The sequence below is a fragment of the Phoxinus phoxinus genome (genome assembly GCF_949152265.1).
Source record: "Phoxinus phoxinus genome assembly, chromosome: 20".
NCBI classification, from domain to species: domain Eukaryota; kingdom Metazoa; phylum Chordata; class Actinopteri; order Cypriniformes; family Leuciscidae; genus Phoxinus; species Phoxinus phoxinus.
The window spans coordinates 29,195,659-29,454,740 of NC_136895.1; the positions used below are offsets into that span (position 1 = coordinate 29,195,659).

At 39.3% G+C, this 259,082-nt stretch overlaps 7 protein-coding genes and 1 long non-coding RNA gene across 8 annotated transcripts in view; 4 read left to right on the forward strand and 4 right to left on the reverse strand.

The window, feature by feature from the left end:
- Positions 1-20,663: 20,663 nt before the first annotated feature.
- LOC306988058 lies at positions 20,664-22,133 on the reverse strand. Its single transcript, XR_013795313.1, has 3 exons — positions 21,798-22,133; positions 21,234-21,310; positions 20,664-20,957 (listed from the first exon to the last, which is right to left on the reverse strand). It is a non-coding gene; the product is annotated as an uncharacterized lncRNA (long non-coding RNA).
- Positions 22,134-36,647: 14,514 nt separating this feature from the next.
- calr3a (calreticulin 3a) lies at positions 36,648-44,175 on the forward strand. Its single transcript, XM_079594288.1, has 9 exons — positions 36,648-36,855; positions 37,620-37,721; positions 37,846-38,049; positions 38,171-38,265; positions 39,693-39,902; positions 40,040-40,153; positions 41,771-41,914; positions 43,491-43,583; positions 43,672-44,175. Exons 1-9 carry the CDS (start codon positions 36,765-36,767, stop codon positions 43,876-43,878), a joined length of 1,260 nt encoding a protein of 419 aa, XP_079450414.1. The 5' UTR covers positions 36,648-36,764; the 3' UTR covers positions 43,879-44,175.
- A 667-nt stretch (positions 44,176-44,842) lies between these two features.
- rad23ab (RAD23 homolog A, nucleotide excision repair protein b) lies at positions 44,843-59,178 on the forward strand. Its single transcript, XM_079592892.1, has 10 exons — positions 44,843-45,171; positions 46,655-46,736; positions 46,915-46,994; positions 49,457-49,725; positions 49,803-49,849; positions 49,920-50,047; positions 51,082-51,214; positions 53,012-53,172; positions 54,864-55,031; positions 57,774-59,178. The coding sequence occupies exons 1-10, from the start codon at positions 45,103-45,105 to the stop codon at positions 57,885-57,887; spliced, it is 1,251 nt and encodes a 416-aa protein (XP_079449018.1). The 5' UTR covers positions 44,843-45,102; the 3' UTR covers positions 57,888-59,178.
- Positions 59,179-59,796: 618 nt separating this feature from the next.
- Positions 59,797-62,795, forward strand: LOC306989011 (kelch-like protein 23). Its single transcript, XM_079594291.1, has 3 exons — positions 59,797-61,208; positions 61,801-62,209; positions 62,495-62,795. Exons 1-3 carry the CDS (start codon positions 60,269-60,271, stop codon positions 62,784-62,786), a joined length of 1,641 nt encoding a protein of 546 aa, XP_079450417.1. The 5' UTR covers positions 59,797-60,268; the 3' UTR covers positions 62,787-62,795.
- Positions 62,796-64,097: 1,302 nt separating this feature from the next.
- cers4a (ceramide synthase 4a) lies at positions 64,098-72,182 on the reverse strand (the record flags this gene model as incomplete). The annotated part of the gene is made up of 11 exons (XM_079594292.1): positions 71,730-72,182; positions 70,547-70,726; positions 68,984-69,101; positions 68,091-68,209; positions 67,504-67,561; positions 66,190-66,240; positions 65,379-65,471; positions 65,165-65,293; positions 64,703-64,809; positions 64,422-64,578; positions 64,098-64,289 (listed from the first exon to the last, which is right to left on the reverse strand). Coding segments are annotated over exons 1-11 (1,206 nt in total). The 5' UTR covers positions 71,732-72,182.
- Positions 72,183-104,064: 31,882 nt separating this feature from the next.
- Positions 104,065-219,657, forward strand: fbn2b (fibrillin 2b; the record flags this gene model as incomplete). Its single annotated transcript, XM_079593048.1, has 64 exons — positions 104,065-104,240; positions 110,035-110,117; positions 110,721-110,819; positions 115,725-115,820; positions 116,072-116,167; positions 120,559-120,756; positions 122,073-122,198; positions 127,090-127,215; positions 132,901-133,053; positions 134,561-134,785; positions 134,876-135,016; positions 136,741-136,860; positions 137,728-137,853; positions 138,031-138,153; positions 139,130-139,405; positions 139,520-139,573; positions 140,078-140,203; positions 140,354-140,479; positions 140,557-140,676; positions 141,184-141,321; positions 142,393-142,443; positions 142,524-142,649; positions 144,395-144,622; positions 145,089-145,214; positions 145,299-145,427; positions 150,352-150,477; positions 150,655-150,780; positions 151,582-151,704; positions 151,781-151,906; positions 152,630-152,755; positions 152,829-152,951; positions 153,357-153,479; positions 153,579-153,704; positions 154,833-154,955; positions 156,148-156,270; positions 158,907-159,068; positions 160,958-161,026; positions 161,109-161,234; positions 161,323-161,448; positions 163,007-163,156; positions 163,241-163,312; positions 164,054-164,179; positions 164,261-164,386; positions 165,899-166,024; positions 166,103-166,219; positions 166,963-167,091; positions 201,579-201,698; positions 202,769-202,894; positions 203,960-204,112; positions 205,879-205,941; positions 206,027-206,152; positions 206,348-206,467; positions 208,560-208,682; positions 208,772-208,903; positions 210,377-210,502; positions 210,756-210,962; positions 211,956-212,081; positions 212,190-212,312; positions 214,932-215,048; positions 215,155-215,283; positions 215,451-215,570; positions 215,660-215,891; positions 216,847-217,006; positions 217,141-219,657. The coding sequence occupies 64 exons, from the start codon at positions 104,065-104,067 to the stop codon at positions 217,513-217,515; spliced, it is 8,640 nt and encodes a 2,879-aa protein (XP_079449174.1). The 3' UTR covers positions 217,516-219,657.
- Positions 219,658-219,815: 158 nt separating this feature from the next.
- Positions 219,816-241,862, reverse strand: LOC306989015 (cortexin-1-like). Its single transcript, XM_079594296.1, has 2 exons — positions 241,768-241,862; positions 219,816-223,477 (listed from the first exon to the last, which is right to left on the reverse strand). The coding sequence occupies exon 2, from the start codon at positions 222,689-222,691 to the stop codon at positions 222,428-222,430; it is 264 nt and encodes an 87-aa protein (XP_079450422.1). The 5' UTR covers positions 222,692-223,477; positions 241,768-241,862; the 3' UTR covers positions 219,816-222,427.
- A 14,539-nt stretch (positions 241,863-256,401) lies between these two features.
- The window catches only part of timm44 (translocase of inner mitochondrial membrane 44 homolog (yeast)), a 15,706-nt gene continuing 13,025 nt past the window's right edge, over positions 256,402-259,082 (reverse strand). The window contains exon 13 of the mRNA XM_079594293.1: positions 256,402-257,242. Coding sequence (XP_079450419.1) covers positions 257,123-257,242 — 120 coding nt within the window. The 3' untranslated portion in view covers positions 256,402-257,122. The remainder of the gene's footprint in view (positions 257,243-259,082) is intronic.

Sequence of the window (259,082 nt, forward strand, 5' to 3'; positions counted from 1 at the left end):
GTACGCTTGTCATACTTGTATTTCAGGAAAACATTGATCCAGGCCTCTACACTTCTCAGTTTCTTCAGAACAGAAGACCAAGATAAACTCACATGTGTTTCAACTAGAGTCTCCAAAGTCTGCAATCATAAAACCTTGAGATCGTGTTGTAAACCCAGATTTTCCAAAACCCCAAATCTCTCTGGAAACAACTGCAATTTTCTCTAAATTAACAACAACATTTGCAGGTTACAGTGCTTTTCTCGTTAACATTCATGTCATGAATTTGGTTGTAACAATGTAGGCAAACATTATAAATGTCATTCACTGGTTTTGGAGAGTAAATGGGCCCTTCAATATTTTTTCTGTTTGTTTTATTGGTACAAAACTTGGGTTTGATCTGTCGAGTGAATGAACAGCTTCTGCTGGATGTGTGTGGTTGCTGTGTGTGTTAATAGTTTGTGGCTGGAATTTGTTTTTCTCCATAATAAACATTGAGAGTACACGATATAGATGTTTATAATATAGTTAGAATGACCTCTAAAGTCAAGATATGAGGGAAAAATATGTTTTACTATTCATATCTTTTTATGCTTATGTCACAAGCCTAAGTTAAGCAATATCACATGAGCAAGAGTGTTTTCCTGAACATTAGCACGATTGCAAATCTGATATTAAATTTATCAAAAGTTTCTCACTCTGAGGTTCAAGAGTCTCTCTATGTTTAATGTCCATTACATTTATTATGTCTAGTGCCTCCTGGAGGAACACAGACTTTATGTATATTTGATCAGTTTCAGCAGTGGTGGTGGGCAGATCGAGGCTTCGTGAAGCAATGAAACCGTTGAACCAAATGGGCCATATTGTGTCGAGGCTTCGAATCATTCCGACACCCGTCTCAAGGGTGACACCTAGTGGTCACTTACAGGTGTTGATCCTGAAACAACCTTGACGAGCCATTAAAAAGATGTGTTGTTTTTTTTATTATTGGATTTTGTGAAGCTTGTAGCCTATAGGTTCCTCACTGTGCATATTGTTATTTTGGTTCTGCAAAATCAATATTAATAAAAGAAACCAAGCAACAACGTCACATTTTTTTTAGAGATTTTTATTCAAAAATATACATTTCTCTGCTGTGGAAGGACTTAGCCTACTTCTTTTTTTACAGATAATTTCTCCAGCCTTTGAAAAAATCCTCTCACAAGGGACACTTGTTGCTGGCATACAAACACATTTTTTAGCTAGGACATATGCTACAAATGAGGAAAGATTTACTGCTCTCTCTCTCCAGTAAGTTAGTGGATCATCAGTTATTGTACAAATACAAATACATTTGGGTTGATGTATTTTTTCACTTCCACTGTGGCATCAGCTGTAGCATTGTGTATCATCTGGGTTTGATGGATACGAGTATCAAAAAGTTCCCATAAACTGTCCTGTGTTTCTACTGGTGTTGATGGTGGTGATGATGATGATGATGGGTCTGATATCTATCTATCTATCTATCCATCTATCTATCTATCTATCTATCTGAATATGTATCTATAATCTATGTATATACTGTAGATATGTATCTAGATATGTACCTAGATTTGTATCTATCTATAATCTAGCTGTCTATATATATTTATATCTATGTATTTATTAATGTGTCACTATATAGCCTATCAGTCAATGTGTTGTGTAAATGTAAGCCTAAATAGCCTATAACTAATAAAATCGCACTATGTCACTAAAAACAAGTCTTTAAATCTCTAGTGTGATTTGTCTCTGGTCTCGTCTGAGGAGCAACTCCTCCATCTAGTGGCTCACCCTGAACTCACATGTTATCAGGAGTTATTTACTCAGTCTCTGTAATGAGATCCAGTGATTGTGTCTGTTACTCAAGAAAGCCACTAGATGGCGCTGTGTTCAGTATTATGTGACTAACACTATGAAACGAGTAATGAAGAATAAAACCACATGTTGAAGTGTTCAGAGGAAATAACCAGACATGTTAAAACTGCACTGAGAAATATTTCATTCAAATCACTGAACAAAACATGATACCAGGAGTGAACTCAAACTAAAAACAGCTCAATGGATATTTTCTCTTTTTCAGACCATTCTCTGTAAACCCTAGAGATGGTTGTGTGTGAAAATCCCAGTAAATTAGCAGTTTCTGAAACACTCAGACCAGTCCGTCTGGCACCAACAACCATGCCATGTTTAAAGTCACTTAAATCACCATTATTCCCCGTGTGCTTGTGCACTAAAATGTTGAATGTTTTGATTATATAAATAATCTATATAATAAAAGTATAAAATACTGATCAAGGCCTCTACACTTCTCAGTTTCTCCAGAAGAAAAGACTCATACATTTTTTCTCGAGATTAAATCTCTCAGGAAACCAAATACAAATTTCTCTACACATGATCATGAATAATTACATTTACAGGTTACTGTATGTTCCATTAACTCCGCTAACAAGCAAAAATGATAGGTGTAATTTATTGTGTTTTGAATCAAAATGGAGTCTGTGGTGTTTTTTCTCTTTTATTTTATCTGTGTAAACATCTGTGTGTGTGGTTTGATCTGTCGAGCTTCTGCTGGGTGTTTATTATTGCAGCAGAATATTATTAATTTCACATTTATATGATTTAAAGTATTTTAGTGAAGTTTCATCAAACCAATATCAAGTGTTTTTAAAGCTTTAATCTGTGGAAAACTCTTCAGGTCTTCAGGAGTGTTTGGTGATAATGTGTTCTCCTGTAGCGTTTCTTTATTTTCTCTCCTGCTAATAAAAAGCTCACAATCTTCTTTAACTCCTCTAACAATCTTCACTGTTAGATTGCTAAAATGTTTCTCAAATTAGTTTTGCTCTGGATGGTGAGTTTAAAATGTTCCATGATGGCTATTTAAAACCCCATTTCAGATCAAGTTTACTGAACACAGTTCATACCTTGAAGGAGCTCGTGTAGAGTTGATTTGGGCACCGGCCCCGAATTATTGCTTTATTTGCTCGCCTCATATCCAAACATTTGCTGAAAACAGCATCTCATAACTGATTATCTTTGTCAGCTCTGACGTCACATTACAAGCCGTGTGAAAAATGGTTGCAGTCTCAGTGTTTTTGTGTGGGCGTCTTATTAATGCGGTGTTCACCCTGAACATTTAGAGCCTCACAGCGGCATCATAATCTATATCTGTTGAATATTAATCATATGAAGATATTAGAGGACACTTTCACACACACAGTTATAGAAGCCAATTTTTTTCCTGCTCCATAAAACCATTAGAGAAACTCTGAGATCAGTCTGAGAGGAGAAACAATCCAGACATTTGATCAGAAATGAAGAAAAGCGTCCTGAAGAGAGTTACAGGAGAGAGCAGAGACAAACACTCACAGGATCTCAGGACACGATCAAACTGTTGCTTTAAGATGTTTTTAACTTCTCTAGTTCGTGAGAACTTCATGAGGCACTGGTGGAAATAACACTATCTATCAGATCTAGTGGACGTTGTGGCCGACTGGAGCTCAAAGTGGTGAAGCTCAGATGACGTGAATAATCAGTAAAACACATCAAAACTGTTAAAGATGATTCGACTGATTGTAGAGTTTCTCATGACTTTACTAGCGCAGCTTCACATCACACGTTGGTGAGTTTAAATGTGTACACATGTTCAAAAGAGTTATTTTGCTCAGATTCACAAAGATATCAATGTCTGCAATCAAAAGCCAGAGATCTCATTATGAACTCAAATATTTCTCATCAAGACCATCACAGTCAGCCAAATACAAATTTCAACATTTTTGTTGTGTTTCAAAGGTTAAATATGACTGACGGCTCACAACACTAAACACCGTGAGATATGGATCTCTAAACAACTCATGCAGGGCCAGAATTCACTATAAAGAGCAGCAGAAGTTTGTTCATTTTCATGACTTTCTCTGATAAAAAAAAACTGTGATGTAGGTTTATTCCTGTTTAGTGAGGATTCAACTATCTAAATATTGCAGATTCAGTCGTGTTTCATAGCAAGTGTTTTCAGACATTTTATGGGTTGCTATCATGGGTTTTCCTGTGAACCAATAACCAATGAAGAAGATGTTTCTCAAATTAGTTTAGTTCTGTTTGTGGCGTCTAGTTGTTGAGTTTTAAATGTTTTATTGCTTCAGTTGTTTCCATTTTGCTACAGAATTATACCAGTCTGGATCATCACATGTTAACCCTTCAAATGTAGGAGAAGTTTTTCCATGCTAGAAATCCAGCCCTCATCTCTAGGCGATTATATGTCATATTAGATGAGCATAAACAGAGAATGAGCTGGCGGACATCCAAGGCCACATCCCATCCTGTGAGAAAGGACTCCAGGAGACAACCCACAAGTTTATACCATCAGGATTTTGAACAAGGTCCTGAGCCATTGCAGGGCGCCGCAGACAGACGTCGGTGTGCACACATGTGACAGAAACAGTAAACAGGCTCTGTCGAGGACCAGTTCTCCTCTGAACGCTATGTGATTATAATATTTCATCCAGCTCCTTCTGCTTGAAGATCACGCCGGCATATGGAGGAGGAGATGAAGCTGTTATAGGGGTCTGTGCAGAGATCTGGTCTGGATCTGGTCTTTGCTGAGGATCTGTGCCGACGGCTGTCTAGTCGACGAGGTCTTCACAGGCGGTCTGTCTCTAGGCCTCGTCTAGTTGTCACGATCTCTGCTGACATTCAGGACTGTTGTGTTCGTCTCTATGTGCATGTAACCCTTTTCACCCTAGGCCCGTGATGAGGCAAGTACGTTATACAGCAACATATAAAGTATTAAACCCTCTTAATCCTAATGCTTGGTAAAATGGTGAAAGAGACATCCCATTGTATGACAAACCTGTCTAGGAACACTATGGTTCTCACTATGCTTATCAATGAGTACCTGAAGGAATAATCTTGGATTTAAAACATATAGGATATTACCACAGAAAACACTGAGCTAAATACATGGCATGTGATGGAACAAACAACAAGAACATAGCTCAGTTTCCTCCTTTTGTATTATGCAAAAACCACATAACATTAGAACAACAAACATGTAAAATAAAAAAACCCAATTTGAAGAAAACTCCCCCTAATAAAGTCAACTACGTTTACAAGCTGTCAAAATTCGGGTTATGGTCGGGTTAAGGTCACAATTTGAGTTATGGTCGGGTTAAGGTCACAATGGGGTTTCTGAAACATTCGGAATAACCCGTTTACATGCGTGAGCAGAGAGAGTTACTCCTGTATGGAATTTGTAATCAATTGGCAATATCCCGATGTAATCAGTGACGCACGGTTAGCTCCTGGACGTACGGACAACCTTAAGACGCAATATGCGTCATTTCCGATTCTTCTTCCTGTATCCAAAGACAACAACAACAGCAGCAGCACGTGGATAATGAAAAGTTCGGGGCAGATAGCGATCGGCTTTGTTTGCGCTTTGGTGCTGGTACTGACCCACCAGCAGCACTTGACACTACTGTGCTGCGTCTCGCCATGTTTGCCTCTACTTCTTGTTTATTTCCGGTATACTGCATGCGGGTTTTTGTATGCGCCGTCTAAGTTCCTCTACTCAAAAGACCAAGATTCCTTGCGAATAGAACATGCGCAGAACACAAATCAATGTTCCTTTTGACGGGGATATGCAGATACGTGTTTACATGACCAAATATTCAGGTTAAAAAAGGGGTAACCCAGGGATCATATTCGCGTTTTTAAAAACCGGGATATGAGCATATTCAGGTTTTTACCGGTGTTTACATGGCCGTGCGCGACCGGGTTATTGCTAATATTCCGGTTTTGAACGGGTTATTGGCTGCTTGTAAACTTAGTCTGTGATAACCTGAGTGCACTCTTTTGTTTGTTTTGTTCTTTTAGCAGGCCTGCATTAGTTTGTTGGCGCGCTTAATGTTGTAGCTCATAGAGTGAAAAAAACAACGATACCTCCTGGCGTGCAGTGAAAGGCTCAGATCCTACCGCATCTGTAACTCTCCCTCTTGTCAGGCGAACTCCGTTTGCAAGCGGCACAACGAGGGTTAAACAGCTTCATCCGTCCAACACCGACAGCCAAACAGTCCCCAATGAAGAAAACATCTGCGTCCGCCAGCGAATCTCTTCTCGATATCATCTCCTCTCGTCCAGCGGGCAAGCGATGTGTCTCCGGTCACTCCCACGACCGTGTCCCTGTACCGCAAAACCACGAGCTAATTTAGCCAGAGAGGCTAACAGGTCTAAACTCACGTCACAGTCCAAAAACACACATCTCCGGTGGTATTTCACTTTCCCTCAGTCACAAGCTCCTACGCAGAGAGCGCGGTTTCTGATAAAACAAATTATAGTCCAACTTAAAGTGTTAAGGCCACAAACTCTGTGTTAATAGCAGACTAGCCCTCGTGCTCAGTCTCGTGCTCGGTTCTTCTTTTCTTTTTTTTTCCACATCCCGGTTCCGTTCTCTTCTCTCGCGGGATAGTTCAACAGGATAGTTTATTAATCATTAAATATATATACATATTTCAGAAATAAAACAAAATAAGTGACTGATAGTGACTAATATCGGCTGATATTGATCAGGTCATTACACGCAGATCCACCATCTGATCTGGATACGGGCCAGATCCGGCTGACTACAGTAACTACAGTCGGGATAAGAAAGAGACACACAGACTGATATTAGATGCCGTTCCTCTTATGATGGTACAAGTACATTGGATGTTATGGGAAGTGTTCCTGTTCCGGTTGATTTATGCAGCCTAACAATCCTTTAACGGATGTGATTTATAGGGATGTGATAATGTGTTATGTCGGGATAAGAAACAGTCGGGATAAGAAAGAGACACACAGACTGATATTAGATGCCGTTCCTCTTATGATGGTACAAGTACATTGGATGTTATGGGAAGTGTTCCTGTTCCGGTTGATTTATGCAGCCTAACAATCCCGTAACGGATGTGATTTATAGGGATGTGATAATGTGTTATGTGTATGCCAGGTTAAAGAGATGGTCTTTACTCTAGATTTACGCTGACAGAGTGTGTCTGCCTCCCAAACAAAGCAAGGAAGACTATTCCAGAGTTTGGCGTTAAATAGGAAAAGGATCTACAGCCTCCAGTGTATTTTTAATATTCCAGTTATTATCAACTGGACAGAACTGTGAGACTGGATGTGAAGGATTATAAAGTGACAGAAAAGCTCAAGTACTGAGGAACTAAAGCATTCAGGGATTTGTTAGTTATGAGCAGGAATTTAAAATGTATGTGATGTTGGATAGAGAGCCAATGCAGTGTTGACAGAACCGGCTCATATGATCTCACTTCCTGGTTCTAGTAAGAATACAATGTGTCTTTAAAAAGAAAGATTGACATCAAAGATCACTTCTACCAGTTGGTGTCAAATCGACACTTCTCAGTTTCTCCAGATGAAAATCACATTATACTAGACTTGTAGTCAAGACCGCCTAAACCGAGACCAAGACACTACCAAGACCAGAGGGTATCGAGACCAAGACAAGACCAAGACCAAGACAGACCATGTCAAGACCAAGACCAAGTCAAGACCAAGACGGAGACCAAGTCGAGACCGGAGGGGGGGAAAAACAGACTAGTGTTGAAGCTAAGCAATGAATTCAAGAACAGCAGCATACTAGGGTTCAGCTGCAGTTTACATTCAATACATATTAGACGGTATTACTTCAACTACACAGGCAGAACAATACAGAGGCAGACCATGTCGTGTGTGTGACTGTGACAATCGAGCTCACTGTAAATGTTTTTGCAGACTGGGTGAGATCAACTATGTGTAGCAATTGCATGACAGCTGTTACTCCCTTAACTTTTGTGTACTGTTGAGCACATGACTGGTACTGGCTCATCTGACAAAACATCAAACACCTCCAGCACCATCTTGCTCCTCCAACAACTGTCTAAAGAATGAGAAATAACCAATTGAAATTATACTTAATGTGTAGATGAAATCGTAAATTAAAGATACACAATTATAAACTTGGATAAGGCCTAATGTTTAGTCAACACAACGGAGATATGCAGATGATATTTAAGACCATTTATTTAGTCTAACACCATCTTAAATACAATACAATGTAATCAAACAACACACACACACACACACACACACCGTTGGCGGTGCACTCAAAGTCATCTGTCATTGTACCCTTTCGCTATTCAGCATTTGGCCAGGCAGCTTTTTCTATCAAAGCTGTGACACAATGGAACACACTTCCAGACAATATAAAAACTTGTGACTTGTTTGGGGCCTTTAAAGATAATATAAAAAAAACATTTAAAACTTTCACAACAATGCATCCACTAACTCCTTACAGGGTTGACGTAAGGGTTGAGAAGGGGCTGTGTCTGGGCACACCACTGTATGTTGTGATTAGTGTGTGTGTGTGTGTGTGTGTGTGAGGGCGCGTGGGCGTGTGTGCGTGGGCGCGTGTGTGCGTGCCAGTGAAGGGCATTAAATACATGTTATATGCTCTTGAATAATGTTTGATGTCTTATGTTTGATATGCCACATATTCTTGAATAATGTTGATATTTTAACCTGTGCTGTATGTATTTGTTATTTATTTGTACACGGGGACTGCAGATGTAAATTAGCCTAAGGCTAACTCTGGTGTAATGCATCAAATGTTTACATTTATGTTTTTAATTGCACATGGTCCCTTTTAAATAAAAAAATCAATCAATCAATCAATCAATCAATCAATCAATCAATCAATCAATCAATCAGTTGTGCAGTTACCCAAAATCTCCTGAATGAAGTTAAAACCCATCATGTCACTGATATGTGGTTTTTAAATCAGGTGATCAAAGTGCTCGTTGCCGGCGCTGCGATTAGTGGCGCGGATACAGTGTTTTCTCGTGTGGCTCGCGCACACGCCGCACTGTCTTCACTCGGATGCGCGCTTCAATCCGTTGCGGATACTCTCTATTCGTTCTGGTGAAATCACAAAACATAATGCACAGAAACGTGTCGCTGCTTGATATACAACCACTGATGAACATAATCGGTTTTGATGAGAGAGAAAAACTATACGAGAAAAAAAAACTATACGAGTGCGGATTAGAACCCAGAACCTCTGACACGGTTGCCGAAAGTTTTACCACTGGACCATTACGGCATATATTGATCAAATAGGCGAAACGGCTGTGTCACAAAAAAATACATGCATGTGATTGCATTTGAAGGGCGCGAAATAATAATAATGTTGCATTATCGAACGTTGTGTCGTCGTGGATATTGTAGTATTGTATTGCTAAATCCCCCGACCACTATGTCAGTCTGAGACAGCGAGACCTAGACAAGACCGAGACCACGTAAAAGTGGTCTCGAGACCAAGACCGGTCTCGAGACATACATCACTACATTATACATGGGATTTACTGACTTTTGTGTCTAAATGGACCCTGCTATGGTTTTCCTCTTTTATTTTATCTGTACAAACATCTGTGTGTGGATAAACAGCTTCTGCTGGATGTCTGTCGTCTCTGTGTGTGTCGGTAGTTTGTGGCTGAAGCGTTTCTTTATTTTCTCTCCTGCTAATAAGAAGCTCACAATCTTCCACTCAAAACATCTTTACACTGAAATAAAGTGAATCCATCAACAGTCAAATAAGAGTCACAGGTCAGAGGTCAAATATGATTGACAGCTCACAGCACTAAATAACACACAGATATCTAATCCAATATTTCACTCTTCTGCTATTAGTTTTCATTCAGGAACAGAATTCATTTGAAAATGTAAGATCAGCAAAAGCTTGTTGATGTTCGTGATGTTAAAGGAGACGGATGTGTGAGCGGAAACTAACTGAGGTTGGGGGAGGATTCACACACAACCAGATAAATATCTCAGTTCAGTCTTTCTGATCAATCTGAGTGTTTAGACATTAAGAGTTACTATCGTCGGCTTTCCAGTGAACCGATGAAGAAAATGTTTCTCAAATTAGTTTTGCTCTGTTTGTGTTTCTGGCGTCTGGATGGTGAGTTTAAATGTTTTTATGTTTTAAGTTGTTTCTGTTCTGATGTGATAAATAACTGGTTAAGTTACTGGTAAATGTGTTTTTACTGGTTAAATTAGTCAGAAAGGATTTACATTCACTGTTATTCTCATATAGAAACAAATAATGTGTGATTTTGCTGAGAGATAACTCTCTTATTTGAGATTAAAGTCGATCTTAATGCAGTTATTGATTATATAAAACCGTTTAACTATTTGTCATTTTCATTCATCATCTTTTGTCTTTGAACTTCTGCAGAATATTATTCACTTCACATTTACATGATTAAAATATTTTAGTGAAGCTTCATCAAACCAACATCAAATGATTTTAAAACTTTAATCTGTGAAAAACTCTGTTCATCAGGAGCGTTTGAGGATGAAGTGAAGTCCGTGAATGAGGGAGATTCAGTCTCTCTATACTCTGGTCTCACTGAAATGAAGGATGATGATGTGATTCAGTGGAGGTTTGGATACATGTTTGGAGATGAAGACACTTTAATAGCAGAAATCAATGTAACGGCCGACAGATTCACTGTATATGAAGATGTTCTTGAAAAGAGATTCATTAACAGACTGAAGCTGGACAATCAAACTGGATCTCTGACCGTCACAGACACCACAACTGAACATGTTGGAGTTTATAAACTACAGATCAACAGTGAGAGAAAGACATTTTATCTCCGTGTCTTTGGATACGGTGAGTAAACCTTTTGAGTGATATGGTCCCACATATGGGATTCAATGTTCAGTGACGTCACATGACCGTCAGAAACTGTTGAGACGATTTGAACTACGGCGCAAACAAACATGGCGGCGAACATCTCATATTTTAAATCAAGATCATGACCAGCATAATGGAAAAAACTCACCCAGTCAGAATCTCGCGTGAAAGGGTTAAATAGCCGATCGGTTTCTCCTGTTTTTAATGACAAAATTAAATTAAACTCCATTTTTTCTTTTAATTGTTTTATGATATTGTTTATTTCAGTCACTCTAAACTCTGATAGTAATAGTAGTTTATACTAATCATCAGGATTTTGAAATGTATGCGATGTTTGATAGAGAGCCAACGCAGTGTTGACAGAACGGCTAATATGATGTCACTTCCTGGTTCTAGTAAGAGCTCGAGCTGCTGGAGTTTGCTTGATAACACTTTACATTACAGCCCGCAAATACTGCGCATTTAAAACACATTTACAGCGTAACTTTCAGCAATTATAGTGTACCTACAACATGTACAGTTTTAGGGGTAAAGGGGTAATAACCAGAATAATTAATTATTCTTATTATTTATACTGTAGGTATTTTAAAACTAAGGGGATCTTATTCTAATATTATGATACAACAATCTTACATTTTGAAGAAATTGAGCGAGAACATACACTGCAAACCTTCTAGTAATAATAATACCAATACATTTACACTTTGATTTTTTTTTTTAAATTATAGGGTATATCTGCATTTATACTTTCTTTTAACAAAAGTGCACTGAGAACTAAAACTATTGCAACTTTTGCTGAAATACTGTATAAATATTATCTTGTTCATGTAGTTACAGGGAAAGTGTGACTTCTGCGACTGAACATTTAAGTGTTGCTTTTACTCTTTTGCTCCATTAAGTTAATAACACTTTCTTTTCTTTTTTCTCTTCTACTCTATATATTTAAAACTGTTTTTGAGTCTTTTTTTGTTATTTTTCCATTTATAAATCTATTTCTCTTTCCATTCATCATCTTTGTACTGCTGGAGAATATTATTAATTTCACATTTAAATGATTAAAAGTATTTTAGTGACATTAAGTGATTTTAAAGCTTTAATCTGTGAAAAATCTGTTTTTCAGGAGCGTTTGAGTCAGTGTCAGTGACGGAGGGAGATTCAGTCTCTCTAAACTCTGGTCTCACTTTAAACACACTCTTTAGTCTCAATGAAATGGAGGATGATGAGATTCAGTGGAGATTTGGAGAAAGGTTTAGGTTTGAAGATGAAAACACTTTAATAGCAGAAATCAATAAACGGGCCGACAGAATCACTGTATATGATGATGTTCTTGATGGGAGATTCAGAGACAGACTGAAGCTGGACAATCAAACTGGATCTCTGACCGTCACACACACCACAACTGAACATGCTGGAGTTTATGAACTATGGATCAACAGAATGTGTGATAGAATTTGGGTCTATGTCTTTGGTGAGTTAAATTTCAGTTTCACTTGTTTTATATTTTTATCAGCACAAAGATACAATTAATAATTCAAACTCCATTTTGCTTTTGGTGTTTAAAGATGATATTCATTTCACGAGTTCACACTTACGAATGATCAGAGAGTAAAGGTTTATGCGTATTTGGCGTGCTGTCCGGGGGGAGGGCTCCGAGCTCGGAAATTGGGCCCGAACCCAGAGTACTCCCCCGTCTCTGGTTAGGAAGATAGCCATGCAAGTGTGAGGAGATGGGGTGGTGGAGGGATGCTGAAAACTGTCGAGGAATAAGGGTGAGTTGACTGTGAATATTTATAGGCTTTACTCATGCTGATTGAGTGGATCTGTTGATTACTGATTGATGACAGCTGGTTGGAATTACTTGATTGCTTGATCATTAGAACGTGTTCCTCCCGAACCTTGTTAATAAAACATCATTTCACGAGTTCACACTTACGAATGATCAGAGAGTAAAGGTTTATGCGTATTTGGCGTGCTGTCCGGGGGGAGGGCTCCGAGCTCGGAAATTGGGCCCGAACCCAGAGTACTCCCCAAAAAGCTAAGTGAGCAAAAGGACAGCCACCAGCTTAAAGACCCCCCCGAAAAGAGCGTAGAGATTGGTGGGCTGGCATTTCAAGGAAGAGCCTGGTTGTTTGGCCAGGAGAGCTCTCGCAGCGTCCGACGGGGGTTCAATATGTAAAGTCTTGGGCAGGTAAGTTCAGCAGGCATGCGGGAAGGCAAGTATGGATGTTCGAACGGGAGGGTACTTGTGGCAATTGTCACGGCATCGGAACGGGTAAGCCTCGTCGGAAAAGAGAAAAACGCAAATGCTTGACTGGAAGAGTTTGCTGCGTCCACTGGATGATTAAAACTCGCTGGACAGAGAAAGAGGAGATGAAGTCGCCTGGCCTGGGGAACTCTGTTGTGTCCGCTGGGAGATCAATACTCGCTGGACAGAGGAGGAGGAGACATATGCTCGACTGGGAAGGCTCTCGCTGTGTCCGCTGGGAGATCAATACTCGCTGGACGGAGAAAGAGAAGACTTGGATGCTTGACCGGAAAGGTTCTCGCTGTGTCCGCTGGGAGATCAATACTCGCTGGACGGAGAAGGAGAAGACTTGGATGCTTGACCGGAAAGGTTCTCGCTGTGTCCGCTGGGAGATCAATACTCGCTGGACAGAGGAGGAGGAGACATATGCTCGACTGGGAAGGCTCTCGCTGTGTCCGCTGGGAGATCAATACTCGCTGGACGGAGAAGGAGAAGACTTGGATGCTTGACCGGAAAGGTTCTCGCTGTGTCCGCTGGGAGATCAATACTCGCTGGACGGAGAAAGAGGAGACTTGGATGCTTGACCGGAAAGGTTCTCGCTGTGTCCGCTGGGAGATCAATACTCGCTGGACGGAGAAGGAGAAGACTTGGATGCTTGACCGGAAAGGTTCTCGCTGTGTCCGCTGGGAGATCAATACTCGCTGGACGGAGAAAGAGGAGACAAGTTTGGCTGGAGAGGCTCTCGCTGTGTCCGCTGGGAGATCAAAACTCACTGGACGGAGGAAGAGAAGACCTATATGCTCGATGTACAGGGCAATACTCACTATATATAATTATTATTATTTTTTATTTTTTTTACTCGATGAGGGTTTGGTGGGCTTTTTTAATGTGGAATCGGTTGGTTCTGATGTAGCTTTGGAAGGCGTCTGAGGACCATCTTCCAAGGGCTTGGATCTGCTGCTGAGAGAGGCCCTTTTGAGCTGCTGAGGTTGCTGCCCCGATGCGGAAGGAATGGCTGGAGAAATTCTCTGCCGGGATGCCTGATTGTTGGAGAACGGATTTGAGGTGCTTTTGGAACCAAAAGCGTGTCACAGGTTTGTTGGAGTCGTCCACGAAGAGGGGTTCGAGATGGGATTTTGCCTGAGAGTTTCTCAGTTGGAGGTACGCCAGTATGGTTTGGTATGGTTGAATTGGTGATGAAAGGTTGAAAATGTATATAAAATGACCTTTTTTGGTTTGATCTGTTTTGCTTTGTTTTATCAAAAAGGAGATTGTTTCGCTGTCAAGTACTGATAGGTCTGAGATGCTTGGGTGGACTTTTGGGTCAAATCTGGAAGTGATAGCCAGTTCCGAGCATCTGAGAAAACCAAAAAAGGCTAAAATAAACATGGCATCGAGCGTGCGAGAGGTGTTAAGGGATTGGTAGCCTGTGCGCAGGGTATAAATACATTTAGTGAGAATATCTAACGTGATGGGATGTCTTGTGTCCGGGCGGGTGGGCTGGGATCGTTGGATGCCTTTAATTAGGAGGGAGGTTTGAGAATTATTAATTTCCGGGGAGGGGGTGCCGTGTATCAATTTGTGAAAAAATTGGATGCCGCTCAGGTAGCCTTTGATGGACCCAACTTGGAGGCCCTTAACACTGTTGAGGTAAGAGATGAAGGAGGTTATTGAAAGGAGAGAAAAATCAGGGAATGGTGTGTTGTAGGAAAAGTGGAAAGTTTTAAAACATTTCCATGCGGTCACGTAGGATTGAAGAGTTCTGGGAGAAACTGCTTGAAGAATGGTGTCGAGCGATGTGTCGAGGAGGGATTTTAACGAGTGGGTTACGGGAATATTAATTCCGAATAATGAGGTACTGGAGTTGGGAATTTGTCCGCCTCTGGAGCCAGCGTCCTGAATTTCTGAAACATAAAGCGAGACAGAAAGCGAAATGATTAGAAAATCGTCTAGCAGGTGAATGAGGTGAGGAATTGCGTAGTTGTTTGACAAGATCCAGCAAACAGCTTCGGATAGCATGTCAAAAATTTTGGGGCTGCTTTTGCATCCAAAAGTTAAACGAACGGCAAAATAGAATTTCCCTTGCCAGCGCACTCCGAATAAGTGCCATGAATCAGGGTGGATAGGCATCACTTTGAAAGCTGAGGTGATGTCAATTTTTGCGAGCCAAGCGCCCCGACCCACGATTTTTATTAGGTCGACTGCGTGATCTACGTCATGGTATTTGAGAGAAAATTCGTCAAGTGGGATCAGGCTGTTAATGCTTGGGAAAAATGAATTATGCGGAGCTGACAGATCAACTATGAGACGTTTCTTACCTGAAAACTTTCTCGTAGCCACGCCAATGGGGCTGATGCGAAAAACTTTAAATGGAGGATCGTCAAAAGGGCCAATCATAAAGCCTGAATCGACTTCTTTTTTAATCAGGTTATCTACTACGTCGGGCTCGGCGAGAGCCGATTGGAGATTATCGCAGATGACGTTTTGGGAGAGCGGGCAAACCACTCCAGGTTTAAAACCATGTTGGAGGCCGGAAAGCAGATATTCAGTGAAGTCGGAGTCCGGGTGGTGAGCTAGTTCGATAGAAAGGCGAGAAATATTCACGGGAGTCGATAAATAATTTTTTTATTTTTTATTGACATCTTTAAACACGGGGCATACAGGACGGGCATGGGCGCCGCCGCAGAAACTGCATATGTGCAAGTATCGACAACGCTGCCTGGTGCACTTGCCAGCGTTAAAATTGTTGCAAGGTTGTTTGCTATCCGTAGAAGCTCTGGAGCTGAAATCGGCATCGTGGGGATTTGCGTTGATGGTTGCCGGTCTTGGTACATAACTGGTGGATTTAACTGGTGCTGTGTTTGAGCAAGGGGGAATGGAGGGGTTAACTTGTGGGCATGATATGGTGGAATGAGCTACTGACCTGCAGACCGCGCAAGAAATGTTCCTGCAGCCAAGGAATACTCTGCTGTGAAGGTCGGTGTCGAGTGCTCCCCAGTAAGGGCACTGGTTCCACTGGGAAACTCTAACAGCGCATTTTGCCGAGAAGAGTTTGTGGTAGGTATAAAAGTGCCCTCCCCCGTAAGACAACGCGAGCTCGGCTATGAGCGCTAAATAGTCGTTCAGTTTGCGCCGCCTATGAGGGAATGCTGAACAAATGACTTCTGTGAAATGGCTGAAAGCGATGGAGAATTCAGAAAACGAAAGTAAACGTGATGAATGCATGTTTTGATTTTTTAAAGTCACTGAAAAATCCCCGCAGTCCAACTGGCGGTTAGAATCGGACACGGGAGCAGAGAAAGTAAATGTGAAAGGTCTATGTCTGCACCTGCCAGGATCTGTGCTCGGATGTTGTGGGCCACTGGTGGAGGCTCCAGAGCGACGGCGTTTTGTGGGACAGGCATCGGTGTAGCTGTAAAAAGAGAATAGTTAGATTTTGCGTTTAAGAGAGAGCTGAAAGGGAGAGAAGCCGGGGCTGCGACTATCGGCGGAGGCAGCCTCACGCTTAAATCGGCCTGAGGGGCTTGGGGAGGGAAATTGAAAGAAACATGAGGGGGAAAAGGAGGATATGAATGAGAAGTGTGAGCCTGAGTTACAAGCGGAGGCAGCCTCGCGCTTGCTTGAGCTGCAGACCACTGAAAAGGGGAGGAGTTAGCAGTAGTCGCGGGAAGATGACTGAAAGGCCGGGCCTGCGCCGCTAGCGGAGGCAGCCTCACGCTAGCGTCTGCTACGGGAGCCGGAGGCCACTGCAGAGGAAAAGAGTTGGAAATAGCGGGAGGAAAAAGCTGGGAGGCTGGGGGTGGGCCGGCGGGCCCAGCTGTGTAAGGCGCTACGGCGGGGAGCGCCGCGGTGAAAAGCTGAGCTGAGGCGGGAGGCGAGTGAGGGCTCGCAGCGGTGGCATCTGGGGCGCGGCCCAGGCTCGCTGAAGACCTGGTACTGCGGGCTGATGCACGCCGAAAACCGGATCTTGAATGAGGAGGAGACGGTGTCTGGCGAGGCGGATTCGGGGCCTCCCGGGTTTTTCTCAGCCTGCTGGCTGCCGTGGAAGCTGGGGTGGACTTGGGAGAGAGATTGGATGACTGCAAGGTGACGTACAGATTGTACAATTGCGCTTTCTTCATCCTGCGCGAAGGCTGAATATCAGAATTTATCAGCGCTTGTCTCAGACTCATGACTGTCCACTTTCCAATGGGTGGAATCGTGGGTACGGCCGAATGATAGGAGGATGCCGGGGAGAAAGCTGGAGTCCTCGCTGGTGGAGGTGAGGGCAGGCCTCGGCGTCTTGGCGTGCGGGGGGTTGCTTGTGCAGACCGGCGCCCGCGAGATGAAGCCTGGGGCTCGGAGGCGATATCAGGCAGAGAAGAAGTGGTCCTAGGGCCGGCTGATGGCGGCGGAGGAACCGGAGAGCAGTTGAGCTCGTCATCGGACGGTGAATGTTGCATTTGAGACATCGTTTGCAGAACGGAGAACCAAATGTTGAAAACTGTCGAGGAATAAGGGTGAGTTGACTGTGAATATTTATAGGCTTTACTCATGCTGATTGAGTGGATCTGTTGATTACTGATTGATGACAGCTGGTTGGAATTACTTGATTGCTTGATCATTAGAACGTGTTCCTCCCGAACCTTGTTAATAAAACATCATTTAAATTTTACATTTCAAACTATTTATCAAGTGACCGTCTAAATCTGTGATGAACCGTGTGTGTGTGTGTGTGTGTGTGTGTGTGTGTGTGTGTGTGTGTGTGTGTGTGTGTGTGTGTGTGTGTGTGTGTGTGTGTGTGTGTGTGTGTGTGTGTGTGTGTGTGTGTGTGTGTGTGTGTGTGTGTGTCTGTGTGTGTGTGTGTGTGTGTGTGTGTGTGTGTGTGTGTGATGATTCAGGACTGAAGTCAGTGTGGAAAGGAGATTCAGTCTCTCTAAACTCTGGTCTCACTGAAATGAAGGATGATGATGAGATTCAGTGGAGATTTGAATACACTTTAATAGCAGAAATCAATAAACGGTTCGACAGAATCACTGTATATGAAGATGTTCTTGATGGGAGATTCAGAGACAGACTGAAGCTGGACAATCAAACTGGATCTCTGACCGTCACACACACCACAACTGAACATGAAGGAGAATATAAACTACAGATCAACCGTGAGATCAAGAGATTCAGGCTCATTGTCTTTGGTGAGTTCAAAAACATTTAAACCTGTTTGTTAATGACAAATTTTAAATTAATTCATACACCATTTTATTTTCTTATTTTATATTGTTAATTTAAATGTAAATTTTAAACTATTAAATTTAGTAAACCATTATAAAGTGATTTGACAGTATTAATCTTTGCAAACCCTGTTTCTGTTTGTTCTCTGTGTGTGTTTGACAGATGAAGTGACGTCAGTGTCAGTGACGGAGGGAGATTCAGTCTCTCTAAACTCTGGTCTCACTGAAGTGAAGGATGATGATGTGATTCAGTGGAGATTTGGAAACACTTTAATAGCAGAAATCAATAAATGGACCGACAGATTCACTGTATATGAAGATGTTCTTGATGGGAGATTCAGAGACAGACTGAAGCTGGACAAACAAACTGGATCTCTGACCGTCACACACACCACAACTGAACATGCTGGAGATTATAAACTACTGGTGTTTACAAGAAGATTCTCATCAAAAGTATTCAGAGTTTCTGTCTATGGTGAGTAGAGATCATTAGTCTTGTCCATCAAATATTCTTATTTTATTCACTATTTGCATATTGAATTGTTGAATCATTTTAGAGTTTGAAATGACAAATCATATCAGAACTGAATATAATATTGTTGATCATATTTTTGTTTATTCAGAAATATTAGTTGATGTCAGCGCTGATATTAGTGTTTATTGACTGATCTGATCTCAGTTTGATGTGTTTATTCCTCAGACTCTGTCCACTGTTGTGGTCCTACTGAAGCTGTGATCCGATTGGTCCTCTCTGCTCTGGTGGGCGTGGCTACTGTCAGTATTGTGGTTTATGACATCAGATCCAGAAGAGCTGAACGAGATCAAGCACATATTCACACATCAGGTACATGATTGATGATGTCATTTCTCACAAACTGATTTTGCATATATTAATGTATGTCAGATATATTTATGCCTTGATATGTTCATCTTTTTCAGGAAGTATTGAAATCTAAAGCAGAACGCTGAACTTTAAAGGTTCTTCAAGTGTGTTTTTGTCATAATTAATACTGAATATTTGAGCTTGATTATTTTGGGATTTTTAAAAAAATCTTATGTGTTAGTCTTTATGGTTTATATTTTCTCAGATAGAAAATAGAGACACAGATCTCACTTTACTACTGCTGTATATTTGCTGTATGTATTTGCTTGCCTTTATCAATAAAGTTTCTCACTCGGAGGTTCAAGAGTCTCTCCATGTTTTATTACATTTATTATGTTGAGCGGCTCCCGGAGGAATACAGACTTTATATATAGTTTAAAGATTTCAGAAGTGTGGAACATATAAAGCTTTACATTATTAAAATATTATTTGAAACATTATTTGTAAATGTTTACATTATTATTATCTCAATTTATTTTAACACAATAATAAACAAACATCTTCCCCAGCTTCTGCTTTAACATGAGAAATCACTGATTTGGGACACATTATAATATAATTTGAGATCACAGTGAAATACATAAACAACATATCGATGCTCCATTTCCTCCAACAGGGAACGATAAAGTCTTTAAATCTCTAGTGTGATTTGTCTCTGGTTTCGTCTGAGGAGCAACTCCTCCATCTAGTGGCTCACCCTGAACTCACATGTTATCAGGAGTTATTTACTCAGGCTGCGTTCGAAACCGCATACTCAATGAGTAGGTACTTAATTTCAATAAGTACTTACTTAACGAGCGCTAAAAGAGTAGGTACTTTATAGCCAAATCTCGTTAAGTATGAATGCGAACCGGACATCTGCCATGTTGACGTTATCATGTGACCTACGCCGCGTTATCACAAGTGCAAAAACTTAAAGATTTGAACGACACGTTTAATTAATCTATCTGTAAATATCTTGATATTGATTAAACTTGCTCATTTTATGGTATTTTTAAAGAAACTGCTGCCCATATATTTTGTGAATACATTTAGGGTTGATTTAAGTTCTTATATTTAACCCTACTTATGTGACCCACCGTTTTATCCTTAACGATATTATTTATTTTTATAACGAAATCCCCAAATTGTCATCTTTTGAATATGTTGTTCATTTCTATTTCTATCTAATATGTTGTTTAATTTTATTTCCAAACATTTTCATCCACAAGCAAAAGTGGCTTACTGCTGTTTTCCTCTTTTTCTGTCGTTTCATCCCTCAGGCCTATAAATATCAAAAAATGCATTTTTTAAATGTATTATAATTACTTATTTAAGAAAATATATATTAAGATATTCAACCTTTTTCCTGTGTATACAATCTCATATTATGAATGCAAACATAATATATATATGATATATATATATATATATATATATATATATATATATATATATATATACACACACCTCATGACTACATTTTCATTCAAACAATTAATTAAAGCATTAATTAATTAAATAATTATATTTGATTTACTGACAACAATGATAAATATTAATAAATGAGTAAATGAATGAATGAAAGTCACCACACAATAAACAAATGCATATACAAGTCAACACATGAAACAAAGCTTTATTCAAACTACAATCATGTAGACTACAGGCGCTGAACCACATCTACTGCCATCTCAACACAGCGGTTCCCATTCTGCGGCTTTATTCTGATGAACCAGCCGACCACCAGAGGTGAGCCGTGCCGGAGGTTGTTGCGTGATGTGTTGTGCTTCACGATCTGAGGCAATAAGGGCCGGTGGAGATATGGAGGGTCTCGTCCATGGCACGATCTTCAGCTCTGTGCTCCTCATCCTCAGTGCTCAGACCAGTCTGCTGACATTTCAGATCCTACAAAAATGCACAAACATATCACAAAAGCAGTCATTTTAACAGCACAATGTCATTTGATTTCAGTATTATTTAGAAGACAAGAACGCTTTTTTTCACAAATGCCGCCATCATCTTTCCTTGTGGTCCTCCACCACAACAGCTGAGCAGCAAATGCACAGAAATAGAGTATCAGAAAAGTGCTTTAATAGTTCTGTTTGAAATTACAATAATTAAAATAAACTACAACTTAATATTTAAATAGTTGTTGTTATTAATTTTTTGTAGTATACTCACTCAAAGCCTTTGATGCAGCATCAGCTTCATGAGCCTCTCTCCACCGGATAAACACACACACATCTGTTCTTCTGTCCCTGTAACATCCAGACAAGACTCCCATGACCTCTGTGGACCTCTGACCACTACATTTACATGTTGAGGTTGTTTTAACTTTTTATCCAACATAGATGTTCCTCAATTTATCAACAGTACTAATGGACAAATAAAATAGATAACTTATGTTTAGTTAATTTATAGATTTGTTCTACATAATAGCACATATACCACTCAGATGTATATTTCATGTTGTGCAACACTGCAAGATTTTCCTGTCAGATGTAAATAGACGTTTAAAATAAGCGTCTTTAAGATGTTTATGTAAATCCCCTTTAGAGACGTAACTTACGTGTCCTTACTGGAGCTCCCCTGTCAGCTAGAGCTATACATAATAAAACGTGTTTTTACAGCAAAATCACAACTATACTATACTGTCTAACTCCTTTACATCTTCAACAGTTAAAACGTTTACTCTATAGTAGTTTAACACATGCAATTTTAACACAAGGAACCGTGTTTACTCACATTTGAAACCCCGCGCGTCGCTGATCTCCGTGATGTTTGATAATGACGTATCCTCTCGCGTGGCCTCCTGGGATAGAAGAGTATCCATCGGACTGCACTCGAAAATAGGCTTGTTTGAGATGAGCAAAATCTGCGCAGAACCGATCACCGGTGATCACCGCGAGATGCATGCCGGTTAGAAATGTGTCCGACTGCGTTCCGCCTGGCTCCGATGTCATGCTGACGTATGTCAAAACACTCTCGCGAGCGCAAGGCACACCTGTCGGATTCTGCAGTCGCGCGCAGTTGCTCTCCACCGACTGCGCGGATCAAAAGCATGATGGGAAACGACTTGCTGACGACACAGCTTAATGCTCATTGGTTTAAACAACCATGATGTAATGTTCTCTTTTAAAATGTTTGATATTAAAACTCTGATATCATGTTTTATGTGTATAAATGATCTGTGAATATTCCCAAACTCTCTGACAGTGCGATCTCTATATGGATTATGTGATTATGGAATTAAAATATATATATATATAAACACATGTAGGCCTATTAAAGAAAAAAAAAAGATTGATAAACACGTATTTGGAATGGGATTATATAGCCTAACAAGTAAGTTGGGTGTCTTGTTCATTATATTTATTTTCATATTTAAGCAACAGAACTTAAATTACATCCAGTTTATTACCAACACTGTGCACGAGCGTGAATCCCGTGAATCCCGCGATATCCATCTTTGATCTCACAGCTGTCAGATCCACTGCGAGAAGAGAGAACTGTCCGGCTTGCCTGTGCTTTTTTCACTCCTCCCATCACTGCAGCCGCCTACTCTCGACTACACTTCAGGCGAGGCAAGGCGCATCTCAAACAAGCCTAATCTGTCTGGAAGCAGTAAGCCATCCGGGAACTCCTCGCCTACTCTTTTATGAATACTGATGTTTCGAACGTACTTCTTCCTTCACGTACTGTTTTCGTCTACTATATAGTAGGAAAGTAGGCATATTCGAACGCACTTAAGTCCGAATCTCGCGATAATTAGTACGTCACCCAGGTAATTCTCGCCTACTCTTTTATGATTCGTACATACTTTTTCGCTCGCCTACTCTTTTCCCCTACTATATAGTAGGGAAGTACGCGGTTTCGAACGCAGCCTCTGTAATGAGATCCAGTGATTGTGTCGTTACTCAAGAAAGCCTCTAGATGGCGCTGTGTTCAGTATTATGTGACTAACACTATGAAACGAGCAATGAAGAATAAAACCACATGTTGAAGTGTTCAGAGAAAATAACCAGACATGTTAAAACTGCACTGAGAAATATTTCATTCAAATCACTGAACAAAACATGATACCAGGAGTGAACTCAAACTAAAAACAGCTGACTGGATATTTTCTCTTTTTCAGACCATTCTCTGTAAACCCTAGAGATGGTTGTGTGTTAAAATCCCAGTAAATTAGCACCAACAACCACGACACGTTCAAAGTCACTTAAATCCTCACTCTTCCCCATTCAGTTTGAACTTCAGCGTCCTATACCCTTAAATATGACACTATTAGAGGGATCATTACGCTTTACATTTTAGGACATCTTCAGATCTCAGTCGTTTGACGAAAAGGCTTTGGGTGATACGGCTTCAGGTGGAAGTGTAGAGGTTTTGAAGATAAATAACGCGTTGTAACTATAGCTAGCTTGTATGTTGGCAAACTACAGTGAAGTTACAGAATATTTCGTGCTAGACTGTGTTTTTATAAGTACAACGCTGCATTGTGTTCAGAGGTTACCTATAAAACAGCTTTATTTCTGCTGTTCATAAGCGCCATCTACTGTCAGAGAGTCCATTACATTTTCATTCGGCCCGTCGCTGTTTTCCTGCAGACCAATGTGAACAATGTCATGTTCTCTTCTGTACAGAGCTGAACCAGTGTAACATTTAGTTAAAACAGTAAGAATAAAATATTGTAACAACACAGTCGGCCTTTATCAGCACTATAGTTCTTTGGTATGGGTTTGGTGTCCCTTCCCTAAGCCAACCCTCAACTACAGACCCGATCACACCAAATGAGTCTATATAGCACGCGGTGTGTTTATCGTGTAATATATACGCGAAAATTAGTTTTTATGTGCATAGTATACGCATGGATAGCACATGGGTAGGTTTAGGGTGGGGTGGGGAGCGTGTGTATTATACGCTTGGGTAGGATTAGTGGTGTGGGGTGCGTGTGTATATCACGCAATAAAGTGAGTATCATATGCACGCGCAAAACTGCATATCATATCCACGTAAAAACTCATTTTCGCATATAAATTGCACGATAAACACACTGCGTGCTATAGAGAAGCATTTGCGTGAGAACAGGCTGCAACTACAGACCAGTCTCTTTTCTTCCCTTTGTGCCTATCTTTGTGCCTATCTTTGTGCCTATCTTTGTGCCTATCTTTGTGCCTATCAACCCTCTGCACTTTTGTACCAGTCTGGCTTCAAAAGTGGACCCCACAGAAACCGCCCCGCTGACCGTTGCTGAAACTCTACGGCTGGCGAGAGCGAACGCCAGATCATCTGTCCTTGTTCTACTAGATCTGTCAGCTGCCTTTGACACTAAAGCACCAGATCCTCCTGTCCGCCGTTTCTGACTCAGATATCACTGGTACGGCATTTCAGTGACTTCAGTCTTACTTCACAGAAAGATCTTCACAGAGAGATCTTTCAAGGTTTCATGGACAGCAGGGGTATCATCTAGTCACTGGAGTGCCTCAAGGTTCAGTGCTCGCTCCTCTTCTGTTCTCCATTTACACAGCTTCACTGGGAAAGATCATAAATGCGCATGGCTTCTTCTACCACTGCTATGCAGAAGACAAGAAGCTCTATCTGTAATTTCAACCTGATGATCCCACTGTCTCAGCTTGTATTCAGACATTTCTGCCTGGATGAAGGAGCATCATCTACAGGCCAGCCGTGCAAAGATGGAGATCCTTGTTTCTCCTACAGACCCATCAGTTGACCACAACATCACTGTGTAACTGGGGTCCACAACATTAACACCAACCAGGACAGTAAGGATCCTGGGGGTTGTGTTTGACGACCAACTCTGTCTCATATTTGGACAGCAGCTCGATCGTGCAGGTTTGCTCTCAGAAAATGTTACATCAGAAAAGTCTGAAGCAGTTTCTACTGGCAGATGATCCAGAACGCAGAAGCACATCTGGTTTTCAACCAGCCTAAGAGAACCGATCACACCACTCCTGATCTCACTCAACTGGCTCCCATTTTGTTTTACAGATTCAAATTAAAGGTGTTAATGCCTCATTAACTTTAAAGCATGAACCTTTTCCGTGGTCAAGTCAATCCCCTTTGCAGAAAGCAGCATTCCCATTAACACTAGCTTGTTCACATTGTATTGTGTTGAGGGTCAATGCTAGGGTTGGGTATCGGTTGGGTTTTATCCGATACCAGTACCTACTCTGTATTTTTTAAACGGTTCCGGTGCTTAAACGGTTCTTGAACCGGTACTTAAGAAAACGAAACCGCACACACTTTGTCAAAAAAATAATAGGCCGCCTACCCTTTTATTTACAGGGCCAAACTGGACACATTATTAACTTAAATATTTAAATATTTTCTGATTAAATGAAAAATTGCGCCGTTTAATAGGCTATTGATGTAAAACACTTAAGTTAAGATCAACATTTTGTCTTCACATATTATGACTTTTACTTTAAGCAGAGAAATATCTGACACTGAGCAGAAATATTGAACACACACAGTATAGCCTCGTATAAAGAAGTGTTGGAACTTTGTTAAAACATTTTGCACACGTTGTCACACTCGCTGTTGAATGGCAACGGTGTTTGCTAGCCTACTTGATATGCAAGATTTGCAGTTGGCATTAAAATAGGCCTGCTAGACTTACCCGAAGAGGAACGGCTGCTGTTATCATCATCTGTGATGTTGCGACCCGATCACACTAAATGCGTCTCTATACACAGGTTTCTTGTATACAAACAATACCGGATGCGCGCGCATCCAAGAGGCAAGACCGCTATATGTTATGCCGAGTTCTGTAAAAGAACATTGTAATTAACGTAGATTTCGCATTGTTTGTAAATTCTTGTTGTCTCACTCAATAATAAAAATTCTTACTCAATAATAAACTGCAATTTCAGAGTTGAATCTGTTTGCTTGTGTTTTATTTGCATATTAATATAACATTATGTAAAAAGTTAGTTAGTTGACTAGTATGAAATTGTCCAACTAAGTTTGCGAATCATAAAAACATGACATACCCTATGCATTTAGGTTAGTTTACAGCACAACAGCTCCGCGTCATCTCTGCTTCTGCTAGATATAGCCTTAAAGACTGTTGCTTTCTGCCTCTTAGATGCGCGCGCATCTACGTGATGACGTTGCACAGAAACCCGTGTATAACACGCAGTGTGTTTATCGTGTAATTTATACGCGAAAAGTTTTTACGTGCATAGGATACGCATGGGTTAGGGTAGGTTTAGTAGTGGTGTGGGGTGCGTGTGTATTATACGTTTGGGTAGAATTAGTGGTGGTGTGGGATGCGTGTGTGTTACACGCAATGAAGTGCGTAGGCTAAAAAACTGCGTATCATATACACGCAAAAATTGCACGATAAACACACTGCGTGCTATAGAGACACTGGCAGCTGCTGAACTTGAACTTTCGTCAAGCGTGTCCGAGGTTCTGGGTTCTAATCCGCATTCGTACTGTTTTTTTCCCTCATCAAAACCGATTATGCTCATCAGTGGTTGTATATCAAGCAGGGACACGTTTGTGTGCATTATATTTTGTGATTTCACCGGAACAAATAGAATCTCCACAATCGGCGCGCGTCCGAGTGAAGACAGTATGGTGTGCGCGAGCCGCGAGGTGAAAACACTGTATCCGTGCCACTGATCGCAACAGCAACGAGCACTTTGATCACTTAATTAAAAAAACACATTTCAGCGCTAGATCGTCTCTTATTTAACAAACAACTGAAATGAATGCTCTGCCGGTTAACTGGACATGTTTTATTTATATGTATTGGAGCATTTGTGCCGCAAGATGTTTTACAGGGGGCGGTAAAAAAAAGTCAGGCATCGAAATCAGGCACCGAAATTTTCGTTCTTATTCGGTCTGGTTACTACCGTTTATGTCGGAAACGGTTCCCTATAGGCACTGAGTTTCGGTACCCAACCCAAGTCAATGCACAGTATACGAGCCTCCGCTAAACTGCATGTCGTCTCTGATCATGTCTCTTTGTTTGGAGCAAGTATAATAATATCATCAGAGATATTCTCCAATCCCTCAATACCTGCAAGTGCTGATGTGACTTCATGTTGATTTTGCTCTGTGGCCGATGACACGCTCTCTTGTATCGATATCTACCGTTATGAACAGCAGATGTTGTGATTCCTCTGGACTGTGCTGTAAGATCCAGTTGATCGAAACCCCATTTCACATCAATCTTACTGAACACAGTTCATACCTTGAAGGAGCTCGTCTAGAGATGAATTGGGAACTGGCCCCGAATTATTGCTTTATTTGTTTGACTCATATCCATACATTTGCTCAAAACAGCATCTCATAACTGATTATGTTTGTCAGCTCTGACGTCACAGTCTTTAGCAGCTTGTCTGAGACGTGTGAGAAATTGTTGTACAGTCTCACAATGTTTTTTGTGTGAGCGTCTCACTAATGCGGTGTTCACTCTGAACAAAGTGAGCATTTAGAGAATCACAACAGTGTCATTATCCATACCTGTTGAATATTAATCATATGAAGATATCAGAGAACACTTTCATACACACAGTTATAGCAGGCGATCTGTTCCTGCTCCATAAAACCATTAGAGAAACTCTGAAATCAGTCTGAGAGGAGAAACAATCGAGACATTTGATCAGAGATCAGAAATGAAGAATAAACGTCCTGAAGAGAGTTACAGGAGAAACAAACACTCACAGGATCTCAGGACAACATCAAACTGTTGCTTTAAGATGTTTTTAACATGTTATTGGTCAGTTTATTTCTGTTGAAAGTCACACCATTGACTTACAGGAAGTTCAGGCCTCCTGGAGCTCAAAGTGTCTGATCAAAGTGTGAATTGAGCCGCTAAAAAAAGATCTACACGGTCACATGCATGAACACTGAATAAATAGGCAGACATTTTAACTGAATGTAAGGTTTCACTTCAATTTACTACAGAGCAGCTTCACATCAGCACGTCTGTCATTTTCTTAATTCAAGTTTTGAAGAGTTTGTCTTTTCATATTTGTGACTGAAACCGGTTAAGATGTTTCTCCCTGTTTTGCTCTGCTTGTGTTTCTGGCGTCTGGATGGTGAGTTTTAAACATGTTTTTGTGGCTACAGTTGTTTCTGTTCTGATACCATGTAATACATGTTTGGTTAATTTAGTCAGAGAGGATCAACATGTAATCCTTGAAATAATTGCTATACAGTGCACAACAGCATTTGCTAAATACTCTACAGACAGAAAATAACCACAGCGGTGCATAAGGTATATTCATATATAATAAAAAACAGTAAATCTTACAGTCAGTACAGAGTTACAGAGTAACAGAGTTTGAGGCGTCTGCATGTCACTGAATACGGTTTCCACAACAGAGTAATGCTTCAAGTTCTCACTCATCATGCGTTGTCTTTTGTTTTGTCTGGTTTCGGTTGGGATAAGATCGCAGCTTATTCTCCAAAGCTCATTGAACTTTTATTATTATTATACATTTTATTTAATGGCGCCTTACATGACACTCAAGGACACCTTACAAACACAATAAAACAATCAACAATAAACAAATACTCATTATTACAGCATGGATACCAGTATTAATATGTAAAAGTAATCACATAAAAGCCTGCCGAAAAAGATGGGTCTTAAGGCGTGATTTAAAAACCCGAAGACTTCCACTGTTTCGCACGTTCTGTGGCAGCAGGTCCATAAATAAGGAGCTGCATGACTATAGGCTCGGGACCCCATGGAAGTAGTGCAAGTTCGAGAGAGAACAAGTGTGAGTGAAGAAGATGATCTTAAAGTTAGAGGAGTGTAAATATGAAGAAGGTCAGATAAGTATGAAGGGGCAAGATTGTTGAATGCCTTAAGTAAGAAGAACATTTTTAAAATTAGTACGATATTTAACCGGGAGCCAGTGCTGTAATATGGGAGTAATGTGTTCAGCTAGGGGAGTTCTGCAGATGATTCGAGCAGCCGAATTCTGTACTAGCTCGAGTTTGTGGAGTACCTTTGAAGCTAGTCCATAAAAAAAAAAAAGAGCGTTGCAATAATCTATACAGGAAGTGACTGAAGCATGAACAAGTATTGCTGTGCTCTTTACTGAGAGAGCCGGATGAAGTCGGTTCATATTACGTATATGGAAATAAGCAGAGTGAATGACACTGTTTATGTGTGCTTCAAATGAGAGAGTACTGTCAAGGATGACCCCCAGAATTTTAACTTGTTTAGATACAAACACTGGTAAATTGTCAATATTCACAGGTGAACATGTGGATTTCGTCAGATTGTTTTTTGAGCCAACAAGAAGAATTTCCATTTTACTGGTGTTAAGGTTAAAAAGATTTGAAGTAAACCGTTCTTTAATCTCCACTAAACAATCTGAGAGAACAGATTGAGGAAAAGTAGAGGTAGGTTTGGAGGACAGGTAAAGTTGTGTGTCGTCGGCATAGAAGTGGAATTGAATACCAAATTTCCTAAAAATATTACCAAGGGGTAAAATATAAATAATAAATAAAAGAGGACCCAATACTGAGCCCTGCGGGACACCTGTATTGAATTCAACTGTACAAATTGAGTACGACCCGTAAAGTTTGATCGAAACCAAGTCAAGGGGGTACCAATAATTCCAATAGACTCCAATCTGTCCAACATAATGCTGTGCGAGATAGTTTCAAATGCTGCCCTTAAATCGAGCAGAATTAGTATAGATAAAAGTCCAGAATCAGCAGCTAGCAATAAGTAATTCGAGATAAACAAATCTGTATCTTTCTGGAGCAGCGGCAGCTAACTTGCGCCAGCGTTCACTCCGATGGTGAACTTTTCCTCTGATCAAAGTTTTTAAACGCAATCACCTGCACAATTTACAATATTAATGGCTGCGAGTAAATCAGTGTTTTCTGCTTGAAGTATTTTGTTTGCCGGATCAAGAAGTTTTATTAGTTTGGAGGCACTACATTTCTAATCAAGCATATATTCATAACTGTAAAATAAAGATTTTTTCAGGGATTGACAGCTTTTTGACAGTTTTCAGCTTATATTGACTTCAATTAATAAATTCTGTAATGTTATAAGTTAAAGGTAAGTAATTAAGTCAAGGAGGCAGTTTAGACTTAACTTTAGTTGTCGTGTGTTAATGTCGTTAACAAAATGCGTCTGACAAAACACATGCGATAAATTTTAGTGACTGCAGATTGTCGGAACGGTAACTTACTGTCATCAATATTTGTGTATTTTTGACACCATATTTCATTCAATATTTTACATTGACAGCATTATTTACAAATAAATAAAATGTGGTAGTTACTCACTCTTAAAGGGGTCATGAACTGAGAAATCAAAATTTTCTTGAGCTTTTGACCCTTGAGAGGTCATCATATAAGAATATCCTGTAAGTTTCAGAACTGAAAACTTCCTTGTTATTCCAAAAACAACGTTTATTGTTACCAAGCCCAGCGAACGACTCGTCCTGAAATGTGCCTCTGTATGACGTAATAGAGCAGCCTCTGCAGAAGAACATCAACGCCTACTTCACCATTACAACTTTGGCCCCGCCCACTCGCGTGTTGAGATGAGGAGACGAGATACAGGATGGACACATACCTGTCAACACTCCCGTTTTCTCCGGGAGTCTCCCGTATTTTACACCCACCAATTTTGTTATTTCTCCCGTGAAACTCCCGTAATTTGTATGGCCCAAACCTTGTTAATGAATAATCACCTCAATATATTATTCCATGGTTGTTGCCAGATCTTGTATGAAACACATCATACAAATTTCAACCCATTTGTGAGCTCAACCTGGCAACCTACAACACAGTTGCTCAGTCGATATCTGTGCAGGTAGTAGACACGGGACGTTGAATAAGCGTCACTCGTAGAAATGGGAAGAGAAGACTCGGTGGTAAATATTTAACGCAGTATCCGTTACATTATGTGGCTACATTATATGATGCGTTCTTATTCATGCAAATGCTTTTAAACCAGAAAAATTGAGCGCCAGAATCGAGTTCTCTTTCGGCTTGAAGATCACCGAACAATAACACGCAATAGGCCTATTGCTTAATATAGCATAATATTATGCTAAAATGTCAGTTTTGTTTAGTACTATCCTCATAAGAGCAGACTGAGCAGTCTTAAATGAGTTAAATAAAGTCTCAAATGAAGGTAAAGAGTTGTGATTCATGTATGAATCACATGTATGCAGTGCAAACTGTTTGATAACTTTATTACATTTCTGTATATTTCCTGTTAGACAAATATTTAAAATGTAATGTCTTTATGTTGTTTCTACAGGAATTTATGTAGAATTTTATGAAGAATTTATGTTAATTTATGATTAACTGTGACATTATTACATTATAAAATAAGTTTTAATGGCGATTAATCGTGATTAACCACATAAAAAATGTGTGATTAATCTAGTTGAAGATTAAAAGAAGTCTTATTCATGTTTATTTTGATTGAATATTTGGCATTTATGTTAATATCTGCGCAATTAATGTGTAGGCTATTAGCGTCTGCCATCCAGCATCTGATTTTTGACATGTAATGATTCATGTACAGTCAGATGATCTTTGTGCCAGTAAATCAAACCAGTGAGTGACTTAACGTCTAATGTGAACGGTACGGTCTTCGCATTGTTTCTCTTAGTAGGATGAAAATAATCTGTTATTTAAACTGTGATTAAATTAGATATAGAACGCGATCAAATAACGCTCCCTTTGACGCTGGAGCTGTCAATCAAACAGTGCGTGTTTATCATCAAAATATTAATAGACATTTTAATAGTATCTCAATGATGCCGAAATTTGAGTCTCGCAGGATAAATGTTAATAAAAAATGTTAAATGTTAGTTTAGACAATACAGATTGTTCCGCGCATCTGTCATTTTATTACTGGAGCAGTTTTGAAGAGTTTGTTAGGGACTGAAACCGATGAGGAAAATGTTTCTGAAATAATTTTTGCTCTGTTTGTGTGTGTGGCGTCTGGTTGGTGAGTTTAAATGTGTTTTTACGGCTTCAGTTGCTTCTGTTCTGCTAAATTACTAATTTAGTGAGAGAGGATCAACATTCACTGTTATTCTCATATATAAATAATTGAACTGTGATTTTACTGTCAGATCAAGTTTGATTCAGCTCTAAACTAAGTTATTATGGACTGATTAAATACAAAAATATAAATATGAAACAAATACTCAACAGCATTAGTTTGAGTGTGAAAATAGTCAACAAAGCAAGAAAAGTGCGGCACGCGGTGTGAAATATCTCGGTGCTCTTTGGATGTAAGGGAACATCAGCTCAGTTCACGTTCAGCTCAAAATATAAAGATATTCCAAGGCACTCGAATAGTGTTGAAAAAGTTAAAAAGCCTTTATTTCATCATGGCTTTATCATAAAAAAAATGGTGACAAGTGCACAGCGGCTTCGGCAGGGTGTGAGGCTTTAGTGTGACAATAAACATTGCAGAAAAAGTGTTTTAGTTATTTTTCCATGTAAAATTATTTCTCTTTTCATTCATCATCTTTGTCTTTGTACTGCTGCAGATTATTATGAATTTCTCAATATTATTCAATTCAGTGAAGCTTCATCAAACCAATATCAATGATTTTAAAACTTTAATCTGTGAAAAACTCTGTTCTTCAGGAGCGTTTGGTGAGTCAGTGTCAGTGACGGAGGGAGATTCAGTCTCTCTAAACTCTGGTCTCACTGAAATGAAGGATGATGATGTGATTCGGTGGATTTTTGATATCACTTTAATAGCAGAAATCAATGTAACGGCCGACAGAATCACTGTATATGAAGATGTTCTTGATGGGAGATTCAGAGACAGACTGAAGCTGGACAATCAAACTGGATCTCTGACCGTCACACACACCACAACTGAACATACTGGAGTTTATAAACTACTGATCAACAGTGAGATCAAGAGATTCAGTCTCTTTGTCTTTGGTGAGTTAAATTTCAGTTTTACTAGTTTTATATTTTAATCAGCACAAAGATACAATTAATAATTCAAACTCCATTTTGCTTTCGGGGTTTAAAGATGATATTCATTTCAAATTTACATTTCAAACTATTTACTTTTATAAACCATCAAGTGACCGTCTAAATCTCTCTCTCTGTCTGTGTGTGTGTGTGTGTGTGTGTGTCTATGTGTGTCTATGTGTGTGTGTGTGTGTCTGTGTGTGTGTGTGTGTGTTTGGTGATTCAGTCCTGGAGTCAGTGATGGAGGGAGATTCAGTCTCTCTAAACTCTGGTCTCACTGACATTAAGGATGATGATGTGATTCGGTGGAGATTTGGAGATGAAAACACTTTAATAGCAGAAATCAATAAACGGGCCGACAGATTCACTGTATATGAAGATGTTCTTGATGGGAGATTCAGAGACAGACTGAAGCTGGACAATCAAACTGGATCTCTGACCGTCACACACACCACAACTGAACATACTGGAGATTATCAACTACTGATGTTTTCAGGAAGATTCTCATCAAAAGTATTCAGAGTTTCTGTCTATGGCGAGTAGAGATAATTTTTATTCTCCTTCAAATATTATTATTTACTATTTACATATTAAATTGTTGAATCGTTTATAGTTTGAGGTGACAGACCGTATAAAAACTCAGTTGGAACCGAATATAATATTGTTGATTAGATTTGATCATATTTCTGTGTATTCAGAAATATTAGTTGATGTCAGCGCTGATATTAGTGTTTATTGACTGATCTGATCTCAGTTTGATGTGTTTATTCCTCAGACTCTGTCCACTGTTGTGGTCCTACTGAAGCTGTGATCCGATTGGTCCTCTCTGCTCTGGTGGGCGTGGCTACTGTCATCATTGTGGTTTATGAGATCAGATCCAGAAGAGCTGAACGAGATCAAGCACATATTCACACATCAGGAACATGATTGATGATGTCATTTCTCACAAACTGATTTTGCATGTATAAGTATCTGTGAGATTTATTAATTTATGGCTTTTTATGTTTATCATTTTCAGGAAGTATCAAAATCTAAAGCAGAACGCTGAACTTTAAAGATTCTCCAAGTGTGTTTTTGTTCTTCTAGTGTTTTTATTTCATAATAAATACTGATGATTATTTGAGTTTGTGCTCTTTTTCAGTGCCAGATTTTAACAGTGTCACTTTATAGTTTATATTTCTCTCAGAAACAAAAAAAAATGTAATAAAGAGACACACAGATCTCACTTTACTACTGCTGTATATTTGCTGTATGTATTTTCTTGCCTTTATCAATAAAGTTTCTCACTCTGAGGTTCAAGAGTCTCTTCATGATTTATTCAGAGGAATACAAACGTTATGTATATTTTAAATATTTCAACATTGTAGCATATAACTTACAGCTTTATTTTCACAGGTGCTTCGTATAGCTTATCTGTAAAAACATTATAATTTTTAAATTTATAATCTATAATTTGTAATTACTGAGTTCTCTCGTAAATATTTGGGTCTTTGGACACTCCTAAAATAGACGATTAATAGTCTCAGAGGAAATTTGAGAAGAAGAAAAAACACAAATATCTTCTATGTTCACTTTAAAACGCTTCTTCTTCTTCTTCTGTTTTCTTTTAATGGCGGTTGGCAAACAACTTTTAAGTGTGCATTACCGCCACCTTCTGATATGACTTTAAAACGCTGTACCACAAGTGACTACGGGTCCCAACTCGCCTACTTATACTACGACCTAAAAGTATGTACCCTTTTTGTGAAGAAAAAGTATATACTTTTGAGTGTGTAGCAAAAAAGTAGGCAAGCTTTGAGACACACTACTTCGTCATCTTTAACGGACAGATCTGTCGCGTGCATCCTGTCACTGTAAACTGACCTGTCAATCATCTTGTCACAGTTAAAATCCTCCATTCAATCTAATTTAATTTCCTACCCTTTCGGAGAGAAATGTAGTCGCACGTTCATCTGCTAGTCGCGCGTCTTTCATGCGGAGACTCTCCTGTGTGTTTGCAATTTGAATATAATGATGCATTTAAAAGTTAATGGCTAAACGTGTCTTTACAAAAGTTCACAAGCTGCTGTAGATTAAATATAATGTAGACAACACTGAATAAATACATTTTCGTCAGGTTAGATACTGATAATGAATCACTCAAACCCCTTTATCTAAACCTCTCTACATAACGCCGGACTCGCGCGTCCTCCATGTCTGTAGTTTTTTTAACACTTTTCACTCGTGTTTGTAGTTCTAACCGATTTCTCGCCCAACGTTGGGCAATATCAGCCGTTAGAGTGTTCATCGATCTGCACTTCGGATTCTGACCAGAAATAGTAGACCATCCGGGTATCTTTGGAACATTTATTTCAACATATTTTCCGATTTGGGACGTACTAATTCTACTTTCGAATACTATTTAGGACGGATAGTATGCGAATTGGGACGCAGAAGCATAGATATTATATAGAGACTAGATGCCCTATTGGCCGCTGGGCACCGAGAAATACGGCCGCCATCTTAAACCGGTCGTACTCCTAGTTTCGTTGCTTAACAGCAGTCAGATTCCAGAGCACTGTGGAGCATTTTCCTGTTCTAATCGGCGGACCATCGCAATATAGGGCCCGGGATTACTTTTCACAAGTAATTTTTAACATTACCGTACTTTTGGTTGTATTTTGTGAATAGAATATTACCAGATAATTGAGATGAGCAAGGATCTTTGATATTACTGTACTGAAATCGTAGCCAGCTAACGTTAGCTAGGCTATGTTTACTGCATCACTCGGCATGGAGAGGTTGGGTAAAGTAATAATTACAAGAGCTTCTCGGTTATCAGATTCAAGCATTCAACGGCCCTGTAGTATAAGCATATATAAATATAGGTTATTTGTGTTTGCGCACATGATATCAGGGAGCAATCTATGTAAGTTAATAACTTTAACTTAACGTTACCTGTGTAACGTTAACTTTAATACACACATGACGGCGATGCGCAAATCGAGTGTGTGTGAGTGTGAGAGAGAGAGTAAGTGTATGTATATGTGTGTGTGTGTGTGTGTCACATCATTATTGTTTCTTCAACTTATTAAAATATCTTACTTTACTGAAACTATCTGTTTCTGCTTCTTTATCATATTTATAGTGTGTGATTTATAAAATACCTTATATCCTACATCACATATTTTGATTTTGGACGTCTGGTCACTTTATATCTGATATCAGAATATTATATTACTGTTAAGCCTACTATGAATATTAAAATATGCCGAACCATGTGTCCTGTATCATAGCTACATGAATGACATTTGCAGAAAAAAACCCCGCGTGAAAATCAGTTGGGTATTCAGTGAGGTATGATTAATTAAATGCGCTGACAGCTCATTGCACCTGCCATACAGATGACACTGAGTGGAGCGGGTGACCGGTTTAAGATGGCGGCTCCACGGCTCGACCGCGCTAATAGGCAGTAGCGGTCGATAGGGCGTCTATCTATATGATGTCTATGCGCAGAAGTACTTCTATACTCTTTGGTGCTTGTACTTCCTCCGTGTTCCAATCACGTGCTTCGCAGAAGCCCCGCCCACAGCGCTGACTCTTCACTCGTGGTCTCCTCTGATTGGCTGCGCGTCCGGCCAATGAGTCTCAGCCATCTGTGCAGGAACACAACCGAGCCATATTTCACTGAGCATTCGCTCGAGCAGCATTCATTATTATATCAGGATCTTAATCTTAATATAGATCATATTAAACATTGCAGAGATGCGGGTCGCTGCAGCAGTGTGCTTTATATCTGCACTGGCTCTCACTGTACATGCAGATGTCTATTTTAAAGAGCAATTTCTGGATGGAGGTAAATCTCTCTTATTTGATCGTGCATGACATCAGACACGGTCACTATTTCATTCAGATAATGTTTCTTCAAATAATGTATTTGTATGATGTATTGAGCAAGTTAACTTTCATGCGTTTATGTGATCAAATCTAGTTGTATCATTTCACCAGTGTCACTTTTTGGAAATTAAACTGTTATACAACTTTTATGTCATGCTAAGAATACATGATTTGTGAAAATTATTCAGAATTGTATCTTAATGCATACTTACTCATTGATTATGACAAAAAAAATTATGAATCAGTGTTAAGTTTTGGTTTCAGTTCACTTTTTAGACCATTAAACTGTTTCCGTCTTAAAAACAAATGTAAAGCACTAGAGTTTCATATCTGTGGTTTTTAACTTACAATTATTTGCATAATTTAAATGCACCCATGTTAAAATTCCAGTCTGGAAATATTTTCATGTTATTATGGCTGATGAACAATACATTGCAGATATAAAAAATCAATAACACTACTATTAGGTTTTTTTATAAATGTTTTTGAAATATATATCTATATATAACAGGTAGAGGTAATAATAAATAAAAAAATAGTGCTTTTTTCACTGTAATATTTTAAGTTATTGCTAGATAAAAGCAAAAAGTAGTTTAAAATTTAGCTGCAACTAAATATCCAATATCGGTTTATATGATATAAATAAAATATTGATAACTGATATGTTCTTGCTATTCATTCTTGCTATTGTCGCAAACGGCTAATTAAACTTTGTCTCTCCAGATGGTTGGAAAAGCCGATGGGTCGAATCCAAACACAAATCCGACTACGGCCAGTGGAAACTGACCTCAGGGAAATTCTACGGCGATGCTGAGCTTGATAAAGGTCAGAGGTCACGGCTTCTTTCACGGGAGCTCGATGGCTTATGCAAATGTCTTAATCTTTAAAGAAAATTCAAATAGTCAATGTGAGATGACTTATAATGCAATGTTTTTTCCCCCCCTTCAAGGTTTGCAGACAACTCAAGACGCCCGGTTTTACGCTCTATCCAGTCGCTTTGACTCGTTTAGTAATGAGGGTAAACCGGTAGTGGTCCAGTTCACTGTGAAACACGAGCAGAAGATCGACTGCGGCGGTGGGTACGTGAAAATCTTCCCCGCCGACATGGACCAGACCGACATGCACGGCGATTCACAGTACTACATCATGTTCGGTAGGTCATGGTGGGTGTAGATGACGTTTTGTTGGGTTTCTAGGTGAAAAACTAAGTAGCACAACATTTGCATATACTTTCACTATATTTGTGCCATTTACACTTATGATATTCCTCGTAGGACCCGACATCTGTGGCTACAGCACCAAGAAAGTTCACGTCATTTTCAACTACAAAGGCCAAAATCACCTCATCAAGAAGGACATCAAATGCAAAGTATGTTTTAAAACAAAATGTAATTTAACTGTTTGTACATAGATGTGAAAATGCACTGTCCAAACTTTCTGAATACAGACCTAAGGCAGGGGCGGAGCCAGACGATGTAAACATTCGGGGCTTAGCCCAAACCTGGGGGGGTCCGGGGGCATACTCCCCCTGGGAGATTTTTTTTTCCCCATTTACGTCAGCTAAATGAACTATTTTTCAGGCTGTTTGAGATAATAGAACGCCTAAAAATATATACACTATCTGGGAAAATGATAATAGTTAGGCCTACTCAGTAAAAAATAAAAAATAAAATGACGCGCGAATGAGGTGAATTCGCGTATGCCGCGCTAAATGCCTCATTAGCGCCGCGTTAAACGCCTCATTAGCGCCGCAGGACCTCCAGACGCGCGTAAACGCATCTTCACATTGACTTAAACATTGAAATCACTCGTGCCAGACGCTCTATTCGCGTTTGGTGTGAACGCAGCATACACTTGTCCGCGGTTCGTCCGACGCTGCTTCTGAATCTCTCTCCGGCCGGTGAGGTTTACTGTTAGTGTTCCATATAAAAAACTTTTTCCATATTAACTTAAGCCGGTTAGCCAGTAAGCTCGCTACGACGCCGCTGAAAACGTACAATAGCCCGCCAGCCCCTGATGACAACGACGAAGAAGATTTATATTCTTCGTTAGTTTTTATTGGCAGTTGGCAAACAAGCTGAGTGATGCGCGATGCATTACCGTCCGCCACCACGCACGGTAATAGAGCTTTTGTTTCATTTTTTTGCCGCTCCAGTCAGAAAGACAGAGGAAATGAAACAAAATGAAACCAAGATGAAGTTATTTTCAAAAACCTAAAAGATTCGGGGCTTTTGACAAAACATTCGGGGCTTGAGCCCAATTAGCCGCCCGCTCCGCCCCTGACCTAAGGTAAAGACATTTTGCAGAACAAATTTAAGTGTAAAAAGTTATCACACTTACGTTCACTGTAAAGCAAAATATAATGTACCAAACTCTTTTTATTTCATACAAAATAAATATTTTATAAAATAATCTGGACTCTAAAAATCAAAGCCATAAGTCTAACCAAGAAGTGCACCAAATTTGAAGTTTGTATCACAAAAATTGAGTTTTCGTTTAGGCGCTGTACCAAAAATAGCCACCGGGTGACAAATCAACAATCTCACGAAACAGTCGCCAAATATCAAACCTTGACTCTCAGACATTCCCGACGATATGCGTTTTGTCAAGATTATAGAAAGATTTTGATTATTAAACAGCGCAGTATAATATGAAACATGGCACTGCCCACTAGTGGGAGGAGCCTGTCAAAAGGTTTTCATGGTAGCACAATCTGGTTTTCACATGATCAATTTTAAGCTTTCGAATGATACCTAATTGATATGTTGAACCAGTTGCTACGTTTGCGCCCGTCAGGACGATGAACTCACACACCTGTACACGCTGATCCTGCGGCCGGACCAGACGTACGAAGTGAAAATCGACAACGAGAAGGTGGAGTCTGGCTCTCTTGAGGAAGACTGGGACTTACTTCCACCCAAAAAGATCAAGGATCCAGAGGCCAAGAAGCCCGAGGATTGGGACGAACGGGCGAAAATCGACGATCCCGAAGACGCGCGACCTGAGGCACGTTTTCAATCAATGGTCACGACAACTTGATCTGGCGTGCAAGAAATCTGTGTAATATTTCAACATAGTTGTTCTTAGACGTGAATCCAACTGTGCATTTAAAACTGTATATCTTTACATCCCCTGCGGTTCAGGACTGGGACAAACCTGAGAACATTCCCGACCCTGATGCCAAGAAACCAGACGATTGGGATGAAGACATGGACGGAGAATGGGAACCTGCGATGATCCCCAACCCAGAGTACAAGGTATAAAACCACAGTCCTCATGTAGAAGATCCTACTATTAAGCTCAACCAAACAAGCCACAAAATGGTTGAATTGGTCTAGTTTAATGGTTTTGGACACTTGGGAGACCGGCTAAAACCAGTTTATGCTGGTCTTTCCTGCGGGGTTGGCAGCAAGCAGAAGGTTTAGGGTTCAATCCCAAGAAAGTTTTGACTTTTTAGGAGTTTTTAAGAGAGATTAATGCTCTTGATCAACATCACATGGACTGTTTCTGCAATTTGCTGTATTTTAAGGCGAGACACTACAGGTGAATAGGGTACAATTTTAAAATAATAGATATCACCATGAAACTTCCTCAGTTGATTACTTGCACAAGTATATAAAAAAAAATTATTACACGTTTTTTAAATTTGTATGTTTAATTATGCAAATTAGGCATTATCTCATTAAATATGCGCCATTTTGCATATAATTTCGGTAGATAGATCTGAACATATGATAAAGCCAGGTGCAAAACTCTTTTTTTAAATTTTGATTACACACAAGATGAAAAAAGATGTTCAGAGGGATTTCAGGATATATGCTTTCATTACCTAGGAAATCTAAATATATTGTCCATAGCCTTAAAAAAATATATTTTCGCCATATTTTTTTGATTAAAATGTCACATAAATCAGGCCAGAAATTATTTATTAACAAATCCCTCTGACCATATCTTCAGAAAACTGCTAAGTGTGTAACTGGAGAGTTTGGTGTACATAGGCTGAGATGTTAATACTGGAGAATGACAAAATCATTTTGAGAAAAAGGCATTTAAAGATTTGTAATGTAAAAATTCATACTTTTTTAGTGGAAACAACTATTTACAGACACAATATCTTATCAAATCATTAGCAACAACAATATAAACCACCTAAATCACATCAAAACTTATAAACAGCATTTATGGCCTTTAACTGAGCAGAAAAACAGTCAAAAACACACATCTGAATGTCAGAGCGTGTCACGTGATGCTTCTGAACGAATCACGGTGTCGGAAATTGACATCAGCCAATGAGATTTCGCTTTTAGAGTTAAATGCCCATTGTACTTTCACGATTGGTTGCTGATAAAAAGGAAATGACCATATTTGGATCCGACAGCATTGTAAAGGAGAGAGAGCTTTCCAGACGTGTGTGTTATTAAAGGAAGCAGAGAGAGATCGCGGAGCAGCGCGTTAATTCAGAACGCCAACTTTTGTTGAATTTCGGTGAAATCTACAGACGCAAATAGACAAAGTGTAGTAAAATAAAGACCTAAATGTGTATTTCAGACTTTTTTTCCACCACAAGTCTGAAAGAAGACATGTTATTGAAGACAAATATCCCAAAATCTCAAAATTGACCAGTGAAAAAAAACGATGTTTTTGCCTGCCGTGTCTCGCCTTAAGTGATCTTAAAGGTAAAAGGTTGATCTTCTCGATCAGGGGTGCGCTTCCCGAAGCCAAATATAATTGCAAGTTCTGTCATTACCAACACGATTTAACGGAACTTGCAACCAAAGTCGGCTAACGATGCTTTTGGGGAACGCACCTGAGTGATTGTCTATTATGCAGGAACCGGTTTCACCAACTGATCTAACTAGGTTTTGTTGATGTAGGGCGAGTGGAAACCAAAACAGATTGACAACCCCAACTACAAAGGCACCTGGACTCACCCCGAAATCGACAACCCAGAGTACATGGCAGACGACGCCATTTACAAATTCGAGAAGATTGGCATTCTGGGACTGGATCTTTGGCAGGTACGGTTCAGATTGGTGTGCTGTTAAATCAACATAATGTTCAGTTGTAGGTTTTCAACAGATTTGGTTTGGTGTAACTTTTTTAGGGGATTTTTGTGATCAAAATGGTCGTAATTTCCGAAATTGTGGCAAATTGGTCACATTTACATTATTAGGTATGATTTTAGAGGTACAATATCTTACCAGTGATATTTTAGTATCATTGAGATACTATTATAGTTGTTTAATAATTTGAGGGGGCAAAAACAAACAAGCTTTCTGCATTTCTCTTAGCAAATTCTGACACACAACTGTTAAACAAGATATCATGTTTGGTAGGGCTGCACGATTATGGCCAAAATGATAATCACGATTATTTTGATCAATATTGAGATCACAATTAATTATCACGATTATTTGTTGATTTGAACCAAAACAAATTTTATTGTCACCTAGGCTAATTATAACTGCTTTCACATCCATATTGTGCTACATTTCCTGCTAATGTACAAATTTGCATCAAAATAAAATGTATTATTTTATATTGTATTTATGTTTTATATACATTGTATTTATAGTTAATATTAGGATAGACTAGAGTTATTATCTTCGGTTATAATTATCACCTATTATTACATGGCTTGGTTAAATTCTAATGTATTAGAATGTGTGTAATGTAGTATTTCTTGATAACACACCACTGCTAAGTATAACCAGAGACAATTTATATAATCATAAAAGGACTTTGGTATAACACACCGTTGCCATGAAAAACAGAGCGTTGCCATGGACCCGGTGTTCTTCAACGGAAGCAATACAATCGTTTGTAAATCAATAAACTCCTTTTTAAATCAATATTTTGTCAAATTATTGATTTATTTGGTAGGTAGCCATGTAAGTGGGATCCCGATGTCGGTGAATACAATTCAGTCATTGTTATTTTGAAGTCTCTCGCGCACCATCGCTCGCGCGCACACACTCCTCTCTCGCGCACTATTGCTCGCGCGAAGACACACTCGGTCTCTCTCGCCCAGTTCGCTTTGTTTTTGTCCAGTCCGGCAAAACATTCTAGTTTCTACATCTAGAAACTAAGCTGCGCGGTACAGGGAACAACTCTGATTATTCGCTCGTCATGGAGCCAGCGCTAGATTGGCTTTGCAAAAAAAAAAAAAAAAAAAACTTTAATATGGAGCGTTCTATGACCGGAATGACGCATTTTAAATATTACGCGGATTTGATCGTGGGAAGCCAAAATCGTGATTAAAATTCGATTAATTGTGCAGCCCGTATATTATTTTATTTTTGCTATTAAAAAGAAAAATGAAGCATTTTACTACGAATCATGTGAGTAGAGATTCAAGTTGTTGTTTTTTGTGTCAAATTCATGGACGTTTAGTCACATTAACAATTTGCAAACTGAAAACAAAGCGTGCAAGTCCCCCATTGAGATTCATCGCTAAATACATTTTGTCAATGAAATTATATAGTACTGCACTTTTTGTAATGATTTTGTGGTTAAATGGTGAATTCCTAATTCAGGATATTTGATCTCAGATTCACGAATATCACTGTTTATAACTAGTTAACTTTCTTACAGGTGAAATCTGGAACCATCTTTGACAACTTCCTGATCACCGACGATGTCGAGGAGGCTGAGAAATTTGGCACAGAAACATGGGGCGCAACGAAGGTAATAATTTGGGTTTATTTCCACAGCAATGTGTTAAGATGTAAATTCTGATGACGTACGTCTTACCGGTGTTGTGTTTTTGTGTCAGGGGCCAGAAAAAAACATGAAGGACCAACAGGAAGAGGAAGAACGGAAAAAGCGGGAAGATGAGGAAAAGAGCAAGAAGGATGATAATGAGGAAGACGAGGAGGACGAAAATGAGGAGGATGAGCCAGAGGAGGAAGAGCACACAGAAGAACCTCCAGAGGAGGAAGAGGAGGGTGACGACGATACGCTCACCAAAGACGAGTTGTGAAGAAGACTCCCTTCCTGAATGAGCAGATCTGATGCGTTTCTGTTGTCTTTTTCTTTAAATGTGGTGTGAATTCTTGGCCCCGCCCCTTCTAGTCACATGTCGCATCCCTAAACTCAGATTTCTTTTGGTTTTGCTGCTAGAAGCCCCACCCCAACATGTTCATAGAACGACCTGTTAAACTTTAGACTAATAGATGTTTGGGTTTTCTGTTCCGTCTCGAGTCGTGCAAGGGGAAAATTCTGATGTTGATCATATGTTGGATTTGCACTTTTTTTAAATAAATGATTTATTTTTAAATCTTCGTCTGGGTCATTTTTCCTAAATTTTTCCTAAGTTTTTGGTTGAAAGTGTACGTTTAGTTATTAAGCGCAACGCAAATAATTAATCACATTTTTTTATTTCTCAAAAAAAAATAAAAAATTAAAGCATGTTATTCAGTTTGGTTCAGAATTTACATGATTGATAGATGAGGATTTAAGTAATCGTATAACTTTCCTGACATCATAATGACAAAGTCCCATTAAAATTGACTTTGAATTTCATAATTTTGTTTTTAATCCCATAAATATGCCTCTTTTTTTTCATGTTGACTATCAATTTTAAATAATAATTTTGACGGTTTAATCTTGTGATAATGAGGTAGAAATATAATGGCATAATTTATGAACTTGGACTTTTTTGTGATAATTTTGACTTTCTCATCTTGTAATAATTTAGACTTTTATGTCATGATTAACTTAATGAAATGAGCGCATATTGGAAAAACAAAACATATAACCTTTGAACCTTTATAACCTATAAACATATGTGTTCATATAACCTTTTTTGAAAATTATGAAAAATTACGTTATTTTTTTAAAAATAGCCCACATGAATAGATTATTTTTTAATTAATAAGAAATGTTAATGTATGTTTAAGACCGATCTGTCTTTTTCGTCGTCTCCAACATCCCTGTTTGTCACTGACCCCGTGAAGATAGTTCTGAGGAAAGTTCTAGAAACACGTCGAGTATTTATTCCGATATTTCTAAACGTCTAAAGACTCTTTGGGGGTCACTGTACGTCCACGTGTCTTGTCCTATTCAGCAAGTAGATGGCGTCTTCCCGTAACACTAACACACACCCGCTCATCCCTACCGAAAAGATAGCTGAGTCACATCTCCACACGCGCTCATTCAGGACACTTCCGAGGCGGTTTTTCGCGGGGTCTCGCGCTCGAACACAATGCTGACGATCACTCTGAAGACGCTCCAGCAGCAGACATTTAAAGTGCAGATAGAAGAGGAGCTGACGGTGAGTGTGTGTGTCTGTGCCCGTGTAAACACGCCAGTGCGCGGGCATAACGCGCTGGGAAACGCCGCGGCCTCCCGACGGCTGGTACATGTGGGTCGCGCGCGCGGACAGTCGCTGTCATTGTAGAATAATACACTAGAATAGGTGACGTCACTGAGCCGCACATTCTAACGGCTATTAATTTGAAAATAACGGTCGCGTTGTTCACTTCAACGGTCTGTTTACACTCTCGTCTATGGCAAGCAGGATTAACAACTATTCGATTGAACTAATTAGCATTTTATGTTACTTATTTTAATTGCTAGTCACTATAATTTTGTATTTCATTGGTAACTATTCAATAGATACTAGAACTCTAGTAGTTATCCCAAAAGTTAGTCACTAATGCTTATTGATTGGTATTACACTACTGGTACTTGTTCCTTTGCGACACTATCCCGACCAGTAACTATTTAATTGTCACACAAATTGTTATTTTTTCCATTGAACTCACTGTTAACTTTACACCAACTACCGTACATCTTCTAGTTTTACTATTAAATACAATATTTCTCTGAATTATGCCAGTATAGTGATTATATCTATTCCAGTTGTATTATTCCTTATGTATTAGATGCTAGTATTTGTTTAGTAGACACTAGTATGTATCCCAACTGTAATAGTAACATTTATTTTCTCACTCGTGTCTATTTTATTTTATTTTTTATACTTTATACTCGATAAATCTTACTACTAGAAATGCAAAGTATGCTTGCTACTAACTAACAACTGAACACACAAGTGTCTAATGAATAATAGCCATATAGATGCTAGTTTGGTTATAGGAATAAATATTAAAATAGCTTGCCATGCTTCTTATTTTCCTAGAATGACTAGGTTTATTGATTACCGATATGGACTGTGTTATGTTATAAAATATTATTTAAATCTTTTTAAATGGAGTCAGATGAATGTGTCTCAGTCATTTAAATGGCTATTTCTTTTATAATTTTGCAATGAGTATTTTGAACAATTTGTGGTGAAAATAATCAGCTAATTAACAAAAATGCTTTATCATTCTGACTGTGTTTGAGCAAAGACATTAGATGAAATGATTTCATAATTCAGCATGTGCTCATATATATAGCCAGTCTTGTGACTGTATGAATCCATTACTTTGGATATTTAATTAAGATAGTTTGGGAAGCACATGATCCATTCATTGCCTGATTTCATAAGCAAACAGTCCATGAGTCATATTTGTCCTTTAAACCATTATATTGAATTGTATTGTATAAGATATGAGAGTGACATTTGTCCTGCACAAATACAAAATATATTGCCAAACATAATAATGCAATATAATTAATCATATTACAGTAAAAGTAAAACCTTAAAATACCTTAATTAAACCTCAAGTATTTAAACATCACTGTATATTATTGACATACTTATATAAAACATGTATCTGATGAAATATTGTCCTTGTATATTGTAAATACAGGTAAAGGCCCTTAAAGAAAAGATAGAAGAAGAAAAGGGGCAAGATGCTTTTCCAGCTGTCGGTCAAAAACTAATCTATGCAGGTCTGTGTCTTAATTTCCTCTGTCTTTGGACATTTTTATTTCTGGTATTGCAAAGCTTAAATATTATATACCATATTTTGCTTTTCCATGCATCATATTCTGGTTTGTGTGGATCTCCAAAATCAGATGCCTTTTGATTTTTTAAAATGACATTTGTGTTTTTGTCCATAAAACACAGGCAAAATTTTGAATGATGATATACCTCTAAAAGAATACAAAATAGACGAGAAGAACTTTGTCGTGGTGATGGTTACAAAGGTAAGGCTGTTTTATTTATCGCAATCCTCTATACATTTTTACAGCATTTTTAACATGTATGTTATGAAATGCTTCACTTTCCATCAAACTAGATCAGAATTATTTCTTTAAATCCGTAAAGTATCTATGTTTCAATTCACGTATTTTCCGTTTTAAGTTTGGGATACTGCATATGCAAAAATGGTTGGATGGCAGGGGCGGACTGGGACCACCACATCCCACATCAATACACACACTGGCTCATTAATGTGCAGAATAATGTTTAACACCACGTATAGCTTAAAAATATAACACAATAAAAAAATAAATGCTATTTAAACATGTATTTACACAACATATATTAGGTAATATTTGTAAAACAAAGGAAAACACACTGTGTGAAGAACATTAAGACACACATTATTACCGTAATATAAAGCTATCAGGACAGCATATCAGCTTAGTCAGCGGGGTTATCTTGGTTGCACCACAACTCCTGAATCAATATTAAAACCATTTTGCATTAGCATGAATCCTCGTGGCAAACTATTAGGCTATCATGTGACATTAAACTAGCTTCTTTTCTTCCCCCAATTATTTATAACAAAAAATAAAATAATTGTATTTCTCTCTCTCTCTCTGTAAATTAAAAGTGAAAGGGGGCGTGTTTCAAGACATGCAATGGAGTAGACCAAACGAATGTGCCTTTGGCTAAGCCACGCCCTAGAATGTAGATTGACCAATCACAGCGCAGCCAAGAACGAGCTGCCACAGCGGTCCGACACTTTTTCACAGCGCTCCATTGACTTTAACACAGGCGTCTCATATTTTTGGTCTCGGCAGGCTATTACCGTCGTAGTTTTATCAAAAATATGGTTAACCGTTGTGCCTGGGGCATTTGTAACACAGATACGCGTTTCCCAAAGAGGTTGGAGGGGGTGTCCGTTTTTTTCCCTTCCCAAAACCGAAGTTAAATACTGAGAGGACGCCCTGTGTGGACGTCCTCTCAGTCAGCGAAACCCCTCAAGGATCAACAAGCTCACTTTTGTGCTCTAAGATACATTTAGCTTTTAACCTTACTGTGAAGTTATACTAGTTAGACAGTTTTATGTTATGATTTCGGTTCTCTACCCTAATTGTTGATACGCTAGCACACGCTGCTAATAAATACAACTATACTCGCGTAGTCCGTTTGCTTTGTAATAACGATTATAGAAGTGAATAGAGACCTACCCAGCATTGCATGAACAGTGTTGCTCCTGATATTGTTAGTCCCAGCCTCCGTCTCTATTAGGATATGCTGTGGTTCATTTTTTGACTGTGACCGTTATGCTTTTGCCTCTATTTGGATGTCTTGTTGTTGCTTGCGTTTCTCCTTTATGTCTTGAATAGCCTTCGAACGCACACTGCAGCCCCTTTTGCCTACTTCTATCGGACACTTTATTTGCTGCTTTATAAAAGTTTGATAAAATTTCAGCAGGAAGAGCCGTCACCGCATAAGCCATGTCGATACCAAACCAGAGCCCAGATGAAGTTGACAGACGTAGCAACAGTAACTAAGGGGGGCGGGGCTTAGCCAAAGGTGAATTAACAGGTAGGGAGGGCAATATACTCACACCGCCCGCGCGATCGACTCACTCATCCATTTGCGTAGAAAAGAAATGTAATATTATGATTTCCGTCATTTTTTTAATATATTTGTGTACCGAGTGGGCCAGCCCACATTGGCCAGCGGCCCACCGGGAAAAGTCCCGGTTCTCCAGATGCCCAGTCCGCCCCTGCTGGATGGAAATATCAAGATGTGCATAAAATCTTAAAAATATATGCGTGCACATAAAAAACAAAAATATTTATGCTTAATTGAATCGAATAATTTTTTTATCCGATAAGAAAACGTGCATAAACTACGATGGAAACACATTTACTGAATAAATTCCACGATGCGCAACAAAAAACTCAACAGACGATGTGATTGGATAACTGGACTATCAAGTGGACCAATTGCATCGCACAGCATCTCAAATTTTGATTTAGTTGTTCTGTCTTAAAAATGATTTGGTATTAATCCCTCCCAGATGTGTCTCACATAATTGCGTTCACAATTGCAAACATCATGCAAGAAAACATGACAGCGATTATTATTGCGTTTCGTCTGTGCGCAAACCAGGCGCGATACTTGATAAAGAGTTTTTGTCCTAACTTTTGTAACCGGTTTCTATTTCTGTGACGTCACGACTGGAAAAACAACATATATTATGTAGGGGGAAAAAAGAGGCACGCGTCGGGTTGCCGCGACTTTCATTTTTATTATTGATACTTTGCGCAAGTTTCTCATGAAATGGCGGTTTTGGTCTCTCGAACACATGGGATTGAAACGATGCTTCATTCACAGATGTTCCAATATTTCGTGAAAGTTAAATTTGTGACTTTAAATGCAAAAATAGCTAGTAGTTCTCTGTGCAGTCCTGTTTCTCTATCTACAGGCTAAATCTGCTACACCGCCACAAGCTCCTGCTCCCGTTAGCGCGCCTCTCGCCGAAACCCCCGTCCATCTGCCCACGACTTCTGCCGCCTCCGCAGTGCCTGTATCAACCCCTGCTGCCGCTCCTGTAGAGCCAGAGCCCGTCACAGCGCCCCCTGCTGCCTCGGAGGCGGCTGCCGAAACGCCCGAGACTGTTAGCGCGACTCCTGCTCCGATCTCTGAAGAGCAGGACGCCCAAGAAGAGCAGGCCATCGCCCAATCAGAGGCCAGGTATGGCCACGCCCACAAAAAAAATTTTTTTATTACTCAAAAGAATGAAAATCTCTTAATTTGTCTATTTTGTGTAGCATTATAGATGAGTTGGGTCTTTTAGAAGCAGCTGCATCCATACTAGGTAAGTTTGGATTATTTGTTTTGTTATAAAGGAGACATGAACTTGATATTAACATCTGTCGTTTTTTTAGTTACGGGTCAAGCGTATGAGAATTTGGTGACGGAGATCATGTCAATGGGTTATGAGAGGGAACAGGTTATCGCCGCCTTACGAGCAAGTTTCAACAATCCGGACAGAGCCGTGGAGTACCTGCTTATGGTAAGCAGTTTTATGTTTTATTAACAGAAAAATGCTTTAAAAACTGCCTATTTTTGCTTAAAGGCAACATGAAATGACATTTGCATCTCAGTTTATTTTGTAAGTTGACACATTTCTGAGTGAAACTGGATATTCTGCTAGAAAATAAATTCAGCTTTTCAAGATTGGGTCCATTTGGTTGGTAAAGTAGCTTATTTATTAATATATTGTTTGGATAATTACTTAACTTTAAGAAAATGACTTTTTAAATGTGTATCTTACATTCATGCAAACCATTCAGGCCACCAAACAACTTTATGCATGTTTTTAACACACACACACACACACACACACACACAGACACACACACGTGGCATAAATAACAAAAAGAGTAATGATAATTACAATGATTAATACTAATACTAAAATATAATATAATATTGAATAGATAGATTATTTACATGATTTAAAATGTATTTAAATACATATTTAATCATTAATATTAACATAAATACATGCAAAAAAATAGATAATAAAATAAATGAATACATTTGCAACCATTTAGATCATCAAAAAACGTTGCATAAACACATGCAAATAATCAATGGCAAACATAAAGGTAATTATGATAATTATTAATATTAATACTACAATTAATTGTAATATTAAATAGATCAATTATTTTAAATTGTTTAAATAAATATGAATGATCTCTGGCGATGACAGTGATGATGGTAAAAAGCATCTGCTCAAATTGAACCCTTCCAAGTCCCAGAAAGTAACAAGATATGTTTAATCATTTTATTCTTTTGTAATTGTTATTAAAATATCAGGAGTGTTTTATACCATTGCGGCATTTAGAGATCCAGTGTTAGAGACAGATCCAGGTTGCTAACGACCTATGTTATAATGATTGGTGAAATATTCATGCATTTAAGTGTTAATTGAAACATTGAGATGTCATTTAAAGATGTCATGTTGACTTATAGCACCTTGTTTGATAATTCCTTGTTAAACCACACAAATTCACCAGTTGCTAATGTCCGTTCCTCAAGGGTATTCCCACAGAATCCGAGCAGCCGCCAGCAGAAGTAGTTCAGCCGACTGCCGTGTCCAACCCCACCCCCCCCGCCCCACAGCGGCCTCAGCCTCCACCCGCTGTACCCGCCGCCGCCGCAGCCGCCGCCGGTGAGTGGCCATCTGTGCAGGACTCATGGAAATAGACGCTAGTTTGCCCTGCAGTCGCCGCGCTCTTGCTAATTCGTTAAAATGTTATTTCGGTAGCACAGCTGATTGAGGAGTCTTGACTATTTCTTTTTTTTTCTTTCTTTTTTTTTTTTCTTGGCAAAACTTCACACTTACAAAACCCTAACAAAGTGTAAAAGACATAAGACGTACAACATACAATGATTGTTTGATATAAAAATAGAGAGAGCATGTTTCACACATTCAACACACACACAAAAAAAAAGAAAAAAAAGGATTGGGTGGAAAAGGAAGGCTGTATGCGTGTGTGTGTGTGTGTGACTATCTTGACTATTTCTGCTCATGGGCGTCACTTGGATGTACTGGTGTTCTTTAAATCAAACTGATGAGTAAAATGTTAAAGTTTAAGTGTTTTTTAACCTTTAAGGAAATTTTAGACTCAAAGTTTACTTGAAATGGAAGATTTTTTAGAAAAAAAATGTTGGTTGTTAGTTTTCTGAATGGATCACATTCACAATTACTAGTTGCAGCACTGAAAATAAGTGCAAGAAACAGATATAACAAAAAGTCAGAGTCCATTTACAAGAAGTACAAATAGCAATAAATGCTATTTAGTATCTAGTACAAATAATGTTAGATACTTTTTTTTGTTTTTTTTACAACAGGAGTTCATCATTTCTAATATTTCATATATTGTTTTTAGAGCCGGGACTTTAACACGTTAATTAAGATTAATTAATTACACAAAAAATACATTAAACTACGTAAATACGTAAACATTTTTTCACGCATTTTAATCGAACGTCTCTCACTGGATGAGTTTAGGCGGACCGGTTATACTGGAGCACCAATAGCGTTCATAACTTGATAACTTCAGACAACAACAAACCACAGTGAACATGAGCAAAGAAGCTGACGAGACCGCTTTGGTTGGCCCGTGGATGGGACATTTTGTTAAAAAAACGAACGGATGATTGATATATTTTTATAGTTTTTATTTATTGATTCATTGATTTGTTAATTTATTTCAAAAAGGGACAGTGTAGATTAATCAACATTCATAAATGTAAATGTATCAAAATTAGCCCTAAAGCTAGTTTTCATTGGTAGTCCCTTTGCCAGATGTTATTAGGCCTAAAAACTAGAAATTGAATTAGTTTTATTATTTTTTAAAGTTTTAAACTAATTTAATTATTAAATGAAATAAAAAGTTAAAGTTTTAGTAATTTTGTAATGTTTTGATTTATTTTTTAACGTCTATATGATTTTAATTAAGTTTTTATTTAGTTTCAGTTATACTAGTAGTGCTTAAACTTTAATTAAACGAAAATTAGAAGTGTTGCCTTAGCAACTAGCTGAAATAAGTTAAATTTTTAATTAATATAAATGTATTTTATTTTAGTAAATGTTTATTTTTTTTAAAGTAGTTAAAAATGTTTATGATTATGATTTATGATAGTTTTTAGTAACAATAACCCTGGCTACAATAGAGTTTTTTTGTGTTTGCGTGACTTTTTTTAGTGTTTTTCGTAGTGTTGATTTTCGCCGGATTGTAATGCGAACACGTATACATATTATAAACTCATACAGCATTAACCATAAGTAAACGTCAAAGTGTAAACACACATTGACATTATTTTTTACTTTACATAAATTACACAGTGTTGCAGAAAACAAAGTACAAAACAAAGAAAATGCGTTTTTTTTTTTTTTTTCACTTTTCCTTGATTTGTGGTCTCGGGCCAGACTCCTGTACAGCCCTTTCTATACTGTGAGCAGGTGCGGAGTCCGGATCCGTGCCGGCGGCGGCGGCGAACCCGCTGGAGTTCCTGAGGAACCAGCCGCAGTTCCAGCAGATGCGGCAGATCATCCAGCAGAACCCGACGCTCCTGCCGGCGCTGCTGCAGCAACTGGGCCGAGACAACCCGCAACTCCTGCAGGTGGGCGGAGCTTAGCCGAGTCCCGTCCAATAGAGTGCAGCGGTGACAACTGGGACATTTTCACATTCGTCTTGACTAGTTAAACATTGGTTCCGCTGGTGTCGTGGAATTTTCACAAAAAAAGTAAAAAAAAAAAAAAAAATAGAAATGTTACTTTGGCAACTAGCTGAAATAAATAAAGTTTTTGGTTTAACATTTTACAATAAGTAATATATTAAAATTTGTTAACTACATTAGTTAACATGAACAAATAATGAACAATACTTCTAAACTAAAAATGAATTTAAAATTAATACGATTTGACAGCACTATAGATATATATATATAAATCGTTTAATTGTATCTAACATAAAAGTTTGTTTATATATATGTGTGTGTGTGTGTGTGTGTGTGTGTGTGTGTGTGTATACACATTTTTATATATAAACATGTTATATAAACAAACTTTTGTTATATGTGATTAATCGATTTGAAATCGATTAATCGCATTTATTAAATATATATGTTTATATATTATAATATTTATACACACACATATACATATACATATATATATATATATTATTCTTTTTATTTTTATTTATTTTTTGACGTTGTATTGTCAACTTCCGTTTACCTTATTTTACTCTTAAATTGAAAAACTATTATAAAAATCCATAGGAAAATCTTGAGGGTACCAGTGGCGAATTAGTCTCCCGGGTTTTGACGTCACGGCCACTTTTAGAGCGGCATTAGTTTCAGAAGTGTTTTTTCCTTTCACTTTTTCCCATAGGGTTTTTTTTTTTAAAGTCTCCGTCGAAGAGTTTTAAGCCATGAAATTTGCCATTACAAACTTTTATTTGAAGGGAAAAAAAGTATTTGAAAATTTTACAAAATTTTACAAACTACAATCCCATGAAACTTTGCAAATTACATTGAATTAAAAATGTATTTAAAGTTGTTGATTATGTCTATATAAACAATATATATCATGTTTATGGCACATGCATATGCGGTTACTTGAAAATGTATTTTAATATATACATTTTTTTTAATGTAAGGATTAATTAGTTGTATTCTATTATAACATTCTTTTGACTGAAAATTTTTATATTTTTATTTTTAATATATATTTTTAATTAATCTGAATTGTATAATACTTAGTGACTTTTGTGGCATTTTCTATGTGAACACAAAATAAAATACAAATATAAAAAAAAAAATCATGGCCATGATTTGAAAAGGTTAAAAGGTCCTTTAAAAAATACAAAAAATTTAACAATACAAATGAAAAAAATGGCCGCCATAAAATTGAATGTGAAATTTTAAAAAATATCTACAAAGCCATGATGTTGGGTATCATTGAAAAAATAATTTAAATTAAATTAATTAATTTAATTGTATCCTACTATAAATATTGTGGAAACAAATGGAGCGTAATTGTTGCTTAAATATTACTTAGTACCATAATATTCCCTCAAAGTAATTTTTTTTATTGAAGGAACATAATAACATTGATTTTACTAGGAAAAAAAGTTAACTTTAAAGTGTATGAGCGTGATGCTAAACAAGGAGCACCAGAGGGTTAAAAATCATTAATAATGAAAGGTTTATAAGTTATTGTTAAAAATCAGTTTCACTATTTAAGTTTTTATGTCCGGAACCAGACTGTTGCGCTCAGACTGTAGCATTTTCCATATGTGTGTATGCAGCAAATCACGCAGCACCAGGAGCGGTTCGTGCAGATGTTGAACGAGCCGCACGCTGTCGAGGCCGGAGCCGCCGGAGTCACCGGAGCCGCCGAAGCCGCCGGAGCGCCCAGCGAACCACAGAGGAACTACATCCAGGTCACGCCGCAGGAGAAGGAAGCCATCGAGAGGGTGCGCTAACAACTCTACTAGCGCCTTTCTTGGAGATAAACTATCATGTCTGCCGTACTAGTGACAGCATTTGGGAAATTGTCGCATTTATTTGACTAGTTAAACATTTGGTGGTGCTTGTGTCGTGGAATAAAAAAAATAAAAAAATCATATTAAAATTTGGAATAAAAGTAGTAACATAAATGAAGTTCTAGGGATAGACCTGCCCATGGTCCAACTACTGGGCAAGTTATTGTTCAGTCTACAAATTAGCTTAGCACGTGGGTCTGAACTGTTTATCTTGGTCAGAAGATCAGTAATGTAGGGAAGACTCAAGCAATTAATAAATTACATTTTTGGTTTAACACTTTACAGTAAGGTCCCTTACGTTAACATTAGTTAACTACATTAGTTAACATGAACTAACAGTGAACAATATTTCTAAACCGAAAATGAAATTAACATTAATACGATTCGACAGCACTATATATATATATATATATCAGTGGCGGGCCGTGCATTTCACACCTAGGCCTTCAGTGATGTCCACCCTGAATTAATAACTTTTAATAGTGTAGCAGCGCACGCACATACTCTCTATAATTGTTGTGAAATTCCTGTTTTTATTTTGCACCGACAGTTATAGGGTCAATGCGGTGAGTTCGCGAAAGGCCGGGTAGAGAGAAACGAGCGAGTGAGTTCGGCTTTTGTGTACAGTGGTTCTTGCGTTCCGATTATAAATTCAGAAACGGATCCTCATCTCTGTCTTATCCTTCAATGGCTATAGTATTAATGTTTGAAAAAAATAAGTTGTTTCAATCATAAATTTACAAGAAAAATTAGGAAGAAAATCATATTCAGCACGGACAAAAACAGGGGCAAAAAAATGCATTATACTCTCCAAAACTGATTTTTTTTTTTTTACACAAAATCCATCCTAATTTCTTTCCTCAAAAAGACTTGAATTACTTGGTTGTACAGGTTGTCTGTGCTTTTCAGTCCCAGCAACCTTTTCTATCGCCATCGAGGCTAATTTGCTGAAAGTCGAGTCCCGTCGTGTTTCTGGCATAAGTTTGAATTTGCTTTAGTGCTGAGAGTGTCTGCTCGCTAGAAGCAGTAACGTTTAACAGGGAAAACACCGCAAAACATGACGATGTGTAACGTTACAGCTGACACGAGCTCTCACGCAGATTTATGAACGATATCATTGAGATCAGCGGGACTTTTGCCTTCAAAATCAGTCCTGGCATAACTTTACATTGCAGTCAGTTCTGTTTTTACCCGGACAGATCGATAGAGTTCCGAGACTCTGCGTAAGCTGAATAAGGGATTTTTTCCGGTAGGTTTAAACCTGCTGGTGGTCGAGGAAGGAAATAAACATTATTTGTGGGTTTAAAAACTATTAAATCTACAGGTATTTTAGTTTACACAGTTCGCAACAGATGCGGTTAGCTCTGACTACCAGTAATAATAGTACACGCTCTGACCATCCAATCAAAGGGCGTGAAAATGCTTACGTTATTGTATGCCTGCTAGATGGCCCCGGTGCAATCAACTCGATATCTGATTGGCTGATTAAAAATGACAGATTATCTGATTGGTTAAAGTTTCATTGCCATTCAGTTAAGCTACAGGCCCCCGCACTATCGGTTCTGAAGGCCTTGAGGCAAATATATATGACCCTGGCAACACATGATGACTGAAATATGATTGGATAAAAGCACTAAAATAAATATACACTACTGGAAGCAGCGCAACCAAGAGAAAAGCTATGAAATTATGAGAACGGACTATTGGGAATAATTTAATACTCATTCATAAAAAAAATATATTAAAGTGCAAGTCAGTGATTCTCATAGTGTTTAGGCCAGCAGAGAAGGCCTTGCTGGCCCTGACGGCCCACCACTGATATATATATATATATATATATATATATATATATATATATATATGTGTGTGTGTGTGTGGGTGTATGTATATGTGTGTGTATAAATATATATAAATATAATAATATATACACACATATATATTTACTAACGTTCATTTTAGATGCGATTAATCGCTTTCAAATCGATTAATCGCATATAACAAAAGATTGTTTACATAATATGTGTTTATATATATATATATATATGTGTGTATACACACACTGTGTATTATAATAATATATAGGCCTACACACATATTATATAAATAAAATGTTATGTAATTAATCATTTTGAAATCGATTAATTGCGATTAATCGCATCTACAATGAAAGTTAGTAAATGTATATGTGTGTGTATTATTATATTTATATATATATATATATATATATATATATATATACACACACACATATATATACACACACACACACACACATATATATTTAAAACTTTTCATGCAATTAATCGCAATTAATCGATTTGATAGCACTATTATATGTATATATATATTAAACAATACAAATGATAATTAGTAACTATAACAAATGAACTACTACTAAAATTCAATTTAAGATTATTTAAATAAACATGAGATTATTATGACTAAAATATTACTAAAAATGCATATATCAATATATTATTTTGTATTGTTGTTTTTTTTGTTCTAACGGTCATGTAGTTGTTTTGTGAAAACGCAGAACTAAAACAATTAAAATAATGTATTTTAATTGTCATATAATAATGTGTTTATATTATAATTTAAATTCACGTGCTTTTATTTTATAATAGTTATAATTTTTTTTGCAGAATCTTAAAATCTGGTTATGTTTTGTAGTTAAAAGCTCTGGGGTTTCCCGAGGGACTCGTCATCCAAGCCTACTTCGCCTGCGAGAAGAACGAGAACCTCGCCGCGAACTTCCTGCTCCAGCAGAACTTTGACGACGAGTGAACGCCGCGGACGACGGCGGAGAGAATGCAAGCGTGCGCATGTTGTGCGTTGTGTGTGAATGTGTGCGCTGAAGCGAATAGGAAGTCGACTGATCTTCCATGATGACTGTCATGGAGTTTAAACTGAAGCCATGATGTGAGGTTATATATCAGCACAGCGTTTTATTTTGATAGATATCGCCGATCCTACACGACGGGGTGTCTGTTGTCTGTCTGGTTTCTGCTGCTATCACTGCTGTGTGCGTCGAGTGAGTTAAAACCCAGCCGAAAAACTCTCTCAAGCTTCATTTTTCGCCATCAGAATCATGTTTTTCAATTGAAGTATTAATAAATAGGCGATTTTGCCAAATTTAGTTTGTCGCCAATGAAAATAAGAAATTTTCGAGTCTGTCAAATTAAATATGGCGTCTAGTCTTAACATCTCTAACTGCCATTTTATATAATTTTTAATGTTTTAACTTACTGTCCAGCTTTCATTCAGTGGATGCCACCAAACTACTTTGTTAATATTAAGAAATAAACCCACTGTATGGGGGATGTTGGTGTTTTAAAACCCATGTTTAAAAAACAGCACTGATGGTTGTGAATTCAGTCGGCTACTTAACTCGATTTTATTTCTGTTATGTTTACAGTCTGAAGTTCCAACATAAAACCGGTTCGGTATGCAGTAGAAACTCGTGCAGTGGTTTTGAACGGAGCCCGAAATGCTGCAACAATCGTAGGTATTTTATGTAGTGAAGCAACTGAATGTGATCGAGTGTCTCAGCGCGTCTCTAAAACCTCATGAAAATATGCATACATGTAATTTAAATATTTGTACATATTTAAGTGAAGGAGAAAAAAAAGAGTGTTGTCTTGGTCTCTGTTGTACACTTAAGACAGTGCCAAATGAAATTAGAAACTGAAAATGGAAGAAATTACAGTGCCGTGCTTGAAGTGGATGCAGAACGCATATATTTTTATATAAATGATGTGTCCTGCTCCTATGGGTTTGCTTTGTATAGAGTTAAAAGTGCTGGAAGGGTGTTATTTTTATCTAGTTGGTTGAAAAATTTGTGTTCTGACAGGTACAGGCAAGAGTCCTGTTTACACTATGTGATGTAGTTTTGAGTTTTTATTTCAGCGTTTTGTATTCTTTCTCTTTTTTTGTCTCAAAGGATCTGATGTGTGTAAAAAGTAAACATGAAAGAGTTTGGTCTTAAGCACAAAATGGTTTGCTGAGTGGTTTATGAATGTATTGTTTTAGTGGTGTGTGAAATAAATTGCTTTTAAAAAGCTTCATTGGAGTTTCCAATTGGATACTGCTCGTTCATTAGAAATGATCCATAATCAAACTGACAATATGGTTTTAAAACCCTTACACAATGAACTACAATACTTTGGTTGATAGGATGGTATTGGGAGTTCCTATATAGTATTTAAGTCATATTTCAAAGAATACTATCATGGCATTCCTGTAAAACACTGATAACCCCATATAAAAATATATATATATAATGCCAGTTCCAGTCAATGTTGTGTATTTCTACATCACAGGTTCTTGATGCCATCTATTGGCTGTGTTTTTGGCTTGCTCCTCGTTTATATAGTGGTAAGTATCCCCGCCTGTCACGCGGGAGACCGGGGTTCGATTCCCCGACGGGGAGATGGCAAACTTTTGACAGTCCATTTCATTTTTATCAGATAAGGAAAAGAGTTTCAAAAACAAAATTACGCTTGTGATACTCTTTATACAGTTCTTGTGCAGTTATACTTGAAGTTAAATGTATGAACATTGAATTGCATTATTCTTGTTTTCAAATATTGCAGTGAAATCAAATTAATATATGTAAATAAATGTTAGGATGTATCCAAGATTTAGAGTAGGCTAAAATTGTGCATTTGTTTAAATTACTAAAATGGTATAAAATGGTGACAAGATCACAAAATTCCAAAAGTGTAATGCATATTTATTGAAAATACATGAAACCCTCCATGTAATGTCTTGAGCCATATAGATAAAAAAAAAAAAAAAATTTGTATTCATCAATATTTCCCTAAGTAAAATCCTCAAATGGGTTAAAGCCATTTAGTTGTCCAAACTCTACCCCTTGTGGTATTGACTTAAATCTTGCATACGTACACATTTCAAACCTTGACGTGGAGACTGACTTCAGCCTTGCAGTGTATAATAATCCTTAAATATATTTACAAAAGCATTTTGTGGGCTTTTTGAAATCAGGCATTGCTAGCACTGTACCCAAGATATATTTAGCCCTTGTATTCCTTTGCTTGCTGACCCCATTCCCATGGAGAGTATGTGACAGGCTAGGGCAAGGCTATAAATGTCACATGATTCGCTTCAGCAGATGAAGCAAGTGGTGGGAGGGTGGGTGCACAATCATGGCTTGTGTAAAGCAAGAAGTAGGTACCAATGTTCGGAGCCCAGAAACTGAGAAAGATTTCATTGAGGAGGACCAGCATGCTCCTGACGTAGTGCTCCAAGTGGAGGGAGAGTTATTCTTTGTGAACCGCAAGCATTTGGCCCAGCTGAGTCCCTACTTCCGAGCCTTGTTCTTCGGCGGCGGTCGGGAGAGCACTAGGAAGCACATTGAGATTAAGGGAGTTGGACTATGGCAGTTTCACACCCTAATGGAGTTCACAAAGAACTTAAAGCTGACCCTAGACAGAAAGAACGTCCTTGATATTCTGGAGGCCGCCGACTTCCTTCAGCTGGACAGGGCTCGGCTACTCTGCTGTAAGTTCTTGGAAAGGCAATTGCATCTTAGTAACTGCTTGGGAATGATGGCATATGCTTGGCAGCTTGGCTGTCTGGACCTCTACGCCGCAGCAAGGGAAGTAGTCTTGACCCATCTACCTGCCATAGCCTCCGAACAGGACTTTATGTTCCTTTCAAAGGAAAGCATTGCCGACCTCCTCGCTAGCGACAACTTAAGCATTCCCAGGGAAGACCTGGTCCTTGACGTGGCCCTTCGCTGGGCAGTATTTGCCCCAAGTCGGGAAGAAGACTTCATGGAACTAGTGGGCCTGGTTAGGCCTGAGTGCTTAAGTCTTCCCTACATTACTGATCTTCTGACCAAGATAAACAGTTCAGACCCACGTGCTAAGCTAATTTGTAGACTGAACAATAACTTGCCCAGTAGTTGGACCATGGGCAGGTCTATCCCTAGAACTCGTTCAAGGGAAACTCTGTTTGTTCTCGGTGGGCCGCATGAGCAAGAAGAGCAGTTGCTGTACCAGTTCCACCCCTACAGTGGAAGGTGGCAATCCCATCCACCCATGCAAAAGAAGTGTCTCACACAGTACTCCGTGGCTGCAGTAGGTAACAACCTCACCTGGCCCTATACATTTGAATCTGCCACAAGTTGTTAGCATAATGACCTTTCTGAATATTGGTTGATCAAGGTGTTGCATGCCTTTCCCAATATAAGCCTTTTATGTCAGGAGTGCCCAAACCTGTTCCTGTAGATCTACCTAATTAAAAATACTACACTTGTGCAAGAGGGTGAGCACAAAACAGCATATAACCAAAATGCTTTGCGATATGAATAGCCAACCAGAACTATTACTAATTATTGTCCAGTCATACTTGAAGTTAAACAACTTAATTTGTTCTCTGTGGACCGCATAAGGAAGAAATGCAGTTGTAGTATCAGTTTCACCTTTACAGTGGATTGTGCCAATCCCACCCATCCCTGCAAAAGAAGAGCTCCTTTCAGAAGAGTTCAGTTCCAACCCTGCTCCAATACACTTGGTTTGTAACTATCGAGTATTCCTGATCTTAATGAGCTTGTTTAGGTGTTTGATTTGGGAACTTTGCATTAATGTAGATCTCCAGGAACAGAATAGGGATGTTATTTCACATTCTTTGTCTTACTGTCCTCACCATCTAAAATGCTATTACTTTCTCTAAGGGGACAGCATAGTAGTGACTGGAGGCTACTTCCGGGATGTGTTGTGGTACAACGTGGACTGGGTGAGCATTTATCAGTGTGCCAATGAGCGGTGGGTGGACGGCCCGGCGATGCAGAAGTCCAGACACAGCCACTGCTCAGCGGCTCTGGAAGTCAAGCTGTTTGTATTTGGTGGTAGCATGGATGAGGGACCTGTGGCTGACGTTGAGAGGTTGGTTCTGGGAGCAGAAGAATGGGACGCTGTCAGTCCCATGGTGAGGGCTGTGGAAAGGGCGGCTATTGTCAGTTTGGGGACTTGTATTTATGTGGCCTGTGGTCTGGATGAGAATGGAGAAGTTTACAGTGGGATTCAGAGGTACAGGCCAGAGGTTGACCAGTGGGACGTGGTGTCATATTCTCCATTCCCACGGTGAGTAAACTATTGTGTCCAACTTGTTTTAGGGAAGAAATGGGCAACTCTGGCCATCACGGTCCACTGCCCTGCAGAGTTGAGCTCCAACACATATCAAACAAATCTGAAAAATCACAATTGCTTGAAAACTACTGGCAGGTGTGTTTGATTAGGATTGAAGCTAAACTTTGCAGTACAATGGACATCGAGGGCCAGAGTTTCCCACTCCTGTTTTAAGGCAATGCACAGATGCTACTTCAACCAGTCCTGTATCAGTTCTGTACACATGTACTTCTTTTCCAGTTACGACCTCCTTGCAACAGAGCTCAATGGTGCTCTCTATCTGCTAGGAGGACAGGCTATGCGCTTAGACATCGACACAGACGAGTGGACCATTCTTCAAGAGGACTGTCTGGACAACAAATTCTTCACAGGCTGTGCCACAGTAAACGGGCAGATTTACATACTAAGCGAGAGGAAGAATAACAAAACATTACCAAACATGATCCTACTGGATCCTTACATTGACACTTGCTTAGAAATTGATGATAAAATACCCTGTCCTGTACCCGTAAGAGGTTCTGTCTGCATGTGAATCCCTTCTGAAGCCATGTTAACACGGTTCTTTCTTTCAGCCAAATGACATACAATAAACCAAATACAGAAATATTTTGTTGAGCAAGTTTGGGAATAATTAGTTATATGAGGATCATTGTTCTTAACATTTTTATTGTTATTCAAAAGGTCACAGAGAAAATGGTGGAGTGAGAAATAAGTACTATATGTTATAATAACACAGTATCGAAGATGAAAGTTCTTGTTTCATAATATATCCCTCTTCTGTCATCGTTACAATATACTTAAATAACATCTGCAGTATGTTAGTATTAATGAAATCAGAGCACAGTAAAATCCCAATAACTAAACATACAAAAACAATCACAGGTCATTTTAAACCAAAAGTGAAACTGTAGGACAGATGCACAGATTTCCGACAAAGGCTCAGTTTATGGCTATGGTGCAAATAAACAACTTAGGCTAGGTGTGTGAATGTATTCTAAACATGAATACATTTCCAGCCCTATGCAGAACAACAAAAACATGTAGCCCTTGGAGCAGATTCAATAATCAAGAAATTAAGGGGTCTACATAGGAGTCCTCAAATCCCACTACCCACTTTTACTTTTAAGATTTCTATGCACAAATCATCGCATTTCTTGTTTGGTAAGGCAATGCACAACAAGAAGTACTATCTTACAAAACAACAAGCCCCTGTAGTTCCTTGCAACAGTAGCAAAATCACAAAGACAATTGGATATTTCACCAATAGATGGCGCTCTAAGTCTTTTCTAAGTGGTCCACAAATGCCCACATTTAGAAAAACAAGAGCCACTCTTTCACACAACTTAGAAGACTTAAATATCCATGTTTTGTTCCATTAAAAGTACTTAAAAAGAATGCCCCTAAATATTGTGGGTATCTCTCATCAGGAGAGCTGACTTGTGTTTACTTATCACTGTTCCACAATGAACAGTTGGAGCACATTAGCAACCTAATTTAAACAACAGTTCAATAAGTGTTTATGAATCCTTTTTATGCACCCAATCTATTTATTTTTTGCTGTTTAAGTTCTACACAGCCATCACACTTTGATTAATTAGACTAACTTTAATTAAACCAATTAAAGACAGCGCTGTGAGTGTGAACCCATATCAAATATACTCTAATGGTAATGTAATAATACAAACAAGTAGTAGTAATTGTTCTACGCAATCAGTGCATTAAGTTCTCCATATCACACAACCAAAACATTGTCAATCTGAAATCAAAGTTAGACCTTGACAAACAAGATAAGGAAGTGATTTGAGATGTTTAAACAAAACAAAAAATCAATAAAGTAGCTTTACTATCTGGCTTTTGGCGTTCTGCTATTCATTTTTCGTCTCTGATTGGTTAAATTGTTCAAAACACAGTTATTGGCCAATGATGCCAATTTTGAGTTAAATGCACCCTTTTTCTGTTCCCTGCTGCACTCTTCTTCTCCAACTTCATCTTCATCAATCTCACTCTCTTCATCACTCCGTTCATCACGTTCCACCTTAAAAAACACGACGGTTTTTAAATGACTATTCCGTAACACTTAGAAAATAATTGACTTTTTAAATATTTTTAAATGACTATTCTGTAACACTTAGGAAAAACTTACAGAGATAGCAACGTTGATACTTACTTTGCCTAAAAAGACAAATTTGTGAACCATTCGAAGAATCAACCAAGCCCAGAAGATGTGCAGTGCTTGAAGAACCAGCAATAGGCCGTTTAAGAAATAATAACCAGAGTACGGAAGAAAGACGTCCAATGAATCCACCACAGCTGTATAGATAACTCTGGAAGTGAAGTTTATAAGTAATGTTTTAAGCCATCTGGACATCTTATACTTGAGAAGAATGTATTCAAAATCAGCGTTTCAAATTAACTGTGCCTTCATACATGATGCGATGAAGTTATTACCTGCACGGGAAAACCACGAGGCGAGTTAGCAGGAAAACCGCGGCGAAAATGACAAACAGGGCATCGCAGGTCTTCCTCCATCCAGCGTAATTGAACATTTTGGCAGACTGCAAATCAACAATTAAACAGAGATGAAACATTGGTTATTTATGTGAGCGATAAACTGATGGAAGTTTATGTGCTTCATTCTGTTACTATTAAGGAAAAAACTAAGGGGAATTTGTGAATCTATAATGTATTTCCTGGTATTTATTTAACCCTGACGCAAAAAGAACCTGAAACAACTTCTAAAAAAAATCTGACAAGATCAAAACTGTTAAACAGTAAAAACTTCCGCGATGAATATTGTCCGAATTAAGTGCCAATTGGGACCATAGAACTATTGTTTCAATTGTATCAGTATTCACTAATGTATCTTAAGACTGAGACTCACAGAGCAGCCAATCAAATTCAGCGATTTACCTCCAGCAGGAAGTCCGAGGAGTCGTGGACGAGCATCACCAGGGTTCCCACTCGTACATAATTCGCACAGTACGAGAACGCAATGAGGAAAATGGTGGCGATGTGGTGGATGATTTGCTCTTTAAAGTCCTACACAACCAGGAAAAAAAACACATAAGCACAATTTATCAAGTATAAGATCCTTATAAGTTCATGTTGAGGGAGTCAAACTTACTTTGCGCTTTATGTCCACAGACACGCAGAGCAGAAGCGAGAGGTAGAAGGACAACTCCATGATGTAATACCAGTACTGAGCTTCTGCTACGGCCTACAGATGAAATCAGAAATAATATGACAATATGATCTGGAAAAGCACAACTATGAATTTTATGAAACCTAACATAATAAAAAAGATGTCTATCTGTCTATCTATCTATCTATCTATCTATCTATCTATCTATCTATCTATCTATCTATCTATCTATCTATCTGTCTATCTATCTATCTATCTATCTATCTATCTATCTATCTGTCTATCTATCTATCTATCTATCTATCTATCTATCTATCTATCTATCTATCTATCTATCTATCTATCTATCTATCTATCTATCTATCTATCTACCATCAATGTATATATGGATCTTTCTTTCTGGCCTTAAAACCTACTTTTTAAATCTACTTCGAACATAAAACTATTTCAGACTTAAAAGATGTAAACTTAAAACCTTTCAACTTAATTTTTTTTTAAACTACTTAAATTTTTCGCCAGCATTTATCAAGCCAACGTCAAACTTTGTCTTGACAAAAAAAAATTTTTTAATCTAGTTTTAAATTAACATTTTCACTAAGGAGATTGATGATTCAATATATTTCTGGCTCTTGTAAGATGAATCATGACTGTTTTGATGGTATCGTAGGGTGCGGCGTTGACTAGTTCCTCAGATTTCTGCCTAATCTCCTTCAAAGAGGCTCAACAGAGTGAATAAAGTTCCTGGGATTGTTCACAGGAAGTGAGCGTGTGTTAAGAGGCGTTTTTTACGGACCTGTCGTGGGTATCCGTGCCAGCATTCCCGATGATCCCAAAACCATGGGGTCTGAAGAACATAAATTGACAAAAATGATTATTGTGCAAAAGCGAAGTTTTGATTACAAAAACACTTTTTGGAGCAACATGCACCAATTTATTGTTCATAAAAGGACCACCAATTTAGAAATTACCAAGAGGAAATACACATTTTTAAATAAATTTTACTAAATTTTAATATAGATAGATAGATAGATAGATAGATAGATAGATAGATAGATAGATAGATAGATAGATAGATAGATAGATAGATAGATAGATAGATAGATAGATAGATATCTCTAGAAATATTTAACTTTAAATAAAATTAATATAAAAAAATAACTTAACTTCTTTACTTTCTTCACTTTCTCAAGGCAAGACATCACAAGTGAATAGGGAAAAATGTAACTATTAGATACCACCATACTTTCCCCAGTTTATTAATCAGAGTACATTAAGAATTTTTGGTTTAAATATGCAAATGACGCATTATATAATTCAATAGTGAGCTAATTTAATTCAATAATAGGCTAATTTGCATACATTTCCAGAACATTAATCTAAACACTGGATAAAGCCAGGTTCAAAAAGTTTGTTTGATTTTGTTCACATGTTAGAGTTAAAGGTTTTTACAGAAGAGATTTTGGATTTCTCTTTTTATCAGTCCAGTAATCAGAAAATACTGTCAACAGCCAGAAAAAATACATTTTCTCCATGTTATTTGGGGTTAAATGTTATATAAATCAGGGGAATTATACTGTATCAACAAACCCCTCAGTAAAAACCTTCAGAATATAGAAGAGAATAAAACTGTAAAGTTTGGTGTGTATAAGTGCTACTGAAGTGGAGAGAGAAACTCATTTTGAGAGAACGGCCTTTAAATATGGAAATCTACAGACGCAAAGAAATACATTGCAGTAAAATAAATACTTAAATGTGTATTTGGGATGTTTTCTTTCCACAAGTCTAAAAGAAGACAACTTATGGAAGCAAAATAGTGTCTTAATTTAAAGAAAACATTTTTCATAATAACAAAAAATACTGCAAAATTATTTCACAAATGGTGAGAAAACTTCTTGAAAGTGTAGAATTTTTTTTTTTTTCAAATGAAATGCTAAAAATAAAAACATTCTGAAATTGTCAGGCACAAATGGCACCTTGTTTCTGAGAACATCTCGATATTTCATTATATTTACTTGCAAAGGTGATCGTGAGGGGGTCGATTCTGAGGAAAGAATTGGTTAGATGCTTTAGAAATCACAGCAGAGTGAAAGTCATTGGAGATACTCACATTAATCAGGGAGATGAGACCAGCTGAGAACGCAATGAGATAAAAGACAAATCTCCACCTGAGAAAACAGACAGAAAAGACCACTCTAATCAAATGCAAACCAATCGCAAATGTGACCTTGGACCACAAAACCAGTCACATGGGTCAATTTTTTAAAATTGAGATTAATATATCATCTGAAAGCTGAATAAATAAGCTTTCCATGGATGTGTGGTTTGTTAGGATAGGACAATATTTGGTCGAGATACAACTATTGAAAATCTGGAATCTGAGGAGCAAAAAAATGTAAACATTGAGAAAATCTCCTTTAAAGTTGTGCATTTATGTTCACGATTGTGCTGCATTCACTCACAAAAATACATGTTTTATATATTTACGGTAGGAAATTTACTAAATATCTTCATGGAACATGATCTTTACTTAATATCCGAATGATTTTGGGCATAAAAGAAAAATGGATAATTTTGACCCGTACAGTGTATAGTTGCTATTGCCACAGATATACCCGTGCGACTCCAGACTAGGTTTGTGATCCAGGGTCACAAATTATGATAGCCTATTTTTAGGCAGAAAATATGTGAACGTACGAAGCTTCGCAGAACTTCCTGGTGTTGCTGGGTCTGTCCTGGTTCCGGCGCTGACGCAGCCAGGTCTGGATTTGGCGCTGAGTGAGTCCGCAGTGCTTTTCCAATAACACCAAATCATTCTGAAGAAAAACACAGACACGGTAAAACTTAAAGGGCCCTTCCCCAAACATTACAAATTTTTTACCCTAAAATCAATAAATATTGAGGAAATATTCAAATAAATATGTTTTAAAATGTAATACATAATTACTCATTATATTATTTATCACTACTATAATATATATATATATACAACAGACATTTATGAATCTGTCTGATTTAATAATTATTAAAATGTAATGATTTTCATTGTCTTTATTAATTATTTAGTGTGATTAATTATTTATTTAAATATTTATTTACTGAAATATGTTTTATTCTTTTATTAATATACTATAATATAATTATCTTAGATCATTCATTATCGTTTTAAACATGCTTTATAATAATTAACAAAGACTAAAAACGTATTCATATTTTTATATATCAATTATTAATAATTTATAAATGTTTAATATTACATTCTAATGTTTTGCTGCCTACACACATAATTTTGGCCAAAATCTAAGTCAGCACTGAATGTATAATTCAGGGAGTTGAATGCAATCCCAAAATGCACTGCAACAAAAATGCACACAAAAAAAAGGAACTTGAATATTTTTTGTTTAATACTGAAAAATATTGATAAATTGCACAATAAATTGCACAATTGTACCCAATATCTGTGTGCTGTGCTACATGCTCGTGCTTATGCTCTATGTAGGGTGTAACAGTGGCATCAGAGCCTCTGATGTTGATAAACTGAATTAATATCTCATTCTTGGCACACACAGGTGCACATGTGACTCACTAACCTGTGACGGCTGCTTCTTCTTCTGCAGGTAAAACGCCTCCAGCTTCGGGACAGGCGTGGCATGAACCCAAACCCTGTCCCGGACTCCCAACCGTCGGCTGAGCGGCAGCGCCACAACCCTACGAGACACACACAATGGCTTTTGTTAAGAGAGCGATTCGGTTCACAAACGCAAACGATACACTTTTGACGATCTTTACTCAAACGCAAGATGGTGTAGACCCAGATGTTGGGGACCATCAGGTCCAGATTTAGTTTCAGGAGGACGTAAGAAACAGCTGGACTCTATAATAATGGTGAATGTAACTGCCAAGGGCGAGTCCTTCACCTCATTTAATTTAGCATATTTTGTTCAATTAAATTTTGTTTAGACAAGCAACATTTTGTTGATTTGCATAATGCTTGTTAGCCCCGCCCATGGCGAAACTCATTGGTCCAAAATATTGCTTCTCATAAATATGCATTTAACATGAAATATCTTCTGATTGGCGTTTTTTTCACATCGCACAACAGTTTTGTGTAAATGCGTCACATTGCGCCTAGTTTAAAATGTTATATTATTAAAAATTATATATAATTATTGACAGTATTATTTTATAATTATTGTGTAGTAATATTTGTTTTGCATTACTTGAATTAGCATTGGGTGGGAAATGTGCTAAATTCTCATTAAAAATAGATAGATAAATAAATAATATGTATTTATGAAGGACCAATCAGAGTGTGTGCCTACTTAGACAATGCTCTGCATTAATGTAATCGTTGAATGACGAGCGGCAAGGCAAATTTTCGTTTAACAACTTATATCTTTACTGGTGGAGATGCGGGAGTTCAACATGCAAGCATAAACCTTCATCACCGTAACACGTACTTGCGCATGCGTAGAAGCAAGCTTTAAAGGGGTCATCGGATGCAAAATTCACTTTTATATGGTGTTTGCGTATAAATGTGTCTTTGCAGTGTGTGGACACAACCGCCATACAATGAACAAAATCCATTTACTCCTTTTTTTTTATCCTCAAAAAGCCTAAACACTCAATAATCAAGCCGTTTGGATTTTCTGATGTATGCTAATATGCTAATACGGGAAATATGCTAATACGGGACAGTCCGTCAGCGGTCGGGGGCGGAGCATGAGCAATATGATATTGCTCATGCTCCGCCCCCAACCGCTGACGGACTGTCCCGTATTAGCATATTTCCCGTATTAGCATTTTTCCACCCTCAGCCATTTGTATACTGTCCGCAAAGGCATCACTTTATGTGTCTTGTGTCGACACGCCTCATTGAAGAGGGGGGGTGTGTTCTCATTATCATTTAAAGAGACATGGACCGAGAGCTGTTTTTGAGGAGGTAAAATGGTGTTGTTTTACACAACTATTGAGGAATTTTAACCAAAGTATGTTACAAACTTTAAAGAATCATCCCAACTTGTGGAAAATGGGCATCCGATGACCCCTTTAACAGCTTAGTCTGCTTGGATTTAAAGCTACAGAGCACCATGTTCTACAGTAATGTAATCAATTTAAACATAATTCAATGAAGACATGATATTGATATCGACCTTTCAAAGACAAAGCGCAGGGCGATGAAACCCAGGGCCAAGGGCAGGCAGATGAGCAGGTCACGGGGTACGGGATGCCGACTTCCATCTGATGTCCCGTCCGCGATATCTTTCCATGTGACGCCCGGAGGAAGCCAGAAGTCCTGCCGCCAAACCCACTGGTTTACAAGTTCCTCTAGCCTATGGACACAGTATAAGGAGAAAGTCATAAAAGACTGCTAACTTACTACAGCAAAAAAAGAGTGATGAAGATAATTAAGTGAGCAGGAGCTGGAACAATATCATTCACAAACTCTACATAATAACTAATAATGGCGGATTTTTATTTTATTTTAATGAACTACTGCTTTAAAATATCAAATTTGAGCGGTTGCTATGTGATGAAAGCATCACTCTGACAGCTGAGTTCAAATAAAATAGATAAAAATATATAATATTACGAGAAACGTATTTTCTACATTTTATTTTAGCCCGGTTATTTAGGGGTTAAACGGCCTCCATGACCTCTCGACTCCACATCGATTAGTCGATCATCGTTTTCAGACCGAATATTTACAACAAATCAGACTAAATCGCAATAAACTATATCACATATTAGTCGTAAAAATAAAAATAAAGTAAACTAATCAACTGGGTTATTCGTCTGGGTTAAAAAAGAAGTTGAATTCAAAAAAATCATTAATTATTTTCAGATTTATTATTATAATATTAATAAGAAATGCAAAAAAGGTCTGCACTCTAAAAATCTTTTATTATAGACAAGGAGATAAAGTTAATAAACGTTTCGGCTCTTTGCCTTCCTCAGTGTCATATTATTTATAATTTAAAACGTTCAGTATTTGTTAAGAAAACAATATAAGGATAAAGTCATAAAAGGCTGCTAACTTATTACAGCAGATAAATAATCTACCGATGATGACAGATAATTCAGTCAGCTGGTAGGCTACAATATATTATACAAACTCTATATAATAAATAATAATGACAGAATATATTTTTTTAATGAACTACTGCTTTAAAATAGCATTTTAAGCAGTAGCAATTATGAATGCATCACTCTGACAGTTGACTTTAAATAAATTAGATAAAATATAATAGTACGTTGTTATAAAGAAAATAACGAACATGTTAGTATACATACGCGATCATTATTAGGCCTATTTAAAAAGTAATTATAGCCTACATGCTTCAATGATGTGAGGTGACGATATCGGTCAAAGCAGGACACAGGCCTCTTCAAAGCGTCTTTATACGTGTGTGTGTGTGTGTGTGTGTGTGTGTGTTATTAATAACAATATTCCCGTTCTTCGATATAAACAGCATCCATCATCGTGATCGCTCTACATCGAAATAGAAACAATCCCTCGCGCAGATTCTTCCGGCGAATTCGTAGGAATGCGCGCGACCCTGTCGACGACATCAACTCTCATCCGCAACATCGACCTCTGTTTTTTATGAGCTTCCACGAATAAAACTGATCCAGCATTCATGAAATGATCCCGGAGTCGCGAGAATCCATGAATACGCCAGAGAAACGGGAGATTTCAGCAGCAGAAGCAGCATCTCCTCCGTCTTTCTCTCCATCAGGGAGGAAAGGAAACATCATGCTGAGTCTGACTGTAGTGTAAGGTGCTTTGCTTTCCACTAACACCAGTGTAGACGCCCCCTACCGACCATTAGATGAACATCCAACACTATCTATCTATCTATCTATCTATCTATCTATCTATCTATCTATCTATCTATCTATCTATCTATCTATCTATCTATCTATCTATCTATCTATCTATCTATCTATCTATCTACGTGTGTTGACTGAATGTGAGCATTTTCTAAAGATATGATCAAGCAATGTCTGGTTTTGCTGAAATCAAAAGTCACATTTTTCCCTTTTCCTGTTTAGTGTTTCTGCCAAGATGACTGACAGGCAAGGCCGGACTTACCATTGGGCTTGACTGGGCTCAAGCCCATGGGCCCCGCTCAATAGGGGGCCCCGCCCTTTTACGTTTGATTTTTTTCAATAATATATCCAGGGTGCGATTTGCCGGGGGGGATGCGTGGGATTTCCCCCTTTCTGGTCAATGTATCCCTGCCTCTGCTTAATTATTTGTATCCCCGGTGGGGATAAATTTATCCCCCCCTCAAAGTGATCATAGTGCTACTAGTGGCGAGACGGATCACAAAACTTATCACGGATCCGTGGTTTGATTAAAGTCAATTTTATTTTAAAATGATTACTCACTCACTCTTGAGCGTCTGGCGCGAGTGATTTCAATGTTAAGTCAATGTAACGCGCGTCTAGAGGTCCTGCGGCGCGGTGTTTAGCGCGGCGCGGTAGACGCGAGCCTCATTCGCGCATCCAGTTTGCGCGAATGAGGCGAATTGCTGACACAGATCATGTCTTTTCTATCATTTCACTGTAGCTCAGCATCGCGATCAGTGTTGTGCCAGTTCATACTTAAAAAGAACTAGCTCAAAGTTCAGTTCACACAGATGATAATGAACTAGTTCATGTCATAGGCTAGTTCTTTTTTTTTTTAAATGAACTAAGTTCACATATCTAAAAATGAACTAGTTCACGTTCATTTGTTAAATTATTTTAACAAAGATGTAGGCTATTATTAATAATAATGTTATTTCAACACAATATCTCGTTATTTCGAAATAATGTGTGCGTGCATCTGTAAATCCGGTGACGCGTGTATTGATTTTTATTAATAAACAAGTGTTTTCTCTAAAAGTGTCGACTCGGCTGCAAAGATGAAGTTGACGATCGCCATCTCCGTGAGAACGCGCTTATAGAGAGAAATGCACATAAGCCTAATAATGGATTACATAATCAGAGAGTAGCCTTTTTCTAATTATTTCGTTTAAAGACATTTCAAGCTTTGTGTATTTGATGTATTTGTCATGTCTGTGTGAGGCATACACTGAGTTTCGTTAAGTTAGGATGTGCTCTAGTTCACGTGCAATGCAAGTGAGCGCGCGGACGCCTCCGTTAGGCTATATTTGTTTCGTCGGCCTATTCATTAAATACAGGCAATTGGTTGATGAAAAATTGATTAAAATTAAGATACAATTTATACAAAACGAAATTCACTTTAAAGAAAGGCTTTCTATAACAACTTCAACTTCAACGGTCAAAATCAATGTCTCATATTCCGCACCCTATCTCGGTCGTGCTGTTCACTTTTCATAAATCAAATGGAAATCAATGAAAAAAAAAAAAAGGTATAATATTATAACAAATATGAAACGCGCTTTTTTAATGGCTACAACAGTATAGTAGGCCTACATATCCTACTCTCTATTTGTAGCCTACACATTTCTGCACATTAATTTAATTCTGAATTTTGCACACACAAGCTGAAAGGCATTTGTTCAAATCAAGTTCACGGATAATTGTGCGGGCATTTATAAGCCTAATCATTATGATACTAAAATCCTAACAAATAGGCGATGCTATGTACAAAAAATCAGATGAGCCCATAATATGAACGGTTAAGCATTTTCCTCCCATAGAAAACCATTAGGCTATAAGAACGCTTAATGTGGCTTAATGCAGATTAGAATGTCCCCTTATGTCGAAATAACGAGATATCGATACTAGGCTACTGTGTCCACCGTGGTCTCCTTTTTGATCAGCGGAAACGATTTTTGCTTGTTTGGGATCTGACTGTCCAGATTTGAAAAAGTTAAGCAAACTTTTTCAAGCTTCAATCAGTGGTCATATAAATAAATTAGCACGGTTTTTACATGTAACACTGTATACTGTAGGCTACCATGTCACCTTTTGAAAGTAGCTTTGCACTTCAAATAACGATTGGATCGATTATATTGTTACGCCACCAGATGGCGACAAATTAGCCTACTTTTAAAAAACATTTGTGATTGAATCGTTCATTCAGGAGATTCGTTCAAAGATGCTGATTCATCTATGAAACAATTGTATTTGATTGAGGAATTAAATCATTCATTCAAACCTAAGTTTTTTTAATAAATAATTCAGATTAATGAAACATTTTTGTAGACTTCAGCAATTAAGATAAATTGTTATTTTTTTAGTTGTTTGTTCAGAATCGTGATCTCTAGTTTTATTCTCAGTTTATTCAGAATTGTGTTGCTCTAATACATAGCTTGTGTATCATTTTGTTCTATTTAAAGTAATGTATAGACGGTAGGGCCCGAAAGTGACTCAAGCCCAGGGGCCCCCACCACCCTAAGTCCTGCCCTGCTGACAGGTGTTTAGAAGCTCTGCCAACTTACAGTGTCAATCAAGAGAGGAATGTCTGTCAGTCCTGTCTGTCTCCTCTTTACAATCCAGGCATCTACTGTGTTATTAATTGTTAAAAAATCTCTTAAGCATATTGTCAACAGCACACACTCCATCTTTATGAAAACATAGATTTGCACATGTCATTTGTTCCATCTAAGGACAGTCCTGTAAAGTGCACTGCGTATGCTTTATTTGGCTTTTAATATGCATGTTTCCCCCAGACTGCAGAGCATTAACATGTGGCTAAACGCCAATGTAAACATCACAAATATTAAGGACGGCCTTAATGTTGTACATAATGTATTCACTGTTTCCATAATGCCAGCCGAATTTGGCTTCATAATGCAAATCGCATTCTCTCTGCTTTTCTAAACTAATTAAATATCTTCAATGTCATTTATCAATGCAATTTAAATACAAACCAGTCAACCTCTATAGCAACTGCCTATAGCAACCAGCCAAAACACCCTAGAGACTGCCTAACAACCAGCTAAAACACTCTAGAGACTGCCTAACAACCATCCAAAACACTCTAGAGACTGCCTAACAACCATCCAAAACACTCTAGAGACTGCCTAACAACCAGCCAAAACACTCTAGAGACTGCCTAACAACCAGCCAAAACACTCTAGAGACTGCCTAACAACCAGCCAAAACACCCTAGAGACTGCCTAACAACCAGCTAAAACACTCTAGAGACTGCCTAACAACCATCCAAAACACTCTAGAGACTGCCTAACAACCAGCCAAAACACTCTAGAGGCTGCCTAACAACCAGCTAAAACACTCTAGAGACTGCATAACAACCAGCTAAAACACTCTAGAGACTGCCTAACAACCAGCCAAAACACTCTAGAGACTGCCTAACAACCAACCAAAAAACACTCTAGCAACTGCCTGGCAACCAGCCAAAACACTCTAGCAACTGCCTGGCAACTAGTTCAAAACACTCTGGCAACTTCCTAGCAACCAGTTCAAAACACTTTGACAACTTCCTAGCAACATGCTGAAACACCCTAGCAACTGCCTAACAACCAGTTAAAACACTCTGGCAACTGCCTAGCAACATGCTGAAACACCCTAGCAACAGCCTAGCAACCAGCCAAAACACAGCAAATGCCTAACATCAGTCAAAACAGCCAATAAACCACATAGAACAACCTAGCAACCAATGAAAGCACTTAAGCAACTGCCTAGTAACCAATCCAAAACACTCCAGCAACTGCATAGCAACCAGCCAAAACACTCTAGCAACTGCCTGGTAACCAGCTAAAGCACTTTAGCAACTGCCTAACAACCAGCCACAACACTCCATCAACTGCCTAGCAATCACACAGAAGACAATAATAGAACAACAATTGAATTGAACACCCTAGCAACTGCACAGATATACGACACACTCCCAAACCCACCTTAGATCTCCAGCTAGGGTTTGAACGGGTGAATCTGGTTTGCTGGATAGTTCAGTATACTTTAGGGGTGTAACGATACCTTCATTTCACGATTCGATATATATCACGATACTGAACTCACGATACGATATTATTGCGATACTCCCAAGACATATGATAAAAGGTGAACAAAAAAATGTACTGTTGATTAAAATGCTAACTTTGATATTACATTGTGGGTTTAAATGAACAGGTTTTGACTTGTAATTCAAGGACAATGGTGACACCAGAATAAAAATATTCATGATTCTGAAGCTGACCATTGCATTATTATACATTATAATCAACATTATATAGTAGTTTAATGTAGTACTGACACTAAAACTCTGAAAACATGATTTTTTTCTTATACAGTAATTTCTATTTTGGGTGAACTATCCACGATACATATTGTCACTATCCACGATACGTATTGTTGCATTTTTGTATTGCGATATATTGTGGCACGATATATTGTTACACCCCTAGTATACTTGTAGAGGATACACTGCAGTTCTGCGTACTGTGGAAACAATGCCTTGCAAGCTTAAACAAAAAAGTGTTCAGCCCCTTAGATTAATGGTAGGAAGCACAAGGGCCTTTTGTTTTTTCCTTTCTGCCAATTCCACCTCAGTTCAGCTCACGTGTCTGAGCCATAATTGAGAAAAAGCAGTATAAAGTAGGGAACTGGCCGAGTGCCACGATGTCTTTGTGGGCAAACCTCTAATAATGCCAGCGATCCGAACGCTGAAGCCAAACCGCTCGACTGTGAAGCCAAACAACAGCAGGACAGGGGCAGCCAACTAACTCTGCAGTATGTACTGTAGTATGTATAGTGTGCATAGTATCCAGTTTCTACATGGAAGTTTATTTCCCACAATGCAATGTTTGCATGATGTTACACCTCCAATGTGACAAATTAAAAAAAAACACAACTGCACACTACCAAGCTAACAGTGCGTGGTTCTCTCAAAGTTATGAACAAACTTTCTATCCAGTAATATTAAAGGGAAAGTTCACCCAAAAATTAAAATTACCCGATGATTTACGCACCCTCAACTCATCCTAGGTGTATATGATATTCTTCTTTCAGACGAATACAATCAGAGTTATATAAAAAAATGTCTTGGCTCCTCCAAGCTTCATAATGTTTCTGTTTTGAAGTCCATACAAGTGCATCTATCCATCATAAAAGTGCATATAAAAGTGCATCTATCCATCATAAAAGTGCATATAAAAGTGCATCTATCCATCATAAAAGTGCATCTATACATCATAAAAGTGCATCTATACATCATAAAAGTGCATCTGTCCATCATAAAAGTGCATCTATCATCATAAAAGTGCATCTGTCCATCATAAAAGTGCATCCATCCATCATAAAATTGCATCTGTCCATCATAAAAGTGCATCTATCCATCATAAAAGTGCATCTATCATCATAAAAGTGCATCTATCATCATAAAAGTGCATCCATCCATCATAAAAGTGCATCTATTCATCATAAAAGTGCATATATCCATCATAAAAGTGCATCTATCATCATAAAAGTGCATCTATCCATCATAAAAGTGCATCTATCATCATAAAAGTGCATCTGTCCATCATAAAAGTGCATCTGTCATCATAAAACTGCATCTGTCCATCATAAAAGTGCATCTGTCCATCATAAAAGTGCATCTATCCATCATAAAAGTGAATCTATCCATCATAAAAGTGCATCTGTCATCATAAAAGTGCATCTGTCCATCATAAAAGTGCATCTGTCCATCATAAAAGTGCATCTATCCATCATAAAAGTGCATCTATCATCATAAAAGTGCATATATCATCATAAAAGTGCATCTATCCATCATAAAAGTGCATCTATCCATCATAAAAGTGCATCTATCATCATAAAAGTGCATCTATCATCATAAAAGTGCATCCATCCATCATAAAAGTGCATCTGTCCATCATAAAAGTGCATCTATCCATGATAAAAGTGCATCTATCCATGATAAAAGTGCATCTATCATCATAAAAGTGCATCTATCATCATAAAAGTGCATCCATCCATCATAAAAGTGCATCCATCCATCATAAAAGTGCATCTATCCATGATAAAAGTGCATCTATCCATCATAAAAGTGTCATCATTTAAAGTTTTCAGAGAACTTTCAGACTTAACGTTTTCATAACTTGATGGGGACGTTATTAGAACATATTTTTGTTAGCTGGTACACACTCAACACTGTTTGTAAGATAGTATGTAAAACAGAATACATAAGCATTTCAAACACACTACTTTATTATGCTGCATTTTTAAAGGCCCGTTCACACCAAGGACGAGAACGATAACAAAGATCGTTTTTTAAAGATCGTTCTAAATTTTAAAGAATAGCCACAACTATAATGATAAAGACACAGTGAAACTATATGGTTGGAATCACTTTCAGAACGATTTGAACGACTGATGAACAATAAAAATATTAACAGCCAATCAGAATCCATCTTGCTTTAAAGAGCTTGAAAATTTCAAGCGCACGATGTTCATTATTAAACAGCAAGCACAAACTATGCAAAAGCAGAAGCCCTTCCGGCACTGTGTCCGAATGCACTCAATGTTCACTCAATTCAAATAATAACCAGTTAAAATAAATTCTGGGAAATAAGTTCAATCAGTTTTTACTCTTTGAAGTCTATAATAATGAGTCAAGAAAAATGGTTTAAATGCAGTCAGTATTAGTTCTGCTTTATACTTTGGCGTTTGAAACGGAAGGTCAAATTGAGAGCATTGCATTATGGGATGTAAGCATAAAGAAAAAAATACAGCAGGAATAGTGTGAGTATTCTGAACAAAGCCACAGATTGATTTTGAATGGCTGCACGTCTGCTGTAGTGTCAGCAGAGGGCGCAATGCCACATTTGTTAAGTCACGTTACTTATTTGGCAGTTCCAATCACAGCATGGAAGACCTCGCAGTTTGGCTGTTTAGTTTATGATATTAGTGTATTGCACAAAAACAAGCAATCTTTCAGCAGTGAGTGTTTCTGTAATGCAGTGCCAAAGCGATGTCTCTGATTGTGAGATTTATTTGCTCAGTGAGAAACAAACGAGGAGACCAAAGAGGCTGAATCAATTTCATATTTTGGTCTTTTCTACACCAAAAATGAATTTAGACACAATCTAAACTGATACGACCCAGTCTGGTCTTTCAGACTAAACCCCCCCGCTCACGTTTCCAGCATGTTGAGCCAATATTTCCAAGTCTTATCCTCTCTGCGGAGGCAGCTAATGTCTTGTGGAGGTGTTGAAGAGAAACAGGGACAGGGAGATGAAGTTCATGGTCCTTCTGCCCCAAATAATGCACATATTGAAATAATCTAATGTTCAGTGACAATTACCACGGATGTAAGTAGCTAAAAACATTATAGCAGCCTACTGAACACACTTGCAACTGCCTAGCAACCAGCCAGAGAACCCTAGAAACCACCTAGAACAACCTAACAACCAGCCAAAACACTCAAGCAACTGCCTAGCAACAAGGTAAAATACTCTAGTAACTGCCTAGCAACCAGCCAGAACATCCTAGAAACCACCTAGAACAACCTAACAACCAGCCAAAACACTCAAGCAACTGCCTAGCAACAAGTTAAAATACTCTAGTAACTGCCTAGCAACCAACCAGAACATCATAGAAACCACCTAGAACAACCAGCCAAAACACTCAAGCAACTGCCTAGCAACAAGTTAAAATACTCTAGTAACTGCCTAGCAACCAGTCAGAACATCCTAGAAACCACATAGAACAACCTAACAACCAGTCAAAACACTCAAGCAACTGCCTAGCAACAAGTTAAAATGCTCTAGTAACTGCCTAGCAACCAGCCAGAACATCCTAGAAACCACCTAGAACAACCTAACAACCAGTCAAAACACTCAAGCAACTGCCTAGCAACGAGTTAAAATACTTGAGTAACAGCCTAGCAACCAAACAGAGCCCCACAGAAACCAGCCAGAACATCTAAGGCACACCCCAGCAACCACCCAGCAAGGTCATAGCAACAAGCCATAAACACCCCAAACAACTTCCTAGCAACCACTCAGAACACCCTAACAACTGCTAAGGTATATGGCAAGCTGTCAGAACCATCTTGGTTTTAATGGGTAAAGCTGGTATGTTGGATAGTTGAAAGTTTATTTTGTTCAAAATGTATATAATGAACAAGTACATCATGAATCCATTTTCCAAACCATGGTTTCATCTTATCCTGAGCCAGATCTGTTTATTAACCACTAGAGCGCCAAAAGTTACAGGGTGTACCTTTAAGATGAGTCACTGTATTTGAGGATAGTATCTGATTTCTTTCACTTTTCTTACTCTTTTCAGCTTGTTTATGGGTTCAATTAACAAGTAAACATTAGCTTGAATCACATGCGTCATATTTACTGTTGAGGCATAATAAACTTTCTGAGGGTCAAACACTTGAAAGTGATTCTCACTTAGCGAATGTTTAGAATCCCGTCCTGCTTCTAATTTACAAGGAATGGTTGTAATTCTATTAAAAAACAAATACTTTGTTATTTGGCTCGCTTTAAAATCCTCATAGACAACAGAGATCTACTTACCACACAGAAAAAAAAGGTCAAGTGTCACTTGGCGGCCATCTTGCTAACATCTTCAGCAGCTGTTTTCTATGGGCAAACAAGTACACACAGCTTCCAAAAGATAGATACCAAGATCAATCAATAATAGCAGTTATACATTTCGGATTAACAATACAAGTGAACAACAATGCTATCATGAATTTGTAAAAAAGAATTTGTTCTTGTCACCCAGAACAACCAGCATCATGTTAAATCCACTCTAAACCCCTCAGCAACCGCATAGCATCTCTAAACACCCCAGCAACAACATAGCAACATGTTAAAACCACTCTAAATACCCCCGCAACTGTATAGCAACATGTCAAAACCACTCTAAGCACATTAAGCCACTCTAAACACCCTAGCAACCGCATAGCAACATGTTAAATCCACTGTAAACCCCTCAGCAACCACACAAGATGTTAAAGCATTTCTAAACACCCCAGCAACCGCATAGCAACATGTTAAAACCACTCTAAACACCCCAGCAACCGCATAGCAACATGTTAAAGCATCTCTAAACACCCCAGCAACAACATAGCAACATGTTAAAACCACTCTAAACACCTCAGCAACTGTATAGCAACATGTCAAAACCACTCTAAGCACATTAAACCACTCTAAACACCCTAGCAACCGCATAGCAACATGTTAAATCCACTCTAAACTCCTCAGCAACCACACAACAAGATGTGAAAGTATCTCTAAACACCCCAGCAACCGCATAGCAACATGTTAAAACCACTCTAAACACCCCAGCAACCGCATAGTAACATGTTAAAGCATATCTAAACACCCCAGCAACAACATAGCAACATGTTAAAACCACTCTAAACACCCTAGCAACCTCATAGTAACGTGTAAAACCACTCTAAACACCCTAGCAACCACATAGTAACATGTAAAACCACTCTAAACACCCCAGCAACCACATAGCAACATGTTAAAACCACTCAAAACACCCTAGCAACCACATAGTAACATGTTAAAACACTCTAAACCCCTCAGCAACCACACAACAAGATGTGAAAGTATCTCTAAACACCCCAGCAACCGCATAGCAACATGTTAAAACCACTCTAAACACCCCAGCAACCGCATAGTAACATGTTAAAGCATATCTAAACACCCCAGCAACAACATAGCAACATGTTAAAACCACTCTAAACACCCTAGCAACTGCATAGTAACATGTAAAACCACTCTAAACACCCTAGCAACCACATAATAACATGTAAAACCACTCTAAACACCCCAGCAACCACATAGCAACATGTTAAAACCACTCTAAACACCCTAGCAACCGCATAGTAACATGTTAAAAACACTCTAAACCCCCTAGAAACCATATAGTAACATGTTAAAACCATTCTAAACACCCCAGCAACCGCATAGCAACATGTTAAAACCACTCTAAACACCCTAGAAACCGCATAGTAACATGTAAAACCACTCTAAACACCCCAGCAACCACATAGCAACATGTTAAAACCACTCTAAACACCCCAGCAACCACATAGCAACATGTTAAAACCACTCTAAACACCATAGCAACCGCATAGTAACATGTTAAAAAGACTCTAAACCCCCTAGCAACCATATAGTAACATGTTAAACCCACTCTAAAAACCCCAGCAAGAGCAAATGCTATGATATCCACAATACATATATCATGGAAATGTACTTTTCTTTCTTCAGTGTAGTTAAATATAACAATGAAATGATACAGGAATCGATTTTTAAATGCTTTTTTTTAAATGATTTTTAAAGTTTAGTTGTCCACTTGAAAAATTACTTAAAAAAACAAAAACAAATTTGGAAAAAAAAAATTTCAGACTTTGTCTGGCCCCACTATAGTCATTCAGAAACACCCAGGACTGTTCAGACAGGAAGTACTCAATACAGACATGAGGTTTTGTTGTAAACGTTAACTGGTTTGGTCATAGCATTTAACCATCAAAAAGACCAGAGAGATGTAACGACATGCTGTTTCCCTAGTCTTTCATTGTCCTCAGATGATCTCAGGTCTTCTCTGCGTGAGATCATCGCTTGTTGTCATTTCATGAATGATTATCATTATCAAAGCAGTTAATTCTGTTCCAACTGCGTCATCTACAAGGACACACTGGCCTGAGGATAATAGCCACCATGTGTGGAAACGCATTTGTGTTATGAGGATGATTGCAGTCATGCAGCAGCTTTCTGGCACAAAGTTTTTTTTTTGGATTCAGTGTATTACTTCATTAATATAATGAGGCAGATTTATAGAGTTTAGCAGGTCAACAGTGTCAAGACAAATGGGGTTCTTATTTAAAGTGCCCCTTTATGCTTTTTTAACTATATTATTGATTCTACACAATCAATTGTTCCTGTTCGTATCACTGTGTATCAAGTGCTGAGGAAGAACTGAGATTCAGATATGCTTATACGCTTTCGTTTCCGACATGCGCTGAAAGTGGTCAACTAATTACAACAGACTGGGCCATCTGACCAATCAGAGCAGAGTAGACCAATCACAATAGAATGGGCCATCTGACCAATCAGAGCAGAGTAGACCAATTATAACAGACTGGGCCAACTGACCAATCAGAGCAGAGTAGACCAATCACAACAGACTGGGCCATCTGACCAATCAGAGCAGAGTAGACCAATCACAATAGACTGGGCAATCTGACCAATCAGAGCAGAGTAGACCAATCACAATAGACTGGGCCAACTGACCAATCAGAGCAGAGTAGACCAATCACAACAGACTGGGCCAACTGACCAATCAGAGCAGAGCAGACCAATCACAATAGACTGGGCAATCTGACCAATCAGAGCAGAGTAGACCAATCACAACAGACTGGGCCATCTGACCAATCAGAGCAGAGAAGACCAATCATAACAGACTGGGCCAACTGACCAATCAGAGCAGAGTAGACCAATCACAATAGACTGGGCAATCTGACCAATCAGAGCAGAGTAGACCAATCACAACAGACTGGGCCATCTGACCAATCAGAGCAGAGTAGACCAATCACAACAGACTGGGCCATCTGACCAATCAGAGCAGAGTAGACCAATTATAACAGACTGGGCCATCTGACCAATCAGAGCAGAGTAGACCAATCACAATAGACTGGGCCATCTGACCAATCAGAGCAGAGTAGACCAATTATAACAGACTGGGCCAACTGACCAATCAGAGCAGAGTAGACCAATCACAACAGACTGGGCCATCTGACCAATCAGAGCAGAGTAGACCAATCACAATAGACTGGGCAATCTGACCAATCAGAGCAGAGTAGACCAATCACAACAGACTGGGCCGTCTGACCAATCAGAGCAGAGTAGACCAATCACAACAGACTGGGCCGTCTGACCAATCAGAGCAGAGTAGACCAATCACAACAGACTGGGCCATCTGACCAATCAGAGCAGAGTAGACCAATCATAACAGACTAGGCCGTCTGACCAATCAGAGCAGAGTAGACCAATCACAACAGACTGGGCCGTCTGACCAATCAGAGCAGAGTAGACCAATCACAACAGACTGGACCGTCTGACCAATCAGAGCAGAGTAGACCAATAACAACAAACTGAGCCGTCTGACCAATCAGAGCAGAGTAGACCAATCATAACAGACTAGGCTATCTGACCAATCAGAGCAGAGCAGAGTAGACCAATCACAACAGACTAGGCCATCTGACCAATCAGAGCAGAGTAAACCAATCACAACAGACTGGGCCGTCTGACCAATCAGAGCAGAGTAAACCAATCACAACAGACTGGGCCGTCTGACCAATCAGAGCAGAGTAGACCAATCACAACAGACTGGGTCATGCCTGGGTCATCCAATCAGAGCAGAGTAGACCAATCACAACAGACTGGGCCATATGACCAATCAGAGAAGAGCACTCTTGGAAAGGCAGTTCAGGGAGACCGAATCCTTTATTGAACCATTTCAGCACTGTGAGAAAAGAGCTGATTCAGCAATGTATATAATGAGAAAATTAAAGTTTTTTTTATTTATTTTTTTGATGCATGTAAACCTTTTGTGGAAGATCTCCAAAACAAAATTAGTCAGCTTTAAGAGAGCATAAATGGGGAAAAAACCCTTTTCTGTGAAATCTTGAAAAACAAAAAAATAGAGTAAAAATTTAATAAATATGAGTAAAAACCAGAGCCACTTTGATTTGTTTTTACATGACGTCACAATAGTTACAACCTGCAAAAACTGCTCAAAAACTGCTCATATATATATATATATAAATATATGTTAAATGTAAAACATTTTTCAATCAACATCACTAAATCTTTATATTATTTGCAAATAATTAAAATAAATTAATAAATTAAATTAATTAAAATAAAAAATATTAAATAAGTGTAAACAAATAATCATAAAAATGTTTCATAAGATGTCATTGTTTTAATTGTATTTATTTATTTTAAATACTTCTATCACAATCTCACATGCTCCCTGCAGTTTCATTATGAACCTCTAGGGGTCCGCTACCCCCTGGTGGGGAAAACCCTGCTGTGGTTCGGGTGACTCAGGAATATTCAGAAATAACATTTGATAGTTTATTGAGCAAGGTTCATTTGGTTGCCCTTGGCTTTCTGCAGGGGGTGTGTTACCTCAGCTGTTATTGAAAGGTGCTAATCAGTTCCTCATTAGCGGCCACACACAACACAGAGATGCTACCCTGCAACAAAAGGCCCAATTGACAACTCCCAACTCACAGGCAAACCCCAAATCAGCAGGACACAGCATCTATATCCTGCCCCATCTAACCTGCACCCAACACACACACACACACACACACACACGCACACACACACACACACACACACACACATACACATACACACTTCGTTATGGGTTTCCACAGATTTCTAGAACGTGCCTGATCGCGGTCAGGAATTCACCTCGCTTCACTGTAAACCTCATAAGTCCCGAGACTGAAATGAAGAGACAGGATGAGGTGAAGTGTGGCGACAAACCGCAGGAATCACATTCCTGCTCAGCCATAAAAACTAAGTTACTTTTAAGTTAACTAATTTTGTATAAAATATATAATTATCGGCCACTAGAATTTATTTTCACATTCATATTGATATGAAGTCCAAATTGGGTCCCACTTTATATTAAGTGGCTTTAAGTACTATGTACTTACATTGAAATTAATAATTTAATACAATGGACTTATTGTGTACATACATGTTTTTACATTGTACTTATATTTTTTAAATACCTGCATGTAATTACAGCTGTAATTAATGTATGTAATTACATTTGTAATTACACTGTTGACCCTTCCCTTACACCTTAACCCACCCTTAAACTTAACCATACCAGCACACCAGTCCCTAACCTTACCCGTATTACACCGCAATAGCAGCAAAAGTGTTTTACAATAAAACATGAACACAATAAGTACATTGTACTTATTTTTCGATGTAAGTACATAGTACTTAAAGCCACTTAATATAAAGTGGGACCCAAAATGGCAGCAATATAATTAAGATTGAAAGTCAGAAAGTCGTAATTGTGTGAAATAAAGTTGTAACTACGAGAAAGAATCAAAATGGTTAAATAAAAAGTTGCAATTAGAAAAAAAGTCACAACAACAAGAAGTAAAAGTCGCAATTGTGAGAAATAAAGTCGCAATTTACGAGAAATATTTAAAATTGAAAGATAAAAAGATGCAATTACGAGAAATAGTCACAATTGTGAGAAATAAAGCCGCAATTTACGAGAAATGTTTTCAATTGTAAGATAAAAATATGTAATTACGAGAAATAGTCACAATGGTGAAATAAAAAGTTGCAATTAGAAAATAAGTCACAACTGCAAGAAATAAAAGTCACAATTATGAGAAATAAAGTTGCAATTTACGAGAAATATTTACAATTGTAAGATAAAAAGATGCAATTACGAGAAATAGTCACAATGGTGAGATATAAAGTTGCATATTTAATATTTTAAGTCCCAATTGAAAGAGTTGCACAACTAAACTATGAGAAATAAAAGTCGCAACTATGAGAAGTCGAAATTATTATTTTTATTTTGAGTTTCTATTGGATCTCAATTAAAGTGAAAGCATTAAATGTTAAATTAAATTGATACAAAATACATCTAAGAGCACCGTGAGATATATATTTCCTAACGACGAACGCTAATATTAAACTTCATATTTTGCTAGAAAAGAGGTCACACCACTATACAGTTTTTCACGTAGGCCTCACTCTCAACTCATCCAAATTGTCGGGCCCATTCAATCTTGTATTGGAATTCGGTCATTTGAACGCAAGCCACGCTTAAACTTAACAGAGCGAGAAGTCTGTTTAGGCATCCGTTTGAAAAATGAGCTCTCCGTGCCGGCCGAGAGCGAGGTTCGCTGAGGAAGACTGCATTCCACTCCCATCTTAAGTGGCCATGCCCTGCTAAATATATCCCATAATGCACTGGGCTTGCTGTGGCTTCCAGAGCCGGCAGAGTGCAATCAAAAGCCAAACTTCAACAACTACCAGATGGCTGAGCGCATGTTTGAATGAGACTTCCCTTTCAGGGACCACACACCTTCTAAAACAATGGCTGTTTTCTTAATGTTGCTAATATTGATGCTGGGAATATGTCGAAAATCTCCCTGAAGAAAATGGCAGTGCTCAGATTGCTCCTTTAGAGATTTAATGGAGATTTAATGGAGAACTGGAGTTATGTTTCAGTTAAGTATCATCTTAAACCCAGTGCATTACACAAATGAAGCCACGTGGAGGAACAAACACTGAGAAAGCAGATTCATAACCGGCTCAGACGTTTCTGCTAACATGACCAAAGGAGAAATACAAACAGACAGAAATGGGACTTCTTGACATAGTAAAAGTATAGATAAATAAAATTACATTAATAGTAGCTCGAAAGATGGATAGATGGATGGGTAGATGGATGGATGGATGGATGGATGGATGGGTAGATGGATGGATGGATGGATGGATGGATGGATGGATGGATGGATGGGTAGATGGATGGGTGGATGGATGGATGGATGGATGGGTAGATGGATGGATGGATGGATGGATGGATGGATGGATGGATGGATGGGTGGATGGATGGATGGATGGATGGATTGATGGATGGATGGATGGTAGATGGATGGATGGATGGATGGATGGATGGATGGATGGATGGATGGATGGATGGATGGATGGGTAGATGGATGGATGGATGGATAGATGGATGGATGGGTAGATGGATGGATGGGTAGATGGATGGATGGATGGATGGATAGATGGATGGATGGATGGATGGATGGATGGATGGATAGATGGATGGATGGATGGATGGATGGAAGGATGGATGGATGGTAGATGGATGGATGGATGGATGGATGGATGGATGGATGGATGGATGGATGGATGGATGGATGGATGGATAGATAGAAGGATGGATGGATGGATGGGTAGATAGATGGATGGATGGATGGATGGATGGATGGATGGATGGATAGATAGATAGAAGGATGGATGGATGGATGGATGGATGGATGGATGGATGGATGGATGGATGGATGGATAGGTAGATAGACAGGCAGATGGATGGATGGATGATGATAGATAGATAGATAGATACATTTTTTATCAAATAAATGCAGCCTTGTTGAGCAAATATACATAACTTTATTCCAAATTTGGCCAATAATGTAATGTCCCAATAAACAATACAAATGACCTGTCAGAGTGAATATATAATGGTAACTACAGCGTACAATAGAAGGTTATGAGCTGCAGTGTGGGGCATCTAACAGCTGGTCGGCGTCACCCGTCAGTCGAGGAACGGATCCACCCCCGTCCACAAACTCCCAAACCCTGACTTCAAAGCAGCCGCCCGGGAATCCCACAGAGGTGCCGCTCCTCCGCGGGCTAGCCTGACAGGATCGCACTTGCTAATGCTAAGCAAACAGACGTTTGACTCTGTCTTTGAGCGCCGTCTTCTCTCCAGGCTTACGGGATAGAAAGTCATAAAGTAGAGCACCTCAATATCTCGTTTGTTGAATGGAAAACCTAATTAATTTTCCACAAGTCGTTCTTGCTTCTCATATGTTCCTCCAGAGACAAAGAACCCAAATAATGTCTTCTTTTCTTCCTTAAAATCAATACTTGAGCTGAATAATGACACTCATTCCTTCTGTAGAGCTGCTTTAAAGCTGCAATTGAGTTTGTTAACTTTCACAGCTATCAAGGAACATTGATTCTCAAAGCTATGAAAAAACGTTTTCCTAGTAACATTAATAGAACGTTCGTTCAAAGTCAAGTTAATAATGTTCCCACAACATTTATACATAATTTACGGAACTTTTTTTTTTTTTTACCTGAAACATTTAGTTGGATGTTTGAACTACTTAAAGTAACATTCACATAATGTTTGCAGAGTGATCAAATTAACTCTTAATGTTCACATTACCAAGAAAAAACAGTTTTAATCCCTTATATTGGCATCGGCCACAGCCATTACATATTTAAAGCTGTAATATCCTATACTAAACTAATCTTGACAAACTATATACTTACAATCTCTAGTTTACATATTTGGTGACTGATTTTCATTGATCAATTTGCAACAAGAATATTTTCATACTCATAAGGCGTGTTCAGACCTTTATTTTGAAATAGTGCTGAACATGAAAAATCATGAAAGAATGGTAGAAACCTCCGTTTGTTTTCATGCCAAGAGTTCAAAAGATAGCATCCATTCAACTATTTTAGAAAGAAAGGTCTGAAAATGTTTAAATATAAAGAAAAAAAATTATAGATTCAGCATTAGTGATGTGGCAGCGAGCTATAATGCACATACGTGTTCTTTTGTGTTTCTTAGAGGTTGAATTCATTTCAAAATCTGCCAAACTTCCAACACTACTTCTGAATAGGATGTCTACTTCATAAATTGTATGAAAATTGTAAAAATAATGGTTCAGATCACTCAAACAACATGGAAATGGAGGCGCCCTTATATGGGCAGTAATGTCAACTAGTGGAGAAGTGTGGTACTGCGCCCGAACTAAATCTCACTGAAAGCTTTTTTTTTTAGATATTAACCTAAAATTTGAAACACAACTCGTTCAGATTTTTGGCTTTGATTTTTTAGCATTGTTAGAGTCCACCAGATTTTTGAAAATATATATTTTGTATAAAATATGAATAATTAAATGTTTAACATTGTACATTTTCATAAACTCAAACTTCTATAACTTTTTTTCTGTTTAACTTTCTTAATTTATTTCACTTCTACAAAAATCTGCCAAATGTCTTCTTTAAAACAAGACCAATCTTACATCTATATTCCAAAGCATTCTTGAATTACAACCATTTAAGTTCGGAATGTGCATTTTCATGTCTATTAGAAAAAAGGGGGGTGCCGCTTAAGGGGTTAATAGGCTACAATTAAAAAAACTGGACATTCAAAGAACATTCCGAAATAACGTTTTTATAACTTCATGGGAAAGTAAGCACAACGTTCTTAGAAAATATATTCGCAACATGAACTGTAATTTTCCTGTTTATTACTGTGAAACTGCTTTGAAACCATCTGTATTGTATAAAGCGCTATATAAATGTCTTATAGCATTTCAGAAGAAAATGTCTCAAGCTGTGACACTTCTCATCAATTACTATTGACTCATGTGTCAGTTTTTATGGTAGGAGAAACACCAAATACAAAGTCGATATTCATCAAGTCAACTTGTGAGCAATAAAACAACCTCTTGAATCCAAACAAAGGACTACATATGTGAACCACATAGGAAACAACAACAAAACCCCAGGCTGTGTATTCCAAACTATTTGCACACTTTATTTCCCTGTGACCGTGCTTGTGTTTGGCGTGTTTGCACAAGGGTGTTGGTGGGTTTGATGCACTGGGTTTCCTGCATAGTTGTCAAGACACATGCAAACACAGCTGGCCCTCCTGATTGACTCTCAGCAAAACTGACCCTCCACAAAATGGCGCCAAACGTGACCACACAAGTCCAGGGGGAGGGGGAATGGTCTCTGAGCTCATTTTGACGTCTTGAGCATGATACTGTTGTTCTTACCTTAGTCTAGGCTTATCTCTGGGTGATCCGAGGTTATCACAGCTTGGTGAAAAAGTACATTCTTTACAGTATCCCTTAATACCCAGCTAACGTTATCAGAACTTTGGCTAATATTCTCTCAAAGTTATGAACCAACGCTAACATTAATAGAATGCTGATTCAAAGGTCTTTCATAATGTTCTTAAAGCAACACTAAAGAAAGTGTTTTTACCTAAAAATAATGTTTCCAAACTCGTTTTAGCGGTTCATCAAGTCGTAACAGGGTGAACGGCACTTCTATATGTCCTATATCTGCTATAATCACACAACGTAAGTTTGCCAGATCGGGTCGTGTTTCTGTAGATCGAATGAGACTTCAAAACTACAAATTTGGCTTGCTTTACACCAAGCGTTACAATAGTCATTATTTAGTTTTTCTTCGTTTCTGATGTCGCAATACATCATACTTTCATAAAATCATGCAACATACTCTACCTTGTCTGTGGACATCGTTCATTCCAAAGCCGGCGCTGGATCAACAGCGAGCGTGTGTGCGACAGTAGCGGCGGGAGGCTAAATTATTTACGACAGCGGTAATGGACAATTCCGCTTCCAACCTGTAGGGCGACCGAAGAGAAAAAGTTCTTTAGTGTTGCTTTAAAACATTAGAACAAAAATATTATCTATACATCATTCATGGAACGTTTTAGTTGGAACGTAACATTTTTTAGAATGTCACTAGTTGTTTTAGAATGTTGGAATAACATTTAAAAGTAACATTCCCATAATTTCTTGCAAAATGGAATGTTCCTTAAAGTACAAATAAATAGTCAATCCACAAACACTGACCTTTAATTCCTGTGCTATGAGGCAAGCTGCGTTAAAAACATCTGCAGGAAACGCCGTAGACCGTGGGCACAGGTAGGATCATGTGCTGGTTATCGAGCCGTCGAGCATCTGGTCTTCCCGTCCGTAATGATATTCCAGGCTGTCCATCCATTTGTCCAGGGTACACCTGCTTTACTTGATCTTCACACCCATAAAAGAGGCTGTTTCCACTGGGTTGGCTTGTGCTGGAACTAGTCATTTAGGGCTGTTAAGGACTATCTATTAAGGGTGCTATTAGAAACCGTTGAATTCCAAGCAATTGTTGCTTAACGTACTGGGCACCAAGCAAACCACGATCCAGTATTTCCCCTAAAAATAATTAGGAGGAATGACAATTAAAAATACAAAATACAAAAGAGACAATTGCTGACATTTAGTATATGGAAATTAATGTAGATAGGAGCTTAGACAATTTGATCTTTAAAGGTGCACTACGATACATTTTTACTTATAAAGTTTGGTCATTTTCACTTTTAAAAAAATAAAAGTATTTTTAAGAAAATGTACCATTATTGAGCAAACATATTGAGTGAGAACATAAGAAACTTTGTTTCTGTAAGCCTATGCATTGCGTAACCTTAAATTTTCCACCAAATCTGACCATAACCGTTTAAAGCCTTATATATAGTCAGATTGTGTGGGAGATTGCAGGTTTACACCATTCATCCTTCTGTTTTTACATAGTGTACATAAAAAGCAAAAAAATATGACAATTTATAGAAGTCAAAAATAAAGGACAAACTCGCAATTTTCAGTTTCAACTACAGATGGCGATAGAGAGGCTAAAGTTCACAGTAGATGGGTTTCCATCCAGAACGTGAAGCGAATCTTTTTAAAGTTTGAAAAAAAAAAAGTGAAGCAAGGTGAAGCGAGTTCCATCAAGTTGTTCGAGCGGATGACGGTGGTATTGGTAATATAGTAACCAACAGTACATAAAACACCATTAGCAGACACAGCCGAGAAGTCACGTGGGTTTAATGTTCACTATGTCAGAATTTGTTCGACAAATGTGTTTCCAACTCCCATTATTCACATTAACTCTCTTTTGCACAAGTCAAGCGAGCGTAAAAACGTTTTTGTGTTTTTTTTTCTTCTTCGAGATTTGGCATTTCTATCACTCCAACATGATGCTTCAAAATGTGCATAAAAACATTGTGATGGAAACATAGGTAGTGACAAAAGTGCTTGCAATCAAGTATTTTTTGATTGCGGACTTTGGTATCTTGGGAAATTTAAACAGTTTGAGCCATTGTTAAGATCTCTTGAAACTGAAACTTCAGAGATTAGTAGGGGTTTCTCCAAAAGTTTCTCCAGTTTATCTGAATACCATCTAGGCAAAGCATATTCTTTCCTATTGGAGGTTAATACTTTCAGAGTCCAACTACGCTACTCCCATTTAGTAGATTCCTCTAGTGGCATTATATAACCCACTTAGTTTGCAATATCTCACGGCTTTAGCTTTATGCGTTGGAAAAGAAACATCGTTGTGTTTGCTTTAAACGTCTTTATGCATGAATTGTGACGCCATTTTCACCTCAGCCGTAAGGGGGTCTGGTGGCCACTGACTGAGCCATATTTTCTGGGTCATTTTCTATGTAAACAACCAGCACTGGAGTGACTGAGATGGGGAACCGCTGTGTAAATAAGCAGAGATCTGGAGCACGTCCAGGTTTATTATTGCTGATCTAAATGACTCCCTCGCTCTGGCTTTCTCATAGTCTCAACACCACCCTCTCTCCATCTAATTTATATAGGACCTATTATGCTTTGTAACATTTTTAACTTTCAACTTTGTGTAAATGTTGCTGTTTGAGCATGAAAAAGCTCATGTAGAGAGTGTCACTGTTTCTGAACTCCCTGAAACGCCTCCATTGTAGTCTTGAATTTTCCTCTGGGAACGAACACGTCACAATATTCCTCATTTAAATAATTCATACGCAGAATAAAAGGGGCGTGGCCTGGTTGAGTTAGTTAGTAGTGCGTTGAAACTAGCGGTTATTGTAAAGGGCGTGGCATTTCCTAAACACACTCAAAGCGCTTGACCAATCACAACACACTGCTTCAGCCGACCAATCAGCTTTTCAGAAGGAGGGGCTTTTATAGAGACAGGAAGTAAACAGAGCGTTGCTGACAGACTGGGAAGAGAGGAGTGGGAAGAGAGGAGCCACAACATTGGAAAAATTCTGTTTTTTTAACATTCAAGCATGAAAACCAACTCTAGACAACCCCCAAAACAAAATTAAGACTAGTAAACGGGCATAAAATGGCCTTTTTAAGAAAGTATTAGATGTATCACAAGCAAGTGTGAGGTAGCCACAGTTAATCATAGCTAATTTACAAGTTACAATAGCCACTAATAGCATTAAATACAAGGTGAGAAAACACAATTCTGCTTCCAAATGCTGAAAGCTTTGACAAAAGCTTCCCTACAAAGAGTTAACGTCTGCGTAATGGACATATAAGACACTTAAATGCTATCTCACTGGACTTAATAGAGGAATGTGTGAGGATTAGGTCCTCAGTAGGGCGTTTGCGCATGGGAAGGGTCACTGTCTGCAGTCAAATATAGTCAAAACATATCTGTTACCCTACTAAAAACTAAAAACGGACTTACAAGACCATACTTGAAACCTGATATCCACATTTGCACACAGGTTCACCCAAGTTTTGGGGACTGCACACATCTACCGCAGCGGGACACATGCTGACAAAACCGTTTCCCAAATGGAACCAGGTGTTTCGAGACCCAAACGTTGAATCAACATTACGGATGATTATGAATTATTACTGGAACAAACTTACATGACAAGTTTACAGTCAGGTTAAACCAAAAAGATTCGGGGCGTACCAAGACAAGTTGGTTCCCTGGAGCGCAAATCGTTCTTTTAGCATGGCTCCCTGTGCACTTGCTCTGGCGATTGGATTTGCGTTATCAAGAAGAAGCCATGGAGATCAACGTCCTCCAATCTTCGAAATTAACTGCAGATGCGAACGTTTCATCCAAACCTGGAAGTGCACATCCGATCTGTAAAAGATTAATGACCAAATTAAGTAAGGAGTCAAAGTGGTTTTTTCGTTCCCTGCATGAATGGCGTTTATCTGAATGAATCTGTGGTTTTTCTGAGGGTGTGAATGGATGTGTTCTCTCTGGGGTGGAGATGTGTTTGGACATAGGATGGTCCGTGAAAAACCACTGATGCAGAGTATTTCTAATCAGGACCGGATATTTAGCAACCTCATGACCTTGTGATTCCTTGCGTTTCCCGAAACAGAAGACAGCTGTCGTTGGTTTAAGACAGCGTTTTAAAGGTGTGTCTTGAGACATTATTACATCACATCTGATGATCTAGAACAAATTCAACTGAGTGTAAGTGCGCATTTAAAGGAACAGTGCAACTAAAAATGTATAAATAAATGTATTGAATGAAGTCGCGATAACTACTTTTTTTTAAATACTTTTTATGGTGTTTCTTTTGTCTTTTTAAAGCCTTGTTCTCTTGACTTTGGTTGTATGGAAAAGAGCAACTTTGACACCTACAATATCATTATATATTCACCATCATGTTCAAAAGGAAAGATGTTGTAGATGTCAAAGTTGCTCTTTTCCATACAACAAAAGTCAAGAGAACACGGCTTTAAAAGGACAAAAGAAACACCATAAAAAGTATCAAAAAAAGTTGTTCTCGTGACTTGCACACTTTATCCAATGTCATCTGAAACCATATGATAGCTTTGTGTGAGAAAAAAACTGACATTTAAGTAGTTTTTCACTGAAAATGTACCCTATAGGGCTCTTATTTTTGCACATTCAAATATTGGTGAAAATAAATGTGGAGCAACTTTACAGACTCACAAGTTGGTTGGTTGCACCAAGTTTGACATCAACACAAGACATCAACTAGTGATGTGACTCATTTGTGTGACTCATTTGTGTGCTAAAGGATCCTCTGACCAACTTAATGCATCATATTAGAGATGTTGCACACGCTTTTAATAAACACTTGGCTGGATTCCTTCCTATCTTTGGATACTGAGTGATTTGAACACTGTTTATCTCTCTTTCAATGTCCAAAGTACACAACGGGAAAGAGAGCACCACTTAGAATAAGCAAAGCCTTTGGGTGTTAATGCGTTCAAGTCTTTAATTTTCCCAAAATAGCGTCAGAACGCACACATCTTTAGGTTTTGGTATGGCTGCGTGCAGTGAATTCCTGCCGTTTCTTAGATTCCCGCACGACAGAATGTTTTATGTGCGCTTGAGAGTGCAAGACATGGTACATCTGACATCCATTAGCACGGGGTGCAGTTCACCAGCAGACGCTCCGAGAGGCTCTATTGGAATTCAAACTCGTTGCCAATTCCCTTTTCTTCCTTTACTCAACATTTCTAGCTTTGAGTAGGACCATGGATTTGCCTTCTGGGAACTGGTTGCAGTGTTTCTGAAACTCAGTCATCTTTTTCTATCACGCACCTTCACTTGGTAATTTGAAGAAGCAATCACATATAACACGTTTTATCAATGCAGGAGCCGTTCTCGCGTATGCAATTCGCCTTTGGCTAAGCCACACCCTAGAATGTAGATTGACCAATCACAGCGCAGCCAAGAACGAGCTCCCACAGCGGTCCGACACTTTTTCACAGTGCTCCATTGACTTTAACACAGGCGTCTCATATTTTTGGTCTCGGCAGGCTATTACCGTCATAGTTTTATCAAAAATATGGTTAAACGTTGTGCCTGGGGCATTTGTAACACAGATACGCGTTTCCCAGAGAGGTTGGAGGGGGTGTCCGTTTTTTTCCCTTCCCAAAACCAAAGTCAAATCCTGACAAGTGTCGTCTTTGGATTAAACTGTGTGGACGTCCACAGTCAGCGAAACCCCTCAAGGATGCTGCTAATAAATACAACTTTATACTCGCGTAGTCCGTTTGCTTTGTAATAACGATTATAGAAGTGAATAGAGACCTACCCAGCTTTGCATGAACAGTGTTGCTCTTGATATTGTGAGTCACAGCCTCCGTCTCGATTAGGATATGCGGTGGTTAATTTTTTGACTAAGTCCGTTATGCTTTTGCCTCTATTTGGATGCCTTGTTGTTGCTCGCATTTCACCGGTATGTCTTGAATAAAGCCTTCGAACGCATATTGCAGCCACTTTTGCCTACTTCTATCGGACACTTTATTTGCTGCTTTATAAAAGTTTGATAAAATTTCAGCAGGAAGAGCCGTCACAGCATAAGCCATGTTGATACCAAACCAAAGCCCAGATGAAGTTGACGGACGTAGCAACAGTAACTAAGGGAGGCGGGGCTTAGCCAAAGGTGAATTCCCACTAATGTCTCAAAGGCACGTGATGGTGTTTGGCATTGGAGCACGGCTTGGTTTGTTTTTATTTTTTCTGTTTTTACGGGATGACACAGGTTGAAAGCAGCTTGCCTTTGTCCTCCTCTCCGCCTTTGAAGTTGTGCATTCTTACCTTGCTACATCATTGGAGGTCTACAGCTGCCTCGAAGGAAGGTGAGGTTAGCATCGCTGAAACATATACATATAAAAAAGAACAAGGTGTTTCAGTCGAGAACAAAGGGTTCTCGAGGTGTTAAAGCACCAGAAATTAGAGTGATGTAAGAGCTGCTTCCCAAAAATAGCGGTGAGTTCAGTGCTCCTCTGATGTTTGGGGAAACGGACAGAATGAAATTCAAGGACTTTATGAGAGATGGTGGATTCTTTCAACCGATGATCACAAAGTTCCTCAGTTCTTCACCCTTGTGTCATTCTCAACCTTTCCTCAAAAGAAGATGTTTAGCAGAACACATCTATACTATTAGCTATTCATTTAAAGAGATGACCTATAATGCTTTTTTACCTGTTCATCTTTCTTTAGTGTGTAATGTTGCTGTTTGAGCATTAAAAAGCTCCAGTTCTTCTCTATATTAGTGTCAGTGTTTCTGAACTCCTGAAACGCCTCCATTGTAGTCTTGAGTTTCTTCCGGGAACAAACACGTCACAATATTCCTCATTTAAATCATTCATACGGAGAATAAAGGGGCGGGGCCTGGTTGAGTTAGTTAGTAGTGTGTTAAACTGGCGGTTATGGTAAGGGACGGGACATTTCCCAAACACACTCAAAGAGTTCGACCAATCACAACACACTGCTCCAGCCGACCAATCAGAGCACAGTGTGCTTTTCAGAAGGAGGGGCTTAATAGAGACAGGAACTTAACAGGGGTGCGTTTCCCGAAAGCATCGTTAGCCAACTATGGTCGCAAGTTCCGTCGTTATCAGCATAGTTCAACGATTTGGTGTTTCCCAAAACCATCGTTCCAACGAACATTTGCAAACAGCATCGCAAACTTGTGTGGTTGGAGCGACAGCTGTCGAGCTGTGGTTAGAAGCAGAGTTTCTAGTTTACATGAGATGTAGACTGAATAAATCCTTATCTTTAGCAAAATAAGCAAGCTGACGTTTAGTACAACCCGTGTTATTTATTTAGAATACATACAAATGTAATTTACGTCTTTTAGTTTGTCAAGAGATTTAAAGCACCGTTTTTGAAGACTGCGCATGTGCGAACGTGCTTGTTACTATGTAAGAACGAGTCTGGTAATAAAGCAAAATAACTGAGAAAAATTAGAAATGGTCTTCAGATGCCATGTCTGTAACTTATATGACAAAATCTAGCGTTAATTCGATCTCAAACTGATTAATTAAAATAAGTTATTAGTCCACCACGTGCGAGACGTCATAAACCAACGTGGTTGAACGATACTTTGCGACATACGGTTTCGGGAAACAGTCGTGACTAGCTAGTTGATTTCTCCAACGATGCATCGTACTATGGTAGTTAAGCAGTGAGCTATGTAGTTGTACAGGAAACGCACCCCAGAGCGTTACTGACAGACTGGGAAGTGAGGAGCCGCAACAATGGAGAATATGGGGAAAATAATCAACATTCAAGCATGAAAACCGGTTCTAGTAGAGCCAGGAAACAAAATCAAGACTTTGTAAAAGAGCAGTATGGCCTCTTTAAAACATATACACAAAGATGCTTTAATTTATACTGTCAAGTTGTTTCTTCCATCGCTTTAACGCCAGACCGCAGGGAGCATCTCAAAACTGAGTCACGCTCCACCCTGACCCGTGCGGGCACCACCACAAACCTAGACCTGGACCCAGTCCAAGCCTCATTTAGTGACTCAATACTTCACAACATAGGGCATTATATGGTTACGTGAGTCAAGGCTACAACGTCAAATTGCAAAGTATTCATGACCCAAACTGAAAAAAAGGCCCTTTCACTTTTTTGACTACCTTAGACATGTCCGCCAAAGAAGAAACTCTGTAAACTGAACATATGTGCGTGCTTATAGCTCGCACAGAACTAATGTGCATAACATTCCCCATGTGGCTTGAATCAAACATCTTTCCAAAATAAATGACAGCGGTGTCTCGCTTCTCCCTCAGTTGTGATGCTCTCAGACGCACCGATAACAGATTTCAGCTGAGATCTTTCATATATCAGGACCTACAGAAGTATCTAGTTTCCTAACAAAGGAACCTCACAAAATGAAACGGTTACTAAAAAAAATGAAATCCAAAAACAAAAAATGTTGAAACACAGAATCTGAATCGAAGCAGCATCGACAGAACTAATGGAGGAGTGAAACTGAGGCTTTACCATAGTAAAAACAACTGGATCATCATCTTGTTTGCGTAGTGTTTGCCATCCCTCATCAACACACCATCTCTAGGACAGACTCCAGCCGCAGCAACACACCGCCTCAAATCCTGCTCGTGATTAATGCCTTTCTAAGAAATACGCTGGGAAAAACACAAGCTATTTTAATTAAAAAGTTCTTTAACGCATCTTGAGAACACATTTTTAGATCATCTGAACTCTAAATATGGATTTACTCAAAAAAAGAGGATTTTTTTTTTAAAAACGGGAACATTCCATTTCGCAAACATTATTGGAATGTTACTTTTGAATATTCTCTGAGCGTTCTAAAACCAGTAACATTTTAAGAATGTTAGACGAACTATAGCGTTTCAGAAAAAAAAAGTTCCACGACCTATAAATGTTTTTGAAAACGTTATTACACACCAGATAACTGAATGAATGAATGTTCTATTAACGTTAATGGAGGAACATTTGTTCATAACTTTCAGAGAACCTTGCCAGAAAGTTTCCTGTTAGCTGGGATGCTTGCTAATTATTACATGAATCGAAAGCAGACAGTGTTTAGGATTTTCATATGTTTAAAGTCCCCGGAGTAAACCATGAGATTAGTCATAGAAAATGTCTCATTCTTTATCATCTTCCAGGAAAGACTCTGCGCCGCATGTCGCATCCTCTTTGGGTGCAAACACACTGTTCAACACAACCTGTCAGATGTTGAGGGGGAGTCAAGAGGAAAGGGAAAGCGGGTTCAGCGCACAATGTGGTTCTGTTTAGGGGAGAGCCGTGTGGGTCTTGGAGAAAGACGTCTCTGCCAAGAACATTGCTCCTATCTCATTTCGTTGCAAACAATCCGAGAGCGAGGGGATCGGAAAACACGCCACAAATCATTTCTACGACCATGTATTTTACATGACGTAGGCGATTTAATCACGAGATGTGCTCAAACACAGTTGATTTCTTCCATTAACTTTTATGACATTGGGAACTAACTTATTTTAACATAGTTTTTCCCTTCTGAGAGATAAAACGAGCACAAATGAGCGGGTGATGGAGGCTGTGCTTATAAACGCTCAGACAACAAAGGCCTCTATGTTTCTCAAACTTGCGGACTCTGCGGTTCCAACAACGTTGTCACTCGCTTTGGGTTGCGCTCAGCTGTTTGACCACCCAGGTGGCGCGTCATCCTTTACAACCAATTAAAATTAGGCAAGCAAGAACGAAACAAAGTGAGAAAACAAAGCTTTTCATCTCGTTTGGCTAAAACTGAACTATTCACCCTTTTAATCCAGCCTGAATGACCTTCCGTCAGATTTTGACCTTTAATCTTGGCTTTTGAGCCATAGCAATATGTAAAGTTTGGAATAAGAATGAACTGTAAAACAACTTTAGGCAACTTTTTTTGCATGTACTATGGAAATAAAGTTTGTATAAAACAAAACAGCATGCAAATTCTTTATATGTATATATATATATATATATATATATATATATATATATATATATATATATATATATATATATATTTAGGGCTGTCAAAATATTAATCGCGATTAATCGCATCCAAAATAAAAGTTTGTGTTTATATATTATATATGTGTGTGTACTGTGTATAATTATTTTTATATATAAAAACACACACAATCATGTATACATTTAAGAAAAATTGGTTATATTTATATATAAAATATTTATATATAATATAAATTATATAAATGTATATACAGTATATAAATGCAATTATTCCTTATATATATATGTGTGTGTGTGTGTGTGTGTGTGTGTGTGTGTGTGTGTATATAAATGTGTGTGTGTGTGTATATATATATATTAGGGCTGCACAATTAATCAAATTTGTAATCGCGATTACAATTACAGATGCCACATTTATGTAATCGTTTAAAGGCACAATTACCAAAAAAAAAGTTCACTTACAATATTCTGTGTGCTTAAGATGTGTTTTTTCGTCTTCTTTTCTTTATACAGTTTATCTTAAGGGATTTTTACTTTGGTTTGGTTTCTTTAAATCAATATATTTGACATTTGAGGCTTAATCCTAGAAAAGAAAAAAAAACTTTTTCAGGAAGAGTTGTATTTTGATATTACAAAATGGCATGCAGTCGCTTCAAATAATGGCATAAAGCTATATAAAAAAAAATGTTTGTCATAATATATATTTGTACATTTTCATTACTTTTTCATTAATTATTTATATAGCAACCCAGTTAATCAATCAATCAATCTACATCAATTCAGTATTGTTTGCACTGTAGGAGAAATGTTGTAAATCATACTTTTTCATTGAGGCTTTCAGTGCTGTAAGTAATGGTTGGTTGCAGTGCAGGGGGACAGTCAGTGGGTTCAAACCCCCTCCTCTTCAACCAAAGCACCTCCCCTCGACCTATCAGGGTAATTCACTTACTTTTCTCTTTCTCACAAGGGCTACAGTGCAGTTTTCCATTCAGGGGAACATATCCCGTGACAATAACGGACTCCTCCAGGCATTCCAAGACATCTGAGGTATTTGGGCTTCAATCTCCTGATTATTTATGCATCAGTTTCAACGAAGCGCGCATTATATGCACCCGATTTTAATTTAAAATGCAGGAAAATATCGAATTTAAATGGGATTAAGAAGTTGGCTACTTTGCAAAATTTCATTTGAAGCAAAAAAAAAAAAAAAAACTTTGGTGACGTAAACCGGCGTTTATTTCCCTACAGTCTGTTGACCGGCTCACTCAATTAAAACTCGAATAAAGGTATTATTCTGGTACACGACGGAAGATAAATTAAGTTTAAAGGTAAGAAAAGTTGTAAAGTTTTTAAATATGTAAAAAAAAAAACCGTAACTTTCAATTAGATGGTTAGAAATAGCTCACTTTAAACTGTTTAAACGCGTTATATCTGCATTGATGTTCGTGAAAATAGATTAAATTACAATTATCAGCGGAATATTGGAAGCCTTTTTAATGCAATCGCGAAATCTGTCGTAATGTGTAGCCTACTAAGGCATCGTGAACTCAGCAAACTCAACTTTTTTCTTGCTACTTTTTTTCTTTTCCTCACAAAGGAAACGCTCACACGTGCTGTCGTTTTTTAACGTCATAATTAAAGTACAAGATGTTGAATTGTGTCACCGCGTCTGACGTCATTAAGCACGGAAAAGCGGACGATGTAATTCATAAATCCTTCGAAAGATGATTGTCATTGATGATGGGGTTTTTGTTCTTTGTTCCCGTCCGATTAGCACCGCCCACCTGAACATTCCTCAGACTTTCCCTCTCAGATTCACCAGACCTGTCATCATCAGATGAACTGTGAATGTGATTTATCATAATCTTCTCATTAAACAAACTTTTATCAAGTAGACGCAGTTTTTGATGTGAAACAATATTGTATTCATTTTGCAGATGCTTTTATCAAAAGCTACTTTAATGCATTCAAAGTTCATCAGAATATCAGAGCATGTACATATAATGTATAAGATTGTTCCTCTTTTATGTTTTTTTGTTTTGTTCACACATCAGTTAAGGTGATGATACACAGGGCAACTTTTTGAGCAATGTTGCTGGGCAATCATGCGAGCGATTGTTGCTAGGGCACTTTCCCATTGAAAATGGGCAATACATTTCTATCTGGATAACTTAGATCGGTCGTGGGCCCTGTGTCTCATCTGGTTGCCCGTTGACGGCAACATTGCTCAAAAAGTTGCCCTGTGTATCATCACCTTTAGATCCACCAACTTGAAAACTCTTCAAACTTTCCTTCTCAGACTTACTACTAGTCTGTCATCTTAGATTGAGTACTGTAATTTAACTAACTTCTCATTAAACCAACTTTTTAAGGCTTTGATGTTTGCAAAAGCAACTTACAGTGCAATAAATATATATATTTTAACATGGAAAACCATTACAGATTTGTGGAGACATCCAGTTGAATGAATGTCCTTATTAAGCAGTATGCCCACTTTGCAGAGGTTTTATATTTGCAGTTGTTCCTTAACATAAATATATCATGCTGAAAAGAAAACCGTAAAATCTCACTGTGTTGTTTTGCCACCCCCTTTCTGCCATGGCTCTAAATCTTTCGAGGCCCATTATTTACCCTAAAATCTTAGTTTTAATGAGCCGGTTGAGGACAAAACCAGGAGTCCAGTCTTGGCCAGGAGTTGGTTATTTCTACAGCGAACGCACACTAAGATAGTCTAAGTGGGCCTGTAAAAGGATGCTGGCTGGCGCTTAAAGTGCCGTACAGTTTGCCTGGAATAATACTACACTTTATTAAAAACTCCATCATCGACCGTGTGCGATTTAATGGCTAAATTTATGAGGGGGCACAATTGTTCATATGTTCACTGTATATACACCAAATAGACTAAGCAGCAAAGGGAACGAGAATGAATACAATAATCCAAATAGTAAGCATTTTGTCTTCTCTTTTTACAGCCTTCAGCCTGGAGTGCTCTTGGATCACATAAGTTCGCGTCTGAAGAGCTCATTGGAAAAGAAGAGTTTTACTGTGGGTGAAGCACGTTTAACAGCGCTTAAGGAGTCGCACAGCAGGGGCCAATGGGAGTGTGGAAGTTGGCCAAGGTGGTGCTCGGATGGGCTGCGGTCTGGTGGGCCACGGTCTATTCAGTGCAGGCACAAGGAGATGGAGACATCCAGGCCAGCCGATTCACTGGAAAACCCGAGGGGGAGGTGCAACAGAGGGTCCGTCGGAGAGGCCAGGAGTCCCTCAGGGGGTAAGAGCTTTTTCAGTCACGTCCTGCTCCTGTTCTCTGTCAGATTCATTCTTGAAGTGGACATGTTAATGGTTTAATCATGAGGCGGAGGTGTTTAACTCAGCTTTTATTACCAGAAATGCAGAATAATCATTTCAGGGTTGGTGTATCTCATCATAAAAGCTTGAATTCAAAGCTAGCATAACGTTTCTTCAGACAGTGCAATAAATGCCTTTTTTTTTGTTACTACAGTAGATTTCTGTTGCGACCTGCTGTGCTGTTTGGGTTAGAGCCAAACTGGGTTGAAAGCTCGATTGGTCTCTAAAAAAGCAACATATGTGTTGGAGTGTTGTGAATCTACTGTGAAGGAATTTTAAGTACTGAAATGCCTCAGTATGTTGGTCATGACAACAGGACTGTCATTTCCTACTGATAACTTAAGCTGTTGAAGGACATTATTGTTTGGCTATCGCAAATTTGACGTCTACATAACTCCTAGAAGAATGCATAGTGTTTTAGGTCTCAAGTTTCTGCTGAAAGTTGAGGTAAACACACTTAAAAATATATTGAAAGCGGATTGATTGTGTGAGAGATATTTTTCCAAGCCCTCCAGTGCCTCTCAAACTATGCATCTGCATTTGTCTCCACAAAGCCTAAGCTGTGTATTTTTCTAATTTTTGGGAAAACAATGGCTGTTTTGTGTTGTGCTGCCCTCGTATGTTCGAAACGGTTATTCCAATCATCCTCTCATCTGTACTTGCTTATAACTCCCCTGCAAACTGCAACAGGAAATTAGGTATTCTGCTCCAACAAGGGACATTTGTTTTCAAGGAGGTGAGAAGGAGCATTTCACAACAGAGACATGTCTCCAATTCATGGATCCTTATTTAATCAGGAAAGGGGTTTTAATGCCTCGTTTCTTCCACTGAGCAGTACGGTACGGTACGGGACAGTACGGTACGGTTCGGTTCTGTTAACCTTGATCTGGCTAGCGTTTCCACTGCCAACAGTACCCTTACTTGATAGGCGTGGTGTTTCGATCTACGTCATTTTCGCGCGAAGAAGAACATAGTAAACTACAATGGATGACATACAGCAGATCTAGTTCTTGCTCCTCGACATGTATGATGTTTGTCACAAGAAGACAAGCGCCGACATTAGGCTTTTCTCAATATCAAGTACGCAAAGTTTGTACTTGCCATGTGCGACTCCTACATGCAAATGGTAGGCTACAGCGCGTTCTTAAAAGCGTCACTCAGCTCGCGCTGCTACTCCGGTTATCTCTGTCACTCGGTATGTACATTTTAAGCAACAATAAAACTAAATATGTTATAAAACACCACTCTGCCTCTTTTCGTTTTCATTTAAATAAATTAAATATATAGGGACACAAATGTGGTTCATGCGCAACGCATATTGATTATTCACTGCACGTTATACGTTATTCTATTTATAACAAAACGAAATTTAAAACACAACCCTAACCTTACCTCTTTTCGTTTAAAAAAATAAATAAAATAAACATATTCCAGGCAATATATGCATTTGTACAAATGTTGCAATAATCATCAGTGATAATCTTGTAATAAAAAATGACAATAAACCATATTTCTTTTTGTAAAATTTCAGTTTTATCAATAATAGCCTATATAAAACTTTAAGTAAAGTACAAGAAGCTATACAATAAGAAATAAAGCAAACAATTCAGTCAAATATCCAAATGCAGCGCTCTAGTCTTTACAAGTAAACACAAATAACATTAATATGAAACTAAACTTAGCCCTCAGCCAAAACGATTGACAGGGAACTCATTATATATTCACGAGACCAAAGATCGCCCGTTAGGTCTACACAAAACGAATTATATCTTATGTTTAACCACTACCGCCGGAGTCAGCGACGAACTAGCCGAGGAAAGGCTCATCCAGCCGGGAAACATGAGGCGCCGAGCGCCCGCTGAACACATGGATCTCACAACCGGGGAAAAAAATAATCATCTTTATAAATAAACCACAGATTTGAGCTTTAAACAACTACATTTTCGCCTGAAAAACTCTTAAAATTACATTTCGTGATACAGTAACAGTAGTGTTATATTAAACTATATAAAAAAATGGCGCTTCTTATGTTGTCATTCCTAGCACGCGCAAGTGACGATTCTCTGTCAACCAATCAACGTCCTGCAGTGATCTAGCTCCACCTTTTAGTACCGTTCCACTGTGCTAGGTACCCCAATGGAAGGGTACCTAAAAAGTGGTACGGTTCGGTTCGGGTTTTTGGTACCATTCACAGCTTTTGACAGTGGAAACGCAAATAATTGCGTACCGTACCGAACTGTACCGTACCGTACCGCTCAGTGGAAACGCCGGGCCATTAGTTTAGGTCTGTAAGAAATCTAGCAAGGTCAAACAGAAACTTCAAGATTAGCTCTGTGGTTAGCGGTCCAGTATATACTGAATTCCAGAAACAATAGCGACATTCTGTACATGTACACCAGTTCCATAAGTGGGACAAATGGTAATTGACCTGTATTGCACCCAAAAGTGAGTTTTCCAGGTAAATTAAGAGGGAGAATCTGATCCGGTCAGTGAAGCAGAACCATATGGCAGCAAGTCAATTGAGAAATGTGCCACAGTGCCCTTTTGAGAGCCAATGCTAAACACAAACTAGCCCAAAGGGATGTAGGGACTTGCACGGTTTCCAGATTGTTCCCGTCTAACAGTTTCCTTTGTTCAAGGAAAGATTCTGAACTTAAGACCCTTTATACAAATGTTGTAGCTGTTTTGTCGTAAAGAAAGGTCTAATCACTTCTAAGCACGATCTGTAATCCTATTTATATACCAACACAGTGTAAGAATGTTTCTTAAGTACGCTGATTATAATGATGTGGCACAAATTTGCACATTTGATCAACTCCAGAGTCACCGACCAAGAAAGCCATGTTATCCAGGGTCAGACAGTTTAAGAGAGCTACAGTACGTGATTTGAAGCTTCCTGGCTCTCCTTGCTAAGCATAATTTGGCTGTCAGATTTGAGGAGTCTGATCACATTGCATTTGGGGGCCTCTTAAATGAAGGTAAAGTCTGGGAGACTGCTGTAAAAGCAATGGGCTTGGGGTGAGATTATGATTATGTGGTTCTCGTCTATCGATGCCAACCCTGACAAGTTTTGATGAGTACAAAGCCAGGCACCGTGCTCATGGTTGATGTTTTTAGAAGTTGCTTGGCCAGGGTTTCTCTTCATTTTCTCAACATGTCTCTGAGGCAATGTCAGCTCCACTGGACTCCAAAGATGGGCTTGAGTTCTTCCAGAACGCTTGATGTTTGCATCCCAAGAGAGACTGAGTTCTTTGTCTTGGATTTATATTCTTTTAACAGCTGAAAGAACATGCCAGTCAAAGGAAAACAATCCTTCATGGACACCAAAGAGCTTGGTTGAAGCCAACAACATTTTGTCATGGAATTGTTCTTTGTAGAAATACATTAAGAATATGAACAGAAAAATGGCCCTCGGAAATGGGGCCAAATTCATTTAAATATCTCTTGCGAGAATGACCCAACTAAAAAAAAAAAAAAAAGCTGTATGTTTTGTCATCTAACCAGTGGAAAGGAAGACGCAGATCTGATAAGTGTATCCTTATGTGTGCATAATAGCATGCCCAGAAATTCTTATCGTCTTATCAAATGTACTCAGTGTATTGTACCAAACAATAAAACCTTAAGAGCTAATTGCTTTCTGTTGTTTATTCACGATACCATCAGTCGCTCCAGAACTCCAAAGTGTCTTGTAGACCAGCTTAGGCAAGAAAGACATCAGCCTCACATGGTTTTTATGCATGAAATCATATGGAGTGACCCCCTCTTTCCTCATTTCATTAAAAGTGTATAGTCTAGACGGCAGTGTGATTTGAGTTCATTAGGGCCGGGGGCTTGAAACAGGCCAAGTTGGACAAGGAAAAGGTCTTAGAGATCCAGAGGCTTTACGCACTGGGATCTTTGTTAAAACAACCATTAGCTCATAGGCTCTGGACTGGAGTTAGCAGCAATCGTTGGGGGCTGGGAGCAAATGTCTCTTAAGTGACCTTTAACCTCTTTAGGAGTGGTAACCGGTGGGATAGAAGTGTGCTATCTTTCTGCGCCCTCTCCATGATATCCCACAAGCCTCAGTGAGAGCTCCTGTTCAGTTTTTATGACCTCACGGAAAACCGGCTGTCAAAGCATCCCGATTTCCTATCTCAGTCTTGTCCTGACCTTTTACCTTGCTGGAATTCAGGTTGTTAGGGTTTTTTAGGGCTCAAGAGTCGTAAAGTTGACCTGCTTTATCCGGAGATCTTTGGCAAAGAATTGCTTGCAAATCTCTTGCTCGAGGGCTGGTAGACCCTGTAAGTGAAAAAGGATTTGACCTAGTGAAGTGAAATGAATTGATCCATGTAGCTGAAGAAGTCACATGGTCTTTCCAAGGTATTTGCCTCGTAGCAAAGAACCCGTTAACAATTTATATCTCTCTTTGAGGTGCCGGTTTGTGTTTGAGATGCTGTAAATGTTCTTCATTTAGTGGTAAACACACAGTACCACAACTTTAATAGTTTGCACAAGGAGTGCATGTTTGAAATGCATTTTTCTAAGCTGCTTTCTGCTTTCCAGTATTCACTGCATATGCTTTACAACCACCCAAATCAGTATTCCAGCTGAAAGAAATGTGAACACACTGAAAAGCATTGAATTTAAGAAGGAAGAGATTGGTATGTGTCCAGGGATATCCTTCTTGTCGTCATCCTGCAGGAGTTTTAGACTGAATTTTTCAGGCTCCAGTTGAGAAATAAGACTCTTTGGTTCCACACTGCTGATAATTCATCATCTTCTTGCCTAATTTCCGCTGCTGCTTTTGTTTTCAACGGCCCACCTCCCAAACCCCCCCAAACTCTTCACTTCCACTTGTTTTCTTTACCTCCCACTGATTATTGCCCTTTCCCCAGCATTTTCCGTTTTCATGTTCCAACATCTAGCCCTCCATTGGCCTCTATTCGTCCTCCACATATCTCACAGTTTTTGCTGTTAGTGGTTGTGTCGTCTGGCAATGCGTTTTGAAATCCATCAAAAGATTCAAACTACAGCTGGTTGTCCCCAGGTGACTGACATTAGTAAACATCTTGACTTGTAGAGGAAAGGAATTTATGCGTGTGTGTAGAAAGACAGATGTACCTTGTGTTTTTTTAAAGGTCCATTTACGGCAGGCTTAACTTGGTGCTGATAGAAATAAAACTGTTTTCACAGTGAGTGTCCAGGTTTGACAGAGATCCTAAGGGCTTGTTGGAAAGAAACCAATAAAACGACACATTCTGAGAGCGATTTGCCTTCAAGCTGTCAATTACAAGTTAGTCGTCCTGGATCAAGTCATGTACACTAAACAGTGAGGCCCAAAACATGGTGCAGGGTTTGTTCATGAGAAGCACTGAACTTTGGGCTTGGTCCTGTCATTAATCACATATATCATGACTAAGACAGATGCTTTTGTCTCTGTGAGAAAGTTACCAAAAAACAGCTAATGGATAAACGCATTTGGGAACGTAAGAGTAGCTTTAGTAAATATTTCTGTCTCGGGAAGTTTAGTTATGGTCCTACTCAAAACAAACTTTTTTTATGTTGTTTCCCGAGAAAATCCTTTGGGGTCATTGTATGTATTGAGCCTGATTTATTGCAAAGGGTCAGAAGGTCTTTGAGACTGCGGATACTTCATTGTGTTGTATGTTTCTGAGAAATGTTCATGATTAAAATTTGCTTTCTGTAATTTAATGGACTTGTTTCCGTTGTTTCAGGCCCAATGTATGTGGTTCCCGCTTTCACTCCTATTGTTGTCCAGGATGGAAAACGCTTCCCGGAGGAAACCAGTGTATAGTTCGTAAGTATCTGTTTTATTTATTTTTTAAAGCTGCATGCCAAAGATGCCATTTAAACAATTATCTACTCACTTACAGTACACTCACCAGAGAGTTAGCGTTTAGCCTTAGGTCAACTGTGGTTAAGTGCCTACAATGATAGCAGGGGATTTGACCCCAAAGCCTTAAACCACAACACAACCCCCAAAAGATAAAGGCTTAGCTTGGGAAGATAAGGGAAACACCCACCAAGACCCAGGCTATGTTTAGTATATATGCATAATACTGCCTACTTTAAAGTTTTTGTGTGCAACAAGTAACTTTTTCAAAAATAATGAATGCTTCTTGTGTTTTTACATCCATTAAAATACCAGCCATCTTGGAAGATGACATGATTATTTTATTCCATGCATATAAAAATTCATAAAACGTGCACTGCATTTCTAGTTGGAGCATAGGAACATACTAAGCATAGCCACAGTCCAAAACCTCTCTAAAAACATCCTGCTAAACCAGATATCTTAGTCCTAAAGATGCAAACAATTAATTATTCTTCTGTGTTATATCTCTGTTCAGATCAAAAGGCCTTTGCTAAGCACGTCTCATTAATATTTTTGTCTCTCCAGCAATCTGTAGGAACTCGTGTGGGGATGGTTTTTGTTCGAGGCCCAACATGTGTACATGCTCCAGTGGTCATCTTGCCCCTAGCTGTGGGGCGGCCGCAGGTGAGTTCAGTAATTTCAGTCTCCTTTTGTTCTTTGTGGGCCATTAGAAAAACACATTATGACTAGTTAATTGCATTAATTTAGCATTTGTTGGTGCTTTTATTCATAGGCATAGTTTAGAAATTGAGAAACATGAAATTTTGACTTCACAGCTCTGACTTTATATGTGTTTAGTTTTGTTTTTTAAAGAGAACCGTTAATGCATTTTCACATTTTCACCTTTCTTTAGTGTGTAATGTTGCTGTTTGAGCATGAAAAGCTCTGCAAAGTTACACAAAGTCCCTCCAGCGGGAGTTATTCTCTATATCAGTGTCACTGTTTCTGAACTCCCTGAAAATTTGTAGTGTTGAGTTTTCTTCCGAGGACGAACACGTCATAATATTCGTCATTGAAATTATTTATATGCAGAATAAAGGGGCGGGGCCTGGTTGAGTTAGTTAGTAGTGTGTTGAAACCAAGCGACAACCTTTTGGTCTCTCTCTTGAATCCAACACGGAAGTGACTTAAACTGCAATTCATCGACTGGCCGCTAGAGACAAGCCCATAAAAGGTTGTCGCTTGGTTTCAACACACTACTAACTAACTCAACCAGGCCCCGCCCCTTTATTCGGCATATAAATAATTTCAATGAGGAATATTGTGACGTGTTCGTCCTCAGAAGAAAGCTCAAGACTACAAAGTTTCAGGGAGTTCAGAAACAGTGACACTGATATAGAGAATAACTCCCGCTTGCGTTTTCTTCCAAGGACGAACACGTCACAATATTCCTCATTGAAATTATTTATATGCCGAATAAAGGGGCGGGGCCTGGTTGAGTTAGTTAGTAGTGTGTTGAAACCAAGCGACAACCTTTTGGTCTCTCTTGAATCCAACACGGAAGTGACAACTGTGAGGGGGGTGAATTTTTTATATTAAGCCTTTAAGTTCTGCATAATTAAGGGCGTGGCCACTTGAGTGACAGGTGGATTGCCACTGCTGTCACTACTAGCCGTTTGTCTGCTGTCTGTTAGCCGTCACGTCACCTCAGCTAATCCCGTCTCTTTGCCCATTTTCCATAATTTCGTCCATATTTTTTTACAGTCTATGGTTGAAACTCGCCGTTATGGTAAGGGGCGTGGCATTTTCCAATCACGCCCGAAGAGCTAGACCAATCACAATACACTGGTTCAGCCGACCAATCAGAGCACATTGTGCTTTTCAGAAGGAGGGGCTTCATAGAGACAGGAAGTAAACAGAACGTTACTGACAGACTGGGAAGAGAGGAGCTGGAGACAATGGAAAATATGGGGAAAATCAAGACTTTGTAAAAGAACATAATAGGTCCTCTTTAATGGTTCTCTCTACACTGCTTACTTCCTTTGTGGTTGAAGGGCTTGTCATATATTTAAACTTTTCTTTGACATTTTCAGTTATTTATCAGGTTAAAAGTTGAAATTGAGCAGAGATACAGATGGCTGGAAATACTGTGAAATTCTTCTGACAGCGTCTAGTGTTTCGTCCACTGAATCATCAGCTAATGTCAAGAGCGTTTTCTGTTGAGATATGTTAAATTTGAGACCACATGTCTGCCGGTGAAAGCGTTTTTTTTTTTTTTTTTACAACAGACTTAGAAAAACATGATTGATTGTGTTTAGATGGCACTTGGAAAAGTAATGACTGTTGGTTATTCATGGATGAGGTGTTTAGCATTAGCGCAGGTTTCTCTTACTGCACTTGCTCTCTGCCTGTGGCGTCCAGCCGTTTCTCAGCGAATGCCCGGAATATGTGGTCATAGACAAATAAACCCAAATGCACCAAACCATAGGTTTCGGTCTCGTAAGCTGTAAAACCAGAGTCAATTTATTCGCCAATGAGAAATTGACCATCTAATTTAGCTGCCAGTTCCTTGTCAGTTTGAAAGCAAATGCTAAACATACGCTTGTACTCTGTTTTGGCAGCCTTATGGGATTTGCGAGATCGGTAATGCTGTCATTACGCCTACCCGACCGCGTACCGTCTGCAGTGGTTGGGAGCGGCCACATTTATGAGTCAGTTATGAATCTGCAATTACTCCATAAATAACAAGCCGCCACACGAATGTTAGCTGTAGTCATTAGCGTCCAAAACAGTGCTATCCTCTTTCTCCTCATCATTAGCGTCTGATTACCATACGTCTCAATTTGAGCCGCTGTTAGCAATGTTATTTTTGTATAATAAATATACTTACATTTTTCATTTCAGTTTTAGTTATTTTAATACTTCAACTTAAGCTCAGTGTTTTTTTAGTGTCATTGAGATACAACGCTATCGTTCGAGAAACTATTCGATTTCCTTTTAAGCTCCGCGACGTGAACTTGACATTGACAGGCCACCGCGAGAAAGAAACGGCCATAAAGGACCTCTGTTCCTCAGCCTCGCTCATGTTTCCTGCCGTCAGCGTAGCTTGTAAAAAGCTGACAGATGTGACTGCTGCATACAGAGGTGCATTGTGGGGTGGGAGCCTCGGGGAGCCCCGTTTTGTGTGTGTGCTAGCGTGAGCGCTTCAGCACGTGCAGCTCACTTAGCATGGGTCAGCGAGCGAGAGCGTCGCCCCTCCACCTGTAGGGGGCCGTCAGCAGGTCTAGCCGATGAAGTCATTTCCTGTGCTTCAGGAAAACACGGCCAGTGCGCAAACATTTACAGGCCTTGCTGCTGAAAGCATGCCATCAGTGAAAAAAACATGTTTGATCTCCATCCAGCAGGATTTTTCATGTGAAATCAAATAAAAAATAGGCAAATTTTTACAATAAAAACGTTCAACTTTTACCCTCTTGTTTTGGTTTATTCTTTTTTATGTTAATTTAAAAGGATTAGGTCATGGCAGGCGAAGATGAAAGGAATAAATGAGAAACTGTTATATTTACATATCTTTGTCTGGGATAAGTAGTAGGTTGAATTATGTTCGGGCTGAAAGGTAATGGCACGACGCCTTTGTTTAGACAGATCGAAAGAGCTTGGCAAAAGCAACGTTTTGATGCAACCAATTGGGAACATCAATCTTTTTTTAAACCCATCCCATGATTAGTTGTGCTTATGTCATTTGTTTTTTCTTCTGAGTGCAATTTTAAATCGCAATATACAAACTCTATTGAAAGATTATTTGCTAAGTGATCCTGTCTGTGCCGAGAGAATTCCAATTTTGTTGAAAATTACTGGAAAATTAATCTACTCGTTCAGGATTAAAATAGGTTTTTATTGGCCAAGTAAAATTACTCTTACCAGGAATTCGAATTGGGAGTTGCTGATATTGGAAAGACAATAATTCATAAGTTTAGTAGGTCTTTCTCAAACACATTCTGTAAGTATGACTGAATCAAATAAGCGAGGGAGTTACAGTAAACTGAAATGTACATCAGTGTAAGGGCAAACGTACAGTTGAAGAACTATAATCTGGCGTAAAAAGCATTTCTCACACTGTTTTTCATGAAATAAAGACATTTTAATACAAGAAAAATACCACATGGACACTTTTAGTGAATATGTTTTAGTGATGACGTGAAAGAATCACTGAATCACAGTTTTGAATCAATTCCATTACATTTACATTTATGCATTAGCAAATGCCTTAATCCAAAGCGTTTTACAATAGAGGAACATAATAACACTGTTTTAAAATAAACATCATTTTTACAAGAAAGTACTATTTCAGTTTTTCTACTTAATGTTCATGTTTAATTCTATGGGCCCTATCTTGCACCCAGCGCAATTGACTTTGAACACCGACGCATGTATCATTCCTATTTTGCACCCGCGCACACCGGACTTTTCCCTCCACAGACGCACGTCGGTAAATTAGGGAATGAACTTGCGCTCGCGGGGGCGGTTCAGCGCAAAGAGGAGGCGTGTTCCGGCGCAAAACTTCCATGGTGCTATTTTCCAGTTTTAGAAAGCAATTGCGCCACTGACCAGGAAAAAAACAGTCTAAAGACAGTGGCGCGTTAGTGATATGGTATTTTAAGGGCGCGTGCTTGGCCATAATGTAGCGTGTTAACGCGCATCCACTTTGATTCTCTAATAATTTATAAACAGACGCAGCAGTTTTCATTTTTGCAAATAATACATTATTACAAGGAAAAATATTAACACACGAGGGAAATCATTGTTGTGTCCGTGAAGATGTGAAAAAGGTCTATCTAGATTTTTTTTTTAAAATCTAGATTAGGCTACACATTTACCCAAATTATACGCCTGTTTAACCGAAGCTAATTTGGGTGGGTTTCTCCCATCATCCCCAATGTCACTTCTCTGTGTTTTACGGTCCTGACGAGAACGTCGGTCTCATCGGCTGTGAACCGCTCCTGGCGCGCGCTGGCAAATCCGCCGTTATAATAGCGATCCGCCATGGAACAAGCGCGTCTGCTCTTAAAGGGAATGTGAGAGGACGCTCTGATTGGTTTATTTCACGTTACGGCCAAACCACACCTATGAATAATGAAGCGACTTCAGACCAACACATTTTAGATTTGCACCAGGCGCAAGAGTCGTTTATCCCGCCGGGAAAATAGCAACAGCGCCGGGATCCGCCCACAAAGTTACTTGCGCTTTGCGCTTTGACACTTGCGTTTCAGATCGATAAAATAGGGCCCTATGTGTTACTTGCTGTTTCTTTGTAATTATTTGTGAAGTTTACAAGCAGTTTCTGAGTAAAAACTGATTTAATGTTAACTTTATTTTCAGTGCAATTCGTCACAGATGCAACACTATTCATAGTGAACAATGCCAAGTTTATTAGAAAGCAGTTTGAACCAATCCAAGGAAATGAATCTAAGATTTTCCACTGTATCATTTTTGGGGTATTCCTGATTCCTAAAGTTAGTTTCATGGAAGGTGCATTGTTATATTGAGCACTCCAGATGGTGTATAATCACCTCTCTTGTCTCTGTACAGTCCAGTCCTGCAGCGTCAGATGCATGAATGGAGGGGTCTGTAATGAAGACGCCTGCTCGTGTCAGAAGGGCTACACGGGAAATCACTGTGGACAGCGTAAGTGAACTTCCTTTTCAGAACGTCCAGACATCAGCACATACCTGAACAAACACACACAACAATAGATGATTTCACAAGAGTTGGGCATTCAGACACTAAAGATCTCAGAATGCATTTAAACCCAACTATATCTTTCTCTAAATGCAAGATGACTTCAACGTCCAACCTTTGGGTCACTGTAGGCTACTATTAATATAAATAAATATTATTCATATGAGTCCAATTTTGACCAATTTTGCTTTCTGTAGCTGTGTGTGAGAGCGGATGTCAAAACGGCGGCCGTTGTATTGGACCAAACAGATGTGCCTGCGTCTATGGTTTTACTGGACCGCAGTGCGAGAGAGGTAAGCCACTGCTATCCTTCCAAAGTTCATATTTTCTCAACTCTTAATTGTGTTGACGTCTGTGAGGATGTGCGGTTTGTTTACCGTCTCAGGCCTGCTTCAAGAATGTGGTAACAGTGTGTCAATGTGACCCAGAAACGCTCAGAAGGGTTATTTACAGTAGTTTTGAGTCAGTGTGCTTCCCCCCCTTCACTGTAGCTAGTGTGAAATTAATGCTACAGTTTACATTGTGGTCACATCTCTCAGAGCTGGAACAATGAGGTAATCTGGGGCGGAAAATAGGCCTCCCTCATGGGTGCTCAAGACGTTCTATCAGAGGTGAAATCCTTGGCTGGAGTTATGAGAAAATGACAGACTGAAAGGACCGTAAAGGCAGTTCCCATCAGGCCGTGTGAATTGTGGGAGAGGAGCGCCCCAGGCACTCTAGACCAAATACCTAAGCCCTTTTTCGGTACCCCACCCTCCTGTGTCTGGTTCTTTCTGTAACCCCACCCCTTCACGGATCCCCCTTGTGCAATCGTAGGCCGGTTTCCTTTGAAAACCCAACACGGGGAGGTGGAAAAGTTTGGGAGACATCTGGCAGTAGATAAAGTAGGGTGGAAATGACAAGGGAATGTTTCTGTGTGGAGCCGTAGACTATCCTGTCAAGTAAGGGTGGTGGTGGGAGGGTTCTCTAAGAAATGGAGACCCAAGCTGTGTATACACAGCCAGGCCTGAACTAGTACAAACAATCTCTTCACATGGAGAGAGCACCATCCATGGGAGAACTTCTTCCTGGGCCACCTGACAAGATTCATTCAGTCCAGACCCTCGTCTCCGAGACCCCCAGATTCCCCCACAAGGTCCTTGCTTCTAGGTTGTAAAAACGTCACACCAAACAATTAGACATTTCATTGTTAAAGAGCAGAGATAAAGCCTGTTTCAGTTTATAATCAAGGGACTGCGTTTCATACAATTGATGAACTTCCAAAAAGATGATGCAGTTTTTCGCAAAAGGCCTGATGTCAGTCGCTCTATTTGATTCTTACAAAGAAGCCAGAACAGTCTTCCAAGAAAGAGGTAGTAACAAAGAAATTGGATCCTGAAAATTGTGCAGCACAATAGTTGGCTGGCGTTTTTGGAAAGTCAGTCGTCTGCAGAAGAGTTTCTGCGAACACAGTGCAAGCTCAGCTGTGAGTCAGGCACGGTTTATAGGGAGAGTTTAGCGAGTTAACGGTGAGAATGGTGTTAGTCCCATCTAATTCGTTTTCCGTTTAGCCACGTGTGCTCTGTGTTATCACTTACAGTGGTCCACACTGAAGAAAGATATGCATAGGATTCATTTCACCATCAAAGGGTAACTTTGCTCAAAGCTGTGGTCACTAGTATGTTTAAGTTGCATAAATTACCACTGTTTTGGCACAGATGCTATTGTTTTTTTGTTTGGTGCAATGGATTCTAGAGAAAACGTTTTTTCAGAGCAATAAAGTGTGACTAATCCTCCTGTAACCACAAGAGTATGAATGAAAGTACTAAGGAATGAGGCTCAGCGGACTCGCTGTGGACTGACTCATTTGGGAGTCATAAAACTGTTAAAACCTTGGCTTGTTGGATGTGTGTGACAGAGATAAGATGTGAAGAGATTGCCTGTCTTATTTAGCCATACTGTAAATCACTGAGCAGTAAAAGAGTTTGTTGGTCCGTCCGAGAAACTTCAAAGCCTTTCACAGGAACTCTTGTGCATCTTATGTTTCCTTTCTACCCCCCTTTTTTTCTTCAGACCTACGTGAATGAACTTCTACTTCTCCCCAAGTGAAAACACATTTCTTATCTTGGTGTGTACTCTGATTAAACCAAAATAGGTCACAACAAAGCGAACGAGTTTCCCCAGTCATTGACTCTTGAGCACGTTTTTGGCTGCGCTTGAGGTTTCCACCTGCAGCTGGTCCCCGAGGCTTAACGTTCCAGACTAGATTAACTTCCCTTTGGCTGATTTTTCATATCTTAGAAGGTCTTTCATGACAGTCGACTCCCTTTCGGTCCATTAGCACTGAGGATGATAAAAACAGGCCAAGTAGTTGGAGAGTGAAGAAAGCTGGAATTCCTCCTGCAAAATTACGCTGCCGCCCAATCTTTGGACAAGTGTGAATGCCACACATCAGCTACCTCCTGAGGCATAGTTTTTTTCCCAACTTGCCTCATGGTTCATGATAATCAGCGCTGCTAAAAAGTTGGCAGACATCTCTGGCAGGAAAACACTGGTGACTAAACAGAAAGAAGAGATGAGTGAGTGTTTGGTGGGATAGGGTGTAGGTGAATGGTTTTGATCTGACAAGCCACTCGAACTGTAATCAAGGCAAAATTACTTCCGAATGTTGTCTGCATCACAGACACATCCCCCCTTCTCTGGAATATGAGTCTGCTTGCTTCTGGGAAACAAGGTCTGTGCATTACTTCCAAGTTTGCCAACATGACATTGAGGTTAACCGGTTTCCCTTTTGCCTTGCAGATCTGTTGCTGTTGGAGATTGCAATCTCCTCCATTAAAGTTCTCAAAAGAGTCTAGTCTTTAGTGTGGACCTACCGTGTTACACTGCGTATTTTCTTCTGGCTGTGTGCATGTATAAACGGTGCTGTGCTAAAGTTGGCTGATTCGAACAAGGCGACGGCTTCCGACTGATGTTGGCTGGAGCTTTCAGACTCCCGGGCTCCAGTTTCATTGCAAATCAAAGTTTTGTGAGACAGACCTGAGCAGCTTAAATGATGTTCTCATGATGGAGGTTTCTCAATACCTTCTTCATTATTGCCCTTCACTTCCGAGTAACTTATGGCATCCATGTAGTCCTCCACCCTGACCCTAACTACTTAGATGTCCAGAAACATCCACCCTTCAACTTTACTTCATGTACTTAACTCGCTATTTATATGTGATCCACTACTAGTCGAAAGTCTCTAGGCTGTTTTTGCTTATAGACACATAAACTCGCCTATAGCACTAGATTTGTTTCTAAATAATAAATCAAGATGATTTTGACTTTATAGATGCATCCCAGAAGGCTTTACCGATATGAATATCATCACTCACAGTAAGAGCCAAAGCAGCAATATAGAGAGTCTGATGAATTGGAGTATTGGATATGCATGGACACATCTGGGACTTAGCTTGTCCCACCATAGTCCCGACCAGGCGCAATTAATCAATCCCAGATGTGCATAGGATGCTCGCAGTGGGTCGCCTCAACTTGGAGAGGACCTGCATTCCTGGACTCAAATTGTCCAGGAAGAACGGTCAGGTCAGGGGAACGCAGAAGGGACGAGGAGAAGGGACAGTGAAAGGATTTAAATACACGTGAGAAGGATATCTCTATAGTCCTTCTTCCTTTTTTTCTTCTCCTCTTGACCTACTTTCTTAGTGCCATTTCCCCCCCTCTTGGCTATGGATATATGATTTAGCTTTTGTTTCGCATGCAATATTATGAAGGATATGGAAAGATTTGTTCATTCTCTTGAGGAATGACTGGGGAAATCATGGAGTCAGGAACTCATTCATATCCCGCCAGAGTAAACCGACTCTCACAGTATACCCCAAACAAATGTGGGATCTCGTTTAATTACGTTTTCAAAACATACCAGCAAACACTCGGAAGATGCATCAGGGCATATGTTTGAGCTTAAGATGAGTTTTATTAAACACTGAAATGATTGGATCCTTAAATGCTCAGTTTATTTCGGTGTCGAATTGGTTTGTTTGAAGCTCAAAACATCATTAATGAAATTAAAATGTAACCAGCACAAAGGAAGTCTAAGCAAAATGCCAAATCTTCAAATGTCAAAACAGTGCTAGTACCACTATCCCACATTTCGACCTCAGCCAAAAAAACTAGAAGGTTTGTCATGGAAATTGCCATTATTGATACCACCCAGAAATGTCCAAGCCATTATCTAGTTATCCTATTATAAGACAGTGAAAGAGAATCACTGTCAGAGCATTCCCAGACCGACCTCCAGCATTGGAAACAGCTGCATGATGGTGAAGATTTGTCAGCCAGCATTCTTTGCTTTCTTTACCTGTTAAATGTGATTTCTTGTCCTAATTCCTTAGTCACATAGTGCGTATTAGCACTTGTCGTATCATTGAAAGGTTTTGTCAGGCTATGGTGACTGACTGGTTTATACAAGTTTAGCTAGCTAATCAAATAGGTACCACCAAACTGGACTAACTTGACTAGTGGAAACTAGTGTCCAGCACACCATTTTAGGCTAGTTTAAGCTGTTTTTATGTTGACTAATGGTTTTGAGATGGTATTTTACCTCAGGAAAGGCTTGTGTGAAAAAGCTGTTGTAGCACATCCCAATGTTTTATTTATGTATGTATTGATCTCCCCAACATCTCTTCATCTCTCCCACAACCAGACTACCGGACCGGGCCGTGCTTCACACAGGTCAACAACCAGATGTGCCAGGGTCAGCTAAGTGGCATCGTGTGCACCAAGACGCTGTGTTGTGCCACCATTGGGCGGGCGTGGGGTCACCCGTGTGAGATGTGTCCTGCCCAACCCCAACCTTGCCGTAGGGGTTTCATACCCAACATCCGCACTGGTGCATGCCAAGGTAAGACATTCACTCTAGCATCTAAGCAAATAGCGCTTTCCTTCTCAGTGTCTGGCTCACATGTTTGTTGAATTCTTGCCCTAATGACCAGCCTGACGCGGCAGATGACACTAAGACATGGCCTGTCTAGGGTAAACCATACCACTCTAGCCCATGTCCAAAAGGACACTTCCCCATTGTGTTTCTTAGTAACGTCAAATATTTAGAAGACTTCCATTAGGGGTACTTTAAATGGGATTATATAATGGCTTGTCACATTTATTTACAATTATGGGCGTGTTGTTTGATTTTCAAGGACATAATTGGACATGATTGAATTCTGTTCTCAAGGACTGTTACACATTATAAAGCTTATTCACTTTGCTCATGAATTTAGGTAAGGTAACTATCGCAAGATTAAAATATTAACAGAGGTGTTTTTTGGTCAGCTTTTCCTTTATAGTGGGTGCAAGCTGTTTTATAGTATAATAGTTCTAGTTTTAGTTAACAATAACATCTCAGATTCAGATGAAAAAAAAACAGCTCTTCAAGTCCATTTGCTTCACCCTCAGAGAACATTTTGCGAGCCAAAATACCAAATGCCACCCAGACTTCACATATCATCTCAAAGACGCCCCTCCCAGTGATTATAAATGTCTCCTCTTTAACTTTTCATTTTTATTCTTTTCCCCCTTTCAATATACAACATAAGAGACAGCTCCAAGTCTGGCCTGGATTTGCCTAAAGACGTAGTGCTTTTGCAAAAGTCTGTCTGGCTAGAGTACAAAGCACACACATGTGGGAGGATTTGTGTAACGTGCACTGAGCTTTCCAGAGTCTCTTTGCGTTCAATGGCATTTAACAGGAGAAGCTATTCTAGGACAATATTAGTAGACAGACCTGATGGTTTTGTGCTTATTGGATTCAGGTTAAGGCCTGCCAATTATATCAATGTAAAGAAACTGGGTAAATGCAGTTTTTGCAAGCTAGCCAGATATGTAAGTGCCGTTCAACCCAGACAATACCGAATATCTGTAGTTGAAGTAGTCATGAAGTCCTAAAGCGATGACTTCAGACAATGAGAAAATGCCCAGACTGTGAGCGAACAAAGATGATTCATGTTTAACCTTCTCAAAGATCCTTAAAGTGATTGAAACTCATAATAGATCTCCAATTAAGAGCAGTAGATGCTGCTGTTGTTGTCGAAATTAGTATTTCCTTTCCAAAACAAAGTACTGTTCATGAGATATACATACTGAAAATACATTACAACTAGTGTTCAGACTACATATATGGGTCAAATGTGTTTGCTTACTCTCTTCTCCTCACCCTGTTAGACGTGGACGAGTGTCAGGCCGTCCCGGGACTATGTGCTGGAGGAAACTGCATTAACACCGTGGGCTCGTACGAGTGCAAATGTCCCGCGGGTCACCGGCAAAGCGAGACCAACCAGAAGTGCGAAGGTACGTCACTTACTGTACAAACCCAAAACCCGTCAGAAAACAGCATGAAGCATGATAATGATCTCACTCCTGTTCATTACTCACAATTGGAAAGAAAAGTCATGCACTTGGCGCCGGTTTCGTCGACATTGTAAGCTTTCCAAAATGTTGACATGCATGAAATGTTGACGTCAGTGGATATCCAATTGAGTATTAACTGGAAATAGGCTGGTTTGGCATGTAAATGTCAGGTGCATCTGCTTAACTAAGTTACTGGATTAAATACCGAGTGCTTTTTTCCGCCTAAAGTCCATTTTTAACAATTAGATAGAGCCGCTTTAGTGGAATTTAAACAATGCAGAGTGAAAACAAACAGCCGTGTTGTAAAGCGGGGGTCTGTGCTTCTTGGATCCAATCCTACCTTTTAAGAGATTTAAGATAAAACCTAGACAGAGAGATAAAGAGAGAAATAATGGATTACAGCTTTTTTTTATACTAGCTAAAATGTTATTCCATATCTACCAGATTATTATTTTTATTTATAACCCACTGCAAAAAAATACTTTTCTTACTCAGTATTTTTGTCTTGTTTCCAGTCCAAATATAAAAAAAATTCTTAAATCAGGAAGAATTGATTAGATGAGTAAAATGCCATAAGATATTAAGTCTTGTTTTCTGGGGAAATACATCTAAATTAAAAGTGTTTGCTTAAAACAAGCAACATTTTCTGCCAATGGGGTAAGAAAAATAATCTTGTTTCCATTTGAATTAACGTTATTTTTCTTATCCCATTGGCAGATAATTTAGCTTTTTTTTTTTTTAAGCAAAAACTCTCTTAATTTTGATTCATTTCCCCAGAAAACAAGACATAAAATCTTATGGCATTTTACTACTTTATTAAATCCATCTTGATTTAAGATTTTTGTTATGTTTGGACTGGAAACAAGGCAAAAATACTCAGTAAGAAACAAATGTTTGCAGTGTTTTTAATAAAATATGTGTTATATTGCTTTGTATTAAAAAAATAAATTTATTTGAAATTATTATTGTATTTTATTTTTGCATGGAAAATGTGAGCATTGATTACAGCTTGCATTTTCCTTTTCCAAGCAGTCTTTTCATAAAAAGAGTATAAAGTATAATATTCTGCTCAGAGGTTTGTTTCTTAGCTCCATTAACTTGGAGACTTGATTCATGTTTCATTTAAGTATCCACTTTGTCTGAGATGTTTGTCATACAATTCCTGAGTAGAAACACAAATGAGTCAGTTGTTGACATACATTATTAAGATTACTGCCCGTTTTTCATAGATGCATCTGGGAAGAGTGAAACTTTTTTTTTTTTTTTTACTTTCCCACAGTTTTCTACATGTTGAAAACTGTAAGTTAAGAGTTAAGTATGTAAAATGAACAGATTTGGCACACTTCCAGTCAGCCAGGCAGAGGGAATCCTGACCCTCGAGGTTATTCGTTTATCTCCTAATGACATTTTGACCCCGAATGACGTGGTCATTACTAAAGCAACGGTTTGGAGAAGAAACAGACCTCTGTCTGCAGGCTTCACCCAAGTAGACTTTTTCTCAAGGAACCGAGAGAGAAACTTCTGCAAATGAGATGCTCAAGTGATCACTAAAACACCCTGAACTTTGGGTTGGAATAGCAGTGCTCCTCTGTTCTTTGAAGCTGCGTGGAGGGTGGAAAAAACCCCAGGTGGTAGTTGTGGGGCGCTTAATTACAAGACAATGGTGTGGTGGAAAAAGTCTCGCCCCGGGCCAGGAGGAAAGGCATGCCTCGCACTTTCTGAGGAGTGCTGACGAGACATCGTTTCAGAGAAAGTAGCTCAGGAAAGTTGAAAATGTAACGCTAAGTTTGGTAACACTTTATTTTACAGTGACCTTCATGTTACATATATAATAACTAAATTATGCATAATTACATGCAACTAACCCTAAACCAAACCCCAATCCTAACCCTAACCCTATAGTAATGGCGCTTTTCCACTGCATGGTACGGCTCGGTACGGTTCGTCTCGGCGTGGAACGGTTCGGCTCGCTTCGCTTTTCCACTGCGTGGTACGACTTGACTCGGTACGGTTCGGTTCGCTTTAGCTCGGTTGCTTTTCCACTGCAGTTAGTACCGTTTCAAAGTGGGTGGGACTGATCGTTATTGTAGGTCCGGTGGTAGCCGTGTGCGGCTAAGAGCTGTGCTACTTCCGCTCCTCGGCAACCAACGAGAGGAACGTCTGCACCTCGTCCACTGACCACGATTCAGCCATTTCTTGTTTGATTTTTTTTTTTTACTTTTTTTGTCAAGTAAAAACTAAAAAAACAGGTGCTACCGCGTTTGCTGTTGTCTGGCTATTTAAATATAGCGGGTTTAGTGTCTCGTGTAGCAAATACAATGACGCTGAAGTGACGATTCTGTCTGACCAATCAGTGATCTGCAGTGTTTTCACGTCACATTTAGTATCGGTACGGTACGCTTGGAACCTCAACAGAGGTGGTACCATTTAAAGCGAGCCGAAGCGAGCCGTGCCGTACCGTACTATGCAGTGGAAATGCGCCATAAGTGAGCCGTACCGAACCGAGCCGTACCGTACCATGCAGTGGAAAAGCGCCAAAGCGTGCCGTACCGAACCGTACCGTACCATGCAGTGGAAAAGTGCCATAAGTACATGTAGTTTATGATTATATTCTTTAATGGCTTTATAGTTACTTAACAGGTTTATTCTATGACATTGTAAGAACTCAGAATAACTGTTTTTTAAAATAACCTTTTTTATGAAATCATAAGGATTAAAAAGTTACTGTATTTCGTTATTACAACTTAAAATATTCTCTTTAAAGCCATTTTAGAACCTTTAATTTTAATCATTTTAGTCCAGTTACCTGTAAACCCTAACACTCAAAATAATGAATTGGTTTGAGTAGGACAAACTTAAATTAAACTAATTAGTTCAGTCAAATTAACTTTTATGAGTATTTAGCACTTTCTTTTTCTTTCAAGTTCACAGAATTGATATATTTTAAGTAAACTGAACTGTGTCATTGTTTTAAGTTTTATGAAATTATTTATTTTAATTTAGACGAACTTAAGTTTCACTGAAACGGCTTGAATGTCTATTTCCCAGCATGCTTTGCCGATGGCACTCGAAAGGGAGAGTAAATGCTCAAATTAAGTGTAATATAATGTGTTTTTTGTGCCAGACTAATGTTAAGTGGGAGATTTAGTAGTGATTAATGTTTTGTTATGCTAATTTAGAAGAATTTCTGTTAATGTTGGTTTTAGGATAGTTACCATCATGGTGACAAGTGGTGCATGAGCTTGATGTGAGAGCAAATAATATCTTTATATTGTTGCGCTCATACAGCAAGTACTTCTGTATAACATACTATTGCTAATATGTTAGCAAATTAGTATATTAGCGGATTAGCTTGTTAAAGCTAACTACTAATTAAAGTGTTCACATTGAGATTACATGAAAGCTTTAAGTTCATTGTTCAGTGTACTCATACATTTTAATTGTTCTTAACTTGAAATGTTTAAGTACAAAATAAAAATCTGCTAGTTCTGCTTACATAAACTTTGAATTTCAGAACTTAAAAAAATTAGTTCTGCCAACTTATTCGGGTTTACAGTGTTCAGCTAGTCAAGGTACCCAAAATATGGCACTAAAAGGTCACAAACATTAAATTTTTGATGCTTTTGATATTTTTTCCTTCTTCTCTCTCTAAAATGAAGAGCAGAACCAAACACAATTTCATCAATGAATGAAAAAACCACAAAAATTGCTCTCCTGATGTACAATTACGTGAACACGCAGCCGTCATTAGCGGACGTTTCCCTCTCAACACGCCCTGAGGAAAGTCTGGTCCCGCTTCTGGGGCTCGGCTGACGAGCGGGTTTGTTTTTATGACTTCAGCGGGGCCGTTTTCAGCTGTGGGACAGCGTGACTCCCGCTTTCCAACACACCAGCACGTAACCGCTCCTCATGCTCTTCCCACATCCCGCCTCAATCTCATGCGACAAACCCGACACACAACGTCCACATATAATTTGACGAAATAAATGCAATTGCACGTGTGTATAAATATAAGAACGACAAACCAACCAAACGCTCTACCATCTGTTGACCTTTGGTTTGAATTAGCGCCCGTAGTCACTTTACGGGCGTGCCGAGCGATACCAATCAATTCCCACAGGGAAGAAAAGCCACAAACGAGATCTTGATTGTTTCTCCTACTATAGATGTAAATGAGAGTTGCTTCTCAGATGTTTCTCCTCAAAGAATGGAGAAATCTTCTCCTTAAATATCACTGTAATATATCGGTAACTTATGTTGCCTTAATCAAAAATGCTCATTAACTTCAGCATTACGTGATACTATTTCAAAAGGATTTCCGTCATTTTGACAGATTATAAATCGCATTTACCTGTGAAAACAAACCTGGAAAGAGACGTGAGGATTTGATGAGAATAACGAGATTATTCGCGCATTCCAGTGAATTATTAATGAAATATATTGTAAATTAAGTTCGGGAAACAGACCATAAATGCGCAGTATGTTGTCCTTAATATTACTCAGTGCTTAAATATATAATTACACTGTAACAATGACACCTTAAAAAGTGTAACCCTAAGTTCTTACACCGTTAAAAAAGTTGCTGCCTTTACATTTTTAAGTACAATCAACTTGAATGTTTAAGTAATTTCAACTTAAATTGCATTAAACTGACTTAAAATGAGTTGAGTCTTGTATAACTTTAAAAAAGTAAATAAATCGCTTAACTTATTTTGATGAGTTGACGGAATGTAAAAACAAATGTTGTTATAACTTATTGATCACATAATGTTTTACAGTGTAGGTCATACAAGAACTAATCATTGCATCACTGCTTGTGTTTCCGCTTCAGATATCGACGAATGCACAACCATATCCGGAGTGTGTGATGGCGGAGAATGCACCAACACCGCCGGCAGCTATGTGTGCACCTGTCCGCGGGGATACATCACCAGCACAGACGGGTCCAGATGTGTCGGTGAGGCTCTTTCATCCACACACACACACATGCACACACACACTGGTTCCCGTGACCTTTTTTTTTTGTCCGGGAAAGTGTGTTCACCCGCAAACAGGACAGAACTGTTATTTAAAAAATCTAAATAAACCTTGATTAGTTTTTTTTTTTTTTTATCAACTGTGTTATTTCTCCACCCCTAGTGGCGCCAAATAGTGTTGCAATTTTTTGATCAGCCTTATTAAAAAACTTTTGCTCAACCAATAATGTGAGTTTGAGTTAGGACAGTATTATTTTAGTTTTATTATAGTTTTATCAATATTTTTAATCAGCTTTAATTTTTATATTTTATGTTAATTATTTTAGTAATTCCGTTATGTGCATTTATAATAAAAACATTTTTATTGCTATTAATTTATGTTTAGTTTTTATTTATTTCGAGTTAATAATTTTAGTGCTTCAACTTAAACTTAAACATTTTTTAATTTTCTTTTGAAATGTTTCAACTAATATATATATATTTGTTTATTGCAGTCAACAGAAATGTTTTAATAGTCTTATGTTAGGTTAGGATTTTCTGTTTGTCTAAACCATAACTCGACAATATTTTTGCCATTGCATCTGGTGCTCTTAGAAACATTTATTTTACAAATTGGTTTCCTATTTTGAGAACTTAACATATTTTTGTGTCAGAGTTTACTCATTGTACGTTCATGTTTATGTTAACATCTTGCTAAAAAAAATTATAATTTATGTTGCTAGAAAACATAAAATAGTTGGTCTGTTAAAAAAAAAAAAGTTGTCTCTTCTGTAGTTTCACAAAAGGTTCCAAGTTCTGATGATGTCACACAAAAAAAAAGTAAGTTATTGTTATAGAAAACATTTTGTCACAAAACCCCAACTTCTACTAGTGGCACAAAAAAATGTATCTTACAAATTGTTGTGTTGGATTATTTTGAGAACTGGACATCTTTAAGTGTCAGGACTTACTCATTGTTCATTCATGTTTATGTTAACATCTTGCTAAATTTATTGCAATTTGTGTTGTTAGAAACCGTAAAATAGTTGGTCCATTTTAGCCAAAGATAAACTTAAGGTTATTCTATCAAATCATAAGAATTTAAAAGAACATTTTGAGTTCATGCATCATAGAAGAAGAACATCATTAATGTATTAAAAAGTTTATATTTTATAAGAATTTCATCATAAGAATTTTAAAAAAGAGTTCATCATAAAATGTAATTAATATTAAATGTTATTACATAAGAAAATGTATTCTTTTAGCATCAGGCTGTAAAAAAAAGAAGAAAAAAAAAGTTTAAATCCTTGATTTTGTTTGTAAAGTGAAACCTCAGACATGTGTTGCATTAATAAGGACATGTCTTGCTCAAGGACATTCCTCTGTGCAGGATATGATTGCGAAATTAAATTAATTAAAAAACCCGGGTTGTCCGACATCTGTTGGGCGAAATATATCTTATTGTTGTTCTACAAAAAGAAAAAAAAGGTTTGTTTTCTTAATCTTTCATAAAAACATTCTGGGAAACACAAGCTGAGCCAACTTCTGCATAAATTATTCTTAAGAAAAAAGTTTACAACACTATTATTGGTTTTACAAATAATTTACTTGGAAAAATATATTCAGCTTGTTTCATAAATACATCAATTTCTTTTCTGTTGACGTCACAAAACTCACATGCACTGGAAAATATAAACGTAGTAATAAATGTCGCCTTTAAAAACTTGTGCAAAGGAAACCATTCGAATCCTTCTTTCTTTAGTTTGAAACCAGACTGGTTGCGGAGATAGTTTGTTGGTTTCTTTTGGCGAACGGGTCTCGCCGAGTCTGGTCTGGTCTCAGGGCGATCCATCATCAGGGGACACTGGTGAAAATAGAGCCACATGGATGCCATTTCCTCCTGCTAACATTCCTGTACAGTGAGGCAAACACATTGTTGACTCTGGCAGGGCCTTTGTCTTTTCCCTTCACTGTCCCTTTCCCTCACACTCCCTTCTCTCTATATATATCCATCTCTTTTTATACACGCCGTCTTGAGTTTCTCACTCCGGCCGCCCCATATGTCTCTCGTAACCCCCTGATCTGACGGGTCCCCGGGTGCGAGTAAACAAACGTGAGATATCGGCCCTGGATGACGCGTTGACGTGGCTCTCATACATTCCCAGAAACCCGTCTGGATTTGCAGCAAATGTTTAGTGAACATATGGATCCCGTCACGAGAACACGGCAATCTGCATGTTGACATACACAATAAAGATTGTAGTTAGAAGCCAAAATGTTAGTTTTTTTTGGAGAACATTTTGCATGAAGTCAAATACGACCCTATTACTACTTTCGTAATGAGTGTTATAAAGACAGAGCGTATTTAGGCCACGCCCACACCGGGGGGGACAATCCAACCGTCTCCATTGACTTTGCATTGCGAGAGGCTCCTTCTCGTCATTTCTTGCTTCTAACTAAAGACAGAAAAATGCAGAAAAGCTGCTGTGTGACGAGGTGTACAGCAAACAAGCTAAAAAACCCAGAAATACGTGTTTATAAGCCGTCGACCCCAAAAAACGAGTGTTTAAGGACTTAAAAGTGGATCCGGCAGTTGAGACAGAGCGTAACGTGTGTCATTACTCTGAGAACTAACGTACGCCCGCTGGAGGAGAACGTCATCGGCAACACAGGACCGCTTATCTTACAGAAATATAATATATAAAACTGACATTTGGATATTTGACTCACCAGTGACCAAATGTTGAACTCACTGCACACGCCACTGTGTTTTTAGTGCATACTGAGTGTCAGGATCACACAATTTACCCATTCGTTAAAGCCTGTGTCCACTTTTAAGTCCTTAAACGCTCGTTTTTTGGGGTCGACAGCTTATAAAAACATATTTCTGGGTTTTTTAGCTTGTTTGCTGTACACCTCGTCACACAGCAGCTTTAAGCCATTTTTCTGTCTTTAGTTAGAAGCAAGAAATGACGAGGAGGCAGCCTCTCGCAATGCAAACTCAATGGAGACGGTTGGATTGTTCTCCCCCTGGGTGTGGGCGTGGTCTTCAGATTATGACGCTATGTCTCTATTGGTTACGCCTACATTATCTAGATACATTTGAAAATGTATAGTTTCTCTACATTTTGGCCGTCTGTCCTCACTAAGACATAGTTTTTTGTCCTGCGAAAACTGACGCTCTACTAAGTGGTTAAATTTTAAAACCGGTTTCGCTTTGTAGTGTGGACTGTGAAAATTGAGGTTTTGAGGTCACGAAAACAATGACGGATGTTTAGTCATGCAACACATTTTGTACCCATAGATATTATCCACACTATTCCAGCGCCCCATGACGCTTTGCGCGAATTATGTGTGTAACTTCCGTTAAGCTGTAAACAATCAGTGAAAAGGCTCTATGAACGCAATTTAAGAAAGTGTCACCATAAGGCGACGTTAATCTACTCACCGCTCAAACATACATTAAAAGGAAATTTAAAAGTGTAAAAGCATCAACAAGGTACTTTCAACTGACCAAATAACCCCAAAAGCACAAGTCTTTGGTTAAATATCACTGTAATATCTGTAACTTATGTTGCCTTAATCAAAAATGTTCATTAACTTCAGCATTACGTGTTACTATTTCAAAATGTGAAACTATTTCCGTAATTTTGACAGATTATAAATCGCATTAACCTGTGAAAACAAACCTGGAAAGAGACGTGAGGATTTGATGAGAATAACGAGAGATTAATTTGCGCATTCCAGTGAATTATTAATGGAATATATCGTAAATTAAGTTCGGGAAACAGACCATAAATGCGCAGTATATGTTGTCCTTTTTCATAATTTTACAGCGGATTGCAAAGGGAAAAAAGAAAATGATCACGAGGAAAAGAAAGCAGCGACTGAACATGTCACGTTAAAATACCAAGTGTGTGTTATTCCCATGATGCCTGAAAATAAACCATGAAGGAAAATTGACAGCTCATCCAGTCAAACTAACAGATCAGCTTTATTTGTTTGGCAAACTTATGATTTGAAATTATTAGTTTCCGCCTTTTTGAATGGAAGATCCCCAAACCGGAAGTGCCGCCCATAATTCAAAACGCAGTGAGATCGTCAGGAATAAGGTGGATAGTTATATCGGCATGTAGTTGCATAGTGTTGTTAAAAATATTATATTACATTCATGCAAAGATAGCCAAAAAAAATGAGGGAATTTGTGTTTTAGACCAATAAAATGATCGTGGCATGATAACTTTATTATGTCTGGTCTCTCGTCATGATCTCAGTGAGTTTTACGCATGCACATGAAGATGATTTAAGCATTTACCGATGTTTCAGTGTGGGTGAGAAACTTTTGTAAAGCGCTAGTGTTGACATCGTTCTCAAATGCATCCGTAAACGTAGCAATTGTGAGCATTTCATCAGTGCAAGTTATTCCAAAGAAGCTGGAAATGCCAACTAGCTGCTCAGACATTGTTTTAGGCCAAAAACCAACGGCGGAAAAGTGTTGTGCTATCTTTGCGCTCGCCCCCTGGCTGGTGCTCTGTATCGCACAGAACCAGGCCGTAGGGAGTCATTTAGCCTGACGCTAATCAGCGTTAATGCACCGTCGAGCCGTGTACGAACACGAGAAATCTCACGTCAGAAGGTCTGGTTCCACTTGAAGCCAGCATTCCCATCAGCACGCTTGCGAAACCCCCCCGGCCGGCTCGATCCCAGGGGGTTGCAGTTCTGGAGCGAGCGCCTGGAACCTCCAGACGAAGGGTTTCTTGTGTCCGACGTAATTGGCCAAGATTACTCCACATGGACTTGATTTATGGCAGATTGCTGGCTCATTAGCCGAGTTAATCGACTTTCACCCGCCTTTTCCACATGCTTCAGACACACTAATGTAGCAGTGTATGCAAACTAGTACGTACCCGATCTCAACCAGCCCCTCGTTGACCTTGACTGGCTGACGCGTCCCATCTCAACCTCGTTCCCGAGCCGTGCTTTTAGTCCTCCAGTGGCCTTCCCAAGCTCCCACCTCATGAATTAACTTCCTGCTAGGGGACTGTGTGAAGGGCATGCATGGGCCTGACTTCCTGTGAAGTGTGACTGTACTCTCGAGAAAAGCGTTTCTGGTATTTGGAGGTTAATGCACATGCTTGAATAGTAGAAATGATATACAATATATTCTGTATATACACTCTAAAAAATGCTGGGTTGTTTTAACCCAATTTTGGGTCAAATATGGACAAACTCAAACGTTGGGTTAAAAATGTAATTTAAAAATGTAACCCAACGGCTGGGTTTGACCATATTTGACCCAAAATTGGGTTAAAACAACCCAGCATTTTTTAGAGTGTAGTATAAAAGGTAACACTTTACAATAAGGTTTGTTAGTTAACATTTGTTAACTAATAATAAACTGCACGTATACAGCATTTGTTAATCTTTGTTCGTGTTAATTTCAACATTTACTAATACTTTATTAAAATCTTGTTAACATTAGTTAATGCACTGTGAGCTAACATGAACTAACAATGACAACTGTATTTTTATTAACTAACGTTAATAACAAATACAGAAACAAATGTGTTGCTCATGGTTAGTTCATTTTAGTAACTAATGAACCTTATTGTAAAGTGTTACCGTAATAAATTCACATATTAACAGTATGCATAGTATGCTGATCTCTCTCTCGCTCTCTGTCACAGATCATCGGGTCGGTACGTGTTTCTCGTCTTTGGCGAACGGACGCTGCGCGGGTGAATTGTCCGGTCAGTACACCAAGGGACAGTGTTGCTGCGACACGGGCCGCTGCTGGGCCCTCGGACACATCCCAGAGATGTGCCCCGTCAGAGGATCTGGTGAGTAGGCTAATGCTAAGTGTTTGCTAAGTCAAACGTTACCACTACTATTGCTAAAATCAGTGTCAGAGCTTTTTTAGAACTTTTTAGTCCTTTTTAATGGCATCCCAGTTAGCTTATTTATCCACTATTCTATGCCGTTTGTAGTATAAATAGTGTGAAAAGTGAAAATTCCACTGTTCATACTGAAAATTCCAAAAATTCTGAACATTCCAAAAAGATAAAGTGCACTTTAAATGATGCACTTAACTAACCGGGAATGGAATGTTGTGGAATGTTGGACGTTTTCATGCGCTCAACTGTCACAGCTTTCCTTATAAGGGTAGGGGGAGGGGCTAACAGACTCCGGTGTCGAATGACTAAATACAATTCAAAAGGTTATATATGTGTAGTGTGTAGCATGTTAGCTTGTGCCTCATGTCTGTTAGTTTTAAGGCTAATATCTGTATGCTAGCATACCCGTAAAAGATATTTAGCGAGTATTAAAATTAGTACATTTCTAAAAATACTGATGACATCTCAGGGGTCTATATTTTGTCCAATAAAATGGTTTCTTGAATGAGAACGTCTGAATAGCGATAGCAAGTAGCGTAGTTAATGGCTGAAATGTTAGTTAAACACGACTAGCTATTTCTAAAGTCCCTGATACATCAACACAGCAGGTTTTTGTGTGGTATTTTAATGTACCGCACAAACTTTAAATTACATTATGATCCTGACTCGTCTTGTACCGCATTACAACAAAAACATAATTTCAAAAGGAGGAATTTCTTCAGATGTTTGACCCTTTTGAAGAATCGCTCCAGACCTCACTGCAAAATCCCGATAAACACGTGTCAGGTCAGCAGAGCGATCTTCCCTCAGGATAATAAAACGTTCTCTTTCAGTCCCACGCCTTCACACCCGAGTGTTTTACGCTCTTCCCTCCTCTTTGACACCGCCATGTTTCATCCGCAGGAATGCACGAGCCAGACGGCTGCCAAATCCGCGGCTAACACTTCCATTCAGTGTGCAAGCAGAGCTCAGTCTGCGCATTATCTACTTGTTATATCAAATGTATTAGTTAGCAATCAAAGTAGGCACAATTGCAACATGATATACAGTGCAGTCAAACCTAAATGTATTCGGACACCTTCAACATTTCTCACATTATCACAGTTTATTAATTATAACTATAGTTTAGAAAATGGTAATCAAGAACAAATTCATCAATGTCTGATAACTTTGAGCAGAACATAGTCGGGTCAAAGTGTCTGAATCATTTCTGGTCCCAAATTGGTATAAATTTGACTGGTAATCCAAGAATTTTTGTGTATAATATGTCACACTTTTACTTTATTTTGCTATCCTCACTTACATAAATTAACTATGGTGTCCTGCACCCACTAGTGGAATTTTTTTGATATCTAGTGTCTGAATAATTTTTGGTTTGACTGTAAATTGCAATTTAAAAACGATGTCTTCCTGTAATTGGCTCCTTGTTACCGTGTATATTGTTGATTTCTAGATGAATACAGGCGACTGTGCATCCAGAGGCTTCCGTTTGGCACCGGCAATGGCGGCATCATCCACGACGGTAACGGCGGCCTGAACAACGGTGGTTACGGAAAAGGGCCATCGCAGAACGGAAACAACGGCGGCGGTGGCGGCGGCTACATTTACGGCGGCGAACACACCAATGGAAACGGACACGGAAATGGAAACGGCAACGGAGGCCAGAAGATTCAAATCAGTGAGTTGAAGTTTTCCGGGTTTTCCCGGTGAAAAGACTCGCGTGTTCGAAGCTGAGAAATGAACGGTGTGTGTTTTCGCTTGTGCTCAGGCCAACTGAACGAGACCACGATCGACGTGTGCAAGCATTTCACCAACCTGTGCCTGAACGGCCGCTGTATTCCCACGCCGACCAGCTACCGCTGCGAATGCAACATGGGTTACCGGCAGGACGTGCGCGGGGAGTGCATTGGTGAGTCAATGTATTTTTTTGTATCTAAAAGTCAGCGGGAAAAAAAGTGTTTCCTGAACTGACGAATGTAGACATGGCCCTATTTTAACGATCTAAGCCCATGGTCTAAAGCGCACAGCACTTATGGCGTCCAAATCCACTTTTGCTAGTTTAACGACAGGACAAATGGTCGGCGACCCCGGCGCATGATCTTAAAGGGTCGTCTCTATTCCCTTAATGAGTAATGGGTGTGTTTTGTCCCTATTCTCTTATCCCCTTAAGCGGCACCCCCCTTTTTTTAATAGACGTGAAAATGCACACTCCGAACTTAAATGATTGTAATTCAAGAATTCTTTGGAATATAGATGTAAGATTGGTCTTGTTTTAAAGAAGATTTTTGTAGAAGTGAAAAAAATTAAGAAAGTTAAACAGAAAAAAAGTTATAGAAGTTTGAGTTTATGAAAATGTACAATGTTAAAAATTTTATTATTCATATTTTATATAAAATATATATTTTCAAAAACTGGTGGACTCTAAAAATGCAATAAAATCAAAGCCAAAAATCTGAACAAGTTGTGTTTCAAATTTTAGGATGATATCAAAAAAAAAAAGAAGCTTTCAGTGAGATTTAGTTTGAGCGCAGTACCAAACTTCTCCACTAGTTGACATTACTGCCCATATAAGGGCGCCTCCATTTCCATATGTTGTTTGAGTGATCTGAACCATTATTTTTACAATTTTCATACAATTTATGAAGTAGACATCCTATTCAGAAGTAGTGTTGGAAGTTTGGCAGATTTTGAAATGAATTCAACCTCTAAGAAACACAAGAAGATCACGTATGTGCATTATAGCTCGCTGCCACATCACTAATCTTTATATTTAAAAAATCATTTTTTAAATGAATTGAATGGATGCTATCTTTTGAACTCTTGGCATGAAAACAAACTGAGGTTTCTACCATTCTCTCATGATTTTTCATGTTCATCACTATTTCAAAATAAAGGTCTGAACACGCCTTAGGAGTATGAAAATATTCTTGTTGCAAATTGATAAATTACGGCTCCTCTGTATTTTATTTTAAAAAATCAGCCACCAAATATGTAAACTAGAGATTGTAAGCTTTCAAATGATATATAGTTTGTCAAGATTAGTTTAGGTTTAGTATAGGATATTACTGTTTTAAATATGTAATGGCTGTGGTATGGCTATGCCAATATAAGGGGTTTTAATTTTAAACAATAACTAAATTAATAACGCGCCATTGACTTTAGACCAGGTTTTTGTTGGTCAATGGCTCAGTCCATTTCAGTTTTCTCAAAATAGCAACGCGCCTGAACACCCCCCGTTTTTAGACCAGCACCCATGGGCACACAAATGGACGCAAATGCATTTGCTATTTAAACAACGCAGGACGTGAAAATGATAACTGCGTCAGGCTGAACCCCATGGTCTAAAACAGGGGTGACCAATCCTGCTCCTGCCGATCGACTGTCCTGCACAGTTCATCTCCAACCCTGATCACACACACCTGAAGCAACCAATGAAGGTCTTCAGGATCACTTGAAAATGAAAGGCGTGTTTGGTTAGGGTTGGAGATGAACTGTGCAGGACAGTCGATCGGCAGGAGCAGGATTGGGCCTCTGCTGCCATCTGTTGGTGGTTTGCTTCACTGCCAGTATTTTAACTCATATAATTGATTAATAGTGCTAATATGTTCTCATACATCTGCCTTCTACCCTCAGACGTGGACGAGTGCAACAGTAACCCGTGTGTGAACGGAGACTGCGTCAACACGCAAGGATCGTATCACTGCAAATGTCACGAGGGATACCAGGGAACGCCGACCAAACAGGCCTGCATCGGTTTGTGACTTCTTCTGGTCTAAAACCTATTTTATGCCAAAATCTAATTTAATGTCAAACATTTTTACATTCTAAATGTTTCATTAAAGTATTTAGTCTCATGCTTCGGGCCTAGATTATTATAATTCGTTTTTTAATTTTCTTATTAAAATTATTTTAAGCAATTTCTTACTCAAAAACTATAACTAAAAATGATACTTATAACTAAAAAACTGCTTAAATACTAACTAGACAGTTAATGCATATTTTAATTTCAGAAAAAGTATATAAATATTTTTTAATTCTGTAAGGCAAGATGATATTACTTATTTTAGTTTTATTTATATGATTTAGTATTATACGATTACAGTATTTATTAATATTTTTTAATTAGCTTTAACTTTTATTTTTTCAGATTTTAATTTAATTAAATTTTTAGTACTTTTGTTGTGCTTTTTGTAATTTTTATTTCAGTTTTAGGAATTTTATTAACTTAAACTTGCTTTACTAAAATTACTGCAAAATTACTAAAATTACTTAAATAACTTAAATTAAAATGAGCAATTTAAAGTTAGGTTATTTTTATTTAATACTGATATTTTATTTAAGTTCAACTTTTAAATTTGTATTTGGAACACTAGAATTAAAACTTTTGTTACATTTTAAAAGTTATTTTGTATTACACACTAAACAGACAAAAAAAACTAAATAATAAATAAACATAATAATAAATAAAAAAAATAAATAAAAAAAAATTATAAAAAAAACAGCTTACTGTGAATAATCCATTTTCAATTAATTTTCATGGTCTAAGTCAGCATATATTCACTTATACGGCCCAGCGCCCTCTGGTGGACAACTGTAGCTAATACATTCCTGTTGCTTCAGACATTGACGAGTGTATCGTGAACGGTGTAATGTGCCGAAACGGACGCTGTGTGAACACCGATGGAAGTTTCCAGTGCATCTGTAACGCTGGCTTTGAAATCAGCCCTGATGGGAAGAACTGCGTCGGTAAGTGCTTAAACTGTGACTTTAACTTTAACATACTCTGTTGTCAACACCACAGGTTGGTGGCGGGTGTTAAAAGGTCAACATAATAGTTTTTCATTAACGACTTTGACAAATACAAACACGACTCAAAACCCACCATTTGTTGTTACAGTCTAACGGTGTTTTCTTGTCCTCCAGACCATGATGAATGTGCCACCACCAACATGTGCCTGAACGGCATGTGCATCAACGAAGACGGAAGCTTCAAGTGCATCTGCAAACCTGGTTTTGCGTTGGCACCCAATGGACGCTACTGCACTGGTGAGCATGTGTGGGAGTTACCTTGACGGATTATTAAACCCCAGAAACGGTTTACTCACCCTCAAATCTGTCAAGCGCCAAAAAATGACCAAAAAAAACAACTAAATAAAAGTGCCAAGAAAATAGTTTCGTAACTTGTGCGGCATATTCCGAGTCTATACGCTATATTCAAAGTCCTCTGAAGTCATTTGATATTTTTGTGAAATCGCTAAAATCTAATTTTGTGCGAGAAACAGATGGTAAATAAATAGTTCGAAAATCTGACGTAATTTGACGTAAAATCTTACGTCAACGTGTTTTTGGTCAGGTGACCTGAGTCTTTAATGGCCAAAAGTCGTTATTCTCTGAAAATTGTTCCCTCGGTGCAACTATTCAATCGCTACATTTCAAGTCTCCTGAAGTCATACGATAGTTTTGTGCAAGAAATCGCTAAAATCTCATTTCCATTTGCAAGTTTGACGTCAAATCTTCTTCTTGTGACATCTTCGGTTCAAATTGTGACCATTTGTCAATGAAGTCTTTAATGATCAAACTTTAAGTCGTTATTTTCAAAAAATCTATCATACGATAGTTTTGTGTGAGAAATAGACGGTAAATTGCAAAAAACCTAATTTGCCTTTGCGCATTTTTGCAAGTTTGACGTCAAATCTGATGTGATGCATCTTTGGTTCTCGCATCTGGTGACTATTGGTCGAAGAAGTATTTAATGACCAATATTTAAGTTGTTATTCTATGAAGAAAAAAAAAATGTAATTTGCGTTCACATATACGTCAGTGGTGCATGTTCGGCGTCAACTGGCGAAAAGTCGTAAGACACAAGAACCAATGACATTTGTTGTCACTGATGTCAAAGCTAATGCTTCAAGACATATGACGCTAGTTTTCATGTCAAGTCAGATGTCGTTTGTGCTCATCTCATGATCGTTTGTTATTGACGTGTTGTTCGCTAATGTTTTACGCCATTTCACCCTGACAGACATTGATGAATGCCAGACCTCGGGCATCTGTATGAACGGCCGCTGCGTGAACACCGAGGGCTCTTTCCGCTGCGAGTGCCCGCCAGGCCTGGCCATCGGCGTGGACGGGCGCGTCTGCATAGATACTCACATGCGCACCACATGCTACGGCGCAATAAAGATGGGCACGTGTTCGCGCCCGTTCCCCGGGGCGGTGACGAAGTCTGAATGCTGTTGCGCTAACCCAGAACACGGCTTCGGAGAACCCTGCAAACCCTGCCCGGCTTTCAACTCAGGTAGACTGCAGGGATACACCTTCCAGTCCAGAAAGATATTTTAATATTATCGCAACAAACGTTAGATTTGACTTGTGTGCTAACAGGTAGCTAACGTATTTTGTTTGTCCGCAGCCGAGTTTCAGGCGGTGTGCAGCAGCGGACCTGGAATTACCGCTGATGGACGAGGTAAGTCTGTCTTCGCTGCTATGCTAGTATGTTTGCGAATGCTTAACGCTAACGGTCTGTATTAGATTTCTTTGTGAATGCTAAATGCTAATGAACTGTATTCGATTTCTTTGCGAATGCTAAATGCTAACAAACTTTGTTTGACTTCTTTGCGAATGCTAAATGCTAACGAACTATATTAGATTTCTTTGCAAATGCTAAATGCTAACAAACTTTATTTGACTTCTTTGCGAATGCTAAATGCTAACGAACTGTATTAGATTTCTTTGCGAAAGATAAATGCTAACAAACTTTATTTGACTTCTTTGCGAATGCAAAATACGAACAAACTATTATATTTCTTTGTGAATGCTAAATGCTAACAAACTTTATTTGACTTCTTTGCGAATGCTAAATGCTAACGAACTGTATTATATTTCTTTGTGAATGCTAAATGCTAACAAACTTTATTTGACTTCTTTGCGAATGCTAAATGCTAACGAACTGTATTCGATTTCTTCGTAGACATCAATGAATGCGCTTTGGATCCAGACATCTGTCAAAACGGTATCTGCGAGAACTTGCGCGGGAGCTACCGTTGCATCTGTAACATCGGCTACGAGTCTGACGCTAGCGGAAAGAATTGCGTGGGTGAGTTGCGTTCCTTTTTTTTTTAATTACGCAACACGTAGCATCTACTTATGTTTTGTTTTATGTACAAAATACATTTTGAACAACATGCTCTAAAACCTAGCAAAAGTAGTTTGATTAATTTCGTGAATTTTTTTGCGCATCTTTCAGACATTAACGAGTGTTTGGTGAATCGGTTGTTGTGCGACAACGGCATGTGTAGAAACACGCCCGGAAGTTACACTTGCTCTTGCCCCAAAGGATTCTCCTTCAAAGCCGAATCTGAGACATGCGAAGGTAACTACGACTCCTTACAAAAAAAATGGTAATCTTTTTTCATACATTTATATCGTAATGTCATATATTTCGTTCAGACATCAACGAGTGCGACTCCAACCCCTGCATCAACGGCGTGTGCCGCAACATAGCCGGTTCCTTCAATTGCGAATGTTCCCATGGCAGCAAGCTGGACTCCACCAACACCATCTGCGTAGGTAAGTACGAACATTCGTTTTAGGCTAAAGAACAACGCGATTTTATGCTAACATAAATGTGTTCTCTGATTGGTTAATCACTTATGGATAGTTTAGTGGCTATTAAATGTTTTAAAAAAAATTGCACAGAAGATGCTAAACAAGCTAAGATTTGAAAGATTTGATTGTGCTACATTAGCATATGTAAATGTTGTTTATTTCCATTTTAAAGGTAACTGGATAACGTTCTGCTACTTTTATCCATTTGTTGCCAGGCGGTTTTCATTCTTTGTCTGAAACTGAACATCGTTTGATTGAAATTAATGGAGTATGAAGGCAATAGGTCACGCGTTTGTGCTTTCAGGATGAATGCTCACTGTGATCTCATCCCGCTAGATATCCAAGTTGGTTTTTATATATCTGCAGAAATGCATCGATTCTCCACAGGGGAGCCGCTTCAAATGTCACAACGTCCATTTGTCATTGTCACACTTTCTTGGTTGTCTTGCACGTGTTTGCCTCACACAGACAGCATGAAAGGAACCTGCTGGCTGAACATCCAGGACGGCCGCTGTGAGGTGAATATAAACGGGGCCACGCTGAAGTCCGAGTGCTGCTCTACGCTGGGGGCGGCCTGGGGGAGCCCATGTGAACGCTGTGAAATTGGTTAGTTCATATGCAAAAACAAACAAAACATTATATATATGATACGATTAAAAAATAAAATGTATATATTTATTTTCTTCATAGTAATTTATATATACGATGTTATCATTTAATTTTTTTTAAAATATATATAAATGTGTGAAAATTATTTGATATATAACTTTTGCTTATATAAATATACATTTGTATTTTTTATTATAATTTATATATAATTTTTTATCATTTACAAAATTATTTTTTTATTATATAATATTTAATATATAACTTGCTTATATATAATCTTATTTAAATTTTTTGTTACAATTTATATATATATTAGAATTTTTGTATATATATATACAAACATTAAAAAAATATATATTATTTGATATAACTTTTGCTTATATATAATTTTATTTGTATTTGTATCATCATTTATAAAAAATAAATTTAAAAAATATATATAATTTTTTTATGTTTTAAATGATAATACAAATACAAATAAAATTATATATAAGCAAAAGTTATACATAAAATACATTTCAAAATATATATAATTTTTAATGTATAACTTTTGCTTATATTTTTTATTATAATTTATATATAATTCTTATAATTCATACAAATCAAAAATATTTATTTATTTATTTATTATATAATATTTAATATATAAATTGCTTATATATAATCTTAAAATTATATATAATTTTATTTGTATTATATATATATATATATATATATATATATTAGAATACATAAACTTTTTTTTTACATTTGATATATAACTTTTGCTTATATATATATATATATATATATATATATATATATATATATATATATAATTTAATGTGTATTTGTATTTTAATTTATTAATAATTTTGACCATTAAAAAAAAAATAAAAAAAATAATTTGATACATAACTATATATAACTATATATACTATATACTATATATATATATATATATATAGTTATATATAACTGTAATTTTGCCTCCAAAGTATCATTATCTTAAAAACACATACACATAGTAAACCGTATTGACAAGTGTTTGTTTTTATTAAAAACATTTTTGACCGATATTTCCTACAGATCCTGCCTGTTCGAAAGGTTTCGCACGCATGAAAGGTCTCGTGTGTGAAGGTACGTGCGACCCACAATCCTTTGCAGCATTCACCTGTTGCGCTGCATGACGATGCATAACTTCTCTGCTCCATCTTCAGATATCAACGAGTGTGAGGTTTTCCCCGGCGTGTGCACTAACGGCCGGTGTGTGAACACCCAGGGCTCGTTCCGGTGCGAGTGTGTCGAGGGACTCACGCTGGACGGAGCCGGACGAACATGTGTTGGTCTGTGAACTGAACGTTTATATATTTCAATCTTACTTATCATTCAAAATCATTATCACTTAAAGGTTGTGTAGGTAAGAATTGTCTAAAGAACTTTTTTTCAAATTGGCTTAAACTGTCTTTATATACCAATACATAATTAAAATGTAAATACTTTGAAAAAGAAAGTATAAAAATTGAGTGACTCTAGTGTGTTTAATCTTCATTAAACACAGCTCATTAATTCCATTCACTTGCGCGACTGTCACTCTCCGTCGCCATGACTACCGCAGCTATTACTGGCTCTGCCCACGTGCGCGCAGTCGCGCACCCGTTTTTAGGCGGGAGTGAATGGAATTAATGAGCTGTGTTTATTGAAGATTAAATACACTAGAGTCACTCAGTTTTTTATACTCTCTATTTCAGAGTACTTGCATTTTAATTATGTATTGGTATATAAAGACAGTTTAAACAAATTTTAATAAAAGTTTTTTTAGACAATTCTGACCTACCCAACCCTTAAGCCGTGTTTACACTGTGCGATTTATAATAGTCTTTTACGGTTGTGAGCTGTGTTACACACGGGATTGAAATGGTGGCTACAAAGAAATCTCTAAATCTCGTTAATTTTGGTCACTTGATTTGAAAAACGAAGACAGTTTGATGGTCGTCGTAAGAGAATGAGACTCAAATCTTCTGACACTGCCTGAATTTTATCTATTAATCGGCTGTCGGTGAACATACTAACGATTAAAGACTTCAGATTTTAGCCTATAGACCCCTTTTCAGTTAGTAAACATGGTGACGGTTAGGTGGAGGCGGAGCTTAGGTGGAGGCGGAGCTTAGGTGGTTGCAGAACGATCCCTCTGGCCGCTTCACTAACGCTAGTTTGCCAGTTTTGTTAGCTTGTTTTTTAACAATAACTGGAGAAAATCCGATTTGATCTTAATGTGCAAGCTCACTCACTGTCCAGGACCGTCATTGTTATTTGCAAAAGTTAATTTTAACGGACGGAACCAGATCGGCCGACCCGCACACACGCACTCAATGATGGACGATCTGACAGGATTAACGTTAACGCTTCCTCCGGTCGAGTGCCTGACTTCTACGCCGAGCCAATAGAGAAACTGCGCGTTAGAGAAACTGACTGTATATAAATATCTAGATGCCAATAACAATGTGCTAATGCTCACGTACAAGACTTGTGTGGTGCGACCCGAGGTTCTGCATATCCAGCGCCAAGAAGACGACGATGTAAAGAGTGACATTACGGAGCATTTTTAATCTTGTGAATATTTTCTATAAATAAAGATTCCAGATACAGCATATTCAGTTTTTAACTTTGTATTTGATTACGCTTTCTTACCGGGTTCTTCAAAAAGTCTAGTCACAATCAATCAAAACAACAATCATAGCTGATTCACAAATAATCACAATCATTTAGAAAACATTATGCGATAAAATTTAAAATTGGAGTCTGTACTCCGTCGATTCTAGAACCCAACAACACAACAAGATGACATTTAATAATAATAATAATAATTTAAGCTCTTTATTATGTAGCTGAATCTGTGGTGGTTTGTATTGACCGGCTCCAGCTAACACCGTGACGTAACTGTGACGTCTGCGCAAAAGTCTATAGGAATCTGGATTTGCATAAATTTGTCTCAGACGGCCAAATCGTACAGTGTGAACCCGGCTTTACTAAATCAAACTTGGTCTTGATCCAAAGCAGTGATGTAAACTGTGTTGTGTGTGTCCCGCAGACATCCGAAGCGAGCAGTGTTTCATGAAATGGGACGAGGACGAGTGTGTGGAGCCGTTGCCGGGCCGTTACCGGGCGGATATGTGCTGTTGTACGGTGGGAGCGGCGTGGGGCGTCGACTGTGAGGCGTGTCCCAAACCAAACACCCCCGAATATAAAAGCATCTGCCCTCGTGGACCCGGCATCGCCAACCGAGGAGACATCCTGACTGGAAGACCCTTCTACAAAGGTCGTTTATTCACACATGTCGAAAATATTTTTTTTAAGGCTATTGACAGTATATTCTGATTTACAGGATGACAAAAGTAGATATCCATAAATCCCTTTTTGTTTTTCCCCATCTAATATGTGAACACAATGAAAAAATTATTTTGAACCTGGCTTTATCCAATACTCAGATTTCGTTTTTTTAAATATATATATATATGCAAATTAGCGCATATTTACTTAGATATTGCCTAATTTGCATATTTAAACATTAAATTACAGGAAACTTGTAATACATTTTTTTCTCATCTTAATGTAGGTAATCAACTGGGAAAGTTTCATGGTGATATCTGCTAGTTAAAAAAATTACCCTATTCACCTGTAGTGTCTCGCCTTAATAAAGTCATCGGGACACTCCGCATCCGTAGACACAGAAGCTGCAGTTGCGTTTGAAAGATGGGACTTTGTGATACTGTTTTCTCCTGTAGATGTGAACGAATGTAAGGTGTTCAAAGGCCTGTGCACTCACGGGACGTGCCGAAACACCATCGGGAGCTTCAAGTGTCGCTGTGACAGTGGGTTCGCCCTCACCATGGAGGAGAGGAACTGCACAGGTCCACATCTCTCACACACACACACACAGATCTGAATCAGACACACACTCGATGCATGCTCACGCTGTCCCCTTCACCCGGCAGATATCGACGAGTGCACCATCTCTCCTGACCTGTGTGGACAGGGCGTCTGCGTGAACACGCCGGGCAGCTTCGAGTGCGAGTGTTTCGACGGCTACGAGAGCGGCTTCATGATGATGAAGAACTGCATGGGTGAGACACCAGAGGCCACCATACAGTCACAGTGTCTCTCTCTCTCTCTCTCTCTCTCTCTTTACTATGACCAGGGTTGCCAACTTCAGAAAAGCAAAAAACAGGACAATCGTGGTTTTTTACAGGAAAATAAGGGACACTCAAAATATTATGGGCCCCATCTTGCACCCAGCGCAATTGACTTTGTACACCGCCGCATGTATCATTCCTAATATATACCCGCGCACAGCGGACTTTTCCCTCCACAGACGCACGTCGGTAAATAAGGGAATGAACTTGCGCTCGCGGGGGCGGTTCAGTGAAAAGAGGAGCGTGTTCCGGCGCAAACGTTCCCTGGTGATATTCTGCAGTTTCAGAAAACAACTCCGCCACTGACCAGGAGAAACCCAGTCTAAAGACAGTGGCGCCGCGCGTTAGTCATATGCTATTTTAAGGGCGCGTGTTTGGCCATAATGTAGCGTGTGAACAACACACACACACTTTGATTCTCTAATATAAACAGACGCAGCAGTTTTCCTTTTTGCAAATCATTCATTATTACAAAGAAACATATTAACACACGAGGGAAATCATTGTTGTGTCCGTGAAGATGTGAAAAAAATAGGCATAAATCTAGATTACACATTTACCCAAATTATTATACGCCTGTTTAACCGAAGCTAATTTGGGTGGGTTTCTCCATCATCCTCATACAATGTCACTTCTCTGTGTTTTACGGCCCTGACGAGAACGTCGGTTTCCTCGGCTGTGAACCGCTCCTGGCGCGCGCTGGCAAACCCGCCGTTATAATAGCAATCCGCCGTTATAATAGCAATCCGCCGTTATAATAGCAATCCGCCGTTATAATAGCAATCCGCCGTTATAATAGCAATCCGCCGTTATAATAGCAATCCGCCGTTATAATAGCAATCCGCCGTGGAACAAGCGCGCCGGCTCTTAAAGGGAATGTGAGAGGACGCTCTGATTGGTTTATTTCACGTTACGCCCAAACCACACCTATGAGTAATGAAGCGACTTCAGACCAACACATTTTAGATTTGCGTCGGCGCAAGAGTCGTTTATCCCGCCGGTATAATAGCAACAGCGCCGGGATCCGCCCACAAAGTTACTTGCGTTTCGCGTTTGATACTTGCGTTTCAGAGCGTTAAAATAGGGCCCAATATGTGTATCACATACATTTCAGCGTCTGCAGTTAAGTGTGTGTATAAAAGGTTCTCAGACATAAAACACATTTGTTTTGTGTAACCTATTTATGTATAATTTAATTCTAAACAGAATCATACAAAAAAATGTCACATTACGCTCAAACCATTGGTCAAAATAACAGCATTTATCAGAAATAGAAAGCTTTGTAACATTAGTTAGACCCTACAGTTCAAAAGTTGAGTTTTCGGAAAGAAATTAAAGAAAGTAGTTGCCTACTTTTATTCAGCAAGGATGCATTAAATGAATCAAAGTGGCAGTAATGACAGTTTTAATGTAAGAAAAGCTTTCTATTTCGGATAAATCTCTTTTGAACTTTCTATTCATCAAAGAATTCTGGGGGGAAAAAAACCTGTTGAAATGTTTCTTGAGCAGCAAAATCACATCAGCATATTATTCCCTCAGAAAGATTGCAAGTGAACGGGACAAGGGAGGTCACGTACGGGACAAATCAACTAGGCCCAATATACGGGACGTCCCGGCTATTACGGGACCGTTGGCAACCCTAACTATGACTATAAGTAAATCAGGGAATCTGGGGCCTGTACCATGAAGCCGGTTTAGGTGGCTAGCCAGCTATGTTTCAGCTTAGTTTCCGCCAACCCTGGGTTTTAGGTACCATGAAAGTAGCTCGGCTTTAATCGGTGTTCGTTGCCATGGTATCTTACGCTGCACGGCTAACCTGCTCCGGGGCAGGTTAAGTTCTGGATTCGAGATCTCAGACTGAAGTTTGACCAATCAGCTGTGAGCAAAGAAACATATAGGTGACGTAACTAATTCCCAGTGTCTGTTGCAATGGCTTTACATTTTCTTCCAAATCCTGTGGACATCTCAGCGCAAATTGTTAGACGAGCACATCGTAGAGAAAGAGTTTTTAGCCGGACAAAATCCCCTTGCCTTTCCTGATAGTTTGTATGAAAGATACAGATTTTCTGCGGAAGGAATATCTTATCTTTGCGAACTTCTTGAGCCGCACATAAATAATTTAACACGTCGAATTCATTACTGTACCGCAAATGGTATTGTGTTGCGTTTTTTTGCAAGTGGTACATACTTGCACGATCGGGGTTTGTGGAACTATTCGCAAGGTGGTCCTCGCTCTGCATGAGTAATAGTTTCATTAATAATGTTCCCCGGACATATATCGACTATGTCCATAAAAGAGGGCTTTTATAAAATTGTGGGTAAGATATATTGATAGGGTGACATCACATGAACAATTATTTTATAAAAAAAAAAAAGCTAATTTCACAAATGTACTACAGTACTACATGTTAAGAATTATTTTAAATTGCCTATGTTTTATTATTATTCGGTTAATCTTATGAATTCCCTAGAGTCATTGAAAAAATAGCCTGCACACATGTTGCAATCTCCACTTCTCTAGAACATTAGGCAGATTATGTTAATAGAAAGTCCTTTCACAGCCTTAATGTTCAGGTAGAGATGATGTGAACATGTGAAATTATTATTTTCTGTGAGATGAATCTTTAAATTAATAGTAGCCTAACATTAACAGATATAACAATGATCTACTTTCTGTGAGTCTGTGTTGTGTCAGCACTTTGAGGAAAGCAAGTTAAATTTGGTACAGTACAAAACACTGTTAATTTGCAACCTACAAAATAACCATCATGATGACCCTCAGACAGGGCCACTTGACCACCCAGTGCAGATGTAGATGCAATCACCATGCAATATTACACTTAATAAAAGCACATTGAAACTGCAGATAGGTCTCAAACTTTTTATTGGTTTTGTGGGATGGGGGGAGAAAGAGACAAGATAAAGTTGCATTAATAAATATTCATGCTAAAGTGTTACTTGGTTAAATAAGTGCACATACTGAGATCAGTTTAATCCAGCTGTTTGATCTCCAATTTATTTAGGCTAATCAACTCACAAAAAGTTCCTTGACAAACACCTGTAATTTACGTCAATGGTTTTAAATCCTTAACTTGTTCACATTTCTTCTGAAGCCTGTTGAGGTAGAGGCTTCAGTTTCTGGGACAGGTTGTGAAAAATCCTACAATAAAAGAGATGTGTAAGGGCCAGTCCCTGTTTTATGCCACACATTCAAATGTTTGCCTTAATAAAAAGGCCAGTGCATTCACCTCAGCAACTGTCCCAGAACACAGAGTGTCTTCATCATCTCCTCCACCCTAATAAATAAAAGTAGGCCAATAGAAAGCATAACTGTTATAAAGCAGGTTATGTTTCTGGTGTTCTGTCCGCTGCATACTGACCTCTGTGTGGGAGACTGTGTGTGTGTGCTGGCTTCTACAGGGACACTGCATTTCCCTCTACTGCAGAACATACAATCAGCCATATTTCAAACTTTAAATAGTAATGTATCGCACACGTACCCAGTGTTACTTGCTTAGAGGAGCCAGCACAGGGTCAGATTGTACAGCACCTGCAATCCCATCCATAATCTGCCGTCCCTTATTCCTATCAGAGCAACTCAGTGTATTCTGGAGGAGTGGCCCTCCACCGGTTTTCTGAATTTCACTCTTTTTTCTAGAACTAGAAGTGTTTGTGATCAAATGTTTACAAAAATAATAAAAGGTTATGTGTAACTTACTACTTTGAATTATATTTTTAATTGTCTTTATCTGCTGCCAAGAACGTTTGGAGTTGCATCTAAAAATCAATGAATATTAATCTTTATTAGTAGCTATATACATGCACATTTTTATATATTATAAAAATATAGGCTATATTTCACACACACATACATTCATAGCCTATAGCCTACATAATTTTACATGAATATAGAACGTATTTGTTTAGCTTACACATTACCGCAAACAGTAATCTTTCTCCAACTGTCTTCTATTGCTTTGGCAGCAGAGACCGTATTGTTTCGAGCTTGTAATACATATTTAAATTAATCGTAATTCTGAATGATTATCTCTTGCTCCTCCACGGAAAAAATATATCGCTCTCGCTCTATCTACATCGAACGCGATTGGTTGTTCGGTGCCAACGTCACTTTGGTATGTGCACGCGCTCGTGGATTAATCATAACTTAAGATCAAAGCCTGAGTTGACAGAGAAAGTTGATGAGCTGCGTCATGGTACCAATAAAGCCTGATTGCATCGGTTTGGTTTTGTCAACTCAAAACTAATCCTGTAACCCCGAGTTTGTTCAGCTACCTTCATGGTACAGGCCCCTGGTATTTAATTGGTAATAGGAATTGTTATTGTTTATTTGTTTTGATTTCTTAGTGTCAGTAAAAAAAAAAAATTAAGTAAAAAAAAGTTGTTGTTTTTTTTCCTTTTGAATTTTGTTTTCCCCCAGTGTTTTTTTCTTTTTTTTTTCGTTATTGTGGCAAAGGTGTTGCTTTTTTATTTATTTATTTTTATCGTAAATATTACAATTTTCCTTCACTCTTGAAGTGGTAGGGGTTGAGTGAGAATCTTTTTCTCCTGTTTTTTCGTGTAATTAGGCAGTGAGGAAAGACCACTGCATGTTCATTTTCTTTCTTTTGATAGGCTTATTTAGTTACAGTGCAATTGGGTTTAGACAGTGACAACTTTTTGTTTGCTATTTTGACTAAGCCCACCTCCCTCTCTCTCTCTCTCTCTCTCTCTCTCTTCTCTCTCTCTCTCTCTCTCTCTTCTCTCTCTTCTCTCTCTCTCTCTCTCACTCTCTCTCTTCTGTCTCTCTCACTCTCTCTCTTCTCTCTCTCTCTCTCTCTCACTCTCTCTCCTGCAGACGTGGACGAGTGTGAGCGGGACCCTATGCTGTGTCGTGGAGGCGAGTGTCTGAACACTGAGGGCAGTTATGAGTGTGACTGTCCTCCGGGACACCAGCTGAGCACTGAAGCATCGGCATGTGAAGGTACACAAGCTTCAAACACACACACATTTACTGTATATGTGAGTGAGTGAGTGAGTAAGTGAATACATTGTATATCATCTACAAAACCTATTTATATCATTTCACTTTATTTTGAACTTATCCAGTTAATATTTTGACTGTTTTTTTTTTGTTGTAATTTATTATAATTGTTTTTAGATGTGAACGAGTGTCAGCTGAGCGATAACCTGTGTAAGAACGGTCAGTGTGTGAACATGGTGGGAACCTACCAGTGCTCCTGCAACACGGGATACCAGGTGACGCCCGACAGACAGGGCTGTGTGGGTGAGTAAACATCCGCTCACATTCCCAAACGTCCGGAAACCTCTGCAAACATCCACAAACATTCCCAAAACATTCCCAAAACATCCGTAAATATTCCCAAAACATCCGCAAACATTCCCAAACATCCGGAAACATTCCCAAACATCCGGAAACATTCCTAAATAGCCCCAAACATTCCCAAACATCCGGAAACATTCCCAAATAGCCCCAAACATCCGGAAACATTCCCAAACATCCGGAAACATTCCCAAAACATCCGCAAAAATTCCCAAACATCCGGAAACATTTCCAAACATTCACAAACATCCGGAAACATTCCCAAAAACATCCACAAACATCCCCAAACATCTGCAAACATCCCCAAAACATCCTCAAAAAAATTTCAAACATCCGCAAACATTCCCTATACATCCACAAACATCCGGAAACATCCCCAAAAAATGTCCAAACATCCACAAACATTCCTAAAACATCCTCAAACATTCCCAAAACATCCTAAAACATTCCCAAAACACCCACAAACATTCCCAAACATCCGGAAACATCCCCAAAAAATGTCCAAACATCCGCAAACATTCCCAAAACATCCTCAAACATCCGTAAACATTCCAAAAACATCCTCAAACATTCCCAAAACATCCGGAAACATCTGCAAACATCCTCAAACATCCACAAACACCTGGAAACATCTGCAAACATTCCTAAACATCCACAAACATTTCCAAACATCCACAAACATTTCCAAACATCCACAAACATTCCCAGTACGGAGACTCACTAAGTAAGTGTGTTTTGTGGCAGATATCGACGAGTGCACCATCATGAACGGCGGCTGTGACACACACTGCACGAACTCTGAGGGAAGTTACGAATGCAGCTGCAGCGAAGGTTACGCGCTCATGCCCGACCTCAGGACCTGCGCCGGTGAGAGACACACACACACGCACACACACGCACACACGGGACATCCTCTCAGACTGACCCTCGGCTCTTTCCGTAGACATCGACGAGTGCGAAGACTCGCCCGACATCTGCGACGGCGGCCAGTGCACGAACATCCCCGGAGAATACCGCTGCCTCTGCTACGACGGGTTCATGGCCTCCATGGACATGAGGACCTGCATCGGTGAGACACACACGCTTGTGTAGATATAAGCTTTAAATTATGAAAAAATATTAAAGTAATTTAAAATATGTATAGTGTGTAACTTGAGGTCTTACGTTTGTTAGGACAAGAGACTAAACTTATATATACATTTGTGTATATATCAGTTTTAAATTATTATAAAAGTGATTTATATTATCATTTTTATTTGTTTGTTAGTGTAGTTTAGTTATAATTAAATAATACAAATATTACAAGTAACAATTTACTTTAAAGTAAATAATTTCACATAATTTAATTTTGATTTGTGTTATGATTTTTTTGGAGTAATTTACATTTAATTAAAATTGACATTTTATTTGAATTGTTTATTTTATTTATTTATTTTTTTATTTTTTTTTGGTGTAAATTACTTTCAATTAAAAGTCACATAATTTATTAATAGTAACCTATTTATGAATTAATTGTTTATGAATTATTTAATCGTATCACTTTTTTATTATTATTTACTTTTAAACATCTTGATTTATATTGTTAATTAAAAAAGATATAATAATTTACATTTTATGAAATCATTTATATTGTTTAGTCATCTTGATTTATTTTATGAATTTGTTTTCATGAGTATTTTATTTCATCCATTTGTTGTCACTTCCAATTTATTTATTTTTATATATTTTTATTCTGATATTTAGTAATGATATTGCTCTGATTTTTGGTATTATTCCTGATGTTATGGTCCAGATGTCAATGAGTGCGACCTGAACCCCAACATCTGTCTCCACGGCGACTGTGAGAACACTAAAGGATCCTTCATCTGCCACTGTCAGCTGGGATACTTCGTCAAGAAGGGCTCCACCGGATGCACAGGTACGAGAGTCCAGTCCCTCAAACCAGCTTTTTGAAACAGTCCGAAGTGGTTTTGATTGTTGTTTTTCTCCAGATGTCGATGAATGTGAGATCGGCGCTCATAACTGCGACATGCACGCGGCCTGCGTCAACGTTCCCGGGAGCTTCAAGTGCCGCTGTCGCGACGGCTGGGAAGGAGACGGCATCAAATGCATCGGTGAGTGGCGAGCGATCATCATGAGCGTCACGTTTCTCTCTGAACCCGCTCATACCAAGTTTTTTTTTTTTACCCATAAGCTGAATAAATAAGCTTTCCATTGATGTGTGGTTTGTTAGGATGGGACAATATTTGGTCGAGATACAACTATTGAAAATCTGGAATCTGAGGAGCAAAAAAATCTAAACATTGAGAAAATCTCCTTTAAAGTTGTGCATTTATGTTCACGATTGTGCTGCATTCACTCACAAAAATATTTTTTTTATATATTTACGGTAGGAAATTTACTAAATATCTTCATGGAACATGATCTTAATATCCTCATGATTTTTGGCATAAAAGAAAAATCAATAATTTTGACCCATACAATGTATTTGTGGCTATTGCCACAACTATACCCTGCAGATGTTGACGAGTGTGTCACTGAAGAGCACAACTGTAACCCGAACGCCGAGTGCATGAACACGCCGGGCTCGTACCGCTGCAGCTGTAAAGAGGGATTCAACGGCGACGGATTCTCCTGCTCCGGTACAGCTCACCTCTGACACACTCTTTTATCTTATAAAAACAGACATGAATGACACGACTGTTGTGAGATGATTGAGATTGCTGTCGGTTTGACTGTAGACATGGACGAGTGCGCGGATAACGTGAATCTGTGTGAGAACGGCCAGTGTCTGAACGCCCCGGGCGGATACCGCTGCGAGTGTGAGATGGGCTTCACCCCGACTGAGGACAGCAAGGCCTGCCAGGGTAAACACACACACACACACTCTCACTTACAGTAACACACCTACAGTAACACACACACACACCTACAGTAACCAATACACAGTAACACGCACACACACCTACATTAATATTCACACCTACAGTAACACCTACAGTAATAGTCACTCACACCTACAGTAACACACACACACCTACAGTAACACACACACACTTACAGTAACACCTACAGTAATATTCACTCACACCTACAGTAACACCTACAGTAACACACACACTTACAGTAACACACACACACTTACAGTAGCACCTACAGTAATATTCACTCACACCTACAGTAACACACACACACACTTACAGTAACACACACACACACACTTACAGTAGCACCTACAGTAACACACACCTACAATAATACTCACTCACACCTACAGTAACACACTTACAGTAACACACTCACACCTACAGTAACACACACACACACTTACAGTAATACTCACTCACACCTACAGTAACACACACACACACACACACACTTATAGTAACACCTACAGTAACACACACACACACACACACACACTTACAGTAACACCTACAGTAACACACACACACACACACCTACAGTAATACTCACTCACACCTACAGTAACACACACACACACACCTACAGTAATACTCACTCACACCTACAGTAACACACACACACCTACAGTAACACACTCACACCTACAGTAACACACACACACACACTTACAGTAACATCTACAGTAACACATACACACTTACAGTAATACTCACTCACACCTACAGTAACACACACACACCTACAGTAATACTCACTCACACCTACAGTAACACACACAAACTTAAAGTAACACCTACAGTAACACACACACACACACACACACACACACACACTTACAGTAACACCTACAGTAACACACACACCTACAGTAACACACACACACACACACACACACACACACACAAACTTAAAGTAACACCTACAGTAACACACACACACACACACACACACACACACACACACACTTACAGTAACACCTACAGTAACACACACAGCTACAGTAATAGTCACTCACACCTACAGTAACACACACACACATTCACTCAGCGCTGTGTGTCGCCCGTCAGATATCGACGAGTGCAACTTCCAGAACATCTGTGTGTTCGGGTCGTGTCAGAACCTGCCGGGGATGTTCCGCTGCGTCTGTGACTACGGCTACGAGCTGGACCGCAGCGGAGGAAACTGCACAGGTGACGTAACACACACACACACACACATCAGCCTGCAGATCAGCAAACGTCTACAAAAGGGCCTCAATGTGAGCCTCATGACCACAAATTACGATTATAAGAATGTAAATAAGACATTCTTACATTTTGTGAGAAATACAATTATTTCTTTGTGTAATTCACCTTTAATTAAATAATACAAATACTATATAACTTAATTGTATTCTACAAGAGTCGCTGAATGTGAGCGCAGCCTCAATTTCAAATGTCACAACCACAAATCACACTGGAAACACAGAGAGCGTGTGTTATTTCTCAGTTCTGTCAGGACCACTATCGCCAAAGACGATTGACCATTAGCATATAGTTAGGATTGGCGGTATGGTTCCGTATGTTGCAATATTTGACCATTTAATGAATGATATCATTAATTCAAGATTTTAAAGTACAACATAATACGATAATTTAGTCTGATTCAAGGGCACTCAGAATGCCAAATCCTGACTGGACAGGAGGAGCTGGGGAGGGAGGAGGGTAATTCGTCCTGAGAAACGCGACAGCTGCTGATAATACTTGTTGTGGCAAAAATTCATCAAACAAACATCACTGCGTAAGAGACACTCAGAGTCAAATTATAAAAAGAGAAGTATTTATTCTTGCAAGAATAGGAGCAGTCTAACACACAGTTGTTACCCTGTGCAGACGAGTGACACCCCCCCTCGGACAGACTCAACTAGCTTTTATCTTAGTTTCAAGGCATTCTTCCCGCCAGAGCCTTCCTCCCAGTAGTTTTCCATCCAGTAGTTTTCCATAGACAAGGAAGCCATAACACTAGTTTAGATTCGTCACTAGTTGGCCCACTAAGCCCCCCTTCACCAAATGGCCTTCTGACATCTAGGTCAGAGGTCCTTGCTCGTCTGTTCTCTGGAGTGTCTCTCCCTTCTGCCTCCCCAGGTACATAAACAGAATCTTCTCTCACAACAAGTGAGAGACACACATGTGACATTCTTTGAATCATCCATATTTTACTAAAGATCAATGAATATCATAAAATTGCCACCACATACTGAAGAGCTTATATATGTATACAGTGATAGTGTCGTATTCCTATAGGTAGACGTGTATCAGCTGATGCGAGCTTGACTAACGTGACCCGCCAGAACTGACGCTACGCTTGATTTGTCTCACACTGTCTCTTCTCCGTCTGATTTAGACATCAACGAGTGTTTCGACCCGGTGAACTGCATCAACGGTGTGTGTGTGAACCTGCCCGGCAGCTACCTGTGCGACTGCCCGCCGGACTTCGAGCTCAACCCGTCCGGAGTCGGCTGTGTCGGTACGTCACACACTCAACGCCTCATTACTTGGGTTAGGAATCGGATACTGGTTATAACATTTTAATTTCGATTTCTCTCATCAATAACTTTGTGAGCATTTCAATGTGAAACCATTCAAGCGCTGTAGGCGTGTGTAACTATATTGGGCAACTCTTAAAGTGACAGCAGCCTAATATTCCTGTTGCCGTCTCTATAGTAACACTAATCAAACAACAGAAGACAAAAGAGAAAATCACTCATTCTTGACTGAATAACTTTCGGAACTATATTTATAATGTATATTTTATTTATAAAGTGCAGTGTTATTTCACATTTGATTTAAGTTTCTGTACAGGAATATCTGAAAAATCTAAAACACTGTTTATTTCAATCATATCTTTGTTCAGTTGTATCTAGTAGTTGCGATTGCTAGTTTTTTATTTGTTCTTTTTTAATAACTGAGTGTTTACTTGTCTTTAATAATGCTTGAAATGTATATTAGTTTGGCTAGTTGTTTTTCTATGGTATTTTTAACCCCCTGAGGTCGGCAAACGCGCGGGCGCGTTTTGCTCGTTTTTTTTTACATAGCAGCAAAATAGACCTAAAATACTCCGTCGGTTTTGGTCATACAGACTTAAGAAATATGAAAAAAATAGCTGTTAAATGTCTACTTTTTTATGTGTCCACTTACAATCGAAATAAAACATTGTGCTTTTGTAAAATAAAGAAAGTAAACAGGGAGTGCTTTATGCCTCTCCGTCTCCGTGAACTTTTTTTCTGAAGCACTTCTCTAAACTCAAATAAAACTCAGCGAATACTATTCACTCAGACATGAGCTATATATCTCTATAATCATTTAAGTGTGTAGTTTTAAATTATCTAATTCAAATCTAAAACAAATATTCTCTGTTTATGTAATCTATATAAAAAGAGCGAGAGATCAGCTGTGCTCATTATCTTTCTGGCACCTCATTACTCCGCTAATGTGACACGCCCATCGAGAGCGCGCGCGCTATTCAAACACAGATAATCTGGAGCAACACATGCAAACCAGTCAACGCCCACAACAGCTGGACAACACACTCGCTGTGAGGAATAGCTCTGCTAATAATATCGTGATTATCCTGGAAATTTTACCTCAAACGTGCTGGAGTAGCCGAACAACGGACCCAGCTGCAGATCATCAGTAAGTGCTTTGTTCTAATCGCGATATGAACTGGTGTCTGTAATCCGCAAAAGACTGTTTAAATTTGAATCGCGTTTCTGTGTTTGAATGAATGAACGGCACATGTGCATGCGTTTGTTTACTAACGTTACAGCTCGCGCGTGTCTGTGTGTGTGAATGAAATATCTATTGCCTACTGAGATGAGTAAAAATCGACTGAATACGTTGAAATAAAATGTCTTTGTATAAGCAACGTTTTAAACTGCAAATTAACATTTATGCCCTAATATAGGCTATATTATAAAAGACGATATGTTACAGACGAAATATGAAAGAAGTTTGTACTGCCACATCAAAACCTAATTTCCAAGGTGCAAACAAAATCTTAAAAGGTCAATATAAGCCTTCTCTTTAAATTATTTTTGTGTTTTATTAGTGACAAATTTGGGGAGAGGATAGCCTACATAATCCAAAACTTTCTGAAAATACGAATGAGAATTAACTGCACAATTACTAGAAATGTTTACCTTGGATATTATACAATTTGCAAGCATTACACAGTTTGTGGAAAAATACACTTTTTTTTCAAGATGTTTCCAACTCTGAACCAATTCTGTAGATGTGTGTGTGTGTGTATGTATGTATGTGTATATATATATATATGTGTGTGTGTGTGTTGTCTTTGCATTCTGTGTGGCTCAGTGACACACTCAGTGAAAGGCTCATTAGTATGCAGCATTAGCAGCTCTTCTTTGTCTTCTCCAGGTGTGAATGAGGACATTATTCATGACCTTCTTGGATCATTCACGCCCACCTGCATATTGCCTTTCCAAACAAAAAGTGTCTTACAAAATTTAAATCAATCTATTGTTTAATGTGAACGATTAGCCCGGATGATTTTCAGATCATTTTGAAGTAAATACTCTAGCCGACAACATCCATTAGTCAACAGTATTGTGGGAATATGTGAAGTTGGTCGTTTGTGGTCTTATATCAGAACATTTAAGTTTGAGTTTTTTGAATAACCACGCATAAATAATATTCTCTCAAAAATGCAAACATGTACATACATGTTGCTCACATATTATGATAGTCATGTTCGTGCTAAATAGAGTGTAATTACACCTTTGCCATTAATATGTTTATAAGCAACTGAAAAAAATAAAAATATCAGGGCATTTCAAAACATCTCAAGGACCCCAAAAACACCTTAGACTCCAGAGGGTTAAACCACATGCTAGCGTTCCTTGTGTAAGTGTTCTTTAGCCTGTTGATTTTTGTTCATGATATTCAGATACAATGAAATGTTTTGCAATAAGACTAAATGTGAATGATATCTAAGTTTATTTTTTTTCCTTTTTGGAATCGAAATTAGGAATTGATGAGTAGAATCTGAATCATTAAAATTGAAACGATACCCAACCCTACTCATTCCTCATGTACTGCGACACGTGTGACACTAAAGAGCCGTGATCCTCTTCCCTCGGACAGACACGCGTGTGGGAAACTGTTTCCTGGACACTCTGGACCGGGGCGACGGCGGGATCTCCTGCAGCGCTGAGATCGGAGTGGGCGTGACCCGCGCGTCCTGCTGCTGCTCGCTGGGCGGAGCCTGGGGGAACCCGTGTGAACTCTGCCCCCCCATCAACACCTGTACGGACACACTCACTGCTGTCAGATATACACACACTCTGCCCCCCCATCAACACCTGTACGGACACACTCACTGCTGTCATACACACACACTCACTGCTGTCAGATATACACACACTCTGCCCCCCCATCAACACCTGTACGGACACACTCACTGCTGTCATACACACTCACTGCTGTCAGATATACACACACTCTGCCCCCCCATCAACACCTGTACGGACACACTCACTGCTGTCAGATATACACACACTCACTGCTGTCAGATATACACACACTCTGCCCCCCCATCAACACCTGTACGGACACACTCACTGCTGTCAGATATACACACACTCTGCCCCCCCATCAACACCTGTACGGACACACTCACTGCTGTCATACACACACACTCACTGCTGTCAGATATACACACACTCTGCCCCCCCATCAACACCTGTACGGACACACTCACTGCTGTCATACACACACACTCACTGCTGTCAGATATACACACACTCTGCCCCCCCATCAACACCTGTACGGACACACTCACTGCTGTCAGATATACACACACTCTGCCCCCCCATCAACACCTGTACGGACACACTCACTGCTGTCAGATATACACACACTCTGCCCCCCCCATCAACACCTGTACGGACACACTCACTGCTGTCAGATATACACACACTCTGCCCCCCCATCAACACCTGTACGGACACACTCACTGCTGTCATACACACACACTCACTGCTGTCAGATATACACACACTCTGCCCCCCCCATCAACACCTGTACGGACACACTCACTGCTGTCAGATATACACACACTCTGCCCCCCCATCAACACCTGTACGGACACACTCACTGCTGTCATACCAGTGATGCGCGGGTTGATCCCGTTCCGAGTCATCCAAATATGGGAAGTCGGGGGAGAGACGCACACTTCGGCTAGACTGGATAAACACATGCAGCATCTTAATTGTTAAGAAAATGAAACGAAATAAATGAATAAATCAAGCCTTTATTACATAACACTAGGCGATATCATACAGCATTCAGAAAAATGCTGCACCCGCACCCCTATTCCTACGTCTATGGCCCAATGACGCTACTATGAGCATTTACTAGCTACTTTAAAAAATACGGGTCAGGAAACGGGTCGGGTACAATATTTTTTTGTTTGTTTTTGCGGTCCGTGTTGCGGGCGAGTTAGTTGAAAACGTTGGTCGGGTGCGGGGTTGTTTATACATTGACCCGCGCATCACTGTGTCATACACACACACACTGCTGTCAGATATACACACACTCTGCCCTCCCATCAACACCTGTACGGACACACTCACTGCTGTCATACACACACACTGCTGTCATATATACACTAGAGATGCACCGATACAAAATTTCTCCTCTGATACCGATAGCCGATTATTCAGAATGACATCGGCCGATGCCGATAGTTAGATATTTCTTAAGAAAAAAAAAAATCTCTCCCAAATATTGCTGCAAACTATACCGGAAACCTCTCATTTGGTACACTATAATGTTAAAATCGCTGTTTTAAACAGTTTTAAAGCGTTATTGTCATGTTAACTTGCCCTCAATTCAACACAAGAGAGATTTTTTTCACACACAGCGTGAGTTGCAGTTGGACACGTTTTTCCGCACCGTTTTGATTGACAGGATATAATCGGCACTGATCATCGGCTGTTTTTAAACATTCGGTCCATAATGAAAAAAATTGCTTTAATCGGCCAATACCAGTTATTAGTCGTTACATCTCTAATATACACACTTAAATATGTAATCTATACTCTATATAAACCATTTAAAAACACATGATAGTGGAAAACCCCAAACAAAGTCTTTGTGCCGTGAGCAAACTGATGAATTCTGTCTCCTCACAGCCGAGTACAAAACCCTGTGTCCCGGAGGAGAAGGCTTCCGGCCGAACCCCATCACGGTCATCCTGGAGGGTAAGTGTGGATCGGGCCGCGGGCAGCGGGATGAAGCCTGGGGGGGTTGTGCTAATGTCTCTCTCTCTCTGTCCCACATCAGACATAGACGAGTGCCAGGAGCTGCCCGGCCTGTGTCAGGGGGGAAACTGTGTCAACACCTTCGGCAGCTTCCAGTGCGAGTGTCCCGGCGGATACTACCTCAACGAGGAGACGCGCATCTGTGAAGGTCATTTCAGCTGCTGAAAACTGACATTTACATCCATTCATGTTCATGTTTAGTAACCCTAATTCATTTCTTTTAAATTCTCACACAGATATTGACGAATGTACGGCGCACATCGGCATCTGCGGCCCGGGAACTTGCTACAACACGCTGGGAAACTACACCTGCGTCTGTCCACCCGAATACATGCAGGTCAACGGAGGAAACAACTGCATGGGTAAGACCTCGCCATCTAGTGTTCTGGATAGTTCACCCAAAAATGTAAGTTAGCCCATGATTTACTCGCCCTCAAGTCATCCTAGGTGTATATGACTTTCTTCTTTCAGACGAATACAATCTGAGTTATATAAAAAAATGTCCTGACTCCAAATTTTATAATGGCAGTGAATGACTGTTTCTGTTTTGAAGTCCATAAAAGTGCATCTGTCCATCATAAAAGTGCATCCATCCATCATAAAAGTGCATCCATCCATCATAAGTGCATCCATCCATCATAAAAGCGCATATATCCATCCATCATAAAAGTGCATCCATCCATCATAAGTGCATCCATCCATCATAAAAGCGCATATATCCATCATAAAAGTGCATCCATCCATCATAAGTGCATCCATCCATCATAAAAGCGCATATATCCATCATAAAAGTGCATCCATCCATCATAAAAGTGCATCTATCCATCATAAAAGTGCATCTATCCATCATAAAAGTGCATCTATCCATCATAAAAGTGCATCCATCCATCATAAAAGCGCATCTATCCATCATAAAAGTGCATCCATCCATCATAAAAGCGCATCTATCCATCATAAAAGTGCATCCATCCATCATAAAAGCGCATATATCCATCATAAAAGCGCATATATCCATCATAAAAGCGCATCCATCCATCATAAGTGCATCCATCCATCATAAAAGTGCATCTATCCATCATAAAAGTGCATCTATCCATCATAAAAGTGCATCTATCCATCATAAAAGTGCATCTATCCATCATAAAAGCGCATCTATCCATCATAAAAGTGCATCTATCCATCATAAAAGCGCATCTATCCATCATAAAAGTGCATCTATCCATCATAAAAGTGCATCTATCCATCATAAAAGTGCATCTATCCATCATAAAAGTGCATCTATCCATCATAAAAGTGCATCTATCCATCATAAAAGTGCATCTGTCCATCATAAAAGTGCATCTGTCCATCATAAAAGTGCATCCATCCATCATAAAAGTGCATCTATCCATCATAAAAGTGCATCTATCCATCATAAAAGTGCATCTATCCATCATAAAAGTGCATCTATCCATCATAAAAGTGCATCTATCCATCATAAAAGCGCATCTATCCATCATAAAAGTGCATCTATCCATCATAAAAGCGCATCTATCCATCATAAAAGTGCATCTATCCATCATAAAAGTGCATCTATCCATCATAAAAGTGCATCTGTCCATCATAAAAGTGCATCTGTCCATCATAAAAGTGCATCTGTCCATCATAAAAGTGCTCCACACTGCTCCGTTGAATAGATTAACTTTGATGGACTTCAAAACAGAAACGGCCATTCACTGCCATTATAAAGCTAGTAAGAGCCAGGATATGTTTTAATATAACTCAGATTGTATTCGTCTGAAAGAAGAAAGTCATATACACCAAGGATGACTTCAGGGTGAGTAAGTCATGGGCTAATCTTCATTTTTGGGTGAACTATCCCTGTAATCTGGGGCCTTTGGAGTCATTTTGTGTATCATTTTGCATGCCCTGGATGTGCAGATATGAGGAAAAGCGTGTGCTATCGCAACTTCAACGACACCTGCGAGAACGAGCTATCCTTCAACATGACCAAGAAGATGTGCTGTTGCTCGTATAACGTGGGCAAAGCCTGGAACAGACCGTGTGAGGCCTGTCCGACCCCGGCCACCAGTGAGTGTCTCTCAACGGAAGATATACCTGAACCTGCTAGAGTTTCAATATTCACTCGGATCTGTGTGTTTCTGTCTCCTGTAGCCGAGTACCAGCTTCTGTGTGGGAATCAGGCTCCTGGTTTCATCATCGACATTCAGACTGGAAAACCCATTGGTGAGTGAGTTCGACCTGAACCTCACATTTCAACAGCATAAAACTCTGCATGAACCCAACAGGAGTGTGTTTCCCAAAACCATCGTTAGCTAACTATCACAAGTTATGTCGCTATCAGCAGTTCAACGAGTCAGTGTTTCCCGAAACCATCGTTACAACGAACATTCGCAAACAGCATCGCAGAGTTGTTTGTGTGAGCGACAGATCTCGACCTGTGGTTAGAAGCAGAGTTTATAGTTTTTATGACACGTAAACTTAATATCCTTATCTTGAGCCAAATAAGCAGGCTTACATTCAGTACAATCTATATCTTTTATTTTGAACGCATACAAAGTCACTTACGTCTTGTAGTTTGTCAAGAGATTTAAAGTGTAGTTTTTGAAGAGTGTGCATGTGTGAACGAGCTCTAGTACGCAAGAACGAGTCTATGATTGAATCTGGAAATAAGCAAAATAACTGAGAAAAATTAGAAATAGTCCTCAGATGACATGTCTGTAATTTATAGCAAAACATCTAGCATTAATTTGATCTCAAACAGATTAATTAAAAGTAGTTTTTACGTGCATGACATCATTAACCAACGTGGTTGAACGACCACTTTGCGACAGTACGGTTTCGGGAAACAGTCGTGACTCGCTAGTTGATTTCTTCAACGATGCATCGTACTATGAGAGTTAAACAGCGAGTTACGTCGTTGTACGGGAAACGCACTCCTGATCACACAAACTTTTCCTCCGTCAGATATCGATGAGTGTCGCGAGATCTCGGGCATCTGCGCTAACGGCGTGTGCATCAACCAGATCGGGAGCTTCCGCTGCGAGTGTCCCATGGGCTTCAGCTACAACAACATCCTGCTCATATGTGAAGGTAACGGCGCTCCTGACGCATTTTCACCGAAGATTGTTCTCCATTTCTTGACTTACGCCTTCTGGACTTTTCCCACCACAGATATCGACGAGTGCAATAGCGGCGACAACCTGTGCCAGCGCAACGCTAACTGCATCAACATCCCCGGGAGCTACCGCTGCGAGTGTTCAGCCGGATTCAAGCTGTCGCCCAGCGGAGCGTGTGTGGGTGAGGCTCCAGCTTTCACCAATAGAAACATTCAAAATCCAGAGGGGAATTTAGAACTGGAATGTGTCATAATAGAATGCACCGTTATAGAATGCGCCATAATAGAATTATTTAAGCAGTCATAATTTACTTAACTGTTTCTGCAGTTTTGATCACAATTCACCATTATAGAATTCACCAGAATACTCTGTTATCAAATGTTCCATAATAGAATGCACCAGAATGTTCCATAATAGAATGCATTAGAATGTGTCATTTTAGAATGCACCATAATTGAATGCGCCAGAATCCAACGTTATAAAATGCACCATAATGCGCCGTAAAAGAATGCTCTAGAATATGCCATTATAGAATGTGGCAGAATGCACCGTTATAAAATGCGCCGTAATTGAATGCGCTAGAAAGGACCATTATAGAATGCACTATATTAGAATGCACCATAATGCGCCGTAATAGAATGCACTAGAATGTCTTTTTAGAATGCACCATTATAGAATGCACTAGAATGTGTAATTTTAGAATGCACCATTATAGAATGCACTAGAATGTGTAATTTTAGAATGCACCATTATAGAATGCCCGTAATAGAATGCGCTAGAATGTCTTTTTAGAATGCACCATTATAGAATGCACTAGAATGTGTAATTTTAGAATGCACCATTATAGAATGCACTAGAATGTGTAATTTTAGAATGCACCATTGTAAAATGCGCCTTAACAGAATGCGCTAGATAGTGTCATAATAAAATGCGGCAAAATTAAAAATAAAACTAAATAAAATAATTTAAGCTGTTATAATTTATTAAATTGTTGCTGCACTTATGTGTACAATTTTTCTCGCAAAACTCTTCGTTTAACTGTATGTGCAGGTGTTATGTTGCGGCATCTGTATTGTAAAGTGTAAAATAGCACTACTAAAATATAACTTTTAATATATATTTGATATCTTTGTAAAACTATTATAGTATTTATTTTTTTACCTTTTAATTTGAGTTTTTCTCATTTTATTCTTTTGTACTTTTTTTATATTTAAATTTAGCTTTAATTTATTTCCATTTTAGTAATTTTAACTTATTTTATTTCAATTAGTTGCCAGGGTTTTTCATCTTATATTTATATTTTATTTCAGCTTTATTTCAATGAACAAAAACTGTCACAAGTCTTGTTTATTTTAGCCTTCATTATTTCAACTTAGTTTTAAAATAATCGTGTACAACAGCGGAATGCGTGGTGAAAAGCTACATTACCCATAATGCTGTTCAGAAAATTCCACCAATCAGAGTAAAAAAAACAACACATGCCAAAAAATCTCTTAAGCTCCGCCCACTTCTGTGTAGCACTGCGAATGACGTAATTGAGTCAACGCTCTCAAAATACTTCAATATTTTAGAAAAAATACTTCCGGAACCAACGCCTACCGAAAAAATAATAAACTGACAAAAGTGCATAATGAAATGACTAAAACTGAAACTGAAAATGTAAAAGTTGTAAATATGAATGCCTGTTCCTCAGACCGCAACGAGTGTCAGGAGATCCCGAACGTCTGCAGTCACGGGGAGTGCATCGACACTCAGGGCAGCTTCCGCTGTCTGTGCCACAACGGCTTCAAGACCACGCCGGACCAGACCATGTGCATGGGTGAGTGAGCGTCCGCATGTTCTCCCGCGGGAAGCGCTCCGACGCGGATCCTGACTGTGATGTCATTGTGTCCGGCAGATATCGACGAGTGTGACCGGCAGCCGTGTGGAAACGGCACGTGTAAGAACACCGTGGGCTCGTACAACTGCCTGTGCTTCCCCGGATTCGAGCTCACGCACAACAACGACTGCATGGGTGAGTCACGCAATCACAAAAATCACAAAAATTCACACCAATCACAAAAATCACATTGCATTTATTCTATTAAATATATTTTACAAAAGATTTAATATAATAAATGCTCATGCTTTTTCCCTTTTCTTAAGATAAAATACCCATTAAAATGGCAAAGATATAATATAATTTTGCTTTTATTTTATTAAATCTACTATTTCTGCATTTTTTTACCTAAAATGCACTTTAAAATGCCAATGAGAAAATATTTTTTGCATACATCTATTATACTGTATATATATATATATATTATTTTTTCTCACAAAATATTTACTAAAAAAGGCAGAATGCATGTGCATTTATTTTAAGACAGAATGTCTGAAGAGAAAAAATATTTTTGCATTTATTGTATTAAATAATAATAAATGTTCTTGCTTTTGAAATAAATGAAAATGCCCTTTAAAACGCCAACGAGAGAATATATTTTGTTATTAACCCTGTCTAATTAGTATATGCAATCAATTAAGAAGCAAAATCCAAAAATGTAGGATTTTGAAATATGAGATATTATGCTAAATGCTGTGTATGAGCAAAAAAAATGTGCAATGTAAATGCCGAAGATAATTTCATGTTGGATATTATTTTGGATGTTAATGAACATGAAGTTGCACAGTATTGATCATCATTCATGTTTGATTGTAATAACTGTGTGTAATGATGAAAGCGGAGGTATCTGAGATCTGACAGGTGTGTGTGATTGACAGATGTCGACGAGTGCAGTGTTCACTCCAGTCAGGTGTGCAGGAACGGCCAGTGCATCAACAGCATGGGCTCCTTCAGGTGTTTGTGTCTGGACGGGTATAACCTGACGCCGGACGGCAAGAACTGTGTCGGTGAGAGCAAATAAACCTCATCATAGATCCATAAAACCTTCCTATTGACCAACAAACCTTTCCAGTTCCTCCTGTAGACGACCGTAGCAGAGTTAATCACTCCTAAAGATCCTCACAGTCCATCAGGAGGAGCTAGCAGATCTCCAGGGGAAACACTGAGTCATAGTGGGGCAAAGTCGTATTACTTCAAAATAAGAGTCCCCACACAGCAAAGTTTTTTTTTTTTTTTTTTTTTTGGAAAATAAATATTAACATTTACAGTTTATACATAAAATATAATCGTTCATAAATACTTATTTGTTTAAATATTATTTTGCAATTGAATTAGATGACACATGGTTTTTGTTTAGTTATTAATGGTGCTTGCTTTAGCAAGGCATCATTATTGTTATTGCTCATACTTATTAATGGTGCTTGCTTTAGCAAGGCATCATTATTGTTATCCGTCATACTTATTATTAATGGTGCTTGCCTATAGGCAAAGCAACATTAGTGTTATTGCTCATACTTATTAATGGTGCTTGCTTTAGCAAGGCATCATTATTGTTATCCGTCATACTTATTATTAATGGTGCTTGCCTATAGGCAAAGCACATTAGTGTTATTGCTCATACTTATTATTCTTTTTTTTATTCTTTTTATTCCGCCGCTTTTTTGACGCGCTACTCCTCCCGCAGCTTTTGTCACAGACCCCTGAATGAGGTGTCAAAACGTGCGGCCTATTCGGGAATGGTGTGCTATGACTTTTATAAGCGATCGGGGGTGCGGTGGTCGCCCCAGGGGCGAAAAAGTCGACGAAAAAACGCATAGACTTAACATTACGTCAAACTTTGACGAGTCATAGCTCAGAGTTGGGATTTCGTAGAAATGTGAAATTTACCACATTTGGAGAGGCTGGCAGGCTCTGTAAGAACATACCTCACAATGGGGTAAAAGTTGCACCCCTGGGGGGCAGGAGCGGCCCAAACTTTTCCTATTGACTTAACATGGTGTAGGACGGCCCATGAAATGGAGAGAGAGAGAGAGTAAGCGATTTTGTATTGAACATAACTCTGGATCACAGTGTCATAGAGACAAGGGGGCGGGCTCATTTTACTCAGACGACCAATCAGTCTCTCCGGATCATTGTGAAGCTATCAGGCCACGCCCCTAGCAACCATTTAGAGCACCTTAGCAACAAGTTCCATAGACTTCCATTGAAAGAGATCAAATGGATATCTCTGGATAGAAGAGTCATAGAAACATGAGGGTGGTCTCGTTTGACTCGGGGCAGCAAACAGCCAATCATGAATCACATCAACACTTCCTAGCCCCTCCCTAGCAACCATTGTCGAGCACCTTAGCAACCAAAATTCACAGACTCATAGCTCAGAGCAAGGATGTCGCAGAAACGTGTAATTTGGCACATTTAAAGAGACTGGCAGGCTCTGTAAGAACATACCACACAATGGGGTAAAAGTTGCACCCCTGGGGGGCAGGAGGGGCCCAAAGTTGCCCCAATGAAGTACTATGGTGTAGGACAGCCCATGAAATGGGCTGTCCTACACCATAGTAAGCGATATTCTATTGAACATAACTCTGGATCACATTTGAAGAGGCTGGTAGGCTCTGTAACAACATACCACACAATGGGGTAAAAGTTGCACCCCTGGGGGGCAGGACCGGCCCAAAGTAGCCCCATTCACGTACTATGGTGTAGGACAGCCCATGAAATGGGCTGTCCTACACCATAGAAACCGCATTTGTATTGAACATAACTCTGGATCACAGTGTCATAGAAACAAGGGGGCGGGCTCATTTTACTCAGACGACCAATCAGTCTCTCAGGATCATTGTGAAGCTTTCAAGCCACGCCCTAGCAACCATTTAGAGCTCCTTAGCAACAAGCTCCATAGACTTCCATTGAAAGACATCAAAGGGATATCTCAGGATATAAGTGTCATAGAAACACGAGGGTTGGCTCGTTTGACTTGGGGCAGCAAACAGCCAATCCCCAATCACCTCAACACTTCCTAGCCCCTCCCTAGCAACCATTGTCGAGCACCTTAGCAACCAAAATCCAGACAGGGATATCTTCCATTCTGAATGTCACAGAGATGTGGGAGTTGGTTTATATCATTCATACTGACAAGTAGCCTTTGGAGTTTCATGATTGGCAGCTGCCAAGCCACTCCCTAGCAACAAAAGAGAGTACCCTAGCAACCGTTTTGCAAGGCGTATATCTCTGCATCAGAACATCGTATAGAGATGGGGGTTGGCTCTTTTGACTCATGCTAGCAAACAGGACTTGCTACATGCTACACATGCTAGCAGTGATTAGCTACATGCTAATTTTGATTAGCTAAGTGCTAAATCATGCCAAGAAAATGCTACAAACACCATAGTAACCATCTGTGACAACTACCAACCACCTAGTAACACCATAGCAACTACCCAGAATACCCTAGCAACTGCCTAACAACGCCCTAGCGACCACAAAAAATACCCTAGCAACTGCCTAGCAACCATCCAGAACACCCTAGCAACTGCCTAGCAACACCCTAGCAACCACCCAGAATACCCTAGCAACCACCTAGCAACCACCCAGAATACCCTAGCAACCACCTAGCAACCACCCAGAACACCCTAGCAACCGCCTAGCAAAAGCCTAGCAACCACCCAGAACACCCTAGCAACTGCCTAGCAACCACCCAGAACACCCTAGCAACCACCTAGCAACCGCCTAGCAACCACCCAGAACACCCTAGCAACCACCTAGCAACCGCCTAGCAACCACCCAGAACTCCCTAGCAACCACCCAGAACCCCCTAGCAACCACCCAGAACATCCTAGCAACCGCCTAGCAACCACCCAGAACACCCTAGCAACCACCCAGAACCCCCTAGCAACCACCCAGAACATCCTAGCAACCGCCTAGCAACCACCCAGAACACCCTAGCAACCGCCTAGCAACCGCCCATAACACCCTAGCAACTGCCTAGCAACCATCCAGAACACCCTAGCAACTGCCTAGCAACCATCCAGAACACCCTAGCAACCACCCGGACAACATGAATAAGCCATATCTCAGCAGCAGAACATCGTACAGACATGGTTGTTGGCTCGTACGCAATCATGTATCTCACCCTAGCAACCGGGTCGTGTTTTTTGCCACTGCAAGCACCATTCACATTTTCTTCTGGAAATGTACGTTCTAGTTAATGGTGCTTGCCTATAGGCAAAGCAACATTAGTGTTCTCCTCCATACTTATAATAATTATTATTCTTCCACACAAAAGTTCGGCGCGAAACTCGCCCCGCACCGTTTGTCACAGACCCCTGAGTGAGGTGTCAAATCGACCGGCTCATTGAGGAGAGGTGTGCTATATCTTTTCTAAGCGATCGGGTGTACGATGTTCGCACAGCGGACGAAAAAGCGGCCAAAAAAGTCCCATTGACTTAACATTGCGGAATTTTCAGAAATTCAAATCCCAACTGTCATTTTTCACACACACAGACACAAAGGGGCTGACACCCCTGCATGTCTCCCCCTCTCTCTCCCTCAGAGGATTTATATTATCCAGCAGCCAATAAGTAATGGCCTAAAATCTTCATAGCCACACCATAGCAACCAGTTACAGCACCCTAGCAACCATAGGCTATAGGCACGAGGCCGCAGGCCTCGTGCACTCATTATAATGCACTCGTTTAATAGAGATTTTAAATACTCTATAAAAACTCTAACCTTAGCCCTAACCCCATAGTAACCATCTGTGGAGCCCTAGCAACCACCCTGAAGTCCCTAGCAACTGCCTAGCAACCGCCTAGCAACCACCCAGAACACCCTAGCAACTGCCTAGTAACCACCTAGCAACCACCTAGAATGGCCTAAAATATTCATAGCCACACCATAGCAACCAGTTACAGCACCCTAGCAACCATAGGCTATAGGCACGAGGCCGCAGGCCTCGTGCACTCATTATAATGCACTCGTTTAATAGAGATTTTAAATACTCTATAAAAACTCACTCATAGGCACGAGGCCGCAGGCCTCGTGCACTCATTATAATGCACTCGTTTAATAGAGATTTTAAATACTCTGCGGCCGAGTGCCTAACCTTAGCCCTAACCCCATAGTAACCATCTGTGAAAACTACCAACCACCTAGTAACACCATAGCAACCACCAAAAATACCTTAGCAACCACCCTGAACACCCTAGCAACCACCTAACAACCACCCAGAACACCCTAGCAACCGCCTAGCAACCACCCAATACACCCTAGCAACCGCCTAGCAACCACCCAGAACACCCTAGCAACCGCCTAGCAACCATCCAGAACACCCTAGCAACCACCTAGCAACCACCCAGAATACCCTAGAAACCACCTAGCAACCACCCAGAACACCCTAGCAACCAACCGAACAACATGAATAAGCCATATCTCAGCAGCAGAACATCTTACAGATATGGTTGTTGGCTCGTATGCAATCATGTACCACACTCTAGCAACCGGGTCGTGTTTTTTGCCACTGCAAGCACCATTCACATTTTCTTCTGGAAATGTACGTTCTAGTTAATGGTGCTTGCTTTAGCAAGGCATCATTATTGTTATCCGTCATACTTATTATTCTTCTTTTTATTCCGCCGTTTTTTTGACGCGCTACTCCTCCCGCAGTTTTTGTCACAGACCCATGAATGAGGTGTCAAAACGTGCGGCCTATTCGGGAATGGTGTGCTATGACTTTTATAAGCGATCGGGGGTGCGGTGTTCGCCCCAGGGGCGAAAAAGTCGCCGAAAAATCCCATAGACTTAACATTGCGTCAAACTTTGACGCCTCATAGCTCAGAGCGAGGATTTTGCAGAAATGTGAAATTTACCACATTTGGAGAGGTTGGCAGGCTCTGTAAGAATATACCTCACAATGGGGTAAAAGTTGCACCCCTGGGGGGCAGGAGCGCCCGAAAGTTTCCCATTGACTTAACATGGTGTAGGACGGCCCATGAAATGGAGAGAGAGAGAGAGTAAGCGATTTTGTATTGAACATAACTCTGGATCACAGTGTCATAGAGACAAGGGGGCGGGCTCATTTTACTCAGACGACCAATCAGTCTCTCAGGGTCATTGTGAAGCTATCAGGCCACGCCCCTAGCAACCATTTAGAGCACCTTAGCAACAAGTTCCATAGACTTCCATTGAAAGAGATCAAATGGATATCTCTGGATAGAAGAGTCATAAAAACATGAGTGTGGTCTCGTTTGACTCAGGGCAGCAAACAGCCAATCATGAATCACATCAACACTTCCTAGCCCCTCCCTAGCAACCATTGTCGAGCACCTTAGCAACCAAAATTCACAGACTCATAGCTCAGAGCAAGGATGTCGCAGAAACGTGTAATTTGGCACATTTAAAGAGACTGGCATCTCTGTAAGAACATACCACACAATGGGGTAAAAGTTGCACCCCTGGGGGGCAGGAGGGGCCCAAAGTTGCCCCAATGAAGTACTATGGTGTAGGACAGCCCATGAAATGGGCTGTCCTACACCATAGTAAGCGATATTCTATTGAACATAACTCTGGATCACATTTGAAGAGGCTGGTAGGCTCTGTAACAACATAGCACACAATGGGGTAAAAGTTGCACCCCTGGGGGGCAGGAGGGGCCCAAAGTTGCCCCAATGAAGTACTATGGTGTAGGACAGCCCATGAAATGGGCTGTCCTACACCATAGTAAGCGATATTCTATTGAACATAACTCTGGATCACATTTGAAGAGGCTGGTAGGCTCTGTAACAACATACCACACAATGGGGTAAAAGTTGCACCGCTGGGGGGCAGGACCGGCCCAAAGTTGCCCCATTCACGTACTATGGTGTAGGACAGCCCATGAAATGGGCTGTCCTACACCATAGAAACCGCATTTGTATTGAACATAACTCTGGATCACAGTGTCATAGAGACAAGGGGGCGGGCTCATTTTACTCAGACGACCAATCAGTCTCTCAGGATCATTGTGAAGCTTTCAAGCGACGCCCTAGCAACCATTTAGAGCTCCTTAGCAACAAGCTCCATAGACTTCCATTGAAAGACATCAAAGGGATATCTCAGGATAGAAGTGTCATAGAAACATGAGGGTGGGCTCGTTTGACTCGGGGCAGCAAACAGCCAATCCCCAATCACCTCAACACATTCTAGCCCCTCCCTAGCAACCATTGTCGTGCACCTAAGCAACCAAAATCCAAAGAGGGATATCTTAAATTCTGAATGTCACAGAGACGTGGGAGTTGGTTTATATCATTCATACTGACAAGCAGCCTTTGGAGTTTCATGATTGGCGCTGCCAAGCCACTCCCTAGCAACAAAAGAGAGTACCCTAGCAACCATTTTGCAAGACCTATATCTCTGCATCAAAACATCGTATAGAGATGGGGGTTGGTTTATACATTCACACTGACTTTGGAGCTTCATGATTGGCAAATGCCAAGACACTCCCTAGCAACCAAACAGATTACCCTAGCAACCGTTTTGCAAGGCGTATATCTCTGCATCAGAACATCGTATAGAGATGGGGGTTGGCTCTTTTGACTCATGCTAGCAAACAGGACTTGCTACATGCTACACATGCTAGCAGTGAATAGCTACATGCTAATTTTGATTAGCTAAGTGCTAAATCATGCCAAGACAATGCTACAAACTCCATAGTAACCATCTGTGACAACTACCAACAACCTAGTAACACCATAGCAACTACCCGGAATACCCTAGCAACTGCCTAGCAACGCCCTAGCAACCACAAAAATACCCTAGCAACTGCTTAGCAACGCCCTAGCAACCACCCAGAATACCCTAGCAACTGCCTAGCAACGCCCAAGTAACCACCCAGAACACCCTAGCAACTGCCTAGCAACACCCTAGCAACCACCCAGAATACCCTAGCAACCGCCTAGCGACCACCCAGAACACCCTAGCAACTGCCTAGCAACACCCTAGCAACCACCCAGAACACCCTAGCAACCACCTAGCAACCACCATGAACACCCTAGCAACTGCCTAGCAACGCCCTAGCAACCAACCAGAACACCCTAGCAACCGCCTAGCAACCACCCAGAACACCCTAGCAACCGCCTAGCAACGGCCTAGCAACCACCCAAAACACCCTAGCAACCACCCAGAACACCCTAGCAACCAACCGAACAACATGAATAAGCCATATCTCAGCAGCAGAACATCGTACAGACATGGTTGTTTGCTCGTATGCAATCATGTACCACACTCTAGCAACCGGGTCGTGTTTTTTGCCACTGCAAGCACCATTCACATTTTCTTCTGGAAATGTACGTTCTAGTTCTTCTTATTATTATTCCACACAAAAGTTTGGCGCGAAACTCGCCCCGCACCGTTTGTCACAGACCCCTGAGTGAGGTGTCAAAACGACCGGCTCATTGAGGAGAGGTGTGCTATATCTTTTCTAAGCGATCGGGTGTACGATGTTCGCACAGCGGACGAAAAAGCGGCCAAAAAAGTCCCATTGACTTAACATTGCGGAATTTTCAGAAATTCAAATCCCAACTGTCATTTTTCACACACACAGACACAAAGGGCCTGACACCCCTGCATGTCTCCCCCTCTCTCTCCCTCAGAGGATTTATATTATCCAGCAGCCAATAAGTAATGGCCTAAAATCTTCATAGCCACACCATAGCAACCAGTTACAGCACCCTAGCAACCATAAGCTATAGGCACGAGGCCGCAGGCCTCGTGCACTCATTATAATGCACTCGTTTAATAGAGATTTTAAATACTCTATAAAAACTCACTCGTAGGCACGAGGCCGCAGGCCTCGTGCCTAACCTTAGCCCTAACCCCATAGTAACCATCTGTGAAAACTACCAACCACCTAGTAACACCATAGCAACCAGTTACAGCACCCAAGCAACCATAGGCTATAGGCACGAGGCCGCAGGCCTCGTGCACTCATTATAATGCACTCGTTTAATAACACAACCACTCAAAATACCTTAGAACTCCCTAGCAACACCCTAGCAACTACCCAAAATACCTTAGAACTCCCTAGCAACACCATAGCAACCACCCAAAACACCTTAAAACACCCTAGGAACCACCCATAACACCCTAGCAACCACCCAAAATACCTTAGAACTCCCTAGCAACACCATAGCAACCACCCAAAATACCTCATAACTCCCTAGCAACCACCCAAAATACCTCAGAACTCCCTAGTAACACCGTAGCAACCACCCAAAATACCTTAGAACTCCCTAGCAACACCCTAGCAACCACCCAAAATACCTCAGAACTCCCTAGCAACCACCCAGAACACCCTAGCAACTGCCTAGCAACCACCCAGAACACCCTAGCAACCGCCTAGCAACCACCCAGAACACCCTAGCAACTGCCTAGTAACCACCTAGAACACCCTAGCAACTGCCTAGCAACCACCCAAAACACCCTAGTAACCACCCAGAACACCCTAGCAACCAACCCAAAACATGAATAAGCCATATCTCAGCAGCAGAACATCGTACAGACATGGTTGTTGGCTCGTATGCAATCATGTACCACACTCTAGCAACCGAGTGGTGAGTTTTGCCACTGCAAGCACCATTCACATTTTCTTCTGGAAATGTACGTTCTAGTTATTAATGGTGCTTGCTTTAGCAAGGCATCATTATTGTTATTGCTCATACTTATTATTCTTCTTCTTCTTCTTCCACTTTTTTTTCGTCTCGCTACTCCTCCCGCAGTTTTTGTCACAGACCCATGAATGAGGTGTCAAAACGTGCGGCCTATTTGGGAATGGTGTGCTATGACTTTTATAAGCGATCCGGCGTACGATGTTCGCCCGACGGGCGAAATAGCAGCGAAAAAAAACGCATTGACTTACATTGAAAAAAACGTAAAACGCCTCATAGCTCAGAGCGAGGATTTCGTAGAAATGTGAAATTTACGACATTTGTAGAGGCTGGCAGGCTCTTTAAGAATATACCTCACAAAGGGGTAAAAGTTGCACCCCTGGGGGGCAGGAGCGGCCCAAAGTTTTCCCATTCATTGTCTATGGCATAGGACGGCCCATGAAATGGGCCGTCCTACACCATAGTAAGCGATTTTGTATTGAACATAACTCTGGATCACAGTGTCATAGAGACAAGGGGGCGGGCTCATTTTACTCAGACGACCAATCAGTCTCTCAGGATCATTGTGAAGCTATCAGGCCACGCCCCTAGCAACCATTTAGAGCACCTTAGCAACAAGTTCCATAGACTTCCATTGAAAGAGATCAAATGGATATCTCTGGATAGAAGAGTCATAGAAACATGAGGGTGGGCTCGTTTGACTCGGGGCAGCAAACAGCCAATCGTGAATCACATCAACACTTCCTAGCCCCTCCCTAGCAACCATTGTCGAGCACCTTAGCAACCAAAATTCACAGACTCATAGCTCAGAGCAAGGATGTCGCAGAAACGTGTAATTTGGCACATTTAAAGAGACTGGCAGGCTCTGTAAGAACATACCACACAATGGGGTAAAAGTTGCACCCCTGGGGGGCAGGAGGGGCCCAAAGTTGCCCCAATGAAGTACTATGGTGTAGGACAGCCCATGAAATGGGCTGTCCTACACCATAGTAAGCGATATTCTATTGAACATAACTCTGGATCACATTTGAAGAGGCTGGTAGGCTCTGCAACAACATACCACACAATGGGGTAAAAGTTGCACCCCTGGGGGGCAGGAGGGGCCCAAAGTTGCCCCATTCACGTACTATGGTGTAGGACAGCCCTTCATGGGCTGTCCTACACCATAGAAACCGCATTTGTAATGAACATAACTCTGGATCACAGTGTCATAGAGACAAGGGGGCGGGCTCATTTTACTCAGACGACCAATCAGTCTCGCAGGATCATTGTGAAGCTTTCAAGCCACGCCCTAGCAACCATTTAGAGCTCCTTAGCAACAAGCTCCATAGACTTCCATTGAAAGACATCAAAGGGATATCTCAGGATAGAAGTGTCATAGAAACATGAGGGTGGGCTCGTTTGACTCGGGGCAGCAAACAGCCAATCCCCAATCACCTCAACACATCCTAGCCCCTCCCTAGCAACCATTGTCGAGTACCTTAGCAACCAAAATCCAAAGAGGGATATCTTCCATTCTGAATGTCATGGAGACGTAGGAGTTGGTTTATATCATTCACACTGACAAACAGCCTTTGGAGTTTCATGATTGGCAGCTGCCAAGCCACTCCCTAGCAACAAAACAGAGTACCCTAGCAACCATTTTGCAAGACCTATATCTCTGCATCAAAACATCGTATAGAGATGGGGGTTGGTTTATACATTCACACTGACTTTGGAGCTTCATGATTGGCAAATGCCAAGACACTCCTTAGCAACCAAACAGATTACCCTAGCAACCGTTTTGCAAGGCGTATATCTCTGCATCAGAACATCGTATAGAGATGGGGGTTGGCTCTTTTGACTCATGCTAGCAAACAGGACTTGCTACATGCTACACATGCTAGCAGTGAATAGCTACATGCTAATATTGATTAGCTAAGTGCTAAATCATGCCAATAAAATGCTACAAACACCATAGTAACCATCTGTGACAACTACCAACCACCAAGTAACACCATAGCAACTACCCAGAATACCCTAGCAACTGCCTAGCAACCACCCAGAACACCCTAGCAACCGCCTAGCAACCACCTAGCAACCGCCTAGCAAACACCCAGAACACCCTAGCAACCGCCTAGCAACCACCCAGAACACTCTAGCAACCGCCTAACAACCAACCAGAACACCCTAGCAACCGCCTAGCAACCGCCTAGCAACCACCCAGAACACCCTAGCAACCACCTAGCAACCGCCTAGCAACCACCCAGAACACCCTAGCAACCGCCTAGCAACCACCCAATACACCCTAGCAACCGCCTAGCAACCACCCAGAACACCCTAGCAACCGCCTAGCAACCACCCAGAACACCCTAGCAACCGCCTAGCAACCACCCAATACACCCTAGCAACCACCTAGCAACCACCCAGAACTTCCTAGCAACCGCCTAGCAACCACCCAGAACACCCTAGCAACCGCCTAGCAACCACCCAGAACACCCTAGCAACTGCCTAGCAACCACCCAGAACACCCTAGCAACCGGCTAGCAACCACCCAGAACACCCTAGCAACTGCCTAGCAACCACCTAGAACACCCTAGCAACTGCCTAGCAACCACCCAAAACAACCTAGTAACCACCCATAACACCCTACCAACCAACCGAACAACATGAATAAGCCATATCTCAGCAGCAGAACATCGTACAGACATGGTTGTTGGCTCGTATGCAATCATGTACCACACTCTAGCAACCGAGTGGTGAGTTTTGCCACTGCAAGCACCATTCACATTTTCTTCTGGAAATGTACGTTCTAGTTCTTTTTATTCTTCCACACAAAAGTTTGGCGCGCTACTCCTCCTGGACCGTTTGTCACACACCCCTGAATGAGGTGTCAAAACGTGCGGCCTATTCGGGAATCGTGTGCTATTACTTTTATAAGCGATCGGGGGTGCGGTGGTCGCCCCAGGGGCGAAAAAGTCGACGAAAAATCCCATAGACTTAACATTGCGTCAAACTTTGACGAGTCATAGCTCAGAGCGAGGATTTCGTAGAAATGTGAAATTTACCACATTTGAAGAGGCTGGCAGGCTCTGTAAGAACATACCTCACAATGGGGTAAAAGTTGCACCCCTGGGGGGCAGGAGTGGCCCAAAGTTTCCCATTGACTTAACATGGTGTAGGACGGCCCATGTAAAGCATGCGTTTTTCCTACTATGGTAAATTGCATAGGGATTTTGTATTGAACATAGCTCTGGATCACAGTGTCATAGAGACAAGGGGGCGGGCTCATTTTACTCAGAAGACCAATCAGCATCTCAGGATCATTGTGAAGCTATCAAGCCACGCCCCTAGCAACCATTGTCGAGCAGCTTAGCAACCAAAATTCACAGACTCATAGCTCAGAGCAAGGATGTCGCAGAAACGTGTAATTTGGCACATTTAAAGAGACTGGCAGGCTCTGTAAGAACATACCACACAATGGGGTAAAAGTTGCACCCCTGGGGGGCTGGAGGGCCCCAAAGTTGCCCCAATGAAGTACTATGGTGTAGGACAGCCCATGAAATGGGCTGTCCTACACCATAGTAAGCGATATTCTATTGAACATAACTCTGGATCACATTTGAAGAGGCTGGTAGGCTCTGTAACAACATACCACACAATGGGGTAAAAGTTGCACCCCTGGGGGGCAGGACCGGCCCGAAGTTGCCCTATTCACGTACTATGGTGTAGGACAGCCCATGAAATGGGCTGTCCTACACCATAGAAACCGCATTTGTATTGAACATAACTCTGGATCACAGTGTCATAGAGACAAGGGGGCAGGCTCATTTTACTCAGACGACCAATCAGTCTCTCAGGATCATTGTGAAGCTATCAAGCCACGCCCCTAGCAACCATTGTCGAGCAGCTTAGCAACCAAAATTCACAGACTCATAGCTCAGAGCAAGGATTTCGCAGAAACGTGTAATTTGGCACATTTAAAGAGACTGGCAGGCTCTGTAAGAACATACCACACAATGGGGTAAAAGTTGCACCCCTGGGGGGCAGGAGGGGCCCAAAGTTGCCCCAATGAAGTACTATGGTGTAGGACAGCCCATGAAATGGGCTGTCCTACACCATAGTAAGCGATATTCTATTGAACATAACTCTGGATCACATTTGAAGAGGCTGGTAGGCTCTGTAACAACATACCACACAATGGGGTAAAAGTTGCACCCCTGGGGGGCAGGAGGGGCCCAAAGTTGCCCCAATGAAGTACTATGGTGTAGGACAGCCCATGAAATGGGCTGTCCTACACCATAGAAACCGCATTTGTATTGAACATAACTCTGGATCACAGTGTCATAGAGACAAGGGGGCGGGCTCATTTTACTCAGACAACCAATCAGTCTCTCAGGATCACTGTGAAGCTATCAAGCCACGCCCTAGCAACCATTTAGAGCACCTTAGCAACAAAATCCATAGACTTCCATTGAAAGACATCAAATGGATATCTCTGGATAGAAGTGTCATAGAAACATGAAGGTTGGCTCGTTTGACTCGGGGCAGAAAACAGCCAATCCCCAATCACCTCAACACATCCTAACCCCTCCCTAGCAACCATTGTCGAGCACCTTAGCAACCAAAATCCAAAGAGGGATATCTTCCATTCTGAATGTCACAGAGACGTGGGAGTTGGTTTATATCATTCATACTGACAAGCAGCCTTTGGAGTTTCATGATTGGCAGCTGTCAAGCCACTCCCTAGCAACAAAAGAGAGTACCCTAGCAACCATTTTGCAAGACCTATATCTCTGCATCAAAACATCGTATAAAGATGGGGGTTGGTTTATACATTCACACTGACTTTGGAGCTTCATGATTGGCAAATGCCAAGACACTCCCTAGCAACCAAACAGATTACCCTAGCAACCGTTTTGCATGGCGTATATCTCTGCATCAGAACATCGTATAGAGATGGGGGTTGGCTCTTTTGACTCATGCTAGCAAACAGGACTTGCTACATGCTACACATGCTAGCAGTGAATAGCTACATGCTAATATTGATTAGTTAAGTGCTAAATCATGCCAATAAAATGCTACAAACACCATAGTAACCATCTGTGACAACTTCCAACCACCTAGTAACACCATAGCAACTACCCAGAATACCATAGCAACTGCCTAGCAACCACCCAGAACACCCTAGCAACCACCCAGAACACCCTAGCAACCACCTAGCAACCACCCAGAACACCTTAGCAACCGCGTAGCAAATGCCTAGCATCCGCCCATAACACCCTAGCAACTGCCTAGCAACCATCCAGAACACCCTAGCAACTGCCTAGCAACCATCCAAAACACCCTAGCAACCACCCGGACAACATGAATAAGCCATATCTCAGCTGCAGAACATCGTACAGACATGGTTGTTGGCTCGTACGCAATCATGTATCTCACCCTAGCAACCGGGTCGTGTTTTTTGCCACTGCAAGCACCATTCACATTTTCTTCTGGAAATGTACATTCTAGTTATTAATGGTGCTTGCTTTAGCAAGGCATCATTATTGTTATCCGTCATACTTATTATTCTTCTTTTTATTCCGCCGTTTTTTTGACGCGCTACTCCTCCCGCAGTTTTTGTCACAGACCCATGAATGAGGTGTCAAAACGTGCGGCCTATTCGGGAATGGTGTGCTATGACTTTTATAAGCGATCGGGGGTGCGGTGTTCGCCCCAGGGGCGAAAAAGTCGCCGAAAAATCCCATAGACTTAACATTGCGTCAAACTTTGACGCCTCATAGCTCAGAGCGAGGATTTTGCAGAAATGTGAAATTTACCACATTTGGAGAGGTTGGCAGGCTCTGTAAGAATATACCTCACAATGGGGTAAAAGTTGCACCCCTGGGGGGCAGGAGCGCCCGAAAGTTTCCCATTGACTTAACATGGTGTAGGACGGCCCATGAAATGGAGAGAGAGAGAGAGTAAGCGATTTTGTATTGAACATAACTCTGGATCACAGTGTCATAGAGACAAGGGGGCGGGCTCATTTTACTCAGACGACCAATCAGTCTCTCAGGGTCATTGTGAAGCTATCAGGCCACGCCCCTAGCAACCATTTAGAGCACCTTAGCAACAAGTTCCATAGACTTCCATTGAAAGAGATCAAATGGATATCTCTGGATAGAAGAGTCATAAAAACATGAGTGTGGTCTCGTTTGACTCAGGGCAGCAAACAGCCAATCATGAATCACATCAACACTTCCTAGCCCCTCCCTAGCAACCATTGTCGAGCACCTTAGCAACCAAAATTCACAGACTCATAGCTCAGAGCAAGGATGTCGCAGAAACGTGTAATTTGGCACATTTAAAGAGACTGGCATCTCTGTAAGAACATACCACACAATGGGGTAAAAGTTGCACCCCTGGGGGGCAGGAGGGGCCCAAAGTTGCCCCAATGAAGTACTATGGTGTAGGACAGCCCATGAAATGGGCTGTCCTACACCATAGTAAGCGATATTCTATTGAACATAACTCTGGATCACATTTGAAGAGGCTGGTAGGCTCTGTAACAACATAGCACACAATGGGGTAAAAGTTGCACCCCTGGGGGGCAGGAGGGGCCCAAAGTTGCCCCAATGAAGTACTATGGTGTAGGACAGCCCATGAAATGGGCTGTCCTACACCATAGTAAGCGATATTCTATTGAACATAACTCTGGATCACATTTGAAGAGGCTGGTAGGCTCTGTAACAACATACCACACAATGGGGTAAAAGTTGCACCGCTGGGGGGCAGGACCGGCCCAAAGTTGCCCCATTCACGTACTATGGTGTAGGACAGCCCATGAAATGGGCTGTCCTACACCATAGAAACCGCATTTGTATTGAACATAACTCTGGATCACAGTGTCATAGAGACAAGGGGGCGGGCTCATTTTACTCAGACGACCAATCAGTCTCTCAGGATCATTGTGAAGCTTTCAAGCGACGCCCTAGCAACCATTTAGAGCTCCTTAGCAACAAGCTCCATAGACTTCCATTGAAAGACATCAAAGGGATATCTCAGGATAGAAGTGTCATAGAAACATGAGGGTGGGCTCGTTTGACTCGGGGCAGCAAACAGCCAATCCCCAATCACCTCAACACATTCTAGCCCCTCCCTAGCAACCATTGTCGTGCACCTAAGCAACCAAAATCCAAAGAGGGATATCTTAAATTCTGAATGTCACAGAGACGTGGGAGTTGGTTTATATCATTCATACTGACAAGCAGCCTTTGGAGTTTCATGATTGGCGCTGCCAAGCCACTCCCTAGCAACAAAAGAGAGTACCCTAGCAACCATTTTGCAAGACCTATATCTCTGCATCAAAACATCGTATAGAGATGGGGGTTGGTTTATACATTCACACTGACTTTGGAGCTTCATGATTGGCAAATGCCAAGACACTCCCTAGCAACCAAACAGATTACCCTAGCAACCGTTTTGCAAGGCGTATATCTCTGCATCAGAACATCGTATAGAGATGGGGGTTGGCTCTTTTGACTCATGCTAGCAAACAGGACTTGCTACATGCTACACATGCTAGCAGTGAATAGCTACATGCTAATTTTGATTAGCTAAGTGCTAAATCATGCCAAGACAATGCTACAAACTCCATAGTAACCATCTGTGACAACTACCAACAACCTAGTAACACCATAGCAACTACCCGGAATACCCTAGCAACTGCCTAGCAACGCCCTAGCAACCACAAAAATACCCTAGCAACTGCTTAGCAACGCCCTAGCAACCACCCAGAATACCCTAGCAACTGCCTAGCAACGCCCAAGTAACCACCCAGAACACCCTAGCAACTGCCTAGCAACACCCTAGCAACCACCCAGAATACCCTAGCAACCGCCTAGCGACCACCCAGAACACCCTAGCAACTGCCTAGCAACACCCTAGCAACCACCCAGAACACCCTAGCAACCACCTAGCAACCACCATGAACACCCTAGCAACTGCCTAGCAACGCCCTAGCAACCAACCAGAACACCCTAGCAACCGCCTAGCAACCACCCAGAACACCCTAGCAACCGCCTAGCAACGGCCTAGCAACCACCCAAAACACCCTAGCAACCACCCAGAACACCCTAGCAACCAACCGAACAACATGAATAAGCCATATCTCAGCAGCAGAACATCGTACAGACATGGTTGTTTGCTCGTATGCAATCATGTACCACACTCTAGCAACCGGGTCGTGTTTTTTGCCACTGCAAGCACCATTCACATTTTCTTCTGGAAATGTACGTTCTAGTTCTTTTTATTCTTCCACACAAAAGTTTGGCGCGCTACTCCTCCTGGACCGTTTGTCACACACCCCTGAATGAGGTGTCAAAACGTGCGGCCTATTCGGGAATCGTGTGCTATTACTTTTATAAGCGATCGGGGGTGCGGTGGTCGCCCCAGGGGCGAAAAAGTCGACGAAAAATCCCATAGACTTAACATTGCGTCAAACTTTGACGAGTCATAGCTCAGAGCGAGGATTTCGTAGAAATGTGAAATTTACCACATTTGAAGAGGCTGGCAGGCTCTGTAAGAACATACCTCACAATGGGGTAAAAGTTGCACCCCTGGGGGGCAGGAGCGGCCCAAAGTTTCCCATTGACTTAACATGGTGTAGGACGGCCCATGTAAAGCATGCGTTTTTCCTAATATGGTAAATTGCATAGGGATTTTGTATTGAACATAGCTCTGGATCACAGTGTCATAGAGACAAGGGGGCGGGCTCATTTTACTCAGAAGACCAATCAGCATCTCAGGATCATTGTGAAGCTATCAAGCCACGCCCCTAGCAACCATTGTCGAGCAGCTTAGCAACCAAAATTCACAGACTCATAGCTCAGAGCAAGGATGTCGCAGAAACGTGTAATTTGGCACATTTAAAGAGACTGGCAGGCTCTGTAAGAACATACCACACAATGGGGTAAAAGTTGCACCCCTGGGGGGCTGGAGGGCCCCAAAGTTGCCCCAATGAAGTACTATGGTGTAGGACAGCCGATGAAATGGGCTGTCCTACACCATAGTAAGCGATATTCTATTGAACATAACTCTGGATCACATTTGAAGAGGCTGGTAGGCTCTGTAACAACATACCACACAATGGGGTAAAAGTTGCACCCCTGGGGGGCAGGACCGGCCCGAAGTTGCCCCATTCACGTACTATGGTGTAGGACAGCCCATGAAATGGGCTGTCCTACACCATAGAAACCGCATTTGTATTGAACATAACTCTGGATCACAGTGTCATAGAGATAAGGGGGCAGGCTCATTTTACTCAGACGACCAATCAGTCTCTCAGGATCATTGTGAAGCTATCAAGCCACGCCCCTAGCAACCATTGTCGAGCAGCTTAGCAACCAAAATTCACAGACTCATAGCTCAGAGCAAGGATTTCGCAGAAACGTGTAATTTGGCACATTTAAAGAGACTGGCAGGCTCTGTAAGAACATACCACACAATGGGATAAAAGTTGCACCCCTGGGGGGCAGGAGGGGCCCAAAGTTGCCCCAATGAAGTACTATGGTGTAGGACAGCCCATGAAATGGGCTGTCCTACACCATAGTAAGCGATATTCTATTGAACATAACTCTGGATCACATTTGAAGAGGCTGGTAGGCTCTGTAACAACATACCACACAATGGGGTAAAAGTTGCACCCCTGGGGGGCAGGACCGGCCCAAAGTTGCCCCATTCACGTACTATGGTGTAGGACAGCCCATGAAATGGGCTGTCCTACACCATAGAAACCGCATTTGTATTGAACATAACTCTGGATCACAGTGGCATAGAGACAAGGGGGCGGGCTCATTTTACTCAGAGGACCAATCAGTCTCTCAGGATCACTGTGAAGCTATCAAGCCACGCCCTAGCAACCATTTAGAGCACCTTAGCAACAAAATCCATAGACTTCCATTGAAAGACATCAAATGGATATCTCTGGATAGAAGTGTCATAGAAACATGAGGGTGGGCTCGTTTGACTCGGGGCAGCAAACAGCCAATCCCCAATCACCTCAACACATCCTAGCCCCTCCCTAGCAACCATTGTCGAGCACCTTAGCAACCAAAATCCAAAGAGGGATATCTTCCATTCTGAATGTCACAGAGACGTGGGAGTTGGTTTATATCATTTATACTGACAAGCAGCCTTTGGAGTTTCATGATTGGCAGCTGCCAAGCCACTCCCTAGCAACAAAAGAGAGTACCCTAGCAACCATTTTGCAAGACCTATATCTCTGCATCAAAACATCGTATAGAGATGGGGGTTGGTTTATACATTCACACTGACTTTGGAGCTTCATGATTGGCAAATGCCAAGACACTCCCTAGCAACCAAACAGATTACCCTAGCAACCGTTTTGCAAGGCGTATATCTCTGCATCAGAACATCGTATAGAGATGGGGGTTGGCTCTTTTGACTCATGCTAGCAAACAGGACTTGCTACATGCTACACATGCTAGCAGTGAATAGCTACATGCTAATATTGATTAGCTAAGTGCTAAATCATGCCAATAAAATGCTACAAACACCATAGTAACCATCTGTGACAACTACCAACCACCTAGTAACACCATAGCAACTACCCAGAATACCCTAGCAACTGCCTAGCAACCACCCAGAACACCCTAGCAACCGCCTAGCAACCACCTAGCAACCGCCTAGCAACCATCCAGAACACCCTAGCAACCGCCTAGCAACCACCTAGCAACCGCCTAGCAACCATCCAGAACACCCAAGCAACCGCCTAGCAACCACCTAGCAACCGCCTAGCAACCACCCAGAACACCCTAGCAACCGCCTAGCAACCACCCAGAACACCCTAGCAACCGCCTAGCAACCACCCAGAACACCCTAGCAACTGCCTAGCAACCGCCTAGCAACCACCCAGAAGACCCTAGCAACCGCCTAGCAACCACCTAGCAACCGCCTAGCAACCATCCAGAACACCCTAGCAACCGCCTAGCAACCACCTAGCAACCGCCTAGCAACCACCCAGAACACCCTAGCAACCGCCTAGCAACCAACCAGAACACCCTAGCAACCGCCTAGCAACCACCCAGAACACCCTAGCAACCACCTAGCAACCACCCAAAACACCCTAGCAACCGCCTAGCAACCACCCAGAACACCCTAGCAACCGGGTCGTGTTTTTTGCCACTGCAAGCACCATTCACATTTTCTTCTGGAAATGTACATTCTAGTTATTAATGGTGCTTGCTTTAGCAAGGCATCATTATTGTTATTGCTCATACTTATTATTAATGGTGCTTGCTTTAGCAAGGCATCATTATTGTTATTGCTCATACTTATTATTAATGGTGCTTGCTTTAGCAAGGCATCATTATTGTTATCCGTCATACTTATTATTCTTTTTATTCCGCCGTTTTTTTGACGCGCTACTCCTCCCGCAGTTTTTGTCACAGACTCATGAATGAGGTGTCAAATCGTGCGGCTTATTCGGGAATGGTGTGCTATGACTTTTCTAAGCGATCGGGGGTGCGGTGGTCGCCCCAGGGGCGAAAAACTCGCCGAAAAATCCCATAGACTTAACATTGCGTCAAACTTTGACGCCTCATAGCTCAGAGCGAGGATTTTGTAGAAATGTGAAATTTACCACTTTTGGAGAGGTTGGCAGGCTCTGTAAGAATATACCTCACAATGGGGTAAAAGTTGCACCCCTGGGGGGCAGGAGCGCCCGAAAGTTTCCCATTGACTTAACATGGTGTAGGACGGCCCATGAAATGGAGAGAGAGAGAGAGTAAGCGATTTTGTATTGAACATAACTCTGGATCACAGTGTCATAGAGACAAGGGGGCGGGCTCATTTTACTCAGACGACCAATAAGTATCTCAGGATCATTGTGAAGCTATCAGGCCACGCCCCTAGCAACCATTAAGAGCCCCTTAGCAACAAGTTCCATAGACTTCCATTGAAAGAGATCAAAGGGATATCTTTGGATAGAAGAGTCATAGAAACATGAGGGTGGTCTCGTTTGACTCAGGGCAGCAAACAGCCAATCCTGAATAACCTCAACACTTCCTAGCCCCTCCCTAGCAACCATTGTCGAGCAGCTTAGCAACCAAAATTCACAGACTCATAGCTCAGAGCAAGGATGTCGCAGAAACGTGTAATTTGGCACATTTAAAAAGACAGGCAGGCTCTGTAAGAACATACCACACAATGGGGTAAAAGTTGCACCCCTGGGGGGCAGGAGGGGCCCAAAGTTGCCCCAATGAAGTACTATGGTGTAGGACAGCCCATGAAATGGGCTGTCCTACACCATAGTAAGCGATATTCTATTGAACATAACTCTGGATCACATTTGAAAAGGCTGGTAGGCTCTGTAACAACATACCACACAATGGGGTAAAAGTTGCACCCCTGGGGGGCAGGAGGGGCCCAAAGTTGCCCCAATGAAGTACTATGGTGTAGGACAGCCCATGAAATGGGCTGTCCTACACCATAGTAAGCGATATTCTATTGAACATAACTCTGGATCACAGTGTCATAGAGACAAGGGGGCGGGCTCATTTTACTCAGACGACCAATCAGTCTCTCAGGATCACTGTGAAGCTATCAAGCCACACCCTAGCAACCATTTAGAGCACCTTAGCAACAAAATCCATAGACTTCCATTGAAAGACATCAAAGGGATATCTCAGGATATAAGTGTCATAGAAACATGAGGGTGGGCTCGTTTGACTCGGGGCAGCAAACAGCCAATCCCCAATCACCTCAACACATCCTAGCCCCTCCCTAGCAACCATTGTCGAGCACCTTAGCAACCAAAATCCAAAGAGGGATATCTTCCATTCTGAATGTCACAGAGACGTGGGAGTTGGTTTATATCATTCATACTGACAAGCAGCCTTTGGAGTTTCATGATTGGCAGCTGCCAAGCCACTCCCTAGCAACAAAAGAGAGTACCCTAGCAACCATTTTGCAAGACCTATATCTCTGCATCAAAACATCGTATAGAGATGGGGGTTGGTTTATACATTCACTCTGACTTTGGAGCTTCATGATTGGCAGCTGCCAAGCCACTCCCTAGCAACCAAACAGATTACCCTAGCAACCGTTTTGCAAGACGTATATCTCTGCATCAGAACATCGTATAGAGATGGGGGTTGGCTCTTTTGACTCATGCTAGCAAACAGGACATGCTACATGCTACACATGCTAGCAGTGAATAGCTACATGCTAATTTTGATTAGCTAAGTGCTAAATCATGCCAAGAAAATGCTACAAACACCATAGTAACCATCTGTGACAACTACCAACCACCTAGTAACACCATAGCAACTACCCAGAACACCCTAGCAACTGCCTAGCAACGCCCTAGAAACCACAAAAATACCCTAGCAACTGCCTAGCAACGCCCTAGTAACCACCCAGAACACCCTAGCAACTGCCTAGCAACCACCCAGAACACCCTAGCAACCGCCTAGCAACCACCCAGAACACCCTAGCAACTGCCTAGCAACCACCCATAACACCCTAGCAACTGCATAGCAACCACCCAGAACACCCTAGCAACCGCATAGCAACCGCCTAGCAACCACCCAGAACACCCTAGCAACCGCCTAGCAACCACCCAGAACACCCTAGCAACTAACTAGCAACCGCCCAGAACACCCTAGCAACCACCTAGCAACCGCCTAGCAACTGCCTAGCAACCACCCAGAACACCCTAGCAACGCCATAGCAACCACCCAGAACACCCTAGCAACCGCCTAGCAACCACCCAGAAAACCCTAGCAACCACCTAGCAACCACCCAGAACACCCTAGCAACTGCCTAGCAACCACCCAGTACACCCTAGTAACCACCCAGAACACCCTAGCAACCACCCGAACAACATGAATAAGCCATAACTCAGCAGCAGAACATCGTACAGACATGGTTGTTGGCTCGTATGACATCATGTACCACACTCTAGCAACCGAGTGTCGCGTTTTGCCACTGCAAGCACCATTCACATTTTCTTCTGGAAATGTACATTCTAGTTATTAATGGTGCTTGCTTTAGCAAGGCATCATTATTGTTATCCGTCATACTTATTATTAATGGTGCTTGCGTAGCAAGGCATCATTATTGTTATCCGTCATACTTATTAATGGTGCTTGCGTAGCAAGGCATCATTATTGTTATCCGTCATACTTATTAATGGTGCTTGCGTAGCAAGGCATCATTATTGTTATCCGTCATACTTATTAATGGTGCTTGCCTATGGCAAAGCAACATTAGTGTTATTGCTCATACTTATTATTTTACTTCTTTTTATTCCGCCGCTTTTTTGACGCGCTACTCCTCCCGCAGCTTTTGTCACAGACCCCTGAATGAGGTGTCAAAACGTGCGGCCTATTCGGGAATGGTGTGCTATGACTTTTATAAGCGATCGGGGGTGTGGTGGTCGCCCCAGGGGCGAAAAAGTCGACGAAAAAACGCATAGACTTAACATTACGTCAAACTTTGACGAGTCATAGCTCAGAGTTGGGATTTCGTAGAAATGTGAAATTTAACACATTTGGAGAGGCTGGCAGGCTCTGTAAGAACATACCTCACAATGGGGTAAAAGTTGCACCCCTGGGGGTCAGGAGCGGCCCAAACTTTTCCTATTGACTTAACATGGTGTAGGACGTCCCATGAAATGGAGAGAGAGAGAGAGTAAGCGATTTTGTATTGAACATAACTCTGGATCACAGTGTCATAGAGACAAGGGGGCGGGCTCATTTTACTCAGACGACCAATCAGTCTCTCCGGATCATTGTGAAGCTATCAGGCCACGCCCCTAGCAACCATTTAGAGCACCTTAGCAACAAGTTCCATAGACTTCCATTGAAAGAGATCAAATGGATATCTCTGGATAGAAGAGTCATAGAAACATGAGGGTGGGCTCGTTTGACTCGGGGCAGCAAACAGCCAATCATGAATCACATCAACACTTCCTAGCCCCTCCCTAGCAACCATTGTCGAGCACCTTAGCAACCAAAATTCACAGACTCATAGCTCAGAGCAAGGATGTCGCAGAAACGTGTAATTTGGCACATTTGAAGAGGCTGATAGGCTCTGTAAGAACATACCACACAATGGGGTAAAAGTTGCACCCCTGGGGGGCAGGAGGGGCCCAAAGTTGCCCCATTCACGTACTATGGTGTAGGACAGCCCATGAAATGGGCTGTCCTACACCATAGTAAGCGATATTCTATTGAACATAACTCTGGATCACATTTGAAGAGGCTGGTAGGCTCTGTAACAACATACCACACAATGGGGTAAAAGTTGCACCCCTGGGGGGCAGGACCGGCCCAAAGTTGCCCCATTCACGTACTATGGTGTAGGACAGCCCATGAAATGGGCTGTCCTACACCATAGAAATCGCATTTGTATTGAACATAACTCTGGATCACAGTGTCATAGAGACAAGGGGGCGGGCTCATTTTACTCAGACAACCAATCAGTCTCTCAGGATCATTGTGAAGCTTTCAAGCGACGCCCTAGCAACTATTTAGAGCTCCTTAGCAACAAGCTCCATAGACTTCCATTGAAAGACATCAAAGGGATATCTCAGGATATAAGTGTCATAGAAACATGAGGGTAGGCTCGTTTGACTCGGGGCAGCAAACAGCCAATCCCCAATCACCTCAACACATCCTAGCCCCTCCCTAGCAACCATTGTCGAGCACCTTAGCAACCAAAATCCAGACAGGGATATCTTCCATTCTGAATGTCAAAGAGACGTGGGAGTTGGTTTATATCATTCATATTGACAAGCAGCCTTTGGAGTTTCATGATTGGCAGCTGCCAAGCCACTCCCTAGCAACAAAAGAGAGTACCCTAGCAACCATTTTGCAAGACCTATATCTCTGCATCAAAACATCGTATAGAGATGGGGGTTGGTTTATACATTCACACTGACTTTGGAGCTTTATGATTGGCAGCTGCCAAGCCACTCCCTAGCAACCAAACAGATTACCCTAGCAACCGTTTTGCAAGGCGTATATCTCTGCATCAGAACATCGTATAGAGATGGGGGTTGGCTCTTTTGACTCATGCTAGCAAACAGGACTTGCTACATGCTACACATGCTAGCAGTGAATAGCTACATGCTAATTTTGATTAGCTAAGTGCTAAATCATGCCAAGAAAATGCTACAAACACCATAGTAACCATCTGTGACAACTACCAACCACCTAGTAACAACATAGCAACTACCCAGAATACCCTAGCAACTGCGTAGCAACGCCCTAGCAACCACAAAAATACCATGGCAACTGCCTAGCAACCATTTAGAGCACCTTAGCAACAAAATCCATAGACTTCCATTGAAAGACATCAAATGGATATCTCTGGATAGAAGTGTCATAGAAACACGAGGGTTGGCTCGTTTGACTCGGGGAAGCAAACAGCCAATCCCGAATCACCTCAACACTTCCTAGCCCCTCCCTAGCAACCATTGTCGAGTACCTTAGCAACCAAAACCCAGACAGGGATATCTTGCATTCTGAATGTCACAGAGGCATGGGAGTTGGTTTATATCATTCATACTGACAAGTAGCCTTTGGAGTTTCATGATTGGCAGCTGCCGAGCCACTCCCTAACAACAAAACAGAGTACCCTAGCAACCATTTTGCAAGACCTATATCTCTGCATCAAAACATCGTATAGAGATGGGGGTTGGTTTATACATTCACACTGACTTTGGAGCTTCATGATTGGCAGCTGCCAAGCCACTCCCTAGCAACCAAACAGATTACCCTAGCAACCGTTTTGCAAGACGTATATCTCTGCATCAGAACATCGTATAGAGATGGGGGTTGGCTCTTTTGACTCATGCTAGCAAACAGGACTTGCTACATGCTACACATGCTAGCAGTGAATAGCTACATGCTAATTTTGATTAGCTAAGTGCTAAAACATGCCAAGAAAATGCTACAAACACCATAGTAACCATCTGTGACAACTACCAACCACCTAGTAACACCATAGCAACTACCCAGAACACCCTAGCAACTGCCTAGCAACCACCCAGAACATCCTAGCAACCGCCTAGCAACCGCCCAGAACCGCCTAGCAACCACCCAGAACACCCTAGCAACCACCCAGAACACCCTAGCAACTGCCTAGCAACCGCCTAGCAACCGCCTATCAACCACCCAGAACACCCTAGCAACCACCTAGCAACCACCCAGAACACCCTAGCAACCGCCTAGCAACCACCCAGAACAACCTAGCAACCGCCTAGCAACCACCCAGAACACCCTAGCAACCACCTAGCAACACCCTAGCAACCACCCAGAACACCCTAGCAACCACCCAGAACACCTTAGCATCTTCATAGCAAACTCCAAGAACACCCTAGCAACCGGCTCGTGTTTTTTGCCACTGCAAGCACCATTCACATTTTCTTCTGGAAATGTACGTTCTAGTTCTTCTTCTTCTTCTTCCACTTTTTTTTCGTCTCGCTACTCCTCCCGCAGTTTTTGTCACAGACCCATGAATGAGGTGTCAAAACGTGCGTCCTATTTGGGAATGGTGTGCTATGACTTTTATAAGCGATCGGGCGTACGATGTTCGCCCGCCGGGCGAAATAGCAGCGAAAAAAAACGCATAGACTTACATTGAAAAAAACGTAAAACGCCTCATAGCTCAGAGCGAGGATTTCGTAGAAATGTGAAATTTACGACATTTGAAGAGGCTGGCAGGCTCTTTAAGAATATGCCTCACAATGGGGTAAAAGTTGCACCCCTGGGGGGCAGGAGCGGCCCAAAGTTTTCCCATTCATTGTCTATGGCATAGGACGGCCCATGAAATGGGCCGTCCTACACCATAGTAAGCGATTTTGTATTGAACATAACTCTGGATCACAGTGTCATAGAGACAAGGGGGCGGGCTCATTTTACTCAGACGACCAATCAGTCTCTCAGGATCATTGTGAAGCTATCAGGCCACGCCCCTAGCAACCATTTAGAGCACCTTAGCAACAAGTTCCATAGACTTCCATTGAAAGAGATCAAATGGATATCTCTGGATAGAAGAGTCATAGAAACATGAGGGTGGGCTCGTTTGACTCGGGGCAGCAAACAGCCAATCATGAATCACATCAACACTTCCTAGCCCCTCCCTAGCAACCATTGTCGAGCACCTTAGCAACCAAAATTCACAGACTCATAGCTCAGAGCAAGGATGTCGCAGAAACGTGTAATTTGGCACATTTAAAGAGACTGGCAGGCTCTGTAAGAACATACCACACAATGGGGTAAAAGTTGCACCCCTGGGGGGCAGGAGGGGCCCAAAGTTGCCCCAATAAAGTACTATGGTGTAGGACAGCCCATGAAATGGGCTGTCCTACACCATAGTAAGCGATATTCTACTGAACATAACTCTGGATCACATTTGAAGAGGCTGGTAGGCTCTGTAAGAACATACCACACAATGGGGTAAAAGTTACACCCCTGGGGGGCAGGAGGGGCCCAAAGTTGCCCCAATAAAGTACTATGGTGTAGGACAGCCCATGAAATGGGCTGTCCTACACCATAGAAACCGCATTTGTATTGAACATAACTCTGGATCACATTTGAAGAGGCTGTTAGGCTCTGTAACAACATACCACACAATGGGGTAAAAGTTGCACCCCTGGGGGGCAGGACCGGCCCAAAGTTGCCCCATTCACGTACTATGGTGTAGGACAGCCCATGAAATGGGCTGTCCTACACCATAGAAACCGCATTTGTATTGAACATAACTCTGGATCACAGTGTCATAGAGACAAGGGGGCGGGCTCATTTTACTCAGACGACCAATCAGTCTCTCAGGATCATTGTGAAGCTTTCAAGCCACGCCCTAGCAACCATTTAGAGCTCCTTAGCAACAAGCTCCATAGACTTCCATTGAAAGACATCAAAGGGATATCTCAGGATATAAGTGTCATAGAAACATGAGGGTGGGCTCGTTTGACTCGGGGCAGCAAACAGCCAATCCCGAATCCCCTCAACACATTCTAGCCCCTCCCTAGCAACCATTGTCGAGCACCTTAGCAACCAAAATCCAAAGAGGGATATGTTAAATTCTGAATGTCACAGAGACGTGGGAGTTGGTTTATATCATTCATACTGACAAGCAGCCTTTGGAGTTTCATGATTTACGCTGCCAAGCCACTCCCTAGCAACAAAAGAGAGTACCCTAGCAACCATTTTACAAGACCTATATCTCTGCATCAAAACATCGTATAGAGATGGGGGTTGGTTTATACATTCACACTGACTTTGGAGCTTCATGATTGGCAAATGCCAAGACACTCCCTAGCAACCAAACAGATTACCCTAGCGACCGTTTTGCATGGCGTATATCTCTGCATCAGAACATCGTATAGAGATGGGGTTTGGCTCTTTTGACTCATGCTAGCAAACAGGACTTGCTACATGCTACACATGCTAGCAGTGAATAGCTACATGCTAATATTGATTAGCTAAGTGCTAAATCATGCCAATAAAATGCTACAAACACCATAGTAACCACCTGTGACAACTTCCAACCACCTAGTAACACCATAGCAACTACCCAGAATACCATACAACTGCCTAGCAACCACCCAGAACTCCCTAGCAACCGCCTAGCAACCACCTAGCAACCGCCTAGCAACCATCCAGAACACCCTAGCAACCGCCTAGCAACCACCTAGCAACCACCCAGAACACCATAGCAACCGCCTAGCAACCACCTAGCAACCGCCTAGCAACCACCCATAACACCCTAGCAACCGCCTAGCAACCACCCAGAACACCCTAGCAACCACCCAGAACACCCTAGCAACCGCCTAACAACCACCCAGAACACCCTAGCAACCGCCTAGCAACCGCCTAGCAACCACCCAGAACACCCTAGCAACCACCTAGCAACCACCCAAAACACCCTAGCAACCGCCTAGCAACCAACCAGAACACCCTAGCAACCGGGTCGTGTTTTTTGCCACTGCAAGCACCATTCACATTTTCTTCTGGAAATGTACGTTCTAGTTAATGGTGCTTGCTTTAGCAAGGCATCATTATTGTTATTGCTCATACTTATTATTCTTCTTCTTCTTCTTCCACTTTTTTTTCGTCTCGCTACTCCTCCCGCAGTTTTTGTCACAGACCCATGAATGAGGTGTCAAAACGTGCGTCCTATTTGGGAATGGTGTGCTATGACTTTTATAAGCGATCGGGCGTACGATGTTCGCCCGCCGGGCGAAATAGCAGCGAAAAAAAACGCATAGACTTACATTGAAAAAAACGTAAAACGCCTCATAGCTCAGAGCGAGGATTTCGTAGAAATGTGAAATTTACGACATTTGAAGAGGCTGGCAGGCTCTTTAAGAATATGCCTCACAATGGGGTAAAAGTTGCACCCCTGGGGGGCAGGAGCGGCCCAAAGTTTTCCCATTCATTGTCTATGGCATAGGACGGCCCATGAAATGGGCCGTCCTACACCATAGTAAGCGATTTTGTATTGAACATAACTCTGGATCACAGTGTCATAGAGACAAGGGGGCGGGCTCATTTTACTCAGACGACCAATCAGTCTCTCAGGATCATTGTGAAGCTATCAGGCCACGCCCCTAGCAACCATTTAGAGCACCTTAGCAACAAGTTCCATAGACTTCCATTGAAAGAGATCAAATGGATATCTCTGGATAGAAGAGTCATAGAAACATGAGGGTGGGCTCGTTTGACTCGGGGCAGCAAACAGCCAATCATGAATCACATCAACACTTCCTAGCCCCTCCCTAGCAACCATTGTCGAGCACCTTAGCAACCAAAATTCACAGACTCATAGCTCAGAGCAAGGATGTCGCAGAAACGTGTAATTTGGCACATTTAAAGAGACTGGCAGGCTCTGTAAGAACATACCACACAATGGGGTAAAAGTTGCACCCCTGGGGGGCAGGAGGGGCCCAAAGTTGCCCCAATAAAGTACTATGGTGTAGGACAGCCCATGAAATGGGCTGTCCTACACCATAGTAAGCGATATTCTACTGAACATAACTCTGGATCACATTTGAAGAGGCTGGTAGGCTCTGTAAGAACATACCACACAATGGGGTAAAAGTTACACCCCTGGGGGGCAGGAGGGGCCCAAAGTTGCCCCAATAAAGTACTATGGTGTAGGACAGCCCATGAAATGGGCTGTCCTACACCATAGAAACCGCATTTGTATTGAACATAACTCTGGATCACATTTGAAGAGGCTGTTAGGCTCTGTAACAACATACCACACAATGGGGTAAAAGTTGCACCCCTGGGGGGCAGGACCGGCCCAAAGTTGCCCCATTCACGTACTATGGTGTAGGACAGCCCATGAAATGGGCTGTCCTACACCATAGAAACCGCATTTGTATTGAACATAACTCTGGATCACAGTGTCATAGAGACAAGGGGGCGGGCTCATTTTACTCAGACGACCAATCAGTCTCTCAGGATCATTGTGAAGCTTTCAAGCCACGCCCTAGCAACCATTTAGAGCTCCTTAGCAACAAGCTCCATAGACTTCCATTGAAAGACATCAAAGGGATATCTCAGGATATAAGTGTCATAGAAACATGAGGGTGGGCTCGTTTGACTCGGGGCAGCAAACAGCCAATCCCGAATCCCCTCAACACATTCTAGCCCCTCCCTAGCAACCATTGTCGAGCACCTTAGCAACCAAAATCCAAAGAGGGATATGTTAAATTCTGAATGTCACAGAGACGTGGGAGTTGGTTTATATCATTCATACTGACAAGCAGCCTTTGGAGTTTCATGATTTACGCTGCCAAGCCACTCCCTAGCAACAAAAGAGAGTACCCTAGCAACCATTTTACAAGACCTATATCTCTGCATCAAAACATCGTATAGAGATGGGGGTTGGTTTATACATTCACACTGACTTTGGAGCTTCATGATTGGCAAATGCCAAGACACTCCCTAGCAACCAAACAGATTACCCTAGCGACCGTTTTGCATGGCGTATATCTCTGCATCAGAACATCGTATAGAGATGGGGTTTGGCTCTTTTGACTCATGCTAGCAAACAGGACTTGCTACATGCTACACATGCTAGCAGTGAATAGCTACATGCTAATATTGATTAGCTAAGTGCTAAATCATGCCAATAAAATGCTACAAACACCATAGTAACCACCTGTGACAACTTCCAACCACCTAGTAACACCATAGCAACTACCCAGAATACCATACAACTGCCTAGCAACCACCCAGAACTCCCTAGCAACCGCCTAGCAACCACCTAGCAACCGCCTAGCAACCATCCAGAACACCCTAGCAACCGCCTAGCAACCACCTAGCAACCACCCAGAACACCATAGCAACCGCCTAGCAACCACCTAGCAACCGCCTAGCAACCACCCATAACACCCTAGCAACCGCCTAGCAACCACCCAGAACACCCTAGCAACCACCCAGAACACCCTAGCAACCGCCTAACAACCACCCAGAACACCCTAGCAACCGCCTAGCAACCGCCTAGCAACCACCCAGAACACCCTAGCAACCACCTAGCAACCACCCAAAACACCCTAGCAACCGCCTAGCAACCAACCAGAACACCCTAGCAACCGGGTCGTGTTTTTTGCCACTGCAAGCACCATTCACATTTTCTTCTGGAAATGTACGTTCTAGTTCTTCTTCTTCTTCTTCCACTTTTTTTTCGTCTCGCTACTCCTCCCGCAGTTTTTGTCACAGACCCATGAATGAGGTGTCAAAACGTGCGGCCTATTTGGGAATGGTGTGCTATGACTTTTATAAGCGATCGGGCGTACGATGTTCGCCCGCCGGGCGAAATAGCAGCGAAAAAAAACGCATAGACTTACATTGCGAAAAGCACGTAACGCCCCATAGCTCAGAGCGAGGATTTCGTAGAAATGTGAAATTTACGACATTTGTAGAGGCTGGCAGGCTCTTTAAGAATATGCCTCACAATGGGGTAAAAGTTGCACCCCTGGGGGGCAGGAGCGGCCCAAAGTTTTCCCATTCATTGTCTATGGCACAGGACGGCCCATGAAATGGGCCGTCCTACACCATAGTAATCGATTTTGTATTGAACATAACTCTGGATCACAGTGTCATAGAGACAAGGGGGCGGGCTCATTTTACTCAGACGACCAATCAGTCTCTCAGGATCATTGTGAAGCTATCAGGCCACGCCCCTAGCAACCATTTAGAGCACCTTAGCAACAAGTTCCATAGACTTCCATTGAAAGAGATCAAATGGATATCTCTGGATAGAAGAGTCATAGAAACATGAGGGTGGTCTCGTTTGACTCAGGGCAGCAAACAGCCAATCATGAATCACATCAACACTTCCTAGCCCCTCCCTAGCAACCATTGTCGAGCAGCTTAGCAACCAAAATTCACAGACTCATAGCTCAGAGCAAGGATGTCGCAGAAACGTGTAATTTGGCACATTTAAAGAGACTGGCAGGCTCTGTAAGAACATACCACACAATGGGGTAAAAGTTGCACCCCTGGGGGGCAGGAGGGGCCCAAAGTTGCCCCAATGAAGTACTATGGTGTAGGACAGCCCATGAAATGGGCTGTCCTACACCATAGTAAGCGATATTCTATTGAACATAACTCTGGATCACATTTGAAGAGGCTGGTAGGCTCTGTAACAACATACCACACAATGGGGTAAAAGTTGCACCCCTGGGGGGCAGGACCGGCCCAAAGTTGCCCCATTCACGTACTATGGTGTAGGACAGCCCATGAAATGGGCTGTCCTACACCATAGAAACCGCATTTGTATTGAACATAACTCTGGATCACAGTGTCATAGAGACAAGGGGGCGGGCTCATTTTACTCAGACGACCAATCAGTCTCTCAGGATCATTGTGAAGCTTTCAAGCCACGCCCTAGCAACCATTTAGAGCTCCTCCTTAGCAACAAGCTCCATAGACTTCCATTGAAAGACATCAAAGGGATATCTCAGGATATAAGTGTCATAGAAACATGAGGGTGTGCTCGTTTGACTCGGGCCAGCAAACAGCCAATCCCCAATTACCTCAACACATCCTAGCCCCTCCCTAGCAACCATTGTCGAGCACCTTAGCAACCAAAATCCAAAGAGGGATATCTTCCATTCTGAATGTCACAGAGACGTGGGAGTTGGTTTATATCATTCATACTGACAAGCAGCCTTTGGAGTTTCATGATTGGCAGCTGCCAAGCCACTCCCTAGCAACAAAAGAGAGTACCCTAGCAACCATTTTGCAAGACGTATATCTCTGCATCAACACATCGTATAGAGATGGGGGTTGGTTTATACATTCACACTGACTTTGGAGCTTCATGATTGGCAGCTGCCAAGCCACTCCCTAGCAACCAAACAGATTACCCTAGCAACCGTTTTGCAAGACGTATATCTCTGCATCAGAACATCGTATAGAGATGGGGGTTGGCTCTTTTGACTCATGCTAGCAAACAGGACTTGCTACATGCTACACATGCTAGCAGTGAATAGCTACATGCTAATATTGATTAGCTAAGTGTTAAATCATGCCAAGAAAATGCTATAAACTCCATAGTAACCATCTGTGACAACTACCGACCACCTAGTAACACCATAGCAACTACCCAGAATACCCTAGCAACTGCCTAGCAACGCCCTAGCAACCACAAAATACCCTAGCAACTGCCTAGCAACGCCCTAGTAACCACCCAGAACACCCTAGCAACTGCCTAGCAACACCCTAGCAACCACCTAGCAACCTCCCAGAACACCCTAGCAACCACCTAGCAACCACCCAGAACACCCTAGCAACAAACTAACAACCGCCTAGCAACCACCCAGAACACCCTAGCAACTGCTTAGCAACCACCCAGAACACCCTAGCAACCGCCTAGCAACCATCCAGAACACCCTAGCAACCACCCGAACAACATGAATAAGCCATATCTCAGCAGCAGAACATCGTACAGACATGGTTGTTTGCTCGTATGCAATCATGTACCACACTCTAGCAACCGGTTCGTGTTTTTTGCCACTGCAAGCACCATTCACATTTTCTTCTGGAAATGTACGTTCTAGTTTTTTTTTATTGTTGTTTTATTAGTTTAATTAGCATGAATTTATATAAATATAGATACACACTGTGTATATATATACATAAATATACACACATTTTATTTTATATACACATTTTATAGTTGTGTATAAAAAAATATATATATGCGAGTGTGTATTATCAATTTTAATTAAAATATAAATTATATTTATATATATATATATATAATATTTCATGTATTTTATGTTTTATATATATAGTTGGTAAATATTTACAAATAAAATACTATTTATTAAATGAATATTTTTATTTATAAATTTACACTCTGTAAATATTGATATTTCGCAAATGTTTTATTATTGTATTTAGCATAAATTAATGTTTTACATAAACATATAATATGCATATCAATTTTATTTATAAACATTTTTGTTAATAATAAATATGTTGCCATTTGTAACTATTTGATGTATATAAAGTGCTAGGTAAGTTGAACCCAGTGTTAAATGTTTCACAATAATCAGAAGCTTTATACTTTATATATATGTATATATACTCTATATACTATAAAATATATATTCTATATACAGTAGTCAACATTTGAAGTGGATCAAAAAAGTTAATCAAAGTTGTCCTAAGACAAGAACGGGTATTGTTCAAAATTCATGTATAACTTTGATGAAAGGTTTTGATCCACTTCAAATGTCGACTATTGTATATTGATTATCGTGTAATGCGGTTCGCTAGTTTCGGAGTAGCTTCCGCACGTTTAATGCTGTGTGTATGTGTGTGACGGGTCAGATATCAACGAGTGTGTGACGCTGCCGGGCGCCTGCCAGCCGGGAACATGCCAGAACCTGGACGGATCCTTCCGCTGCATCTGTCCTCCGGGATACGAGGTGCAGAACGACAAGTGTGTGGGTAAGAGTGATGTTTTCACTAGCGGAGTAACGAAACACTCACGTCACGATTCCATACATATCACGATACTGAACTCACGATACGATATTATCACGATACTCAAATTTGATACATTGTGTGATACATTGTGTGTGTAAATGAATAGACTTGGACTTGGTGCTGGAAACCCAAAGCACAGGACAATAGAGACTCCAGAATAACAATATTCATGATTCTGAAGATGAAAATACAGAATTATTTTAGACGAATATGCTTGCGATCTGTCACTGACTAGATATGTAAAATAATGTACGCCACTTTTTACTGGTAACATCAGACATTTGGCATTATCAGGATATTCCCCCATTGCATTATTATACATTATAATCAACATTGTATAACAAAATTATAAACGCAACACTTTTGTTTTTGCCCCCATTTTTCATGAGCTGAACTCAAAGATCTAAGACACAAAAGCCTTTTCTATGTACACAAAAGGCCTATTTCTCTCAAATATCGTTCACAAATCTGTCTAACTCTGTGTTAGTGAGCACTTCTCCTTTGCCGAGATACTGACTGGTTTTCGGACCCCCCCAATACAGTAAAACTGCACATTTTTAGAGTGGCCTTTTAATGTGGACAGCCTAAGGCACACCTGTGCAATAATCCTGCTGTCTAATCAGCCTCTTGATACGCCACACCTGTGAGGCGGATGATTAACTCGGCAAAGGAGAAGTGCTCACTAACACAGATTTAGACAGATTTGTGAACAATATTTGAGAGAAATAGTGTAATTTTTTTGTGTACATAGAAAAAGTGAAAAATGGGGGCAAAAACAAGTGTTGCGTTTATAATTTTGTTCAGTTTAACGTCGTACTGACACAAAAACTCTAACGCACAGTCATTTTCATTTTGGGTGAATTACACACAATACATATTGTCACTATCCACGATACATTTTTGTATTGCGATATATTGTGACCCGATGAATTGTTACACCCGTAATATTTCCGCAAGCCTCCTGCACACGTGCTCCTCTGCCACCGTGATCTGTGTGTTCTTCCACTTCTCTCTGTGCTCTTCTTCCTCAGACATCAACGAGTGTAACGTGGAGCCCAACATCTGTCAGTTCGGCTCGTGTAAGAACACGCCGGGAAGCTTCCAGTGCATCTGCCAGCCCGGATTCGTCCTGTCCGACAACGGGCGCCGCTGTTTCGGTAAGATCCCGCGTTCCTTATAGATCTCTCAAATCTGATTGGACGAAGCCAGACTTCTGTCATCTTATTGAATAGATGACTGATAATCTGTCTTTTTTTTTTTTTTTGGCAGCAAGTTTAACATTTAAAGTTACATAATGTATTATTCATATTTTAATTTTCATAGAATATGTTGACATGTATAGCTGTTATGTTATTTAATAGTATTAATAATATTTTATTAGTTGGGTGAATGTATGTATTCATACATATGCATTTAAATATTGATACATATATTTTATTATATATTTATATTATAGTATTCATATTTTGTTTCATAGGGTATTTTGACATTTATAGCTGTTATTTTATTTTATTTTATTTCATATTATTATTTTATTATTAATGTTTTATTAGTTGTGTACATTTTTGTATTCATACATATTCATTTAAATATTTATACATATGTATATTTTATTCCATTGTATTATTCATATATTAGGATATGTTGACATTTATAGCTGTTATTGTATTAATAATGTTTTATTAGTTAAATTTATGTATTCAAACATATGCATTTACATATTGATGAATACATATATTTTAAATATATTATACATTTATATGATTCATATGTTATGTTATATAGAATATGTTTCCATTTATAGCTGTTATTTTATTTAATAATATTCATAATATTTGATTTAATTATGTTTTATTAGATGGGCACATTATATTTTATATCAGTAATATTTCATATATTTGATTTCATGTTTTGGTATTGTTAGTTAATGCATTAACTAATAATGTGAAGTGCATTTGCTACAGTATTTATTAAGCTTTGTTAATTGGTAGTTCATGTTAGCTCAGTTTCATTAAATAAAATGACCAGACCAGACTAATTAGTAAGGGTTCGTATTAACAATGCTTTAGACGTCTTTTTATTGTTAGTTCACGTCAGCTAATATAGAGTGTTACCAATGTTTTATACAATACGGTGCCATTTATAGCGGTTGTTTTCTGTATGTAAAGTATGGTGTTTTATTGGTTTATAATGAACATGAATGTGTGTTTTGATGCCCTCAGACACGCGCGAGAGCTTCTGTTTCACGCGGTTTGAAGCGGGTAAATGCTCGGTGCCCAAACCACTGAACACCACTAAAGCCAAGTGTTGCTGCAGTCTGATGCCCGGCGAGGGGTGGGGCGACCCCTGCGAACTGTGCCCGCGCGATCCCGAGGGTACGTGACACTACAGAGTATACACTACAGAATATACACTACAGAGTATACACTACAGAGTATACACTACAGAGTATACACTACAGAGTATACACTACAGATACGCTTCAGAGTATACACTACAGAATATACACTACAGATACGCTTCAGAGTATACACTACAGAATATACACTACAGATACGCTTCAGAGTATACACTACAGAGTATATACTACAGAATATACACTACAGAGTATACACTACAGATACGCTTCAGAGTATACACTACAGAGTATACACTACAGAGTATACACTACAGAATATACACTACAGAATATACACTACAGAGTATACACTACAGAGTATACACTACAGAGTATATACTACAGAATATACACTACAGAGTATACACTACAGATACGCTTCAGAGTATACACTACAGAATATACACTACAGAGTATATACTACAGAATATACACTACAGATACGCTTCAGAGTATACACTACAGAATATACACTACAGATACGCTTCAGAGTATACACTACAGAATATACACTACAGATACGCTTCAGAGTATACACTACAGAATATACACTACAGATACGCTTCAGAGTATACACTACAGAATATACACTACAGAGTATATACTACAGAATATACACTACAGAGTATACACTACAGAGTATACACTACAGAGTATACACTACAGAATATACACTACAGAATATACACTACAGAGTATACACTTCAGAGTATACACTACAGATACGTTTCAGAGTATACACTAAATACAGAGTATACACTAAATACAGAGTATACACTAAATACAGAGTATACACTACAGAGTATACACTACAGAATATACACTACAGAGTATATACTACAGAATATACACTACAGAGTATACACTACAGATACGCTTCAGAGTATACACTACAGAGTATACACTACAGAGTATACACTAAAGATACGCTTGAGTATACACTACAGAGTATACACTACAGATACGCTTCAGAGTATACACTACAGATTTGCTTCAGAGTATACACTACAGATACGCTTCAGAGTATACACTACAGATACGCTTCAGAGTATACACTACAGATACGCTTCCGAGTATACACTACAGATTTGCTTTAGAGTATACACTACAGAGTATACACTTCAGAGTATACACTACATATACGCTTCAGAGTATACACTACAGAGTATACACTACAGATACGCTTCAGAGTATACACTACAGAGTATACACAACAGATTTGCTTCAGATTATACACTACAGAGTATACACTTCAGATACGCTTCAGAGTATACACTACAGAGTATACACAACAGATTTGCTTCAGAGTATACACTACAGAGTATACACAACAGATACGCTTCAGAGTATACACTACAGAGTATACACAACAGATTTGCTTCAGATTATACACTACAGAGTATACACTTCAGATACGCTTCAGAGTATACACTACAGAGTATACACAACAGATTTGCTTCAGAGTATACACTACAGAGTATACACAACAGATACGCTTCAGAGTATACACTACAGAGTATACACTACAGATACGCTTCAGAGTATACACTTCAGAGTATATACTCATTTAATTTAATAGAAAACATCTAGAAATTTAGATTAGCATGTCGAACTCATCCAAGATAAATTTAAATGTACTAAGAAATTAAACATTTCATTTTTCCATGTTTGAATAAACATCAGAATATCTTGTGTGTGTGTGTGTGTGTGTTTGACATGTTTTTGTCCCTTTCTCACCCGCAGCTGCATTTGCCACGTTGTGTCCCTACGGTCACGAGGCCGTCCCGAGCTCTGGAGGACGCGAGGGTGAGAAACCCTGCTAAACTTCTGCCAGCTAAAGCACTTCTCTTCCACCAGCACTGGTGATATAACGCCATCTCTGCCTCCACAGACATGAACGAGTGTGTGGAAAACCCGGGAATCTGCGGGAACGGCCTGTGCATCAACACCGACGGCTCGTTCCGCTGCGAGTGTCCCTTCGGATACAACCTGGACTACACCGGCATCAACTGCGTGGGTGAGTCCATACCACATGTCCTAAACACGAAACACATTCCCAGCAAGCATTTCCCTCTCCTCGATGAAAGCGGGAAGGTTGTAGGTTCAAATCCCGTAGTTACAAGAGGATTGTCCACTTCAACCAGATAAGTTGTGAGCCGCACCTTTGATGATGATGGTTCGTGGGCCGATGGTTGATTTGTCCTCTTCCCAGATACGGACGAGTGCTCCATCGGAAACCCTTGTGGAAACGGGACGTGCTCAAACGTTCCTGGCGGATTTGAGTGTTCCTGTCAGGAGGGATTTGAACCCGGACCCATGATGACCTGTGAAGGTACACTAGATATGAGCTAAAGTGTGTTTCACTATATACACTCTGAATAAAAGACACAATTATGCTTCAGATAGATAGATAGATAGATAGATAAATAGATACACAATAGATAGATAGATAGATAGATAGATAGATAGATAGATAGATAGATAGATAGATAGATAGATACACAATAGATAGATAGACAGACAGACAGATATACACACAATAGATAGATAGATAAACACACAATAGATAGATAGATAAACACACAATAGATAGATAGATAGACAGCCAGATAGATAGAGCATAATTGTGAAGATATAAACTCTATATAGATTATAGACGTTGCTCAGTATAGAGTTCAGATGTGTAGATTATAGATGTTGCTCAGTATAGAGTTCAGATGTGTAGATTATAGAAGTTGCTCAGTATAGAGTTCAGATGTGTAGATTATAGATGTTGCTCAGTATAGAGTTCAGATGTGTAGATTATAGATGTTGCTCAGTATAGAGTTCAGATGTGTAGATTATAGATGTTGCTCAGTATAGAGTTCAGATGTGTAGATTATAGAAGTTGCTCAGTATAGAGTTCAGATGTGTAGATTATAGATGTTGCTCAGTATAGAGTTCAGATGTGTAGATTATAGATGTTGCTCAGTATAGAGTTCAGATGTGTAGATTATAGATGTTGCTCAGTATAGAGTTCAGATGTGTAGATTATAGATGTTGCTCAGTATAGAGTTCAGATGTGTAGATTATAGACGTTGCTCAGTATAGAGTTCAGATGTGTAGATTATAGATGTTGCTCAGTATAGAGTTCAGATGTGTAGATTATAGAAGTTGCTCAGTATAGAGTTCAGATGTGTAGATTATAGATGTTGCTCAGTATAGAGTTCAGATGTGTAGATTATAGACGTTGCTCAGTATAGAGTTCAGATGTGTAGATTATAGATGTTGCTCAGTATAGAGTTCAGATGTGTAGATTATAGAAGTTGCTCAGTATAGAGTTCAGATGTGTAGATTATAGATGTTGCTCAGTATAGAGTTCAGATGTGTAGATTATAGATGTTGCTCAGTATAGAGTTCAGATGTGTAGATTATAGATGTTGCTCAGTATAGAGTTCAGATGTGTAGATTATAGATGTTGCTCAGTATAGAGTTCAGATGTGTAGATTATAGATGTTGCTCAGTATAGAGTTCAGATGTGTAGATTATAGATGTTGCTCAGTATAGAGTTCAGATGTGTAGATTATAGACGTTGCTCAGTATAGAGTTCAGATGTGTAGATTATAGATGTTGCTCAGTATAGAGTTCAGATGTGTAGATTATAGAAGTTGCTCAGTATAGAGTTCCGATGTGTAGATTATAGATGTTGCTCAGTATAGAGTTCAGATGTGTAGATTATAGATGTTGCTCAGTATAGAGTTCAGATGTGTAGATTATAGATGTTGCTCAGTATAGAGTTCAGATGTGTAGATTATAGATGTTGCTCAGTATAGAGTTCAGATGTGTAGATTATAGACGTTGCTCAGTATAGAGTTCAGATGTGTAGATTATAGATGTTGCTCAGTATAGAGTTCAGATGTGTAGATTATAGAAGTTGCTCAGTATAGAGTTCAGATGTGTAGATTATAGATGTTGCTCAGTATAGAGTTCAGATGTGTAGATTATAGATGTTGCTCAGTATAGAGTTCAGATGTGTAGATTATAGATGTTGCTCAGTATAGAGTTCAGATGTGTAGATTATAGATGTTGCTCAGTATAGAGTTCAGATGTGTAGATTATAGAAGTTGCTCAGTATAGAGTTCAGATGTGTAGATTATAGATGTTGCTCAGTATAGAGTTCAGATGTGTAGATTATAGAAGTTGCTCAGTATAGAGTTCAGATGTGTAGATTATAGAAGTTGCTCAGTATAGAGTTCAGATGTGTAGATTATAGACGTTGCTCAGTATAGAGTTCAGATGTGTAGATTATAGATGTTGCTCAGTATAGAGTTCAGATGTGTAGATTATAGAAGTTGCTCAGTATAGAGTTCAGATGTGTGTTGTTCTTCACGTGTGTGTCATGTGTGTGTCATGTGTGTGTCATGTGTGTGTCATGTGTGTGTCAGACATCAACGAGTGCGCTGTGAACCCGCTCCTCTGCGCCTTCCGCTGCGTCAACACCTTCGGCTCGTACGAGTGCATGTGTCCCACGGGTTACGTGCTGCGCGACGACAACCGCATGTGCCGAGGTGAGATCTGACTCCACTCCTGTCCACAGCACGGAAATATTCATATTCATATTCATATCCATATCCATACTCACACTCTCTCTCCTCAGACCAGGACGAGTGCGCTGAAGGCCTCGACGACTGTGCGTCCAGAGGCATGGCCTGCAAGAACCAGATCGGCACCTTCATGTGCATCTGTCCACCGGGCATGACCCGGCGACCCGACGGAGAAGGCTGTATGGGTGAGAACCCAGTGTGTGTGTGTGTGTGTGTGTGTGTGACATGCTAAAAGAGAAGCTCTAAAGATTGAATGAGGCCTCTATGTTGTCATCGGGAAAATATACAATAATTTATATAAATAATACCACCTTAAAAATACATGTCTACAGACCATAATATTACAGAAATTTGATACTTGGCAACCACCCAGGACACCTTAGCAACCATTTTGCAACATCTTAGCAACCGCATAGCAACTGTCTGCATCATTGTGGTGATCATTTCTGCATGAGCAAATGCTCACATTTTTCTTCAGAAAATGTAAAAAGTCGCAGTGAATGTAGTATTATTGTTAATATAGTATTTTGTCAAATTATATTTACTAGGGTACATTTGAATGTGCATTTTAAGAATATTTATATTATAATAATAATTTGATATTTTATGCAAAATGCATATATAATAATAATGATAGTTTAATATTTTATGCAAAATCTATATAAATCAAAAACTAAAATATAATATTAGTAATTCATTTATATAATAAATATTTTGCTATATGAATATAAAAGCAAATACAATATGAATAATATTTTATTTTTAATAATAATAAAGTAACATTGAGCAGTATTATGCAATTCAAATCTATATTTCTATTTGAAGTTATATTTATGTATATAATTATAATGTTTTATGCAATGTTAATATAAAAATATAATTAAATAAAAATAATAGTATATAGTGTATATATAATATTATTTATAAAATATATATTTATAAAATAATAATAATAATCAGTAATTAGTAATATGGTAATTAGTCATATTTTGAGCAATATTATGCTATTAAAATCTATAATCTTTTTATTTTATGATACCGAAACAATTTTCTATATTGTGTGCTTGATATAATTAAAAAATATACGTATTTTTGCGTTTTTATAGAGTAAATGTGTATAGTCTTCAGAAAATAAATGCAGTAACTATTGTATTTTGTCAAACTATGTTTACTAGGGTAATGTTTAAATATGTTTTTTTTAATCATATTTAATAATAATCATGTGAAATACAATATATAATAATAATACTGTAATATTTAATGCAATATTAATATTAAATAAATCACAGTAAATACAATTATATATAAATATTATATTTATAAAATAATAATAATCATGGTAATTAGTAATTTCTGTAATATTTTATTTGATGTTACCTAAACCATTTTCTGTATTGCTAGCTTTATATAATAAAAATTAAGCAATTTAGTCACTTTTACATAGTATGCATTGGCATTGTGCATTAGCCAGCTGTCATGTTGTATGTCCTCCTCAGATCACTAGATCATCTCTCTCTCTCTCTCCCCCCCCCTCTCCTCTCTCTCTCTCCCCCTCTCCTCTCTCTCTCTCCCCTCTCTCTCTCTCTCTCTCTCTCTCTCTCTCTCTCTCTCTCTCTCTCTCTCTCTCTCTCTCCCCTCTCTCTCTCTCTCTCTCTCAGACCTGAACGAGTGCCGCAGTAAGCCTGGGATCTGTAAGAACGGCCGCTGTGTGAACACTGTGGGGAGTTATCGCTGCGAGTGTAACGAGGGCTTCGAGTCGAGCTCCACGGGCACTGATTGCATCGGTAAGAGCAATCGTCCAATCAGAACGCAGCTGACGGCGACGCCTCACGCGTGTTCACGTGAAACTGAATCACCACTTTCCCACCCATTAGAATAACCGTCTAACCAAAAGTACAGTGGACAACCAGTGAAACATCAACTGATTTGATAACTCGGAGTCATATTTTATTACTGAATGTGAGAAATGTTGAAGATGTTGGTCTGACTCTCGTTTCCCCCGTCGTCTAACTGTTCTCGAACTCTTGCTGTGGTCAGATAACAGGAAGGGCTTCTGCTTCATCGAGGTCCTGCAGACGATGTGCCAGCAATCGTCCACGAACCGAAACGCCGTCACCAAGTCCGAGTGCTGCTGTAACGGGGGTCGCGGATGGGGCTCGCTGTGTGAACTGTGTCCTCTGCCCGGCACCGTACAGTACAAGAGGATGTGTCCGCTCGGCCCGGGATACACCACTGACGGCAGAGGTCAGAGGTCACAGACACCACACACTACTGAATGTCTTCTGAGACTTCATATCAATCTCTCACGGTCAAATCACTGCTTCTTTTGGATCAATGCATTTAATTTAATATTTATATACATTTTTTTAAATAATTTAATGTATTTATTAAATTGATAAATTCAGAAAATGTATTACGTGTCATATTTATAATTATGCATGTTCACATTTAAAGCATTTTTTTTTAGATATAGAATAATATGTGGACTAAAATTATAAATTATTGTGGAATATTTATAATGTATTTGTTAAATAATCAATTTAAGAAATATTTATTACTTTTCATATTTACAGTAGATTTATGAATGTTTACATTCATGCATTTTTTAAAATTATTTTATAATAAATTATCATTCAAATAAAATTTACACATTTTTTTTTATATTTGCATGTATTTTTAGTAAATAGATCAATGTTTACAGTAATTATGAATGTTCACATTCAGGCATTTAAAAAATCATTATAATAATTATCATTATAATAATTTTTGGACAACAAGCTTAATTATTTTGTAATATTTTAATGTATTTGTTAAATAGATAAATATGTGTTATTTTTCATAATTTTTAAATTATGAATGTTCACATTCATGCATTAGGGTTAGAATAATAGGGGTGCATTAATACATTATTTATCATAATACTAATAATATTTGGACAAATTATACAAAAAAGTGTAGCCATTTCTTTGGTAGATTTTGATGTGAATATATTGTAGCAGTAATTTACATGTACAATTTTAGAAATATATTTTAATATGTATATTTATGTTTTTATTAATATTTCAATTTTTATTTTATTGCTGATCAATTTATTCATTTAATTGATCATTAGTAATACTAAAATATTCATATTGATATTAATGTTTTTTTGAGTGTAAAAGATGTTTAGTAGCCATTCCTTTGGTAGATTTGAAATGTATATGTGGATATTTGTACCATATTGGATGTGTTTTGCAGACATCAATGAGTGTGAGGTGATGCCCGACCTGTGTAAGAACGGCCAGTGCATCAACAGTGTCGGCTCCTTCCGCTGCCATTGCAACGTGGGTTACACCAATGACTTTACTAGCACTTCCTGTGTCGGTACGTTGTCCTCGCTCACTGTAACCCATATTAAGCCTGTTTTTTTGAGGCAATATCATCTAAATATTGTAATACTTCATGCCTTTCTAATTGATGCCTTTCAATTAGATATGGACGAATGCTCTCAGTCACCCAAACCGTGTAACTTCTTGTGCAAGAACACTGAAGGCAGTTACCTGTGCTCATGTCCCAGAGGATACATCCTACAGCCTGATGGGAAGACCTGCAAAGGTTAGTTTATAATTAATGGGTACCAGTCCTACTTGTCAGGATAACATCAGCTTATAAATCTAGTCCTAGTAATAATCCATCCCAATGACTACCCAATGTCAAAACATGTGCTAATATTAAATACAGTCAAAACTAAAATTATTCAGACACCAGATATATATTTTTTTACTAGCGGGTGCAGGACACTATAGTTCATTTATGTAAGTGAAGATAGCAAAATAAAGTAAACTGGGACCAAAATTTATTCAGACACTTTGACCTGACCATGTTCTGTTGAAGTGTTTTTTCTTGGATTGCTAATGCAACCTTTTTACACACACAGACTGAACACAATGAAGCATTGCTTGGTAATTTGTTGAGCTAAACTGGTATTATCTAATTGTGTAGTTAAATTTAACAGCTGACAGATCTTCAACATAATTCATTTGTGAGACACATAGGCGTCGATTTCGGGGGGGACGGGGGGGACGCGTACCCACCAGATTTCGTCATGAGTCATTTTGTACCCACCACTTTTTAGGGTTGCTAGTAGGGCTGTAACGATACACCAAACCCACGATTCGGTTCGTATCACAATGGTTGACCCACGATTCAGTTCGTATCACGATTTTTGACCCACGATTCAGTTCGTATCACGATTTTTTTGGGGATTTAAAAATAAAATAAAAAGAAATTCGGTGCTGATGCAGTGGTGACCCGTTCATGTAACATATAGGCATAAGGGTGGGGCTGCCAATAAAGCACCTAAAAGCTGCCACAAACAACTGGCAAAAGTAATCTGAATATGTCAAATATAGCAAGGAGACATTTTTATTAATAAACAAGTGTTTTCTGTGTCGCTGCAAAGATCAAGTTGACGATGAACGCGGCAGAGAGTAGGCTAAATGCACATTTCATACGGATAACATAGTTTTCTTTCGTTTTGAATTGTTATGTTTAAAAAGTATGATTTAAAGCGTTCTGTAGGCTAGATAATAGATATATTTATCAGGTCTGTGAGGCAAGTAGGCTGTGCTGAGTTTCGGTTCATTTATGAGACGAGCTCCAGTTCATGCGCAGGCGCCTCCGTGTCGTCGTGATATCTAGGCTATTATCTGCTTTACTTATTATTTATTAAATCCAGGCAATTGGTTGATGAAACATTGATTAAAATTAAGATACAATTAATACAAAACGAAATTCACTTTAAAGAAAGGCTTTGTGCTTTCTGATTGAGGTCTGTGAAAGTTTTAAAGCATAGCCTATTTTAGTGCCGATTTCAGAGCGGTCACGTCCGTAACATTGTTTTTTCCTCATAAATGCAAACTAAATAAAAATATTAATAAAATTAATATTTTATGTTCTGTGGAGCTCGTTTTATTTTTTTCTCACGTTTATATTAATTTCTGCTTAAATAATGAGTGTATGGAGGAATATAGCTTATTCCGCGCTCAAGCGCATGCATAAATCTTGCCGCAAAGCACCGGCAAAAACAGGCTAATGATAGGCTATATGTCTGAAAAATAATGAGGCATTTTTATTGTTTATTAATAAAATATATATTTCTAAATCAGTGTCGGCTCCAAACATCTATATACATCTCCACTGTAAAGTGGATGCGCCTTTAGATAGAAATGCACCTTTCATATGGATTACAGCCTAATCAGCCGGTATTTGCTTTCGATTCAAATGTTTTCGTTTAAAAGTGGATATTTCGAGCTTTATATAGAAATATTCATCACGTTTTTGAGGCTATAGGCTACACTGCATTTCAGTTCATTATTGAGACGCGCTCTAGTTCACGCCATGGAGATAATTAGGCGCGCCCTGTTTGTTTTATTTTATTTTACAAAAGCAAAACGTTTTCTTGTAATTGTGAGTTTACCCAAATAAAAGTAGGCTACTTGTTTCCTCTGTTGATAGGAAAATGCAAGTGTTCGCGCCGACGCCTGCCATGCAGTGCGCGCTACATACTCCGCACACACACTTTGGATATGCACCTAATATCCATATAGGCTAATAGCGAACATTTATCTAGGTTAAAGTTAGAGCGAGCTGCCATGCCAGATGGATAAGTCCTTTTCATGTTTAACAAATCAAATCATGCATTTTATACCTACCGCGAGTAGCTAAGCGCTGCACCAGTTTGAAAAATGTAAAAGCATAACGCGTAGCGAGGGGCCCCACTGATGTTGCTGCGTCTTTATATTAATATTTCGGATTGTTTAAATGATCAGCCCTCGGGGGCCCCCTTAAAATGCGGGGGCCCAGGCAATTGCCATACTAGGTTTTTGTGAAACGCCGCCACTGCATAGGCTAGTAGCTTGCAGAGCTTACATTAGTAAGCTTCAGGACATCGTCTTTCAAAACATGACCTAAGCGAAAGATTAAAAAAATGAATTCGTCATTGTACCCAGCACTTCTGAAAATGCACTTCCGAATGCGTCTCTGTCCCCAGCACATTTCAAACCAAACTGACGCCCATGGTGAGACAGTCTAACAGAAGGATGTCCAAAACCAAGTTCTTGTCATATTTTAATATTCTTTTCTAAACTATAGCGAATTAATTGTGATAATGTGAGAAATGTTGAATGTGTCTGAATAAATTGTGGTTTGACTATATTACTTATTTTGTCCCAGATTTGGACGAGTGCTCAACCAAGCAACACAACTGTCAGTTCCTATGCGTCAACACGATCGGTGGTTTCACCTGTAAATGCCCCACGGGCTTCACGCAGCACCAGACGGCTTGCATAGGTGAGTGATATGAACTCAAACTGCCCTGCTAACATGCCTAGCCTAGAGCCTAAATAATTGAGCAGGTCATTTGGAGCTAAAATTGCCCCCATGCTTCATCTCTTAGACAACAACGAATGCGGCAATCAGCAAAACGTGTGCGGCTCCCGCGCCTCCTGCCTGAACACTCCTGGCAGCTTCAACTGCGAGTGTCAGAAAGGCTTCTCTCTGGACGACACTGGACACAACTGTGATGGTTAGTTTCCCAGTTTGGGCTCAGATTAAATATTTTTGCGCTTATGGTATTGGCACTAATCTTGCTACAGGCCAATCTTGCTTGATCCCAATGTTTATTCATGAGATTGACCCTAGAACCACCCCAGATGTATTAGAATCACATGCCTTTTTTTTGGTTTCTCACAGATGTTGATGAATGTGGCGGAAACCACCGTTGCCAGCACGGTTGCCAGAACATGCTGGGAGGTTTTCGCTGCGGCTGCCCACAGGGTTACGTTCAACACTACCAATGGAACCAGTGTGTGGGTAAGTCCTTCTCCATGGATGACGCAACATAAAAGCACAGCAGTTTTTTCATTGTGGATTGCCAATTTCTATGTCTTCCTTCCACCCAGATGAGAACGAATGTGCCGGGAACCAACTCTGTGGGTCGGCGTCTTGCTATAACACTCTGGGCAGCTATAAGTGCGTGTGCCCATCAGGTTTCGACTTTGAGACTTCTGCTGGCGGCTGCCAGGATGTTAATGAATGCTCCCAGGGCAATAACCCTTGCAGCTATGGCTGCTCCAACACAGATGGCGGATACTTGTGCGGATGTCCTGGAGGCTTCTACAGAGCAGGACAAGGGTGAGTATTTAGGCTAGTCTAAAGACTGTTCTCATTTGAACACTGCATGTTAAACTCTGGATTATCAGAGTTCATTATGCCAGGAGTGTCCAACCCTGCTCCCGGTGGAATGCTTTTATGCAGAGTTTTAGTCCAACCTTCTCCAGCACACATGCCTGGATGTTTCTAGTAACCCTAAATACCTTTATTAGCTAGTTCAGGAGCTAAAGTCACTCAAATAGTTAACGTACACTATATAGCCAAGTATGTTGACACTTAAACTTTCTTGAGAATTCAGAAACATTGGCAGCTTCCACTCTTCTCAGCATCAGTGATGTCTGGTATTGATATTTGTAAGGGATTGGTTTGCAATTGACATCCCAAATTATTCCAAAAGTGTTAAAGGTTCAGGTCTCGCCTTGGAGTAGGCCAGACCAGACCTGTTAATTAGAAGGGGGATGTACTTTTACAATGCAGTATAGATCCATTTGCTTGCCTGAAAGTGTGAGGTCCTGTAATAAATTCCACCCTTAACCCTTGTCTGAGTCTTTAGCCATTGTCCAAGTTTGGTGATGCACAGATTGTCGAGCAGTAGTTTATTGTGGAGTCTGCACCAGTATGGTCTTAACATGGGTGCAAGCACCCTTCTGGGCCATAAAACGGGATAATCTATGATCTTGTGGTCTCCATAGAGCTATGCAGGCAAAGACAGCATATTAAGTGCAATGTTTGGGGCAAGAAATAAACCAGGGGTGTTGAATCCTGTTCATGGAGAGCCACTGTCCTGAAGAGTTTAGACCCAATTAAAAACCTGAGCCAAGGTAATAAAGGTCTTCAGGATAACTACAAAATTCCCCCCCAAGTATGTTGGGACAAGTTGGAGCTAAACTCTGGACCTCTAGGACCAGGATTGGAAATCACTGGCTTAAACTTGAATATTAAAGCAAGTGTGATGCATCACCTTTTTCTTTTCTAGGCACTGCATCACAGGAGTGGGCTTCCAGGGTCAGTTCGGCTCGGAGGGAGCGGATGACGAAGAGTCACTCTCACCGGAGGCCTGCTATGAATGCAAGATCAATGGTGACCTGGGAAAGAAAGGCCGTCATAGGCGCAATGCTGGTGATAATGAGCTCAAGGTACTTTTGAGGCCGTGGTTGTGTTGCTATCACTATGGCCACATACACTCTGCTATCGCTGACCTGCTCTCTAACCCTAAATTAAGGGTCTAAACGTCTATCAAGAGTTTCAACCTGTTCTTTTCTGCCCTCAGGAGACGGTGAGCATGGCCAGCATGGATGTTCAGACCTCCATCCCCATGAACCTGAGTCTGGCGCAGCTACAAAACAAGGAACCCCTTCTTGAGTTGCTTCCAGCCCTGGAGCCGCTTGAGCATCATGTGCGCTACGTTATAACGCACGGAAACCAGGGCGAACACTTCCGTATCCTGGAGCGCCGCGACGGGAAGAGCGTTCTGCGACTGGGCCGGAAACCACCCACTCCAGGTTTGTACCGCTTGGAGATCGCCAGCTTGCGCCTGTTTGGTCCCCGCAAACTTCAGGACCTGGAGGACCAGCATGACAGCGACTACTTGCTGGGCGAGATCGGTGATGCACTACGCATCAAGCTGCACATCCACCTGCACTGAGACTGACCCTTGACCCCGTGCCCTTCACTGCAGGGCTTAAGCTCTGAGAAACTGTGTCCATTTACCGCTATTTTTTGGATTTGTTTTTATTTGCCATCCTTTCATGTCAATGCCCACTGATTCTACCAAGTTTGGTGGAAAATGTACACATACAACCTTAAATAAGCAGGAGTGCGTTAGCACTAGTATTAGCATCCACTTTTACAAGAGAGACAATCAGAAATATTAGTCGTAAGGACGATTTAATTTTAGTACGGCTGTTACAAAACTGTCAAATTTATCATGAAATTACATTTCAGTCTTTAGTGCACATAAAACATTGTATTATAGATGGTGAAGAAAAATAAGACTTTTCATTCACCTCATTATCTCAATGCAAACTGGGGTCAAAGTTTATTCCATTCAGTATTTAGAGTCAAGTATTGTACTGTTAACGATGAAAAAAGAGGTCACACAAAGGACTGCAGCAACTATGGCTATTTTTCAGGTTTAAATGAGAGTTGAGCGTTCAAACGGCTTACGGTTCTCGAAGCTGATACTAAACGTACTTTTAGGTTTCTGGGATTTTCTGGAGTGTTTGCATGAGCTGCCACATCACGTTACCTCATTTTACACACATATACGTACAGCAGTTAGGACAGGAGTGGTGCTAAACGCTCAATTTGCACTGGGGCTCCTCTGCGTCTTTAAATCAGGGAAATTTCATTCCAAAAATGGCAACATCCAAAGGGTTTTCGAATATGCATGTGATGAAGAACAATCATTCGCACATACAATTCGAACTATTTTCTTCTCCATACTTGTGTGCTCAGAGTGCTCTTGTCTTTGTATTTGACAAAGACACAATCTGAGCAAACAGAGCATATATGAATGGAGAATTGAAAGCCTGCTGGGTAAACCAACCAGATGCCATTTTTGATTGCAGCTGGAGACGTGCGGTCTCAATGGTACATAAGGATTGTTTGGCAAGCTGTCCTCCAAAACACTCCAGATGTGGACATGCAAACACAACTTTTTAACTTCAGTGTGGGAACGAAAAAAACGACCCTCGTTTCTTAGTTTCTCAGTAAATCGCCAGGTGCTATGATTCCAACTTCAGTTGTACTACGAACATGCTTGATTTGTGGATTTCAAACGTGACATTTTTTTCAAAGGTCTTTTGTTGTTTTTTTTTATTTTGTGTGATTGTCTTTTGTACTGTCTCAATGCTGAAAAAAAATCAATACTATCAAAGCTTGTTGAAAATTTAAATTGTATATTTTAAAGTGAAATGTAGATTTCGTTTGTATTTCTTTTTGTGTATTCTTGAGCATCAAGACCGCCAAACCAAATATTTACTTGTAAACATTAGATAAATAGCCTTTAAGAGCTGTTGACTTTGTTTTTCCTCTGAAGATGGACAATTAATGATCACAGCGTCCTTAATTAACTGTCACTGAGCACTATGTGACAGACGTCACTGTTTACATGAGCCTGTCCATCGATCATCTAAACGCATCATTTGAATAATACTGTTGTTTATTGCGACGACCAGCAACATTGGACTGTTTTCAAAAGCCGTGCCCTGAATTTAATCTTCAGGACATTTGATTTAAACGAGTAATTTGGGCATATACAAGTTCTGGTGCTAGAATGATTAAATAGTTTCTTGAACATCAAAGTAACTGCACTGTACGACAGCCTGAGCTATATTTATGCATAACCATTTGTCTAACATGAGAACATTTGTATACTTTACATATCTTTTCTGTTTTTATTGATGCCACTACATGTAAAAGAGCGAATGTGCGTGACTGTACTGTATGTCAAAAATCAACAGCAAACTTGAAATAGTCATCAAGCTGGTGTTGAGTTACGAACTTCAGACCAAAGAAAGTGGACCAGGTCGCTCAGGATCATGTCAGTTCCGATAAATCTTAAGTTGCATTGATAAGGGCGTCTGTATGAATTTTTTGAGCCATAAAGATCCATGACGGAGAAACCTGAGCACCTAGAACACTGCTAATGAGTAATTCCAAATGCATTGTTTTTATACTGTTTTCGATTGGATGCATCCATCTGTCAGATCCGAGTGATCCGCACAATGTTTGTAAACATCTGTATGAAACAACAAATGGCAATAAAACATGGGTTATATTTTTACACCTTTGTCTTTCTGGTCTCTGTGTGCAAAAGCCATTTTTAGCCAAGTTGAAGAGATTCAGCGAGTGTATCGAAGTAGAAATGGCTTATTGATCTCGGGGGAGTGGAAGGCACTTCGGTACACTTTGTCCTGAAGATACTGGATGCCTTAAGTGAATAAACCCAGTTTTATTTCAGACAAAAAGGAATTAGGAAAATATCCAATCTACTTACAAAACTCACAAAGCAATGCAGTCTCATCCATTTCCTGGCACATTAGCACTCTTTGCACATCGGTCCAAATTTGACAGCAACAAATTCGAGATGACACGTTAGCAAAAAGGGAACTCCAAATCTGAGTCAGGATATAAAAATAAAGCTTTCACTAGTTTCTAACCCTCGCTTAGCTAACGACAGATTCAGAGAGATCGGCAGATTGACAAACAAATAACCAAAGACATGAACACCTTTGAGATATGAGAACATATGGCTTATATACATAAGGAAAGAGTCAAAAGGCAATAATACAAGGATTGACACTCAGTTCTTGAGTCTTAAAGGGTTTTTTGTTCCAAATCCGAAACATCCTCAGAAATATAAAGCACAGAGTTTAAAATGGATCTGTCGAAGGCAGCAGGTATGTTGGACATCCTAGGGCTTTCCAACAACGCTGAAGATGTTTTTAGCACAAAATGTTCATGCTAAATAGACAAAAATCATACTTAATGGACCATAATCAGGGTAGATGGCATATTTTATTTGATACAAACGAAAATGAGGCTGTGAAGGTGGGAATGGTTTATAAAAGACGAGTAAACATTGTAAATTGTTGGCAAAACCGCTTCTTGCGTAATTTTTTCATTCAAATGCAGTGATTAACAATTTAGCAACAGATTTTGGTGTAATTTGTTCATCAAACCATGGATTCATGAACAAATTTCATAAAAACTTAAGGCTCAATAGGTATCAAGTTCCTAAATCATGTAATTGTTTCATTTAACACAAATTAGTTTTTTACAAAAAAATTTAGGTTTTATTTTTTATTTTTGTCCACTGGAATTTGTTAGTAAATACATAGTTATGTTTATACATATAAACCTACAGACAGAAATACACTTTTACACGCCAATAGCTATCAACCAGTTGCCTTGAAGAAAGGTTTACCAATTAATCAGTTAAGTAGATAAAAAATTATTACTTTAAGAGAGAAAAATAATGTTGTCAAAATTTTGATTGGTTGGCTACAGATTGGTTACACAATGCAGTCCAAAAAGTAGATCTTAAAAGTCAAGATATGCTTGCGAATTCTACCAAAATATCTCAAGGCAATCCAGATCTTATTTTCTGCACTACATATACTCCTAGAACAACTAATATTAAAGATATTATATTAAAGAATTGGTGTGTTCTTAAAGATGATCCAAAAACTAAATGGGACATTTAATACGGTACCAGTAATTGCTTATAAAAGGGCCAGTAATATAAAAAAATAGAGCTGTAAAAGCCTGTCCTACAAAACAAGCATCACAAAATAACTCTATTTGGTAATTTCAAATGTGGTAATCGTCAATTTACAACAACAAAAAATAATGTTACTTGTTTTAATCATCTTGGAAATAAGAGTCCTATATGTATTAAGAGTTGTATAACCTGTAAGACAGAAAATGTGATTTATATGATTCAATGTCCATGTAATAATATTTGTTGGATGAAACATCTCGTTCATTAAAAGAGAGGATAAGAGAACATAGAAGTGCAATAAATGGAAAGTCCTGTAGCAAGACTTTTTTGTGAGTGTAACCATAAAATATCATCTTTTTTCTTTCTTGGTATTGAAAAGATAAAAGAAAAGATAAAACAGAGTACAACAGATGGAAACATTGATTATAGGAGGAAAAAACAAGAGGCTTTTTGAATCTTGATTGTTTCCAAAAGGTATGAATGAGGACTTTTGTCTTGGAATGAGGACATTATTGTATGAATCTGTTGTTGTTGTTTTTATAAATGGAAGATGTCACTGTTATTTGATGACAAAACTTTTTATGATGTAGAAATGGGTAAAACATGCTAATTTGATGAGGATATGTTCTGATTGGGTGACCGCTTCATTTCGATAATTAACCCTTTTACCTATTAGTGTGACGACTTGAGTGGAGCTTGTAAACTGTTTTTAACTTTCTTCGTTCGAGTAACTCAAAATATAGATGTTTTAACATCTACATGCATTGTGTCTGTTGTGTACCCTGAGGAAGGCCATTAAGCCGAGACGCGTTTCTCTATTAAAACTATTAAAGTTCCTCTTAACACGAGTGTTGCTGAATTCCCTTTTTGTACTTGTAAATACATTATCAATGTTTAATTGGCTGAACGATCGACATCATGGTGCAACTGTTTGACGTACATCTATCCTTATTTTCAGTTGCGTTAAATTAAATAGGCCACCTACTAAGGTCCATTGAGAAGATTCATCATCTTTTACAATTAAGATACATCTACATCAACAATGAAATATGTACAGTCGTCGACTTTGTGAAGGGTAGTAACAGTTCACAGTGAGTGTCGTGTTGGGCACCTTGAACCACTGACTTCATGCTCCGCGTGAATTTGTTGTAGACCTTGTAGACCGTCCTGAGGAAGTAGCTACAGCAGAAGAAATGGACGACCCTGTTAATTAAGATGTGTTGGGAAAGTAGCGTACATTGACGCACTTGGTATGCGCGACTTGCTTTTGCCTTTGGCGTAGTCGGCGCCATGAGCTACAGGTTGGGCTAAGGCTCTCTCGGTCATGTGGCTACACCAAGGCATAGTCAAACTGGCCCCGCTCGAAGCCGTCCTTATGATCAGTCCAAGAGGAAGCGGGCATTCGGCTGTAGGGATCCAGCAAAATCCGGAAGCAACGCACCAACAGGAAAATCAAAAACAGCATCAGGAGACCAACGAACGCGAAGGCCGTCCTTTGCTCGGTGTCTCCGCCAAAAGGTGGGCTGCTGGGAACCCCAGCGAACGAAGGCCCCGGCAAAAGCAGCTCATAGTCCAGTGTGGACACATCGCTCATCCTCCAGGGAGGGCGACGGCAGAACTTGCAAGCTGTCTGGACGGTGGGTTGGACTGAGAGGTTGGCCAGATTGGTACAGTGACCTTAATGTGGACAACCGAGGCCAAAGTCAACCCTCCCGACACTTCTGCCCGCGTGACGGACACGCAAACTGACACAAGTGGAGCAATCCGGGACTTTGCTGCTCAAAACGACAGGCCTGTTTATTTCAGTCCTGTCACATCTGATCTCACCCTCAAGTGGCACGACGAAAGTCGATGGGACATGACACAACAGGCTGGATAAAAACAGCAGCGCGTGCAGGGACTCGAGTCACACACTCGTTCCTCGTTGCTCTTCGCTGCAGGGTTGGGGCTAATTGGATCCAGATGGGACACAGTATGCAGGTGTTGTGCCCCACGTTGGGCGCCACTTTACACTAAAGCAAAATTTGCACCGACGGCAAGTTTCTCAATTCTGGCTTGTGCAGAAAGTGGCAGACGGAAGAAGTTCAGGCACCTTATCGGATCAGCAGGGCACTAGATCAACATGCGAACCTCTGCGAGCATTAAATGAGCCGTTTGCAGAGCAAGTTTGATTAGTGAGCTGCTGTCTGTCCATTAGGTTGGAAAATCAGATGATAGGCTCCTTCCTGCTTGCCTCTGAATGCGTTTTCTCACACAGAAACGTCTTGCAAGGTTGGTACTATCGATCGGGTTAGGATCAGATGTAGGAGGACCGCACAGAGTCAAGGAAATGACGCCTTCGCTGCAGTGTTTTTGGCCTCTGGTCTTGTTGTACTTCACCCTGTAAACACACAACATACACATATATTTAACATTTAATTCAGCCTAGTGGCATGACCATTGACTGTTCCTAGCCAAAACCTCAAAATGAAGCAATATCATAGTCCTTTTAAAGTAAAAACACTTCTCAAAAGCATGTCTCCTGAATCTTAACAAAATATAAAAAAGAAGTACATTTTGCATGTTTATTTTTTTGAAATACAAAAAATAAAAATCAAGGCATGTTTTATATACACTATAATAAATAGTAGTTTATATAATTATATAATAATAAAACTTGTAGGTGGACACTTTAAATTAACACAAAATATATAAAATTTTATAAATGCATATTAATCGAAACAAAAAAAATCATGCATTTTAAATATTTGAACCAGTTCAATTTATATCCATATAAATAATGTATTTATTATGAATGTTAATATACAAACACACACATACATTTTCTTTAAAATATTGTACGAAAAATATTTTTCGTAAAAAATTGTACGAAATATAAAGTAAGCAAACATTGCAGTAATTATTTATGTTGAATTATCAATGTAAATATAAAACAGTAATAACATTGATTAAGTCAATAAAGATTTCTCTTCAAAAAATTTATATTTCGGATATATGATATGCTATAAAAAGTAATATTTCAAGGGCAGAGGACATAAACATATAGCAGATTTTTCAGTACAGTGTTAATCGTGTTAATGATGTGGAGGCTTTAGAAAGTCAATCATCAAATAGGATAGAGTGGATGAATGTTTCAACGAATCCAAGCAAAACTCCCATAATTACCCTGACATTCTGCGTAATGTTGAAACTGATTACAAAACGGTATTACCAGCAAAACTGTATATTGTAAATGTCGTCTTTATCCATCAGTGCGGCCTTTTAACGAATCATTAGCCGACTGTTGGAGGAAACCAAAGAACCATTCGTGAATAATACACTGTCGCTAGTCTGGGATCACGGGATACGAAATGTCAGCAGACGATTATCTTAAAGTTGTGAACAGCGACGGCGTGATTAAAGCGATCGGACGAGGGGAAAGATGGATGGTGGGCACAGAAGTCGCTGAATGGACGTGTCTCAGCGTCATGATGGATGAGAAGAAGATGTGAAGATCTGTGTGGCGCGCAGACGCCGATCTCTCTCTCTCTCTCGGCCACTTCTGGCCTCTTCATCAACGGGACTTAATCAGTCAGGGCTTCATCACACAACAGAGACAAGCGCTCGGAGGACACGAAATCATGGAGGAATAAATCAAAACTAAATACTACTGATAATAAAAATACATTAAAAAAAATAATTAATAAACTGCAGCGTCTCACAGAACAGAGACAAACGCGCACAGAACACGTAATAATGAAAGAATAAATCAAACAAAATACTACTACTAATAAAAAAAAAATACATTAAAATAAATAAATAAATAAAATACTAGTAAAATATGCCATAAATTATATTGTTATTCTTTTTTGTATTTTTATTCATATAATGATTATAATGAAATTATTAAATAAAATGCTAAAAATATTGTTATAATACACATTTATTCATTCATTTAATATATATATATATATATATATATATATATGTAAAGTACATTTTAAAATGAAGATATATGAAGATACAAATTAATTAATAAAATTGCCCATAACAAATACTACTAATAAAATGCAATTATTAATTTTTGTATTCATATAATTATTGTAATGAAATTAATTAATAAAATGCTAAAAATATGTTATCATACATAATGCATATTTTATTTATTCATTCAGTACTACTACTAATTATATAGTGAAGTACATTTAAAAAAAAAAAGATATAAATTATTGTATTTTTAATAATTCATAATATAACGTGCTGTAAAGCGTTTTATTATTAGCATTTAATTAATTAATTATTAAATATATAAATAAGCATGTTCTAACTTATATTTCATTATTAGTAGGCTACTTTATTAATTTCATAATAGTTTTTGTGCTATACATTTATTCAAGGCTTTCTTTTTTTTATTCAATTTTTATATTAAATAAATAAAACTAAATAAATTAAATAAATAAATCTAATAAAAATATGCTTTAAATTATAATGTGTATAAATGTTAATATTTACCTAAATGTATATGGTTATCTTAATAATAATATATGAATACTACTACTAATAAAGATATATATTATCTGGGGTGATTTGCATAAAGAAGTCTGAGAGTTTGATGACGAATGTCAAAGTTCATATTGAGACTTCTGAACCTCGAGAAGAGAAACGTGAGAAAAGCTCTCCATGTGACCTTGACACACTGTTGAGAGGTTACGTGTGTTTTATATTTCATACGCCGGTGGATTCAGCATTCGTGCTCGAGCAGATGGTGCCCCAGCAGGTCTCCGAACATCACAGGTCACAATCAGAGGACATGAAACCCTCTCAGTGACTCCAGCCACACTCCGAACTCAAAAACACGGTTCGGTTCGACTGAACTCACTCAGAGACGAGCGCTTGAGGGATCGCCCGTCACGACGTCCCGGCGTGTCTCCGTGCAAATCACAGAGAAGGACCTTTAACAACATTTATCAGGGCAGCAATGCATCTTTTTTTCCAATAACAAGGCCGGTTGCCAGTGCCCGGGTGCATAAAGCATAAAGTTTTTCCCTTAAAGGGATATTTCACCGCTTGAAAGATGAATGTGTATTTAAATTGGGTCATTTATGTAGTAGAAATGTGAAATTATTTTAGAAGTTGGTGCCTTCCAGACTGAGAAAAGCCAGAAAATTTATTTTTGGCTCATGTGGATGAAAGACAACAACTCCCAGAATGCACTTGCTTCGCTGCCCTGCGAGGCCACGCCCAAGCCTACTGGTTACAGAGGCCAGTATCGGAAAAAATTATACAACTACTACTAGTTTACTCGAAACTAGGGATGGGCGATATGGCCTAAAATCCATATTGCGATATACATTGCAGCCTCTTGCGATAACGATATACATCACGATATATAAATTATAATAAAACCATTTCAGAACAGGTTACACAGACCCTAAGGAAAGCCAAACAACTGCTAAATATATATATTTTTTAACGAAAGAAAGAAACGGTGCATGTCGTTTTGAGAACATTTATTGTGCAAAACTGTAATTATACAACATAATGTTGCAGATAAATTAAATTCAAGTACACTAGGACTTTTAGTAGCACTAATGTTTATATTATGGCTAGCAGCTAAAAACCAAATTCTAAATTAGAATATTGTGAAAAGGTTTTCATAAAGCTGTAAGCCATAATCATCAAAATTATAACAAATAAAGCCTTGTAATATCTCACTTTGCATGTAATGAGTCTATATAACGTTTGCATGATATTCTATTTTTTCGAGTTTCACCTGTATACGTCAACTAAAGAAAATGCTTCAAGTATAAAAGTTTATTTACAGTAGTGCCATGCCATAGACAGTAAAAAGTGCAGAACAGTGCAGAAGGCACTCCAAATCAAATGTAGTTTTAGTTTGGCTATTTTTTTAAAGGACACAAAAGATGCAAAGGGCAGAAAAACTGTCTTCTCAGTTAAAAAGCAACACAACAACGAATCTTAAAATCCGGCACACACAGAGATGTTGTGTTTACACCACTATTTTGTGAATACGCGCTGGTATTCAGTGACATGTTTCGTTTTGAGGTGGTAGAACAGATTAGTCGTGTGTGACCGAACTGTTGCCCCACGCACTCTGTATAGATTGGACCTCACTACATACACCGTCTGTATAGTCTGTTTGCTGCTGCTCGTCGGACGGCTTAAATCCGAACCAAGTCCAAATAATGGATGTTGAACCGATCTTTTTCACCAGCTCCTCCGTTTCGCTTTCAGCCATGTTTACTCAAGATGACGACGAATATGATGCGTTTCAGCCGGTTGCAGCTCGTGGCTCTAAATTTCGCGGGTAGATGGCGTCATCAACATGCATTATCACGATCATTACATCATTAATTATCATTAAAATCTCTATCGTAGGCCAATTTGTATCGTTTATATCGCCCATTACTACACGAAACTGAAAAGACGCACTATGAGCGGGTTGAAAACATGCGGGATTCGCACCTACTACTGGCTGTAGTCCCTCGCCTCAGGCCAGAAAAGCCTCTGATGATGACGCTAAATTACGATTTTGCGTCATCTGAGTTTTTTTTCCAGACACACAATACAGAAATCTCTCGTCTCAGGGGGACACGAGGGAGGGAAGCAAAAATACTACCGGGTTTCTACTGATACAAAGCTTAATGCTAATCGGTGAAGTATCCCTTTAAGTATTAGACTTGTATATAATCCCTTAAGCGGTTCTCTTAGGTAAGGGAAACTGTTCAGCGTTTCACGACCCAGGTTTTGCCGTTATAAAATTCGATTGCTGCCATGGAAACGTTATATGTTAATGCAGATTACAGCATAACATAAGGAAAACAAAAAAGAAAACCAAATATGAAAGAGAAAGATACTCAAATATTGAAAATTCTGTCAATCTCACAATCATGTCAGTCTAAACCCATAAGACTTTCATCCATCTTTACTCAAAGATTTTTTTTATATTCACTCATAATTTCTCTCCATTTATTGAAAGACATAAAAGTAATCCATATGGTTTAGGCCGTTTCGAAAGCTCAAACGTGAGCGAGAACCAAATACGGCTTGTTCTTGCGCGTGACATTTGAGCTTCTGTTAACTATATCATTTGTGCTTTATGTGATTATATGTGTGTGGCGAGCAGGACGAGGTCGAGGGACGTGAGAGCGGCGCGAGACCGGTGGCGGGATTAATGATGAGCGACACCTGCGCGACGCACCGGTCTCGTATCTCTCACGGAGGAGCGGAGGCATAATAGGAAGAGCGACGACGGTGAAGATCGAGAGAGGAACAGGCCTGACTTTATGTTGTGTTTTGTTTCTGTAGCCAGCAGTCGTCCTGCTCGCCACAATGTGAAAAAAACTGCATTATTAAAATTAGTTTATTATATAAAGCGGCCGATCGAGTCTCATTAGAGGACTTGGATTGAACCTGCTCGCTTAACACTTAAGGTGAAGTTTTCCAAACCTTATGTTATAAGGTTGAAGGTGAAAATGGCCAAAACTGGTACTGCAATCACTTTCAAATTACTGTAGAGCGGTGTAATTTGAAAACATTTCTTACATACGGTTCCTTTAAGGGACTTTACGCAACACTTATTTTTAAAGAGATTACTTAAGGGAAAAATAGATATTTAAGGGAAATTCTTAGGGTGTATGACGTTTTACCTAAAGAAACTGTTAAGTAACACTTATGTTAAGTTTAAGGGAAACCTAAGGGCTTCTTAAGGGGGAATTACACTTATGCATGTTTTCCATTACAGTGGAAACTCAAGCCTGTGCGTGTTTGAGCAAGACTCTCGCTCATCTGCAGTTCCCCGCGTTCATAATGACTCTGAGTGAGTCGGCGACGCGCCTCAGAGCCTCTGGGAGTCCGTGTCGAGGGCGAAGGGGGAAACAAACTGCATTTCATTACCCAGCTCCTCGGGGAAGAAGCGCAGCGTGTTTCTGCTTTCATTCCGGCCTCCGAGGAAAACGACTGAAGCCAAGCCCATTATTCACTGACCCGCGCTGGAGCCGTGACGCGCCGAACGCACGAATTTGTCATTATTTGTCCCGAAAAGCCTCTCGAAAACTAATTAGAGGCAATCGGATGAGAAATGAAAGTGGTCGGCTTCAAACCGAACCGAAAGGCTAAGAAAGAATCGGGTTAAATTCGGGTGTTTATCAAGATAAAGAGTTGAACGAGAAGTGTAAAATTAAAAAATAAAAATGTTAATAAAATTGTATTAAATATAATATAATATAAATAAAGTCAAAGAAAAAGGCCAAGTAATAAATACAAAAAAATACAAATACAAAAAAAATAAACAATACAAATACGTAAATAAAAAAGTAAAATAAATTTGCCGTAAATAAAAAAAGTAAAATAAATTTGGCGTAAATAAAAAAGTTAAAGAAATTTGGCTAAATAATATAAAATGGAGCATAGAAACAAAAATGTCAAATGAAAAAAAAATAAAGTAAAAAAAATATTGAATATAAAACAGAACATAAAATATATAATAAAATGTCAAATAAAAATAATTTATTATATAAAAAAATAATATAATAAATAAAATGTCAAATAATGAAAAACAAATGCAGGTGGTCACCCTTTTCCACTAAAACATTACACTTTTTAAGTGTTCTGCCGTTCATTTACACGTACATTAGTGGCCTGAACATGCAAAAATTCGGAAAACGGGTTTCAAAGTACAAGGTTTTGAAAACTGCATCTCCGAGAAAACTACAAAAACGTGAATCTCTGAAAACGGTGACGCCATGCACATGCGTATGACGTTTTTAGCCTTTTTTTGGCAAATGAAAGGATACAGATGTTAAGAAATTAGAGGGGCATTCGGACATCACCACAAGTGGTTATAAGTATAACACAAATGAACACTATCATGAAAAATGAAAGGTTCCTTCCAACAGACTCGAGGATGATGCATGTTTTCGAAGCCTTTGAGTTAAAAAGGATTTGACATCTTCTTACAGGAAGTAAAACGGGACTTTATATCAGAGGAGAACCTTGAAAATTGCGATTAAAGTGAATGTTTCTGGCTTTGTGACTTTGTATTTTGTGACTTTCTGTCTTTGTATTATCAAGATTTACATTCTTAGAATAAAAAACATGATAGATTACTATGCAAGGACGGTTTTGATTACGTTTTCATCCGTACAAAGAAAAAAACAACAATTTTTTTGCACATCCTTGTCGTATAAACGCAGCCTTACTGAGGGCTGAATGAGAATTTGCTGTTGTTCTTCTACAAGGCGTGTGTTTATCAAGATAAAACGGGTCTGTAAAGGAAAAGCCACGTGCAGGTCTCAGGAAAATGCCTCGAAACAGACCCGACCGAGAGCCGACGCCATCCATCACAGCACTTACTGGTGACATGCTTTGATTTTTGCTTTTATATTTGGGTTTGTCCGTGTTCATTCATCAATAACGGATCGCTATCGCCTCATCGGCAGGATTGTGGGAAACGTCCAGGTCACCTTGAGCTCGGGACAAACTCCAAGTGTCATGTGTGATGGAGAACCGTACTGTACAGCTCAAGCTCAAGATCAGGGTTCCCTGATAACACCATACAACGTAAAATAATTAAATATATATAAAATACAACAAATAATAATAATTATAGTAAAATGCAAAGAAATTGCGAAATAATATAATAAGTTAAATGTAAATAATGTTAAGTAAAAAAAAAAAGAAAAGCAAAATCATTAAAGAAATATGTAAAAAAATTAAATTAATAAATAATTAAATATAAAAAAGCAAAATAATAGAATTTAGATGTAAAAATGTAATAAAATTAAATAAATATATAATTTATAATATAAAAAAATAATATAATAAAATGTAAAAACTAAGATTGATAAGAGAACAAATGTATAACAAAATGTAAAAATAATAATGTAATAAATTACAAATGTAAAAAAAAAAAAAAAAAAGTAAAAATTTTATAAAATAAAAATATATGTCATTTATAATATAAACAAATATAAACATAAAATATATAAAATAAAAATGCTAAATAAAATAAAAATATAATATACATATAATATATATATAATAAAATAATTTTAATATAATATCAGAAATATTACAATACAATTTAACAAAAACAAAATCTAATAAATATGATATAAGAAAATATATCATAAGTCTCAATCTGTTCACAACATTAAATATATTAAAGAGAAGTCATATTTTATTTTCTATGGGTAATGCAACAAATAACTCGACTTGTGTGACAGTTTGAGACCAGAGGATCTTTTCCTCTTTTTCCATCTAATCTCATCACTGTTCGAGAGGAACAAGTGCGATATTGAAGCGATCTCACTTTAATATTTATATCTATAAGGATTTTGTTTTGCAGGAAAGACATTCTGAGCTCATTCTGGGATTATTTCTGACAGCAAACATCGTTGACGTGGCAAATCGAAGACAGTTTGAGACACTGAAACCGAAGAACATGCTCGAGTTGATCTCCATCTAACCCTAATACGGTCTATGAACAACAATAGACTTATTAAAAAGAGATTATGAGTTGTGATTTTCCTCCCTGTGGCTGTACACGTACACCGGGAACGCTTCCAACCGGTCCTACAATGGGTTTATTTCAGTTCACAGCCATCCTCTCTGTAAAACCCTGCTCTTGACAGCAGGAGACAGAAATCTCACCCCACGCGTTTGCTGAGTGGGCAAGAAGAAGAAGAGAAGACATGAAGACGCCTCAAACTGCTGACCCTCCAGAAACACCCGGACGGGAGCGAAGGAAACTAGTTCTGCATTCACGCCTTGAGGAATGGGGCTCACAGGATACAGAAAAGCGTTTACACACGACATGTCAGGTTTAGCGGTATCATATACGTCTACATACGTGCGTGTGTGTGTGTGTGTGTGTGTGTGTGTGTGTGTGTGTGTGTGTGTGTGTGTGTGAGTGAGTGTGTCCAGTGCAGACGATTTGAGCACAGTTTGAGACAACGTTGAGCACAGTTTGAGACAACGTCTTTATTTATATTTATATTTAAGGAAATGTAGTAGTTAAAACAAGTAGTTAAAAGTAAAATAGTAAAAGTAGTTAAAATAAAGTAAAATATAATTAAATAAATACAAATATACATATATATATAAACACATACATATACACACACACACACATATATATATATTTTTTTTTACAAATAAAAATATAATAAACGCATACTAATACAATATAAAAAAAAATGCTATCAAATGTATAATAAAAAATGTACAAAATTTAATCAAAATATAAAATTGAACGTAAATATAAATTATAAAATCTAAAAATAATATATATATTTTTTAAAAGTAATGCAAAATTATTTAAAATGAAATACAAAATAGAACGTAAATAAATTGAAAAAAAATATACATATACATACATATATATTTATATAAATAATACTTTTTTTAACAAGCGTAAAAATTATAAAAAATTTAAATGCTAATTATAAAAATGCATATAAAGGCAAAAATTTAATAAAATGTAAAGAAAATATAATTTGTAATAAATTATATATAAAATAAATAAATTGTACAAAAAAATTAAATAACACTTTTTTTTAAGTAATAAAAAAATTAAATGCAAATTATAAATACATATAATGAATGTAAACATTGAATAAAATGTACAAATTTAAGCAAATGTAAAGAAAAAATAATATGTAATATATTTTCTGAAATAATACAATTTTAAAAATCTAATATTTTAAAAGATATTTAAAATAAAATCTAAATATAATAAATTGTAAAAAAAAAATACTGTAAATAAATGTAATAAAACATAACATTTATAATATATTAGAAATAATATTATTAACTTTTTTTTAACACATCTTTTATTTGATTATTTTTTAAATTATATTACAAATGATATTTTCTATGCATGTGAGCTTTCAGTCTCCATACGATCCGTGTGTCCTGTGTGAACGATCTGTCTTTTTTAGACAAGGTTATTAACGTGGAGTTCTCCACGGTATCACTGAAGAATTATTAGCGTAATTCAACAACAGCAGCGTGACTCTGAGCCGCTGCGCAGCGTAATGAGACGGACACTTCAGACCCAGCTGGTTATCCGCGGAAACGGCCGTGCAATTTCCCCGTAAGTGCCCGTGTCACCAATATCTGTCAGAACCGGACCTCTATACAGACGGCCTGCTGCTGATGGGAACGGTTTTAAGAGCTTCGGTCCTCAGTGTCAAACACACACGTCTCTCCTGCTGCAATATAGACAAGCTCCACATGATAACTGCTCATTTAAATGAAATGAAGATGGCTTTGAACTTCTTTGCCTGGTATATCTTCAGTTTAGCCTAACCGAACGTCCAGTTCATCTGCCACAAGTTGATCTTCTTGTAATAAAGATCTCATAGAGGAAAAACACGCTGTATTTTTGTATTTTCATTGCATTTTTAATTTATAAAAAGTTAAATCAATAATTTTAATATAAAAATATTAATGATTAATCGATAGTCGATTGTTAATTCTCCCGACGATCGACTATGAAAATTTTACCGAATGCCCATCCCTAATATATATATATATATATATATACACACATGGAAAAGAAAGGAGTGACTGAATCATTATTTCAATTGATTAGTTCTCAAGCACAGATTAATTTAGCAAAGAAACAGTGGCTGCCTTTATGAATGTGAGTCAGTGAATCTATCACTCAACCGATTCGTTTAAACAAGTCTTTTTTTATTATTATTATTATTATTATTAAGGCGAGACACTACAGGTGAATAGGGTACAATTTTAAAATAATTGATATCACCATGAAACTTCCTCAGTTGATTACTTACACAAGTTCATAAAAAAAATGTATAACAAGTTTTTGAAATTTGTATGTTTAATTATGCAAATTAGGCATTTTCTCATTAAATATGCGCAATTTTGCATATATTTTCGGTAGATAGATCTGAACATATGATAAAGCCAGGTGCAAAATTCTTTTTTCATTTTGATTACACACAAGATGAAAGAAGATGATCAGAGGGAGTTCAGGATATATGCTTTCATTACCTAGGAAATCTAAACATACTGTCCATAGCCTTACAAAAAACGATTTTTGCCATATTTTTTTGCTTAAAATGTCACATAAATCAGGCCAGGAATGATTTATTAACAAATCCCTCTGACCATATCTTCAGAATACTGCTAAGTGTGTAACTGGAGAGTTTGGTGTACATCGGCTGAGATGTTAATACTGGAGAATGACAAAAAACTAATTTTGAGAAAACGGCATTTAAAGATTTGTAATGTAAAAATTCATACTTTTTTAGTGGAAACAACTATTTACAGACACAATATCTCATCAAATCATTAGCAACAACAATATAAACCACCTAAATCACATCAAAACTTATAAACACAGCATTTATGGCCTTCAACTGAGCAGAAAAACAGTCAAAAACACACATCTAAATGTCAGAGCGGGTCACGTGATGCATCTGAACCAATCACGTTGTCAGAAATTGACATCAGCCAATGAGATTTCGCTTTTAGAGTTAAATGCCCATTGTACTTTCATGATTGGTTGCTGATTAAAAGGAAATGACCATATTTGGATCCGACAGCATTGTACAGGAGAGAGGGCTTTCCAGACGTGTGTGAGATTAAAGGAAGCAGAGAGAGATCGCGGAGCAGCGCGTTGATTTATAACGCCAACTTTTGTTGAATTTCTGAGAAATCTATAGACGCAAATAGACAAAGTGTAGTAAAATAAAGACCTAAATGTGTATTTTGGACTTTTTTTTCACCACAAGTCTGAAAGACATGTTATTGAAGACAAATAGCCCAAAATCTCAAAATTGACCAGTGGGAAAAAAAACTATGTTTTTGCCTGCCGTGTCTCGCCTTAAGCAAGTGAGCGAGCCATTGAATCGCACACTAAAAATTTTAATCAAAATATATGTGGCTCTTTCCATCTCAAAAATAATCATAATTCTGTGAAAATACTGACATTTAGATAAAAATATTGCACATGGAGTATCGTGAAGTAAAACTTTGCAAGGACTGCCGGATCTAGATCAGTCTACATCGGTAAGCGTTGGACGGGATGACAGAGGAGTTGGTGTCAGCACTCCTGACGTCTTTAATTCACATCCCAAATCAAAGCATGAATTATTGAGCAGCAGGAGAGGATGATGGACAGAGGATATGGCAGTGAGTGAGCGGGGCAGACAGCGCTGGGCCTTAGTGGACCTGGACAAATGGGAGAGGATGACTTTTGGACTGCATTACTGGATATTGACCAAATTTCACAATTCGATTTCGATTCACAAGCTTGCGATTCGATTCAATATTGATTATGTTGGAAATCAGTAGAGATGCTCCGATCAGCATTTTTGGGGCCGATCACCGATTACCGATCACCAAAATCATGATCTGCCGATTGCCGATCACTGCCGATCATAGAATGGCAGAGGAATGGGAATCTTTTATCTATAATCTAGCAGAGTCTGCACCATTTGTAGAAATGAAACTACCGGTAACTATGAGGTGGCAAGAACAATTTTTTTCTGGAACAACCAATTATGAAAAACAGCCCAAAACCAGTAGGTTGTTTATCAGACAAAAATTCATGAAATAACTTTTGTAAGTCAAATTTAAGACCGTTTTAAGACATTTTAAGATCATAAAGATTGAAATTTAAGACCTACACGACGCATTAACCAAAATAACAAATAAAATTAGCATCAATATGTACTTTTTGTTTATATAAGCATTAAAATAATAACATCAATTATGGCTAGATTTTAAAAGAGTGTTTTGCAACATGTTATCTACTAACACGTAGCCTACAAGTGCAAATAAAGTTGACAAAAAAGGTTTTATAAACCTCATATTTCAGCCTTTAAGCCATTTTCTTATAAAAAGAATGAGTAAAAAAAAAAAAGATAAATGACTGACATTTACAATGCACATTAGCTTATCTTTTATTATTAATAGTAAAATTCGGTCTGATTTTCCCGTGAATTTATTTTTATAATAATAAAGTTATATGAAATATAAACATTTAAATAGTGGCGGTCATAAAAACTTGCCAGATTTACATTAAAAATTATAATGAATATGTAATATGGTGCTTATATTTAGCAAAATGCTCATCTCTAGAGTTTATGGTCACTGGATATGGCTTTTCTGAGGTAAATGTGACGTTACATGACATTGTTTACTGACGTCTTTCCACGGTTGAAACACTGAGCGATTCCATGTGACTTATTTCTATAAGTTGTACTCTATCTTTTAACACACTTTCAGATGCTCATTCATGTTTATTTGGCACTGTTATTAACCCTTAATCACTGTTTGGGGTCAGGGTGACCCCAATGGACTTTTCCTTCATTTTTTAAAAATGTTACCTTCATCTCAGGGGCATGAAACTCTGTGACTTTTTCTAAATAATCTATCTAAACATGCACAAAAAAACTGGGCTTGATTTGGTTGTTCTAAAGATGTGTAAAAAAAAAAGTACCGTTTAAGGTGTTTGGGGTCAAAATGACCCCGCATTGAAAATGAATGGGAAAATTAAAAAAATGACTTTTTTTTATTTTGTTTGTCAAAAAAATAAAAGTAAATCCATTATAAATCTGAAAATTTCTACAAATAAACCCAGGTCTGGTCCTACAGCATAAATAAAAAGTAGAACGAACTTTCTATCTTATATACACACACACACACACACACACACACACACACAAACACACAAATGTATGTGACTACAACAGAGAGCATTTTTTACAGAAATTGGCCAATAAAATAAACAAACCTGGCATAAATCAAATTATTTTTACATTTAAATCAAGGTCTGGTCCTAGAGCATAAACCAAAGTGGAACGAACTTTCTATCTCATACACACACACTGCATAATAATAATAACACACACTGATAATCCTGCAAAAGCAGATAATTCAAAATATATATCAGAAAACAACAAAAAATTCTAACTCTGACAAAACTACAGATTTTTATGTGTTTCAAAATGTTTAAATAAATATTCACAACATATATATCATAAATTTGTGAGAAGTTGAAGCATCAAGAAAAATAAAGTGAAAATGAATGAGTCTCTATGGCCCTCTCTGGATAAATGTGGTCATTGCACTTTCATTCCGTAAATAGGTAAAAAACTTAAATTCCACAAAAATACAGCATAAATGTATAGTTGACAAGTAAATAAAAAAATGATATATAGTTTTCCATATAAAAAATTATATTTTCTTCATGCAATCGCTCTTTAAAAGCTTGGGGTCAGTCTGACCCCAAACATCTTAAGCGTTATCCTTTTTTAACAGTGATTAAGGGTTAAGGCGGAAGAGAGGATCATGTGCTACTGCCTCTCTTGAGCCGAGCGATCTCACGCCACAGCGCCAAAACGCTATTAATGTTTTTGAATTTCGTGAGAAAATGGACAAATTATGAAATCTTGAGACTTTGTTTCATATCAATAGTAACAAAGCACAAAGATTATTGCGATTTATTTGATGGGATGCACGCAACAATGTTCCATTCATTCATCAACTGAAAACAGGACAACTAGCCTAATCGATTCTTGGGATTTAAGAGTTATCGGTTAATTATTTATTATTTAATTATTTAATTATTTTTACGATATCGATTCGTAAAAATGAGAATGGATTAAAATCGAGAAATCAATATTTTTTACCTAGCCCCAATTACTACATAAACTTAAATTTACAGTAAATACTACTAATAAAACGTCAGAACGGAGGCTCACTATTGGCCGACGCTGGTCGTGTGTGATGCATGTGATGCTGGCCAATAGTGAGCCTACGTTCTGGAGTACAACCCAGAAGCGCTGCGCTGTTACACTACGTGAACTCACTCAGAGACACACACAGAAGAACATCAAGAGTTGAATAAAGTCGTTATTTTGCGCACAAAAAGTATTCTGGTCGCTTAATAAACTTAAGGTTGAGCCGCTGTAGTCACTTGGACTATTTTAAACATTGTCTTTACTAACTTTCTGGGCCGGCAAGTTTAAATTACAATAGAAGCCTATGGAGGAGTGAGACCGCTCTCAGATTTAATCACAAATATCTGTATTTGTGTTCTGGAGATGAAGGAAAGTCTTACGGGGTTGAACAACATGAGAGAGAGTAATTACTGACAGAGTTTACATTTTTGGGTGAACTAACCCTTTATATGGAATCAGGAAATCCAGTCTATCTCATCAAGTTCTTTCCAGCAGGGTCAGAGGTCACAGGGCCGATTGTGGGAAGGTTGGTAAATGCAAACAGAGTTGCCTGAGGTGAGCTGACAAACAAGTGCACGCAACTGAATACTGAACAGCACTCGCTCCGCGGGGAGAGACATGCTGCGTCACGTCAAACCTCAGCAAATATGAGATGAAAAGTGTGTGACGCCAGCGGGAGGGCAAGATGGAGACGCCGGAGGAGATAAAACCATTCCAGGCAAATCTTGACAATGGGAGATCCCAGCGCAGATGTACAAGAGCACAGCTATTAAGAACGGATTATTAAATCACCACAGATGGAAAAGAAAATGCTGATTCCAGGCAAACGCAACAATCACTTTGCCAGCGCCCTGAAAGCTCAAATTCATCTTTCAACAAGAGTTTTAAAAAAAAAAAAGCTGGAGAAAGAGGCGGCAGCGCTAGGGGCAAAGAACAGGACAAGGTTAAAACTAATATCCAGCTTTCCCAAATCCTTTTGCCTCAGGAATATATTGCAAACTAAACAAATCTAAAGAAGAAAACGTCCGGTCGAACATATAGGACTGACTTTAATACCATTATAATACTGTTTTTCCAATGTTCATATCTTATGAAAACATTATTTCTGAATAAAAACTTAATTTGTTTAATAAAATTATTTATCAATATATAAATGTACATAAACGTATTTTATTTTTGTTCCCTGTAAGAACGTTCAAAACATCCAGTTTTGTTTAAAAAAAATTTTTTTTTTAAATTATTATTCTTGGTGACGCAAAGTTAAGGAAACGTTCTTTCATTTTATAATTTTGCTAGAGCTGCACATTTAGTCGTTAAAAGATGGTGATCTCGATTCAAACTCCCATGTGATCTTATTCCTAAATGACAACAATTCTTGTGTCTAATAAACATTTGACAAAATCATACCGGATTATATTCAGATCTGCGTTTGATCTAGAGAGAGTTATGTATTGTACAAGTATGAAACCGCTTCACAAACAGTCAACCACACGGCATTGTTATTTTTGTGTTACAAATATTCATATTAACACAGAAGAACTGGGATAAAAGTTTATAGTTCAGATATAAACACTGATGTCTACGGTAGCAATCAAAATAGAGTAAATCACCTTTTGAAAGCAACTTGGCGCTTCAAATAATGATTGTATCAATTACATCTTTACACCAGTAGGTGGCGACAAGTTACTGTTAAAAACATGTATTTATCATTGAATCATTCAAGAGACTCGTTCAAAAAACCAGTACATCCAGTAATGAAACTGAAGTATTGATGAGCGAGTCATTGAAACCAATTTCTTAAAAGTACTCCTGTGGTGAAAATCAATCTTTTAATATTGTTTATGTGTCTATGTGGTGTTTTTAATACGCTGTAAGACAAACCATGTGTAAGTTCATAAGTGGACAGCATTGCTGAGTATTTTCTGCTTAAAACTGCAGTGAACCAAAGACAGTCTCAAAAACACGGTTTGAAATCGCTGGTGTTTCTGACGTCACACACTACCTTGACCAATCAGATCAACGTGTGATCGTCAACCAGTGGATCTCTGAGTGAGTGAGTGAGTGGAGGCGGGGCTCATTTGCATATTCATAGAACCGTGCATACTAAATGAAGCAGGTGTCGAGTTATATACACGCTATATTAAGGTATGAAGATGGAATTTATGATTCTAAATTTATGCAGAATCGTACAGCTCTAAATTTTGCGAACATTATGGGATTGATGCTTTTGAATGTTTTCTGAACATTCTGAAACAAGTAGTAGCATTTGAAAAATGTTAGACGAATATCCAAATAAAAAGTTGCAAAAAAGATAAATTAACGTATAAATAACGTTTTGAGAACATAACTAAAGACCTGATAACTTTAAGTGAATATTCTATTAACATTATACAGGAAGAACGTTTGTTCATAACTCTGAGAGAACGTTCTGAGAACGTTACCTTAACTGGGTAGTTTGCTTCTTAATCTAGTCTTCTAATAATCCTGCCGTTTGTTCCTCTTTTGTACCGGTAAGTTGCTTTGGATAAGAAGCATCTGCTAAATGCATAAATGTAAATTATAACCTAAACAAACTAAAATAATCAATCCCAGTCCTGTGTGGATTATCAAACGCTTTCAGAGTAGGTGGTGATGAATGTCTTCATCTGAACTCTGCAAACCACTGCCAGCTGTAATACGCAAATGGAAATGTGAAAATAAGTGCATTAACTAATGACGAAGTATTCAAATGTGATTAAATTCACATCGCTCGTCTGATCAGGCCTAAAGATGTGCATTATCATACGGCTACGCCCCATCCGTCACATCAAGCTAATTTTCGAGTGTAATTGCCTGACGCTGTAATTAATTTCGACTGAAGCGTGTACTATTTTTGCACCGAAAACCTCATGAATTGTTTCTGCCGTGTACTTGCCGACTAAGATTAATAACGCTGAACTTTACAGCAAAGCTTTATGGATATGGGAGACAGACCTAATTGAATAGAAGCAGATCAGCAGCTAAAGTTTCCCAATGAGAAAAATGATCCTAGATCAGAGTGAAGTATATGTGCCATAATATCTCCATTATATCAGATAGGCTTATGTTTTATAGTCCTATTTCATTAAAAGCAGATTAATGCATTATTTTAGAAGACTTTTTATACTTGGTTCCAAGCCATACTGTATAATTTATCAATTGAATTCTTTAGGTTTGATATAGAGCTAGGCTGAATTTCATAACAAACTGATTAAATTTCAAGGTTTCTAATATATAATCATAATGTGTATGGTGCGATGAAAAGATGTCAGTTTTTATATGAAATGCATTATCATCAAATGTAGAAATGTGCCATCGAATTTGCCTTTAAAATGTAGACATACCCTGAAATTAGATATTATCTTGATTTAATTGTATAGAAAATGACATTTGTGTTAATGCAAAAATATGATAATGGATATTATCAACTGAACGAAGTGTTTAGTGTATATTTATATACCATGGTACTCCAAAGTGGGAAAAAATGGTACTGAACGGTATTCATGTGCAACAAAAAACATGGTAATATTATATGGTACATCATGTACGTAGGCTACATGTACAAAACCACACATAAAGTAGCCTACTACAGGTACTTCAAAGATAACATGGTACTACTAGTAAATGTCCAACAAACATGATACTTTTTACTACTTTTCTGTCAAAACATGGCTATATCGACAAGCTTTAAGCAAATACATTCAGTAATCTCGTCTGCCTTAAGTTTAAATAATTGTTTTAGACTCTATATGACCGAATAAATTAAAGTTTATCATATTTCTTCTAAGATATTTAGTTCGTATTCTGCGTAAAATAACTGATATTTAATCTTTACTCACGTATATACCGTTCAAAAAGCTTTACACATCTAAACCCCCATGAGATATTTATTAATACAGATTAAAATGACATATAAAATGTAAAAACTCACCTGTATGTTGTTAAATCTAATCTGTGAGGAGAATCGCCTCATCTGCGTCTGGCGCGAAAACTGCGCGTTCACGCTGCCACTCCAACAGATAGTGCGCGTGCAGGCGCGCGACCTGGTCTTAAAGAACCCGCACGCCCCACAGAAACCAATCACAGAGGAAGACAGGGATTTTTTCATTATTATTTATTTACAGAGATTGACTTGTATCTTGCAGGTTGGTGGTACTATTTTATAAACACCTAATAATTAATAAAGCATGAACAAATAGAATGATTAACAAGGATAATTCTATTTATTTTCGTTTTTTAAAATAATTTTAATATTTTATTATTCAGATTAATAAAATAATCGGAATAAATAAATAAATATATTTTTTTATAGGCCTGTATTAATAACAAATATTAATTTAACATAAAAACAACATTATATATAGAGATATAGCAACTTATATATAGAAATGTAATATTTGAAATATTCAATACGTTTTATTTTTAGTATTTCTGGTATTGTGACAGTTTCAACCACAAATATAATGTTTTTTTTCGACTTCAAAAAAAAATCTATTAACTAAACATGAATTTATTTAAAGAGGTTCATGTGAAGTGTCATAAAAATTATGTTTTGACTGCTCAGAAATAACAACATAACATGTCCCTCTGTGATCAGTGTGGCCCCCCATCGGTTCATGACAGCATCGGCCATCTGTTGCCAACAATAAACCACATCCGCCCAATTACATAACATGGATCTTTCCCAAATTACTAAATTTAAACAGATATGATGCAAACAAAACATAATATGTCAAACAAACTATGTTAGAAAAAAAGCATTTAAAATTCGTAGCATTAAAGGGTTAGTTCACCCAAAAATGAAAATAATGTCATTAATGACTCACCCTCATGTCGTTCTAAGCCCGTAAGACCTCCGTTCATCTTCGGAACACAGTTTAAGATATTTTAGATTTAGTCCGAGAGCTTTCTGTCCGTCCATTGAAACTGTATATACAGTATACTGGCCATGTCCATAAAGGTAATAAACACATCATCAAAGTAGTCCATGTGACATCAGTGGGTTAGTTAGAAGTTTTTGAAGCATCGAAAATACTTTTTGGTCCAAAAATAACACAAAATAAGACTTTATTCAGCATTGTATTCTCTCCCGGGTCTGTTGTGAATCCTTCACAGTTACGCTGATGGCGTAAGACGCTGATGACGTGTATTTCTGGTGCGCCCGAGCTTCGTTTACAGTCTGAGGGAAACGCACGCTGTAAAAGTGTCTCATCCGCGACATGCACATTTACGCACCATTAAAAAAATGATATCCACGCAAACAATGTAGAATAGTTTGAATATAGCGTGCGTCTCCCTCAGACTGTAAACGAAGCTCGGGCGCACCAGATAACATGTCATCAGCGTCTTACGTCAGCAGCGTCACTGCGGAGTCCTGAACGCAGATTCACAACAGACCCGGGAGAGAATACAATGCTGAATAAAGTCTTATTTTGTTTTATTTTTGGACCAAAAAGTATTTTCGATGCTTCAAAAACTTCTAACTAACCCACTGATGTCACATGGACTACTTTGATGATCTTTTTATTACCTTTATGGACATGGCCAGTATACTGTATATACAGTTTCAATGGAGGGACAGAATGCTCTCGGACTAAATCTAAAATATCTTAAACCGTGTTCCGAAGATGAACGGAGGTCTTACGGGCTTAGAACGACATGAGGGTGAGTCATTAATGACATTATTTTAATTTTTGGGTGAACTAACCCTTTAAGCTTGCTATTTAGTAGGCGATTTCTGAGAAAAGTTGTAAATATTTTAAAATAAACACACCCCTATTTTGATAGCCCTGTCCCCAAATTCACAAATCGCAACACATGCCCCTCCCCCTCAATGAGTGGACACGCCCCTTACCGCTGATTGGCTACAAGTGTGTTTTGGTGCTGTCCACTTTTAACAGCGTTTCTCAGAAATCGCTTACTGCACCTTTAAAAAAATATCTTTAACTGGAAAGATTCCACAGATTTTAAAGGTTCTTCATGGAATAATAAAGAACCTTTTATGTTTAAGAGAGTAGGCTATGTTGAATTGTCCTCAGGTTTCCAGTCTGACCAAAGACCCTTTGAATCTATAGGTCTTAACCTTCCAGAACACAGCGAATCATCCAGCCGAAGGTGGCGACTCGGCCATCTGTGCTACTACAACACACCCTGCCAGCCCTGACTTGTGCCAATGTGAACACTGGCTCTCCTGTGGGTCACCGTGTTCCCAGACAGCGCGGTTTGACTCAGAAACCCTCGCGGAAACAGTCTATAATGAGGTGTATTGGCAAGCTCGCGACTAATCTTCTTAAATCACCTTGTTCGTTTGTCTTGTCATTAATTTTTCTCTGATACCGTTAAAAAACACAAATTACACGAGCACTAATTAACAGTTTCTCATATATCTTCCAAACCTGTCTTGTAAGTTGATAGGCCTACTGTGTGTTGTTTTTTTCTGAGGAGAGATCAGAATGTTCTTCATTGAAAGTTGCTGACAAGCCAGCTCGGAATTGATTCATTATGCATATGATTTAAAATTTAATTTCTGCTGGGTCAAAGTCCAACTAAAAAAACTTTTCTGACATGTACATTTCCATGGCGTTTTGAACAATCACATTAAAATACACTTGCTCTTGTGAAATTATAAGGAAAAATCGGCTTTTAACCCCATATAGTGCACTATTTGAGTGGACAGCCATTTGTAGTGGTGTCTTAATTCAATCCCATAATGCACCTCAATAACGGTTTGCATGTGTTACACACACAGAAGAAGCTGTTTTTCTGGTGGCACATATAGTTTTATTCCTGTCACACACCGCAACATCTGCAAGTTCAACAGAGACAACAATGTATTAGGTTTTGTATTACAGTGTTGACATAACTGGCAGTATGACTTCTTTAGGTCAAAAAGTGAAACGCCCCGCGGCTCCCCACTGCCCCTAGTGTCACCCGCCAGTACACACACAGGATTAACTGATGATAACATACACTTAATAAATGCTAGCCAACAATACATAATGACAATAACACATGTGAACAACAATACATAAGAGCATTTTAATCCATATGACTACACCTGCAATGTGAGCGCCGCGCCAAATAAATTCCCGTGTTATATTTACACGGTTTGTCTTAAAGTGTATTCAAAACACCACATAGACATATAAACAAAATTAAAAGCTGGATTTTCACCACAGGGGGACTTTAATGGTTTTAACATGCCGCAATAGAAGGCAAAAAAATATCGGAAAAACAGAGACCATACACTCTAAAAAATGCTGGGTTGTTTCAATATGGACAAACCCAGCTGTTGGGTTAAATTTTTACATTACATTTTTAACCCAACGTTTGGGTTTGTCCATATTTTACCTTAAATTGGGTTGAAACAACCCAGCATTTTTTAGAGTGTAGTTTCCATTAAAACCAATACAATTTCCATTATAACCATTACAAATTCTATAAAAGTTATATTGTTGTTGTTTTTCAGTATAGGGTAACTATTCAAACCTGTAAGAATTTCATGTATTTTTGTAACACAAATGAAGATAATGAAATCTGAGAGTCCCTCCATTGACAGTTACGCAACTACCACTTTCAAGCCATTTAAAGGTAAAAACATCGTAAAAGAAAGAAACCCGACCCCTGTGGTTTAACCTCAGTGCCAGGAGTGCTTTGTTTGAACAAAAAAAAAAACATAATTTACCACTTTATTTACAAAATATCAATCTCCACCACGTGTTCACGCAACATCTGCTCTCGCGTCCCGGGTTTGGAACGACATGAGGATATGACAGAATTTACATTTTTGCGTGAACTATCCCTTTAAAATGATGCCTCGTTAGGTTTCTAAACAGAATGCGTGTGACGGACCGTCCCTCGGAGGCAACACCTCAGCTTGTTGCTCGTTAAAACGAGAAAGCGGAGTGTCGGGTGAAAGCAGGTGGGCCGATCGAATCAATAATCTCCATAATGAGATCCGTGGGGCGTCATTACCGCACATGCCTCTTCTTCCGTAACGAGCGAAAAACACACCTCATTAACCTTTACAGTTCTCCTTTTCCTCAAGATATGTACAGTGTCTGGGTTTATTTCTTTAAAAAGGTGGAATCCGTTAAATGGAAAGAAAAGTCATATCTCAGACAGTTGTTTCTCCTGTAGCCTACAGTTATTACACAAATCTAAAATCAAAAGTCAGTCCGTATAACTAAGCAAGACTGCCAGCCGTGATACTGTTCAGATGATGAGGGCTGGACCAGAACATGTTGACAGGACAAGGGAAGTCTCTCAATGGGTCACTTCCTCTGCATGTGAGCAATAATGAACAATAAACAACTCAATCACCTCTTTTTCTTCTTTGTTATTTTATTGTAGGCCTACTTAGACATTTGACCGCCTCGCCCTTTCAAAATGTGTTGACAGAAGCTTTTAAGTTTGACCCATGACTCAGCTAACAAAAATGTCTTCTAATGTTTTGCTAACCTTCCCATTAGGTTATGAAAACATTATTTCCGAATGTCTTATGAACATTCAAAACGTTTTCTTTTTCTTTTTTTTTCTTTTCTTTTTTTTCGAAAAAGGCTTTGGTTTAGCCTATGTGAACGTTAGATGAACATTCCATATATTATCTTGAAAATGTTATAAAAAGTTTTGTTCTGAACGTTCAAAACGTCCAGTTTCTTAAATGATTTTCTTGGTTATGCAAAAATGTGTCAAATTAGACTTTGACAAAAAACACTAAGGACGTTTCTTTAAAACGTTTTATGCAAACGTTACAAAAACATTCAGCAAATATTAATAAAATTATAAGGACGTTCCAAGAATTTAGTTCGAAAAACGTTTTTTTTTTTCATTACGAGAACATTCATCAAGTACAAATTACATTGTGACATTCAATGAACGTTTACTCCGAACATTTTGATAACATTTATGAAAACATTCAGCAAATAATAATATAATAAGCACGTTACAAGAATATTGTTCTAAGAATATTTTCTATCAATATTATGAGATATAGCCTATTATTACGCGGCTCTTTGGAATACTTGATTCTGATTGGTCAATCGCGCCATCCAGCGGTATGTTACTTTACGATAACAACTGCTGAAAACAGAAACACAGGCTCATCCGGGTCACTGAAGTCGGCAGCGCTAATCGCGTGCTGAACGGTTTCTCTTCGTAGAAGTTTTGCATTTGTTGAGCTATATAATTAATGATAAAAAAATCAGTAAAATCAATATTTTGTGTACAGTTATTTAATTATTAATCCATCGTGGACTCTCGCAGCTGCTGCCATTTTGCTACTATTGTTTTGTACATTGTTGAATTATAAAATAACAAACAAGTAAGATTTTTAAAACAGTTTAATCTCAAATCAATATCTCTTATCCCCATAATTATTTATGTGGAATACTAATGTACATCCAGCCAGTTGTTATCTCCAAAAAAACCTGATGCTAGACCTAACTCTGTCGGGGGTTTATTCTGAGATAACAACCGGCTGGATGTACATTATCCCTTAGGTAGCCTATACCTTTATAAGAACCTTACATTATTTTAAGAACGTTTTGTCCTAATATTTACATTACTTTTAAAGAACATTAGTGAGGGAACGTTGCCTGTTAGCTGGGCTGCACTTAGAAAATGTGCATTGCCCGAATATTAGTGTGAGTTTGTCTAGCCTAACTGAAAATACAACAAAATGTTGTAGAGAAAATCCAATCTTTGTTTTTGCAGATTCGCTGTTCATGACACATGCAGCGCATCTGAACATCTTTAACGTTTCTAACGCAGGGGTTTCATATCCAGAAACACTTCCACGAGCGTCCTGTTGTGTCTTTGAGTTGTGTGAAACTGATCTGCTCTGAGCTCGCTGATTTGAGTTGGACTAATGGTCACTCATTTCCCCGTTTCCAGAAGGCCAGCAGGTATCGATCAATATCCCATAGACATCCATCAATCCCAATATTCGAATGGGAATGGTTTTATTATGAGCGAAACAGCCAGGCGATAAACACATTATGTCTCTCAATGACCTTGGGAATTGAGTTTGGAGGATTTATGCATTGAGCCGGACAACAAAAACAAGGCGTTCGCTCCATCGAATATGCATAATATGATTAATATTGCATGAATGCATTATGGACGCGAACAGTCGATCCGTACCACCATTAACAATAATTTGCTTGGTACGAGGCTTGTAGCCTAAGTAAAATTTTAATTAGGTTGCTTGCATTACACAAATGTTGAACCGATCTATCTTAAAAATTTTGGGTCCCTCGATATCAAACACGTTTGCGTCACGACTGGATTAAAAGCATCTGAAGGCGTTTTACTCCCCAAACTAGCCTACACCGTCCAGTGAATTAATTAAATTACATTTTCTTATTTATTACCGCCATTCTGAGAGCATGGACTATAATGAACGTGAATTTCCCGCGAACGCACCTGTGGATTTTATTGACAGATTCTATTCAATTACGTATGAATATTGACTTTTGTTCATGAGAGGATCCCTTGGGTTTAAGGACAGGATCTCCCAGTTCAGAGCGATTTTAAGATTGCAAAGCGCAGGTCTTTAATTAGCAGAAATAACCTGGACGTTAGGCATTAAAAATTAAAATGAGATAGAGTTATAAATAAAGAGAGAGCGCTGATTTTAATATTTTTTTGTCTGGGTTTTAAATTTCCTCTGGCTATCTAAGTTCTCCCCCTCCTCTTCTCCGTCTTGTTATCGATCATGCGATATGACTTTAATATGCTTTACGGCAGATTTGAGCTCATTTTTCATGTAGAGCAGGACCTTGCAGATTTCATAGGCCAGTAAGCGATGCTCATCTCGGGCTGCAGCGACTCTAATGCGAATTTTTGTCCCAACAGACACGCCGTTGCGCGATCCGTCACCCTATTCATTTACAGAGGCGCGCGAACACATGCGCCAACTCAGTAGGCCTATTCATAAAGTCCAGATGACATACGCTTCAAGTGTAACCTGTTCTAACAGTTTTTAGTTGTCTTTACTTAATAGTAAACATCTAAATCTATTGGCATACTGATGTTGGGTTTGTGTTCAGGTTAATCGCTGCTGCTCCGTGTCTCATCGCTATACGACGGGTGTGCATAGGCGGCTTTAGCAGTCAAACAGCTGGGAATTATTATAATTTTTTAGCAGTTTTATTACTTTAAATGAGGTTTGACATCAATGCAAATATTCACATATGAGGAAGCAGCTTTTAAATGGATGGTTTATGCTTAGTGCCGGCCTTGACAAAACTTTCCATTCCAATAGATGAGTAGTTTGGAGACAAACTTTGAGGTTGGCTTGACAAAGTCTTTGAAAGTTTGAAATAACTTTGAGTAAAATCTTAAAACTTCAAGCTCTTCAAAGTAAATAAAATGTTAACATGTTCTAACACATTGCTAACATGTTTCAACAAGTTAACATGTTTTAGAATGATTTAGCATTATTTGGTATGTTGCTAGCATGATTTAGTATGTTGCTAGCATGATTTTGTACGGTGTTAGCATGTTCCTAGAATGATTAGCACATTGCTAGTTTGGTTTAGCATGTTGCTAGCATTATTTGGTATGTTGCTAGCATGATTTAGTATGTTGCTAACATGATTTTGTACAGTGTTAGCATGTTCCTAGAATGATTAGCACATTGTTAACATGTTATCATGATTTAGTATGGAGCTAACATGTATCTAGCACATTGCCGACATTTTAGCATGTTGCTAGCATGTTATAGCAGGATTTAGCACATTGCTAGCATGGTTTATCACATTGCTTGTTTCTAGAAATATGTATCACATCACAAGCATTTTCTAGCATGATTTAACTCATTGCTGGCATGTTTAAACATGTTGCTAACATGATTTAACACATTGCTAACATTTTCTAACATGGTTTAACACAATTTGCCAGAATGTTTTGACAAGTTTTTAGCACATTGCTAACCTGTTTCTAGCATGGTTTAACATATTGCTAGCCTGATTTAGCAAATTTTTGCCATATTTTGCATGTTGCTTGAGATAGATAGATATATATATATATATAGATAGATAGATAGATAGATAGATAGATAGATATATAGATAGATAGATAGATAGATAGGTTGATACTAGCATTATTTCAATGAAAACATCTTCATTCTCTTCATCTTCTCAGTGTTCCCGTACATGTCGATAAACACTTGCTCGTTCAATGAACCACATCTTGATTTAATGTAACCTGGAGATTCGTCATAAAAATAACGTCAATTATTATAGCCTGCTAACAGCCAAGAGAGACTCTTCTGTAACTGTTTTCCCAACCTCCGGCCTTCTGATTTACACCCATAGATTAGCTGTCACTTCCACAGAGCAAACAAACGCCTGAGAGGGCGTGAGTAACTGCCCTGGGGGTAGATATATAGGGCTGAACTGGGCATGCTCACATCTACACCCACTTCCCACAAGGTTTGCCACCCCATTAGGCTTGTTTTCCAGACACTCGAGCCTAATTTCCCGTCTCTTGTTGGTTTCTTGGATCAGGCTTTTCCTGGAGTTGTCTAATCCAATCTCAGAGTTCCTCAGGGATTTTCAGAACAGGCTATACAACAAAACCCATAGTATGGGGTGAATATAGTATCAAAATGATTAACACGTGCAAGCACAATTATCAATGAACTTGATACATGTTGCAGATATGTTTTATCCATGCCTTTCAACTTGCGTGTGCAAAATTCAAAATTGAATGAATGTGTAGCAATGTGTACAAATAGAGACATTTTTGTGAATACAAATGTTTTCTTTTGTATTAGTTTATCATAATTTGTGCATGCAACAAAGAAGATGTCTGTTTTTAAGCATTTCACGACCCACACACACAACTACAAATGAATATTAGGTTAATGTGTGCATACCTACCCATCTATTAGACAAATTCACAAATGTGCGTCGCTACATTTAAACTAATACAATACAACTTGTGTGTGCAAAATCCAGAATCACACGAATGTGCAGTATTTTGTACACAGAGACATAGTTGTTAATACAAAACCTCAATTTTGTATTAATGTAGGTCAGAATGTGTGCATGCAACAAGTATAATGTGCATGTGTGGATCAGATGACACGCGTGCATTCATTGACTCGTTTCTGAGTCGATCACATTTGATTTATTTGGATTTTGAGACTTTCATTTCGCCGGTTTCGCCTGGCACGATCCACACACAGCTGTCTGAGAAAACCTGCTACCACTAGATGGCAGTATTCTGCTAAAACAGACAACGGCAGTGTAATCACGCGTTCTTCCCGATTTAAGACGCTCGCTTGTGAAAACGTAAAAATATTTTATCGGATGTGCCTTTCGTTTACACGGCGACGGCGTTTTTGAGGCTTTTTTAAAAACGCAAAAAAGTGAAACCACCCTCCAGAGTGGAAATCTTAAAAACGCTCCACCATCACGTTCCCGTCTAACCGGTAAAAACGCAAAAGTCTGCTAGGGAGAGAAGTAGAAGGAAGGTTGTACGCAGGCGTGCGGACTTGGTGTTGTTGTGTGGCAGTGCTTCACATTGCCACCTAGCCGCCTGGAGTGCACACTACATCGAATTTCACAAATTTTTGCGTCACCATATGCATGCAGATCCCCCCCCCCCCATAACGCTCGTCTAAATGCAGAATAAAAAGTGATAACGCAACGCCACTTTTGCGTTTTCTCTTCAGATCGTTTCCATGTAAACATAGCCTTAATGTGAGTGATATTGAAGCACTAAATTTAGTACACAATATAGACCTACCTTATTAATAAAGCATAGCCTACTTTATAGAGGCAAACAAATCAGATTATGAACAACACCCATAGAAAAACATTATAAAACGCTTAACGTGCAATAGCGTGTGGCATGTTCAATAAGGTGTATCAAAGATGAGTTTAAGGGATAAAATGATTGACAACAGGGGGATTTTAAGCAAACAAAATGCTTTTATGAGTCTAAGTTCCTACATTTTATGATAATAAATCTTGATAGCAAACATATCCTGACATAAGCGTGTATGTATTGAGGAAACAAAAGAAAGTAAAACATCTATCTGTGATCGTCTAGAGGAAGTGTTCCCATGCTGACGACAGTTTCGACAACCTAAGAAGTTGTTTGCGTGGTTTCAAGGCTGAGCTTGAATTTACACCAGCAGAAATCGCCCCCAGTCTAAAGCCCTGACAAAAACCAGTCGTCCTCCGCATTAAACTCGTGACAAATTGCCATCCTGAAAGCCACTAACAGGAGAACCGCAGGCAGAGGACCTACTGATCAATAGAAACCAGATTTGCCATTGTTTTCGTCCTCCAAAACACATCCATAGATCCTCATAAAGAATCTGCCGCTGGGATGAGGCGATCGTTCATTTCATTTCGAGCGAGGATACGCCAACGCAGCCCTAGACGACCCGCTCATGAGGAGGTTGTATGGCGATCGACAGTGAAAACTGCTGAAATACCCGTCGATTTGCCACTAATTTGTTGTCTTTGAGTAATCGTAGGCCTCCTTGGCCTTTGACCTTCGATAAATAAACTTAAATCAGACTAATTGCTTGGTAAAGTACCAATAAGACCCATGATTTGAGTCTTTGCATGCCATCGAAAGCAATTATTTGCTTTCTGCAGTATGCAAAAGGACTCATCCAGCAGCCTAAGGGTCTAATAAATGAGCACTGGAGGGGTCTCATTAGCAAGCCGCTAACTGAATGCTAATGCTGCAGCTCATTTGCATATGTAAATAAGCATGCTTGTGCGTTTGCAAGCGTATGTTTAGAGACATTTGTTTGGAACGTGTGCAGCAATACAACCAGAGCACACTGTATCACACAATGCAGTGCGCTTGACCTTACAAAAGGAAAATATTGTATAAAAATATAACTTTTGCTGGTCCAATCAAATATTATGTCAAAAAGAAGTTGAAATCACATTTAATACTGCTTCGGGTTCATTAGTCGCACTGGAAATGGCATGACACAGTATACATACATACCTAAAGAGTAGTAGCCTACAGTAGTATGCAATTATGAACCAGCATCTAAACATCAGCCAAAAGTCAAGATATTATCAAATAAAATTTGCTGCAAAATCGAAGGTTGCAGTATACATAGTACATGCTGCAATAGTATGTAGTACTTGTCACAGTATACTTAATACTATGGTAGTATGCTATTCTGAACCAGCATTTAGAGTTAAAGGTCAAGACATTTATTTAACAAAATTTGCTCAAAAAAGGTTGTTTGGAGTATTTGTACTCTATATACTACAATAATAGTATGTAGTACAGTATACATAATGGTATTTTTGTATGCTATTTTGAACCAGCATTTACAGCCAAAGGTCAATACATTTTTAAACAAAATTTGCTAAAAAAAGGCAAGTCACAGTATAAACACTACATACTTAAAGAGTAGTATGTACAGTAGTGCTAGTCACAGTATACATAAAAGTATAGTAGTATGCTATTCTGAATCAGTATCTAAACAAACAGACAAAAGTAAAGATATTAACAAACTAAATTTGCTTAAAAATGGCAGGTCACAGTATTTGTACTATAAATACTAATGGAAGAATAGTATGTAGTATTTGTCACAGTATGCATAATACGGTAGTATGGTATAATGCTATTCGACAGCATTTAAACAAACGGATCAAATCAAATTTGCATAAAAATAGCAGGTCGCAGTATGCATACTGAAGGATTAGTATGTACAGTAGTACTAGTCACAGTATACATAATATTATGGTAGTATGCCATTCTTAAACACAAGCAAAAGTCAAAACAGTAAACAAAATTGCTTAAAAATGGCACGTCACAGTATATGTACTATACATACTATATACTACAATAATAGTATGTAGTACTAGTCACAGTATACATAATGGTATGTTAGTATGGTATTCCAGTTTTACAGCCAAATGTCAATACATTTTCAAACAAAATTTGCTCAAAAATGGCAGGTCACAGTATAAACACTACATACTGAAAGAGTAGTATGTACAATAGTGCTAGTCACAGTATACATAATAGTATAGTAGTATGCTATTCTGAAGCAGTATCTAAACAAACAGCCAAAAGTAAAGACATTAACAAACAAAATTTGCTTAAAAATGGCAGGTCGAAGTATTTGTACTATACATACTAATGAAAGAATAGTATGTAGTATTTGTCACAGTATGCATAATACGGTAGTATGGTATAATGCTATTCGACAGAATTTAAACAAACATCAAATTTGCTTAAAAATGGCAGGTCGCAGTATGCATACTACATACTACAATATTAGTATGTACAACAGTCACAGTATACATAATATTATGGTAGTATGCTATTCTTAAACAAAATTGCTTAAAAATGGCACGTCACAGTATATGTACTATACATACTATATACTACAATAATAGTATGTAGTACTAGTCACAGTATACATAATGGTATGTTAGTATGGTATTCCAGTTTTACAGCCAAATGTCAATACATTTTCAAACAAAATTTGCTCAAAAATGGCAGGTCACAGTATAAACACTACATACTGAAAGAGTAGTATGTACAATAGTGCTAGTCACAGCATACATAATAGTATAGTATGCTAATTCTGAACCAGTATCTAAACGAACAGCTAAAAGTCAAGACATTAACAAACAAAATTTGCTTAAAAATGGCAGGTCACAGTATTTGAACTTTACATACCCTATAATGAAAGAATAGTATGTAATACTTGTCACAGTATGCATAATACTGTAGTATGCTATAATGCTATTCTGAAATAGCATTTAAACAAACAGTCAAAGGTCAAGACATCTTTAAATAAAATTAGCTTAAAAAAGGCAGGTTGCAGTATGCATACTAAAAGATTAGTATGTAAAGCAGTACTAGTCACAGTATACATAATATTATGGTAGTACGCTATTCTTAAATCGACAATATGGCATGTCACAGTATATGTACTATACATACTAAATAGTGCAAGAATAGTATGTAGTACTAGTCACGATATTCTAGAATGCTATTCTGAACCTGTATTTATTCGTATAAACAAAAATCAAGACGTTTATAAAGAGTTAAAAATGGCAGGTCACAGTATTTGTACTATACATATACAAGTATACTGCAAGTATGAAAAGAATAGTATGCTAGAATGTTATTCTGAACCAGTATTTAAACACATTTTTGCTTATAATGTCTTGTATATTTTAGAATAATACTCATGTTCATACTCAACTTATAATAAATCTCATGTTCTGAGGTGGATATTGTATATTTTCTGCAGGCTTGATGGGTCAGAACATACTATCCATCTGCAGATGAAGGAAAACTTCAGGACAAGTGCACACCTCAGCGGTCTCCTCAAGCTAAGGAGATCCATCACGAAACAGATGCGCTTGTCACAGGATGAATGAATGGATGAACGAATAGGAAAACCTGTTTATCAGGCTTCCTCCATGTTTCCAGAGCCCAGGCAATAAATCTGACCGTGTCAAAACGGCGCGCCCACGTTCATGGACAAGCGTGGCACGTTGGTGAGAATCAACCCACAGAAACCTGAAGAGAACAATTCCCTGAAACACATTACATAACAGCATTTTCTCTCTCTAAATAGCCAAACACTGCCAGATAAATTAGCTGCTAACGTGAATTAGCAGTGTACATTCTAGTCCACTGTACGTTTAGGCTACAGCTAACTGCTAACAAACTTTAACACTAGTTTTCTGTCAGATTTCAAATTATAACTTGAACTACAAGCTACTCGATTAACAGTAGTTTAAATAGGGTCAAGCAACCCTTTAAACGGTAGTTAGCCACACTTAAAAGTGTGCTAACTGGAATAATGCTACAAACAAAAACTAGGCCTAGCTATACACCTTAATGTCAGCTAGCTATTTTTTGTAAATAGCGATATACACCTTAATTTCAGTTTGCTATTTTTTGTAGGTAGCGATATACACTAATTTAAGATAGCTAGATTTTGTAAGTAGCTATACACTTAATTTTTAGTTAGCTAGTTTTTGTAAGTAGCTATACACTTAATTTTCAGCTAGCTAGTTTTTGTAAATAGCGATATACAATTTAATGTCAGCTAGCTAGTTTTTGTAAGTAGCTATACACTTAATTTTCAGCTAGCTAGTTTTTGTAAATAGCGATATACACCTTAATGTCAGCTAGCTAGTTTTTGTAAGTAGCTATACACTTAATTTCAGTTTGCTAGTTTTTGTAGGTAGCGATATACACTTTAATTTCAGTTAGCCAGATTTTGTAAGTAGCTACAGTATACACTTAAATTTCAGTTAGCTAGTTTTTGTTAGTAGCTATACACCTTAATTTCAGTTTGTTGCTACACCATTTCAGTTAGTTAGTTTTTGTAAATGGCTATATACCTTAATTTCAGTTAGCTAGTTTTTGTAAGTAGCTATATAGCTTTATTGCAGTTAGCTAGTTTTTGTAAGTAGCTATATAGCTTTATTGCAGTTAGCTAGTTTTTGTAAGTAGCTATATAGCTTTATTGCAGTTAGCTAGTTTTTGTAAGTAGCTATACACACCTTATTGAAATAAACCAAAATATCAGCACATCTTTCATGGTGAGTGGTGAAGCATGGAATAATTTTAATAATATACATTTCATGTTTTTGATCCAGATAATCAAGTTCTACATCAACCAGCAACTCCTTTATATACGATACATTATATACTCATTTTTTTAAGACGAGCTGCTATTTTAGCCCCACATGAGGCGGAAATTAATAAAAGACTATTTGATGGCTTAATAAATCCGTTGAACTCTTCCAAACTCTTCCGACCTTAAAGATACAGTCTTTAATTCATAAAACTACACAAACTGGCTATCAGGACCAAGTCATTAATAAATATGTTGAACTGCTACTGGCGGCCAGTGGGTTTCAAGTCGGTGGGGAGGTCTGGTAATCTTCAGATTCAATCCAATATAAATAAAGTACTTTTATTATAATTATTATTAAACATCGTTACTAATAGCTGTGTAGAATGGCACTTGATAACCAATCGACAAAATCTTCCAGAACAGTTAGACAGACAGTACACACACACACACACAAAAAAAGAGTCTCTCAGTCTTTCAGACTGACGGGGTTTCGGTCCAATGGCGCGAGTCCAAGCGTCGGCCATTTTGGCTCAAACTCGAGCAACCCTGCGGTTGAGTCAGGGTTCCTGAAAAGGCTCTGGAAGTACCAGGAGGCGGGGTTATGTAAAACAAGTGGATGTGTGTGGCCCCGCCCCCTGGCCAAGCCCCGCCCCCCCTGAGTCCCTCTGTAGAACCGTCTTTACAGGATCTGCTCAGTACTGGATGCGGAGATGTCTAGGAGTCTCCAAGCGGCGTAGGGGTTCAACTCGTCCTGATCTCGACACAACGCCCAAACGTACATCATCCTCAAGACCTTATCCTGTGAAACAGGCAAACGCAATGAATGGACGAACTTCAGTAACCCTTCCGCACGTACGATCACAGAACGGTCAGTGCATCACGTGATCAACTGCTAAATTCAAACGTGTTTCGCGCGTTTGCTGCCGCTGAGCCAGAGACAGTCACATATCACAACTATTCAATGTTTTCAACCACATAATGTTTATTTTAGGTTTCAGACATTTAAACACACATAAGTACAAGCAAAACTATGAATTTGAGTTTATAAAATACACACGTCTATAGAAGCGGCAATAACAATCCTTTCCATTATAATTAGACGACACGCTTTATTCATATCAGATACACATTAACTTTAGAGTTTACTCTATTCTTCTCCCAGTTCACCGGCCACTTCCTTTCATGTATTTCGGGAGAAGTGGATGAATTGACGTGTTGTATATCCAACAGATATGATTCTCTAAACAGTGGCACAAACTAACATGGCGGCGCCCATCGCGCATACAGCTCAACTAACGCGATCGGTATAAAGATGTGTAAACAACAAAACACATCACCTTGCACATATTTGACAATCGGAATATCATATATTTCATGCTATATCTAACAAATTTGTGAATATTTTGAATAAAAAAGGGAAAAATTACACAAAAGCAGATCATTATTCATTCAGCGCTATTGTCACGTGACAAGCAATGACGCGTCATCATTGAAACAATAAAGTGACATGTCCTAAATAATGGTCGCCTTAAAAAAACTCACACTGATATTATTTTAGACTTGCGTGTGAAAGGGTTAAAGGTACAATATGCAAGATTTTCAGCCGCTAGTGGCGCTACCAACAGCGTAGCTTGATGACGATGTGAAGGAGCGTGGAATGATGGGAACTGTCATTTTTAACTCCACCGTGGAACAGGAATCGAAAAAACATGTTCATGGATGAGGTAAAGTTCTATTTTTTATAAATGTTGCGTTTAATGACATGCTTTTATTTCATTAAAATGAATTAACCGCAAGAAAAGTAAGGTTTAATGCTGTATTTGTCGAATTCATAGTTGTGATAACGCTGCGCAGTTTTACGTGTTATAAACAATTGTTGTAAAAGTGCATTCGAACACGCACATCATTTGCCAAAAGACGGATTAATCTTTATGTATAACACATGCTATATTTATTTCCATGGCCATAAACACCAGACGTGATAAACAATGTCAATAAACTAAACACAAACCTAAAGCAATAATACTTTCCTTACATAAACATAACTATTACCGAATGCTACATTTGGAATATATAAAATTGACCCGTACGTTTATGGGACGTGTCTGTCGACAGAACCGGCTGCAATCGGTAAAAAATAATTGTGTCCATAACAACTGCGCGAAACAAGCTAACGTTTGCAGCTTGATAGACGCTACAATTACAACTTCCGCATTTGTCCAGGACTCCGCGCAGTACGAGCGGAAACCGAGCGTAACGCGGATATGACTCCAGCTCACACGCTCACACGCCCCGCTTCCTCGGTTAAAAATTACAATTTTCTTACGATTTAAAAATAGTTGGAAACATTTGGGAAATTTTAAGTAATCAACTTAACAAAATATATAACACTGGCCTTGTGATTTTGGGATATTTTAATGCACAAATATTACATATTGTACCTTTAAAGCCGTCTTCAGCTTTGGAAATAAAAGAGCGTTTCTAATATCCACGGCTGTCTGAACTCAATGACTCGAGGGCAGCGGACTGCCAGAATTATCCACAAACTTCTAATGTAAAGACATCCCTGGTGTGGCGTTTCATTCGGTGTCCTTTAACAGATTTATGCGCTGTGAGCTGTACGGTCACGGCGGCCCAGA

Coding starts and splice junctions, on each gene's coding strand:
- calr3a (XM_079594288.1), top strand. CDS start 36,765: ATGCGGGTCGCTGCAGCAGTGTGCTTTATATCTGCACTGGCTCTCACT. Junction 37,722..37,845: donor CGATGCTGAGCTTGATAAAG/GTCAGAGGTCAC, acceptor CCCCCCTTCAAG/GTTTGCAGACAACTCAAGAC. Junction 38,050..38,170: donor ACAGTACTACATCATGTTCG/GTAGGTCATGGT, acceptor TATTCCTCGTAG/GACCCGACATCTGTGGCTAC.
- rad23ab (XM_079592892.1), top strand. CDS start 45,103: ATGCTGACGATCACTCTGAAGACGCTCCAGCAGCAGACATTTAAAGTG. Junction 46,737..46,914: donor TCAAAAACTAATCTATGCAG/GTCTGTGTCTTA, acceptor CATAAAACACAG/GCAAAATTTTGAATGATGAT. Junction 50,048..51,081: donor CCGTGGAGTACCTGCTTATG/GTAAGCAGTTTT, acceptor CCGTTCCTCAAG/GGTATTCCCACAGAATCCGA.
- LOC306989011 (XM_079594291.1), top strand. CDS start 60,269: ATGGCTTGTGTAAAGCAAGAAGTAGGTACCAATGTTCGGAGCCCAGAA. Junction 61,209..61,800: donor GTACTCCGTGGCTGCAGTAG/GTAACAACCTCA, acceptor ACTTTCTCTAAG/GGGACAGCATAGTAGTGACT. Junction 62,210..62,494: donor TCATATTCTCCATTCCCACG/GTGAGTAAACTA, acceptor CTTCTTTTCCAG/TTACGACCTCCTTGCAACAG.
- LOC306989015 (XM_079594296.1), bottom strand. CDS start 222,691: ATGAGCGATGTGTCCACACTGGACTATGAGCTGCTTTTGCCGGGGCCT.